The following is a 268980-nucleotide window of genomic DNA, read 5'->3' as shown; positions in this document are numbered from 1 at the left end:
CTCGAGGAGGAGGAGGAGGAGAGACCGCTTCATGTCTCAAGACAGGACCCCCTCTATCTCTTGAGGATCCGAGGGAAACAATTCCTATTGAAAAACCATCTATCGACGATCCCCAGAAAAGGTCTTCGGAGGAGATTAGACTTCCATGTAGAAAACGAATCTGCCACAATCATCATCATCATAATAATAATAATAATATACCCCCTTCTCAACAACAGAATCCTACAACATTTGCAGATAAATGCATTCAAACCAATCCCTTTATAGTAACCCACTTGATTTGAGAACCCGTGCATTAGCCTCGAAAAAAAAATGAGATTCTAGACTGTTTCTATGACCAGAATGTTAAGCCAATAGATAGGTCTAGCTCAGAATTTTTCTTTTTAAAAGAAAATAAATAAATAATCCAAAGACTATTCGTAAATATAAATGGTAAAGTCTCGAGTCGGCTGGAAAAAAATTTTCAGAGCTGAGAAAAATTCTAAAACTCAAAAAAAAAAAAAAAAAAAAAAAAAAAAAAAAAAAAAAAAACTTTTTGTTAATTTTTATCATGTCTTAGACATGATAAAAATTAACGACCCCCTTCCCTTTTCGTCTGGGAATGTTGTCTCACTTTTTTGAAAAACAAGTCGTGATTCATTCATGGAATGATTGCCATTAGAGAAAGGATGAGTCATGGTCTATTTTTAGAAAGGGTGAAACATCCTTCCCAGACAAAAAGGGAGGGTCATTAATTTTTATCATGTCTAAGACATGATAAAAATTAACCAAAAGCTTTTTTTTTTTTTCATTAGAGAATTTTATCTCAGCTCTGAGAAATTTTTTTTCTCCCAGCCGATTCGAGACTTTATCATTTGTTTTTAAGAATGATTTCTCCCTGATCTATTATTTCAAAATTCCAAGTTTCGCTTCAGAACCATCTGTGCTGTAGAAGAAGTAACGTGATATATGTATTTTTTTTAATGAGTTCGTCAAGATTGAATTGTACAGGATCGACCTTGCGAATTTCTTCTCTGTGTCTTTAAATAATAATGATACCGAACCGCTTTTTGTAGAGCGCAATGGAAAAAAACTTTTGTATGATTAGGACAATTCATGTGTTCGATCCCATTGTATTTGAGAATCTCTTGCGTCGATCCCGAAATGCAATAAATGGATCTTTGCAACCATTTCTCTAAAAACCGCCGTTTCATTTCTCCTCGCACCCAAATCATGGAAAAGGGTTCCGTCAACATCGTTAACACCCATGGAAAATAACTGTATGGAATTTCTCCTTCGTACCACGACAAGCCGTGATAATAATCACTCGCCCATACAGTGGTTCGTTTTTCTTTCTCGGTGAGCATTTGCCATGGAAACGGGGGTTTAAAAACAAATACCCCTCGAGAAGTACCGTCCAATGTGACGTAAGCCAATTCTTTCACAAAAAAGACTCCTTGAGAATCGTAGAAACCTTCAAAGTCGACCACGAGTTCCATGTTTTTTATTTCTTTTTCTTTCCAAGGTGACCTTTTTTATCATTATTATGGATGTGTATTGAGATACGCACGATATTATTCAAAAAACAAATATATATACGAATGTGACCTTTCCCAGAATTCATACGACCTGTCACGTGCAACCTTCTCTCTCTATATATATATAAAAGAGGAGACGGCGAGAGAAAGCTATCCATTTTTTTCTTCAGGACACACAGCGAGAGAGAGAGAGAGAGAGAGAATTTTGTTTTCTTTTTTTCCTCAATTGAAGAAGATGGACATTTTGAGTGCCAAACCTCTCAAAGATTCCTACATTGTTCTGGACATGGAATACTTTCATTGTTATCATCCAAAGACGGGAAATATATGTTTCATCTTAAAAGAACTGGGCTACATCACTTGCGATTTAACCTTATGCGGATCCATGATTTTTCTCCCTCCTGTCCATTACGATGACTTATCGTCCCGCAATCAAGCTGTGGTCAACCAGACTACAAATAACCGACACGGCCTGCAATGGACCGAGGGTCGTCTTTCCTACGAGCATCTTCCTACGATCCTGAAAATACTGACCGAAAATGTGGAGGTGATCTACGTCAATGGATACGATAAAGCCGAATTTTTCAGCAAGCTCTGCCAGCGATCCGTTTACGAGTTTTACATCCCAGGGAAAACCGAGTGGCAGAACAAGTCGAAATGCACGCGACACCAATATTTCCAAAAGATGATTCATTGTGCCGAGAACAAGGTGAGAAATTTTCGATACCATTTGATGGAGGGTAGTTACGTTTTCCGGAAATTACATTGTTACCCCTCCGAAAGCAAAGCTGTCGAAGACGAAGAGGAGGCGGAAGAATCTCCCCAGGAGAACTCGTGCGACGATGAGGAGGAGGAGGAGGAGGATGAACTTTCTAATAATAATAATAATAATAATAATAAATGTCTAAGTTGGGATGCTTTAGAGACCCAAGAATATTGGTCTCAACCCTTATCTCACCTAGACCTGAAAGAGGATCCTCAAGTGTACTCTTTGTGGTCCTCTTCTAAAATTTGGTCTTGGAGAGAACCCTTGAATATTCATGAATGAAATGGTATGTAAATCCCTAGAGAAAAAAAATAGAAAAAAAAGTTCCTTTTTTTTGTAATATGTTGATTTCTTTCCAATCCCATTTCTTTTCCATAACTCCACCCCCAATCGACGAGAAGAAGAAGAATTTTCCAAGTTACACAAGACGAATCTTCCAAGTTACACAAGACGTAGAAAGATTTCACAAGGATTTATAAATCACACTCTCCCACATGATATATGTATAGAGAGAAAAAGACCCTCTGTTCTCTAGCCAATACGTCAAGACTTCCCTAAACTAAGAGAGACCATGAGTACCGAGGAAACCTTAGCAGAGCAAGTGGAAAGACTTTCAAAGAGATTAGAAGAGTTAAGACAGTTCCAATGAGAAACAAAATGTCACTTATTTGAATAGTCAATTTCAACACATGAATATTTCATAAGTATTTTTTTGTTTTTTTTTCCCTAAAGCGTAGGGAGATCGGATCAGTAGTTTTTCCCTTTTCATCGTCGAAAAAGATTGAGAGGAAAAATCTTTCTCAGCTCTCTCAGAAAAATTTTTCAGCCTTTTAAAAAAAAAAAAAAAAAAAAAAAAAACCTTTTCGTTAATTTTTATCATGTCTTAGACATGATAAAAATTAACTGTACCCCCCTTTTTTGTCTGGGGATGTTGTCTCACACTTTCTAAAAATAGACCATCACTCCTCCTTTCCTAAAGAATAGAATTCCAAGAATGGGATCTGGTCTATTTTTAGAAACGATGAGACCCTATTCCCAGACAAAAGGCGGGTACAGTTAATTTTTATCATGTCTAAAGTTCAGGGTCCATCCATCTTCTTATGTGAAACGATGACCCTGACGAGATCGAGGTAAACAAGTCCTGTGAGTTGTTTTGTAATCTTGACGCGATCCAAGAAAGACTTTTTATTTTTTTTTTTGAAATAGGCGGGGGGAGAGAGTATAAAAGTGTGTGTCCTCCGCAAGATTTCTTCAGAGAACAGAAGAAGACGTGAACTGAGCTGGTAAGTCCCTTTGGTCCTATGAATATGGTTATCTATAAAATCGATTTGATTCTTAGTTTTTTTTTAATAATCATAATAATCATAACTTCATTTAAAAAGAACTCTCTTCTTAACCCTTTGAAAAGAAAAATGTCTCTTTCAAGACGACGACTCTAAAACGTTTTATTGTTTTTTCCCCCTTTCTAGATCTTCCCTGTTATACATATATACCTTTTCGATTCTTTTTTTGCTCCTGTTTGTGGAAGACATTACCGTATTCATCGCCATGGCGTGTTCAGAAAACTTTATCGTGCTCGATCTAGAGGGTTTCCAGTCCTACAACCACAAGAAGGGCGAATTTACCTACGTTTTAAAAGAATTGGGCTATGCGACAAAAGATTTTTTGACCGTGGGATCGTTGACGTTTGCTCCTCCTCACCCCTTCCACCAACTGAGTGAAAAAAACCAAAAGACGAATGCCTGGCTGACGAGAAACCGGCACGGACTTCGTTGGAACGAGGGTCATATTCCCTACAACCATTTAGGACGCATTCTCCAATCGCTCACTCACTGCTTCTCCACGATTTATGTGGTGGGATGCCAGAAAGCTAAATTCTTTGCTAAAGCCTTGGATTATCAAAAACCCGTGACGGAAATTTATGTGCCAGATGGAATCATTTGGAAGTATCGGGAAAAATGTGCCCGACATCATCAAAGGAGGAAATATTTCCATTGTGCCGAAAACAAAGTGCGCAACTATCGATGGCATATTACGGAAGGAGATTTTCATATCAATCACGTCTATCCAGACGGAACGGAGAAAGAGGAGAGGATTCAGGAGGAAGCAGACAATCCTCTGCAAGCTTTTGATAAGGCCTACGATCAGTTAGAGAAGGATCCGTCCCCAAAAGCGTACGATAACCTCATCCAGAAATGGGATAATCCGTCCTGTTTCCAAGTGATGGAACATCCGGATGAGCATACGCCTTTAAACTTGATGGGCTCTTCTACTTCTTCTTCTTTGTCGTCAACTTCCTCCAATAACTCGAGGAAGACGGAGGGTTGGGGAGACATACCTGAAAATATTCCCCATTACGATCCAGCAGCCTGTTGGGACGAACCTTCCAAAGAATCTCATGAGACCCCCAAAATATCTTCAGAGGATCCAAAGACAAAACCCACTGAGTGTTGGGACAATTAACGGACGACTCATGCTCTAAAATCCACTAAGACTATGTCCACTGAGTGTTGGGACAATGAATAGACGACTCATGCTCCAAAATCTACTGAGACTATGTCCACTGAATGTTGGGACAATGAACGGACGACCCATGCTCCAAAATCGACTGAGACTATGTCCACTGAGTGTTGGGACAATGAAACCGAAAAGACGACAGAGAATTGGGATGACCATTCTCAAAAGTATTTGAATTGATATATACATAAACTCAGGAGAAAAAATAAAGAAAAGATTTTTAGAAATAAGTAGGGAAAGGTTCTCCGCTTTCCCTATATTTATGGAAATGGACTGAGAAGAGGGAGAGAGAGAGAGAGAGAGAGACGAATCAGGAGACCAAAAAAAATGGGTCTTGGAAGGAATGAGTGCAAATGCATTCGATTCCTTCCGAGACCCATTTTTTTTGGGTCCCTCTCTCATCCAATCTTGGAAAAGAACTTTGTCCTGTTTTTCTAGGTCCATTCAAAAAGAAATGAATCTATCCATAAATTTTCTTAAAAGAAAAAAAACAAAAAAGATCCTTTACCTCTTGACGGTCCAAAGTCGAGAATCTTGGAAAAAGTCATCCACTCTCTATCCAGTCAAGCTTCTCTGTAGAAAATCTAGTAGGTGCATCTGCATTCTTGAACACCCGGCAGTTATTATTGGACGCGAAACGTCGAATGCTGAAATAGTTAACAGTGAGCCCATTCTTAAAGAAACGGGGATGTTTTATTCATCCAGTCGAGTGCGGAAAAATTTCTGAGAGCCGGAGAAAAATTTCTCCGGCTGAAAAAAAAAAAAAAAAAAAAAAATACCCCCCTTTTAGTCTGAAAATTGATGTCTTCAATTTTTCAAAAATTGAAGACATCAATTTTCAAATTTTCAGACTAAAAAGGGGGTAATTTATTTTTCAGAAACTTTTCCCAGCCGACTCGATGTGAATAAAACTTTACTTTTTTTTTAAGAATGTTATTTAATGGATCGATTTCAACCTATCGAGTTTCGCTTGAGTTCCGGCCGTGCTGTCGGCCCACCTGGATACAAGTTTTCCCCTTTTGGAATAGAATAAAACTTTACTGTTTTTTAAGAATGTTATTTAATGGATCGATTTCAACCTATCGAGTTTCGCTTGAGTTCCGGCCGTGCTGTGGGCCCACCTGGATACAAGTTTTTTCCTTTTGGAATAGAATTTCCGTCAAGGTAAGCTACTTTTCCTCTTTTTGCATTTTTCATGTCATTTCATTTGTATTACAATATACTAAAAAAGGGCGTTCGAACTGATTTCTAGGCTATCTCTATACAAATGGAGCTCGATCCAAGAAAGAAATGATGTCTTTTTTTTTATTTTGTGGACAGCCAATTTGTATTGGAATATACTGAAAACGGGTGTTTGAGTCGGTTTTCAGTATATTTCAATACAAATAGAGCTCGATCCAAGAAAGAAATGATGTCTTTTTTTTATTTTGTGGACTGCCAATTTGTATTGGAATATACTGAAAACGGGTGTTTGAGTCGGTTTTCACTATATTTCAATACAAATGGAGCTCGATCCAAGAAAGAAATGATGTCTTTTTTTTATGTTGTGGACAGCCAATTTTGTATTGGAATATACTGAAAACGGGCGTTCACGTTGGTTTTCAGTATATTTCAATACAAATGGAGCTCCATCCAAGAAAAAAATGATGTCTTTCTTTTATGTTGTGGACAGCCAATTTTGTATTGGAATATACTGAAAACGGGCGTTCACGTCGGTTTTCAGTATATTTCAATACAAATGGAGCTCGATCCAAGAAAGAAATGATGTCTTTTTTTTATTTTGTGGACAGCCAATTTTGTATTGGAATATACTGAAAACGGACGTTCACGTTGGTTTTCAGTATATTTCAATACAAATGGAGCTCCATCCAAGAAAAAAATGATGTCTTTTTTTTATGTTGTGGACAGCCAATTTTGTATTGGAATATACTGAAAACGGGCGTTCACGTTGGTTTTCAGTATATTTCAATACAAATGGAGCTCCATCCAAGAAAAAAAGGATGTCTTTTTTTATGTTGTGGACAGCCAATTTTGTATTGGAATATACTGAAAACGGGCGTTCACGTCGGTTTTCGGTATATTTCAATACAAATGGAGCTCGATCCAAGAAAGAAATGATGTCTTTTTTTTATTTTGTGGACTGCCCTATTTGTATTGGAATATATTGAAAACGGGTGTTCACGTCGGTTTTCAGTATATTCCAATACAAATGGAGCTCTATCCAAGAAAAAAATGATGTCTTTTTTTATGTTGTGGACAATCAATTTTGTATTGGAATATACTGAAAACGGGCGTTCGAGTCCTTTTTCCGACTATTTCTACACACATTCCACTATATTAAAATGACGTTATGGTTGAGTCCAAACAGAGTCGTCCCCGGACAGAGTCTTCTCCGGACAAAGTCGTCCCCTCTTTTCTTTGAATTCTATTCTTTAAAAGGATGAGTCATGTTCTATTTTTAGAAAGTGGGAGACAACATTCCCAGACAAAAGGGGGGGTGAGTTAACTTTTATCATGTCTAGAAGACATAATAAAAATTAACAAAAAGTTTTTTTTTTTTTTTTGAGCTCTGAGAAATTTTTCCTAGCCGATCCCATTTCGTTTTTCGACTTTCACTTTCAACTCTTCACTTTTCCTATCCACTGTCGTTGGAATTGTGTTCACTGGAGGCTATTTCTTTTTTTGCAATCTCGCTTTTAGTTTTCTCTGAGATTCTTTAGAAATGGCTATACAAATTTCACCATCTATATAGAAATGATGTCCAAACAATGTCGTCCCCGGACCATCTTGATGACCGAATATGTATAGAAATAGTCTGAAAATGGGCTTGAGGGCCGGTTTCTGGACGATTCCTCCACAAATTCGGCCGCATCCAGAAAAACAAAAATACATAGTTTCTTTTTGGGTGGACAGGAGATGATAAATTTCTTTTCTCTCTCTCCCAATATTGGAGGAGAGAGTGGCCCAAAAAATGGGTCTCGGAAGGAATCGAATGCATTTTGAAATGCATTCATTCCTTCAAAGACCCATTTTTTTGGTCTCCTGATTCAACTCTCCAGTCTATGGAATAGGGAAAGCGGAGAACGTTTCCCCTTCTTTAAGCGACTCGAGACCATATCGCATCATCATCATCATCATCACCATCATCCTCTTTCTGATACTTTTCAACGAAGGCTTGATGTCTCTGGATGATTTTGGGGAGATGATGGATCCCGAATTGAGTGATGAAAAAGAGAGGACTCTTTTCCCTTTCTTGTTCGTCTTGCACAGTCTCTCGGAGGGTGATATACGTTTCCCCGTCCTCCTCAATTTTCGTCAGAGGTCTCATGAATATTTTACACATCCAAGGGAAGAGCGACTTGTTATGCAGGGATTTCGAAGCGACGAAGGCCGCTTCATTCGAAGTGAGGACAATCTGGTTCGGTTGACCCCATTCTTTGGAGTAGTTGTCCAAATCGCCTAGTCGAAGAAAATGGTGTCGATTAGGAAAAAAGACTTGGAGAACACTCGTCGTATGCGAGACGTTCTTAGGCAAGAGAGTCAAGATATCTTTGGCATTCCAGTACAGGAATCCTAGATCCACATACGCGTGCACGTAATAGTCATCGTTATATTCCAGTTTGAGCAGCATGGCTTTTATATTTTTTTCCGTTCTCAAGGCGAAACACTCGTCTGATATGAACAAGAGCTCGCTGGCGATCCGTTTATATAGACTCCTCAGAGAGAGAGAGAGGGGAGGAGGAACAAGGTTGTTGAATTCTAAAATAAAAAAAAATGATAAAACATGAGATCGGCTGGCAAAATATTTTCAGAGCTCAGAAAAAAATTCTGAGATGTAAAAAAAAAAAAAAACTTTTTGTTAATTTTTATCATGTCTTCTAGACATGATAAAAATTAACTCATCCCCCTTTTGTCTGGGTATGTTGTCTCACCGTTTCTAAAAATAGACCAGAACCCAGTCTTTTCTTGGAATTCTATTCTTTAAAAGGATGAGTCATGGTCTATTTTTAGAAAGTGGGAGACAACATTCCCAGACAAAAGGAGGGTGAGTTAATTTTTATCATGTCTAGAAGACATGATAAAAATTAACAAAAAGTGTTTTTTTTTTTTTTTTACATCTCATAATTTTTTTCTGAGCTCTGAGAAATTTTTCCTAGCCGATCCCATTTCGTTTTTCGACTTTCACTTTCAACTCTTCACTTTTCTATAAAAGCTAAAAGCATTCCACGTTTCTGTTCAGAACAGTGTCTCTCTCTACCCAAATCTGAAACCCTAGTCACGAGAGAATATGAGACTAGAAAAATAGTTTAGCTTATTGATCTAAAAAATGTCCCATGCTAGAACTCAGAATTATAATCAGAGCGGGGCTTTCCAGTATCCACTTCCAAGATTTTAGATTTGCCATGGGTGACATGTTCTCAAATTCATAAATTCTTCAATTATAGTCCCCTTCTTTGACAAATGGCTAAGAAATTCTTAAAGAATATCATGATAAAGATTTAGCTATCTATATATAACATTATGTTTTCTTTTCAAAAACAAAATCCAATCTGATCGAAATGGACTTTACGCACAATTTATTGTATCCCCCCTTTCCAAGATTGGTTTGAAGAAGTGATAAAAAAAATGGGTCTGGAAGGAAAGGAGTGCATTTCGAGAAAAGAAAAGAGGACCCTCTTTTTCTCGCAATGCACCCGTTTCCTTCCAGACCCATTTCTTTTGCCTCCTCAGAACTCTCTTTCTTTTCTCCTCCCTCTCTCTCTTAAGAGGGATTGAAAGAAAGAGGCTAGATGGAAAAGTTTCTTTTTTTTTCTTTCGAGAAGATAAAAAAAAATTTGGAGGAGGAGCAAATTTTTTTTGGGTGGTGGTGGTTGTTTTTTTTAGAAGGTGATGACTTTAGTGACATTTAAAGAGACCACCAGAGGATCCGTTTGAGCCTCGACGACCTTTTCTTGACGGGGGTCTGTCTGGCAATAAGCGCTGGCATATTGTTTAGGGTAAGTAGAAGAGTCCGTCATGCCTGGATGAGGCGGTATGTAGCGCACTCCCAGATTAAAGAGGGTGATGAAGGGAAATCTCTCCCCCGGATAGAGCAGTCGGTAAACGGGTTGATTGGGTACAACTCGAACCAGCGGCTGAGTTAAAATGCTATACACCCAGGCCAGAAGCTGATTATTTTTAGGATTATTTTCGGCCAGATGTAACATTTCTTCGCTGGAGAGGACATATCCCTCTTGAGAACTGCCGAGACTCTCAAGATCTTTTATTTTCCTGAAGACGTTGTGTTCGTCGAAAAACAAGGAGAGAATGTCCCAGGTTCTTTTACTGGAAGTATGAATCAGAGGCAAAATGTCCGTTGCGTTCCAAAACAATCTTCCGTCATCCACACAACAGCGAATGCTCACAAACTCATTATATAAGACGCGGATCATCATCTTGAGTAGAAATATGGATACGCACAGCAGTCTCTCTCTCTGGGAAATAGAGTCTATCTTCCACTCGCCTCTCTATATATACGAGAAGACCACGTGATGGGCGACGTGACGGTTGACTTCTAGAAAAAAAATCAACTTTGTCTATCTCTCTCTCTATGACCTTCTATTTTTTTTCCTAAAGGACACCCCGTCATGGGATTGAGAGGAACGAAAGAAAAAAAAACAACCGTCCTTTGTATACTACCTATGACCTTCTCCTAGAGACCCCTGTCATTTTCTTCTCGAGAGCTACGTGATGAAAGCTTTTTTTTTTTATTCTAAAGTTTATCAACTTTGTAGACACATGACCCCGTCACCTTCTCAAAGGCCATGTCGTATGGAATGGGACCCTTTTGGTTTTTTCTTTTGAGAAAATAAAAAATAAAACAACTTTATAATCATCTCTCTATGACCTTCACAAACACTCATTTCGTTATCATTTTTTTTTATTTTAGAATTCATCAACCTTGTTCCTCCTCCCCTCTCTCTCTCTCTCTCTGAGGAGTCTATATAAACGGATCGCCAGCGAGCTCTTGTTCATATCAGACCAGTGTTTCGCCTTGAGAACGGAAAAAAATATAAAAGCCATGCTGCTCAAACTGGAATATAACGATGACTATTACGTGCATGCGTATGTGGATCTAGGATTCCTGTACTGGAATGCCAAAGATATCTTGACTCTCTTGCCTACGAACGTCTCGCATACGACGAGTGTTCTCCAAGTCTTTTTTCCTAATCGACACCATTTTCTTCGACTAGGCGATTTGGACAACTACTCCAAAGAATGGGGTCAACCGAACCAGATTGTCCTCACTTCGAATGAAGCGGCCTTCGTCCCTTCGAAATCCCTGCATAACAAGTCGCTCTTCCCTTGGATGTGTAAAATATTCATGAGACCTCTGACGAAAATTGAGGAGGACGGGGAAACGTATATCACCCTCCGAGAGACTGTGCAAGACGAACAAGAAAGGGAAAAGAGTCCTCTCTTTTTCATCACTCAATTCGGGATCCATCATCTCCCCAAAATCATCCAGAGACATCAAGCCTTCGTTGAAAAGTATCAGAAAGAGGATGATGGTGATGATGATGATGATGATGCGATATGGTCTCCAGTCGCTTAAAGAAGGGGAAACGTTCTCCGCTTTCCCTATTCCATAGACTGGAGAGTTGAATCAGGAGACCAAAAAAATGGGTCTTGGAAGGAATGAGTGCATTTCAAAATGCATTCGATTCCTTCCGAGACCCATTTTTTTGGGCCACTCTCTAGTCCAATATTGGGAGAGAGAGAAAAGAAATTTATCATCTCCTGTTGAGCCAAAAAGAAACTATGTATTTTTGTTTTTCTGGATGCGGCCGAATTTGTAGAGGAATCGTCCAGAAACCGGCCCTCAAGCCCATTTTCAGACTATTTCTATACATATTCGGTCATCAAGATGGTCCGGGGACGACTTTGTTTGGACATCATTTCTATATAGATGGTGAAATTTGTATAGCCATTTCTAAAGAATCTCAGAGAAAACTAAAAGCGAGATTGCAAAAAAAAAGAAATAGGCTCCAGTGAACACAATTCCAACGAGAGTGGATAGGAAAAGTGAAGAGTTGAAAGTGAAAGTCGAAAAACGAAATGGGATCGGCTAGGAAAAATTTCTCAGAGATCAAAAAAAAAAAAAAAAAACTTTTTGTTAATTTTTATCATGTCTTCTAGACATGATAAAAATTAACTCACCCAGACATTCCCAGACAAAAGGGGGGGCCCTTTTGTCTGGGAATGTTGTCTCCCACTTTCTAAAAATAGACCATGACTCATCCTTTTAAAGAATAGAATTCAAAGAAAAGAGGGGACGACTTTGTCCGGAGACGACTCTGTCCGGGGACGACTCTGTCTCGACTCAACCATAACGTCATTTTAATATAGTGGAATGTGTGTAGAAATAGTCGGAAAAAGGACTCGAACGCCCGTTTTCAGTATATTCCAATACAAAATTGATTGTCCACAACATAAAAAAAGACATCATTTTTTCTTGGATGGAGCTCCATTTGTATTAGAATATACTGAAAACCGACTCGAACGCCCGTTTTCAGTATACTCCAATACAAAATTGGCTGTCCACAACATAAAAAAAAGACATCATTTTTTTCTTGGATGGAGCTCCATTTGTATTGGAATATACTGAAAACCGACTCGAACGCCCGTTTTCAGTATATTCCAATACAAAATAGGGTAGTCCACAACATAAAAAAAAGACATCATTTTTTTCTTGGATGGAGCTCCATTTGTAGTAGAATATACTGAAAACCGACTCGAACGCCCGTTTTCAGTATACTCCGATACAAAATTGGCTGTCCACAACATAAAAAAAAGACATCATTTTTTTCTTGGATGGAGCTCCATTTGTATTGAAATATACACAAAAGCGACTCGAACGCCCGTTTTCAGTATATTCCAATACAAAATTGGCTGTCCACAACATAAAAAAAAAGACATCATTTTTTTCTTGGATGGAGCTCCATTTGTATTGAAATATACTGAAAACCAACGTGAACGCCCGTTTTCAGTATATTCCAATACAAAATTGGCTGTCCACAACATAAAAAAAAGACATCATTTTTTTCTTGGATGGAGCTCTATTTGTATTGAAATATACTGAAAACCAACGTGAACGCCCGTTTTCAGTATATTCCAATACAAAATTGGCTGTCCACAAAATAAAAAAAAGACATCATTTCTTTCTTGGATCGAGCTCCATTTGTATTGAAATATACTGAAAACCGACGTGAACGCCCGTTTTCAGTATATTCCAATACAAAATTGGCTGTCCACAACATAAAAAAAAGACATCATTTTTTTCTTGGATCGAGCTCCACTTGTATTGTAATATACTGAAAACCAACGTGAACACCCGTTTTCAGTATATTCCAATACAAAATTGGCAATCCACAAAATAAAAAAAAGACATCATTTTTTTCTTAGATCGAGCTCTATTTGTATTGAAATATACTGAAAACCGACTCAAACACGCGTTTTCAGTATATTCCAATACAAATTGGCATTCCACAAAATAAAAAAAAGACATCATTTCTTTCTTGGATCGAGCTCTATTTGTATTGAAATATACTGAAAACCGACTCAAACACCCGTTTTCAGTATATTCCAATACAAATTGGCAGTCCACAAAATAAAAAAAAGACATCATTTCTTTCTTGGATCGAGCTCCATTTGTATTGAAATATAGTGAAAACCGACTCAAACACCCGTTTTCAGTATATTCCAATACAAATTGGCAGTCCACAAAATAAAAAAAAGACATCATTTCTTTCTTGGATTGAGCTCTATTTGTATTGAAATATACTGAAAACCGACTCAAACACCCGTTTTCAGTATATTCCAATACAAATTGGCAGTCCACAAAATAAAAAAAAGACATCATTTCTTTCTTGGATCGAGCTCCATTTGTATAAAAATAGCCTAGAAATCAGTTCGAACGCCCGTTTTTAGTATATTGTAATACAAATGAAATGACATCAAAAAATGCAAAAAGAGGAAAAGTAGCCTACCTTGACGGAAATTCTATTCCAAAAGGGGAAAACTTGTATCCAGGTGGGCCCACATCACGGCGGGAACTCAAGCGAAACTCGATAGGTTGAAATCGATCCATTAAATAACATTCTTAAAAAAAAGTAAAGTTTTATTCACATCGAGTCGGCTGGGAAAAGTTTCTGAAAAATAAATTACCCCCCTTTTTAGTCTGAAAATTTGAAAATTGATGACATCAATTTGTCAAAAATTGAAGACATCAATTTTCAGACTAAAAGGTTTTTTTTTTTTTTTTTTTTTTTTTTTTTCAGCGGGAGAAATTTTTCTCCGGCTCTCAGAAATTTTTCCGCACTCGACTGGATGAATAAAACAACCGTTTCTTTAAGAATGGGCTCACTGTTAACTATTTCAGCATTCGACGTTTCGCGTCCAATAATAACTGCCGGGTGTTCAAGAATGCAGATGCACCTACTAGATTTTCTACAGAGAAGCTTGACTGGATGGAGAGTGGATGACTTTTTCCAAGATTCTCGACTTTGGACCGTCAAGAGGTAAAGGATCTTTTTTGTTTTTTTTCTTTTAAGAAAATTTATGGATAGATTCATTTCTTTTTGAATGGACCTAGAAAAATAGGACAAAGTTCTTTTCCAAGATTGGATGAGAGAGGGACCCAAAAAAATGGGTCTCGGAAGGAATCGAATGCATTTGCACTCATTCCTTCCAAGACCCATTTTTTTTGGTCTCCTGATTCGTCTCTCTCTCTCTCTCTTTTCTCAGTCCATTTCCATAAATATAGGGAAAGCGGAGAACCTTTCCCTACTTATTTCTAAAAATCTTTTCTTTATTTTTTTCTCCTGAGTTTATGTATATATCAATTCAAATACTTTTGAGAACGGTCATCCCAATTCTCTGTCGTCTTTTCGGTTTCATTGTCCCAACATTCAGTGGACATAGTCTCAGTAGATTTTGGAGCATGGGTCGTCTGTTCATTGTCCCAACACTCAGTGGACATAGTCTTAGTGGATTTTGGAGCATGGGTCGTCTGTTCATTGTCCCAACATTCAGTGGACATAGTCTTAGTGGATTTTGGAGCATGAGTCGTCTGTTCATTGCCCAACACTCAGTGGATATAGTCTTAGTGGATTTTGGAGCATGAGTCGTCCGTTAATTGTCCCAACACTCAGTGGGTTTTGTCTTTGGATCCTCTGAAGATATTTTGGGGGTCTCAAGAGATTCTTTGGAAGGTTCGTCCCAACAGGCTGCTGGATCGTAATGGGGAATATTTTCAGGTATGTCTCCCCAACCCTCCGTCTTCCTCGAGTTATTGGAGGAAGTTGACGACAAAGAAGAAGAAGTAGAAGAGCCCATCAAGTTTAAAGGCGTATGCTCATCCGGATGTTCCATCACTTGGAAACAGGACAGATTATCCCATTTCTGGATGAGGTTATCGTACGCTTTTGGGGACGGATCCTTCTCTAACTGATCGTAGGCCTTATCAAAAGCTTGCAGAGGATTGTCTGATTCCTCCTGAATCCTCTCCTCTTTCTCCGTTCCGTCTGGATAGACGTGATTGATATGAAAATCTCCTTCCGTAATATGCCGTCGATAGTTGCGCACTTTGTTTTCGGCACAATGGAAATATTTCCTCCTTTGATGATGTCGGGCACATTTTTCCCGATACTTCCAAATGATTCCATCTGGCACATAAATTTCCGTCACGGGTTTTTGATAATCCAAGGCTTTAGCAAAGTATTTAGCTTTCTGGCATCCCACCACATAAATCGTGGAGAAGCTGTGAGTGAGCGATTGGAGAATGCGTCCTAAATGGGTGTAGGGAATATGACCCTCGTTCCAACGAAGTCCGTGCCGGTTTCTCGTCAGCCAGGCATTCGTCTTTTGGTTTTTTTCACTCAGTTGGTGGAAGGGGTGAGGAGGAGCAAACGTCAACGATCCCACGGTCAAAAAATCTCTTGTCGCATAGCCCAATTCTTTTAAAACGTAGGTAAATTCCCTCTTCTTGTGGTTGTAGGACTGGAAACCCTCTAGATCGAGCACGATAAAGTTTTCTGAACACGCCATGGCGATGAATACGGTGATGTCTTCCACAAACAGGAGCAAAAAAAGAATCGAAAAGGTATATATGTATAACAGGGAAGATCTAGAAAGGGGGAAAAAACAATAAAACGTTTTAGAGTCGTCGTCTTGAAAGAGACATTTTTCTTTTCAAAGGGTTAAAAAGAGAGTTCTTTTTAAATGAAGTTATGATTATTATGATTATTAAAAAAACTAACAATCAAATCGATTTTATAGATAACCATATTCATAGGACCAAAGGGACTTACCAGCTCAGTTCACGTCTTCTTCTGTTCTCTGAAGAAATCTTGCGGAGGACACACACTTTTATACTCGCGCGACATCTGTCGGGATCGCGACCCCATCTAAATGTTAGGGTCATTCCAACCTCTTAAAAGGATCGGAATGAAAGAAACACTTTGATAAAAAATATATTTATGAAAAGATATCTGAGGGTCGTGAGAACATTTTCTCTCTCCCCCCGCCTATTTCAAAAAAAAAAATAAAAAGTCTTTCTTGGATCGCGTCAAGATTACAAAACAACTCACAGGACTTGTTTACCTCGATCTCGTCAGGGTCATCGTTTCACATAAGAAGATGGATGGACCCTGAACTTTAGACATGATAAAAATTAACTCTACCCGCCTTTTGTCTGGGAATAGGGTCTCACCGTTTCTAAAAATAGACCAGATCCCATTCTTGGAATTCTATTCTTTAGGAAAGGAGGAGTGATGGTCTATTTTTAGAAAGTGTGAGACAACATTCCCAGACAAAAAGGGGGGAGTAGAGTTAATTTTTATCATGTCTAAGACATGATAAAAATTAACCAAAAGGTTTTTTTTTTTTTTTTTTTTTTTTAAAGGCTGAAAAATTTTTCTGAGAGAGCTGAGAAAGATTTTTCCTCTCAATCTTTTTCGACGATTAAAAGGGAAAAACTACTGATCCGATCTCCCTACGCTTTAGGGAAAAAAAAACAAAAAAATACTTATGAAATATTCATGTGTTGAAATTGACTATTCAAATAAGTGACATTTTGTTTCTCATTGGAACTGTTCAACGGCGAGTCCATTCGTCTCATTCTTTGGGGTAGGGGATGAAAGTACAGCGGTTTGTTGAAATCGATGATAGTTTCCTCTTTAGTCGGCGGAACTGTAAATCTATCCCGTCTTAACTCTTCTAATTTCTTTGAAAGTCTTTCCACTTGCTCTGCTAAGGTTTCCTCGGTACTCATGGTCTCTCTTAGTTTAGGGAAGTCTTGACGTATTGGCTAGAGAACAGAGGGTCTTTTTCTCTCTATACATATATCATGTGGGAGAGTGTGATTTATAAATCCTTGTGAAATCTTTCTACGTCTTGTGTAACTTGGAAGATTCGTCTTGTGTAACTTGGAAAATTCTTCTTCTTCTCGTCGATTGGGGGTGGAGTTATGGAAAAGAAATGGGATTGGAGAGAAATCAACATATTACAAAAAAAAGGAACTTTTTTTTTCTATTTTTTTTCTCTAGGGATTTACATACCATTTCATTCATGAATATTCAAGGGTTCTCTCCAAGACCAAATTTTAGAAGAGGACCACAAAGAGTACACTTGAGGATCCTCTTTCAGGTCTAGGTGAGATAAGGGTTGAGACCAATATTCTTGGGTCTCTAAAGCATCCCAACTTAGACATTTATTATTATTATTATTATTATTATTATTAGAAAGTTCATCCTCCTCCTCCTTCTCCTCATCGTCGCACGAGTTCTCCTGGGGAGATTCTTCCGCCTCCTCTTCGTCTTCGACAGCTTTGCTTTCGGAGGGGTAACAATGTAATTTCCGGAAAACGTAACTACCTCCATCAAATGGTATCGAAAATTTCTCACCTTGTTCTCGGCACAATGAATCATCTTTTGGAAATATTGGTGTCGCGTGCATTTCGACTTGTTCCACCACTCGGTTTTCCCTGGGATGTAAAACTCGTAAACGGATCGCTGGCAGAGCTTGCTGAAAAATTCGGCTTTATCGTATCCATTGACGTAGATCACCTCCACATGTTCGGTCAGTATTTTCAGGATCGTAGGAAGATGCTCGTAGGAAAGACGACCCTCGGTCCATTGCAGGCCGTGTCGGTTATTTGTAGTCTGGTAAAAAAATGGATAGCTTTCTCTCGCCGTCTCCTCTTTTATATATATATAGAGAGAGAAGGTTGCACGTGACAGGTCGTATGAATTCTGGGAAAGGTCACATTCGTATATATATTTGTTTTTTGAATAATATCGTGCGTATCTCAATACACATCCATAATAATGATAATAAAGGTCACCTTGGAAAGAAAAAGAAATAAAAAACATGGAACTCGTGCTCGACTTTGAAGGTTTCTACGATTCTCAAGGAGCCTTTATTGTGAAAGAATTGGCTTACGTCACATTGGACGGTACTTCTCGAGGGGTATTTGTTTTTAAACCCCCGTTTCCATGGCAAATGCTCACCGAGAAAGAAAAACGAACCGCTGTGTGGGCGAGTGATTATTATCACGGCTTGTCGTGGTACGAAGGAGAAATTCCGTACAGTTATTTTCCATGGGTGTTAACGATGTTGACGGAACCCTTTTTCATGATTTGGGTGCGAGGAGAAATGAAACGGCGGTTTTTAGAGAAATGGTTGCAAAGATCCATTTATTGCATTTCGGGATCGACGCAAGAGATTCTCAAATACAATGGGATCGAACACATGAATTGTCCTAATCATACAAAAGGTTTTTTCCATTGCGCTCTACAAAAAGCGGTTCGGTATCATTATTATTTAAAGACACAGAGAAGAAATTCGCAAGGTCGATCCTGTACAATTCAATCTTGACAGAACTCATTAAAAAAATACATATATCACGTTACTTCTTCAACAGCACAGATGGTTCTGAAGCGAAACTTGGAATTTTGAAATAATAGATCAGGGAGAAATCATTCTTAAAAACAAATGATAAAGTCTCGAATCGGCTGGGAGAAAAAAATTTTCTCAGAGCTGAGATAAAATTCTCTAATGAAAAAAAAAAAAAAAAAAACTTTTGGTTAATTTTTATCATGTCTTAGACATGATAAAAATTAATGACCCTCCCTTTTTGTCTGGGAAGGATGTTTCACCCTTTCTAAAAATGACTCATCCTTTCTCTAATGGCAATCATTCCATGAATGAATCACGATTTGTTTTTCAAAAGAGTGAGACAACATTCCCAGACGAAAAGGGAAGGGGGTCGTTAATTTTTATCATGTCTAAGACATGATAAAAATTAACAAAAAGTTTTTTTTTTTTTTTTTTTTTTTTTTTTTTGAGTTTTAGAATTTTCTCAGCTCTGAAAATTTTTTTCCAGCCGACTCGAGACTTTACCATTTATATTTACGAATAGTCTTTGGATTATTTATTTATTTTCTTTTAAAAAGAAAAATTCTGAGCTAGACCTATCTATTGGCTTAACATTCTGGTCATAGAAACTGTCTAGAATCTCATTTTTTTTCGAGGCTAACGCACGGGTTCTCCAATCAAAAGGGTTACTATAAAGGGATTGGTTTGAATGCATTTATCTGCAAATGTTGTAGGATTCTGTTGTTGAGAAGGGGGTATATTATTATTATTATGATGATGATGATGATTGTGGCAGATTCGTTTTCTACATGGAAGTCTAATCTCCTCCGAAGACCTTTTCTGGGGATCGTCGATAGATGGTTTTTCAATAGGAATTGTTTCCCTCGGATCCTCAAGAGATAGAGGGGGGTCCTGTCTTGAGACATGAAGCGGTCTTTCCTCCTCCTCCTCCTCGAGAAGTCTTGAGAAAGGGAGAGGATTTTCGGTTCCCTTATTCTCGCGAGGTCTTGACAAATTGAGAGGTCCCTCCTCTTCGAAAGAGAGAGAAGTTTTGGTTCCCTTATCCTCGAGGGGTTTTGACAAATCGAGAGCTCCCTCATTTTCGAGGGGTCTTGATAAATGGAGAGGTTTTTCATCTTCGAGGGGGTTTGATAAAGGAAGAGGTCCCTCCTTCTCGAGGGGTCTTGAGAAAGGGAGAGGTTTTTCATCTTCTTTTGGAAAGGTTTTTTCTTTTTCTTCTGAACAGGCTCCTCTTGATGCTCAGGGAGAGGGATGGGGTAGTTGTTCCACCATTCTATTTTTTCTTGCTCGAGGATTTTTTCAAAAGTCGTGGCCTCCTTAAGATGAGACGAAGGAGGAGAGTCCTCGAGAAGAATATAATAGGTATTCTTCCCAGTCTTCTCGATCGAGAGAGGTTCGTGCAAACATTTGTGCAACCATTCACTAAAATGAACGAGAATCCCTTTTGTCTTCTCAAGACGATCCATAATCCTATTCATTTGCGAGACGGTTAGAAAGTGGGACGTGTAAAAATATTTGGCTCGTTTCATTAACAAAACTTGTGCATCCAAAGGTGGAATGTCACGAGCCATCAACACGTTTTCGTCGGACAAAAATTCGTCCCGCATCTTTTGATAACTCCCCACGGTATGATAACCCGCACATTTTGAAAAATCGGAGGTTTTCAAGTAAACGACTCCTTGGATGATATAAAAGGAAAGATCAACATATTTATATTTGAAAGGAATACACGTAGTGAGCTGGGGATGCCTCCTCATGATCCACTTGGACAAAAATACGACTTTGGGGCTCTCCCCTTTTATTTATAGAGAGAAAGAGAGTGTGACCTTCCCTTCCCTCCTCCTCTCTCCCTGCTTCCTCTATCTCTGGACGTCCTTGGATTGGAAAGGGTGACTTTGAAAAAAAAAAGAAGGTCATGGTTGGATAATTTTTTGTTTATTAAATTATTACTTTCACTTCCTCATTCCCACACACATTCATCTTTTTAAGAAAAGAAAAAGAGGTTATGGAGATAAGATTTCTTGGAAAGAAGAGAGAGAGAAACAAAAAAACAAATAAAACGGACGTCATAGAGCCTCTATGTGTGTCTGTGTGTGTCTATATATATACAAAAAGGCGAGAGTACTGGGCAAGACCATTTCTTTTCCATTGGGAGCCATGTCGCTATTAGACGTTTTTCCAACTCAACGGATTTCGAACGGGGAGGATTTGAAGACGCTAAAGCAAATCCCCAACTTGAAAATTTTTTTGGCGTGTCATTGTGCGACATTTATTCCGCATTTACCACCTCATCAAGCGATCGTTTCTTTCAACCAAGATGTCGAATCCTCCAACCTGCTCGTTCAGAATATATACAGAAATTTATTCGAATCGCAACAAACGAAAGAGGAATCTCCCTTCTCTTGGAATCGGATGGATCGAGCTTTGAGACGGCCCATTCAAACAGACCGGCGATATACGGATCCGCGCACGAGTTTTCGGTGGAAGAATATTTTTCTCACGAAACGATATTTTACGTTTGGAGTGAGAACGACGGCTGAGGACGAAGTTCATATTGTTCAGACCACAGCCGCTCCTCTCGCCTATTACGAATCATCGTCCCCCAATCTGAAGGAAAGAAGTTTTAAAGTCAGCTACAGGATGAAATATAAGAAATATATTCTAAGACCTTTTCAAAACTATGTCGTTCCCCCGAAAACGCAATATCTCATCGTCACGACCCAGAAGAGTCTCTTTCTCGCCGATCGGTGCTCGTACTCACTTTGGAAACAATTGAAAGAGGAGATTTTTTTCCAATCGCCGATGATGTTTCAAGAAAAAGAAGAAAACCCTCCGCCACCTTTACCCATCTCTTACTTAGATGATAAGAGGAGCTGGACCAAACCGTTATTTCCCGAAACAAAATCGACCCGGCAACGGAATGAAATTGAAGTCATCACGATTGAAGATGAGGAGGAAGAAAAAATATTACCTCTTAAAAAACGGTCGACTTACCGGAACATACCTGGCGTGCAAGTTCCGCTTCAGAACCCAGAAGCTTCTTCTTCTTCTTCCCCGACCTGTTCAAACAGGCAGCCTCTTTCGGACTCCTCACAGACAGAACCTCTTCCAGTATCCTCTTCTTCTTCTTCTCTAACCTGTCCCGACATCGTAGAGGTAGAATGTCAGACGGGTCCACAAGCTTCAAAAAGTCCCGACATCGTAGAGGTAGAATGTCAGCCGGGTTAACAAGTTCCAACGGGTCCAGAAATCATGGAGGCAGAATCACAGCCGGGTTCACAAGTTCCAACGGGTCCAGAAATCGTAGAGTTAGAATTTCAGCCGGGTAAACAAGTTCCAACGGGTCCAGAAATCATGGAGGTAGAATCGCAGCCGGGTCCAGACATCCTAGATCCCTCCACTCATGCCAGAGAGACACCAAGTGTTTCAAGACAGCCTTGTGAGGATCCAGCCCTTCCCGTATGGAATGATTATATGGACTTACAAAATTTGGTGCAACAGGAAGGAGAAGAAAATAATCATACGGATGGGTGGGTCAAAGACTGTTTAGATCATTTAACCTCGAAGGAATTTGAACTGTTATGGAATTGAACTGTTATGGAATTGCATTTCTGAAATCACATCGGAAATGGGATAAAAACCAAAACAAAAAAACTTTTTTAATAACAAATTGGAGGAGAGTCATAATGTCAATTAAAAAAATATTATATAGAGTCCAATCTTGGTGGTTCACTTCAGTTTTCCAGCATGAGGTGATCCACGTTTCCCGAAATATGGATCCCATTCCAAGAGAGATTGTGTAGAGCCTTCACTTCAGTTCTTTTTTTTTCTACCAAGAGGAGAGGGTCCCCAAAGGGCTACCCATGTCCAAAGAGAGAAAGTGTAGAGCTTTCATTTCAGTTTTTTTTCCAAGTTTAGGGGAGGTAGGTCTCAAAATGACACCTCCCCATTTTCAAAGAGAGATGGTGTAGAGCGTTCATTTCTGTTTTTTTCCAAAGTTAGGGAGTTTTCAAATGACTACCCATTTCAGAGAAAGAGAGAGAGAGAGAGAGAAGGTGTGGAGCGTTCATTTCAGTTTTCCAAGGTTAGGATGGTGGTGGAGAATCCTCCAAAATGGCTACTCATCTCAAAGAGAGAGAGAGAGAGAAAATGCGTAGAGCGTTCATTTCAGTTTTCCAACATTAGAAGGTCCCAAAATACCTTCTGAATTCAAAGAGAGATCGTGTAGAGCGTTCATTTCCTGTTCTTCAAGATCAGAAGAAGAGGGTCCGCTTTTCAGAGACAGCGAAGTGCAGACTTCAGTTTTCTCCCTCCCCAAGAATAGAGGGTCCCAAAATGGCTTTCCATTTCAAAGAGAGAGGGAGAGGCGTTCATTTCCATTCTCCAAGATAGGGTCGTCTGCTTTTTTCCCAAAATGGCTTCCCAATTCAAAGAGAGAGAGAGAGAGAGTGAAAGGGTGTGTAGAGCGGTCATGTTCATTCTCCAAGATAGGGTCGTCAGCTTTTTCTCAAAATGGCATCTCCCTATTCAAAAAGAGATCCTAACCAATTTTTTCCAGTTTTTTCCAAGATGGGGGGGAAGAAAACCTAGGATGGAATAACACGACACACAGAGAGAAAGAGGGAAAAACGCCATCTTGTCATTTTCTGATAGGGTACCGGTGTTCGAATACTTTTGTGACCGACTGTACATAGTATTGACAAGGACTTATTTCAGATTTTCGAATTAACGTTGTGAACTACGTTTACATCCACCGAAGTTGTTCTTGATGCTGGGTGGAGCTTCGTTGTCAGCTGACGCAAAAAGTCAAGATCATGTGACTTGCCTGCGCGTTTGGTGAATTTACCGCCGACCAAGAGTTTCGATCTTCTATTTGATGGAAAAAAGACTGATCAAGCGCAAACAAGACATCTATCCACTTTGTCTTGCAAGAAGGTTAGAATAGAAGAAGGGAAGGTTCAACTCAAACGGTGAAGCTTGGCGGCCATCTTCCTGTTATCACCGTGACTTATGCAAGGAAGTCTGTCATTGACAACATTTTTTTTCTTTTCTTTTTGAAGCATGTCAGCTTGTATTTTATATGGATGCACAAATAGATTCTCGAAAAAAATTCCGGGCATTATTTTTCACACGTAAGTATTAATTTTCTTATGTAATATGACAACTATGTCAAAAAATATCACAATGTCATGTGGTTTTCTTTCCAGATGTGAAAAAAAAGGACTTAAAATAGGTTATTTAATATAACTATAATCAAAATATATTAAATACATTTTAATGTTTCTGTTTATAGCTGGTATCTTCGTTCCTTAAGATACAATGCTATATGTTAGGATTTAAATTGTATAATTTGAACGTTTTAGTTAATTCGTTTTATAACTTTCATGAAAAGTAAAAAATCAATTGTTACTATTTTTATTAATTGTAAAGGTGTTAAATAAAGCAATGCTTTTCTTTATATATTAATTATTATTTATTTTTTTAAGTTAAGATAAACTGTTCTGTTATTAAAAATTTTTTACATAAACTTACAAATTTCTGGGCAGTATAGTGATAAAATTAAGTAAAATATTTACACAATTGAACATGTGGAAAGATGTATCCAAAAACTTATATAGGTGTATTTCTGTAGTTCAACTTAATTAAAGGCAGTTTCTTTGAGATTAATAAATATGAAATGCGCATAAACTGAAATCAATGAATTCACATAAATCTGTTTTATTTTATTAAGATTTATTTTCTAACCTCAGCAAGTTCGTGAAATATGAAGAAACATCATTTTTTAAAGGCTTTAATGTTATGCGCATGCATTTAGATTTCGAACTATTTCTTAATAATTTGCTGTACATAGTAAATTATGGATATCATCTTTATTACTTTAAAACAAAAATTCAACAATAGCGAGGGATTTCATTATAAATTTAACATATTTTTACTGGAAAATAAATGCACGGAACAGGTTAGAAACACGTACATGTCACTGCCGTAATGCAATGTTTTGAAGTCACAAACATGGACGCCGCTTGTTCGGCGGAGTTTCATTCCCCGATAGTGGAGGAAACCGCGAACCCTCCCTCCTTCTATTCTAACCAAGGTCCGTAGAAAGAACAGGTTAGCTCACTTGGGGTAAACAAACGAAAATGCGTTCTCGCTGTCTATTGGCTGTAACGTCACTGAAGTTTTCTCTCCTCAGATCAACATAGATTTTTGCATTGATTTAAGCTGAATGTAAGCTTGTGCGCGACTGTGGAAACTCATTTGGTTTTTTCTTTTCTTTTCTTTTTTTTTTCCTCTCAAATACAATTAAATTTATGTAGTATAATGGTTGGTATGCACTGCGCGATTGCATTATGCACCAATAATGCAGGCAAAATAAAAAAATAATCAGCAAAATGTATTATTTCATAGGTATAGAAACTTATAGTGTTTTTTGATTTAATGCAAGTTATTTTGAATTTTCGGGTTACTTAAATTAATTTATTCATTAATATATATAGAAACTTCTATGCATTTTATTATGTGTATTTAAATGCCAACGGTTTTGAATATTGTTGTGAATTGTGACAGATGCATATAAATATGCTTAAATAGTTTTAAATTATGTGTATGTAGCTCACTGCATTAATTAACTCGTTTTACACATGGAAAAATGGCCCTGCAACCAGCCTTTTCTCCAGGAATTGAAGTCAAATCACCAGTGTTCAGCTGATGGGCCTTGTCAATTACTTAGAATTTGAGCCTATTGTACTGTTAATATAGTACATGCCAGAAATACAATATCATTAATACACGGGGTACATGTAAGCAATAAGAAGGACTAACAACACCGCAGAGTACAGAAAGCAACATTTTAGAAGTCCACAATTCATTTGGCGAGCAAATTAAGTTGTATTATTATACTTAAGGCTATCAGTTCTGGATAATTTAGTTACAGTAATTTTGCAAAGATAGTAAAGCAGTTCCTTTAGCAATATTAATTTTCTAATTATTAAGGCTTTTTTCTTTCATATTATTTGAAAACAGAGTAATTCACAGCATGCATTTAAATGCAATCAAAATTTAGGAAATGTATGATTTAAGAATATAGAAACGTTTAAAAAACAAATATGCTAAAATTCTTGTAAAATATAAAATTTCATTTTCTATCTGTTCTTATAATTTGTTATGATTTGTATTATGAATGAATAATATAACTTAAGCAAATATTTTATTTATTATTGTTTTAAAATTTGCATTCCATTACCATACAGTGCACCATGATATATTTCATACAAAATTTCATTTATAAAATTAAGATCCATATTTACTAAGATTTTGTTGAATGTAGTGTTTAAAATTTAGTACCAATTTTGACTTTTGCATTTAATTATATAAATTTACCTGCAGAATTATATTTTGCTAGTATCTACGTATGTAATCATTATGTCTGTGGGGATATTGTACACAGGTCATCATATTAAATAAACATCCACCCTTTTTAATTGTTAAACTGAATATGCTAAATGAAATGTAATATTTAAGTTATTATATAAACATATATCTTTTTTGATACCAAAAGAAACACATACAACATTCAGTCCTCTTAATATCTGCCCACCAGCGGCCGAGCGGTAAAGTCGCTAAACACTGGTAGTTAGGTCCGAGGTTCGAATCCCGCGAACGGGCTGGCTGCATGGTCGTTTTCGTGGTTTTCCCCATGTGTAACGAATATACGAGCCAGTTTCCCTTAGAAAGACCTCCACGAAGGCATCCCTCCCTTCAAGCGCATAGCCTTCGAGGCTTTGCCATAATCACACACACCACCTATTAATATCTAGGATTTACTTCTCTGAAATAAAAAATGAGGATGACAATCCAGAAAATGACTACATGTTTCATTTCGTTATTATTTTTATAAATTAAACAATACATAAGTGAAATAAATATAGAAACCTAAAAGATAAAATTCTAAATATACAATATTAATAGCAAAACATAACAGAGGATATGCAACTGTTCTTTTAATATCGTTTACTCATTTTTTATATAAAAAGTTAACATTGTTATATATGTAACTGTAACTGTATCTATTATTATGTTTAACCATAACTGTAATATAGAATAGTAGATGAGTAATGTAGAATAAACGATGTTTGTGTACAACTTGTAATCATAACTGAGCAGTACCCAACACATATAAAATACAACACATGGCGCAGCCCGTCGTTGATTAAAAAAGAAAATCTTTTTTCAAGAACCATGCAGCCTCGGTAAAGATGTTCTAAACAAAAACATCATGGGAAGTTGTTTACTATGAAATCGAAACTTATATCGCTGGTAAGTGAGTTGTTTATTTTTATTGGACGTGGCTAAAAATACGTATATATAAACTATTTAATGTCCTAAATTAAATATGGATGGATTAAAGCCACCAAGTAATCTAAGTTTCGAAGGAAATTTAGGCGAAAATTGGAAGAAATGGAAACAAAAATTCCAAATTTATATGTTAGCGTCTGGTGGTATTACTAAATCACCTGAAATTAAAGTAGCTATTTTATTGCATATAATTGGTGAAGAAGCACTTGAAAAATTTAATACTTTTAATTTAAGTGAAGAAGATAAGAAGGATGTTGACAAAGTAATTGAAGCTTTCGAAAATTTTTGCATACCGAAAGCAAACGAAAGTGTTGATAGACATATATTTTTCTGTCGAACACAACATGTAGGTGAATCGTTTGATGATTTCTTAACCAATTTAAAGAAATTAAGTAGCAACTGTGGATTTGCAGAATTAAAAGATAGTTTAATAAGGGATAGAATAGTAAGTGGAATTCTAAATAAAAATCTCAAAGACAGATTATTAAGGGAAGATCAGTTAACATTGGAGAAATGTATTAAAATGTGTAAAGCTTCTGAATTAGCAGAACTTCAGCTGAAAACTTTAACTGAAGAAAATAAAATAGAAGCTATCAAACGTAATAAATTTCGACCTTCAGAAGAAAAAAGTCAGCCTTGTAAGAAAGACTATCATGTAAAACAAAGTACTAAATCTTCTTCAAACTATCAAGGAAATAAGTACAATAATCCAAAACCATGTAGAAAATGTGGAACTTTTCATAAGTTATACAACTGTCCTGCTTATAATAAGATTTGCTTGTACTGTAAAAAGAAAAATCACTTTTCTAAAATGTGCACTTTTAAAAATGTTAATGTTGTACAGAATAATTTAGAGCATGAGTTACATAATAATGGTAATGAATATATTTTAGGGTCAGTAGAAGATATAAATCCATTTTCTAAAAATAAAACCGAATGGTTTGAAAAACTAAAAGTAAACATATCTAAATATTTATTTGTTAAGTTGGATACTGGAGCTCAGTGTAATGTGCTACCATTGCCTAAATTTAAACAATTAAATTTAAGAGAGAAATGTTTGACTAAATCAAAAGTCACTTTAAATAATTACAATGGTACTACAATTGATGTAGTTGGAAAATGTAAATTATTATGTGAAACATCAAAAGGGAACAAGGATGAAATAGAATTTCAAGTCGTAGCATGTGATAAAAATGTTCCAGCTATTTTAGGGTTACCTACATTGCAAAAATTAAACCTAATACAAAGGATTTGTACAGTAAATCCTGATTCTAACGAAATGTTACCAGAACTTTTAAAAGGATATCAAGATTTGTTTAAAGGAACTGGGAATTTAACTGGATATACATATCATATTAAATTAAAACCAGGAGCTGTTGGTAAAATAGAACCCTGTAGGAAAATTCCACTTAGTTTATTAAATCCATTAAAAAAGGAATTAGCAAGAATGGAAAAAGATGGTATTATAAAGAAAGTTAACCAACCAACAGAATTCGTGAATTCATTAGTGGTAGTAAGGAAAAAGGATGGAAATTTAAGAGTGTGTTTAGATCCTCAGCACCTTAACCAAAATATACTGAGAGAACATTATCACATACCAACCTTTGAAGAAATTTCATCTCAAATGACAAATGCAAAGGTCTTTAGTATTTTAGATGCAAACAAAGCATTTTGGCAAATTAAACTGTCAGATTCAAGTTGTGAATTTACTACATTTAACACTCCGTTTGGTAGATATTGTTTTTTAAGGTTGCCATATGGACTGAGTTCATCACCAGAAGTTTTCCACAGAAGTTTTTCTGAAATTTTTAGTGATTTAGAAGGAGTTCAAATATATATAGATGACTTATTAGTTTGGGGTAAAGATAAAAAAGAACATGATTCAAGATTAAAGAAGTTGTTGGACAGAGCCAGAGAAAAGAATGTTAAATTTAATTTAAATAAATGTAAATTTGGGCTGAATGAAGTGAAATATATGGGACATATATTTTGTAAAGATGGTTTAAAACCAGATGAAGACAAAATTAAGGCTATTCTAGATATAAAACCACCAAAAAATGTGAAAGAATTAGAAACTTTCCTAGGAAGGATTACATATGTTTCTAGATTTATACCTAATGTATCAGAATTGACATCATGTTTAAGAGATTTGCTGAAAAAACAAGTTATCTGGAACTGGAATGCAACACATGAAAAAGCATTTAGAAGACTAAAAGATGTCTTGGTAAATAAACCAGTTTTACAGTATTATGATATAAACATGCCAGTAGTTTTATCTGTAGATGCATCTCAAGAAGGACTAGGAGCAGTCTTACTGCAGAATAATTTACCAGTGGCATATGCATCTAAGGCATTAACAGATACACAGAAGAATTATGCTCAAATTGAAAAGGAAACTTTAGCTATTGTATTTGCGTGTGAGAAATTTCACCAGTATATATTTGGAAAAAATATTACTGTGGAAAGTGATCATAAACCACTGGAATCAATTTTTAAAAAGCCATTAAATAAATGCCCTGTAAGACTACAAAGAATGCGTATAAGATTACAGCCATATCAGTTTGAGATAAAATATAAACCAGGAAAAGAACTTTTTATAGCGGATGCATTATCAAGATCATTCACTGATAAAGGATCTGATTTCTTTGAAGGAGAAATAGAAGCTCATGTTGGATTAGTTGTAGAATGTATACCAATGTCTAATGGTAAAATGGAAGTTTTTCAACTGGAAACAGAAAAAGATGAAGAACTACAAGTTTTAAGAAAATTAATTAAAACTGGATGGCCAGATGAAAAATGTATGGTTCCAGAACTGGCAAAACCATATTTTAACTTCAGAGAAGAACTATCAGAAGCAAATGGATTAATATTTAAAAATTCCTGTGTTGTTGTACCAAGAAGTTTACGAAAAGATATGTTAAGCAGAATTCATTATGGTCATTTAGGAGTAGTAAAATGCAAGATCAAAGCAAGAGAAATATTATATTGGCCAGGAATGTCCAAAGAAATTGAAGATTTGGTACTGAATTGTCAGACATGTTTAAGTTTACAAAAAGCTAATACTAAAGAACCAATGATATCTAAAGAAATACCTAATGGTCCATGGGAAGTATTGGGAACAGACCTCTTTTACTTTCAAGGAAGGGATTATCTAATAGTTATAGATTATTTTAGCAAATATGTTGAAATTGGACATTTGGAAGATTTGTCAAGTGTAGCAGTGATAAAGCAATTGAAATCAATTTTTGCAAGACATGGTATTCCGAAAATAGTATATTCGGATAATGGTCCACAATATAATTGCAGGAAATATAAAGATTTTGCAAGAAGATGGAATTTTGAAACCAGAACTTCAAGTCCAAAATACCCACAGTCTAATGGAATGGTTGAAAGACATATTCAAACTGTCAAGCGAATGTTAGAAAAAGCTGTAGTTGACAACAAGGATCCATATTTAGTTTTACTGGAATATCGTAACTCTCCTATTTCAGATGAAATTAAGTCACCTTCAGAATTGATGTTTGGAAGAAAAGTAAATGGATTGATGCCTATAAAAGAGAATTTTGTCCAAGCTAAACGATATGAAGACCATAAACAACATTTACTGAAGAGACAAATCTTACAAAAAAGTTATTATGATAGGAATGCAAGACCATTAAAACGACTGAAAACAGGAGATCATGTTTACATAAAAGAGAAAGGGAAAAAACTAAATGAAAGAGGGAAAATTATAGAAGAAGCAGAAAGACCACGTTCATATAGGATTATAAGAACAGATGGAAGAATTGTAGAAAGGAACAGAAGAGACCTTCTTAAAGGAACTAATCAGGAAGAGTTTGCAATACAAAACAACTATGAGAATGAAGTTATAGATGAGCCCGAGATACATGAAAATAATAGGAGCACTTCAAATTTAGATGTGCCTGTAAGTCCTTCAAAATCTAACAGAAGTGTTGTGTCACCAAATAGCAAAAGAGGTATAGTATCATCAAATTTTTCAAATGGACATAACTACGTCACTCGATCTGGTAGGACTGTTAAGAAACCTTATTATTTAAAAGAATATGTTTAATTTTACTACTATTATTATTTTTTATAAAAAAGGGAGATGTTATATATGTAACTGTAACTGTATCTATTATTATGTTTAACCATAACTGTAATATAGAATAGTAGATGAGTAATGTAGAATAAACGATGTTTGTGTACAACTTGTAATCATAACTGAGCAGTACCCAACACATATAAAATACAACACAAACATCTTCTATCTGAATACTTTTGGAAATTTTTATCTTTTATTTTTGCTTAAAAGTAAAATTCAAAGAATTAAGATTTAAATTAAAATTAAGTCTCAATTTTTATATAGAATTACATAATGCAGCTGCTGATTTTAAAGAGTCTGCTGATTAAGTATTACACTTCCTTTCAGTTATAGCTTGAATAGTTCATTTGTTTATGTTTCTTGTTGCTGCTTTACATCAAGAAATTACAAACAAGTTTTAGAATCTAGCGAGTTATAATTTTATGCAATTTCTTTTTTTTTAATCTATTAAAATTAATCATATACTACAGGAAAATCTCATGCGAGTTCATCTGAAGAAAAAAAAAAAAGCAACAAGTAAACTAAGATTTCTAAATGAAACAAATACTGCAGAAACAATTGGACCGAAAGTAGACTTTAGTAAAAAATTAATTTAAATTTCAGCCAAATTAGATTTCAAACATTAGGGACAAGTTTGTATAGCTTTATAGAATAAATATTCTTAATTTGAATTTCTTCTATATCGCTACACTCAAGGCTTAATTTCTAAAATTAGAAGTTCCGGAACCCTATGGAAGACCGTTAGTAAAGAGGAACAAGAGTAAATAAATAAATAAAATGACTATTAAAATCATTTAGCATTTAAAAATTAAATAGTTAATTATTATCAAATTAATAAATAATTACTTAATTAATATTAGCATTTAATATTTATTAATTATTATCTAACCATTAATTAATAATTGATTATTATTTATTAAAATAATTCAATAAAATGTAAAGAGGTAAATTAACATTTAATAAGTGGTTTTTAATATAATTTTATTGCTGCTAAAAATAAAATTTTTGAGATTAAATTTCTACTGAAATTGTAGTTCCGTTAATTACATAAAAGAAGTGTCGGAGCGTTCTTATGTAGGGCTCCGATGCGCTCCGTCTAGAATTATCATTTATCCCATGAACTGAAAAGTACCGAAGCCGGCAAAATTTAAGCTCTGACTACACTACATATTTTCCAGTTCTTAAGCTAAAATGAGTAACGGTATAAACAGCTGAATCTTGAATAGCAAATTCTGTAAGGAAGTTTGGAAGATTTTTGGTGAAACAATAAATTACTGAGGTAACTTTTCGTAATTAAAACTTATTCTATACAGTAAACAATATTTTAGGTAGTTAAGTTTCAACTCCAAATATTAGAATTTTTACTTTTCCAATGAAAAACAGAAAATATTTCAAAATGAAATACGAAATTACTATTAGGAGATGCTACAGCGAACTTCAGTGACGTCACAGCCGAACGAGTCGCTGGCTTTTCGTTTGTTTACTCCAAGTGAGCTAACCTGTTCTTTCTATGGACCTTGCTCAAAGTAGGCTTTAGCAAATTAAAATAAATTTAAATTTCAGCCAAATTAGATTCCAAACATTAGGGACAAATTTGTAAAGCTTTATAGAATAAATGTTCTTAATTTGAACTTCTTCTATTGCAACATTTAAACATCACTACGTATTTTCCAGTTCTTGCGAAATGTGGGTTTTCAGTCTGTTGAAGCTAAACTGAGTAACGGTATAAACAGCTGAATCTTGAATAGCAAATTCTGTAAGGAAGTTTGAAAGACTTTCGGTGAAACAATAAATTACTGAGAGAACTTTTCGTAATTAAGACTTATTCTACACAGTAAAGAATATTTTAGGTAGTTAAGTTTCGACTCCAAATATTCAAATTTTTACTTTTCCGATGAAAAACAGAAAATATTTTCAAAAGGAAATACGAAACTACTATTAGGAGATGCTACAGTGAACTTCAGTGACGTCACAGCCGAACGAGTCGCTGGCTTTTCGTTTGTTTACCCCAAGTAAGGCTCCTCTAAACCAGGCTGAATCACCAACTTTTCTCTCTTGGCGCGTTTATCGCACAAGCTGGCTGAATGTCTGCTGTTTTTTTTTAAAGATTTATTTTATAGACGCGCGGCATTCAGCGCATATAAACTTTTCGGATAATTTATTAATTCTCGAATAGTATATAGACGTTTTCACTTAAATAAAAATTTCGCGTATATTTTGTAAACATATTCAAAATAACTTATTCTTTAGATGTTTCAGTTTCGTTAGCAGACTAAAATAAATAAGATATGAATAAAAACTTTCAATAGTGTCAAATGGGGAAATAGTTAACGCGTAGAGTGTGCAAATAAATTTATCTTAATGACATTTTAACAAAAATTTCAATAAAAACACTGTAAATTCATACTAAAAAAATAACTTAAGAATATGTTGTCATTTAAGTCTGAGGTATATGGAAATAATTGTGCAAGATTCTGAAGAAACACTTTCTTTTAAACATGTGAAATATTTCATAACATATATGGAAGAAGAAAGTACAGCATTCTGTGTTTTGGATGCTTTTCATCAAATGTAATATAAATATGAACTAGAAACCGTAATAAAAAGTCCTTCCTGTTCAATCAGATCACCTTTGTGTTGCATTGTATTTGTAATACTTCTAAAAATCCAATTTTTACCTAAATTAAAAAACAGTTATTCCATAAAAGATAATAACTTTGAACGTATATAGAATGAATTTTGTAATTTGAGTTATGTTACAAAATAATTCATAGTTTATATATTTTATACTAATAATTTAGATAAAACCTGTCCAATTTAAGAATGTGTGTTAACCACATTCTTAAATTGTAAAAGGACGACATAACCACATGTAATTCATTTCGAAGCATAAAAGAAAGCTTATTTTTTATTTTACACAGCAACAGCATTTTCATGCAGTCAAATTTTTTTTAACTGCTAGTTATTATACATAATACTTAATTTTAAACCCATTTTTATTAGAAAGCATAACTAAGAAACTTCTTTTTAAAGCACCACAGTGATTGCAAAGAATGTCGTTAAATTTACAAAAGTATCGAAGATATATTGAACAGCATTATAACAAGAAAGTACTGTACAAAATATGTAAATTTAGCATAACTTCTTTTTTAGTATTTGCATAGTTTCCTCCAAATGAACCTTAATGGGAAGTTATCTTGCGAAAATTTAAAAGTATTAAAATAGCCTCTATTTAAGATGTAACTGCATTTATAATTATTTTGTAATTGCGAATAGATTATATTACTGCAATTAGATTATGCACTTACAACATAATTGCATAAAGTAATGAAATTAAGAGTTCACAGATACAATGTAATATAATTACAATGCAATTACCTAAATTGTAATTATAATCACTTATTTAATACCACAATATTATTACAATCACAATGTAATTTAAATTGGGTACTATATTTGCATACCCTCCACTCAAAGAGGTACTGATAAGCCTGGAAGTTATTATCAACAAAAAGCCTGTTCAGGACAGTTTGATGACAATTTCCACCGGGCAAAAAGTACATTCTTAAGCCCAGGCAAATCAAGACAATAAAAATCATTTAGTCTTATGATTCACTATATTTTAAACCCTAAATTTAAATTCTGCACCAAATTATTTACCTATATTTTAACATACTTTATGAATTATTAGAAGCGATATGGCAAATATCTTCTAAAAATAACTGTAAAATATTTGTATCTATTAATTGATTCTGATACACACTTTTATTATTTAAGTATATCAAAATAACAGTTTCATGTTCCTGAAATACAAAAATTATGGAAAAAGTTAAAGTAATATTCTTAGAAGCATATGATATTAGTCACCAGATGCAAAATTATAGATAATTTTTTGCCCTAAATACAATTTTATTACACAGTAGTCAAATGTGTAACTTAATAACATGTTATATAAAAAATTAATGATAATAAGTTTATCAGAAATGAATTAATTCTGCATAACTTTCTGCACTTGAAATTTTTCTACACCTGAGGGGAGGGAGAGATCTAGTAAAATTAGATTTATTATAACTTCGGTTGGACCAAACACATTCTCTCTCTATATATATGCATCACTAAAGAAATAAATAAAATTATCATGCTTAAAAAACAGATATACCATACCAGTTTTTTTTTCCCTTTACATTGAGAAATAACAAACAGTACAACAATGAAAAATACTATCCTTGAAATGTTGTTTAAATGAAGAAACACACACCATCTTTTTATTTAAGCATTACACTTCAAAAACAGATACACATACCAATTTATTTTCACTAGCCTTTATACTGATAACATGCCATATAAAAATGAAAAGAATTATCCTTGAAATTTAGATAAAATGAAGTAACACAATGGGAAAATTTATGCACACGGACACCTTTTTTCTATTGCATGTTGCCTGACATAATCCACAAGTGCCTAAAAATGTACCCAAAGAAATGCATTTCAATATTAACAAAAAATTGTTTACAGATTAAAATTCATTCATTTCATACCAGTATTATAAAGATCATGCATGAAACAAATCTGCTTTCCCATACTTTTAAGTAAAACTTTTATACTGGAAAATAGACTATATTTCTATATATTAGAAACAAGAAAATACTAATTTGAATGTTCTAAATCTTTACTCCATTGCCAAATTGTATAATACTGTGATTATAAATAAACTTGCACAATCCTTGCAATTATTGAAGTCAGATTATATATATTTTGTCTCGCACTATTCAATTTATTCCATTGACTTCAGATGTCAATGTCAAAATTCTGGAAGTTATTTTAACCAAGAAACAGTAGTGGGCACCGTGCATAAACAACTCATCTAACTTTTTAACAATAGTGATTATAAAATAAAGAAAAAAATTATATATTATTCTAACGATATTGCAACTATAGTATAATGTTACATATATCTTTAGCAAACATTCAGATTTTATCTTGACTTTCCAAATTATTATTTATTCTTTAATAAATTTCAATATGCTAATGATTTTCATGTTACATTAGTATAAATTCCACAATTAGCACAGGAAAACAAAATCCGCGCTTTATATTAGAAGAGAAATTTCTTTTCCACATTCAAAACATCTACATTGGCGATGTTTGGCGACGGGTACATTAACCCTAGACTAATTTAATTATAGCTATTATTACAGAAATTAGCAGATACTCAGGTTATTGTACACAAGAATTTCACTTTACTTGCACATTATAAACATCAGAGAAGATATAAACTCTAAATGAAGGCGTAATTAACATTATACTTACTAAGCAAAGTTCAGCGCCTGGACCAGGTTTCCAATTGTCTCTTCGGCAATTATTTACCCATATTTTTCTTCTTTCTTCATTTTTAGGAAATTTTACCAATGTATGACCTTTCCGTGAATGATTTGAACAATTAATAGCTGTACATCCGCCCATTAAACACAAAAAATTGTTGCACCGTAACTACACAGCCGCCATTAAATCTCCCACTTGGGAGCGCGAATGCCTGATGATTCAGCCTGGTATATAGGAGCCTTAACCCCAAGTGAGCTAACCTGTTCTTTCTACGGACCTTGTATTCTAACCTCCTTGTTGTCTTGTCTGTCTGAACCTGAACCGTGAAAAGAGATCTTAACTGTCACCGTATTATCAATTTGTTGCGATATTTATGCTAGGTTTATGAATCAGCATTAGTACCGTTGTGTTATTGATTAGATATGTAAGTCTTTTTGATTATTTTATAGAAGTATTACTGAGAATAATTTAATAATTTTACCACATCTGAATCAGAGCTTTGTTTATATATAGATATTCCTTGTTTAGAGTAGGGAAATGTATTTTGTTCCTCTCAAGATGGTCTTTATATGAATTTTATTAAAAAATTATGTTGCATGATGAAATATAATTGCAGGTTAAGAAATAGTATATAATTCTTTCATATTAGTTTAAATTACGTCTTAGTAATGTACATTCTGTATGATTTTTAATCAAGCTTTATTCATTTCGAAGCTTAGATTCGGTTTCAAAATTGCCTTTTCAAAATTCTTTATTTTTTCGGGTGCGGGCATAGACTGTCGCATCATCAAAGGTAATGTTTGGATTTTTTGAGGCCCTCTAACTTATTTATGTTGCTGGAATTTTGATTTAATCTGTAATATGAAACTCTTGTCTTCCAGAAAAACTTATAATCAGAATTTGTTTTTAAGTTTGAAATAAGGACTTAAATGCATAAAGAATAGGTTAAATTCTTTATTTCTTTGGTAAAGAAACTTATTTTCCATATATAAATATGTCATTATACTTTACTGATTGTTTTCGTTGCATTTTCCTTAACCCGGCGGAAGGCGCATCAAGAAAAGTTACTAGAGTGGGCGCGTGGGGTATCACATACCCCAATATTTAAAATACAGTAAAAGTAATTTTATTTAATTGTAAAGCTTTATTTATTTTTATTTTATAACACATGAATAATACTTGGGTTACAAGAAATTAATTTACAAAATAAGCTTATAGAGAGTTAAAATTAAGATAAATGAAAATAATAATAAAATAAAAATCATTTCCTTGGTCTTATTGCATCTCTAATACACAATCCTTATTTGATCTGTTTACACTTTGAATAAAATACATTCATCTGTTCTTGGCACAGAAAGTTCTCATTTTAGACATCACATTTGTGTTCTTCTGTCCCTGGCTCAAGGGCATTCATCAAATCTTTTATACTTAGTGTTTCAAATTTCATATATTTGTTTGAATTATTCATCGAAATTCTCTTTTTTTTTTTTTTTTTGCCTGCAGTACGTAAGTCTCTCGATAAAGTATTAATCTCTGGTTGTTGTTCAGTACTTTTTTTTATTAACTGTAATGTTATGTCCCTCAAAAACAGGCATGTGCTACAGTATCTAATTGGTGGAGTAGCAGTTGAAAGTATTATAATTCGAAAATCATTTGCAGCAACCTTTAGTGCAGAAAATAAAATTAGCATTGCCCACCTCCTTTTTATTCTGGCAACTGAAAAACTTGCTGATATGTCATCCACAGTGTCCACTGTTCCCTTAGTCATATTATAAAAACATATAATTTCTTTCTATATTTTCTTTTCTCCAGGAGTATCATCTACAGCATCATCGTTATGTAATGTTGAAAGCGTTAGAACAGTTTTTCCGGCTAATCTTTGGAATATGGTAACAGGTAGTTTGGCGACATTTTGGTAAGGCGCTAAAGGTTACTAGCTAGGACTTTAGCAGTGTACATAGATAAAGAGCGTGCGCAATGCCATTTTTGTGCAATTCTGGGATTTTTTTTAAGTGAAAATAGGTCGACGTGTACATGGATGATACCATGTATGTGCAATTCTTAAAAACGTGGCAAGCAGTGGGCGATTCTGCACTTTCTCCCAATTTCTCCTAATCTTCGTCATGCTTAAGTACATTTGTTCCATAAAAGTTCTAGCATAAGTATAATTCGGCTAGCAGATTGTTGGAAAAAAATGTTGAGTAAAAAAAAAAAACATGCCTTTACTTCGTGAAAACAAAATGGCGTCCAAAAAAAAAACTAGCAGGTTGCTGTAGCAGGGTTGATTGCCAAATTTTTGCCAAAAAAATCGCCAAGTTACCATAATCCAAAGATTAACCTTTTTTCCTCTTTTTAGGAACATAAGATATTAATGTTTTATTTTTTTTTCGAAACCCAAACAGTGTAAAAAATATTCCTATCTTCATTTTCAGTTTCCAAAATGCAATCTTCATCACTTTCAACTATTTCTAATAATTTTCACAGTAATTCCATCTCCATTTGTCATAATAAGATCAGAAATCTTTAAAAATATAATTTCAAACACTTTGAAATCGTTTACGAATGAAAATATTTACTGTTTCACTCTAGAAATAAATTTCTCAAATAAATATTGTCACAAAAGCACTTACGCGGACAGGTGTGTGGGGTGTGTTATACCCCAGTTGCAACAAAATACCGATAAATATTTTTCTGAAACACACAAGCAATGGTAAAGCGGTTCTGAAAGTCAACCAGTGCTAGAAACTCAACTACTGAATGCAGCACAGAATTTCAGTTTCACAAGTTAAGGATATTCCACTTTTTTGTAGAGGTGGGATATGATACACCCCACGTGCCTTCCCGTGGGTTTAAAAAACAAAAGGAAAAGACATGCTTTTTTTTAAAGTTTTGTCTTATATATGAATTAATATGCTTTCCGATTATTTATTGCCCATTTACTGCTTATTACAATTTCTTAACTTTGTAATAAAATGTTTTACACTTTTTTTTACTACTGTTTTAAAAACGCCCAATAGATGTTATGAAAATTCTTAAAACGTGCCACACTGTCTTATAATCTCCAGTTTTACCAAGCGTGAAATTAAAATTTAAATCAAAGAGTGATTGGGTAAAAGTCTTAATTTTTGAAGATTTGTTTTTGTGCTAATCACGCTTGTTTGACTTGATTAGAATAGCTTCATGAATTTTACTGTGGCTACGAGTGCAAGATTGTATTTGTCATTCACATCGGCCTTAAGCACTATATAGGTGATATTATGAGTATGTCTTTGCTGCGCTGTGCCCCAATTTTGAAGGAGAGCATCCTGGGGTGGGGACACAGGTGTAAGGATCTCCCGTTCCTCTTTCTTTGCCACCAAACCACTCGAAAGGACTTCTGGCTTGAATGCCCCTGTGCTGTACAGACACCATATATTTACAAACATCCATGCATTCTGAAGGATTTGAACCCAATCCCCATCGATTAGGCAGTCAGTTTCACTAATCAGTATACCAGTCTGGGTGACAGTTTTAAGATTTGGATATGTTAATGGAAGATTAAAAATGAAATATATCATTGTATTTTTTGGCTCTAATCTTATATGCACCCTAAGATCACCAAATGTGGCGATGTGTGTTCTGTGCTGGTTTTTGGCGCAATTGCATGTTTTATGGCAAACCCTTTGGACGTTGAATACTCTTTTTTTTTGGAGTGTTTTAATTGCTTGCTGGTTCGTGTCATGCGTGTTTTGAAATGGCCTATGTTGCAATGAGAGACGTGGTTGCAAGAGGGCCTTGGAGATTATTTTTAGTGCCTGTGCATGATAGAAGTAAGGAAACGCTGATGCAATGTACTAAAGAGTAGATTGAGCCTTGTACAACTATTTTTTTTCGGATGGCTGGAAATCGTACAAGGATTTAGGAAAATGTTTTGAACATTTATTTGTGTACCATAGTATGAATTTTCTCGATAGTGTGTCTGGCTGTCATATAAATACGATAGTGATTACGTGGCAGCATGAAATTGGTATTTCTGCTGTTCGAAAAAGCATTCATTCATGGTAAGTGCATTTTATTCTTTTTTTTATTTTGTAGAATGTTATGTTCATTGTTTTTTTAGTATAAATTTCTGTCGTTACTGTTGTTTTTTTGAATTATTTGAAATTTATTTTAGTTGACTAGCGCATCATGCCTAGATTGTGCAGTTCGTAGATGTTTTTTAAAGTTGAAACCGAATGCTGTGTACGGTATTCTTTGAAATTTATTGTTACTATGTTAACACTTTACTGACCGCTAGCGGTTCAACAGCATACGCACGTCCGACCGGCCGCTCAGCCGCAGATTCTTCATGTTCTAAATAACTGTCAGGACAATCTGATAATTCGTCTAAATGAAACTCTCCAGTACCATTTTTTTCCGTTCATCGTGAACGGTAATTTTTTTAAAAAACGGTGTGAAAATGTGGGAGTTTATGAAGCAACGCAAGTGAGCAATGTACCTCAATACTAATAATAAAATGCAGGTGATATAGCAAATGGCAATTGTTTATTGCCATGGCTATCGATTGATAAGCTATTTTTAGGTAGCCCGAGAAAAAAGTGCTTAATAGGCTATCGGTCTATAGGCATTGGCGAAAAAAAGCCGATTAATAGGCTATTGGTTGGCAGGCGTTGCCTAAAAAAAATTCAATTAATAGCCGATCGGTCGTTAGACATTGGTGATGATAAGCCAATTAATAGGCTATTGATCGGTAGGCGCTGGCGATAAAAAGCCGATTAATAGGCTACCGATGTGTAAATTTGTTAAAGCAAGGTGTGTGTAGTTCATAGATTCTTTCACTGCCTAGATTGTGCAATTAATAGACGTTTTTTAAAGTTGAAACAGAATGCTGTGTACATGGTATTCTTTGAAATTTATTCTTATATTAATCTATTAAAACAAGGCGTGCGTAGATCGTAGATTCTTTTGCTGTCTAGATCGTGCAATTTGTAGATTTTTTTTTTTTTTGAGTTAAAACATATAACTGTGTACATGGATTCTTGTCAAATATTTTTGGCTAGAAACTTTACGCTTTTGCTATCCAAATTTTTTGTTTTTGTTTTGGATTTTTATCTTAAATTGTGTGTTCAAAACGTGGTTTTTGCATGTGCGAAAACCGTGTTTTTGGAGACATTTTAGGCTTAAAGTTTGAAAATGTAGACAAACAATTTAGATAGTAATATGGCACCGTAGAGTTTTTGACCAAAAATGTTTGGCGACTTGAAGGCGCATATAAGAGTAGTTCCTATTTTTTTAATAAAATGCATAAATTCTTTTTCAGGATCTTTCAGAATTGCTTTAAAAACTGTATGCATTTCCATTAATACACTCAAATCCCGCTGTAAGAAATCTTTTGACATAACAAACAAACTTTCTAGTCCCTTCCAATTTCCTGTAGACTGAAATGTTATTTTATATGGCTATAGCAAACTTCCAAATGTATAAAAATTGGATATAATGAACTTTATTGATATTTTGGACTGAAAATGTTTTGTATTTTTCAAGAAATTTTATGCTTTTAATTTTAAGCTAAAAATTACTAATCCTTAAATTCATCTTGTTAGAGCATATAGAATTACAAGCCCCTGCTGATTTGGCTGTGTTTTAAACAAATGGCTATGCGAAGCAGGTTGTGTGCTCAATTTTGGGGAAACCAGGACACACAAATAAGCACATCTTAATTCTTTCGGTTGTAATGTATTGCTTATTGAGACAAAAAACTTGAACTGGTTCTTCTATTATCCTTAAAATAATTTTCATTTGATTTCTTTGATTGAGTTCTCAGACAGCACTCTGTTTAAGTTAGGCTAATGCTTTGTCATAATTGTAAATGCCCATTTTAAATAGAAATACATAGTTGGTGGTATGTGTCTAACCATGATGTTTATGCTAAGTAATTTTTCATGTAAATTTGTTAATGTATAATAAGACTGAAAACAACAACAAAAAAAAAAAAAAAAAAGAAATTTGACTATTGCACTAAATAATTAATTACAGGGTTTGTCTCAAAAGTTCCCAATTTATTCAATATCAATTTACAATCTTTTCAAAGTATTCTCCCTCTGCTTCAATGCACCATTGCCAGCCCTTCACCCAATCATTGAAGGCACCCTGGATGTCGTCAATGGGAATCTGTTTTAGTGAGGCTGTCGCAGCTGCTTTTGCTGTTTCCATGTTGAGTTTCTTTCAGGATTCTGTTGATCCTTGAGAATAAAAAGAAATGCACTGGAGCCAGATCGGGGCTGTAGGGCTGCTGGGTCAGCATTATCACACTTATTTTGGTCACCTACTCAGAGACAGTGAATGCGGTGCAAGTTAACGGGTTGTCATGGTGCAAGATCCAATTGTCACCAATTTTGTTTCAGACACGCCAAACCCTGTTATGCCGTTTTAGCATTTCACAGTAAAACTCCTGGTTAGAGTAGATTGAAGGGTGTCCTTTGGAGTATCGCGAAGTTGTTTCATTTATGGTAACCTGAGTAGTCGAATGTTATTGAAACCCTATTATGACGTAATCAGTTGCATGATTGCGGTAAATTTTTATTATGGGAAAAGATTTGTAAGGGCTTGTGGTGTGTGTTGGTTAGGAAGTACATTGCTTGTTTTGTGGTTTATACAGTAAAATAGCTGAATGTGGTAAGATTAACTTAAAGTTTCTGTACGATTTGGAAAGAAAGGGGAAAGGAGAATTAATTGACTGGTGTGTAAATGAAGGTTTACTTAATAGCCATTATTAAGTGTCCTGCTTGTAGGAAGGAATTGTGTATGGTCGATAACGACGCTACAGAGGATAGTTTTGTGAATTTATGTGGCGACACCAGTATACAAATTCTAATTCAGGTAATTTTAGGAAGTTTTTGGATGTTGTTGAGGAATTTTAATTTACTGAAGACAACTTAATTCGGAAATAAGGTAAGTGGATATTTCCCTTGTGTAGTGCAAAGATGAATATCCGTTTTTATGTTATTTCATTGTTTGATTTAAAATGTAGTTTATTGAGATTATATATTTTCTGTTGGCAGCTCCATTGACTTTTTAAGTGAATATAGATCAATGTGTACACTACTAAAAAAGGGGGGGACAGTTCTTTATCTCCTGTTCTACTAGGATGATTCACGAAATTTTATATATAGCACTATTCTAATACTATAGGTATTTTGACACAAATTCGGACTTTTTCTGAAATAACATACTAATTTTTTTACATATTTCGATTCTATGACTCTAATTATGCCTAAATATTAAATTTTGTAAAACTTGGTGTGAAATTTAGAGAGAAATTCAACAATTTATGTTGGTGCTTTTTATTCAGTTTGCACCAAAATTAGTTCACTTGGCGAACTTCTTAATATGTGGCAACCTATTTTCATTTCCATTTTAACATAGTGCGTAAGAGGAAAAAAAACACTCAATCATTCCTTCTTTCAAATAATGTCCCTTATATTATATTTTTAATTATAATTATTATTAATTTTAATCAATTTTTTTCTTTTACGACTTTCATTTTAATTGTTTACGTTGCATAGTTTCTTTCGAATAACTGTTTTAAAAATTTCTATTTACTCATTCGAACTGCGTAGTTTAAATCAAAGGTGTATCGTTTATTTTTTTTTCAAATAGTTTTCTTTATACTATATTTTTAGTCATACTTACTATTTTAGGTAATTTTAAAATTTTTAGACTTTTATTTTAATTGTTAGTGTTTCATTGTCTCTTCAGATAATTACTTTAAAATTTTCTATTTATTCATTCGAACTCAGCATTTTTAATATATTTATTAATATAAATTTTCCAGAATTTGATTTTGTTTATTTGAATTGCGTTTCTTTCGGAAGAATACTTTATAACCCAGACTACAATGCATTTGAAAACTCATATATTAAAAGAGAAAATACAGTAAAGCAAAATTAACATGCCTTTCAGTGTTCCATTCAGAAAAGATATATAAATGATGTATAACCAACATTTTAACTTAGGATGACTTGCATACACTGCTTTAAACAGTTTTTCTTCAGGCATTCTGCTTTTTTCTTGCTCTTTTTCATCAGGCATTCGGTAAGTATATTAAAAAGCATCCAACTTTTCGAAATATCTTGGTATTTCTGACAATCATTTTAAATAAAGTACTTTCTTCATAAAAGCCCACAAACGGCCGAGCGGTAAAGTCGCTGAACACTGGTAGTTTACTCCAGCGTTCGAATCCCGGTAAATGGGCTGGTTGCATGGGCGTTTTCGTGGATTTTCTCATGTGTAACGTGTATGCCAGCTGGTTTCCCTTAGAAAGTTCTTCACAAAGGCATCCTTCCTTTTACGCAGATAGCCCTGCTTTGCTGTAACTTAATAATCCAATTCAATCCATTTCATCAATATTTAAGTCAGAGCCTTTATCAATCTTTAGAGGTTAGCATGTTGAAGGTATGAGATGAAAGGAAAGGCTGGTTTCATCAAGAGGTTTTGGTTTATTTAATTATGGCAAAGCATACTAGGGCTATCTGCCTAAGAGGAGGGATGCCTTCGGGGAGGACTTTCTAAGGTAAACTGGTTCATTACACATTACACATGGGGAAAAACCACCAAAACGCCCATGCAGCCAGCCCGTTCGCGGGATTCGAACCAGTCTAAGACCAGTCGCTCTTCACTTTAATCTGCAATGATATCGTTTTTGTCTTTTCTGTTAACACAAGCTGGATTGATGGTATTTGCTGGTGTACACGTCCAAGTGTTTTCTCTTTGAACACCTAAATTCTCTAAAGTATCCTGAAAGTATATTCAAAAGCGTCCAACTTTTTGAAACATCTTGGTATGTCTGACAGCTAAATTTCCCTTCAAATTTTTGCTTACTTTTCTCCCTAATTTTCTTCTTTCCTTCTACAGTTATTTCAGTGCTCGCACAATAAAATTAAGATTTTTCGATTGCTAGACTTCCATAAATTTTGCATTCTTGTCAATTTTTTTAAAATATCAATTGCATCAACTGCGTTTCAGTTGAAGACAGCTTTTCATTTTCTAGACATTTTAACTATAAACAAAGTATAAAGTCCAAAGGATAAATATTTTAATTTAAAAGATTTTTTGCTAAATGACAAAGAAATAAAACAGTCCAGCAGTGTTTATTCTGTACCACTGAGTGACCCGATTCTTATATCAGCAGAAACAATCTAAATCATGTTAAAGATCATGTTTTTCTATATAATCCATAATGCTAGAGAAACATTAGCTTCTTAAAACATTCTTTCTAAGAGGGTTAATATAAAAATTTATATATATATATATTTAAAGTTGGGACTTGAACCAAACTGTCAAACTTTAAAAATTTATATTTATATATATATATTTAAAGCTGGGGTTTGAACCAAACTGTCAAACTTTAAAAGTTTAATTTACATGGTGGTTATAATTAAAGTTCCACTTTAAAAGGAAAACTACCGGACCAAATGTTATCAAACTTGGGAATCATGTAAAGAAGGTTATGAAAATTTATTTTCCGCGGGAAAAAAAAAAAAAAAGAGTTCAAAAACTCATTACCAGGGGGAAAATGGCACTGTATGTGATATTGTTAAATGAAAATGACATGAAAACATCGTTTTAAAATGTGTTTAATCGTCTCCGAAATGTGTTACAAAGCATGTTCAATGTAGCGTGCAGCATTTTCCGAAAGCAAGTTAAATCCTGTTACTGCATTCTCAACGGCAGCTCTTAGCATATCAGGAGGAATGTTACGGACATGTCAGTGTATCACATTTTTCATTTCTGCCAAATTGTTTAGATTATCGCCATAAACAGTGCTTTTGAGATAACCCCATAGCCAAAAGTCACAGAGGTTGAGGTCTGGTGGGAAGTGGGGAAGTGTCGGCCTATAAGACGTTCATTCGTGAAATGTTGCCTAAGTAACTGTGCAACACATGTGAGGTAGGGCCCAGCCCTGCCTCACGTGTGTCGCACAGTATAAAAATCCTAGTATCTAAAATGCCACGTTACTGCAGTTCATGTATCATGAAACGTTTTAACATTGATTCTAAGCAAGCTGCAATCATAGTGGTCCAGCTGTCGACTGCTCTTCAGAGAAAAATGGTTCAGTTATGAAACTAGCTGTCATTCCATTCCAAATAGTATGGAATGACTGCTATGCAATCGAATGCAGTAGGAGAATGCAATGGAACTAGGTAGATAATATGAGGGATTTCTTTGGTCCAAATCGATTAAAAGCATTTTGAATCAGTATCTTCATGTTTCAGGGCTGAATTCAGGCTTCAAAAATTACAAATTAGCGATCTTCCAGATTGTAGGCACTTGTACGAGTGATTTGCGATCTCAGATTTTTCTAATAGCTAATTCTTGGTTTTCACGGATGAATTTCTCCCTTACATGGATGGCGCACTCGACTTTTGTCAAATTTAACGCCTTTAAATGATAATTTGCTTACTTCAAAGTTTCTTAAGGGTATACAACATATTAAACCCACGTAACAAAAGGCTAACTTAGATTCCGGCCCATATTTTGTTTAACAATATTGCATACATCGCCATTTTGCCCCTGGTAGTGAGATTTCGAGCTTTCTTTTTTTTTTCGCGGAAAATATATTCCCATAATCTCCTTTACACGGTTACCAAATTTGATAACATTTGATCCAGTAGTTTTACTTTTATGACCATTTCAAAGTCCAACTTTAATTATAACCACCCTGTATATTAGTAAATTTTAATTTGAAGCTATGCGTATGCCTTGCGTAAGATTTGCACTTTTATGGAAAACATAAAGAATCAAAGCAAATATACTTAGGATAATGGACCAAAACTGAAAAAAAATTCCCCTCCCTTCGAAAATAAAATATTGAAAATTCGACCTTGAATTTATTGGATGATCGAAATATTCAATTTGACTTATTTTCTAAGTCCTAGTTCTGACAACAATTCCGTCAAAAATTCCGAATTACCAAATTTCAAACTGTGAAAATATGTAAATTATATCTTAGAAAATTTTGAATAAAAAAGTCCAATTTTTTGCAGCTATGCTTAGAAAAACACCTACTTTAAGATGACGGTAAAAAATTTTATAGGTTATAATTCAAATTTTTTTCGAAAAATTTATAAAAATTATTTAAAAATAGAAATTTAAAAAATAAAACACAAAAAATGGGTAAATTTCATTTGGAATGAATCTAAATTTCGAAATGAGAAAGGAAAAATCAAAAAAGTTTAATAAAAAAAGAGATATAATAAATATTTGCTAAATTCAATTAACATTGAGGAGCTAAAATTTTAAAAAGTACTCGTATGATTTTTACAAAACTTGGCATTCTGGCATAATTTGAGTCGTAGAATCAAAATATGGAAAAAAATTGGTATGTTATTTCAGAAAGTCCGATTTTGTGTCCAAATACCTATGTTAGAATAGTGCTATATATAAATCTAATATATATTCTAAGCCACGCTTTCAAAACATGAAAAATGCAATTTGAATTTTGTCAATTGGCCCAGTAGAATGGGAGATATAGAACTGTTCCTTTTTTTTAAAAAAAAAAAAAAAAGCAGTCTACGTGGAGAAAGTCAAGGGAGTCCGCAATGCCTAGTATGTGCAATTCGCTGATGATTTTTTAAGTGAAAATAGGTTGATGTGTACATGGATAAAGTCAAGGGAGGGCACAATGCCAAGTTTATGCAATTCTCTGATGTTTTTTTGATATGAAAATAGGTTGATGTGTACATGGATACCGAGTTTGTGCAATTCTTTGTCTTATTTTGTCTTTGTGCAGCAGCGATGGTGCAAAAATCGCCGCTACACAAGCCAAAAAATTGCACAAACTCGGTATCCATGTACCGCCAAAAATCGCCAATTTTCGCCAAGGGTCACTCATAAATATATTTTTAGAAAGTTCCTTGTTGGATTTTTTCCTTGTTGCATAAATTCACTGTGAACGACACCTTTTCTATCAAAAGCACAATGAGCATTGCCTTGCTTTTCAATTTGCTCATCCTCGCTTTTTTCAGTGAGGATACTCCTTGGTGTGCTCTGAGGCTTTGATTCGAGACCATATATTGAAAAATTCACATCTCATTCCCTGTGATCGCTCTATACAAAACTTCGGGGTCCATTTTGTAGTGTTCATGCATTTCCTGGCACTTCGACAAACGCTGCTCCTTCATCTCGCTCATCAGGACTTTTGGCACCATTTTCGTGCAGACTTTCCTCATTTGCAGATCCTCCATTAAAATGAGATTCCACACGCAGTGCATTTTTTTGCACTGAGTCGACTGTTTGGGATGTCGACTGGCTTCCCAAGTGGTCGTCGTCATTGGCAAACTACCAGAACTGCTTGTGCCAGCTGAAAATTTGGCCTTTCTTCATTGTCCTGTCAGCATATATTTTCCTAAACATTTCTGCCCAATTTTTACCCAGTTTCACACAAAATTTGATTGCATAACGTTGCTTTAAAAACTGGTCCTTTTTTGTGCGATGAGGGTGCAATAGATATGTTTGCGTGAAGCATGAGCCTGCCTTAGCAACTGCCCACAGGTAACTGATACCGGTTCTCATTTCCAAGCTTAGATCCCCACCAACTTCTCCACCCAAAGCTCTGCCCTGTCAGCTAGTGTTGCCAACTACAAAAATCATTGTGAGAACTTCTGGAACAAACTCTGTATTTCTTAATGTGCATTTTAAAATTTAAGTTGCTGCAATAGAAAGTCTGAGATCAGAATCTCTGGGACTTCCACAGTTTGGAAATTTCATCATTTTTGACAATCAATCTATAAATTTAGCAAGATGACATGTAGAAGTTATAAAATTAATATTTATGAAACAATGAAACATTTATTTAAAGGAATAATTAAAAAAAAAAAAAAAAAAAGCTCAATATTTATTTGTTTTATTTAGCACTTCTTTCACTCTTAAGTTGTTTTATTTTTTATGGCTGACACCTTCTTAATATCATAGATAGACATAATTTCTTGTTCAGTTAGAAAGTTCAATTGTTCGAGCTCTCTAATTGCCATATTGAGAATTCCCACAGGAAAAAGTGTATTTCGGCATCCCCCTTGACGATACTTTAAAATAGACGATACTTTTCGCCATTCCTGTTTACGTGCGACATCCTCCGCAAGTAAAATGTTGTCCAAAACATAGTGCTATAAAACATACTTAAAACAACAACAACAAAATTATAATTTCATTATAATTCATAATAAACTGCATTTTTAAACCAAACAAGGAAATAACATAAGAATGGAAATACATGTTATCTAAGCTGCACAGTACAAAAAGGAAATATTGAAGTACAGAAAAGAATATTACCTTATTTAAAAAGTTCTGTTTCTTTAGTATGCGAGATACACAAAATTCCTTAACAGCATCTATAAACCGTTTAAAGTTAGCTGAACTAGAATCTGTGTACTGCTATCAATGTATAAATTCACACAAAAATCCCTTTTTATTACACCCACATACCATCAGTAGTATTGATATGAGCTATGGTTTCCAGATCCTTAAATGTCACTGTGTGGTTTACCGAGAGGTGAATGAAGCCATTATCATGACTTTCAGCGATCAGATATGATCATTGTTCCAGGTAATCTATACAGTTGAATTACATCCAACATTCTTTTTTTCTGTCCTCCACCACTTTAAAAAAAAAAAAAAAAAAGAAAACTTCTATTCCTTTGTTTTAAATGAACCAACTACCCGTTTCCTTCCACTCGTTTACGTGTATTATATTTCCTTTTACCAAATTTACTCTCATCTATTTCAACAATCATGTCAGGACCCCCAATCATTTTACCTTATATCAGCACACACATCCCTACAAATGTTCTTCCAATGAGTTATGGCCTTATCATTGTTAATATTTAATTCGGTTTTAATTATTTTAGTGTTAGCTTCATACATTTACATCCACGTAAAAATCAAAGTCTCAACAATACTCAAATGATTCTACTTAAACCATGATCCCTTTCTAATGGAATGCTTTATATATAGTGAGCATTTGAACCTTTCACACAACAAAACCATTGAAAGTCATTTGAAGGATCTTTATGTTCGACCATATGCAATTCCTTCACACGAACAGAACATTTATACCGATTACTGACTAAACCTGCATTTACCCACCAGTCAACCAGTGCTTTCTTTCCCATTCATTCCAAATCATACAGAATTTTCAATTAATCTTATCACCGGCAACCATTTTACAATGTACACAAAACAAGCAATGTTCTTTCTAACCGACATCCAATATAGAAATAAGCCTTGAGAAATATTCTCCCTACAATTGAAAATCGGTGCGATCACGCATTACAACCAATCACATGACGATAGGGTCGAAACAATCATGCCATGATAAGGTTTCCAAAACATACAGAGTAAAATACTCAGGTTACCATAAATAAAACAGCTTAGCAATAAATGAAACAATAAATTGGTGATAATCCAAGGGGTGCCATAAAATATGGACTATCCTTCCCATCACGCTGTCATTTCAAATCTTCTAATTCTCAACAACCTCTTCATCAGTTTCTTCACAATTGGTAGCCATATTTCCTGGATTTAAAATCATACCACAAATTTCACTATCAATTACCGTATTTGACGTCATAAAAGACTAACTTTTTTTCATAAATTTGGTCTCAAAAAAGTTACCTGCGTCTTATACGTGAAGGACACAGGTTAACTTTCAATACTGAATGCTATTTTTATCCTGGATAAAGGTCTAGACACACATAACTTTTTCTATATCTGCCATAATTATTTTGCGCATGCGTGAAATATATCTCGCGCCAAAGCTCAAAGCTGATGTCGAAGTTCGAACAGGTTTGACGTCACATTACGTCTATGGAGTCTTTCCTTCTTGACTCAGACGACACACGTGTCGGTATGGGTGCTATTCTGACTCTTTCTTTGACTCAGATAACACTTGTTTCGGTATGGGTGCTATTCTGTATAAACGTGTTGGTATCGATGCTTAAAAGTATTTGTTTTAAAAAATTACCCTGGAAAATATGTGTACAGGAAACAAGAAATTAAGCTATACAATTCAGTATAAACTAGGAGTGTTAAACTATGCCAAAGTGCATGGAAGCAGAGCAGCAGCAAGGCATTTCAGTCCACCACCTACCGAAAAAATGACACGTACTTGGCGACTGAGGGAAGATCAACTGAAGACTGCTATAAAACAAAAACATAACCTTCGATGCCCAGCTCCATCTTGGCCTGAACTTGAAAATGCTGTAAAAATGTGGGTGATAGATAAGAGGAAATCTGGAATATGTGTTTCAACCAAAATGATAATCAATGAGGCCAAAGGATTTGCAGAAAAACATTGGAATCAGAACTTTTTCAGGGTCTGAGGGCTGGTGCTACAGGTTCATGAAAAGGCAAGGCTTATCAATGTGCAGAAAAACAACTATTGCACAGAAAATGCCAGCAGATTGTGAAGAAAAAATACTAGCATTTCATAGGTTTGTTATAAATGCACGCAAGAAAATTTCTTTTGAGCTCGGTCAAATAGGAAATATGGATGAAATTCTACTCACATTTGATGTACCATCCAACAAGATTGTGGGTATTAAAGGGTCTAAATCAATAACCATAAAAACCACAGGTCATGAAAAAACCCGATATACAGTAGTTCTAACATATTGTGCTGATGACACAAAACTATCGCCATTTTTCAAAAAACTCATCTGAAAGAAAAACTTCCAACGGGTGTAATTGTACATGTTCATCCGAAAGGCTGGATGAACGAAGCAGGAATGAAACTGGGGTTACAAAATGTATGGGTGAGACGACCTGGTGGACTCTTAAGAAAACCCTCTCTTTTGGTTTTGGATCAGTTTACCGTCCATAGAACTGAAACCATAAAGAATAAAGCGAGAGAATTAAAAACCCAGATAGCTGTCATTCCTGGTGGACTGACTAGCCAATTGCAGCATTTAGACGTATCCGTGAATAAGCCATTTAAGGAAAAAGTGCGAGAACGATGGAACAAGTAGATAGGAGAGCCACATCAGACCCTCAGGCAGAATGAAGCGGCCCTCTATTTCACGAGTGTGCGAGCGAGTAAAAAGATCTTGGGAGGACGTAAAGTCTGAAGTAATTGTTAAGTCCTTTAAGAAGTGCGGAATCAGTAATGCTCTTGATGGAACAGAAGACGACGCATTATTCGAAGGTGATACTAGCGATGATGGAAACAGTAGTGATGACGATATTCTCGTTTTCGATGATGATGATAGTGAAAAGGATTTTTATGGTTTTGAAAGTGATTAAAGTCTAATTTCCTGATAGGCAACATTTTCCTTGAATCTGTGTTTTTTGTTGTTTTTGCTTTATTTTGTATTATGTTTGATTGCTTGCCGTTCATTCATTTATTCATTATTGAAATTTACATATCATGTTTAAAATAGCTTGCCATTTGTTAATTTTCCTCAATAAAAATATGTTTGGTAATTGCATTTAATGATTGTTTATTTGGCTTTTACGAAACGTGAGAACTAAAAGAAACCACATTTTAAGTTATTGTGGTACCGCGCTGTCGTGCGGACTATTGAAACTTTTTTTCCTTGTGTGTGGCCTTCTGAATAAGGGTACATTTTATATGTCAGTGCGTCTTATATGCCATCAAATACGGTAGTTGACTGAAGATTTGGCGATATCATTGCAATGGAAAACTACCGTTATATCATCTTTACTCCATATTTTTTCACAAAATTCTGTTAATTTGAAAATTGCACCTTTTTTCTTGCGATATCTGAAAATGTTCAAATTTGCTGCTATCATTATTGAAATCACCATAAAATATGGTAGCTGGGGATAAATTATGCCAAGCATTTTTTAAATTACCTGCGAGCCCATTCACCCTTGACCTTACAACAGCAAATTTAATCACGTCAGGAGATTTCAAAAAATTATATTTTTGAAAATTCAAAAATTCTTGAATGATCTTGCCACTGTTCAGAAAAATTTAGTGCAAGTTTTAAAAAGTCTACTTTATAAGTGCATTTCAGTGCACACTGTACTCCGATGTCTGTTGGCTGAATGTTGGACGTACAGTTTGGAGGAAAGACTACGATGAGAAACACCTTTTCACAAAAGCTTTAAGTGAAGTATGAGCCAAATAGTCAGAACAATTTTTGCATTGTGCAGAATATTTTGACTTTAACCAATAACAATCAACCAGTGTCAAATGTTGCTGAGCCTAAGATATGAAAGGATTCTCAGGCCATTTATTCAGTAGTGCTTGCCTCTATATTCGTTATTTGAATGAGAGATGAGTAGGAGAATCTTAATTTTAAATGCTCTAGGTCGTGTATTTTTTTTTTGGTAAAAATATATTTACAGGTGCCCCTTGGCGAAAATTGGTGATTTTTGGCAAGTGCATGGATACCGAGTTTGTGCTATTCTTTGACTTGCTATTTTTGCTTTGTGTAACGGCGATTTTTAGGAAAAAATAACAAGTCAAAAAATTGTACAAACTCGGTATACATCGACCTATTTTCACTTGGAAAAACAAAGAATTGCAAAAACTTGGCATTGCGCACTCCCTTGACTTTGTCCATGCACACATTGATCTATTTTCACTTAAAAAAGTCAAAGGAGCACCCAATTCTACAGTAGAGCCCCCCCCAAAAAAAACAATCTCAGTAAACTACATTTTAAATCAAACAATAAAATAACATAAAAAAAGGAAATTCATTGTATGCATCTAAGCACTACACAAAGCAAATATCCATTTACTTTATTTAGAAATTTTCGAGTCCTTCAGTCTGCGGCACACAAAATTCCTTAACAGCATCAAAAACTTCCTAAAATTATCTCAACTATAATTCATATTAAGATACAATACATTATCTGTATTAAGATACTTGTATATTAAGATACAAGAATCTGTATATGGGCATTGTCACGTAAATTCACAAAAATTAAAGGAAAAAGTATCCTCCGTAGTGTCTATATTTTCCGACATTCAACCATTCGCATTTCCTTCATACAAACAGGACACTTATAATGGCTACAAAGTAAACCTTTCATTTACACACTAGTCAGTCAATGCACTTTTCCCCTTTTGTTCCAAATCGTACAGAAATTCAAATTAATTTTGCCATTCTACCGTCTAAACCACAGTTGCCAACCGGTGGTCCGTGGAAAATTTCTGATGGTCTGCAGAAAAATTAGGATGTAATTTATGTACTTTTTGTGGACATTTTTCACTCATTAATAATTTTCTTTCATTTTTTTATGGTTTTCAGATTCAAATAAAATAGATAATTAGACACATAATCAGTGAGAAAAAGCAAGCGAATATTTTGCCTTTCTTCAACAAAGGACAAAGGAGGGAATAATTAGTGAAATTGGAATTACTTCACGTATCGAGAGGTGATCAGTGAATCAAAGCATCCACATTCCTTGTCACTGTCAGACAGCATTAGAAAGAAAGTGGAAACTAGACACAAAGATAAAAACCCGAAATAACAAGAAAATATGATTCAGACTACTTAAAATTTGGATTTATTCCAGAACCTGGTAGTTAGCTGAATCTACGGCCTTTTTGTATTATCTGTTCTCAGAGTTTATCTAATGATGCCACGAAACCTTCCAAACTCAAAAAACACTTAAAATCAAAACATCCAGATTTAGCTAAGAGACTACTTGAATATTTTCAAATAATGCATGAAAATACGCAAAAATATATAGGTACTTAAAACATGGTTGTTTAAGAGAAGTCACTATCTGATAGCACTTCAAATACTGAAAACCAAAAAAAGCCATATATGGAGAAGGATTATTCAAGCCGTGCGTATTGCAAACTTATGAAGAGGGTTTGGGAAATAAAGCTGTACAGAAACTGAAAGTAATAGTCTTCTAACACCTTAAGCCCAGAATTGATGAAATAACTGGACATCGCTCAGGAGTTGTTGCAAAGGTAAAAAATGTAATCACCCAGACTTTCTCTCTAAACACTGCCTTATACATAGCGAGCATCTTGTACTGAAAAAAATGTCCCCGGTACTACACCAAGTATTATCAGATGTTATAAATATCATAAATGAAATTTATTTGAAACATTTTGTGAAGAAATGGGTTCCAGTATAGTCACCTTCTTCACACTGAGGGGAGATGGCTTTCGAGCTGCAAAATACTGACTCGACTATTTGTCTTGCATGAAGGAATCAAAGTATTTCTCAGCAGCAAAATAATCTGGAATTTTAAGAATTCTTGTCCGACGATTTGAGTGTTTGAGTGGGTAGCCAAGCTTGCATACCTGGCAGATGTTTCCCTCTATTATTAGAATTAAACATATGCAAGGACAACTTAAATATGTGTTTATAGTGCCAGTAAAATAGAGGCTTTTCTAAAAGAATATCACTGTGGCAAATGCTGTAGAAGGAAATCTACAAATGGTTATAAATTTTAATGAAAGTATGGGAGAGAAGGATCACAATGAGCAAGTGGTATCTATTATTCAACAGCACTTACAGTCACTGGCAGAATGTTTTGTTTTTTATTACCTTAAGCAAGAAGATCCTAGACATGGAAATATGTGGATTACATTGTCAATGTCAGCAACACTGAAGACAGCAAATTAGGCATGAATGAAAAAGAAAGCCAGATTGATCTGTTTTGCGAGACAGTTTAAAAACTAAATTCCAGTTATCTTTATCAAAACCTTATTTTTGTCTTTTATAAAAAATTAATGCCCATGACTCAGTGGAAAAGGGATAAAAAATTTAATTTGATTTTCAATAACATATTTGTGCGAAAGGCGCTTTCAATTGTAACAGCAATTAAAACTCGGTATAGGTCTCGGGGTGAAATATATGTGGCTCTTCTTCTTGCAATGATATCACTAGAACCAAAAATCCACAAACTGATTCCAAACAGGAAAAAATATCACACTAAAAACATATAATACTTAAATAAACCTATATTTTTAATTTTTTTTTTTAATAATTGCTCTATAGCTTAGTTATCTTTGAACATTAATAAAATAAACGGTTTCTGATTATTATTATTATACAAGTGTATTTACCCTTTTTTTTTCTTTTTTTTTTTTCTAAATTCATATTAGTAGTCCGCCAAATAAGAAATTATGCATTTAGCAGTCCATGAAGTTCTAAAGGTTGGTGACCGCTGGTCTAAACCACAAATCAAGCAATGTACTTCCTAACCAACACACAAACACTTACAAATATTTTCCCCTTCATTCAGAATTTGCACCTCATTGGGACTGGAACGTGGACCTCTTGAATATACACCGAGTGTGCTACCATTACACCACAAAGGCATGGAGAAAATACCTTATATATTTCACCTTTTGAAGTACGACTGGGGATAAGGGGACCCAATTGCCGCATCCTAGTGGTTAAGAATCATCATCCACCACCTTTTAGTTTGGGTGCCACTGTAGAGTCATTAGGTTTTTTGAAGCAAAAGACATGAAAAATGAGCAGTGCCCTTGCCAGGACTCGAACCTGAACCTCTCGAATATGCACTACTGTTATACCACCAAGGCGTACAGAAAGGAGAAAGAAAATATTTTATAATATACGAGTTAAAAATGTTATGTGATATTATCACAAATTAAGTGAAAGAGAAATTTTGCTTTATTTCTCAATATTTGGCAATTTCTCTCCTTGAAGCTACAAAATTCCAAGAGTACAAGAAAAAGTTCTACATTTTGTTCTGAAATCATCCACTTTGTCTTCATGTCAACCATTAGCAACAAAGATCCCATTTTTTTGTATTGCTTGTGGGGGTTACACTTTGAGACATCATCCTCCACATTATGGTTATAATGAAGGAAACATCACATGAGTTTTGTGACAGCCAAAACACAAAATGTCTTCTATATACATCCATATGATGGATGCAATGCTGTCTCGGCAGTTTGAATGAATCTGCATAACTCCCACATAGCACATGTCATTTAAAGCTTTATTGGTTACCCATTGCAAAAATACCGAGTTCTCATTCTTTTGTATAATTTGTTTTAATGTAATAAAGTTTTGTATTATTACAGTTTTAAATGGTATGCTTCATCCCCCCCCCCGATTATATTTGTCTACTTATTTTTCTAAGAGCGAACAGGAGTTGAAAAAAGATGTAGTTTTCTCTGTGGAATAAGCTAAAAAGTTTTTCTTTTAAGTAAAAAATAGTGCAGCAGTTAGAAAAATAGAATGATTATTTTATTTATTTATCTTTTACTTTGAACTTATATCCCCTCCCCCCAAAAAAACCCATGCATTCTGAGACATTATATACTATAGAAAAGTTTTATTTGAGATGTGAATATTATTTTAATACAAATTGTCAGCTTTCCAAAGTTTTTGTCTAACATTTAATAGTTTTTCATCACATCTAATGTAAGATCTATGTATTTATTTCATAAAATTAAAATATCATTCCTTTATTTTCCCTCTCAGAAATATACCAAATTCATCTCTTTTTAAGCTCAGAAAGAATATGAATTGGTTTGGTGGTTCCGTGGCTGATGCTGTTAATGAAGCAAAAAGAAATGGCAAATTGTTTTTAGTATATATTGAAGGTTTGTACTGTTTCTGTTTTAAAAAAATTTTTTTTAATATGTAGTCTAATAACTTACTGAAAAGATAGGTGTATAAAAGATTTTTGCTTATTTTATATGCAAATAATAAAATATTTCAGCATTTGAAATGGGTAATAAATTATGTATATGTAGTATATTAATTAATGATAGTTTCATTTCAATGTGCTGTTTTATTAATTTAAATTCATTTCATGTTTAAGTTGAACTTAAATTTATTGATTATGAATTTTAAAAGGCTGGAAGTCCAAGTTAAAAATTAAATTAAGAATTTTATTGTTGCTATGTGTAGCTGCTCAGATATTTATTGAGTAGATACTACTCAAAAATCTCCTCAGTTGATTTTAAAATATGCTTGCTATAATCAAAAGTATATGCGTAAAACTCTAGCTGCTCCAACTGCACATTAAAAGAAAGCTCAAGCACATAATTAAAGAAAGTGAACTATCTTTTTTGAAAACTTTCATTAATATAAATTTGTTGACTATGTAACTATAGTTTTATGTTTGGGGAGGAGAGGGAAATCAGTAGAAAAAGATGTGCAAAATATTTATTTTCATATAATCATGCATCCAATTACAAATTATTGATTATCACAGAAATTCTAAATGTTGGATGGAATAATATAAAATTTGTGGAAATGAATTCTTTGATGTGATGAATTGCATTTCACTAGCTTGCAGTCTGAGGTTGAGTACTGCTATCAAATAGCTGAAGACCATTGAAAAAAGTTGATGAATGAAATAGCAGAATTTTTTTAATAATAATTATTATTTAATTTCTGCTGTTAATCATTTAAATGCTGAGAGCTATAAAAACATGTTTTTATGTATTATTGCAACCAGTGGCGTAACTAGAAATCTTGGGGTCCCTATGCAAAAAATGTTCCTGCCCTCAATAAATTTACTGCGCTTAAAATAAATCAAGTAATCCAAGAGCCAATGTTTTGATGATGATCTTTTTATCAGATCTGGAGTAATTGTTAAAAAATAAAAGCACATACTAAGGAACTAGTTAGGTGTGTAACATGAAGAAACAATAAAAAGGAAAATATTTTCCCTCTACCAGTTGTGAAGTGCAAATTTACTTTAGTCTGAGTTTAATATTTAATATCATATGATTTTTAATCAGTGTATTTAAGATTTTTTGTGTGCATCAGTGTGAGAGACGACACATTTTTCTCTTCTTTCACTGAGATACATACTGATAACAAATGATAAGTCTATATATATATATATAAAAAGAACATGTCTGTAAAGTATAGCATTAAGAAAAGGAATAAAGGCTAGATTTGCAGAGATTTTAAATGAAATCCAGTAGGTTTTACATACAAATATATTTTGAGTTTTTATATAAAATCTGCACCAATCTAAGTTTTTTTCACTTAATTTAGCAAACTCATACATAACTGGTTATGTTATAAACTGACAGATAACTTAAGAGGTAAGCATATGAAAAAGAAATTACGCTAATATATAGTGCTCTCGAATTTACTCAGCTTACGAACATGATTTATGCAATAATATTTAAGTAATAAATAAGAACTTAAATAATCTAAATGATACATTTGTTAAATATAAAACATTTATCATAGATGTCATAAAGAAAACTATTTCAACATACAATTTTTGTAGAAAATATGTATGGTAAAGTTTTTTTCTATCTCTTTAAACAATTTTTTGATACACTAAACTACTTGAATGCATGACTTTTACAAAAGGTATGTACAGTAAGTTTTTTAGTCCAAAGGGGCAGTTTGCCCTGAAGTACTATTAATTTCGTTTTGGCATTTTGCATTGAAAAATTTAAAAGGCTGTATCACTTTTGAAATCATTGCCACCATATATTAACGCCCTGTCTTATATTTAAAGAAATTAAATAATGAAGAATCTGTATAAATGTATATGTTTCTCACATTGTTATAAAGCAGCAGTACCTAGAGCCATCAAAATTTTAATAACGTAATCTTCCATAGAATATGGGCATGTGAAAGCCTTAATTTTAATTTGAAATTTGTTTTATTATCGATTTCATATTTTGTAACACTTCAACAAATTTTTGATTAAAAAATTAAACGATTTCAAAATGAGCAATGGCAACACTGTAATAAAAAAAACTACTTTTCCATTTCGGCGGAGCAAATCTCGCCAAGCAGACTTTATTGGCGACAACATACAGTATACACATAAAAAATTTTAACAAATGTTAGTTCTAAGATTTTTTTTTTATTTTGAAGGCATAAACATTTTAAAATTATTTTAAAATTTGTAAAAAGACATCAGTTTAAGAATTTACTATGTTTTCATGGTTCAACATCCTGATTTGCCATTTCATATTACGTGATCCCAAGTGATCTCATCTCAGGTAAACTGCACTACAAAAATCAAATTCTCTCAGTAATTATCTACATTTATTTCAAGTTAAATCTTGATTTGGAATGCAAGTTTAAATGCAAGAATTATTTCAATTCATGCGAATAGTTTACTCAGAAATTATGTAAAACCGCAGTGCTTTACTTCGCTAGTGCATTCTAATTAGAATGGATGAATTTAACCCTTGACTTTGCCTTTCCTATATTTTCGCTTTTGGATGAGCGGTGTGATTGCATCCTAATTGACTTAATTATCGCGAAAGGCCGTAAGGCATAAAATTGAAAATCTGGTAAAAATTCTATCTGATTGTATGCCAGTATTGAAAGAAACAATCAATCTGATAAGAAATGGCTGTGACTTGTTTTGAAAATGAGGTATAGAAGGTTACCAGTGAGGATGTTCCATTTGGAATCAGTTGTACCATTATTGGCGACTTTATCGCCTGCGCCGGTAAAACGGAAAAGTACCAAAAAAAAATTATCTCCAGCACGCGAGACTCTGTATCGGAAATTCTAAAGATATGCTCATTTTAAAATTAATTTGCGATATTGTTGGGGAACTGAATTTTATAGTAATAATATAATGTAATGGCATACAATAGAATCTGTCTTTTGTTAAATTAAGTTTAAACATGTAAATGTAGTTCAGTAGAACATACAAGGGCCCCTATGCGACGGCGTTCCTTGCATACCCATATTTACACCACCGATCGTAACCACATTAATAGAAGTTCTAAAACTCTGGCAACCATGTGCATAACATTACCTTAAGTAACCATATCCATTGTAAGTTGCAATCCAAACATTTACTAAATATTTTTTTTTCTTCTGTAAATAATCACCAAATTGCACCAAGGTGGTTACACTAATACGTAAGTACCAAAAATACTTCGTGTTCCCAACTTGATTGCAGTGATTTAGTAAAGAATCTTGCATATATCAGTTTGGTAAGACAGGTGTTAAGACTGGCCTTACTTCAGTTCAATGAAATTTATTTATAAAAAACTAGAGCGTTGATTATTTTATTATAAGGAATTTCTTTTGTTAACTCTTATAAGCAGTTTCGATAACCCAGTTTGTACAGCAGTGTTTTAAAACTAGGAATTTAAAAGTGAATGGTAAAACCTATTTAGTTCAAATGTAAGACATTATTTATATAATGAACTGCTAGTAGCCACTGCATGATATGTAACTTGTTTAATCAGTTTCGAAGAATAGATTATTTGTCTTGTACACTGAGTAAATTGAAGATCTGTAGGCTACAGCTATTTTATAAGACTGATATTTTGCAGGTAAATTACTGAAACAGGATATTTATTGACTGCTGATCTTCTCTTGTAGTATTAAAAAAAATCATGTTATATCTCCTGAATTGTATTATCAAGTATAGTTTATCAATGAATGTTCTTATGTTTTTTTTTTTAGGTACTGATGATATGTCGAAGCAAATGAGTGCTTCATATGATGATCCAGTAGTAGCTCAAAAATTATCAACTGAAAATATTATAGCCTTGAAACTTGTTCCCGATAGGTATTTTATTTTTTACTTTAAAGAGCTGTATGCAGTAGTTTAGATATTAATTTGTTTTGGATTCATAGCTTGCAGCTGTAAAGCTATTTGATTTTCAAACTTCTGATGAAATAGTTTCTGCTGGGGGAAAAGCTATCTGCTGTGTGACATTTGGAGAGAAATTGAGTGATATTTGTTAATTACAGGTAATTGAATGAGGGTTTTTTTTGTCTAAAGAGGGGAATATTTTGTAGATGATTTTCTGAGAGAATTTAGTTTGTACACTCTTTTGCAAAAATTCGAAGCACCAAGAAGGATTTTTGCAATCATGACAGAATTTGGTATGCAAAAACATCTTGATCGAACATGCAAATTATCAAAGTTTCTAGGCAAATGAACAGGAATGGCGCAGTTTGCAAAGTATAAAACCAGTGACAGAGATGGAAAATTTATCTTTTTTTGTTGCTGCCATTGTAATTCCGTAAAGAAGCAACTAAAGATGCCATTACGACATTATCAAAGATCTTGCAGACAACTAAATGGTTGCATTGTAGGGTTGTGTGAAGCTGGGTGGTCATATCAAGCAATAGGCCGCCACATGCAGTGTACAGACACTGCTTTGCAAAGATGTTGGCAGCAATGGTTGCTGCAAGGAAATTGCTGATGAAATGAAGGCTCTGGAAGGCCAAGGAGCACAAGTGAGGCCTTTAAGACATTTGCCTTTGACCCCCACAACATCGGCGGAGTCGCCTGGAGTGTTATCGCAGCCGATCATGATGGCTGCCGTCAGACTGGCATCCTATAGTGTTCAGCGATGAATCCCGCTTCACTCTTGAAGCAGATGACCACCGTGTTCGTGTCTGAAGAGGACGGGGCCAGCGGTCCCAGTCAGCCTTTGTTTTTACAAAGCTATACATCCGTAACCCCAGGTATTATGGTGTGAGGTGCTGTTTCTTATGACAGCAGGTCATCTTTAATCATCCTCCGTACATCTTTAACAGCTCAACGATATGTTAATGTCATCCTGCGGCCGGTTGCATTTTATGCGGATACTCTTCTTTTGCCAGCGAGGTCACCAGACCTTTCACCAATCGAGCATGTCTGGAGCATAGTAGGCCGCCAGATTCGGGCACCACAAAATATTGCAAATCTGGAGTGACAACTGAGGAATGCCTGACAGAATGTGTCGTGTCGGTTTGACCAACTACTAATTTGAACACTCAATTGGTGATTGTAAGCCGTGAACAGGTACGATGACCTTGATTTTTTAATCATTTTATTATCTGTGTATGAGCTATACACACATTCAATTTCATCAAAAACAACCACTTTCTTCATGGTGCTTCGGTTTTTTTTTTTTTTTTTTTTTTTTTTTTGTGCAAAAGTGTATTTATATTAGCTATGTAGAAAAACATATATAGCCAGCTTGTATATTTGCTGAAATTGAGACAGTTATCTGTTTCTTGGCTAAGCTTTTGGTCACGGATGGAGCAACGGCAGAAGAACTAATCTTTATGAGAGTGAATATATGAATTCATATTACAGTACAAAGTCTTTAATCTGGACTCGTCAGGATATCGGCGATTCCGGATTAGGGTTTTTTCCGGATTATAGATCATCAATTTAAGATGGCATGCAGAAATTATAAAATTAAAAAATACCCTTAAAAATTACCACTACGTATTAAAGCGAGTTATTGCCTTTCATTAATACTCACTGTGGTCACAAGATAAAATACAAAAATGTAAAAATTCAAATAAAACTTATTCTTTGCACCTACTGAGACTTAAAATAATAAAAAACAACTTATAACCTCTGGTGCTTTAATGGCTTATTGGAACCTTAAAGTATATTAACTGGGTTACAACTCCTGGAACTCTACACGAAGCTACGACACTAACTACATCAAACAGAGCCTGACTAACTTTCAACGCTTGTCAACCGTGCCTACATCAAGCCTTTCAGGTTTGTTCTAATCAGCAGGTCTGTCTCTAGAAAAGCAGCAGTGGTGACAACATCCAGTCTTTTGTTATGAATCATGCTGATTATGATCTTACTTCTCATTTTAACCTATGTCGTTTGACATAAAAATCTACCTGCTATTTACTAAACCTCTAGAGACTGATCAAGTATGTGACAAAATGAGACATAAAAAAAAATCAATATAAAGCTAACTGTTAGTAAAAGGTAAAACTTACTTATCTTCTTTCAAATATGACCAACTATTATAAGTGTAAAATATTTAATGCTACTTGATAAATTACATAAAGTTTATTTTATTCTCAAAGTTATTAATAGTTATGTTAATTAATTCATAATAATTAATTAATTCATTAAGTAATAATGCATACTACTTAGGGATCTATTTTATTTTTAGGATGGTATTACAAAAGTGAAATTCAGGCACAGATAATATTTTTAATTGAATTTATGCAGTTCCCATTTGCTCATAGGTCCTTAATTTTTTTCATTAATGATCCTTAAAAGTACTTAATTTCTATGTGCAGAAATGTGTACAAACCCTGTTTTTTTTTTTTTGTTCAGTAATGTTGTTCAGTGTGAAATGCTATACTATCTATATCTGTATCAGCTTATTGTGTAAAATGTTGGAAAATATGTGTAAAATGCTATACTTTACTGTTAAAAATACATATTAAAATGCTTTCACTATCCAGTAGACAGTGACTTTATTGTTAGTCACTGTCTGTGGGGTGTTTTTGAAAATGCTTGTAATATTAGTGATTTTTATTATATTTGAAATTTCATGTACTTTATGTATTACGAATTCTTGGTAATAAAGATGTATGTTTTTTTTAATAGTGTGCCATATATCCAATTTTCTTCAATATGTATCCTTAAGTAGTTGCTGTTTTAATGCAGTTTAGCATCTTGTTGATTTTATATAAATTTTTGCTATCTTCACCCTTTTTTTTTATTTGCATATTTTTATATCTCAATAAAGAGGTGTTATGTTTTTTGCTATGTCACTGTGCTGCTATAAGCAGCAGAGCGTTGTGTGATTAGTTTTCTTAATAAGACTTAGATCCAGTGTTGGTTATACCTTCTTCTTATTTCATTGGTGTAAATGGAGCTCCTATTGAAGTGATTACTGGAAGTTTGCTTCCAGCAGATTTTTCTGTTAAAATTGATAAGGTACTTGAGGTAAGTTAGATTGATTTTCTTAAATGATTAAAAGAATATTTACCTATTATTTATTTTGATTGAATTCATTAGTTTTAAGGATTCATACACCGAATGGCCATTACGTTATGACTACCCTGTTAATAACATGTAAGACCAACTTTAGCCCTCAAAACTGCCAGCACCCGGCGTGGCATTGACTGACTGATAAGGTGCTAATAGAGTAGTCTGAGGTATCTGGTACCAAGTGTTCACCAACTGGTCTTGCAATTCCTGCACATTGTGAGGTGGTAGCGTTGCAGCATGAACTTGGTTTTCCAGGTGGAAATATAAATGCTCTAGTGGATTTTAATGTCAGGTGAATTCGGAGGCCAAGATGTGACTTAAAAGTCTCTGGAAGTTCCTCGAACTTTCCCTGACGATTCAACCCTTATGACATGATGCATTATACTGTTGGTAAACACCTCCCCCGCGAGAAATACCATTGTCATGAATGGGTGAACCTGGTTTGCAACAACGTTTATGTAGTACAGAGACGTCAGAGATTGTTTCGTAAAGATTATGGGTCCTATAGTGCTCCACGAAAACATTCTCCACACCATAATATCCCCGTCGATGGCTTGTGTTCGTCCAACTGTGTATGCGGGAGCCAGTATTTTGTTTGGGAATTGAAGTATTGCCACATGCCCATCAAAAAATACGATTCGTCGAACCAGGCAACTTTCTTCCATTCTTCTAATGTATAATTTGGATGTTTCTAGGCCCATTACAGATGCAGCTGGTGATCATGTTCCGTCAGTGCAGGGACATGTTTCGGCCTCCGGCTGCATAGGCCCATATGCATCAATATATGCTGCATAGTGTGTTGAGAAACACTGTGGGAGCTGGTGGTGATTTTGACTGTTGTAGCTCTTTAGTCATGGCAAATAATGCATAGCAATCTTACTTTCCTCTGGAATCAATGTGCCATTGACGACACGCTACTTTGCTTTTCACCATCCATACACCACGTTTGATATGTGCACGTGAACAGCCCACTAAACATTCCGTTTCTGATATTGGTGTTCCCAGTTGCCAAGCCATAACAATTTGACCTTTATCAAAGTCTGATAAATTAGATGCTTTTCCCATTATGTCGCTAATCGCGCTGTTTGGAAAGACAACGCATAGCCACTTTATATACTGCAACATCAGCTGCACACGCTCAGTGGTTTTGTTCCTGGGCAAGCTCGTTGTTATAAATGAAGGGTGGTCATAATGTAATGGCTCTTTGGTATATATTCTGATATAATTTATATATGGCTGTTAAATTCTTTTATGATATAAAAACCTCTTCAAAGCATATAAATTGTCGTAGAAAATACAAGTTTGTGTAAGCAACTATTTCGGGTTGAACTGATTATTTTTAATGATTCATATATTCTAATATAATTTATATATGGCTGTTAAAAGTCTTTTTCATATAAAAACTTCTTTAAAAATGTATAAATTGCCATAGGAAATATAACTTTGTGTAAGCAAAAGATCACTGGTTTCTGCTTTGAAATTCTTAATGACTTTTTGCTGCAGGATTGCCAACTGACTAATTCATACTAGTATGGAAACAGTGATTATTTGGTCCTCAAATTGTTAGTAACATTGTAATTCTTCAAAGTAACCTGTTGCTACAATTAAGTGGCTTGCATTTTTTTATTACTATAAATAGTGATCAAAGGAAATTCTTTATTGCCTATCCGGAAAGCATTGAAATAAATAATTACCCCCCCCCCGGTCATTGCTAACATAGAAATTCCATTGAATACATACATAATTCTACTACGCTTTCTAATTTGTTCGGCATTTGAAATTTTTCTTTTGTTATAGCATTTTATATGTTAAACTGTTTGGGTCTTATCCCAATAATCACACTATAATAAGTATGCTGGTTTGTTACTTTATTAATTCCCATAATTAAATTATAATCACTCATTATCAACTCATAATTGTGACCAGCCCTCATTCACCGCAGGTGGCAATTCTCATACTCGTCTGAACATAGCATTACAGATGAGCGGATTACATTACAGGTGCGCAGGTGCGAACATGCTGCCCCGCGTTGCAATGTGTAGCATTCAACTATTGTAATTAAGATATAATATAAAGAAATTTAAACAAGTATATTATGAACAATTTTGAATAATCATATTACTTAAAATCATTATTATAATTAGACATTTACCGTATACATCAGCGTATAACTCAAAACAATGCAATATAACATTTCAGTTACATAATGACATTTTATGTGAATCACATTCAATACTACACAATAACAATAAAGACAATACTCATTTTTGTATTGGTAAGACGCATAATTTGGTAATTGGTCGTTTGAAAGTTCCAGTTTGAGTTTTTACATTGCACGTGAACCTTTCCATCTTTACCATAAAATACTTCTATTATACGACCAACTGCCCAATTACAACAAGGCAAATTATCTTTAATTGAGACCATGTCTCCAACTTGTGTATCATTTTTAGAGCTTTGCCATTTAAATTGATTTTGTGAATTACTTAAATAATTGGAGTTCAATTTTTTCTAGATAATTTGTACTAATCTTGAGATCTGTTGCCACAGTTTTAACCTGTTAATGTTAACTTGTGTGATACCTGGCTCAGGAATCAAATTAATTGCTCAACCAATTAAAAAAATGCCCAGGTGTTAGAACTTATTAATCATTAATGCCGGAAGGCAAGGTTGTCAATGGTCGGGAATTTAAAAATCCTTCAATCTGAATCATAACTGTTAAAAATTGTTCAGAGGTCAATTTTGCATTACCTATGACACATTTGAAGTGGCACTTAAAAGATTTAACTCCAGCCTCCCAGGGGCCTCCAAAATTGGTTGCTCTGGGAGGGAGAAATTTCCATTTGAGCTCAAATAACTAGCTAAAAGCTCATCTTGTTCGTTCACTAGTTTATTTAGCCTCTTTAATTTTGTATTTGCACCTTCAAAATTAGTAGCGTTATCACTAAATAGTGTTGAATTTTTACCTCTTCGTGCAAAGAAACGTTTCAAGGTATTAATGCTTCAGATGTTAGGTCTGTTATCAGTTCTAAATGAATGTCCTTAGTAACCATACAAATGAATATACACACATAAACTTTCTGATATATACCTTTTCTCTGGTTTTTGTACTTAATTAAGAATGGGCCACAGAGGTCAACTCCAGTACAATTAAATGTAAGATTAGCTGTAATTCTTTCCTTGGGTAACTCACCCATGATTTGCTGAGCTACAATGGGATTAGCTTTAAAACGTGTTATACAATTTTTCTACCATTTACAATCCAAAATTTTTGTCCTATATGATAAAACAAAGATTGAGGACCCACATGCAAATATTTTAAATGATAGTAATTAACTAAACTCTGTTAATTTATGTTTAGAAGGCAGAATAATAGGAAATTTTTTTCTCGTAAGTTAAATTGCTATTTCTTAATCTACCTCCAACTGTCAACAGTCATTTACTGTCAATGAAAGGGTTAAGATTTTTAATAGAACTTTCTCTTGTAACAATACCTGATTTTTTAAGACCATTTATCTCATTTATAAAATACTCACCTTGCACTAATTTTAATAAAGCTTCTTCAGCTGCTCTCAATTCTCCCACTTGTAAATTACCTACCTTCTTTTGCTCTTACTTATAATTCTTATAAAACCTAAAACAAAAAATTATAAAATAAATTAATTTTATTCAATAAATCATTAACAAAATTATTCACATTTAGATTTAAACATGTGGATAGTTCAGAATCAGCAAAGTTTTTAAGTTCATTACTGTCCTTTTCAGTAATTGCTTCAGGTATAACTCTCATAGGGTACTCATCCTTCATTAAGAAGTTGGGCCCGTTCAACCACAGTTGACTTAGTTGCAGTCTTTTGGCAGCCATACCTCTAGATATGAGATCTGATGGGTTTTCTTCAGAAGCGATATGATGTCACTGTGCAACTTCAGTCGGATCTTGTATCTTTGAAATCCGGTTTGCTACAAATGTCTTGAGCAGATGTGGCTCTTTCTTGATCCATGACAGCACAATCATAGAATCGGTCCAAAGGTGAATAGCAGTAAGCTCCAATTTTAACGATAATTTCACTTGATGCATTAGTTTAGCTAATAGCACTGCTGCGCAAAGCTGAAGTCTTGGGATTGTAGTCTTCTTTAGGGGGGAGGCACACGATTTACTGCACACCAACCCTACTGATGTATGGTTTGTTGCTGATGTGGCTTTATAGTAGATAACTGTTCCATAGGCGGCCTCTGAGGCATCAGGGAAACCATGTAACTCAATCTTGATTGTATCTGGTAATAAAATACATCTATGGACTACAATGTTGTTAATTATTGCAAGGTAGTGAAGAATTCTTTCCATTCTTTAGCCTCCCTTTCTGGCAGAACATCATTCCAGTTCAATTTTAATAGCCATAATTTATGCATAAATATTTTTGCTATAATTATAACTGGAAACTATTCACAATGAGTCAAAGATGCAAGATATGACGGATAAAACTTGCCGTTTCGTAACCTTTACATTGTCTTCGATTTTAACATAGAAGCTCAAACAATCTCTTTTTGACTTCCATTAAAATACCCAATGCTTTAGATTCTTCTGATTTACCAAAGGGATATATTTTGTCGTTTGTTTGACACAGTTTAGTAGCATTACTACACCACTTATGGAGTAACATACCTCCAGTATTCAAAATGCCTTTTAACTGATTTTGAAGTTCTAATGCAGAATCTAGGAACTCAATTCCAGATAGAGTATTGTCCATGTACATGTCTTTTGTCTCAGGTGCTGCTAAAGGAAATTTATCTCCTTCGTCCTTTGACAGCTGTACAAGTGTCCTCATTGCTAAAAATGGTGCACTCACAGTACCATAGGTAATGGTGGTTAGCTCAAAGGTTTTAACTGGCTCATCAATGCCTTCTTTCCATAAAATCCTTTGCAACTTCCACTGATTTGGATGGATAGAAATAGCTCGATACATCTTTTGTATATCTGCAGTGAAAGCACAAATATATTTCCTGAATCACAGCTTAATTGAGAATAAATCATCTTGTATACGCCGCCATTATACTGTATAGAATTTAGAAAGTATCCTTTGGTTGTCAAAGAAGAAGCATTAAATACTACCCTCTAAGGGAGTCGACTTACTTTTCGCTTCTCCCCTATATACTTCAATATGAGGAATGTAATATGATCCTTGTTTCTCCTCGCTTTCACTCATATCAACCATATGTCCTAACTGTTGATATTCTTTTAAAAAATCTGAATATAATTTTAAATATTTGGGATTCTTTACTAAGCGTTTCCATAAGGAAATTTAATTTACTTGTTGCAATTTGTTTAGAACTTCCTAAAGTGTCCAGATCCTCCTTTAATGGCATTTTAACAACGTACCTACCGGTTTTATCTCGTGTATAATTTTCTACAAAGTGTTTCTCACAAATTGAAGATTCTTTGTTTTTGGGTTTATCAGTTTCAATATGCTCTAATTCCCAAAATCTTCCAAGAGTTTTATCTAAGTTGTCTTCTTCCTTTATCAACCCACAATGAACCCTGTTTTCAGTCTGTGTTGGAATACTTCCAGACATGATAAAACCAAAAACTGTATCTTAAATAAGATCAGAATTATTCATTCGTATTTTACCCGGTTTCAAAAGTTCATAAAAAAACTCCTGCTCCCAACAGCACATCTACCCTTTCTGGAACATTAAATCCTTCATCTTCTAATTTTATATTAGGAAGATCGTGCACTGAAATTTTAATTTTGTGCGAAAGTGTTAAATCAGCAGTTATTTTTGGAATTACTAAAAAGTCCAAATTCTTTATAAAAGTTCCTTCTTTATTACATATCGAAGCATTAATTTTATGCTTTATTGTCAAAGTACCATCATTTATTCCGGAAACCGAAATGTTTGTTTTTTCTTTCTCTAACTGTAAATGCTCAATAAAATTACGTGTCAAAAAATTTGACATACTGCCGCCATCCAGCAGACACTTCACTCTGCATTTTCTTCCCTCGTTATCAATTAAAAAAGCATACGATGGTGGAAAGCAAAACTGTATTCTGTTTATTCGAATAGTTGCTAATAAATGCCTTTTGAATGAACTCCTGCCTCCTGCGCATGAACATTCAAGGTCGATGAGTCATCTCATTTGGGTATGTTGCAATCAGATACATTTGTTTTGTTTTTATTTTGTTCCAATGAAGAACATTCTTTCTCCTTTACGATATTTGCTTTCGGAAAATGAATAGTTTTGTGGTGCCGTTTTTGTTATTTATAACAGAACGAAGCACAAAATGTACAGAATTAACAAGAGAGGAATCACTTACCTCTGCAGTGATTCACTTTTGATGAATACAGTCAAAAGTCGTTAATCCGGACTCGTCAGGACTTCGGAGATTCCGGATTATCGATTTTTCCAGATTATAGATCATCAGTTTAAATCTGGTAAGATGACATGCAGAAATTATAAAATTAAAAATATGAAACTGTAATTTATGAAATAAAGAACAATTATGATCTAAAGGGTATCAAAATTTACAAAAAAAAAAAAAAAAAAAAAGGCTTAATATTTATTTGTTTACTTTATTAAACATTTCTTTCAATGTAAGTTGTTTAAGTTGCTATGTTTTTTATGTGATAATGCATTCTCTTTAATTCTGTAAACAGACATAATTTCTTGTTCAGTTACAAAGTTCCGCTGTTTGAGTCCTATAATTGCTGTGTTGAGAATACCGACTAATCTGTCAATCGAAATTTTTTTGTTTTCAATAACCTCTGTCACTTTCTTCGCTATCGGAAGCGAATTATAATGACGAGGAATTTGATTTAAATCATATCAAAGACGGAGTACATCGAGATGAAATACTACATTTAGTAAGGAATTATAAGCCAAATAAAATAAAAACATCTGCCCTGAAGATAAGGATAGTGTTGACAGATCAACTTTCAATTTATTGCGTGCTGCTGCGTACCCCTGCCACAGAGCAGCATGAATTCGATAAACAGATTTTGGAATGGTTAGATAAACAAAGGATATGCCTTTATCCATTTTTTGCAGCAATTCCACTTTTTCTTTAATGGACTTCGAAACATACATTCGCTTTGTAGATCCTTTACATATTAGTAAATATATATCAGAAATTCTTTTTGACATAATCGAAAATTCAAGCTTACTTTTATAAAATTGCTCTAACAGTCTGCAAAAAATAATAAGCCGGATCCAATTCAAAGATTAAGGAACAACGCAATCTGCAACATTAACTGAATTAGATAATTTTAGCTGAGCTTATACTATCCGTTATACATTAAACATGCATGCGTCAGCGTATTTTGGGCAAGCGCACACGCTTATTTGCAGCCGTTAAGGTTGCAACGCGACGCATGCACAGTAAGTTTGTAGGTTTGTGGTCTGGATTATAGATCATTCCAGATTATGGGTGTCCGAATTAACGACTTTTGACTGTACCTTTATTCAAAATCAGCGATATTTGTTGAAAAGAACAAGCTGGGAATACTGGCAAACACAAACACTCCTGCGTTTTTGATGATTATTAATATCATACAACATTGTGTTGTTTCTCAAAAACGAAACACTATGCATTCACACACAAAACTCAATTTACAGTAAATCTCCGGCTCAACGGACCATATATGTTTGGGTCTCATTCCAATAATCACACTATAATAAGTAAGCTGGTTCGTTACGTTATTAATTCCCATAATTAAATTACAATCGCTCATTATTAATTTGTAGCTGTGACCAGCCCTCGTACACCGTTGGTGGCAATTCTCAAACTCGTCTGAACATAATGCATGCGCGTATTACATTAGATGCGCATGCGCGTATTACATTACAGGTGCGCAGGCGCGAACATAAACTAAGTAGTATAAAAATATTATTTTCCTTTTTTGCTATGAAATGTATGAAAAAATATTATTGGATTGTTATGTATTTGTTTTTAAATAATCTATCGACAGAGCTCATTTCTTGTAAATGGATCTTATTTTGAATGTATACATTTCAATAACATGCTTTGGTACTTTTCTAGTAAAGCTATACCATGTTTTTTTGGCATCATATTAGCACAATTGGGCTTATTTCCCCCCCCCCATGCTTTTGTCTTGAAACTAGACAAAACTAAAAGGTCAAGAAGAGCAGCTAGAGAAGCCTCAGATTTCACTACAAAATCCTCCAAAAATTCAGACTAGGATAAAATTATGGCCTGCCTTCCATCCCCTTTTTTGTGAATAGACTTCCGTAAATTTTCACAGTTTTGTAATGCCCATCAGTTAAATGTTTGGATGATATAAAATAAATTAGCACATATTCCTTTCATGTAATTATTCCAATTAACTATTGCATGGTGAGTCATTTGAATAAAAGGTATTTTTATATTATTCCATCAACTGTGAAACTGTCTCCAGGAAGTGTGCTTTAGTGCCAATTAATGAATAAGCATGACATCACAGCACATATAACATCTCTGCTTTCCTTTCATGTAATTCTGAATGAGCTACCTTTTGTTTTCATGAACTAAAATATAAATTAACTCTTAATGCTGTATTTTTTCTTGCATTTTTGAAGTAAAAAATTAGTTCAAAATCTATAAAACTAGATTTGTGACTGTACTTCAGTTCATTTGCAGCTGAATCCTGAATTAACGTCTGTTTAATTATAATATGGTCGACTGTATAGGAAGTTTGTACTCACTGCATTCTGAGTAGAGCTCCTGATAAAATTCAGAGAGCCTAATAAAACAGTAGAAATTGACAAAAAGCCTTTTTATGAAGTGAGTCGAATTCATTCACAGCAGTGGCTGTTTGATGAGTGCAGAGAGACTGATGAGTGCTTTATAAGAATTGCAGATAGAAGTCCAGCTCTGAATTCTACAGGAACAGTAGCATTACTTTGGGAGGATCACTGTCGAATTTCATGGTTTGACGGTAGCCAACATTCTCAACTGATGGAAACTAAGTAAGTATTGAATCAAGTTCTGATTCACAAAACTAAATAGAAGATAATTCCCGATGTGATAGGTAAATTACGTATGGGAGTAATGAAAGGAATGCATGATCCAACAAACCATATGTATATTTGGAACGCCTTTTTACTTCCAGGCTGAACAAAGGCTGCATAGCGATTTAAGCTGCAAATTACATTTAAATTTCATAAGGCAGTGATTCTAATGCTGTTCTTTATTTGTGAAAAATATCTCTTTCTTGAAGTTACAAGATAATCGCTTTTTCAAGTATTGGGTTATTATTTTTGCAAGTTTTGCTTTTTGAACTCGATCTTCTAGAAGTATCGGGTCAGTCCATAAGTTTGTGCGCATTAAGAGTATGCTTGAAATTCACTATGACGCATTTACTAAAACAATGCAATTTTCAATGTTGAAATTTGTCATCGTTTGAGTAACATATTATTCAGTTCATCACTAACTTTCGTAAATATCGAACATATTTTAGTACCCATAGAAGGTGAATATAGATAATCAGTACAAACATGCTGTGCTACATTTTTTATTTTCGTGTGGTGAATCTGTCAGGTTTGCAGCAATAAAAATTAATATCTACACGGTAAACACACTATTAGTGTAAGGACTGCCCAGAAATGGTTTAAAAAATTTAAAGTTGGAAAAAGTAGCATTGATGATAAACCCCGTTTTAGGACGTTTTGAAGTGTTAGAACCAAAACAAACGATTAATTCAGAAGTTTATAGTGAACAACAACATTGCCGTTTAAACTCAGAATTGATCAAAAAACGCCCTCGATTGGTGAGTATCAAGAAAGTGTTGTTTCATCATGATAATGCTAGACTGCATACGGCTCGAACAATGCTGCAAAAAATTTTGCCACATCCTGCTTACTCCCCAGATATTGCTGCAAGTGATTTTCACTTATTTCGTACGTTACAAAATTTTTTAAGGATGTACTTAATAAACTTTTTAAATAAAACTTTAAGTTTTTTTGCATCAAAACCAGAGTCTTTCTACAGCAATGGCATAAAAAAGTTGCCTCTAAGATGATGAGACATTGTAGATAATGGAGGAAAATACATAATTGATTAAAATTTTAAATTGTGTTTTTTTTATATTATTTAAAAATTTACGAAAAAATGCGCACGAATTTATGGACTGATTGGACATATTTATAAACCACGAACTTTCAAGTTTTTCTTCATCAAAACAAGAGTCTTTGTACAGCAATGGCATAAAAAAGCTGCCTGTAAGATGGCAAGACATTGTAGATAATGGAGGAAAATATGTAATTAATTGATTAAAATGTTAAATTGTTATATGTTGTTAGGTTTTTATATTATTTAAAAATTTACCAAAAATGTGCAGGATTTTATTGACTGACTGAATATTTTCTTTGTCTATTATTTTGCAATGTTCTTGAATTTGTCTATATTTTTTAAGCATTTTTGATGCTGCTCAAGTTAGGCCTGTAGGAGTTAGACTGATAGTCACAGATTACTTTGATTGTTTTTCTAAGATTATTTTAAAATTTTAATTTGTGATTTTGTCAGTTTAGAAACAGGCCCCCCCCCCAATTTTTTTTTACTCCTTTTATTGCACCAACCTTCTGATGACAATGCAGTGAAAAATGTAAATTTCATTTTTGTTTTTGGTTTGGCTTATCCACCCTGCCCTATTTCTTGCAGTTGGTTGCTGTGCTTCTGTTTTCTGGTTTCTAACATGTGGTTTCGAACTGAATATGAGATGAATTTTAAATGCATTTTTTTAATTTTATCCTGAATTATATATATGTATAAAATATCTGCCTAATAATCAGTTAACAATAGCTCTTTAATTCCACTCTCCTCTTTATTCTAAAAATAGCAAAAAAATAACTTTTCTAATATAATCATTACATACTGTAATTCTGAAAAGGTATCTGTCATCTGATCTTTGTTGCACAATTATTCCTGGAATGCAAGGAAATCTTAAACCAGCATCTGTTATGTATCTGAAATTTAATTCCCTTAATGTAAAATTCTTGTAATATGATAATGGGTATAAAAGGTATTAAAAGTTCTTTGTTGGGGAAGGTAATGTGTATAAAAGGTATTTGCTGCCCAATCTTCCTCCTTTTGTTTGCCTTTTTTTCCTGGTGGTCCTAATATTGTCTGGCCCCTGCTAGGTTTCATCTATTGTTTCATAAATGTAATATATCATAGATAAATTCTGGCATGCTTTCTCACCACTATAATGTATGTGGAAAAAATATCTTTCACAAATGCTAAAAAATTAATTATGTGTTAACTCACAGCAGGTTTTTCTGCTGATCATTCATTCTTCTACTGTGCAGTTATGCCATTACCACCTAGTCATCAGTCAAAGATGTCAACTGTGTGTTCTCCTAAATATCTCATTTTCAGGAACAACTCCACACAGGAAAACTACCAGAAATCTTTCTTCATCTAATGCTTATTTTCATTACAATTGAATAAGCTTCTCTGAAAAAAATATTAAAATTCTTTATTTAAATAATTTAAAAATATTTATTTAAATATGTATATTACTAATACCATAAAACTTTCATTTTCATAAAAGTGCTGTATATTTCAGTATGATAAAAAATTATCAATTTGCAATTCAGTTACAATACAAAATATTTTAACTGCTGTACCAGATGAATAAATTACTTCAAAGATATAAAATATATGTAGCATATACTATTACCAAAGTAACAAGATTAAAATGTAATTACGTATTTTATAACTGCAAAATCATTTAAAGAAAAGAAAATCTTGTTACATTTTACTTATTTTTAAACAACAATTAATATGCTTTTCAAAATTGCTTAATCAAAGTTATAAAACTTTAAATGGAAGGCATCATGCTAAGCTGAAAACTCATAGCACTTTTATCAGTTTCATGTTACTGAAAAGCAGTTTATTTCATTTGATGGCATCTGTGTTAATTTATATCTAACATTGAACATCTCCTTAAAAGCACTGGGATCCAATTTTTAAGCATTGGTATAGGACAGTAAAAGAATGATAGAATTTTTTTTCCCCCTTTCCATTTCTAGATTTGGCCATTAAGCATCTTATGTAAGTGAGGATTGGAATAGATTGTCAAAATATTATTAAGATGCAAAATAAATGTTTAGCGTGACAAAAAGTTAAACAGAATGGCTTGAGTGTAAAATTTATTGACTAATTTCTTTGAAGATCCATGCATCCATTTTGTTGATACATTTCTTTTTGAAGAATGGAGCGATAATTTCATCCTGATACAGGGAAACTTTTTGCTGTGACAAATCAATTTTTCTACACCATCAATACTTACTGTCTTTTTCATTACATATATATTGCCAAAAAGGTTACTGCAATTATGCAAATGAGGTTTCTTAAATTATAAATAAAAAATATATTTGGTAATACAAATGCTAAACTATAGATAAAATAATATAATCATGAAATAAATCAAAAAATTAGTTTCTTCCTTTCCTTCCCTTTTTAAAAAAAGAAACCTATTTCTTCCTGACAGTCTGTGGTATGGTTCTGCCTGCTGTGGAAATAACTTGCCAACCCTGATTTCTGTTAGATAGATGATTAAAAATTAAACATAAAAATTACTTCATGTCAAGTCATCACAAATTTGTACAATTATATTAACATGTTAATAGTTTTAAGAAGAACTGAGAATTTTCAGGAAGTTAGAACTTGTTATTTTGATCAGCTTCAAAGCTGTATTATTAAGTTTCCATAAAAATAAAGCAGCTCTTAAGTATTAACATTCTTTTAGGTATTTGAAAAAAGTGCTGTTAAAAAGAAGAGCAATGTGGCTGTGCCATCATCTTCAGAATCTCCTGCTCCTTCATCTTCCAATAAAGAAAATGTTTCTGAAGAGCCATCTTCCTCCGAAACAGCTGATGTAATTGCATTTTTTTTTTTTTTTAATTCTTTCATGTGTTTTCAATAGTCTTGACAGAAATGATTGGAACAGTACTTGATGTGTATTGCTGTAATGATTGAGCAAACTGTACTTTTATTGCTAACTTTTATGTGTTTTTGACAGATTTCAGTGTAGTTTTAGTGTTTTGTACCTTCACCTTTTCTATTTTTTAAATACTACTAAGTTATTTTATAAGAAAAAAATTCAAACATAGTTTTAAAATATAGTTGAAGAATGTATGCAATTCTCTCAATTACTGTAATCTATTTGAGAGTATTTACTGTAAATGATGATGAAAATCCATCATGTGAAAAATTTTAGAAGAAAAACATTTATGGGAGTGAAGGGTATATGTATGTATTGCAATTACTGTAAGGTTGCGAGTGGTGTTTTCTAGTATTTTGTTAATTTTTTCTCAAAAGTTGTTTATTGAGTAGAACAGGCATCTGCTCAAGTGTAGATTTTAGGAAAAGTCATTCGGTTCAGGTTTAAAAAGGTAGAATAATTAAACGCAAATTAAAGAAAGACTGGCCATTATTATGCAACACTTTTGGACCAGCTGAAAACATCAGTTTGGAAAAACGTATCTAACAATAGTCAAAGAAAAAATGTTTCATTTTGAAAATGTCTTATCATATCATTTCCAGTTACACAATTTCTCCAGCCATTAATGGCAACATAGTGTTAAAGATTCAACTATTTGTATTATTCAACTATGAATTCAACTGTACATAGTACTTTATATTTTATTTTGAGGTTTTTTAGAATGCTATGTGCATATTTTGCCTCCTCTTTTTATTTTTGACTGCATCTCACTAACCCGATAACATACTTGTCCCAACTTTCTCTTATTCCTAAAATTTCTCACAATTTTTATTAGTTTGGCTAAATATTTTATTATTTGCATGCAAAAACATGTTTTCTGGTATCTGAAATTGTGTGCTTATTCTTTTGACTATCCATTTTTTTAAAAAAAAAGGTTTCTGCAGCCATTGCTCCTATGCTCTCAGGTGTGTCTTAAAATTTTATGATTCAGTTTTTCATAGCTGCTGATCGTCTGGCATACATCAGCAAATGAACACAAAGCAAGATCAAAACTGTTCTCTACATTTCTGGAGTTGATTAACAGTGTGAGGTTCATGTAATTTTTGAAGTTATCTAAGCATTTGCAATCTTTTGTCTTAGTTATGTCTATGATAAAATTCATGTATTAAAAAAAACATATACAGATAGTTTCCTTGCATATTTATCAAGAAAATGTAATACATTTGCAGTGTATATTATGATGTCATTGCAGTTTTCTTAATATTGGTAGTGAAAGAGCTGGTGTAATAAACTTGTTCATATATACAAAAACACAAGGACAGTATAAGTTGTAAAAAAATTTGAATTTTTTGCTAGAAACAAAGGACCAAAACTTTATTTATGTAGAATCGCAATTTTCTGATTTCATTGAGCTGTATTTCTCATTGAATGCCTCTGATCTCACTGGAGGTATATTTAGAAAATTATTTGGTGCCAGCAAAATCTATTCATTGCAAGAACAAAAAGTGATTGCAGTTGTTGAAGAAATAGGTGTAAAAAATAAATCTTCAGTTATTTCTTTCTGCCTGTGTATGGAAGAGAGTAATAATACAAGTGTAAAATTCTCGCCAGTTGTTGCTTTTTTAAATCTGTCGCTGCAGAAATCGAATATAATTTACTTTGTAGTATAGTTTGAATATAGTATTTTGCATAGTACAGAAATTGAATATAATTTACTTTTAGAAGGAGATTCTTCAGGCTTTTACACAGCATAGTTAATTATTAGAACTTTGACGGAAAATAGTTTTCTTTGGATAACTGTTTTAGCTCGATGTGGCAATGCACCATGATAGTAGTATTGAAGACAGGTATTGCAGGCATTTAAAAAGTCATCATTTAAAATTAAGCAGCCATTAAAGATGCTACAGTGAATTTATTTTTATTTATTGGTTACAATAAATACAGAAGAATTCATTGCTGATGTTTATACTGTATTGAAAAGAATTTTAAAAGGGAGAAGCAGTTTCGACAAGTAAATAATACTGGGATAAAGAAATTATGAAACATACATGCACATGCCACCTGTCTTTAGCTTGTTCTAAACTTTTACTAGAAAAAAAAATTGCATATATGGCTATTGTTATAAGCAAAATTATAATGTACCTTTCTTAAAGAAAGCAAAATTTGCTAACTTTATTAACAAATGTATGAAAATGAATTAAACTATAATTTTTGTTTAAAACATATTTAATTTTAATTTTTTAAAATTTTTATTTATATGTATATTTTTGTACCAATTGCATATAAAATGTGAAGACATTAATTAGGTAGTATATATAGTTTGTTACTTAGAAAGAATTTTCTGCTGTTTAACTACTTGTTAGTTATTCTGAGTTAACTCATGATTCAAGGTTCATGAAGACTAATTATTTTTTATATTTATTCTTAACTAAAGTACACTAACAAGTTAACTCAGGATAATTACTTACCATTTATTTTGCATCATAAAAACATTTAAAAATACAAAAATTTTGGAAAAAGAATTGTATGATCTTTGGAAAAAGAATTGTATGTCTTGTTGCACTAATTAAAAATACATAGTAAGGGGGGAAAATGTATAATTTTTGCATGAAAAGTAAAGGGTTAGTTACTTTGCCCATGACAAAATTCTTTGATTTTTTGAGTTTGGCATATCTCCTGTAGGTATTAAATCTTTTGCAGTATAATATTTTTCATTTTCATAATAATTTCCTGAAGATAAATGTAAATTTTGGGAGATACATCATATGTGTACATATATAATTAGCAAAGACAATAAGAAATTTAGAACCAATTTCGCAGACCCGAAAGAAGTGAAACTTAATATATTAATTTTCAAAATTCCTTGTAAATATGTAAAATTAACCAGAAGAATTAAAGAAATGTATAAAATACAACCCCCCAAAATATATATGTATACAACAAAAATTTTAAATTTATAAATTAGAAGAAAATGATAATACCATCTTGCAAAAATTCTTTAAATTGAATTTTTTTTTTTTCCTTTGAGAACATACAGACTCCCCGTGCACCACATATGTACATCACGGGGCTTACAGAAGTAAGTTAACTAGAACATTAAAGGTTACATGTATAAATAAACATTAAAAGTTACATGTATAAATAAAGTGAACAAAAGCAGAGAACAGCAGTCTGGACTTCACGAAAACAGATAAGTTCACTGGCCAAGTCACTCCGAACATTTTCAGATCGTTCTGTAAGCATAATCTAGGGCCATCAAATGTAGGGCACGAGAAAATCAAATGTTTCACATCCTGAGGAACTCTTTTTGAACATTCACATAAATTGTTTGATCGTAGATTAAAACGAAACAGATAACTTGCAAATTTACCGTGACCAGATAAAAACTGAGACACTTTACAATTTAACGAGAGGAAAGACTCGGAAGTCAGTCTATGGTAAATAGAAGGAAAGAACTTTTTGGTAACTTCAGCATTACAAGATGAAATGTCCATATAGCTAAAAGCTTTTTATAATGAAAGGACTTCCAATAACTGTTTGGAATGCTAATGTTGATATCAATGGGTAAATTTAAGGCATGTTTAGCTAAGAAATCAGCTCTTTCATTTCCGTAGAAACCATGATGAGCACGCACATAAGCAAAGCAGATATCAATACCTCTAATTCTAAGTGAACTAACAGTTATTAGGGTTTCGATAACTAATTTATCGCAGCTGGTAATACTGTTCAAAAGTTGAAGAGAAGAAAGAGAATTAGAACAAATAAGGTACTTTGAGGATGTAGTCCCATGATCCTGGATCCATTTGACGGCAAGATAAATGCACAGAAGTTCTGCTTGAAAAACTGTACATTCATTCCGTAAACGGTGTTTAAGAAAACAAATCTCGGAATGGTCTTCAAAAAGAACAAATGCAAGGCCAACCTTGTTGTTCTTGCTGCCATCTGTAAAGAAAACCATATGAAAACTTATTTCAGCAGTCTCTTTATAATCACAGAAATTTATGCGTTCTAAAGAAGCGGGATGAGGAAGATCAGTGAAGGGGACAATTCCATTAATACAGTCTTCCGAAGCATGAGTTGCCAATGACTCAAAAATATTATTCTTATATGCAATTTCAAAATCAATATGCGGAACTCCTGCAAGAACAAAAGTAGCCTCATAGCTTAAGGTTCTATAACCACTAATAATACGAAGAAGAATTCTACGTTGAATCTTTCTTAAATTTCTTTTGTTAACCTTCTTGGCAAGAACATGTCCCCAAGCACGACAGCCGTACGAAATGAAAGGTACAATACACTGCTTATACATGAGTTTCTTAACATCGTAGCTTACTCCAAAAGTATTTTTAGCAATTCGGTGAAAGCCATTAATAATTTTTTCACATTTAGCAGAAAGGAATTCAATGTGCTTTTTCCATGTTAATTTTTGGTCAAGAATGACACCAAGATATATAACATTTTCTACAAATTCCAACGGAGAATTATCGAGCATCAAAGAAGCAATATTTTGTTCATCAAACGTACTGAGAACAAGCATAGCTTTACTTTTTGAAGGATTGAAAGTGAGTTTATGAGAAATCGCCCAACTGGAGATAAAATCTAGAACTTCTTGTGCTCTCAAAAGAGTGTTATTCAAAATCCTTCCTTGGAAAATTAATAGTAAGTCATCTGCAAACGCAATTTTTAAACAACCGTCGAGATGACTTAAAAGATCATTTATGATTATGTTCCAAAGAGTAGGTTCGGATACAGAGCCTTAAGGACAGCCTTTTTCTAGAGAATAAACCTTAGCTTCGTTCCCAAGCTGAAGCTCACCAGTCCTCTCGTTCGAGAAGCTTTTAAGAAGGTTATAGATATTATGTGGTATACCAGCATCTTTTAAAATTTTTAAGATAGATGGCCACCAAGCATTATCAAAAGCTCCTTTGAAATCCAGGAAAATAAGAAGTGTAGTATACTTCATTTTCTTTGCACACTGCAAGATATTACAAAGGCTAATAATGGCATCTTCAGCAGACTTCCAAGGAGTAAATCCGAACTGAGAATCATTATAAAAGCATTTTTGTCTCAAATACCAATTTATTCTGTTAATAAAGAGAGTTTCAAGACATTTTCCCAAAGTAGGCAAAAGACTAATGCATCTAATATTATCAAGATAAGGGGTTCTTGTATCTAAAGTTTTAGGAATCAAAACAACCCAAGCTCTCTTCTACTGTGCTGGAAAAACTGCTATGTAAACAAAGGTTGTAAAGTCTGTGTAGAAATGTGCTATCCACCGCATGAAAGTGCTGTACAATTTCATTAGAAAGAGAGTCAAGCCCAGGTGATTTGTTCTTCTTGAGATTTATAATAACACTGTTAACTTCTGAAGTAGAGAATGGACAGTCCATAAAAGAAATATAAGGTCCATCAGACTCGGTGCGCATAGTTCTATGAGAATTTCTATCATCATACGCATTATGTCTTGGGAAATTCTTTGTCATTATAGCAACAATTGTATCACTCAAACTCGAAGTAACACTGCCATCCGGGAGTTTAATTCCTGAAATCTCAATCCTTTTTGCAAAATTTTTGGTCAAGAATGACACCAAGATATTTAACATTTTCTACAAATTCCAACGGAGAATTATCGAGCATCAAAGAAGCAATATTTTGTTCATCAAACGTACTGGGAACAAGCATAGCTTTACTTTTTGAAGGATTGAAAGTGAGTTTATGAGAAATCGCCCAACTGGAGATAAAATCTAGAACTTCTTGTGCTCTCAAAAGAATGTTAACCCCATACTTATATATAGATTTCTAGACATTGTGAACAGTAATAGTAATAGTTGAGAGAAAATTTCTCCACGACTCAAGCTTAGCATTAGCTAATTTAGCCTTGTACTTATGCCGCAATTCGAAATATTTAATTTTATAAATATTTTTAAGAAGACAGTTTCTTTCTCTCTGGAATCTACGCCTAGCAGCATTTACATGCTTTCTATAACAATCAATTTCCTTAGACCACCAAGGGACCCCATTCTTCTTACTTTTCTTCATCGGAATTGAAAGTAAAGCACAATTAAAAACAACAGTAGAAAGTCTGTTTACAACATTTTCTAATGCAATACAATCAGAGCAACTGTTAAGAAGGATATTCAAGTTACACAATTCTCTCTTACAAAGTTCAGTAAATAAAAACCAGTTCGCTCTTTTTAAATTAAAAGTACACAAATTAGAAGATATAATCGGATGGCATAAAACAAGTTCAAAGATAATCATTTTATGGTCAGAAAGAGAATCTTCCTCAGAGATATCTCAACCTTGAACCTATGGCAGCAGTCTTAAGCTACAAAGCGTAAGGTCAATATAACTTGAGCCTTGCGTGGAACAGAAAGTAGGTCCGCGATTTTCATTAAGTAGAAACAAATGATTCGCACTAATAAAATCACTAAGTTTCGTTCCTCTAGCATCAGTAATAGGGCTATGCCAAATCGCTGATTTGCTATTCAAATCCATACCACATAAAAAATTGCATGGTTTCTTCATCGTTAAAATTTGTTAAATTTTTAATAGTTTTTTAGTTTAATAGTTTTTTTTTTTTTTTTAAATTGAATTTAGGAAAGAAGATGCAAATTAAAAGGAAAATTTAGAAAAGGTTTTAATAAATTTTTGAAGAATTTTTTTTAAATTTTAATAAATATGCAAATGTATTATTCTGTTTTAATTATTGATATTTTAATGCTTCAAATCAGCTCATAAATATTAAATTTTGCACATTTAAAGAGTGCTAAATTCACGTTTCATTTCATTTTTTGAGCCAAATTAATAAAAATAAAAGGAAAAACAATTACAAACAATTTTTGTACAATTACACTTACATTCACTTTCAAAGAGGCAAGGAATTAACCGATGCAATTTCAGTCTCGACAGCAAAAGCAAATTAATACAATACATTCTAAATAAACTAAAATAAAAACAGTGCAAAAATGTAAAATAGAAAATCCTAATCAACATGCCATTTTACAGAGAAAATACAATGGTCAATTTAAACGTAAAAATTTAAGCTTACAAAAATCATTTATGTAACAAATTTTGCCAAACAAATCATGTAAAACAAATTTTATATAAAAATATCAAATACTTTTAAATTCCATTCAAACCTACCTTATTAAGTGAAAAATGAAAGAAGCTGGAAACTTCTCCATAAATTAAAGACAATAAGAAAAACTTTCTAGAATTTCAAAACAAAACAAAAATGACAGAAACATTATGTCCAAAATTAAAATAGCACTTTAGCTTTCAAATTTGGAATGGGGAAAATATAGAGCAAGGTTGCTATTTCTTGTGAAAATCATCCAAATGCTAAAGTCAAACTAGATAATGTAATTTAAAGAAAAACCTAGCCAATGTTTTCAAAATAAAGGCATAGGTGAGAAATTTGGTGGCACAAAGGAAGAAGGAAGAATCTTAAAAAACAAGTTAATTCTGCTAATAGCGAAATTTAAGTTTCCCAAAAAGTAAGTAGTGAGGTAAGGGGAAAGGACCAATAAGATAGTAAAAAATATTTATGCTAACTTTAAATGTTAAAAATTAAAAATAACTATAAATTCTAACAGAAGTTTCAGAAAATGATGAAAGTATGCTTATAGTCTTAACCCAAACATAATGATTATGTGTGTATATATATATATATGTGTGTGTGTGTGTGTGTGTATATATATATATATATACACAGTATATATTATATATATATATATATATACACAGTATATATTATATATATATATATATATATATGGCGTTCCGACAGATACTTCAACTTCTGTTCATGAGATGGCGCCACGTGTAAAATCCAGTTCTTAATCGGAGCAGCAAAGCGACGTCATTACTCACTCAGACTTCTCGAAAGACAACTGTGTTCCGAGCTCTGTGTTGATCTCTGCAATGTAATTTAAATTGTAATTTAGTACTTAATATATTCTTTTGTTATAGGAGATTGTCTACTCTTATTTTCTTTAATTATATCATGCATTAAGCATACATGACCACCAAAAGTGGTGACCTTTTGACTGAGCACGCTACTGACAATGGATTTTCAACGACCCTAAGCCACGTGCATCCAAGGCATTCTGAAGAACTGACTAAAAATAGCAACGAATATGGAAATTAAACGTATGCTACAACGTACCCCTTCAATTATTTCTAGAAGTATTGATATATATTGCTTGTGTTTTTTTCAAAGTCGTGCATATCATCGCAAGGAGCTTCAGCAAATCATCAATGTGATCTGTTCCGTTCTGCTGACTTCGCCAGTCGTGCAATAATTCTTCAATCATTCAACTTTTGTGACAAATGTGATACAATAGTGATTTTCGCTAAATGTGCAACATCAGTAATTTTCTGCAACGTGCTACGGCAAAATTCTTCCCTCACTGTTCGAAAGTAGTGAATTTTTTTTTCCCATGTGCTACAGGAGTGATTTCCATTTTCCTTCGAAAGTGCCTTAGCAGTGTGAAGTGGTGATTTTGTGTGTGCGCAATACAAAATGCACGCATCATTTTTTTTCTCAAATAAGGGTTTCTTTTCAAATGCATTTCGGTAAAATATTATTTGTGTGTGTAATTGCTGACCCTATCTTATTTGTGTGTGTATCGTTACGTAAATTTTTTCTGCGTGGTTAAAATATTTATTGTTATCATGGTAAAATATCAATAGTGTATCCTCATGCTACAATATTTGTGCTGTTAAGTGTTTATTAATTAAAGTGAAAATTATCTATCAGTATGCCCGACGATATTCCACCAGAGCCACAAATCACACGCGTTGCGGTGAAGCCACCGCCTTTCTGGAAAAATAATCCTTCATTGTCGTTCGCTCAGATCGAAGCACAATTTTCTATCGCTCGCATTAGTGAGGATTCTACAAAATTCAACCATGTAGTTGCAGCAATTGAGTCTGATATTCTGAATTCAGTGCATGACTTAATTCTCAAACCACCTGATTGTGATAAATACTCCAAACTGAAACAGCGGCTCATTGAAATCTATTCAGAAAGTGAATCTTCAAAAATATGTACTTTACTACAAGGACTTGAACTTGGAGATCAGCGACCTTCATACTTGCTGTCACGAATGCGTGATCTGGCAGGAAGCCATTTTAGTGACGACTTGTTGAAGTCACTATGGCTTTCGCATCTCCCTAATAACATACAAATAATTCTTGCTGCTTCCAATGAAGATCTAACCCGTTTAGCAGCAATGGCTGACAAAATTAATGAACTTGTTACTCCAGCTTATGTCAGTGCTGCTAATGCTGGACCTTCCAGTTCATCCCTCGAACAACAAGTGGCTGAATTGACCAAAAAAGTATCTGAACTCTCTACAAGTCTTCATGCTTCATGGAGATACAATCGATCAAATCAGGGCCCCCGTAATAAATTTCGTGCCCGAAGCAGGAGTCCATCTCGTCTTAATACTCGAATGCAGTACAAAGAACCCACAAGTGGCATATGTTTTTATCCTATGAATTTTGGCGCTCAAGCTCGCAAGTGTGCCCCTCCATGCACTTTTGTACGAGCGGGAAACTAAATGGGCGGTCTTCTGCTGGCCAACAGAATGTCCGCCACATCGACAGAATAGTACTGGCTGATCGTTCAACTCAGTTATGTTTTCTTGTAGATACTGAAGCTGACATATCAGTGCTCCCGAGAACTAAAACAAATGCTCACCAACTTAATAAACTTGTACTGTATGCAGCCAATGGTACCCAAATTGCAACCTACGGCACCAAACTATTGACAGTTGATTTAAACTTGCGCCGGACTTTCAACTGGCCTTTTGTTATTGCAGATGTAACTCAAGCAATTATTGGTGTCGACTTCTTGACACATTTCCACCTTCTAGTGGATGTCAAGAATAATTGCTTAATTGATGCTACAACTCAGCTGACATCACAGGGACAAGCTTCTCACATATCGAACGTACCTACCAACATAAGTGTTGTATCGGGCAGCACACGGTTTCATCGGTTATTAGCAGAATTCCCTGACATTTTAAACCCATCCAAATCAGGGCAGCATACTCATCAGCCAGAAGTGTATCATCACATTGAAACACATGGCCCACCTGTATTTTCCAAGCCTCGTCGTCTTTCTCCAGAGATGCTGATGCTAAAAGCTGCTCGCAAAGAATTTGAATTCATGCTAGCACAGGGAACCATTCGCCCATCTAAAAGTCCATGGGCCAGTCCACTTCACATGGTTAAAAAGTCTAATGGTGACTGGCGGCCGTGTGGAGATTATCGTCGACTTAATGCCGTCACAGTCCCTGACAGATATCCAGTCCCACATATCCAAGACTGTACCCATCTTTTTCATGGAACAAACATATTTTCTACCCTCGATCTTGCCAGAGCATATCATCAGATCCCAGTGCATGCTGAAGATGTGCCCAAGACCGCAGTGACTACACCATTTGGTCTCTTTGAGTACTTATATATGCCATTTGGCCTTCGCAATGCTGGCCAAACATTTCAGCGTTTCATACACCAAGTACTGTCTTGCCTCGATTTCTGCATCCCATATTTTGATGATATCCTGGTTGCATCTACAGATGTGGAAGAACATTTTCAACATCTGCGTCAGATTTTCACTCACCTTAAAGATCGTGGATTAAAACTAAATCCATCCAAATGTGTACTTGGTCAACCCTCAGTTTCCTTTCTTGGATGTCTTATCACCCAGAATGGAGTCAAACCTTTACCGGAAAGAGTCAAAGCAATCAATGACCTACCTCAGCCCAAAACCATCTCTGAACTGAAGCGTTTTCTAGCAATGTTAAATTTCTACCGACGCTTTCTGCCAAATGCCGCAAAAACACAAGCCTGCCTACACGAGTTTCTGAAGAATAGCAAAAAAAAAAAAAAAAAGATCAGCGAGCTGTCCTTTGGACTGAATCTGCATCTGCAGCATTCGTGCAATGCAAACACGATCTGGCAAATGCAGCCACACTTTCTTATCACTCACCTAGTGATCAGCTCTCTATAATGGTAGATGCATCTGACACGGCCATAGGAGCAGTGCTACAAGCCCATACCACTAAAGGACTTTCCCCAATGGCATTCTTTTCCAGAAAACTTACTACTGCAGAAAGGAAATACAGCACATATGACAGAGAGCTACTTGCTGTGTACTGTGCTGTTAAATACTTCCGGCACAACTTGGAAGGACACTACTTCATCATTTTCACTTATCATCGACCATTAACCTTCGCTTTTAGAAAAAACTCTGACTCACGTTCTCCTCGTCAGCTTCGACATCTGGATTTCATTGCCCAGTTTAGTACAGATATCAGATATGTCTCTGGTACTGATAATTGTGTTGCTGATGCCTTGTCTCGGGTAAACAATATCAACCTCACTACCCCAGATTTCTCTGAAATTGCAAAAGCTCAATTGCATGATGAGGAACTCAAGAACCTAATCTCAAATCCACAAACCTCCCTTCAGTTACAACCGCTCCACATTGATCCAATGCTTAAAATTTACTGTGACATAGAGAACAATAGAATACGTCCCTATATTCCTGTCAATTTTAGACGTGAAGTGTTTAATGCCTTGCACAATTTGGCACATCCTGGAATCCGTGCCACCAAAAAGCTGATCGCAGACAGATTTGTCTGGTCAGCAATGAATCAAGACATCACAGAATGGACTCGTTCATGTATTAGATGTCAACGGTGTAAAGTATCCCGTCACACTCGCAGCCCCATTCAACAATTTAACCTTCCAGCAAGACGCTTTGATCATGTGCACTTAGACTTGGTTGGCCCATTGCCTCCTTCAAATGGTTACACTTACCTCCTCACTTGTATTGATCAGTACACAAGATGGCCTGAAGCCATTCCTATTGAAAATATATCCGCTGAAACTGTAGCTCGAGCATTCATCTCCCAGTGGCTTTCAAGATTTGGCATGCCTACCACCATCACTACTGACCAAGGCCGACAATTTCAATGTCACTTGTTTGCATCCCTCACCTCTCTTCTTGGCATTCGCCATATTCGCTCAACACCATACCATCCATCTGGAAATGGGATGGTGGAACGCTTTCACCGATCTCTCAAACAAGGTCTGAAGTGCCACAGTAGCACACACTGGACAGAAGCCTTACCCCTAGTCTTGCTTGGTCTTCGCGCAGCATTCAAAGAAGACATTGGTAGCACTTGTGCTGAAATGTTATATGGTGCAACCCTCCGTCTGCCAGGTGAATTCTTTCACCCAGAATCTACTCCAGTTATCGACCCTCCAACATTCCTTCAACGTTTACGTGAGACCATGAGCAATATCTCGCCAACCCCAGCATCTTCGCATAACCAGCCAAGCTATTTTGTACATCCTGCACTTGAGACATCTTCGCACATATTCGTGCGAAACGATGCAATTAAGCCACCTTTAACACCTTCATATCATGGTCCATTCAAAGTTGTCAAACGAACACCGAAACATTTCACCATCATCTGCAATGGCAAACAATCAGTGATTGGAATCGATCGTCTCAAACCAGCATTTCTAATGCAAGATCCAACAACTTCCTCATCAACATCACTCCCGGAAGAAAGCTTACATCCTGTTAAAGAGCAACCTAAAACTACCAGATCTGGAAGAAAGGTTAAATTTAACCCAAAGTACTTATAACGTACCGATGGTACTTGGGGGGAGTACTGTGGCGTTCCGACAGATACTTCAACTTCTATTCATGAGATGGCGCCACATGTAAAATCCAGTTCTTAATCGGAGCAGCAAAGGGACGTCATTACTCACTCAGACTTCTCGAAAGACAACTGTGTTCCGAGCTCTGTGTTGATCTCTGCAATGTAATTTAAATTGTAATTTAGTACTTAATATATTCTTTTGTTATAGGAGATTGTCTACTCTTATTTTCTTTAATTATATCATGCATTAAGCACACACGACCACCAAATATACTTACAGTAAGGACGCCCAACAAACTAGATAGTTTGTCCCTTAAATAGAGTTATCAGAAGGTACATACTAAAAAAAATAAAATTTAATTAGAAATTCATGTCGTATCAATCTTTAAGTAAATGATCTATAAATAAGTAACATAGTCATAGGTATTTACTTAAATTTGAAGTTACGTAAGAATGAAAATTAATTAAAAGTTAAAATTGAGGAATCTTAATTAAAAAAAGTTTAATTATTGCAAAAATGTACAAAATGCACAACAAACTTTTTGTGCTTATAGAAATTTATTGAAGTGCATTTCACAGGTTAGCGTGAAAAATCTGTGCATTACAAGCATTTTTTCGTACATTGATATTAAAGTCACTGATGATCTTAAGTCCTTCACCGTGACTGATGGTTTTCCCTCTTTGAATTATTCAAGTTGGTTAACCTTTGAGAAGCTATTTTTGGAATGTGGATGGAAAGTGGTTGCGGAGCTTTTTTGTGATTGTAAATGCGTCTGTTAGAATTTTGATATTATACTGACCAGTGAATGGAAATTAATTAATTTCTGGCTAATTATCACTGTGGAATGAACAAGAAAAGAAGTAATTTTCATTGCTGACGAGCTATTAAGCAGACCTGGAGTATGAAATAGGCTCATTTTTTTAGTAACAGCAAAAGGAATAAGAAAAAAAAGTTAGAAAACAATGATTTTTTACATTATATAGAATTATTTCCATAATTACATTATGTACAAATCCTCCAGCTGATAGTCATCCAACTTATACTGTTTTTTCAGGTTTAGGAACAAATTTTCATATACCTATCAGTCAAATGATTTAGAGAGAGTATTTAATGCCTGCTCTTTTAAGACGATGATTGATAAAGCGATTACCGTGTTTATGTGTGTTACATGACTATCGTGTCATCTGAAATGCTTGGTATAATTTTAAATGGCATCATGTAAGTGTTGTAGTTTTTGAAAATATTACTTATGAGTATGGATGCACAAATTTTTTCCCTGAATCCATTTTCAAAAATTTAAAGCCTCATTCAAATATTTTAGAAGGTTTCCCCCCCCCCATTTTTTTAATATTACTTTTTTGTTTTGTGATGTACATTTTGTATAAAATTTTATTTGTTATTTTTAATAGGAGGCAGAATCTAAATTAACATTACAAGCAAAAGTTGAAAGGTAAGTTTTCTCAATTTATGAATGATTTAGTTATTGCTTAATATATTACTGTGTACATTATTCAGTATTTAGCTAGGTTAATGTGATTAATTTTGTTTTATATTTTTTGTATTTGTAAGGATAAAAATCAGAAGATGTTTAAAAAAAAATTCAGAAAAGTATTGTAAAGGAAACTGTTGGAAAAACATGCACAAATATAATTATTTTGAAACATTTATATGGGAAAGAACACTTACCATAAAAAATTGAGAATTTGATAAATAAAATTAATTACAGGCTTTTTGTTTTTGCTATAAAGTAATTCAAAATCAAGATAAGATACTCGGATATTGCCAAAATGTCATTTTAAAACATGATAGAAGAAAATAGTGTAATTTTAATGATATTGTAATAGCATTATTATATTTATTTTTAAAAAATCATAAAATTTGCAAACCATTAAATTAGAATTTTTGAGACAAATTGATTTTAGAGGCCATAACATGGATAAGTCACTTGGGAGTGCAACAAATGATTTTATGTTCCACAAAATGAATTTTTCATGCAACGAAGAGAACAGATTCAAATGGTAGTATAAATGTTTGTCAAGATTATGCATTTAAAATAGTGATTCAGATGCAAATTACCAGATTGGCTGAACTTTTAGCATCTTTATGAAAAATTAGTTTTGCATGTAAGATTGGAAAACTAGAGTAGTTTTGTAAAAATGAGAAGAATTTATTAAAGTTGGTAGATTTTTGTAACATTTGTATTTTAAGAAGTGTAATTTTCCCCTCATTTTATTGAAAATTTGTGTGCGGGCAAGCCTTTTATGTTGCATGATGACTTATTCTGAGCCACAGAAAAAAGAAAAAATTGCTATTTAAAAATCATTAAATTAAAAAAAAAATAAATAAATAAAGGATGTGAAAAGTTGTACAAATGTTTCACATCTTTTCTTAAATAAAAATATATTTATTGTTGCCAGCTCATAAAGTGAAATTTATGTCGTCAGATAACATTAAACCTTAACTTAAAAAAATATTTTAATTTTGAAAGTATATTTTTAAAAAAATTAAAAATAATATAAAATTAAAAGTATTAAAGAATATCGTCTGAACAAAATTGGTTCTTTCTGATTATCTGCAGCCCCCTGAAAAGCATTCGCAAGGCAGTGCGTTAAGTTGGCAAAAATAGCAAGGCTTGGTTTTTGCCAGGCACTACCACCTTCAATTTTTTGAATTTGAAGGCAATTTCCACCTTCAAATTTTGTGGGCTTTTCCTTATTAAAATTTGTTTTTGCATTGAGTACAATTTTTTTTGGGGGGGGGTTAAGGAATTGTAATGGAACTGTTGAGCTTGCTGACTGGTAAAAAAGAGGAGGTTGCATTTCTTTAGAAATATGGCATTCTGTCCTGTAGCAGAGAATGAAAAAATTTACATTCTGGTAAGCTGTACTTTTTAAATGACCATATTTTAAGGGTTGAATTGTGTGAAGTGTTAAATTTGTGTAATTTTCTAATCTTAAGTGAAAACAGATCATTGTGTACATGGGAAGAACAAAAGCATACACAGAGCCAATTTTCTTCATTTCTGAGAATCTTTTTAAAACAAAATCCAGTTACTGTGTACACAGGAAGAACAACAACATGCATAGTACAAAATTTATGCAATTCTGTGATTTTTTTTAAGCAAAAACAGATTGCAGTGTACATGGGGAGAGGGGGAGAAAACACATAACAATTTCTTGAAAAATGTGTTTTATTATGAATGCTTCTTGCATTTTTATTTATTCCTTACTCTTTTATGGAATTCTTCGTGTGCTGCCATTTTCAGAATGACTTGCTTTTGCGTATTAGTTTGGTGTAGGATTAAATACCAGCTTTTTAGAAGAGAGTATGGATAATCAGAAAGTATGCTGAATTAAATGAAAATATATCAAGAGGATTGTGATCTGTATGCTGTTATAAAACTTCAACATAACCATTAGATTTTTGTTTTATATAAATGACAGTTTAGAAATTTTCCGCTATTGTAGGGTTAAGTTGAACTATTATAGGGTATTATATGTCTATTCTTTTATGACATACATGTCATAAAATAATAGTTCTTACAAAATGTTAAAAAGTACTGAAAAATTTTAAATGGCTAACTTAACAATGTACTTTAATATTGAATATAAATGAAAATTGGTACTGTTTTGTTATCGAGAAAAGAGTCATCACCCAGTGTTTTGCTAAACTCACCGAAATTGGTTCATATGAAGTTGCTAATGTTTACTTTTTAAAGAAAAGTAAGAATGCCTTTTCAAAATTGGCAACAAGAATACACATTTTAAAGATGTAATGGTCACTTACATTTTTATTATTGTATTTACCATCAATATGAAAATTTGAGAGTTACCTAAAGATCAAGCATCTCCCATACAATTTCTCTAGGAATGAGAAATTATTCACTGTGAAAGCGAGTGCACAAAAAAACCATAAAATGAAGCTCTACTTCAATTCGAAGGGAGCATCAAAATGGAGATGTAAAAAGATATGATCTGTCAAGGGGGAGATACTCCATGGAGTATGTTCTCAAAACTGGTTTGAAGAATTGAGAATCAGTTATGTAATCACAATTTTTTTTTTTTTTTGTTTTGTTTATGCATGGTGTTTAGAATTAAATTCAGTTGAATTTTGTTAGTATCAACTTGATAGGACTCATTGCACTGTTGTTGATTGGAACTGTTATAAAGGCAGTCTGTAGGCATGCATTAATGTCTAGATCAAAGATTCTCAAACGGTGGTACGCAAAGAAAGAAGCAAAGTATTTTTAACTATTAAATTCAAAAATTAAAACCCCAACATCCTGATTGAGTTTTTTCCTCTAACATTTGTAAATTTATGCTATCTGAGCTTTGTTCAAGAGTGGTGGTGGTAGTAGTACTTTGTAGTGGTGTTACTAAAAGGTTTTCAATTTTTGTTTAGATGGTACGCGTAGGTCAAAAGGTTGAGAACCGCTGGTCTAGATTGTCAGGTTAGGTGTCAATGTTAATATTGTTGAATTTGACAAAATCTGTTTTTGCATCAGAAAAATAATGTTGGTCATTTCATTATGCTCCAGTAAGTGTGTGGTGGAATTTGCCAAGAAACAAAAGAATGTTCTTTAGTTGCTGTGCCTAACTACTCTGCCAGAACTTTGTTTAAAGTTATTGAAGAAAATATTATTGATGACACTATAATATACTCAGACTTGGAAAGGGTATAACACTAAGGAATAAAAAGAAGCTGGATTTGAACATTTCTGCATTAACCATAAATATTTTATCAGTCCCAATATTAGTTGTCATACACAAAAACTGTTAAAAAGATTATGAGGCAGTGTAAAATAGCGAAAATAAACTTCAACTCAGTGCTGACCGTAACCAATTAGATTCTTATTTTATTGAGTTATGTGGCAGTGTCCTAGGATGCAAATGTTTTCAGACATTTTAAATGATACCAGCAGTATCATGCATCCACATGAATCTTAATTTGCTAACCGAATTTTTTTATTTCTAATTTCTTTGCCGTTATCTGAATCTGGTTCCAATAACATAACTGTACCGAATTATTCATTATCAGTTGGCAATAAAATTTATTTGAAATTTATTTTATCAAAATTTTGAATAGCACTTTCAAGAAGATTATTTGAGCCTTAAAAGAGCACTTAACTTTCTTGCAGTGAATATATAATTAGTCGTTGAATACATTCACTGAATTTGGGCAGTTTTTGGATGTTGGTAGCTAGATGAAAATATGAATGAAGAGATGCATACGAGATAGATGACAAATACATAAGTACATAAAAATAAATGTGGAAGAAAATAAAAATTACTTATTGATGGGGTTGGAAACTAGGAAAATCAAGAATGGAATTATGAACAAAATATTCAAACTTTTACCACCATATTGTTCAAAGACATGTGTTGCACAGTGCAACACTGAAACCACTGAGGCATTTCTAGAAAAACTTACAGAATTTATTGTTTGTAATCTGTAAGAAGTTCAAAAGCCATGTAAGTATAAATGGAAGCAACATAATGACTGTAATATTGCATATTTAGAGTATTTGCATTTTCAGTTGTGAGATTTTACATTTTCTTTTAATTATTTGATACAATTCTTAAATATATTAAAAGTCTTAAATATAAATAAATATTTTGTAAGGTATCCTTTAATGAAGAGTATTTTATAGATGTTAGCTTAGATGAATTACTTTCTCAAATTATGATTGAAATTCTTTTGTATTGTTTAGAATTTTATTTAATGCTGAATTTAGTTTAATTTTTTTTATTATAAATTTGATATATAATATATCTGTTAATAGATCAAGTCTTCCACTTTATGGTAAATAATTTTTACTGAAAGTGTTCTTGAACATGTTTCCGTTAATTTATTTATGTACCAAAAATTGCAATAATAATTTTAGTGTTTGTTTAATTAAATTTCCATTTGCAGTAAGAATTCATTTGCTCTTACTAAGCAGAATATCTGTAAGTTAACTGAAATAGTAAGGTTGTTGAAAATACATGCAATATGTATAATTCTAAGTAGTTGAGATTTCTGTAGCTTCTTCATTGCTTTGCAGTATACCTCAATATGTGTTTCATTGAAACTACAAGCAGAAGTGATCTGTTAAATTTTCTATTAAAAAAAAAAAAAAAAAAAAAAATTAACAACATGTACAGTTTGTAGTTTGCATTTGAAATGTTCGGATTTTATGCAAATACATTTATTTCACTTTTTATAAAATTTCATCTGACATTACATTTAAATTGGGAGAAAAATGGGAATTTTGCATTCTTTGCATAAATTATTCATGATAAAAAATTGTTTGTTGGCCAGTTAGTAAAATATGTTTTTGATTGTTTATGTTTTAGTGATAATTTTAAATTAGTTTTATTATATATGATAAAAAGTTATTGTCAGCGTGCCAAAGTGATCAGTATTTCTGAAAAATCAACATTCATATTTTTATATTGGTTTTAAGAAATGTTTTTCAGTTACTAGCTCTGTTTTTAAGAAATTTGTCTTGATTTTACTATTATTATTATTTATGTATTTTAGAGCTAAAGCATTATTAGAAGCACAGAAACAAAGCAGAGAATTAGAAGAAAAGGAGGTAATTATTTTTATTTGCTGATTTTTTATTGCTATTTGATGGTTGCTTTGGAGGAGGATCTATGTTACTTAATATTGTTACAAATTCTAATTAAGTAATGATTTCTAGTTTTTTGTGTACTTACGTGCTATCGCAACCATCTTAGTAGGAGTAGCCAAAGTTTCAGGAAGTGCAAACTGTGGCGATCATGCGCACAACCATGCTTCCTGCAATTATGCTCATAACAATCATTTAAGTCAAGCAACGCCGCCAGTTTCATATGCATTCTATTTTGTTATATTCCAAGTTCCAATGGTTTTTATACACAAATCATATTTTTTGCCTTAATTTTAAAATATGAGCTTGTGAAATTCACCAGCAAGGAAAGACACTACGGTAAAATTTCATCAGTAATACAGAATTTTGCTGAAATTTTTCTGAGGTGAACAACAAGACAATGCATTTTCTAGATAGCTGCTATTGCGGAAGGTTGTATGAAGGTCTGTGCAATTCTCTGATTTTTTTTTAAGTGAAAACAGATTGCTGTGTACTTCAGGAAAAGAATAATGCCCTCCCTCCCCCCAAAAATGAATGAAGAATGTGTTTTATTTTTTAGTGTATGACATAATCCATATTAAATAATTCAAATTTGTATTTTAAATTGTTAAAATATGTTTTCTTTTCCTATGTTGATATTGTTTACCAGATTTACTATAAATATTGATAGTTTGGGAACCTTTCTAAAAAGGAAAGCACGAAAAACACCAACTTGCATAAAGTAACTTTTACATTTACATCTGAAAAACAACGCCAAATTGTGCCAGTATTGTAGCAATAGCACATTAAGTACCTTTTTTTGTTGTTTATTTGAACAGATCCTAGAGAATAAAAGACTAGTTTGTGAAATTCTATTTTTGAAAAATATTTCAGTTCATATTTTGTATTTAGTGATTTTGTATGTTTTATAATTTTTTTAATGCACCTATCTGTATTTATTTTATTTTCCAGAAAGAAAAAAAAGAAGAATTAGAAAGAAGGAGTATTGGAAAAGCCATGCAGCAAGCAGAGCAGGCAAAACGGGACACTGAAATGAGAGAATGGGCAAAAAATCGAGCTAAGGAAAAGGAGGAAGAAAGATTGGCAAGGGAAAAAGTTAAAGCCATGATAGCACAGGACAGGTATGATGGCATTTTTTAATTAGCCATGTTGTTTTAATAGCTGGAAATTATAAATCTTATATCCTGTACCAGATAATTGCTGAGTTTAAAATGCATTATTTTGCAGCTTATTCAGATGTTTCTAGCTTCTTGTTAATTTTTATGGCGGAAAAAAAAATTTAAAATTTTCAAAATATAAATATCACTGATCTTAGTATAAAGATCATAAATATGCAGTTTTTATATTCAAATTTTATGAAATTTCTTGAGTAATTATTATAATGTTATCACAGTGTTTATTAGGATTTGCTGTTTTGTACACTCGGAAGCTGAATGCATGTAAGGAAATAAATAATAAAAGTCTTTTGCCTAATGTAGCTAAATTTTGAGATTGGTTTGGAAATATGATGTATGTGAATCTGTGTAGAATTGAATACATGTGGTGAAGACAGAAACAGTTTTAACCCCTTGATGCACTCTATTTAAAGGAAAGAAGTCGGAACTTTTCTTTTCACCTCAGTTATTTTATTTAAATTTAAACTTAGGTCTCATGTACAAGTGACAAGCGTGAACTAAATGTATTTATAAGCCAGTTCAGTACATATTTTCTTTCAGCCGGTAAAAGTCACATGTACACACATATTTTCTTTCATTTGGTAAAAATCACATGTACATGTTCTTTGGCACATCACCATTTGAACATACATGTATTAATATAATATTTTAGTTTGACATTGTATGTTACATATTAGGTTATATATATTACCCTAGTATGGATAGTGATCAAGACTGGTTATTTAGCTTTGATAATGACAATATAGGATATAGTGAGTGATTTCAAAATTAATGCTGCTTTTGAGAATGAAAATATTAATTGCAACTCTAGCAATATTTTTTAATGTTAAATAGGAAAAGAAATGCCTAATTTTAAATCATTAATGGTTGTAGATGAAACAAATTATATGGTATATGTCAGTTGTTTCTTGGTACATCCCAAATTCATATGAAACAAGAGTATTTTTGGCTGTTGGTAATTTTAGAGTGTAAATAAGAAAACTAGAATTCCATCATCCTTGGAGGTAAAAATCTATTGTTATATGCATGATTTCTTATTACTTGTATGGTTGAAAAACAATTCAAAACTATAAAGTGATATTTGCTTTTTTTTTTTAATAATGACAAATTTGATCTAACAAATTACAACCCAAAACTTGACCTATTCACTAAAATTTGGAGCTTTCATTTGCCAAAGAAACTGGTGTCTATTGATGAATGTTTATTGTTTTACAAAGATTGTCTAGTATGAATGTAGTATCTCATAAAAGAGCAAAATTTGGTGTAAAACCATTGTCATGATGTGAATCACAAAGTATATGGCATATGGAATCAAAAAGTATATGCATATGGAAGATGAAGGCAAAATTGTAACTTTACTTTGCAACAGTCCCTTAATTCTGCATTTTAATGTGGCTGTTTCTCCTTTCTGTCCTAAAAGTAGTAATTGCTGATAATAAATCTCTCTAATATGTGCCATTCCAAATTAATTCATGTCATATGAGTTTTATGTAACGCTAATGATGCAGATAGCTTACATAAGACTCTAATTTCAGATTTGGGAATTGAAGCTTTTAACAGCCAATACTGAAATCTTTTATTGGCCATTTGGAAAATTGGAAACCATAACTAATATCACTATGAACTATGATATTTCGTCTTAGGAATGCATTTTATCTCTTGTATTGTCAAAAAAGATGTAGAATCGATAAAAATGTAATTTGAGATAGGTGCGCAGAGTGCACTTAATATATATGCAGTTCATTTTAATTTCTTCTTTTTGAGGGGGAGGGAGTATATTTAATTGGCCATAATTACAAATATTTGAATCACGCAATTTTGTTAATTTTTCAAGGAGCCTTTTTTGGAGAATTTTTTACGATACTCATTAATGTTCTTTAATGCACAAAATAGTAAAAATCAGAGGGAGGAATCAATATTTTTAGATTTTTAATTAGAACTTTAAGTGTTTAACCTTAATATTATGTTAAAGTAGGTATGGCTTTTGATGTGGCTTCTGATGGAAAATTCAAAACAGTCATATAATTTTTTTATAAAAAAAGTATTGCCAAGTTCAATATCGATCTCCTGTGATATGATACTTCTTAATCTAATTGAGGTATGATATATTCCTCTATTGAACAATAAGTAATTCTCTATTCAGACTAATTTATATAAGATGTTAGCTATCCACCATTAGTTATTAAACAGTATGCATTTAATTTAGAATGCAGAAAGATTGGCAGGTGTTTAATCCAGGATTCAGTCTAATAAAAGTAATACTGTTACACAGTTTTCTTTTGTGCAGTCCAGGAAGCTGAAAGTTGTATTAATGAGTTGGCATATATAAATGATAACAAAGGGGGGATAAAATCTGAAAACTTTCTGATTTTGTTCCGGGGAGGATTCAAAATGGGATTTGAAAAGTGATGCACACATTTGACACAAAATACCTTTATACATTGTAATGTCTTTGCATTGCTACGCTACCAACATAATACTAGTAAGAAATGTAAAGAAGTCTCGTGCACAAAATATCTGTGCTTGAAGATACACACAATGTTAATGTTAATAGACCGCTTTGAAATCATCGAGTTTGTTATTCAAAAATTCATTAAAGTTTTACAAAATATTACATAGATAATAAAGCAAATTCCAAATTTGTGCTTCCAGATGCCCGTATTCAAGTGGAGGGCTACATTATTCAAAATTTGATTTGTTTCAAAATTTGATCTTTTTTTTACAATGCGAGAAACATACATACATTCATGCAGATTTTTCATCATTTAATTTCTTTAAATATGATGCAGGGCTCTAATATTTTGTAGCAATAATTTGAAAAGTGATTCAGACTGTTGTAGGTAACCAATGCAAAATGCTAAAGCGAAATTAATAACCCTTCTGGGCTAACACCCTTTGGGCTAAAAATCGTAGAAAAGTGTACTGATCTACTGTCTCTGTGAATTAACTTTAAAAATCTCAGCATCATAGGCAAGCATGTCACACTTGCAGCTTTTGAATCGTTTTTCTACAGCCCACTCCGAGAAAATAACAAAATGTATATAATTATAATACCGCCTGTTATTGAGGCATATATACAACCTTGGGTACTAAAAAGGACTCTTAAGCTTGTCTCTTTATAAAAATATTTTCTCAGTGAACATTAAGAAAGTGTCAGACCATTTACAGATGGTATTATTGGCTCAGCAAAAAGTCAGTGAATTCAAAATAAGTGAAAAAAAATTCTGGTGTCCCTGAATTTTACAAATATTTGTCTGCATGGCTCTCGGAAAGTTGCAGATTTGCATTTCATGTGATTTTATGTTGGGTAATGTGAATTAAATAAAGTTTCTCACTAATGAAAAGGAATAAATTCCCCTAGTGAGATCCAAGTTAACAGGCATTCATCTGACTTCTAAAAATTGCTAGTTTGAGCAGCATGTCTCCAGACATATGAAAGCTACTTTCAGGAAAATGATGCCAGCTCTAGAGAAAGAAACAATATATATGCTTTCAGGACTTTAATGTTCTTTTGTTTCTTCAAGGAACAGTGTCAGATAAGATTTTTGTGCATTTATTCACTTTTAATACTTATATATATAAGTATTTCCTTAAATAGGCATGTCAGACTCAGTATCTCTAATCAGCCAGACAGCTTTACAATAGTGTAGGCCACAGGGGGGGGGGGAGAAAAGCCATTTCTATTCTTAATGATGTATTAAGAAGTGAATAAATGCATAAAATCTTTTCTAGTATATATATTTGTATTATGCATATTCAAAATAATGGAAATTCTTTTTAAAAAAATTGAAGAACTGTGATTTAATGTAGTGTAGGACTGTCATCCAGAACTATTATTCTATTTTTCTATCAGAAATTGCTCCAATTTTGTTAGAGATTCTGCAGGTGAAAAATGGAATCTTGCTGCATTTTCAAGCATAGTCTGCAGGGGTTCAATAATGTCTTAACTTCATCTTTGTAGTATATAAATCGTGATTGAACAATATGTAGTTGGTGAATTGAGGGCGGGACATTATTATCTTGATACAAGCACCCATAGGAAATAGTGTCTGTATGTTTGAACATAGTTACATAGTCTTTGCTATTTATTTTTCTTTCTAAGGTGATAATTTTAAACTTGCTGCAAACAGCAGTGCAACTGCTCAAAGCATAACTAAATGAGCACTGTGTTTTACTGTAAGAAGCAGGCAGTTTGGATTATAAACTTCATCTGACATTCTCGACATGCACTTACTTAAAGTCAGGAATAGTGTGAAGATTAGCTTCTTACTTGTTTCAAATGATTAATATTTCGTATTTTATGTTACCGACATTTTACGTTTATTTGTGAAACAAGAGGTTTTGAGATAGCAGTTCATTTGTAAATATTCACTCATGCGTTTCTCTTTGTACTATCTACGTCAAACTTTGTTCTGTAGATGCATATCATCTTTGTTTCAGTAGTTTTTAATATAACAGTAATTTTAACATTATTTTGGCTGTGTCAGTAAATTTTATTTTCTTATCCTACTTATGCTTTGCAGATGATGTTTTTAGTAATTTTTTTGTGTTTTCAGCAGTCATTTTTGTTTCACTAGTTTTTGATGTAACAATAATTTTTATCATCATTCTGGCTGTGTCAGTAAGTTTTACTTTCTTCTTCTGTTTGTGCATTGCAGATGATATTTTCTAGTGAATATTATGCTATCAAAATTTTAGGCACAGTATCTCTTAATATTAAATTTTACAAACTATAACTAAAACTTTCACAACCTTGAGAATGTGCATAAAATAATCACACATAAAAGTGGGTTTTTTTGTTTATGTTTAGGGTTTTATTGTATAAGGGATACACACAAAGTTATCTTTTTCAGAGGGTTTCCTTTATTTTGTCAACTTTTGTATGTTTAAATTGTTTATTTGCATCGTTATTAAAACTTTGTGAATTCCAGAGCTGAACGAGCTGCAAAATATCAAATGACTAAAGAAGCTGAGCAAGCCGAGAGAGAAAGACAAGCTAAAATACGAGAAGAACAGGAAAGAGCAGCAAGGAGTGCCGCAATGAACAGGTAGACAATTTTATTTAATTTAGATATCATTAGGTACCCCTTCCACATTATCACAGAATTCCGGAAATTAAAAATAACATCTCTGCATAAACACTTATTGCAGCTTCATGACTAAGGATAATTATGTATATAAGTGAAGTATGAGCTTAATTTCATGACTTCATAATGACTCATACTATATGACTTTTCAGGAATTTTTTCCCTTTATACTTGATGAAATTAAAAGCTTGATATTCTGAAATTTTGTGTTTGTGTGTGTATGTGGGGGGGGGGGGGGGGTTATTACATCCAAATTTCTGTTATTTTTTAAACTTCTATATTTATAAATCACAGACTACATTATAATATTAAAATAAGGACCAGAAAATAAGAAAAACTGAATTTTTTTTTAGCAATGAAGCACGCATTCAGTTTCGTCTTCCTGACGGCTCATTTACTACTCACAGTTTTCCTGCAGATTCATCGCTTGAAGAAGCAAGAAGGTTTGTTATAGAAGTAGGTATCAATGCAATGAAACTCCATTAATTTACAGATGCTGTGCTTACATGAAAAGTTAATGTATAGACATCTTTAATAAAATATAATTCTGATAATCTCTGACCACTAATTTTGTGAATATCTGTAATTTATCCATAGTTTTGGATGTATACAAATAGAACTTCTATTCTAAAAAAATTCAACAGAGTGGAAATTTATTGATAATTTTTGTTGTAGATAAATGAAAATGACAGTGTGTTAACATATTTTAGATGAAATTTATTTTATTAATGAAGTTATTTATCTGCAAGCATGGTAAAATTTTTTATTATTATTGTTATTACAAATGTGCTTATGTCCAAGTATCTTTAAGTACCTAAAAATAATAATATTTAATGAAATACCAATTTATATAATCAGTGTGTGCAGAGAATGTGTGAAAAGCAAGTTAATTAACAATATGGAATCAAAAGTGATCAAACAGTTTCTGATATGCAAATCAAGACATGGTAAATTAAACACGTTGCACAAGTGAATATCTGAGTTATATTTCTTGTAAAATTTTTATTGTTTCATGCTACAGTTTTATATCATATACAGTGCTCTTAACCGCTTCCCTTACACATTTTTTTGAAAAAAATTGCAAAAAATCATCACATTTATTTATTTTATTATTAAGTACTAGGAAACGAAACAAAACAAAATATATAGGTTTTAAGTTGAATTTTTAATTTTTTACAGGTGTAAAAGCATTTAGTTTTTATATTAGTTTACTATCTCGAGTTATCTCAGGCAAATAAAAAAAAAAATTAAATATTAGTTGTTGTATGAGAGTTTTTGAAACAAGGGACAACACAAAGTGATACCTAACATTCTATACACTGGTGTCTGGTCTCTTTTCTTACTGGCTTACCTCTGGAATCTCTTTTGCAGGAGCACAGAGGACACTGTCTCATTGGATTTGATTTTTTTTCAGTAGCAGGAATAACATCTGGAAAATGCCTTGAGGTTATAATCTCTATCTGAAAAATCATCGCTTTCGCTATCTTGCATCATCGCAATTATTTTACTTTTTTCAATGCAACTATCATTCTTTTATACATTACTAATCCACAAGCCGATGTATACTAGACAATAGGGAAAACACGTGACCAGTCCCGCCAAAAGAACCGCGAAACCATCAAAACTTGGTGAATTGCCAATAAAAGCTGAATATTTCCTTTCATTTCCTCCAAGCCGAGTGAAACCGTGATAAAACAAATCATACTGACAAATTCTGCTTTGCCCAAGTTTTCTCGGGATAATAATTAACTGCAATATATACGAACCCGGGATAATCAGGCAAGCAGTTAAATTGTTTCCCTTGTATTTATGTGTTGTTATACTTCACAGTTTCTGAGAAATTCATAATTTATGCATGTAAAGAATTTTGGATATGCCTGTAGATTGAATCATGAATCTCTGTAAAATTTTTTCATTTTATATAATTTTAAAATTAATTTTGAATTTATATGGTAAATATGTATAAAAAACCCATTTCTTCATTCTTTTTAAGATTCTGAGTTTAAAGGTACTGAATCCTCATTTTGACTGGTTTGTTCATAATTCATGAAAAGGGAAAGATTCTTAAGAATAACATTTAAGACTTTCCTGGCTTGTAAAATAGAAAAAGAAGTATTAAGAGCATTTTTTAATAAATCTAAAATTTCAATTTTAGCACATTCCATAATTGCTAATAGTGCATACACATGGAACATAATTAGAAAGATATGGTAGGGATTTATTTTAAGGAAAACTTTACTGATGATTATTTACAAACAGCATATTATTTAGTTTTGTTTTAATTAGGTATAAAAAGATTTTTTTTTGAAGATAATTTCATTCGCTGATATGAAATTTTGTATGTCAAATGTTTCAAAGCAGTTTTGTAAATGAAATTTCCCAGTTATCTCTCTCTTTCTTTGTACTGCATTGCCTTTGTACTTGCATTAATTTTGTTTTAAGTCTGAATTGTATCATCACAGCTCTTATTACATATTAGAGAAATTAATACATGCTTTTTTTTTCTTTTTTCATTTTATTTCACACCTGATAAACTGAATTATTTATTATTATTTTATTATATATCTTGAAAAAACATAGGTTATGAACAACCTCTGACTTTGAGGCCACTGACACTGTTTATTGAAATTGACAGTGCAGACATTTTGTATTTTAGTCATGCATGTTGTGCAAAAGCAAATTTTTATTGTTTTCTACAAGCAGGACTTAAGATTTGCTCGAACTTTTAAGAGAAGTAAACATTTTGGACTGGATGACCACTAAAAAGGATTAATAGATTTTAAATGTTCTAATTCCACCAGAATACTATAATCACGAATAGTCTAGCTTTGTGAGTGATTTGAATTCAGGTGGCTTCAATTGACCACCATACCGACTGGGCAATCTGCTTTTTTATTGAGATTTAATACTTCTTTTAATTTTGAAAGAGAGTTTATTCAATAGGCTTAAGTTCAGCTTCCTTAGTTTCTTTGAAAATCTTTGTATCCCAAATTGTAGAAGACTTTGATTTGTGAATTCCTGAATGTAGGAGTTCAGGATTTCTACAGCAATGTTCATCAACAACCTCCTAGCTATATGTTTTTCTCATAATAAAAACTATGAGTTTAAAAATTATATAGTAGCTTCATAATTATATAGTAGCATATGTAGTAGCTGCATAACTCAATTTCAACAAGTTAAACAGAAAAAATAATTAAATAAATAAATAAAAAGTTTCTTCTAAGAGTAGTAAAACTGTACTAAAATTTCTTTTCATAGAATTTCTTACAGCTATTTAAATGTGAAATTACTTAAATCGAGGCAGTGTATGTCAGGGTATTGAGTTAGTAGTATGTTACTGTAGATAATTGGATGTATGTAGACATAACAGAAGTATTGTTGCTATTGTAATTTATCTCACTTGTCTGACATTTTATAAAATATGATAATTTATAACCTAATTAATACTTTAATTGTTTTAGAAAAGTTAAGTTAATGTTGAAATGAAGTAACATAAATTTTAAAACTTATCCTCTTTAGTATCTGACACAGTAATTTTTCCTTTTCAGTGATGTATACAATAAAAATAGTAAATAATGAATAGTAAATAATGAAATAGTAAATAATGACAATGAAATAGCAAGAAAGAAAATTTTCAATGGACTTTTTCAAGTGTAACTGAAAGTTGGGGTTCTTTCAAGCATTTTGTAAATATGTTCTTTCTTTCTTTCTTTTCTTTTTCTTTTTTTAAAGTCATTTCCATGTTTCTTTGAAATTACTGCTTTGGAAAGGAAGGGACATAAAGTTTCATTTAACATGTGGACTTCTAATTATTCTCAGAGATTCTTTTAACTATTACTATTAGAAAGTTTTACAAAATAATGAAGAAATGGTATTATCTATATGGATAAGTATCCTGTTTTGATCTTCATTGTTTAGGAATTTAATACATATATGTCTTTTTTTTCTTTCAGGAAGTGCGGCCCCCTTTTACAAATTTTTCTTTGTGCACTACATTTCCAAGAAGGCATTTCACAGAATCAAACTATTCTGAAACTTTGAGAGATCTGCAGTTAGCTCCATCTGCTGTGCTTCTTGTTCTTCCTGTTAGTAAAATTACAATACTCTGCATGCTAAGATATTTTGGGTGGGATCACTGTTTAAGTTTTAATTCTCATTCAAAGTAATGAAATAATTAAATTTCCCTATGTGGAAATCTAGTTACATTGAAAATTAACTTTTAGTGGTGGGGTTTAATTTTGAAAAGTTGCATGTAAAAGTAACAGTTTTTGTTAGTCATTATATTATATAAACTATTTTAAAGAAAACACATTTCATTTGTGATTAATACAATTTGTAACAGTAATTTTGTGATAAACTGTATAAAACTTAGTCTACATTTACATTTCATCGAAAATTATTTTATAGGTATCCTATTTTTGGAGTGTTAGTAATTTTATTATTCAAATTACTTAATATATTTTGAATCTTTCCAAATTTATCATTATTGTGTGCTTTTTTGTAATTGACAAATTGCAAGAAATGTGATACAGCTAGGAACCTTTTGAGAGATGTAGCCTGTGAAAATATCAGTATATATACCAGGGTTGCATTGCTTCTGGGTGTGGGGAATTAACATTGTTACTTCTTAGGGCTCCTAAAGGGAATAAATTTACTAATAACTATTTAATTTATTTTTATTTCATAATAAGTGTTTTATTATTTCTGCAATAAAATTGAAGGTAACTTAATAATTTTCTCTAAAAAATGCATCGAAAATTGTAGTAGAATTCTTATTCGTTTGCAGTATAGTACATTAAATATTAAAAATTGGTTGAAAGATATTTTTTCTTAATTTTATATTAATATTATTTTGTTTATATTTTATTGATATATATATCTATTTTGTACTTGATAAGACATCTGTACTCACACATGTGAGTGTGGATGGTTTTTAAAGCTGAATTTGATTTCGTAAGAGCACTAGAAAAGAAAATTGTACTAATTGTTAAAAAAAATTAGAATGCAGAGAATATACTATTCCCAAAATTTTACATTATCTGGATGTTATTTGCAGTATATTAAACCTTGTATGGTAGAAAGGAATGTGTCATTTCTGAATTCCACATGAATTATGTACAGTAAAAGCTTGACTCAAAAATACTGCATTCTGAATAGTTGAGTGTACAAAGAATGTTATTCTTATATCATGTTTATATTATGTATGATATATTTATGTTTAAGTTATACTCATCACTAAACAAATAAAATACTAAAGGCTTGATTTTTATTTGATAAAAAATGACAGGCAGCTTTTCTCAAATGCCAGGTCATGATCTGGCACTGGATCACATATACAATATGCTGGGTTGCAGATAAAAGTAAGGAAATTATGCGTCTTATGTATCACATTAATATGAAACTATGCCACTAAAAGATTTCAAAATTTACCAATCTGATGTCTTCGTGGATGGCACATGATACTGAAACTTATTAATTTATTTCTTAGTATAGTTCGTATTTGAATGTAGGCTTGATTGGAGTACAAAAGCAGACATAAACCATAGCTTTAGTTGCACACTCAGTTATTAAGTTAATATATTATAAGTTCATATATTGCATACTTTTTTGGTATGTATTTGCTTTTCATTATAATATTTTATCACATCAAATCATCAATGGGTAAGTGGTTAATAAAACAAACAAAACATATGGTTATTACTGATAAAAAATCAAATGATTTTCAGACAAGATTTTTGTCTATGACATTAGCAATGCACCGTCAAGTTATGTTCAACCAAGCACTAGTTCCGAAAATGGCACTAACAAATGATCACATGAGGTGCTGCCCATTGTACATATAAAAACATCCTGGATTTGACAGTATTCTGATGATTATAAAAAATTTGGTTTCCTGAAAAGTGCTGGGAAATAATGTGTTATTTTTTTATATGGCTTTATCAAATGCCCTTTAAAAAATGTGTGAGCCCTTTAAAGTTGAAGTGGCACTTAAAATTAAAACATCCGAACTAAAATAACAAGCTGACAGAATTCTTTATAAGTAAGAAAGAATTAATAGTCAAACAAACTGTGTCTTCGAATTCTTTTGAGGGGTTTTTATCTGAAAATCTAATCATGACTTCTGATGAAATATTCCAATAAATTATTGAAAATGAATATCCCATACAGTTGCAAAAAATTTAATAATTTATGCAATAAAAATGTTCATATCTAATATATGTAATATAAAATAGCAAAATGGGATAAATAGGTGACTTTCCAATCAGATAGCAATTGTGGAAATAGTAGATAATATTGAAGAAACTGTTGTAGTTCACTTGAAGCAGTGCAATTTTTTCCCCCCTCAAACTGATGAAATTACAGACTGGACAATGCCAATTTAATGCGTTTTGTGAGAAGAATACATCAAGTGAAGAATTTCTGTTTTTCAAACTAATGGAAACAAGAACAGTAGCAGAAAGAATTTTTAACTTGACTGATTCAGTCAAATTGACATAGACTGGAAAAAATTTACATGACTTACCATCGGTGGTGCTCGTGCAATGATAGGGATCTGTGTAGGGCTTTGTTCAAAAATAAAGGATTCCATGGACACCAGAATATGTATGGTTGCATAGCAACGTACGTACAGAAGCCTTGTATAAAATTGCCTTTGCTTTTACAAATTGCTATGCAAGAGGTTAGAAAATTTATAAATTTTATGCAACATCTCCTTTAAATTCCAGTTATTCACTTCATTATAGCCGCGTTCACATGCAACGTTCTTTCGCGCAGCCACCAATTGTATTAGGGAGAAACAGGGGTATGAAGCAGTTTCGCTTTCAGGACCAGTTCAGATGCACGGTTTTCCATCCCTCAATTCGTAAGCCACTTCGAGCAATGATTGATGTCAGAAATGTGGATCGGATTGGCAGATTTCTAGCGTTTACTCACATCTTTTTTGGCATTGTTTACTATTGCTATCGAAAGCCATCGGAGTTTAACTCTTATATTAACTAAAATACACCTAAATTAATTTAAAATGCAATTTATATACGAGACCAAATGGTTAAAAGAAGAAAAGAAAGAATCGTGTATATTGCTGGACGGTATTAAATAAAATGTTTCCTGGCTGTTAAAATTTCAAACTTTGCTTTTTGAAAAAATGAATAAAATGACAAATTAATATTATTTACATTAATTATAAATGTTTTAATATTGATTATAAACGTTTTAGAAAATATGTTATAATTAATTCATGCATTAAAATTGTTTTGAACCTGTTTTACGAAGATTTTAAATAAAAGCTTGTAATTTATGTTTATATTAACCAATTGAATAGCACTAGGTTTTATTTTATATATATATGTATTGAAATTCAGTAATAACATTTTTAAGAAATTTGAAATGATTTAATGACGATTTAGGCCGTTTATATTTATTAAAGTGCTTTTTCTAAATTTGCATTTTTCGATAAATCTCTTTATTTAATGTAAAACTTTTATAGATTTGGACTAAATTATTTAATATTTTTACCGCTTATTTAAAATTATATACTTTATAGAAACAAGAATGTGTTTTGAAAAATACTAAAAAGAAAATTTATTTGAAGTGAAAATGTGAAGGAGATATTTGTTTCAAAGTTTTTATATAAAAATCCATTTTTATTTTTCTTAGAAACTAATTCATTATTTGCAAAATCAATCATTAAAGTTATTAAGAACTCTCTAACAATAACAATAAGAAAATTTGTGAAAAAACATTGAAAACTGTGGGAGAAGAATGACATTTTAATTGTTAAACTTTTCTTCAAAAAATTTAAATTAAAAAAAATTACTGGCCAAAAAAGTATTAAAAAAATTTGAAAGATATGAGCATATCTTTAGAAGTTCCGATACAGAGTCTCGCACGCAGGAGATAAAGAAGGTGTTTTTTTTTTTCATGAAGTTTTGCCATTGCTCACTTTGAAATCGTTGAGTTTGTTAATAAAAAAATTCCTGAAAGTTTTACAAAATGTGAAATAGTTAATAAAACAAATTCCAAATTTGGGCTTCCAGATGCCCGTACTGGGGTGGAAATGCATGTTATTCGAAATTGGATGGCTCTAGGTATTGTTTTTTTATCACAATGCAAGAAACATACATACATTTATGCTGACTCTTCATTATTTAATTAATTTAAATATAATATGGTGATAATATTTGGTGGCAACAGTTTGAAAAGTGATTCGCCGTTTAGTTTTCAGCACAAAATGCCAAAACAAAATAAACAGTCCTTCAGGGCAAATTGTCCCTTTGGGCTAAAAATTTTCTTTCAGCTTAAAATTATCTTGTCTTACAAAACTATTTAATAATATTAAAAAAAGTAGATGAAAGTTCTTAAATAAAAAAAATAAATAAATAAAAATAAAAAAATAAATAAAAACATTCAAAAGATACCGAGTCCCTTTGTCTCATTGAAGATTATATGCACGTCTTTAATTTTAATTTGAACGGTATTTTTGGAATACCCAGCATCAGATAACCTTGTCTATACTAGTTTACAAATTTCCGTATTTCGTACGGTTCCATCTAATTTTTTTAGACTATATCGCATCCCCAGATATCTATCAACGTGATTATTTCGCTGACAGTCCAGCGAGCAGTCAGTTGCACGTCAGCCATGTTGTTTTTTTAAATTGGTGAACGGCGCAATCGCGCAGTGCAGTATGGGATATTTCTCCATTTGCCTTGCTCCAGGTGAGGAAGAAACATTCAACTAAGTTCTACCTCCATTTGGCGAGGCAGTTAATGCTTGTTCGCCATGTGAATGGGACATGTTGGAAGAACCGGTTTTCGCTACCGGTCGAATCTGCTCTTGTGAACGCCGCTTATGTAAAGAAATGGGCAGTGAACATGAACATCTTTTACACTGTAAAGTATGATGGTTATCCAGAGGGAATGTTTTGAAGAGATTTTGAAAATGAAGGAAGAAGTTTCAAACATTTTTAAACCAATACCCCCTTTCCAAAACCTAAAGATGCAATATTTGAATTTAAAGATAATTTTATGAAGCAGGAAATAATGTTTTATGAATGTGGAAGCAGGAAATAATAATGTTTTTATGAAGCAAAATGAAGTGCAGACAGGAAATAATAATGTTTTTATGAAGCAAAAGGTTTGCAGACAATTCATACGTCTTTTTCCATTCATATGGTGCACTGAAAATATGCTGTTATTTTAATTTTTAAAGTTGTAGAACCAATGAAAAATTCAGTAATTATTATGTGCAAAGTATTTCACATATGAAAAGGTTTATTATTGCAGAACTTTTTTGAGAGTAGGTCTACCTTTCCTCCTGACCGCTCTGTTTCAATCTACCCGTGAATGGAGACAATATAAAATAATAATATAATAGGTAGATACTCATAGTTGACTGGTTGGCCATTCCTGTGTTATCCTCTAAGAATTTATTACATGGCATTCATGGTACACTAGAGTTCTGAAATGATTTATTTTTATCCAGTTTATGCCATCTGCAGCAGCTTTTGATTTGCGGGAGGACACAAAAATTTTGATCAATCTGTTAATTTTAAGTGTAGCGTAAATATAAGCAGCTTCTCTCGCAAAGGTACTGTTTTGTTAGGTAGCTATCCTTTGCATGTTTTGCTGTAATTAAAATGATGAATCATGATATTTGATGCTGAAAAATTGCCAACAGTATACAACTAATTAAGGATTAAAACCTTTAATAAACCATTTATTCATAATTATTTTCTATTTTGTTTTAAAAATAATTTCCATCACTGCTTTCCTTGAAATAATACTATATTTGCAATGCTGCTCCCCTATTCCATTTGCCTGTGTGATTGATTGCGGCCAAAAATTTGGGGGAGGGATATAACATATTTGAATTATCGACGTAAATGCACAGGAAAAAAGTTTTCTGTTAATACATCTCAAGAGAAAAAAAGTAGTCCCCCCTCCATGTTTATTTTAATAAATTCTGTTTAATAGGTAAAATTCAGGGTAAATGACTATAAAGATAACATAGTTTGAATGAAGAAACTAAGTTTGTTTGGATTTCAGCATTACAAAGTTTTGTTCTAGTGTCACAATTAAATACATCATAAATTATATGTAGATGTGTTCCAGTTTCTCCAGTATGGAAAATGACTTATCAGCTTTCAGTTTTTGTGCCCTTTGAATAACAAAGAAAAATTAATTTATGCTGTTTCTTCTGTTACAGGCTCAGGCTGTTGCAAGTATAAATAAAAATGCAGGTTTCCTTTCCAATCTATTTTGGATGCTGATTTCACCATTAACAAGAATATGGAGACTATTTCAATCATTCTTTCCTGGGTCTTCACAAGAACCAAATCGCCCTCCTTCAGAAGTTCCTACGAATGCGCAGCAACCATCTACTAGTGCAAATCGAGCAAGTGATAATGACAGGTAGTCATTATTCATATGTGAATTTATTATAAAGTACACGTAAATCTAATCAAAGTTTTCTACTTTTTATGCATTGATGTTAGGGATTGCTATTAAAGAATATTTTAATCATAAATTTTAAAATTTAATTTTTTGGTTACTAACATACTCTAATTTATTGAAGCATAGAAAAATGAAATAAAGATTTAACTACTGTGGATTTTGTTATTTTGCGTCCTTATTTAGGTAAGGTTAGGAATTGCCAACTCAATTGATTTTAAAATGTAAAGTTTGTGTATTGGCAACTTCTTCAGAGCCTCATGATCCAACTGTCTCCTGCACAGTATAGAAGAGAGAATTACTAACAGTTTAGGCTTTGGAAATAAAGTACAAAGTCAGAAATCCGGACGTCCATTATCCGAAATGATCTAAAATCCGGACCTCGAAACCACCAATGTTTTTCTCTTAGGCTTTACGCATGTGCATTTGATGCCCCCTCCATGCATAATAAAACATCTGAAGAGTCCTGATTTTTAATTCACTTCAACACTAAATAAAAAAACCTTGTTATTGAAGAAACAATCATTTTAGTAAAAATTTGTACAGTCAGTAATTTGGCTCCATTGCTGTATAACTGCTTGGCACACATCTCAAACCGAAACATTCCACATAGATATATCATTGATCTGACGCCAACCTGGCAAATTATTATATATTATACTTACCTTTCATCACCACATGTTTATCAAAACAATACAACTTGAATAATGACTCATGTTGTGATGACTAGACAATTTTTTTATGCTAGTAATTGAATAATAAAGGAGTATGGCAACCTTTGATGTTGACATTACTTTTGGCGATGATTGCGGATTTAAGTTAAATGCGCTAAAAAACATTGACTAGGAAAAATTTAGCAAAATTTCTTTCCATGTGCTAAAAATACATTTTGTTGATGATACTTAATAGACCAAAAGATTATATTTAGGGCTGTTTGAATTAAGAATAACTGATTTGTTATTCACATAAACCCAGAACCAGTGCCAGGGCTTGTATGGCTGCACCGAGTCACAAAATTTAGAACCCACAGACTGCATCAGGCGGTAAGATATCTAGCGCCGGCTCTCAATAAGGCTTAAGTATATGTGATTTGCTTATTCATAACTCTGATAAGCTTTAAGCATGTGCAAGAAATAGACATAAGTATAATAAATAACTAAACTAATACTATTCAGGCTAAATTGTCTAAGTGCGCGATAGAAGCAAGATAAAATTTAACGGAACAACTTGTCGCTAGTTGCCAAGCTCATGATGCTTAGCCAAATATATAGTGAAGGCTAGCTAATTTGATGATGATGGCTGCTAATTTTAAAGTTTTTCGGATATCGCAAAACAAAGGTCAAATTTTCCAAATAACGGATTTTGTAAAGAAATGTGGAGAAGCGGTAATAAGTGAAGCTGATATAAAAGAAATTTGTCATTGTGATGACAATGCTTCTCAATCTTCAATCATTTAATGAATGGTGAAATCTGTAGTATGGTGCTAGATCTAGAAAATACCTCTACTGATAGTGAAGAAAGTGACAGAAAAGTTACTGGAAACGAGAAAATTTCAATTGACAAGTTAGTCGGAATTCTTGAAATAGCAGTTACAGGACTTTAACAGTGTAACTAAACAAGAGATTATGTTTGTCTACAGAATTAAAGAGAAAGTATTAGCACCCAAAAAAAAAAAAAAAAAAAGCTACGTAAACAACTTACATTGAAAGAAATGTTTAATAAGGTAAACAAATAAATATCAAGTTTTTTTGCAAATTTTAATACCTTTTATGTGATAAATACTTCATTATTTCATTAATCATGATTTCATATTTTTAATTTTATAATTTCTACATGCCATCTTACTAGATTTAAACTGATAATCTAATATCTGTAAAAATCCCAAATTCTGACGAGTCCGGATTTCCGACTTTGTACTGTATTAATTATTGATGGTCCTATCTTTGTCAGAGACTCTTGTTGGAGCAAGTCCACTGTGTTATTCAAACATTGTTTTCTGAAGGATGACCGTGCAAAATTTGTTACAGAATTGCTTGAATATTTTCCACATTATGCTTAATCAAGTAACCTCCACACTGTTAGGCTTGGATAGAGTACCATAACAGACAGAATTAACACCAGAAAGACTGAAACTTAGTATATACCTTGTAGGGATTTATATTTATTTTAACTAACATTTTAAATTTTATGTTCAGACTTTTCTATAAGCCTTCATTCCTTAATTGTCAGTGCCAGAATGGCTAAATGTTGTAGCACGCGTGAACGCATGCAAATGTTTCTATGTTGAAGGAAGTAGTTAAAAGCCGAGTTTCGGTAGGGGAAAAAAAGAGTTGGGCTCTAGCTGCTCAACTAGCAGGTACATTTGCTAATTGCTGGTTCAAGCGGCTTAATTTGCATTGCCTTTGCTGCCACTAGCTTAGAAGGGGGTTGAAGTTCAGGATCTCGCTGAGCCCTGTAGGTTAGTTTAGCACTTGTTAAACATTTCAACTTTTAATTTTCAATTAACTGGCTTTCAGTTACCGCCCAAGTAGAGGCGAAGTTTGTTAGCGTCGAATTGACGCATTGTAAATTTTAAAGAGTTAATAAAGGGTTTGAACCCTTCTTCTGTATAGTTTCCTGCTACTCCCTATATCCAGATAGATTTTTAACCCATGTAGATTCTACAACCTACATTGATTGCCCAAAAGCAGTCAAAATGACTGCATTGTGAAAGAATAACTAATGTGTACAGAAATTTGTTTAAAATTAATTTTTAATATTTTTATATTATTTACAGTTATTAGTAAATATTAACAATAAAAAATTACTTCACTTGGAAAAAAAATTATGAATTATTTGTACATTTCTTGCAAATGAAACTGGAAATCTTTTTATGCGTACATCTTCCGCAAACATACTTTTGACATTTTTCACATATATTATTTGTTTTCTTCTTGTGGCAAAGTTGTTCTTGACAAATTTTGTGTTTGTTAGAATGGGTTGCATTTGATAGTTGTGGGTCTTCATGTTCTGATGACTTTTTCTGTCTTGCAGCTCTGTATTCGGTGGAAAGCTGTTCTGCTAATTGAAACAAGAACTTTTTTCGTTGTATTTGTATTCCTGTCATTTCTTTGTAAAGGATCCAAGCATTTATAGCAGCCAAACCTAATATATTGAAAAATATTTGGAGGGGCCACCTACAAGAACTAGCTTTTACTGTATATTTTCTGGCCATTTGATCCATCATATCAACTCCAAATTTTGTACTGTTATAAAATTGTATAGATTCTGATAAAAAAATTTTTATTACTTTTATTAATTTTTACAAATTTATGCTTAGAACAGCTACTCTTTTATTTGGTTTGCTTTTATATATTGCAAGAACACAATTCTCTGATTTATATAGCAGAGTGGAAAAATGAGGCATGTTATCCTTCGTTTGTTTGGCTGATTCTCTTTTGTTTACTCTAATAGTACCAACTAGAGTTGTTTTTTTGGCCAATAATTTTGTTGCAAGTGACATGCTAGTGGAAAAGTTATTGATCGTGATATTTCTTCCACAGCTTGTTTATGGCTCGACAAGTTTCAGAACAATGTGTTCACCAAGATTCGAATAGCAAGTACTACTTTAGCTTATTGAGAAACTGCAACTTATCAGTTATACGCCCAAATCAACAAAAAAAAAAAGAAAACTTATTTTAGTATAGAGCCGAACTGGTCATATAAGAAATTTACTCAATCCAATAAGAGTCATTTGATTATTTAAAATTTCCCAAGCAGTCACAATGACTGCTTTTGGGCAATAATACGTATAACACAGATAGGGTGTATCGGTACAGCGGTGACAAACTTTCAGGAGAGATAAGAGTACTCCTAGACAATGGGAAATTACATAGGAATACATGGTCGGAACAGCTTTCCCTGGCGTGGTAGTGACGACGCAAACTGCAAAGAAAGGAAGGACACACAGAAACAAAACGTGTTTTATTATGTTTAATACAGCAGAAATCTACAAATAAGAACAAAAACAAACAACGATCATCATTAAAGAAGGTGTTCAAAATTACGTCCCCGGACCATAATGCAGGTTTCACTTCTCTGGTGCATGGAAGATCTGCATCACGAATAGAAGATGCACGATGCATGGTCCCTGCATCACGGTCCGGGTCGTAATTCGGAACAGCTTTGTTGGTGATTGTTGTCATTTATGTTCTTTTTTCTTTGTTTTTGTTGTACTCTGAATAAAAAACATGTTTTCTCAACTCGTTTGTGTCCTCTCTTTCTTGACTTTTGTGTCGTCACTACCGAGCCAGAAAAGCATTTTCAACCATGCATTCCTATAAGATTTCCTATCTTCTAGGTGTAGTCTATCTTTCCTGAAAGTTTGTCACTGCTAGAATGATACGCCCTGTAATACTAAATAATCAAAGTAATATACCAGAAATGAAAGAAGGGGGGGTAACTACAATTATTAATAAACACATTTTTATGTTGTACAAAAAGTCACAAACTTCTAAGAAATTGTTTCGTTATATACATAATTGTTTTTCTAATTGAAATTAAAAAGCAGTCAAAATGACTTCCTTGGGCAATCTAGTGTTTAAAAAAAAAGGGAGGGAAGTAAAAACAGCCACAGTTTTTAAGCACAATAGTTAAAAATGTCTGATTGCAGTATTACATTATGGATGCAGGTGTATAAATATTAGTATTTCATTTTGCATTAAATTTTAAATACATTGAGTATATGCATATTAATATTATTGTGTTTAAAAGCTCTTTGGTAAATAAGAGTATTCCTTTAGTACTCATTAGTTTAAGAAAATAATAAAAGCAAAAAGTGAATGTATTTCTCAGAATTATAACTTGTTTAGTAATTTGAATGGTTCATTATAAAGTAATTTTAAGCCAGTTTAGAGTCCTTTAAAATTACATCACTACATGGTTCAAGAACTTATATTTTTATAATTCAAGGTTGGCTGCAGTACTGTCTAAACATGCAAAAGATCAAGCAGAGTTTGTAGTTTAAATCCAGAAATAATTATATAATCATTTCTTTAAAGTCCTTCTTACAATTATGTTTATTTACATGCAAGTTAGGTATTCTATCATAGATTTATAGATATGATATATTTTACATAATATAAATCTTATTATATGTTCTTGCAGACAATCAACAACAAGAAGAAGAGAGCCAACATTTTATAAACGTGAAGGTAATGTGTTTCGTATAAATAATCAAAGTGATGAAGATGAAAATAATACTTGGAATGGGAATTCTACCCAACAGATGTAACAGATATGCAGTATAGATGAGTTCCATTTCAATATTAAAAATTTAACTTTTATTTTTCAATTTATAATATGGTTTATGATTCTTTAAAAATTCCACTGCTTTTAAAAGTTTAAATTTTATGTACATGAGTCGTGTGAAATAAAAAATTTCTGATGTTACTGAATTATTTATTTAATAAAATTACATTTAATATTTTCATCAAAAGAACAAAATCTTTCATTTCTTCCTTTTGGTATTTGTTTGCTTCTTTCCATATTTTGCTTCTAGATTTTTCATCATATCATCAAACTGATTTTTACGTTCTGTAGCCCTGTTTGCCATTGCTGCAACTAGTCCTTTATCAAAGCCCATTTCTTTTTTCATTTTTTCAGCTTCTGCAGCTTCCCTTTTAAACTAAAAGGAAAAAAATATATATATTTGAATTCTTAGAGATAGAAATAAAATTTTATTACCAAGAATATACTCTGAATATTATAGAAAATCCTGATAATTTTTAAATTGTATTATATCCATTCCTTAAGTGGAAAATTTATTTCACAATTTGGTTAGAGCTCTTCATAATGTACGTAAAGATTCATAAAGATTATAATATAAATACTGGCTGTGTGATCTACTTTGACCAATTAAAAAGTTTGCATGAAATCTACAGAAAAAGTAAAAAATGGTGGCACTGATTTTTTTTTCCCCTTTTTTCTTTTTATTGATGTCACCATTATAAATGCCTTCATTGCTGTATATTGAATGTTTCAAGAAAGTGATCTCAGTTTTAAAATACTGAAGTCATTCAGATGGGTATGATACGAATGGGAAACTGCACGTGCCAGACGAAAAGAGACTAAAGAATGCAGAACATATGCCAGTAAAATGCAAGTCCCAGTGGTGTACATTTTGTAGCACAAGGAAGAAACCTCATAGAACAAGATACATGTGCAGTGTTGATCTATGTATGTACAAAAAAAGCCCAAACATGCTTTGAACAGTTTCACAAAAAATAAGTTTGTTCTTTGACATTAAAAAAATTAACCAAGTTTTTTTAATTTATTTTCTTATGTTTTCACTGCTATAGAAAAGGTACATAAATGTATATTTTTTTCTGATGATTTTCTTTGAAAAACAATGTAAAATATTTACATATAATGCAATTTTTAAATACATTTTTTTAATTTGAAAATTTCTTCATTCATTGGAAATGCACACAGAATAAGGTAAATTTTTTTCTCCCACTACCTCAGTAACTCCTAGACATGCGCTGGTTTCATAGTGTGACCACAACTCGCAGATCAGTGGGCAAAATATTTTTTTTTAATTCATATATTACTTGTCTCTAGGATCATAATATTCAATTTCTAGAGTTTTTTTAGTTAAAAAATTATAAAAATAATATCATGCACATCAAAGGGCTAATTGAGAGAAACTGTTGTGAGTGGTTTCAAAAGAATGGTAAATATGATGTCGAAGACAAAGAACATAAGAGAAAGGATGAAAGTGTATGAAGGCGCTGAAAGGAAGCATAATTTACGTAAAGATTCGTGCCAAACACAAATAGAACTTGAACTTACATTAGAAGCAACTCAATAAGTAATTTCATATCTTAAAATCATTGGGGATGATTCAAAAGGAACTTGGGTTCCATGTAAACTGAAGACGAGAAACATTGAATGCCGATTTTTTACATGCGAAATGCTGCTCTGCATTAAATGAAAGGGTTTTTTACATAGTATAATCACTGGTGATAAAAAATGGATCCACTACAATAATCAAGAATGAAGAAATCATGGGGACCACATGGCCATACTTCAAAATCAAGCCGAATATTGATGGAAATAAAATTGTGTTGTATATATGGTAGGATTAGCTTGGTGTCATGCACTGCAAGTTCCTCAAAGGAAACCATTACTAGAGCTCTCTATCGAATACAACTGATGAGATTGAGCTGTGCACTCAAAGAAAAATGCACCCACTACAGTTGTCTGGAGTTGGCAAAATTATTCTCCGGCATGATGATGCTCATCCACATGTTGCAGCACCAGTAGAAACCTATTCAGATACAATCAAATGCGATGTTTTCACTGGGGCTGTATTCACCAGACATCGCTTCTTTTGATTACCTTGTTATGATTGATGATGCATGGCCTGTCTGAGGAGTGCTTTACATCATATAAGGATATTAAAAACTGGGTTGATTCGTGGACGGCCTCAAAAGACAAAGCATTCTTCCAATATGCTGTACCAATGCAGTACCTGTATGCTGCCAGAAAGATAGGAAAAAGTAGTCGCTAGAGATGGACGATATTGTTAATAAAACATAATGTACCATTATTTCACAATAAATGCCCAATTTTTTTATGAAAAAAATGTTAGAAATTTATTTGCACTCATGTTATATGTAACTGCACTTGGTAGAAACTGCCTTTAAATTTATCTTCACCGGTTATCAGTACTGTACCAAGGAAGAGACTTGCAAAAGAGTAGATAATTATACATAAAAAAGGAGGAAAAACTATTAAGAAATAAATATGCCTTCTTAAATAATTTGCATGTTCTTTTGCTGTAAACAATCCACAATACCAAAAATATTAGTAGGTGACTTTGCTTTTCTGTTGTGCATATTTAGACTTAATTAACCCTTTCGAGATTCTGCGCATTAAGACATATTCTTGGAATGGAAGAGAGTTGAAATGAATGCTCTCACAGGACACGTTTTGTGTCGCTAAGCCTAACTTTAGGGGGGAATTTTTTTTTTTTTTTTCTAAAGTCCTAACATAGTAATTTTTGGTACCATTTTAGATTATTACTTAAGCTATCATATATATTAAAATTAGCATTTAATAATCTTTTTGCTTTACTTTACATAAAAATATATTAAAAATTGCTTACTTTAAAAATAATTTTCAGATGAGCTATTCAAATTATTCCGAAGTTTTAATTGACAAAACACATTAATAAACTTCAAAATTAATTAGAAAAAGTACAAGAAAGACTATTTACAAAAAGAACTAACAAAATTTTTCATAAAGTGGAAGGCAGGGCACTTAATTTCTCTCAAGATGCTGTAGTGGCCCAGTTATTGCATGAGAAATAATTATTTTTTATTTCATATATTTGTTCATGTGTTTAATTATTTTATAAAATTAACTTTAATATTTTGTTAATATTCATATTTATATTTAAATTTATGCTGAATGGCAACTAGTTCTAGTTCTGATTCATGATTGCTAGGTTTTGGTTTCAAAACGTTGCTCGTAGCGTCGCATTTCGATAGCTGGAAAATAAAATGCAATAACTTAGCTATTTGTTTATAATTCATGCTGTTACTAGTCATAAATTAATTTTAAACATTAATAGCCAAGGCTACATCGTGGTGACCCTGATTAATTTTCGAAATGTCAACAAATGACTCTTCTGAAACTGCTATGAAAGATACGATGCAGTCACCGGAGCTTCATAAGGTGAGTGTAAAAATACCTCCTTTTTGGATTGATAAACCGGAAATATGGTTTTTTCAAGTTGAAGCTCAGTTCAAAATTAGTAATATCATTTCGGAAGAAACGAAATTTAATTATTTAGTTTCACAGCTTGAACCTAAGTTCGTCGAAAATATTTGGGACATTGTAACGAACGATAGTGCCACAAAATATTCGGATGCTAAAATTAGGTTATTACATTTATTCAAAGAAAGTGAAAATGTACGGATTAAACGTTTGATTACTGGTATCGAACTTGGAGACATGAAACCTTTTGCAGAAGTTGAGATCAGTTGCTACTACAGATGTGTCTGAAAATCTAATCAAAACTTTATGGCTGGAAAAGCTACCTGACTCCATAAAAAATATATTATTAGTTAGTGATGAAGATGTAACCAAGTTAGCGTCTGTGGCAGATAAAATTAGTGATATGAATCGGAAACCAGAAGTATTTAGTACTAATGCTCCTTCTGTTCCCGCAAATGATTTGTTGCAAAGAATTACCTTTCTTGAAAAAAAAATTGATCAAATAACCATTCGCTCAAGACGCAGGGACTCGGATTTACGTAATTCACGTTCACGATCTCGAAGCCGATTTCGTAAACGATATGACCCTACTGGCAAATTTTGTTTTTATCACTTTCGTTTTGGAGCAAAATGCATTCCAGAGAAATGAAAGCCTCCGTGTGCTTGGGTAAAAACGATTTCAAAAACCAGGAAAACTCGAATCTGCAGTAGGTTCAGCGGCAAACGCTGCTGCAGAAAATATGAAGGATTGTCGCAAATTTTGTTTATTCGTTCGTGACCGAAGATCAAATTTGCACTTTCTTATTGATAGCGGAGCTGATGTAAGCATAATTCCTACTACTTCACAGAATAAATGTAAAACTGAATATAAACTGCATGCAGCTAATGGCACAGATATTTCCACTTATGGCATAAAAACGCTAACTCTTGATTTGGGATTACGTCGTGATTTTCAGTTTCCATTCATAATTGCTGATGTTACAAAAGGTATTTTAGGAGCTGACTTTCTTCACAAATATAAATTGCTTATCGATATAAATAAGAAAAAATTAATTGATGGCGTAACACAGCTTTGTGTCCAGTGTGATGTCGCTGCTATTTCCAGTGATTACTCAGTAACCACATTAAATAAATCCATAAAAATTTTCGATTTACTGTCGAAATATCCCGAAATTTCTAAACCTAACCTTTTTCCTACACAAATTAAACATGGTGTTACACATTTTATTACAACTGATGGTCAACCCGTTTATTCAAAGGCACGACAGCTCGATCCAAAACGCTTAGCTATAGCTAAAGAGGAATTTAAATTTATGCTTGACAATGGAATAATTCGTCCATCAAACTCCCAGTGGTCAAGCCCCTTGCACCTTGTTACGAAAAAGGATGGTTCATATCGTCCTTGCGGAGACTACCGACGATTGAATGCGCAGACGATACCTGATCGATACCCAATTCCTCGCATTGAAGATTTTCATCATATTTTAAGAGGTACAAATATTTTTTCTAAAATTGATTTATTCAAAGCTTATTTTCAAATTCCCATTGCAGAAGAAGACAAATGTAAAATGGCTATCATCACTCCTTTTGGTTTATACGAATTTAATGTAATGAGTTTCGGTTTAAAAAATGCTCCTGCAACGTTCCAAAGATTTATTCATGAAGTCTTTCGAGGATTAGAATTCGTTTTTCCCTATTTAGACGATATACTCATTGCATCCAGTACCCATGAAGAACATGAAAATCACCTTAAATTAGTTTTCGAAAGATTACATACATTTGGGTTAAGAATTAATGTTTCAAAATCTGTCTTTGCTGTTCCACAAATCGAGTTTCTAGGCTACCTAATTACACCTAAGGGTTCCCGTCCTTTGCCAGAAAGAGTTCAAGCTATTACTAACTACAAACGACCAGAAACAATTCATGAACTTAGAACCTTTCTTGGAATAATTAACTTTTATCGTCGTTATATAAAGGATGCAGCGAAGAATCAAGCATTGTTACATGCGTATCTCAAGGGAGCTAAAAAGAGGGACAAACGTAAAATTTTTTTGGACTGAAGAAGCTGAAAAACAGTTTGAAACGTGCAAGAATGACCTGGTGAACACGGCACTGTTGTCTTTTCCCAATTCTGAATTACCTCTGGCGTTATTTACAGATGCTTCAGATACGGCGATTGGCTCAGTGTTGCAACAATATGAAAACTCCTTGTGGAAGCCAATAGCATTTTTTTCTAAAAATTAAGTGATACTCAGAAAAAATATAGCACCTATGATAGAGAACTATTAAGCATATATCTTTCAGTTCGACACTTTAAGCATTATCTAGAAGGAAGAGTATTTACAATTTATACAGATCACAAGCCCTTAATATTCGCCTTTCGTCAAAAACTTGACAAACCAGCACCTAGACAGGCTCGCCAACTTCAATACATCTCCCAGTTTTCGACTGATATCAAATATGTAAAAGATGAGAATAATATTGTGGCGGATACATTATCTAGAGTTAATGAAATTTCATCGATAGATTATGATAAAATAGCTGATGAACAAACTCAAGATGAAGAACTGAAGAGTTTGCAAACCACTACTTCCTTGAATTTCAAGCAATGTTCTCTACCTTCGGGGAAATATTTGTGGTGTGATACATCAACTAAACATGTTCGGCCGTATATTCCTCAGGCTTTCAGACAACACGTCTTTCAACGAATTCATGGTTTATCACATCCAGGAATAAAATCGACTATGAAATTAATGACATCAAAATTCATTTGGCCTAACATAAAAAAAGATGTACAGTTGTGGACAAGAACCTGCATTCCTTGCCAAAAAGCTAAAATCAGTCGGCACACCAAAACAAAATTAGGTGAGTTTGAAGTACCACCAGGAAGATTTTCTGTCATCCATATCGATCTCATAGGACCACTTCCACCATCTAAAGGGAATATTTATTGTCTTACTTGCATAGATAGATTTTCGAATTGGATGGAAGCAATTCCTTTAGAAAATGTTTCCGCTGAGAACGTCGCAAGAGCCTTTTATAGCAACTGGATTGCACGTTTCGGAACACCAAGTAAACTCATTAGTGATCATGGATCCCAATTTAAAAGTGATACATTACGAGCTTTGTCCAAAATCTGTGGCATCAATTTACAACACACTACTGCCTACCACCCCTCGTGTAATGGCAAAGTTGAGCGCCTTCATCGAACATTAAAAACAGCATCAAAAGCCCACAACAACATATCTTGGACGGACACGTTACCAACAGTACTTTTGGTTTTGCGTACTGCTATTCAAGAAGATACCAATCATTCTATTGCGCAAGTAGTTTATGGCCAGAGTCTCAGACTTCCTGGAGATGTTTTCAGCGAACCAAGTATCCAAACAGCATCGGAGGCTTTTGCTAATAAACTCCAGAAACAGATGGAAGTTGTTGGACCGAGACTAATTCGTAAAAATTCATCTGAACAGATATTTGTCCATAAAGACTTAAAAACTTGTTCTCATGTGTTTCAGCGAATAGATCGGGTAAAAAAACCTTTGGAACCTCCTTATGAAGGACCATTTCCTGTTATTGATCGCAAGGACAAATATTTTACTATTAGCATAAAAGGAAAACATGTTAATGTATCCCTGGATTGCTTGAAACCAGCATATATTTTAGCTGAGGAAAATTCTCATTTGATACAACCTGACTACACTAATTTGCAGAGACCGGACTCAAATTCGGATGTGAATCAAAAACATTCTCGCACAGGCAGAACCATACGTTTACCTGTTAGATTCAAGGACTGACTAAATTATTTTGATAGTGGTTAACACTGCAATACTAGTTACTACCTATTTCTCCATCTTCGTAACGTAACTTAGTTACTGGTGGGGGAGTAGTGTAGTGGCCCAGTTATTGCATGAGAAATTATTTTTTATTTCATATATTTGTTCATGTGTTTAATTATTTTATAAAATTAACTTTAATATTTTGTTAATATTCATATTTATATTTAAATTTCTTTATGCTGAATGGCAACTAGTTCTAGTTCTGATTCATGATTGCTAGGTTTTGGTTTCAAAACGTTGCTCGTAGCGTCACATTTTGATAGCTGGAAAATAAAATGCAATAACTTAGCTATTTGTTTATAATTCATGCTGTTACTAGTCATAAATTAATTTTAAACATTAGTAGCCAAGGCTACAATGCCCATATCAGAATCAATAGAAATATCACTTTAGGAAATGAATCGTCACTAATTCGCTCATTTACTATGCAAGTATATCCTTCCTCTGATAAATCATGCTTTTGCACCATAATAAACTGGAGTCAATGCTTTCCAAAATAAAAAAAGGAAGAACCCAAAATATATCCCAAAGCAACAGAATGCATAGTAATCCTAAAAGAATCTACAAAGTAGTGAAAAAAAGGATTCGGAGGGATATCACATGGTTATATCTCATTGTAAGCTTAAGAGCCAAGCCTTGTTTATTTACGTTATGCATTTTCCTCTTCCCCTGAGTAAGTCAAGTTTCTCTCATTTTGAGTAGAAGGTCAAATCTACAGGTATCTCAAATCCTACGGATATCCAATGCCACCTTGTGGCAAAAGTTAACAGTTTTTAAAATGTTCCACAACTCTGGCACAAATATGTGACAGCCAGGAGTGAATGAGAAAATGCTCTGGCGTGGCAGCATGCTGCCCTAAAAATGAGTGTGGTTCTTCCTGGCACATACACTCACGTTTGTGAAAATTGCAACACCATGAAGGACTTACGCGAGTGAGCTGAAATTTTCAGGAAATGCAAAGTAGCACATGATATGCAAATGATTAGAATTGCAAATCCGTAGCGCATGCGTATGCTGAGCAGCGCCCTCTGAACGGCTGATGGATCCGAATAAATAGACGGCTGTAGCGAGGTGTGTATGGTTATCGGTGATATCATTTGATACAACCTGACTACACTAATTTGCAGAGACCGGACTCAAATTCGGATGTGAATCAAAAACATTCTCGCACAAGCAGAACTATACGTTTACCTGTTAGATTCAAGGACTGACTAAATTATTTTGATAGTGGTTAACACTGCAATACTAGTTACTACCTATTTCTCCATCTTCGTAACGTAACTTAGTTACTGGTGGGGGAGTAGTGTAGTGGCCCAGTTATTGCATGAGAAATTATTTTTTATTTCATATATTTGTTCATGTGTTTAATTATTTTATAAAATTAACTTTAATATTTTGTTAATATTCATATTTATATTTAAATTTAGTGGTAAACGTTAACTCAATCTGTACTTATGCCTCGTCGACAAAAGAGAGCGAGATTTGAACAACTTACAGAGTTTGAACGAGGGAGAATCATCGGCCTTCGTGAAGCTGGATTGTCGTATCGTGCAATAGCCTCTCGTGTGCAGCGTAACAGCAGCACAGTGATGCGCGTTTGGAAGCAGTGGACAGACGAGTGTCGGACAACTCGGAAATCCGGGAGTGGACCCCGAAATGTGACGTCAGCTCGCGATGATAGACACCTGGTCCGCATGGCGCGGACGGACCGTACAGCTTCCTCTAGACAATTGGCAGCACTGTGGTCAATAGCTACAGGTGTTTCATTGTGTGCTTCATCAATTCGTAGACGTCTGCTGCAGTGTGGACTGCGTGCACGGACTCCTTTATACAGGATCCCCCTAACGCACGACCATCGCCGCCTGCGGCTACAATGGGCCAATCAGCATAGAGACTGGCGTGCTGATTGGCAGCATGTCGTGGTTTCTGACGAATCCCGCTTTAATTTGTGGTACCATGATGGCCGCATTCGTGTCAGACGCTATGCCGGTGAACGCCACCTTCCGGAGTGCATTATCGAACGCCACAGTGGACGAACACCCGGAGTTATGGTCTGGGGCGCCATAGCATATCATAGATGATCTCAATTGCTATGAATTGTGGGCAATCTGAACAGCAACCAGTATATCCGTGAAGTTCTACAGCCCGAAGCTGTTCCCTTCCTTCAAAGCTTGCCAGGCGCTGTATTTCAACAGGACAATGCCCGCCCTCATACTGCTCGGATTGTTAAATCCTTCTTTGCAGCGCAGCAGGTACAGCTTCTTCCTTGGCCTGTGTGTTCCCCGGATATGTCGCCAATTGAACATGTGTGGGATGTCATTGGTCGGCGTCTTGCTCGTGATCCTCGTCCTGTTGCGTCTGCAGACGAACTTTGGGTACGCGTACAAACGATATGGAATGCTCTTCCTCAGTCAGACATTCAAACTTTGTTTGACTCCATGCCACGTCGTGTAGCAGCACTTATTGCGGCGCGTGGTGGCCACACAAAATACTGATTCTGATCTCTTGTTCTTGTTTGTTTGCTTTGAACATTTAATCATTTATTTGTACCACTACCACTCAACTGTGTATTAAATTGCATTGAATTATGACGATTCCTTCTTGGTGTTGCAATTTTCACAAACGTGAGTGTATGTGCGACAGTTGGTGCGAAAAGATTTATAACTATAAGGAAAGTGACATCTTATTTCATTTACTAAAGCTCCAGCCGCCAATAGCAAAAGACTTCTGAATAATGGTTAATTCTCATTAAATGCTTTTTTCCCCCTTATTCGTAATATGAATGTGAGAAATTTTTTCTTAGAAAGTCTTCTACACAGGCATTCTTTAGGTAGATAGTCCACCTAGGCTTTGCATAACAAACCAAGCTATTGCTAAGCAGACCGTTAAGTAAATAAATAGATAACTTTGAAATGAAAATTTTGATACCATGATAGAGAACTATGCCATATAATTCAGATTTACAGCTTCAGTATATGCATGGTGTTAGCAAGGCTAAGAAATAATTTTGATGCTACCAGAATCAATTCCTGCAATTTTATAAAATCTTCGCTTTTATAATTTTTTAATGAATTATCAAACTTACAAATGAGAGATGTCAGAATCATAGCAAAAGACTTAACACTCAGCAATTTGCACACATTTCCCCCTCCCAATGTGTCTGATTTTCATCTTTTTAAATAAAACATTTTTGTATTATTTAGGGTTAAAAAATAAACAGGGGACCACAGATAACAACATTTCATATTTTTACATATTTAGTAATTCACAATAATACTTACTCTTTTTCTCCTAGTCATTCTCTTCTGTGCAGTTTCATTCAGAAACTTCGGAAATTTAGGTATTTCATTTTTTTGGATCAAATCATTTAGAATTTGATAATATCTATCCTCGTCATCAATATTATATCCAATTAAACATTCGCACATCTTAGACATATCTCCTTTGAACTTCATATAGCAGCTTTTCAAATCTTCTTTCTCTTCTTCAGAATCTGTGATTATTTATCAAACACATTAAGTATAATACAGGTGCAACAGAAAATGTTTTAATGATCATTGTAACAAGTTCTGAAAACATTTAAGACTTCAAAACGTCAATAAATATAATAGTATTAATTGGTATATATCACACTATTAAATTTTAACGATACAAACAAGTTGCCCTTTTCAAAGCGTTAAATTTGGAAATTTTCACAGGACTAGTTTCGATGATTTTACAGAACAATCATCCTCAGCTGCCAAAGTGCAACCTTTAAAAGGAAATTATGTTTTAGTTCTTGTTTCATCAATAGATGACACTAGTAGCTTAACTCTTGTCCAGCTGTTCTTATCTTATCTCGTCCGTTTGTACTTTGGCAGCTGAGGATGATGGTTCAGTAAAACCATCGAAACTAGTCCTGTGAAAATTTGTGAATATAATGCTGATTTTTGTTGTTTGAATTCTAAATTTACACTATTTGGTTTAGAAAAGAATTAATTAATTAAAACTCTACTATAAGCATTAGCCTCAGAACAAGAGTCTTAATTAAAAAATCTGATGTGTACACCACGACTTCCTTGTACGGAATATTAAATTATACACATTTTTTCTTGCATTTTATTTAAACTTATTAGATTGAATTAAACCTACTTCGCCGACAGCACATAAACCACAAAAGAATAAATGCATTCTTTAAAATTCACTTTGTTTACCATAGCGACACTCTGGCGCTAGGTTTACTTAACAGAATTACATTTCGTTCATATTATAACTCAGAATGCACAAAATGTATATCATTTAAAGAATTATCTAATCGTTGCCACATGTTCTATTCAAATACTATAACAAAGCTAGAACGATGTATAAAAGAAATTAAGCAAACAAAACGAAAAAGAAACAGTTTTTCACAGACGATTGAGTATTTCTCATTCAATTAATTCAGTTTTCACTTCTCGACAAGGCAAAAATACATAAAAACTCAAAATATCTGTATTAAAAATTACGAACCATAAATCTTAAATGCTTATTTCCTAAAAAAAATTCCAGAAAGGATTAAGCATGATTTAATTCGCAATAATAAATGAAGGCGTTATTTTTGTGTTGCGAAGCTTAGTCTCTCTAGATTGGCAACAAATCTACAATTTTGCTGTTTCAAATGTAAACAAATATGTCCGCCATGTTATTTAAAACTTAACCGCCCTTAAACAGCTTTTAAATTGTTGACAATTGTACAAATATTGCTTCCAGAATTATGAAAGGCATAAAAGCTTTAACCAGAAGATTAAAAACAACATAATTCAATCATTTTTAAAGCAAAAAAATGTACAATTTACAAACATATAAGAGTAAAGAAACTGAGATCACTGAGCCGGGTAACAGAGTGGATATATTTATAAATATATTTATATACGTTTGGCGCGGCCGATTGAAACCAAAATACGAGGTGCACATCTACATGTTATAATATTCTTATATACAAAATTTCAATGTTCTGAAGCTACTCGTTTTTGAGTTATGCGAGATACGTACATACGTTTGTACAGACGTCACGAAAAATTCTCTTCAGAATTCATTTTAAAGCAGTTTTTTAGTTTTTTTGGAGGAAAAGAGTCTTTTATTCTGTCCTTACGTATAGATATCACGCAAAAACACCGTTAAATTGCATTCGAAAGCGGTCAAAGTGGATATTTTCGTTGAAATATGCTGCCTGAAGCTTTTCGCGGTTACAATACTTCCTTTTTACTTCATACAAAGAAGTAAAAAATGTTACTAATAATTAATTCACATTACACCATCAAATGAGCCTTAAGAAACCTAATTCACTTCTTGAAAATTTGAAGGTGATACATCACAAATGGTGCAAAATAAAATTTTATATATTCCTACATGAAATGGCATTGATATGAAAAGCAATTACTTAAGTTTATTTCATCCTTATAAGTAATGGGTCACGTGGAAAGTTCTGCAGTTTTTTTATTATAAATGCAAATGAAGAAGTAAAAAAACATGAAAATTTCACTGAATCATGTGAAGTGTCTGGTATGCAAATGTAAGAAAATAACACTTCTCTGACTCCAATGGAACCAATATTTTATTCCTTACAAAGTTATAGATTCTTATTCATAAGATTTATTTACATTTTACATGCACACAGAATCGCGTGACAGAGACCCGAAGTTTGTTCACTTCGTTCTTCGCGGAGAATAGAAGGTGTTGACATTCCGCTTTAACTAAATTTAATTAGAAACTTGACGGAATGAAGCGACACTACACATCCCCTTCCTAGTGACAGCGATTATGGAAGATAATCTTTAAAGTGACTGGGGAACTTCACATGTCTGCCGGTTCTAGTAGTCTTGGTTTCATGATGAGTTTCTGAATTTTCTTCAGTGTTCTTGAGTGCAGGTGTTTCCCCAAGTTCCGCTTTCTTGGAATGGGAGTTTTGGAAAGGAATATCAGAATCTTGCACTAGGAAACATGGCTTTAGCCTGTCTATTGAAACTCTTTTAACTTTTCCTTGGATTTCAATATCGAAGTACTTATCCTTTCTTGCTCTTACAGGATACGGTCCAAGATAGACAGGCTGTAGCGACGAATTATTAATGTTGTTGTATAGGAATACGTGAGAACAGTTGGAAAGATGTTTAGAAACAAAGACTGTTCTATTTCCATGGGTGGTGGTAGAACTTGGCTTCATAGCTCTTATTATTTTCTGAAGGTTTTGAGAAAATTCAGACTGTTTCATACGAGGTACTGTTGAAAAGAATTCACCAGGTAATGCTAAAGGGGTTCCGTATACAAGTTCTGCGGATGAGCAGCCTAAGTCTTCCTTGATGGCAGATCTTATGCCTAAAAGAACAAAATGCAATGCTTCCAGCCATAATTTTGATTCGAGTAGATGACATTTGAGACTTGCTTTTAAAGTTCGGTATTGTCTTTCGATCAGGCCATTGGCCTGTGGATGGTACGCAGTTGTAGTGTTTGTATGAAAACCAAGATATTTTCCTAAAGCTTGAAAAAGTTGGCTATCAAATTGCCGACCCTGGTCAGATGTTATGCGATTCAGAATTTCAAAGTGTGAAAACCAAGCAAAAAACTAAGCTTTAGCAATAGATTCTGCTGATTGATCTTCTAACGGTACCGCTTCGATCCATCGTGTATAACGATTGATGATAGTTAGAAGATATTTGAATCCTTTGCAAGGAGGTAGCGGACCCACCAGATCTATGTTTAAATGCTGGAATCTGTGTGGAGGTACTTTGAATTCTCCCAAAGATGACTGTGTTTGTCTGTGAACTTTAGATCTTTGGCAAGATAAACATGCTCTAGTCCATAGTTGGCAGTCTTTATTCATATTGGGCCATATGAAACGTCGTGTTATCAATTTTATCGTGGATCTTATTCCAGGATGAGATAAATTATGGATTGAAGAAAATATTTTCTGCTGAAACTTTGCAGGGATGTATGGTCGATTATAATTTGTAGAAGTATCACAGTAAATTTTCTTGTCGCTGTCCGGTATAGGGATCTGTAGGATTTTTAAGTTTGGGTTGTTTTTTAGTATCTCCAAGTCATCATCTTCTTGACAGTCTACTATAGTTTGTAAGTCTATTGCAGATGGTACAGAAATGGTGTCTATGCGAGAGAGAGCGTCAGCGCCGGTATTTTCATGCTCTTGTATGAATCGGATATCGGTTGAGAACTGGCCAATATATGACAGTTGTCTAGCTTGTTGTGGCGAAGCTTTTTCCAAATTTTGTTGGAAGGCAAATGATAGTGGTTTGTGATCCTTGTATATTGCAAAAGTTCGCCCTTCTAAGATGTATTTGAAATGTTTTACTGCTGTATAGATGGCTAAGAGTTCTCTGTCGTAGGCACTATATTTTTGTTGTGCTGATGTCAAATTTCGGGAAAAGAAACTTAAGGGTTGTTTTTCATTATTCACAATCTGATATAAAACGGCTCCAATGGCAGTATCGGAAGCATCAGTTGTTAGCGATATTTCAGCCTTTTCGGATGGGTGAGTTAAGTTTGTGGCATGAATAAGTGCATCTTTTAAGATCTGGAAGACGTTTCTTGTTTCTGCCGTTGTTGTGAGTTAAGTTTGTGGCATGAATAAGTGCATCTTTTAAGATCTGGAAGGCGTTTCGTTTCTTGTTTCTGCCGTCCAGATTATTTCTTTTCTGCAGTTTTTTTTTAATACCACTGAGCAATGTTGTTAAAGGTTGTTTCAGTTTCGCACAATTTGGTATGAATCTGTGATAAAAATTCACCATACCTAAAAATCGTCTTAAACTAGTAAATGACTTTGGTTCTGGGAAATTTTTGATGGCATCAACTTTCGTTGAAAGAGGTTTAAGTCCTTCAGCTGACACTTCGTATCCCAGGAATGCAAGTTTTGTTTGACGAAATTTACACTTTGCCGCATTAATACACAGGCCATATTCGTTTAGTCTCTCAAGGACTGCTCGTAGATGTTTTCGGTGAGTTTCTTCATCTGGAGAGGCTATTAGAATTTCATCCAAATAGCAAAACACAAATTCTAGTTCATTCAACACACTGTTCATGAAACGTTGGAACGTTTGGGCCGCATTTCGTAGGCCGAACGTCATGAATGGGAACTCGAATAAGCCAAAGGGAGTGAGAATGGCCATTTTCGGTATATCTTTTCCGCGAACTGGAATTTGTTGGTACGCTCTAATGAGGTCTATGGATGAGAAAACTTTTTTTTCCAGCTAAAATGAAACTGCAATCTGTTAAAAATGGGAGAGGTTATCTACCAGGAATCGTGACGTTGTTTAACGCTCGACAGTCTCACAAGTCTCCAATCACCTGATTTCTTCATAGCGAGATGTAGTGGGCTCAACCAGTTACTTTTGGATGGCCTGCATAAACCCATTTGGAGCATAAATTCAAACTCCTTTTTAGCCGCTTTAAGTTTCTCAGCTGATAGTCTCCTGGCTTTAGCGAAAACTAATGGACCTCTGGTTTCGATATAATGTTCGATGTTATGATTTTTAACTTTATTATTAACTACATTCAGTTTTAACAAATCCGGAAAATTGTTAATGATACGTTTATATGGAACATTTACGGCATTTAAAATCGGAATATTATTATTGTTATTTTGAAAACAAGGAGTTCCATTGGTTGTTAAGAATGTAGTACCATCAATCAACTTGTGATTTTTAGAATCTACCAAAATGTTAAAATTTGCAAGAAAATCCATGCCTATTATCGGTTTGTTTACCTCCGCAATTACAAAAGGCCTTGGAATGATCGTCTGAGTCCAAGATCAAGCTTGAGTAATTTTTGGCCATATGTTTTAATTTTCGTACCATTTGCAGCAAAGAGTTCTAATTTTGAGATTTTTTTTTATCTGCAGGCAAGGGAGGAATGACAGAAATTTCTGCCCCAGTATCTATTAAAAATTGGGTAGCCGATTCTTTGTCATCTCCATCGTCAATGAGAGACGGGGAGCTGGTTTTCTGGACCATTTGTCTGTGATGTTGATGAGTAGTTACAGGGTTGTTTACACTTAAATGACTTATCACCAAATTTTTTGTGATAGTAACAAATATCACTAGATCTGTTACCACTCTAACTCCTATCTCGTGATTTGGATCGGTTACGACAATAGGGACGACTGTGGCGTTGCTTGTTTAAAGCAGAAACTTGTAAGCTAAGTTCACTAACCTGTTTTTGTAAACTTTCAATCACTTCCGTTTTTACCGTTATGGATGATGCAGCAGCTATTTGGGGAGTAACAGGGTTTAATTCCCAAATCTTATCGGCCATTGTAGCCACTTTTGACAAATCTTCACTACTAACAGATATAATGCTACGCATATTAACGAGTAACCTTGTAGCCACAATGTTTTTAGGAAAGTATCTGTTACTTTATCGCCCGCCAAATTACGCATCTCACATAGCAATTGAGATGGCTTTTTGTCCCCAGGTTCTAATTCACCCAGTAATTTTTGGGTTTTTTGAGTCTCTGAATCAGCATATAATGAAATTAGTCTATTTTTAATTGCCTCATATTTATTATCTTGTGGTGGACTTAGCAAAATATCAGATACCTGTGACAAAATATCGGGTTCAATGGAACTTATAACATAATCATATTTTGTTTGATCTGCACTAATTTTTGCATTTCTAAATTGTGCTTCTAGTTGAATAAACCATATTTTAGGATCTGGCTTCCAAAAGGAGGAACTTTAACGCTTACCTTGGCAACAGATGCAGTTGTTGCTTTAATTTCGGTTTCGTCTTTGTCAGCCATTGTAGAATTCGATCACGCCGGGATACACCAGTGAAGTGTCTGGTATGCAAATGTAAGAAAATAACACTTCTCTGACTCCAATGGAACCAATATTTTATTCCTTACAAAGTTATAGATTCTTATTCATAAGATTTATTTACATTTTACATGCACATAGAATCGCGTGACAGAGACCCGAAGTTTGTTTATTTCGTTCTTCGTGGAGACTAGAAGGTGTTGCCATTCCGCTTTAACTAAATTTAATTAGAAACTTGACGGAACTAAAGCGACACTACATCATGTAAGCACCATTTTATTCAATTAATTTTTCTCACCTCTCCAGCAGGAAAATTATTTTTATCAATAAAGAAGTGATCTTTTTAAAAAAAATCATTACGTTTCTCCATAAAGAAATGCCATTTAACAGTCTCTAAAGAAATTAACTTCAGGCCATTCAGAGAATTTTAAAGAAATAAAAATATGAGGAAACAAGGTCTGATGAATATGGGAGGGGAGACGAAACATCCCATCCATACTCAAAAGCCTTTGCCTGATATTCATTGAAATGTAGAGCCAAGCGTAGTTATGATAAAAAAAAAATCTTGACAATTGGTCAGGTCACTTTGCTCTAATTCCTGCATTTAAGACTGCCATTTGGGAACAGTATTATTCTGATTTATTGTCTAATTTTGCAGCAACAATTCATAGTATGAAATTTCTTTGCAATCCCACTACACAACAAAGCATTACTTTTTTTGCAATATAGTCTCCCCATAAAGGGGTTCGTTTGGATTATCCCATGATTTTTATCTTGTAACACTGGTTGTATAGTATCCATGTCTCCAGAAATAAATCATTTCTAAAAAGCTTTTTTCTCCCAGTAAAGAATAGCATTTAAAGCTCAAGCAAGCATATTCTATTAACTTATGGGGTACTCGTACATTATAGAGGCTTACATAACCAATCTTCTTGAAATTATCACATACTGTAATTTTGAAAATATTTAGTCTGTCTGACAGTCCCTAAGCTGTACAATGTGGATTTTATTTTCAGTGACAGCTTCTTTTAATAGGTTCTTGTTTACAGAGGATGGTCATCCAGAGTATACATCTTCTTCAAGACTGAAATTTCCAAGCTTAAACTTCTCAAACCATCTTCCAACTGTGTCATCTGAAACAGTTTTCATATACAGCACAAATTTTATGAGTAGTCAGCTTCATATTTTTTTCTTTTCAAAATAAACAAGAATAATATGATGAAAATGATCTTTGTTTTTAGTACTAAACTAGAACAAAAAGTACTTAATAACATAACTAGTATTATGAATATTTGCATATTATTGCAGCCACCTTAGTAAAAATTGCCACAGTTTTAAAATTAGTCAAATTCTGGCATATGCATTCTTTTTGTTGCATTAGAAAGGCAAATCATAATCCTTAGTAGACATATCCTGATATTTTTTCTTTTTATTTAATTTTAAAATATGAGCTCGTGGGATTTGCCTGCACTGGAAAGAACTGCATTAAAACTGCAGAATTATAGTATTTTACCACAAAATCGCTAAAGAAAACAAATGCTTTGAACCTATTCTTAAAGTCATCACCACAAAATTTCCATGAATACAAAGGGAAAAAGTGCATGCTTGTAAATTGGTTTAGTGATTCTTTTATCTTAGACAAATACCTAGATAAAAAGGTAAAAAACTATTGTAATAATATGCAGCAAATAATTTTTTACAATTATAAGTCATCATTCTTCTGTAAAATTCATCAAGATGATTGTGCTAATACAAGTACTGAATTATGTAAGGTTAATCAGAATGGACCATATTTATACATCTGCTTTGATCAAGATCACTCCTTATTAGCAGTAACAAAATAATAAGAAGTGGTATTTCAATCTGAAAAACCCCGGAAACTAGCAGATGACCTAAAATAAAAAAATTATTAAAAATAAAGATTTATGAAAAATTACGATTTATAGTATTTTTCATGTTTTTTGTCAATTTGGCCTTTTTGAATATAGTCTTTTAATAACACTCATTGCTTTATATTTTATTTTATATCCCTCCTGTATGATTCAGACCATTTTTCTGGAAGTAAATAATTCATTTCATGATGAGTTGAATATAAAACCCCAATACATTAATTTTATTAAAAACCCAAATATTGGATTTTAAAATATATAACAGTTTTTGTGTCAGTTTTGTTTCATTTTAAATAAAAATTAATTTGAAACATAAACTTATTTCTTTTTCAATAAACATAAGTATAAAATTACTGTCTTAACTTCATTTTATCAAAATATCTTAAATATTTAAGAATCATTCATTACCTTTGTAAGTCTTCAAAAAATTATCAATTTGTTCTTCTGTTATTTTTGGAAATAATAACCTCCAGTAGCTCTGCCAATCTTTATCAGGTTCAAAAGCATTTTCATCATCAATACAACCTATGAAAATTCAAATTTTTGAGCTAAATATGATTTATTTCTATAAATACCAAAAATATATAAAAACGTTTACTAAAAATAAATGCAGGACACATCCTTAAAAACAATCTCATGTTTATTTTAATTTCCTACAATATTTACCTTAAAAAAATACTTAATTTCACATTTATTTTAATTATGAAGGATATTAAAAAGTATAAGGTGTGACACACACACACACAAAAAAAAAAAAAAAAAAAAAGGCTGGTCCAATAAATCACAGTAAAGTCATTAATTCGGACACCCATAATCCGGACCTCAAAGCTACAAACTTTCTGTGCATGCGTGGCGTTGATGCATACGCGTACGACCTTTACGGCTGCGAATATGCATGTGTGTATGCGCAAAATACTTTTACGAATGCACATTTGATGTATAACGGACGGTATAAGCTAAGCTAAAATTATCTAATTCAGTTAATGTTGCAGATTGCGTTGTACCTTAATCTTCGAATTGGATTCGGCTTATTATTTTTTGCAGACTGTTAGAGCAATTTTATAAAAGTAAGCTTGAACTTTCGATTATGTCAAATAGAATTTCTGATATATATTTACTAATATGTAAATGATCTACAAAGCAAAAGTATGTTTCGAAGTCCATTAAACAAAAAGTGGAATTGCTGCAAAAAATGGATAAAGGCATATCCTTTGTTTATCTAAACATTAATGTTTGTTTATCTAAACTTTGTTTATCTTTAACACCACAGGGCGCAATGAATTGGAGGTTGACCTGTCAGCACTATCCTTATCTTCAGGGCAGATGTTTTTATTTTATTTGGCTTATAATTCCTTACTAAATGCAGTATTTCATCTCGATGTACTCTGTCTTTGATATGATTTAAATCAAATTCCTCGACATTATAATTCGCTTCTGATAGCGAAGAAAGTAACAGAGGTTATTGAAAACGAAAAAATTTTGATTGACAAGTTAGTCGGTATTCTCGACACAGCAATTACAGGACTTGAACAGCGAAACTTTGTAACCGAACATGAAATTATGTCTGTTTATAGAATTAAAGAGAATGCATTATCACATAAAGAACGAAGCAACTTAAACAACTTACATTGAAAGAAATGTTTAATAAAGTAAACAAATAAATATAAAGCTTTTTTTTTTTTTTTTTTTTTTGTAAATTTTGACATCCTTTAGATCATAATTGTTCTTTATTTCATAAATTATGATTTCATATTTTTAATTTTATAATTCCTGCATGCCATCTTACCAAATTTAAACTCATGATCTATAATCCGGAAAAATCCAGAATCGCCAAAGTCCCGACGAGTCCGGATTAACGACTTTTGACGGTACTTACACAATCAGTTCTCCGTGACATTATCACCTTCAAAGTAGTTCCCTTCAGCATTCAAACACTTCTGCATTCGGTAATGCCATTGCTGGCAACAGTTCTGGAACAAGGTTTTTGGAAGGCCTTTCAGGAGATTTTCTGTTTCTGCCTGGACCTCTTCAGCTGAGCTAAAATGGGTTCCTTTTAAGCAAGTTTTAACTTTAAGAAATTAAAAAAAAGTCGCATAAAGCCAAATCAGGTGAATAAGGGGGAAGCCCCATCACAGTAATGTTTTTGATGGCCAGAAACTGCTTGACAGATAGGGCCGTGTGAGCGGGTGCATAGTTCTGGTGCAACAGCTATCCATCGCTCCACAACTATGAGTTTTTTTTTTTTCCTAATTTTTTCACGAAGTCTTTTTAGTACTTCAATGTAGTAGTTTTGATTAACAGTCTGACCACTGGAAACCCATTCAGTCATGATGAACGTGCTGGGTGCCAGCACGTTCATCATCTTCCACACTGTCCCTTATCCTGAAAAGCACTTCAAACTGAAAACTGTTCAAACACACATGCATGAGGCAAAGTTTAACCTCCATAAGCCTCGGTTAACATTTGAAATGTTTCCTCTGTGGCTGATTTCCTAAGTTTCCCATGAAACTTGATGTTGATTCATTGTTCGGATTTTACATAAGGCATTTTCCGGGCAGAATACAGTTGCACGTGTTCACTCAATGACGGTGTATTCCCCACTGGCTTGGTCGGTTAAGTCAAAACTGGCTGCATGTATAGAGGAGATGTGTGCCATGATGTCACCAAACAGTTTTTGACAACTCCACTCTGTTTTTAAGCTACACACTTAGTCTTTTTTTTTCCTGTGTCCCACCTTGCATATATGTTTAGAAAATAAATTATTATTAACTAACTTTGCAGCAATTGCGCAATTAGTAGTAACTTGTTTTCACACTAAATGAATTTAAGATCATACAACATTATATATATATACATGTGTGCGTGTGTGTGTAAGAAATATAAAGAATATGTAAAAGATTAAATTAGCAACGTAAATTTCCCTTCTCAATTCTAAAAATAGTAAACTCTTTCTGCACTGCGTCATTTCTAGATTAATCCATGTCATATGATACTTATGTAATTCTGATGATGTAAATGGAACTAAAACTCAGACAGCCAATAATAATTTTACAGCAATATTAACTATCCAATCAAGATGCATTGATAACCAAAACTAACTCAGTCTGAATTAAGATTTCAATCCGAACATAATGCACTTGCTTCCTACACTTTGGCCTGGCTGGACTGCAGTCTGTCTGTTCCTCCTTTATTACTGCAAAATTATCTAAAATGTAAGCTTTTTGGAATAGGCACGATTAATGTGCCAACTTGATTGTGGCTGCACATGTGTGCTGAAATAAAAAATGAATATTTAATCTGCCTTCACCTCCAATTTCCTATTCATTATGGATGAACACATCTACGCCATCAAAATTCTGCTCGCCATTACTTCTAAGTTTGTTTTTGTCTCATATATATATGCAAGATAATCTGAAATAATGTTTGTTGCATTTAAATGAGAAAAACGAATATATACACTCATGATTATTAGGGGGAAATATACATACATGCATATGGAAGAAAAAAAAACAGAAAATTATAATTTACAAAAGTGAAGAAATGTTTATTTTCATACAATACACTAAGAGCTAAAAGTCTTATGTTGCACTCATCGTTACAAACTTTAAAAAATTTTACTCCAGCAAGATATATCAATACTTAATAATAAATTTATTTACCTGTCTCATCATAAGTAACTCGCTTCTCAGGATCTGATAAAATACTGTAAATTTTGGACACAGTTTGAAATTTCCTTGTAGCAGTCTCCTTTTCACTATCATCTGCTTTATCGGGATGCAGGAGCAAGGATGCTTTTCTGTATGCTTTCTTCACTAAGATAAGGAACATAAATACATGAATATGAACTATAAACAAGCTATAACAAGCAATAAATGTGAAGACGACAAAAATAGAAAAAGCACTTTTTAATAACATTTTGTGCCTAAAAATAATTAATGGAAAATATGTTTATTGTTTACATCATATATATATGTGTGTTTGCACATTTTTTAAATTATTTTAAATTTGCTTTTTTACGTATTTACATCATATATATATATATTAAGTAAAAGTTAGTATAAGTTAGTATTTTTCATTATCTGTTAAAAAAAAAAAAAAAAAAAAAAAAACCAATTAGTTTTTTATATTAATGATTAAAAAATAACACTAATAATCAATTTTTACAGAAGTGGCATCACCTGAGGATTATGTGTATATGGGCATAAACAAGAACAATGAAATACACACATATATTATTACTATAGTACTGCCAAAATGTATGGAAAGAACATAATGGAAAGTACCCCAAATATTTATGACAATATACATAAACAATAATAATAATTATGCAAAGAAAAAATTTAATTTATACTTATTTTCTGATTGAAATCTAAAGGTTTGTATCTGCAAGAAATTTCTGTTGGCTTTGTAATTCCAAATGTATCAACATCTAAAGATTAAATTTTCAGACTGACATTTAATTCAAATAATTTTAACACATTGAATTAATCACTAAATATTTAAACTAAAAATATATAACAAAACTTTCCAAGGGAATAAAAGTTGAAACTATAAAAAAGGGCAAACTATTTTCTTTTATTTATTAAAATTTTCTTTCATATATGTGGGATATAGTCAGCGAATAGCCAGCAAGGTTTAATATCATCTGATGCCAACGCAGCTCGCAGAACAGTGGAGTTGTGGAGACGACACTCAGACTTGGTCAGGAACAGACGGGTTCCTTCGAGGCTTTGGTTCTGGGTCCAAGCGACAATACTTGACCATAGTTAGCCATTGAGGTGAGTAGATATAGTCTCTCGAGGTTTACGTGCAAGTCCAATCATGACAATGGTTGGATCTTCGAGGACTGTTAGAGACTGGTAGTGAGCGAGAATTATTCAGTATTATGCGGAATCTGTTATGGACTTTCAAATATTTGTGGGAGGTTAACGAATGCTTATGTCAATTTCATCTGTTACCAGCTACAATGTTCATTTCACCTTTTATCATCTTTTCATTCCATCTTTAGTAAATTCATAAATAAAGAGATTAGTTTATACCTATTTCATGCTCTTCAATCGGATAACCCTACATATATATAGAAAAAATACATTATAGTTGAATTAAGTGAGTAATCATCAACTTCTTTATTTCTTAAAACTGTTAGTTATGACACCTCATGGGCATTTCGATTAAAATTCTAACTTTTGAGAAAAATTACTAGAGATTACGTCATCGTGAATTATAAATGCTCATTAGTGAATTTGGTTCTCAGACTTACTAATTTTTAACTGTGGGAAAAAACTGCTTACAAATAAATGTACTCCCAAACAAGGTGATTATTCTGAATGCAAAAATTGTATCTGAGGGTATCTGTCTTTTGATTAAAAAAAATTTATGAAATCTTTAAATAAGATTTTTATTACAAAGTAAATAATTTGCTGTGTTTGTAGATTTTCTGAGACATTACTCACATATAATTTTAATGATAAAGAAAATATAAGTACTTTTCTATTATCGGGACGGGATTCAGAAATGTATGTATGCACACACATAAATATGTACATACAAATACATTTCTGAATCCTGTCCTTATAACAGGAAAGTACAACTGGATTGCAAATAATGAAAATCTTAAACATTTTCTTCAAAATCTTGTTATAATAATGCCAATTTACAGAAAATGTATTTATGAGCTGTACACAATTATTTTGAGACCTGGATGTGGTCTGTTAGTTACCAGTTTGAGATCACTGCCTTAGAGGATGGAATCAAAGAAGCTCATACCCTATTCCTTCAGCAACCAGCTTCTGAGAGAACTATTTAGATTCTGAGGCTATTCATATTTTAAGTGTCCTCATACCACAGTGACACTACGAAAAAAAATCATCCCTGCCCTATGTAGGATTAAAATCTGATGGTTGACTGATTAAAAAAATCAGTCAACCTTCAGATTTGAAACATCATACTATTCAACATAAAACCAGCATTTTATCAAAAAAGTATAAACCAAAATTTCTTATTTCTGCACCTTGAAGTAAAATAGGTAAATGTATAAAAATGTCAAATTTGAGATTTTCATCCCAGTCTCATCAAAATAATGATATGTCATCAAAAGAAAAGAAAAAAAGGCCTACATTCTTCTGTTACTGCACTCGAAACTCATTCCTAAAAGATCAATGTAATGTGTATCTAAAATATTTAAAGAAAATCATATCGGACATTGGTGTGTTTTCAATCAAGATAAAGATTTAGGTTAGTCTATCTATATTTTAAGATACCCCTTGGATTATTGCCAAGTTGTTGTTTCATTTATGGTAACCTGAGTAGCTGAATGTTATGAAAACCCTAATATGACAGGATTGGTTGAGTGATTGTGGTGAATTTGGCTGATGGGAAAATATATGTAAGGGCTTATTTGTGTTGGATGTTGATTAGGAAGTAGATTGTTTATTTTGTGTTTTACACCATACAGTGCCTGCTCGTGGTATGATTAACCTGAAGTTTATGTATACTTTACAATGATTGGGAAAGAAAACATTTATAGAACGATGTGTAAATGAAAATTTAAATGGCTTCATTCACCTCTCAGCAAATTATGCAGCGAGATTTAATGCTTTGGAAACAGGAGCTTATATCAACACTATGGAAGGTATGTGGTGTGTAATAAAAAAGGATTTTCGAGAGAAACGCCACTGACAGTCCAGCAGTACGGAGAATACTTTTCATTTTTACTTTTGTGAATTTATGTGGCGACAGCAGTATACAGATTCTAGTTTATATAATTTTAAATAGTTTTTGGATGCTGTTAAGGAATTCTGCATATTCCACATACCAAAGGAACAGAAATTTTTAAATGCAGTAAGTCAATATTTCCTTTTTGTATTGCATAGATTACATAACATGTATTTCCATTCTTATGTTATTTCCTAGTTTGATTTAAAATGCAGTTAACTGAGATTATATATTTTTTGTTTTAACTATGTTTTACTGCATTATGTTTTGGATGCCATTTTACTGGGAAGGACATTGGACGCAAAGAGGAATGGCGCCAAAAAAATCGAAAATTTTTGCAAATGGGTATTCTGAAATATATTTTTACCAAGATTTATAATAATGTAGAGTCTTGCCCAGAATTTTTTTTCCAGTCATTAAAGTCAATAAACTGTAAGCATATGCACTGAAATAAGTCCAGATACTGAAATAATTTCAAATAAACAAGTGAAAATAGGGTAGAGTAGACTTTAAAGTACCCCTTGTATTATGGAGAAGTTGTTTGATTTATCGCCAAGTTGTTGTTTCATTTATGGTAGCCTGAGTAGTTGAATGTTATGGAAACCCTAATGTGACGTAATCGGATGCATGATTCTGGGAAATTTTGAATCATGGGGTGTTTTGTAAGTGTTTTTGTGGTGTGTGTTAAAACCGTTTAGATGGATTTGAATGGGTTTGTAGGAAGAAAGGTTCAAATGGTCACTATGTGAAGCGTTCGATCAGAAAGAGTACCTGGTTTGAAAAAAGTCATTTGAGTATGATTGACATTTTGATTTTTATGTGGCTCTGGGTGTACGAAGCGAACTCGAAAGTCATGGTAAGTGAATACTTGCTTTTGGTAGTGCTTAAACGTATAACATGTTTTTCCTTTTTTATGTTATTTTATTGTTTGGTTTAAAATGTATTTTATTGAGATTATGTATTTTTTGTTTGCCTATATTGTAGAATTTAGTGCTCCTTTGACTTTTTAATTGAAAGTATATCGGTGTGTACATGGACAAAGTAAAGGGAGTGGGCAATGCAAGTTTGTGCAATTATGGATTTTTTTTAAGTGAAAATAGGTCGACGTGTACATGGATAAAGTCAAAGGAGTGCGCAATGCCATTTTCGTGCAATTCGGGGTTTTTTTTTTAAGTGAAAATAAGTCGATGTGTATATGGATAGTTTGTGCAATTGTATTTTGGCTTTGTGTAGCGCCGATTTTTGGTGCAAAAATCGCCGCTTCGCAAGCCAAAATAACGAGTCAAAGAATTGCACAAAATCGGTATCCATGTACTGCCAAAAATCGCCAAGGGCCTAAACTATACTTTTACCGTGAAATCGCCTAAACTATACTTTTACAGTGAAAACATTATACCTGACACCTCCAGCTATCAGCATACCTTTTAAGGTGATTTACATTAAAAGTAATCTAGCCTCGCATTCTTATTCACCTTTCATGGCTTATTGACATGGCAGCATTTTCAGTCCTTAAGATTTTTTAATACAAATTTTAGTATACCTAAGCATTGTAACATTTTTAAAGCATTCTGCATACAGTAAAAAATATTTATATTCAGATTCATGTTCTAAGGATCCATGGAAAAAAATGACAGGAAAAAAAAATAAAACGGGATACAAATCTATAAAAGTTAGATACAAATCTACAAATTCACAGAAAATTACAAGTTGGTTTTAATCTAAATACAGAAAATATTTTCTCTGGTTTACACAGCAAGTTTACATCAATTTTTTCCATATAATGGGGATATATATTTAAACTTCCATATACAAATGATTCTCAAATGAATGCATGTGTTTAATGGTTTAATTTCAATAGAATAAGATGCAAATATGAACTTTCCTCTGGTAAGCTTCAGAAATATTATATTGATTAATTTTGAAGAAATGGTGTATTGACAACTTACTCCAAATTATTTAGTGACCTCTAGTTTTAAACTTTACAAAACTATCCAAAAAAAATATAAATATAAAATTTTATAGCTCAATTTAAAAAAAAAAAAAAGAAAAAAGAAAAAAAGAAAAAAGAAAAAAAAAAAAGAAAGAAAAAAATGATAAAGTTATTTGCTGTTTATTTTGAACATAAAGATTAAAGCCATGTGATTTTAAAACTTATTGAAATATATGACACAAAAAGTTTTTCGCTTATAAAAAAATTATATATCTACTTACAAAATTATTGGTCATAACTAAAAAAAACTCCTAATTGCTCCTATACATATAATACTTAATCTTCGTAAATTCAGTACTATTTATTACTTATTTAAGGCCAGATTCTTGTATACAGAAATATTTTAACTACTCGCATCATACATTTAATGAATAAGCTAGCTTTCCCTTTTCCTGTAACAAAACACTGTAATGAAAGCAATCAACAAACTTCAGACACTAACAGAAATCTAAATATATTCATCTCTTTTTAATTTGCACCTACGAATGATTTATTTGTTAATCACCAAAAGGGTACAAAATTCAATAAGACTCTGTAATAGGAATTCAGACATTTTCCGTTTCACATGAAGTATTATTTTCTGATCAGAGTAACTTTCCTTATTACATTTATTCAAACTAGCAACTAAAATATATTATCAATGTTAATAGCTACTGCCACAGATTTCTTATTAGTCTGTAACAGTATGAAAAACACGTATACTAATTTTTAGAACTTATTTTTGATTACAAAATTCTCTACTTGTAAGTTTAAATACTAAAATTGCAAAATAATTTCAACTAGTACTTACATTCATCTTCAGAAGCGCTTTTGTCAACCAAAAGAACACTGTATAAGCAATTTGTTCCAAAATAAACTTGACAATCATCAATTAAACCCATATTTCGCGACAAAGACTGACCGTTTCCCCACACCGAAACTAAATTAAGCCCGCCGTAAACAGCAAATTACGGTTACGGTGTGCATATTTCACAAGCGCACATCAGCGTAGCCACTGAGGGAGGGGCTTCGAAAATGGACCAATGAGCTTCGATTGCTCTTGTGACGCTAAATCTTAGTTCATGTGAGCGTATATTGTTTTTGTTTTAATTTGCTTTTGTTTCGCAGTTATAAATGTATGGCGTTATACTAGAAAATCTCGTGGTGCTTTCGTTTTATGAGTTTAATTAATCGCTGACATTTCACTTTCGCGATTTTTATCACGCATTAATATTTGGATTGATGTTCACGGCGTATTATCGCTCTTTACATCAAGAAAATGACTCCAGCTACAGTTAGCCTCGAATATTATGCATTTACTAACACCTGTGGATTAAGAGAATTCAAGTGTATAGTTTTTTTAATTAAGCTGAGAAGGACTGGAACAATTATAATGAACCTAGTGTTTTCTTATTTCAGTGGTTGTATTCTTTTGATGTTTAAAGTGTAGGATTCAAAATATATATTGTGCATGATCTGATTATATCCATTGTTAACATTAAAAGTTATATGTGAATAAATTGAATATATTTATTGTGAATAAGGTAAATTTATTCTGTTTGATGAGTATTTCTTGTGTAGACAGTACATTTAAGAGTGAACAGTTATTAAATGTGAAATTTAACACACTAAATGTATACGAATGCAAATTAGTAAAGTTCACTTTGAATAAAATTCTGCGTTGGCTTTATTATAGGACATCTTTTTCATATAGACTGCAAAAAAAGGTGCTGACTTCTATTTACGTATATATATGGTGTAAATATTTTTCTCACATATTTCTTTCTTCATCTTATTTACCACTTAATTAATATTTTACATGGATATTTTTGGTTAATATCCAACATTTGTTTGTATTTATTTCAAATTCTTTCAACTGGTGAAATCTTCCCAATTGCTTATATTTGATCTAATTTTGCAATGCAAATTTTCAGAACTCCACGATGCTTTAATTATTTTGTACAGAAAATTGCGTGGCAGAATATTTTCAACCATCTTGCTTAAATCTTAAAGTACGCGAAAGGTTAGGTGACATGACAAAAATGTTACTGGATGCCCATTGGTCCATCCTAGGAGCCACTCCCTCTGTGGCTACACATATGGGCACTTGTGAAATATGCTTACGGTGTGCATGACACTGAGCTTCAGGCTGAAAAGTTTCTGAAAGGTAGGCACGGTTCTGTACACCCAGCAAGGTCTACCTACTTGTGAAAGCGTTTAGAAGAGGTCTAAATGTTCTTCTACAGACCTAGTACAGCCACCGACAGGTAGTAGAGTCGATGTTGGTTCATAGCGGTTTTTCTTCTGAAAGAGGAAGTAAGGAGTAGTGCCTCTGACCACGGAGACGCAATTCTCAGCAAAGAAATCAGCATTTTTAAAATGAAAACAGAGTCGTAGCAAGGGTTTTCAGTGCCGCCCAGGGACAACTGAAGATTTCGCGCCACCTACTGCTTGCCAAGGATGGAAAACATTTAATTCTGAAATGTCGTAACATCAGTTTGGCGCCCCTTGTATTCTGCGCCCGGGGACAGATGACCCCCTTGCCCCCCTCTAGCTACGCCCCTGAATGAGAACCAGCATTAAAATGACTGTAAGTGAAAAATGCAATTATTTGGAGGAAACGATGTTATTGTTGCATGCATTTTACAGTAAAAGTTTTAAAAGTTAATACTATTCATTTAATAATTTTAAGATAATAATGATAACAATAATAAATAAATAAAATAAGCTAAGCTTTTTAACATAACATTTCGTTTCCTTAAAAGTTGCAATTCCATCCCAGAGCATTTATTCATAGTCTTTTCTTGTATGTGTTAAATTTTCTAGTCGCCTTGATCTATTTAACATTTCCAAGAGTATTGAGCCTCCTGAAGCAGCTGCAGACTCAAAAGGAAGGAGGATGATTCAAACCAGCCTCATTCTTCCACGGATTTGGCTGATGAATTTTTTCCTAACTGTGTGACAGAACTGAACCGAAGAGATTTTTTTTCCTTCGAGTCGACCTATAAAAGCAACAAGAAACTACGTACACATAAGTAATCATTAATTAAAAAATCAGTACTTGTTATCATCGTATCGTTACTCGGTACAATGGAGTAATAGCAACACCGCGTCGCGTATGACTCGCTCCTACTTTGCATGTATGGTAATATACGTATTATAAGATATTTGCACCGTACTGTAGTGGGAACTATTCTTGTCTTGTTATTTATATTGAGATTTGTTTATGTCGGATAGCGGTGAATAGTTTATACCAGTAATAAACAACACTATGAACCAATTATACCACTCTGAACTATTCTCGTTTTGTTATTTATATTGATCTCTGTTTATATCGGTAAGTGGTAATTAGATTATAATATGCTATATAAAAATTATATACTTCCCTAATGCGATACTGCAGGGCTCAGGTTCAAATCTCAGAGAAGGCATGGCTGTAATTGTCCTTCATCGGATGTAACGAAAGCCTATTTATTAGGTGCTTCCCCAATAAAATGAGCACCACTTCCTTGGTAGTGGCGGGCACTTAGCCTCAAGGCGGCTAAGTGCCCGCCAATGAGGGGAGGAATTATGTACGTTCAGTCGGCTATAACAATCAGATTGCTTTTAAATAATTGGTGCTACTTTGGTAGACGGTTGCACGGATTTTGGCGAGAGATACGATTTATGGTAAACTATAAATAAAAATTTTGTTGTTTATGATATTTTATATAATTTTATGTTGTGGATGATGTAATCAATGATGTCACCTTACTTTAAAAGTAATTGGTTTTAATATCTATAAATTTAATCTAATGTTTTAACCATTATTTATGGCTGTTAAATATTAAAATACAATTTAATTTTGCAATTTTAAAAAATGATCTTATTATGAATGATTACTTTAATAATTTTTACTCTATGCGTGATGTAATCAGCTCCCTGATTGGTTACTGAATATTTGTGCATTACCGCGCCATTTTAAAATTTTATTATTCATCTCTTCGAATTCCTTAGATTTCAAAGCGAATGGATATGCCCGTTTCGAAGATGAATTTTGTTATTGGTAATTACCAAGAATTATTAGTGTCGGAATAAAAAAATTGTCCTTTGAGACCATATTTTGGCCAACCTAGCTTTCCTAATCAAAGATTTATTTATAAATTGCTACAAGGGTCAGAGGAAATAGATTTTAAATTTGAGGAAACCTCGCTAATTGCTTCTTCAATGAAGTGAGAGAGATGTGGATCACAGATTAAGATCGTTAGAAGAGCCGATTCTGAGGACGGCCGTATTTGGTATTGTGGTCACGGTGGGAGAAATAACCGCTGTAACGATAAAAAAAATGTATTAGGCATTGCTCCTTTCTTACCGACAAATTTTTTTCATTGATATTTAAATTATGATTCCGATTTTTTTGTAGTACTTATCAATATACGACAGGTAAAGTACTAAAAAAAGTAAGTACACATTTTTCTTTTACTTTATAACTGTATACTTCAATTTTTATTAAAAAATTAATACACTGTTTTCAAAAATTGCTGAGATATTTATTGCCACATATGTTTTAATGTTAAATGATTGTATCCTATAAAACTTATTTCAAAGTATTTGAATTTAAGTAATATTTTCATTCTTTTAAACGTTGGTATAATGTTTTTAATTCGATATTCAATTTAAGTAATATTTTAATCCACTTAAACGTTGGCGCAATGTTTTTATAGCGGTGTTTTTATTCTACTTCTTTGTTATATGAAAGTAATAATTTAAACTTACTTTAGTGTTTTATACTCATAGTAAATGTATTTATTTACATTTGCCTGCCATCTTAAAAAACGACATTTTCAACAAAAAATTAATCCATTATTTTTAACGATATTTATTTTTTTGAAGTTTTGAATACTTTACTATGCGTAAAATACGTTAAAACAGCGTTTTTCAAGATAGCTGACGATTGTAAAAACCGCGCCAACGTAAATCGCCAAAAATCCGTGCAACCGTTTACCAAAGTAGCACCAAATAATTTAACGACCACATTATGAAAATTATTTATGGACATTAAAAATAAAAAAAAAACTATGAAATATTTTTAAAAACCTCCAAAAATAATTGGTACGCCATATTTTCAGAATGTGCCAAACTCCGGCAATCCTGCATACGACAGCTTCAGTCAAGAAATCCCGCCGACACCAAGGTAGCCGTAACAGATAACTATTTCCTTGCCAAGCTCGAAAGTTAAGGCTACGGTACTGCCCGTGATTGCGAACATTTTAATGGACACTCATTTCTACACAGAATGCGTGCCTCTAGGCATTGTCTTATAGTAACGATGGTGGAAATAGTGGAATTCGAGACGGAGTTTGACGTCGCCTTTGCATCAGTGTCTTTTCAAATTTAGCCCTCGTCTGTGTCAGTGAATATTGCTGGCTTGAATTCAATTGGCTCCACCGTCTGCTGTTTACTAAGATTGGCGAGTGGTGTTCGGATCCCCGAGGACAAATGTTCAGAACCGACCGCGTAGCGGGAGGAGACATGGCGTTTGATCTAAGTCCCGAACACCGGTTCCTGACCTGGGGGCGGATGTTCGGAACCGGCTGGAAACCACTGTAAGTGGCGTGAACCGTGCGCGGGAGATCGTCGTAAGCAGTGGCGGAAGGCAAGAGACACGGCGTTTGATCGATGGGCAGGGACTGTGGGAATGGCTTCAGGCTTGCCTGTTTGCGTCTCCCACAGCTCAGCGTCAGCCTTCTCGTGGCCCCGCTGAAAACTATACGGTGCCTTGGTCCAGGCCTTGACTCGTATAGGCTAATGACGCTGAGCTAACCAATCCCAGGGTATCGACTGGTGGGAATTTTCGGAACCGACTATTTATGGGAGGAGACCCGGGGTTCTCCCAGACTACTGGCTGGATTTGTGTCCTGCCAGCTTCGATTTGTTGGGTATATAATCAGACTTCACAAGACTAGAACCATAGGTCCATCCTATGGTAGGCGCGGACTTGGCAGGGACCGTACTGGTACTGTCGTGTCCGTTGCCTTCTCTGTGAGGACGCTCTCATGTAGATATTAAGCGCTGTGCCGGGAGGGGGACGGCTCCCCGCGCAGCCCTCAGTGTGATGGATTGTGGCAATGAACATGAGAAGTCCCTGCGGGCTGTTTGGTGGGTTGGCGCCCCGCTGGCACAGTCGTCCGAGGGAGGCTGTTGAATCATGTTAAGGCGCTCTAGAAGCTGCCAGGTAATGTAGCCCGACTTGGTGTTAATTTAATGTTAATGTTTACTAAGATTAAAATATTTTTCAAACTTAGTTTTGAGTGCACTTTTGGCCCATTCATAACTAGATATATCTGCAAATCCGAATGCCAGCTTCTTAAACCGCGAGTCTAATAACCTTGCTGTAGATAATACTGGGTGCCTATAACAATTTTTGAATCTGAATTTGAGTTCTGTTATTATTTTGTTGGATGGCTTTCTTTCCTATTTCTGTTGTCATATTTATGTTTAAATTGTCGAAGATGCTATTAACGCCTTCAGTGGCAGCTAAGACCATTGAAACAGCAACTTTGTTTTGAGATGACTTTTTTCCTGTTATATGCTTAAATATCCTAAAAGTTCTGATTATATCTGTAAGAGCTAACCCATCACTTTCTGATAAATTTTCAATCGGACTGTGTAGGAGCCCAAGAGCCGTTTCTAGAAGCTCTTGAAGGATACACATTCTTTCCAACATATCCAGGGTGCTGTTCCACTTAGTCACTACATCCGTTTTCAATTTCAAAGGCTTTTGGCTAGGCAGAAGCGTAGCTAGGGTTTTCAGCGCCGGGGGACAGCTAAAGATTTTGCGCCCCTTTCTGTGAACCAAGAATGTAAAACATTTAATTCTAAAATTAAATATAATTTCGGCGCCGCCTGGATGCTGCGCCCGGGGGCAGCTGTCCCTCCTTGCCCCACCCCAGCCAATGTGGCAAGGCCTCTGCTCCTTCTGCTTTGCAGCGAGTTTTTTGCTGCTACCGAATTTCTGTGGAAATGGTCCACCATGGTTTTTATTATTTTTTATGAGACACTAGTCTCAAGCCATGAAGTCCTCATGCACTACTAAATTAAACCTATGCACGACACAAGGCCAATTGTTCAAAAATAGTCAATCGTATGGACGTTTTCATATTTGCTGTGCTGTCTGTTACGCAGAGAAGTATTTTATTTTGCATATCCCAAGGGACAGCAAGGTACATAAAGTATTTTTATATATTCGGCTCTGTGTCGCTCATGACACTCAAAAGAGTCCAACATTGTAGAGTTCAGCTCCCAATTTAATACATAATGTGCAGTAACGGTCTAATATGATGTCGGCGCTCATTAAGTCTAGACATTGGTATTAACTGATATAAGATTTGTATTTTGCGATTATTCTTTTAATGTATTTCGGACTTCTAGGCATTGAGCGTCCAGGAAAGTATTGCTAAATGTGCACAATGAAGGTACTTTTTTAGCTGGATTCTACATTATTCATGAGGCCTTTAAAATCTGTCTTCAGTGACAAGTAAAGCCTTGGTCTTTGACTGCTTTTTTTCCAGTACTTATGGGTACAGCTACAACATTTATTTTTTTTTCCAGTACTTATGGGACGTTCAGTATGATACTTCGAATTTGTTAGAAATGTCGATTCTATTACAGGATTAGAATGTTCAGTACTTTCTGTTGATGCTGATGACATATGAGTTTCTTGAGTTATTGTATGCGTTACGGAGCATGGAATGATGATTTCGTAAGTTAACCTGTGTTTCTTTAATTTGTTATGGAGCCACCTTTTACTAAATATAAGGTGTGGCATTTCGCCTTCTCATCTGTAACCTACTTAAAAAATCTATATAGAAGACTTCTTTTCCCCATTGACTACATTGTAAACTAAAGCTACAAAAGCGTGTTAAAAATTCAAGTAAAAATAAACATTAGAGACAAGCAATAAATGCCGTCTTTATAAATTTGAAATCAATAAAATTTCTTTGTCAATTGTTCCAATTCAAGAAGCATACTAAGTACTGTTGCTTACTTAGTATGTTTGTTAGAGGTGTCGATGAACTTAGTATGTGTTAGAGAAGTCGATACGTTTTCATAAAAAGTTAATAAAATTTACTCTAATCACAAGAAACATAACAAAACGCTGGATTATTCCTTAAAGATATTCGTGCAATATCTCAGTATCACGCAATATAAACAGTATTTATGTTTAAACTACTAAAACGCTAAATAGAACGCAATCCAAAGCTCAGAGAAACCTAATTCGATCTCAGATTTACAGCAGATCTCAGATTACAGCAGAAGTAAACAACAACAACTGTACTGAGATGTTCTCTCTCTACAGCTTTTATAGCTTTTCAATCGGCCGCACGAGAGAGTTTTAGCAATTTCTGGAAATCAAAAAGAGTAGAATCAGTCTGTCACTGTGAGTCAAACATGCAGTGTCAGTCAAATCTAGTCATGCCTTGGTAAGAGACGACTACCTTACCAAAACTTTGCTGCGGAGTGTTCGAAGAACCTGAAAACACATGCTAATCACTCTTATTTTTCTTATCTCACTTTACATGTGCACTTTATTGAACTTTATTGATTAAAAGCCACCAACATTTTGCTATATAACTCGAAAATGCACTAAATGAATTACCATAAAACAACATTATGACATGACACTTTCAATTTTGTCGCCCAACCTTCCTGTGCTAAAACATTTAAATAGAAAAAATAGAAAAATATTCTTTATGTTGTCACAATTGCTCGTGTCATTACAAATATCAACTCTAAATTTTATTTTTTCACAAACTTTTTAGACGATTTTTTTATTGTAATCTGTGCTGTAAAATAAAACAGAAGTTAAAATATTGTTGCGTGCGTACGGGTTTGCAATAGATTGAACGCACAAGGTCCATCAAAAAGTTAGTAAAACCTATTCTTATCACAAGAAGTGTAACAAATTTTATATATATATATATATATATTTTCCTCTCAGATATTAGTACAATATCACACAATATCAAGCAATAGTTATATTTTAAACTACTAAAACGTTAAATAGAACGCAATACAAAGCGAAGAGAAAGCTAATCTGATCTCACCGCGAATTCGCTGCAATAAACAACTGAACTGAGATGCTTCTCTCCGCCATCTCAGTTCAGTTGTTCCGGTAATTGCTGCCTCTCGAGATTTCTGGAAAGCAAAAGAGTAGAATTACGGTTACAGCCTCTTAACAGAAGACTGCAGTTTCGAACGGAGTCTTTTCCGTTGAGTCGGATTCCACAACCACACCTTATCTCCTTCATTGTATCGATGTCCAGTAGCTCTCGTGTCGTATCGGGTCTTCATCTTCTCCGTCGCCAAGTTAACTCGCTCTCGTGCGAAATTGTGCAGCCACTTTGGGATGGTCCTTATACAGTCCTAAACAGGCTGAACGACGTCGTGGTTCGGATCTATAAGTCATTGAACTCTAAACCTTAAGTCGTTCATTACAACAGGTTAGCTCCTTACTATGCCCATATTACGTAGTTTAAATAATTTTAAGTAGTATAAGACCATGGTCCTTTTTGTTTCTAAATGTGCATTTGATTTGACTTGTATTTAGTATTGGATTTGTATTTAGTATTTGAATTGGTTCAAGTTACTATTGCAATTTTTGTTTATGTTGTTTGTTATTGCAACGTAATGTTTATTATTGCATTGATTAGTTGTAACTTTGGCTCGTAATTGTACGCTTTTGCTTTCCGGAGAACTCGAGAAAATACGAAAAGCTTCTCGTGACAGATTAAAAAGCTTATAAAAGCCGGAGGAAAACATCTTAATTTAGTTGTTTACTTATTGCTGTTAATGTTTGTAGGGAATTCGCGGAAAAATCGGATTAGCTTTCTCTGTTTTGAATTAAGTTCTGTTTAAAAATATCTAAATGAATACAAAAACCGTAACAATATGTTCTCTAAACATTTTTCTTTTTCTTTTCAATCTGCTAGTAGATTATCCTGGATTCTTCCTCTGTGAATCCTTATTTTTCGCTTAGTCAAACCTAGCCTTTTTTCCATTTTGAAAATCTAGGCTCGTTTTACCATTTTTTCACAAATATTTAAATGCACAATATACTACGATTTCTTCGAAAACAAACGACGATACTCTCAAATCCCTCAGAAATGTAAGGAATACAAAGCAACAAGAAGACCAAATATCTGCTGTTAGAGACAACAAATCGACGTAAAAATGATTCTAATTGAAAATGGAGCAATATGAACCCGGAAATAGTGGCGACATATAAAGTACAGACACGCTAGTGAATCGATCAGCTCTAAAAGAATTAATGAGATACTATTACCTTTTCATAGGAACTTATTTTTATTTCCTATGGAATACAACATCCATTTCTATGTTAAAGGAATATTTGTGAAAATAAAAACGGAATGAATGGCTACTGACCTTGAACAAAGCTCAGATCGCATAAATTTACGAGTGTAAGAGAAAAAACTTAAACATGATGTTGGGGTACTTAATTTTTGAATTTAATAGTTAAAAATACTTTCTTTCATTGTGTACCACCTATTTTTCTCTTGCATACCATTGATTGAGAATCCCTGCTCTAGAGTCTTTAGTTATATCCTAGAGTCTTTAGTTATTATTTTAGCGTCCTGGTTATATCCTATGGTCGAGTCTGTCAGCTGAGAAGTTTTGAGTATGGCAGAGAAGCGTTCTGTTCAGTAACGAGGGATCACGTCAAAATTCTTGGAATTTTTTCGTAAAGAATTCTAAGAAGAGCAGAGAGTTAAATGTTAAACTGGATTTAAAATGTCTTCTACCGCGCAATGAACATTCTAAAGATGCAAAATTTAAGACTAAAAAACCAAATGCGAGTGCAGTAAATCTAGTTGCCTTCAAAGAACAAAAATGTGTTTTTTGGGTGAAAATCTCACGAAAGCAAAGAATGTTTTACAACTCGATCAATGTGCTTAAACGAAAGATTAGACAAATTAAGAGAATTAAAATACTGACCTCACTGTGTTAAGCCAGGGCATTTTGCGAAGCAGTGTCAAGAGTTTACTCAGTGCTATCTGTGCAAGCGATCTCACCCTATAATTTTATGTCCTGAGGTATCAGAGAATGATATTGAGAATTAGGGAAAGCTAAAAGAGTCAGTAACAGTGCAAAGTACAATGCCCTCTTTCCTATATATGAATGAAGTCATGACTTCAATCGTGCATAGGGAAGAGAACATTGTTCTTTGCACTCTTATGAGTTTAATGGTTGAAGTAGTTGTATACAATGTAAAGAAGGTGGTCGGGTTCCTCTTGGATTGTGGATCCCAACGATCGTGCGTTTTACAATCCACAGCTGAAGCTTTAAATCTGAAAAGGAAATATGTTGATAGAAATTAGGAAGTTCTCCAAGTGAACGGCGCAAACTGAAAAAAATTCATCAAGATAATTTTTTTAAATTTCTCCGCAAATTTCGCACCATATTTGACAAAATTTAATATTTAGGCATCGTTTGAATCGTAGAATCAAAATATGGGAAAAAAATTGTCATGTATTTTTAAAAAAAGTCCGATTTTGTGTCAAAATACCCATATTAGAAAATACTGTATATAAATATAATATACATTTTAAGTCACGCTTTCGAGACATGAAAAACGCAATTTGAATTCTGTCAATTGATCAAGTAGAACAAGAGCTATAACGCTGTCCTCTTTCTTTTCTTCCTGCCCTTTTTTTTTTGTGCAATATACCTAAATAAATTTGAAAAAGTTATTTGCAGTCCTTGTGATTTTTCTATATACTGAGTAGAAAATCTTTTATGTTAAGCATTAAAATTAGAACGGGAGATCTGTAAACACTGAATCATGAATAACTAAAACATGCAAACAACGCAGATTAGAATGTAAACTGTGTCCGCTTATGGCAGCGGCCGTAATAAGTAGTTAGTCATTCCGTGAAGTTTCATGGCTTAATTTTTATTGGACGGGATATATGGAGAAGGCTTACTCCATATTTCAACCTCCATGATCTTTCAATTTTAATCCGCAAATTCGGTTATTTGAAAGCTGATGTGCTGCCACTGTCTCAGACAGAATTCTTGTTATCTCCACGCACCAGCGTATTGCCATTCAGTAAAGCGTAAGACATTTAAAATTTAAACTTTCTGTTACTGAGTAACAAACGAAATGATGGAAAAGCAATGAGATACATTCCGGTGACCTCAGAGATCACGTGACTTATGTACAGCTAATGTAAACAAGCAAGGTCATTCTTCCTCTTCTCCTGCGGAATGTATCTCATTAACGCAGTTCTTAAAAATGTTTTTTCCGCTTTCTAATCTAATCGATTTCAATAAAAATGCATTTGAACCATGCGATGTCTGATTAGAAATATTAAATATTTTTATAAAAGGACACTATCTGGACGAATTAAAGTTACTACACTGCTGGCCATTAAAACTGCACCACCAGGAAGGAATTATCTGACGAACGTCAGAATCACTTGAAAGGAGGAAGAGTTTGGGATATACTTATGATTAGTATTAATAATAATCATTAGTATATCCCAAACTCTTCCTCCTTTCGACGAAATAATAACAATAATAATAATTAATAATAAGACGAAATGCTTACCAGCAAGTGTCGGAATTCGATAGAGGCAGGTTCGTTGCTTATCGAAAGTGTGGATTATCGTTCCGTGATATCGCCCATCGCACTGGTCGAATCAGTGGCCATGCGAATATGGAATCAGTGGGTTGCTCATGGTCATACTGAACGGCATGCAGTATCTCAATGCTCTCCCATGACTAACGTACGAGAGGACAGATATATTGTGAGGTCAGCCTTGCAAAACTGTACAACCACATCACGGACTATTAGTCAGGAATTGGGCATGTTTGCAGCACGCCCATTATCCGCTCGTACTGTGCGTCGACGTTTGCAGCACCGTGGAGTATCAATAACACGGATACCATTACTTCGGCCTCCCTTGACAATGCAACATAGAGAGAGATGCCGATTATGGTGCGCCGAACGACAAAGCTGGATAGAGGAATGGCAAAATGTCATCTTTTCGGAAGAGTCCCGGTTCTGCGTGCAGTATTCATTTACGTATCTGGGAGGCTCCGAGGAGACCGCATGTCGTCTGCTTGCATTCTTTATCGGCATAGAGGCCCTGCACCTGGTGTGATTGTTTGGGCAGCCATTGGGTACACGATACGCACATCTCTAGTTCGGATCGATGATAATTTGAACACAGATCGGTACAATTTCTGACATCTTACGTCCAGTGGTTTTGTAGTGTGCCTTATCCTTGAGGCCTGCCAAACGCCATCTTCCAATAATATAATGCAAGACCACATGTTGCACGTCGTGTTCTGACCTTCCTCGATACACAGGGTATTTAATTGCTGCTCTGGCCTGCAAGGTCCCACTGAAAACATCTGGTCATGGGTTGCTGAGATACTGGACCGCCATCCCTCTTCAGTTAATACGGTTGATAAGGTGTGGCATAGACTTGAGAGCAGCAAGGAATGAGTTGCCAGTTTGTGTCATCCAAGCCCAGTTTGACTCCATGCCTAATCAAGTAACGACAGCACCGTGGTTTTAGATGCCACGGGTGGCAGCTGTTTCTACTAATTTCGCATCCCTGTAAAGCCCCAAACTGCTTACAAATTTCATCATTTTATCTTCATGCCATACTGTTTATGTACAATAAATATCTATTTCGCATTTGCTTTCCTTCTTGGTGTTGCAATTTTAATGGCCAACAGTGTATATAATTAAGACACAATAACACACCGAATAAATACCAATTCAGAAGTCAAACAACAAAAATCAGCGTTATATTTACAAAATTTTCTCAGGACTAGTTTCGATGGTTTTACCGAACCACCATCTTCAGCTGCAAAACCGCAAATGAATTCATTCATTCATTCATTCATTCATTTGCGGTTTTGCAGCTGAAGATGGTGGTTCGGTAAAACTAGTCCTGTGAAAATTTTGTAAATATAACGCTGATTTTTGTTGTTTGACTTCTGAATTAGTGTATATAATGTTTTCATTTTTATGATAACGCTTTTAGGTGGCTGCCACTTGAGAGGCTAGTTTTCAAAGAAATAATATAGCAAACTTCAAAAGAGTATAGCAACCCCTAACACTTTATCAAGAATTCTAAAGACCCGCTGTTTTGAAATATTTTAAGATTTTGTTCTTGAATTTTACGTAGCGAAAGTGCTTAATAATAAAGCTAGAAAGAAAAAAGAAAGTGCTAGGAGGAGTAAGTCCAAGATCAGACAGGCAACCTACGATGCTCAGCGAGAGTGTAAAAACCTAAAAAAATCTTCTGGTGCGAAGTTAAATCTTAAATCTTTCCCGATTTTCTTTCTTTCTTTTTAATTACTTTTACTTGGTTGTATAGGTTTTTTTTTACTTTTTAATTACTTTTTAATTAATAGTGAATATTTAGTGAAAAAAAAAAAAGCTTGGTACTCTTGAATCAAGTTTTATATAAAAGAGCTCGAAGCTGACTTTTTCAGAAAAAAAGCTCCCCGGCTATTTGTATCGCCTCTTCTCCTCTCTCAATGGTGTTGGTTATTGCAATGGGTAATGTTTTCTTCGAAGTTCACTCCATGCATGTATTTAGTTTTTTATTTTAAATTTCGCAAATCCTAGTCTATTAACCTTAAATTACGATTCCCGCAAAATAAAAAAGAAAAGTATTAAATTAAGAAAGACGATTAGATGTTAACGAAGATGCTACTGGCAAAGCAAATTCATTGAAAAATACATGCTGATAAAACTATTCTGATGGATGACGTTTATGAAGATGAAATTATTTTAAAAAAGAAAAGATTAACCAATAGAGAAAATCAAGTAACAGATTTCAATGGATGAACATTTTAGTGAAAAATTAATAACAAAAATTTATATAAGGTAAATATTTTTTCTTTGCTTTACATACAAGACGTTTCCGATACATTAGAACACACGCAGTATTTAAGAAAATTAAATGCAACTTAAATTTAAAAAAAGTTGCATTATGTGATAGTTATTTCTATAATTAGTTTATAATGTTATTAATGTTACGGTATTGATAACTTGCCATATCACATTTCTGTTCCAGTATTTTTCATTAACAGACTTCAAGTTTGCTGAAATGGGCAAATCAATTATCAAATTGATTATCGTCATTATCTATAATCATCTCTAAGATGACCAACTTTACAGACCATCTAAATCTTCTAGAAGCGTCGGTGGTCATCTTAAGGGGAGTTCGCTACGTGCAATAATTCTCTAAAACTGACTTTTCTGCTTTGAGCAGCCACATATAGATGGCAGCACTAAAGATTATCACGGTTCGAGACATCCTAAAGTTACTCAAGAGTACATAAACGTGCTCTCTCATAGCTAGTACATTTATAAGATGATGACAGAACAGAAAATTTTTAATTTCATCCTATTTAGTCTTAAATATTTGAAGAATACGTGTAATTTAGCAAGGTAATTAAATAGATTTTTTTCCTTTTAAATTTATGTGCGTAAACTGGACTGCTTGCTGAAGAAATTATTTGTAGAAAAGATCAAGTACAGTGTATCGAGATACGTCCAACTTATTATACGTCCTTATTCGGACATGGAAATTTTTGTTTGGTATATAGTATTTGTTTGGAAGAGGACTTGAGTTTCATGAGTCACGACTGCGCGTACTACATTTGTTTACCTCCTTTCTAGACAAAGAGCTTCCAGACGCCTGCTGCTACTGTTTAGTAAACAACTTACACTATAATTCTTAATTTTAAAGTATTTTTGTGTTTTCGTGTAATTCTTTTGTAAACAATGAGTTTTAGGAAAGTTAATGATGAGTTAATAATCATTAACAATGAATTTTAGGAAAGTTAATGAGAAGAGTTCAGCAACGAAGAAAATTATTAGGATCCTCGTGGAGGCGTAAAAAAAAAAAAAAGATTGTTGAAAAATGTGATGGTATGCGTATCCGAAACTTATCTATAATTCCATTTGGCAGTAGCCTCAGATCGGAAGTTGTCCCGCTAGATGTGTTGTATACCGTATGCCAAGTGCGATAATGTGTGAAAAACACACCAGAATTTTTCACACACCATCGCACTTGATGCAGACGTTGTTAAGTCGGTTAACGTTACGAAGGGGGTGACATCGATTCACGTTAAAAATTGGTTTTGATCTGGGAAACAGAAAACTATTTATATACAATATCATGTGTAATTCTTCAATTACATGCAGTATATTATTCACCTACTGCATTAGTATTTTAATAATAAATAGAGTTATAGTCATAACTATATAACCATAAAATACTTTTATAAGAATAAATTAATTATTTTCCCTTTATTTTTAATTGAAAAATACTGTATACGCCCGTGGATATGAATCGGATTAAGGATGTAAATTCACTTTACTGGAAGTATTTGTAACTGCAAACATCTGAGGTTATACACAATCTACCGAGTGAATAAGAATAGTAATTTTAAGAACAAGTAATGTAGTAGTTTGATTTCAATGTATTTTATAGATATTATGAATAGATATATATTTGAATGTTTGCAACATTACACGAAACTAAAAATTTTTGACTACAGGTTATTATTTGAAAATGAGAAATATAGTCTTCCATTTTTAAGTGGATACTTCTTTCAAAATATCGCTTCTGTATTGAAGGATATGTTTTTGTGCTTTACGAAGGAAAAGATTCCTATTTTGTAATTCAAAAACATTGTGAGATGCGTGCTATTAAAATTCCTGAGTGCAAAATAAGCAAAATTATTAATCGCAAAGGGGAAAACCAACAGTCATTACTTCTACATGGAAAGAAGACTCCAAACGTATTCCCCAAAAAGGTACATGTTTGGTTCTAATGTTTCTAATATTAAATCATTGGTAATAAGAGAAAATCCACTGATGCCGAAATTAATTGCAAAGTCTTTTAATACACCTGTAGCAGCAATAAACATAATAATGAAATAAGATTTACAATTCAAAAAAGTTAAAAACAGAATGTTCACCAGCTTTTGCTGAGACATGTGGCTTAACTCAGAACAATTTGTAGAATCCTATAAAAAAAATTATTTAACAGGAGATAAATGAAAACATACGACTGTTGGTAATAATTGTGACCCTTGGTTTATGTAAATGATTGCAACAACAACAATATAAAAAAAATATTAGCGAAAACGAATAGAAAAAACGAATAGAAAACGAATAGAAAAATCTCTAAACCTGGCTCTAATGCAAAGAAAGTTTCAGTAAGGCGTTTATGACTGTCGCAGGATTCTCTTACAATGAGAAATTAAAAATAAAAAGGGGAGAAATGCCATAATCTGTCCAAAGTACCATCAAGAGAATATTTTATCTCTGATATTTACAGAAGAAATTCTATTTTTTTATCCTAATGATTTTTCAATTGCTAACCTTCAAGAAGACAAAGCAACAAGTCATACTTCGGTAAGTACAATTTCATTCTTAGCAAAAATGAAGACTGATACATATATTGCATATACACTTTTTTAACGTATTCCTACGAAGTTTCCTAACGCTTCATCTATGAAGTATTTTGCCTTGGTCTCTTAAAAATAACTCTTTCTAACCGCAAGCTCACTAGCATTGATGGACTGTGAAATGTAATGGAAGAGGAATAAAAATCACTACGCCTGGAAATTTTACGAAAAGCCCTTCTGTCATGGAAATCACGATGTAGACTTATAGTCTATATAAGTCTCTAGTCTTAGTTTTGGTCTCTAGTCTTATAGTCTAACAAAAAAGGCTAGCAGACTAAATATTTACAAAAATACTCTTTACATTTTAAACAGTAATTAAATGGCTCTGAAATTGTTCTAAAAATGTGTAAACACCCTCTGTATTTGACTAGAAAATATTTGAATCCTATCAAATTATGTGTGCAATTTCGAGCTACTTTGTGTTCTATTTTATTGCTTATCTCAAAAGCCGTGGCAGCTTCCCGCACTTTGTTCGGTGTTATCTTGCATTTTCGGGCAACAGCTCGAAAATTACCTGGTCGATAAAATGATCTCATCAGTGTATGATGGAATCGTGTCATCCATTGAATCTTTTGTATCACCTCCGTCGTTAACATTTCTACTACAACACGAGGATTACAAATAACTTATCTAATTGTATAACAAACTTTTTATTTCAAAAAAATAACTATTAACGGTCGACTATTTCCGTGCTTTGATCACACTACCAGCATTAGTCGCTATTGTACGATATCCATGCCTTTCGCCAGGAATGTGCCTTACCAAATAATAATCCTTGTAACTCACAGATACATTGATTAGGTTCGGGAGTTAGTGCAAAAATTGCGACTAATGTACCACTTTATACGTGCTTTTCCGTCTGTATGTCCTGTACACCCTGTTGCAGACGATTGCGAAATGTCATATTACATCTGTTGTTTAGCTTTCTTACTTGATTATCTCTGAAGGTTTCGTGGCCACTATTGTCGAGAAGTCTGACAGCTTTCTTTATGAAAGCCCAAACACTTAAACAAGGGATTTTATTACTCACTCAGTTAATTCCTCACTAAGAGGCTAAATGGGCTGACTGCATAAGGATTTTGTGGTTTTCCTTATATGTAAAGTAGAGCATCTTCTCTTAAAATATTCCACAAGGAATATTTGAATAGTTACCGTGTTAGGCATTTTTTGGAAGCAGGTGATGTGAAAAATAAGCAACGCTTTCGCCGGGAATCAGACCTCCGGAATAAGCACCCAGCGTGCTGACTCCTACATTACGAAGGCATGCTAAGAAGGCGAGAGAAATACCTTATATACTCCCTCTTTTAAAGGACGACTGGGTTTTTTTTAGGGGACCCAATCGCCAAATTCTGGGTGTGGAGAATCATCATACACCACCATTTTAGCTCGGGCACCACTGTAGACACATTAGGATTTTTTGGAATCATGAAAGAGGAAAAATGAGCAACGCCTTTTGGAATCGAACCACGTACCTCTGGAATACGTGCCCAGCGTGTTGACCACTACACTACGAAGGCATGCTAAGAAGCCGGGAGAAATACCTTATAACCTTAGAGAACAGATAGAGTTTTGGCTTGCTCTGCCATAATTAATCACTTTAATTTAATCGGCAATAACTTGTTAATAATACTTTTGAAGTTATATTTAAATAAATCTTTGAAATTAAAGAATAATTTGATAAATTATTAGGACACCTGTAATAGTCCTCAAGTAGACTTTTCGTAAAATAGAAAAGTTAAATTTATATATGAGTTGTATCACCCATAAATGTTGTTAAATATTTTGATTCAGATTAAATGAAAACACAATTAAGCACAAATATCTGGAAAGGAGCACGACAGTAGTAAGCAATAAGATTAGAAAATCAGTTGCACAAACAGAGCTCATACTGCAATTTTGTATAACAAATATAGCTTTATAGCAAACCGCAAAACATACAAAAGTTCTTTCGCAACAACCGAATTGTTTGTCTATCGAGCTTGCGCTGCTAGGCCTTCTTGGCAACCCTCTCTCTCCCATCTCGTTCGGAAAAAGCAGTGGTTTTCCTTTTAATATGTTTCTTGATAGTGGCAAAATCGCAGCATCCGTGCTGAAAATGTCGCTTTTTTTCCCACTTCCCTTTTTTTTCCGCATCAACAATTTGGCGCGGGGAAAATGGTCGGTCGCCGTACCCTGTGATCATCGAATTTTAGTAGGGGGAACGAAGAAAGAAGCGATCTACGATGGGTGTTGGCGAGATCATAGGTCGTCACGATTTCGAATCGCTGTTCCCCATTAGAAAGGTAACTTCTTGTTTGCTTTTAGAACAGCATATATTGTTTCGCTGATGTATCATTTCTGCGGCTCGTTCCGCACAAAACCCGTGCGCTTAAGGAAACAAGACGGGTCCCAAATAGCATAGGAGGTGATGAACAGAATCGTAAAAATAGAAATTTATGTAATTTTTGTTATTTTTGGGGTAAGTTCAGGCTTGTTGAGAATGAATAGCGAATGACGGATCCCACGTTCAACATTTATTTCACTGTTTGGTTATCGAAATGAGAAACCGCTTTCAGGTGGAAGAAAGAGGAAGTTTTATGATCTAGATTGCACTAGACATTTATTTTAAGAGTTGTGCACTTTTGAATCCTTCAAATATATATTCTTAGACCATTTAAAAAAGGATCTAACAGAGTTAAGCACGAAAACGGTGAGCAACAATAGCCGATATACCTTCTTCAGCTAAAACTAATAACAACATAATCACAACTAACCACCTTACATTTTAGTTCCTTTTTGCATATTTTAGGAACTTGGTTGACTAAAGTTTCAACTTGGCAATTTATGAAGTACGCCAAAGCAGAATTTTGAATTCAGGTTTGCTGATTTTAAATTGAGCACGTAAAGCCCGATAATTTAGACAATGACACGTCTAGAAGGCGGATTATTACAGAAGCAAATTTTTGGTGATTTTGAGATTATAAATTTCTGAATTAAATCGTTAACTGTTTGTTCCTTATGCAAACATTCGTTTCGTTCGGTTAGTAGACAGATAGTCATGGAAATGGACTAACAGTCCTAATCGCCTAATCTTTTTAAACAGCAGCCATGTTTGTTTACATTTGAAACTTGGCAGAATAGCGGATTTGTTACCAATTTGAGAAACTAAGCTTCGCGACAACAAAGTAACGTCTTCTTTTATTATTGCGAATTAAATTATGCTTAATCTATTCTGGAATTATCATTTACGTAATTAAATTATCCCATACACTGACTCAGCATAGCGTCCACAACAAATTTAATCAGTTTATACGTCTTCAGTGTCTTTTTGCCAGTTGAGACCAAAAGTAAACTTTCAATTTTGTGCAGCGAAAAATCTGCCTTCATGCCCGCTGGCCGAATAGCCAGTTTTGCGTAGAAACTGTAATTCTAATTGTAAAATTTAAAATAAAAAAATTTTAAACTGTATTTTGTGTTTTATGTTTTTATATAAAGCTAAGTCAAGCCTTGTGCCTGTTGCTAAGTCAATTACTGTTGCTAAGTCAATTACTAAGTTGCTATATCAATGAGCCTAATGCTTCTTGATATTTTGTTTTTGATACTTTTGACGCTGCATTATCAAGATTTGCATCCAATATTTTTGGAGTCTTGACTCGTTTATATTAATCCCTTTCAAAGTTATTTAAGACTTTAGTTATGTAGTTTTCTGGCTTGAAAATAAGTTTTCCAGATTCTTGCCTGATGTCTATCCCTAAAAACCTGAATGTTTTAGTAACTTCAGGCAAAATATTTAGGAACTCCAAATATTAAGGAAATATCCAAAATATTAAGGAAGTTGAGGTCCAAAATATTAAGGAATAATCCAAAATATTAAGGAAGTTGAGAGATAAAACCATCTATTTCAGAATTTTGAATTTCTAAAACCATCCACGTATACTGCTACGATAAAACAGTTCAGCTTTTCTTTATATATGTAAATGCACGGATATGATTTTAATCTTCTTAAATTCCTTTTTTTAAGAATTTTATATCTTCCCGATTGTGATAACCAATATATATTTTTATTCACAAGATATATTTTGTTGGGATCAGAGATAAATCCAAGTGGGTTGTTCATGCAAATTGGTTTATCCAAGTGTCCATTTAAATAGGCAATTTTTACATCAAGAAATCTTATTTTGTAGTTTTTCTGAACTGAAATTCATAACAGCGTTCTAAAAGTTACAGATATTTTTACTGGGCAAAATTCACCTTATAGTTAATTCCTTTTCTTTGGTTAAATTCGGCTACTGTTAGCCTTGTTTTGTAAATTGTTCATAAGTTACCTTTTCTCTTCTTTTTAGTGAATATTCAACAGCTTTTAATAATTTTCTTATCAAAGGGTCGTTCAACTAATTCCCAAACTTCATTAATGGTTTTCCATTAACTTCATTAATTAGCCTCCTCTGAACTCAATTCTTCTATCATTGCGTGTAGCCAAATTTGACTTTCAGCAGTTTCCATAACCACATTGTATGTCTTAGGTAATTTTCTATCGTATGTCTTAGGTATTGTATATTACATAATCTTTGAATTTTTCTGTTGGCTTCGTCGTATTGCTGGTCTTTTCTGTATAGAATTTTCATGGCTACCATTTCCGGGTTCTTCAATTACTTGAGGGAACTCTGATATTAGCATTTCCTATGAATTGTTTTCGCCATGTTCATCATCTGGGTTTGACGGTAAAATTTCCTCAGATTCTTGATCTATTATATCATCTTTTTTCTTATCTCTGTCGGTTTATTTCTGAATTGATTTCACTGTCGTTAGTTTCTTAATTGTAGAAAATTATAAAAATTTTAATATTTGAGTTTTATTGAATTTTAAATAGTTTTTATTCAGTAAATCTGATCCAAGTTTCTGCTCACTGAATTTTACATCTCTCACTTCTTGAATTTTATTTAGTTCAGGAATGTGAATTTATATACGTTTCTCCTCATGTTATAGTCTACCCTAATTCGTTTTTGAGCTTTTAGATCCATAGTAATGTTAGGCTTGCATTCTGTATATAGTTAATAAGGTGTAAACTTTTTGTCATTTTTGTGACTCGTATTATTCACATGTACAGCTACTTTAACGATTTCAGTTCAAAATTTTATCGTAATTCTGCATCAATCAACATAGTTCTAATAGTTTTGAATTTAGTGCGATTAAAACGTTCAGCTTCTCAGTTACTCTCCTGAGAGTAAGACATTGTAAACCATGTTTAATTTCCTCTTTTCCAAAAATTCCTTTATACTTTTAGCTAAGAATTCACTGCTACTATCACCGCCAATTCCTTTTAGTTTCTTTCCTGTTTGTCTCTCTTCTTGCGTCATAAGATTTATTAAAGATTCTACAGTTTCACCCTATCCCAATTGCAATCACAAATTTGAAGTTGCTGTAATCGTCTGCTACTGTAAGAAAATAACAGTTGCCATCTATTTACTTCTCAGTTGGTCCAAGTCAATCTGTATGCCATAATTCTAGAATATCTTCGGATTGCTTGAATTTCACACTTTTGAAAGACGATTGTGTCATTTTCTCTAATGTACAAGATTTGCAATGGAAATTTCTACATTTTCTAATCTAATGACTGAGGAAATTTTTTCCATCTGCATCAATCTTTGATATTTTTGGTTACCTAATTTCTGATTCCATAGTACATTATCAACATTGCTAATTTTAGCTTCTTGTATTACATTTCCTTCAACTTCAAATTTGTTTCCATTTCTATTAGTTATGTGCAGAACGTTTCCATGTTTACTGATCACTTCTGATTTAGTTTCGGTAAAATTATCTATCCTGACCTACAGTTTTTGGTATTGACAGTAAATTCGGCACTCGCAGAACGTTTTCTATTATCAGAATGCTTCTTATTTCTTTCAGTTTGCATTTTAATGTTACCAGTACCAACTGATTTTATCACAGCTGCCTTTTCAGCTGTCATTATTACTCGCTCATCATCCTTAAAATTGGTAAATATTTTTTTGTATCGTGACATGTGACTCCTGAATCTATAATCCATTTAATTTTTCTCTTTTCTTTTCTTCGGTTTCATTTCTTGGTCATGTATATCTTTTAAGATGAAATTTATTATTTATTAAGTCATTTAAGATTAAGACCTGAAGTTTTTCTTTTTTTCTTAGATACTTCAAGTAAAAATGCAGCTGATTCCTATTTCCTTTCCTTGCCTGACATTTTAGGAGTTTAATATGTTAAATTTCTCGGCTTTCTGTGTTGTTGTATGCTTTTCATTCTATATTCAACTGATTTATAGTCTAGTTTTCCACAACTGAAACATTTTATATTATTATTACGACATTTTTTTTTATTGAATATCCTAATATTTCGGAGTTAGAACATCTTTTTTTTTTCTTTTAGTATTTTGTTTTCTTTTGTTTTGCGATAAAGTTTTCTTTTTCTTTAGACCTATTTCTATTTCTTTTCGTATCTGTATAGTTTTTTCATTAGTTTATTTTAATATTTGTCTAATTGTAGTCTAATTTGTCTAATTTAATATTTGTATGTTGTTTTTAATGATTTTGACATCAAATTCAAATTTATTCCGATGTTCTTCTAATATGAAATAAATTAAGTTTTTATCTTTTATTTCCTTCTCCATTTGAATATTTTTACTTTTCAGAATTAGAACTCTGTTCATATAATCATCTACAGATTCATTTTGCTCCATTTTCAGTTTAGCTAATTCTGTTCTACAATTGATTTGGATATCTGCGGTTTTTGCCGCCATTTAATTTTTAATTTTCACCCATAGCCTCTTTGTATTCTTTTCATTCGCACACTTTAATGCTTATAGAGCTATCACAGTTTGATTCATTATATTTCTTGTTATTGCATTAGTATCATCCCATATCTCCGAAGTTTTCATTTCACTTTCATAATTAGCATCGTTTCTTGAATACGCTTTTGGTGGTTCATCAGTTTCGATGATACTTCTCCATACTTTCAGACTTCTCAATTCACTTTCAATTCTATTCGCCCGTATAAGATAATTATAACCAGTTAATTTTTCGATGCGAGTTAAATTTATCCTATTCTATGTCATAGTTTTCTTCTTTTCTAACTTATAATTACAAATTAATTTATAAAACATATTTACCAGCTATGTTCTTAAGCCTAAATGAGCAAAGTTCTAGCAATTTTCGAGATCGTCAAAAAATTATTCAAGATTTTAAATTTGTACATTTTTATTGAGAAAACATTTCACACATTTTGCGACAGCATATTTTGTATTAACTTGCAATTTTTATAATTTCTGAAAAATTGAGTTCTGACTAGAAAAATTGCATTACTTTTGGCTAAAAATGGTCTTTGTAAATTTTGTTTTGCTTAATAACTTACATATTTTCACGTGTAACATCTTCAGTTAAATCTCCAAGAACTGTTAACCGCAGACTTAATTCTGAATTAGCATATGATATTACAGCACATGCAAAAGAGAAAAGTAACGAGAAATTCTCTGTAAACTCAATAAGAAAAGAAGATCGAGGATTTTTCACAATAACTGTTACTTCAACTTCGAGTTCAAACTTTAAAACTGCAAATGTATTGTCAGAGAAAACTATATTCGGTGCCATTAAAATTTACTTTTCTAATTTTGTTGAGAATTTTCTTTCCCTAATTTTGAGATATAATTCTCAGATTTTTCTTTATGTCGTCCAACGTAACTATGAGCGATGTCCAAACTGACATTAGATCCGTGGCTGAGTCAAAAGGAGGAGTAAAATTCGACTTAGTCCTTTCAGATTCTCCAAATAAACCATTTCCGAAATTTCTCGTATCCTCTCCGGCAAAAAGAGATCGTTCACTGTCTGATATAGAGAGAAAACTTCAAGCTGCGGAAAGAAGAAGGTTATCGCAAAAAGGTATAAAGCACAACTTACTTTCTCAACGCCTAAGCCGAGTATCTGAAGTACAGAGAAACAAGAACAGTTTTATTCGTGACTTCAAACGAGCAGTGAGGGAAAACCATGATCGCAAAATGAAAGTTTCCGGTAGAAACAGAGCAGAGTACCTTGATTCAATAAAGCAGAAAAATAAAAATGAGATGATGAGAGTCAATGAAATAAAAAATACAACATTATTCTTAAGACAGAGTCATTTTAACACATTCTGCCGCAAATTCGAAACTTCAGAACATGCTAGACAAGCGCAGTTCAAGGCCCTAGAAGAACATTTATCTAAACAAGATAGCAGGATGGAACATCTGAGGTTGCAAATAGAAAGGCTCATAAAGGAGGTGAAGAGCTGTAGTGTACATGAAAGAAAGCTTAATGAAATTCCAATGGATAATATGAATGGAAATATAAATTACGATGGAAATGTGTTACGTCCATGAAAAACCTGAAGCTTAAGGTATTCGAAACAGACAGTCTTGCATAATGTATTCACCATCTGTGTATATATTTCTTGTCATAGTACTTTTAAATTTTCTATGTAATCATTTTTATAAAGAAAGGTATTTCTGGGGCCATTTACTTATAAAAGCGCAGATTTATTCTATGTATTTTATTTGACATTTATCCTGTAAATTATATCACTCAAAATTTTCATCTAGTGAGAGGGACCCCTATTAATTATTCCCCGTAGACCTTACTACTAAAATCAAGAGTGTTGAAGCTACTTATCAGGTTCGTTGGGAAAAAAATAAATAAAAAATAAAAATAATAATTAACCAATCAATAATTAATTGACTATTGAGATTGATTAATATATAAATATAATGTAAAAGATAGATAAAAATATTAATGAATATATAGAAGTTAATGATAATTAGAGAAAGAACAAGTTAAACTAATGGGACCTAAAAATGAAAGGAAACTAAAAAATGGTTAACTATTTCGCTGTTGAGATAACGGAAAAACTCGCTAGGGTTATCTACTTAAAGGGAGAAATGCGTTTTATTTTAAGAGAACCTGATACATATCCACTCCTCATATGGAGGAGGCAGGGGAGTAAACTGTAGGTAAATGAGAGTAAGCTATTGTACACCTGATTTAAAAGAAATTTTTTGGTACTCTTCTGTTATCGGGACTGGATTCAGAAAAGTATGTAGGTATGTACGTGTGTATGTACACACACATACATACATTGTACATATATATATATATATATATATACATGCATACATGAACACATACACACATACATACATTGTACATATACACATGCAAACATGAACACATACAACCATACATACATGCAAACATACATTCACTTCTGAATCCTGTCCCGATAAAAGAAAAGAGTGCACATTTTTCAAATAGCATTCTTCGCACTCAGCTTCTTATTTTAGTTTCTAAATCATTTAAAGATTTGTTAACCGAATAGGTAAACCAATAAATATTCTTCTTCTGGAATATGAAACATTTAGAAATGGATAATTTGTTCCTTCGGTGCTCAAGTATTTTGTTCTTTCAATAAAAAGTGAGGCGTGCGGAACCGTTAGCGTTAATGCCAGTTTCATCATCTGTAAATTTAATAAAACCGTACATTAGTAGCAGAATTTTCTGTTTATCTTGCGATTTAATTACATAACAGAGTAAAGGATTTTTTTTTCTTTTCTTGGGACTCCTAGAGGAATTACGTTTCGCACCTTGACTGAAACATAGAGCCAGGTTACGGCTGAACTTAAGTCCTGGTGCTCTGTCTTAAATATCCTATTGCATTGTGCAAGCGTACAGTGTTCGCCTAGGCACAACTTTTACAATATGTTTCGGCATAACAGTGAAGGCTCCTTTATGAAGAAAAGGGTACTTACGACGTATTAACCCCGTCGATGATGAAACTGTTGCCAAACAGCGCGATTTAGTTCCAATTTAGGATAAGTGTGACGTAACAATACAATCTTAATACTTGCGATTTTGTTTGATAACAACTTTGACTGATTCTCATTAAGCCACGTTTTGTTTTTATGAACAATTATATAAATTACTGAAATTGCTATAGGTTTTCGTTGCATTCTGGAGGGGGAATAGAGGAAAGATGAAAATCTGGGACATGGTTGTACAGAACAGGAAGCAGAATAGAGTTCGACGAAAACCTTTTTAGAAGCGCGAAAACGAAGCGAGTCGAATACCTGTTTAGTAAATAAAAAGATATAAATTTCTTCAAAATTCAGATAAAACGATTGGCGCAATTTTGGCAGGTTCTTCACAAAATCTCGTTAGATCGTAGCCAGCTTCAACGGTCAACGGGATTATACGTAAGTACCAAGAAAAATTTTTGACTTCAACAATCTTGAAAAGATACTGATTGCTAAACCAAACCGTACTTGGCCATCTGAAACAAGTAAAGAACGAAATTAAATTAAAGGTACCGGTTCCGCTACGTTAAGGCACAGCTATCCAAATGAGGTTTTCGTATGTTATATTGACTGGAATAACAAATGGTTGTTCCATTTATGCTTTCATTATTGAAACAGAGTCAGAATGAGTTTTCTGTCATTGAAAACACCGAAAATTGAATACTAGTATTCATAACTGAATAACTGATAAATTCGCAATGTTTTCTGAAAGCACTCTATGTATGAAAGAAGAAGCAAATATTTCCATTTAATCAAGTTAAATGAGAATCTTCAAGGATGTTAGGAATTATTTCACTTTTTTTTAGTTTAGCATTTTTATAAGAAGTTAGATTGAATGTCGTTTTCCGCTTTCTGATGAATTTAAAACTGTGATTAATGCCTGTATCCCGAACTTTCTGAACCAAGAAGCGAATTTACGCGTGAATGGCTGCAATATCTTCTAAAATATGATGCCACTGACAAATAATTTTTATTGTTAGAATTTTATGATCTTTATATATTTTCCGAAATGGTTATAAATGTGTTGCAAAATGCTGAGGAGAGACACACTGATGGTTGATAACTTCATCGATACATGATAACTTGCCAAATAGAATCTCGGTGAGCTTGGAAATATTGGGTTAGCAAGAAAGTAACTTCGGTTTGCGTAAATAGAAAGCATTATGTCTGTTGTGTTATTCTTCCGTCAATCTTATTCTTTTTCTTCTTTTCAGATTTGGCAGCTGACACTTTTAGGTTGCTAGAGAAACAAATTCCATGTACTTTTTTTTTACAACAGTTAGCTTACGGTCAGTTTTAACGTTAACGCAAAAATAAACGTTTTCGACGTATTTTACTACATTTTTATTTTCATAAAGGCAAGAAAGCGGGTGAGGCTCAGAAAGGGATATTGAAGTTTATGATGCTGATTGCTTAATAAAACGCATATATTCGAAATGATTTAAAAAATTTCCTTCTGGAGATTTTTCACTTGAAGGTGACCAACGTTCTGGCCAACCATCTGAAGTTGATGACGACAAAATTAAAGCCATAATTGAATTGAATTGTCATATAACTGTGCTAGAAATGGCGAAAAGGTTAACTGTATTAGGTACAACAACTGAAAATAACGTAAGATGTTTTGGACTTGTTAAGAAGCTCACTAACTGGGTTCCACACGAACTGAAAGAAATTCCCTCAACACAACGAATCAATATTTGCGATATGCTTTTCAAACTAATGCAGTCGACCCTTTCTTGAAACGAATTATCACTGGTGATTAAAAATAAATCGTCTTTAATACCATTAATCGAAAACAGCACAAATCATATCGAAAGCTAAACTGCATCAGAAAAAGATTATGATGTCAATTTCGTGGTATTACAAAGGTGTTGTGTGTTTTGAGGCGCTCCCAAGCAACCTAACGATCAACTCAGATGTATGCTGCCAATAACTTATGAAACTGGAAGAAGCAATAAAATACAAAAGGCAAATCTCAAAGAAATCGTGTTCCACCAAGACAGTGCGAGGCCTCACACATTTTTAGCAACACGTACGAAATTACTGGAGCTTGGTTGGGAAGTGATGGCGATTATCCATCCGGTTATCATTTATTTCAAAGTTTGCAAAACTTCTTAAATGGTAAAAATTTAAGTAATAACGATGAATTTAATTCGAACTTGGTAAGTTTTTTGTTGATAAAGACTAGAAGTTCTCTGAGCGCGGAATCATGAAGTTACCAGAAAGATGGCAAAAGATCATCGAATAGAATGGAAGATAACTCCGTAAATGACTGATTAAAATTCATTTTTTGTATAGAAAAAAAACTGATTTCACACTAAAACACCGAAATTACTTTCTTACCAACCTGATACTTTGCTTGAAATCATGAGCTGAACTTAAATATGCGCAAGAATGCTGATAATAAGCTATATCTCATAATGACAATGACCAGATCAAGTAAGTATCACATTTAATTATCAACTCTTAGTTAGAATCATAGAGGTTAGAATACATGGAGTAAGCCTTCTCCGTATGTCCCGTGCAGTGAAAATGAAGCCATGAAACGTCATGGTGTGACGTCACGACTGAAAATGGCCGCTTCCACAAGCCAAAGAATAATTGTATTTGTCATGGAAAAGAATACGCAGAAATAGTAAAATAACAGTTTATGGCTTTTACCTATGAAATGTAACATTAGCTGGTGCACATCCGGAATGATTGTTGCATCTTTGAGCACTGCATTGACACATTTTATCTTGCTGAGCAGTTTCAATACAATTCTAATCAAAACTTTCGTTTTATCCATACGCTACACGGCGGCCATCATTCAGTCATAACGTCACGCTGTTGATATTTCCTCGTCTTCAGTTTTGTGACGTCTTGCTTACTCAGTCTATTCTAACAATAACGATATACGAACTAGCAAGAGAAATGCATCCTGTACTCATTTTCCCGTTTTGCAAGATTTAAAAAAGATATTTTGTTAAAATTGCGTGTAATGGGCTATGTAATTCAATAGGAAAGTTTGAAGAATTTTTGATATTATGTGCAAGAGTTCAAATGTAACCTCTTATATTTAAAACGTGTGATCTTGTATGGTTAGAGGCGCAAGTATTAAAGTTGTAAACTAGTTTTTTTTTTCCTTATCACTTCTTTATCTGTACTAGTTGATGCACAGATATAAACGAATAAAAGAGAAACATTTATAATGTAAAAAAGACCTTATAAAATTGTAGGTATCGTGAAAAACAAACGCTTTGAAAATTGCAAATGAACTACCTGCAGTGTAATGCAGAAAATAAAATTCAATTAAAATAATAATGAGATTTATACATATTTTTAATTTTACTAGTAAAAGAATTTTGTTATATACTCTCTGTTCCTTGACACATACATGCCATACAAGCTGACATTCTGCCAGACAATGCGAAGCAACGAGTAAAGCTATGATTTCATTCAGTTTGAACTACATTTATTCATTCTTATAGTCTGATAGCTTGCTTGTCACCAGATACTGCATTACCCTATTTTGGCGGCCCATTCTATTTTACTTTTATCTTCTTTATCCTCATTGTATTTTTCTGCGACCTAATCTTGAGTGATTATATAATATAATGTCTTTGTTGGACGAATTTTGATAATTTTCATCGCTCTTATCTTTCTCTGTTCTTATATATTCAAACCCTTGTGCATCAGAAAAATTTCAAAGAGACCTCATGCGATTACAGAACCTTCCTACAAGCATATGATGCAATGGATCAGTTTTCCAGACATGAATTAGAGTTAAGTATCTAATTTTATTCCAAGCTTTAGAAATGGTATTCAGGGCATCAAAAACTTTTATTCTTATTCACCTTTATTTTCCTTATTTTGTTTATTTATTTATTTATTTTTGTGTATTAAATGTTCAACATATTCAGTGAAATAAAATCTCTTGTTTTGGCTAGCTGATCAAAGGAAATACTAAAATGCAACAAACTCATTATTAAGTGGCTAGATCGCGTACTCGAATGAAAAGGGAAACAATGCAAAATCTCGTTTCGAGACTAATAGTTCTTTTGGACTTAAAAGTTTGCTGGAAAGACTAGGGTAAGCGGGATTCTAAGATTAAAAAGAATTTTTGCTGTTCACAGCTAATTTTAATGACATTAATTACTTAATAATTAGCCAAAGAAAAAAAAAACCGTCAATAAACGTGTTTTTTTTTTCTAAGTTTTCATTTCTGAAATGAAACTTAGATACTGAAAAATAGAAATTTTTTGGATACTGAAAAATAGAAAAATTTCGAAATTTTTATTCTGTTCTGTTTTGCTTGATTTCTGAAAGGGTTTTTCTAAATATTTTAAATTATGAGCCAAACTATGTATTTTAATTTTCTAAACTTTACGTCTTCGTATTGAATTTGTGTTTTCGACCAGTTTTACACAGTTTTTTTTTTTTTTTTTTTAAATTATTTTTGAATCTTACCTTGCGTATTGAGCCAACTTCATTCGACTGCTTTTGAATTAGTTCTTGTATTAAGAGAAATGTTTTGGTTCTTAGCTAAATTTGGCGAAAAAACAGTGAGGGAAATACATTCATTTGTTTAGTTTTGGTATTAAACGGATAAACAATTTTCGACAAAAGTTAAAATTCTTTACGTGGCAAAGAGTTGAATGATATTTCGCATGATAAAATTTCAGACGGATATTGACTCAGAGGCAATTATTATTACTCTGTCAGCTTACTTCCTTTCCTTATTTAAACAGAAATAGCAGGCTGCGGTCAGGGTAAAATTTAGAAGTTGTATGGACACTTGAGAAGAAAACGTATAAAAACATTTCAATATGAATAAAATCAGTTTTATATGTTTTAATTATAATAAACGGAGAGCGTGATTCCATAAAATTTTTACTGTACTTCTTAGAAAAGATGGATGGTAATTTTAAAATTCCACCTCGTACGCACTTCGAGGTAGCACGCCGAAAGAAGAAATGAAGTTCAGCGAAAAAAGCAACTTGCAGGGTGCGAAGAATTTTCAGAGTTTTTAATGAATATCTCCTGATTGAAGTCTACGAATGGTCGAAATGGCATCCTAAGAATTTTTAGAATCCAACGGTATCTTTTTCGAAACTCAGCTTTCTGCTGCTCCGAAGATGATGTTATAAACAAATAAGCAAACAGGCGCGTATCAATTTTAATAGTATTAATTTTAATTACCAAAAAGTTGTGTAGAAATTCTTCGAAATTGTTTTCGTATATAAATTTTCGCGAAGCCAAGCATTTTCAGAGAAGCATTTGATATTCTTATTAGTCAATCACCAAAGATTGTTATTTAAAGCAGTCAGATGGGTGACCGCTGAAAACGTCACAGAAAAAACATCGCGGAAGAAAACGTCGCGGAGAAAACAACGCAAGAAGAAAACGTCGCGGAGAAAACAACGCAAGAAGAAAACGTCGTGGTACAAAACATCGTGGGAGAAAACATCGCAGTTCTAAAATATCGTGGTACAAAATGTCATGGTCGAAAATAAAGCGGTTCAAAAACTTCGCAGTTTAAAAGCATCGTCGTCAAAAATATCGTGGTAAAACATAAAGTACCTACAAATCATCGCGTGAAGATAACATCGCACACATGAGTTTTCAGATTTTGAAAGTTGTAAATGCATATTCGTATGAGGATCACAGAGCGCAAGAAGGAAAGAGGGATTCTTTTACTTTTGTATTTCATATATTTGAACGAACTAATAAGTTTTTGGTGAAAAAATATGAAGGAAACTTAAGCATTTAAAATTTAAAAATGAGTACAAAATTAATGCAACTTAAGGGGACTCGTACACCTTAAAACCCATAAGATCTTCGAATATGTGATTGTTGCAAGAATTGGGATAACTTATTTATTTTAAAAGCAATTACTTCCAACTTTTTACAAATGACTACATAATATAGCTGTTTTATGAAATAGTGATCAGAAAGTTTGTGTTGCCACAAATATTTTTATAATTTAATCCGCTTTTTGACAAAAGTTTTCGTCATGTTTCCACCTTGCGCGCACAGTTTAAAACATTCTGTTGCATAATTTAATTCCATATTTAATTCCATATTTAATATATAGCTTTTATAACATTTGGAAACTACTGTGAACCAAAAAAATTCTAAGAATTTCATGTTAAATTTTTATTTTATTTGGAGTCGAGTTTATAAAATGTATTTTATTAAAAAAATCTGTAATGTTTTCTTCCATAAAATTTTTTAATATTAAAATATTCATCAGATTTTAGGTTCAGTTAAAAGATAGGGCTCATATAAAGAATTCCATCCAATTTCAAGTATGTACCATTAGCCATTTTTAAAATATCGTGCGCGCAATGTGCGTGACGAAAAATTTTGTCACAAAGCGGATTAAATTACAAAAATATTTGTGGCAACACAAACTTTCTGATCGCTATTTCAGAAAGCAGCTATATATTATGTAGTCAGCTGTAAAAAGTTGGAAGTAATTGATTTTAAAATAAATAAAATATCCCAATTCTTGCAACAGTCACATATTCGAAGTGTGTTAAGGGGTCTAAGGTGTATGAGCCCCCTTAAAAAGCTTAGTAGAATTTTAAATTTATATAGTTAATTAACAAACGTCATTAATAAATTAAGCTTTTTTTTTATAAAATTTAACGAATAATTTTTCATGAAAAATACAGTCTAAAAATGTTTAGAAAAAGGGAGAACTGCATGAAGTTACCTCTGTAAAAATTGCTTAGTTAATAATTAAGTCGGGTTATTCAAGAATTATCTGCTTTAGGAGGGTGCCATTGTGGAAGAAATAAGAGAATTTGACTGGATTATTTTTATTATGGCAAAGTGAGCAAAAGCCATTTGCTTTATGAAAGGAAAGTCTGAACTTTTTAAGAATAATTTGCTCGTATTTACGTAATAAATTTAAACAGGAATATTACGTTAAACATGTTTATAGTATATATTTAATATAATGTTTATGTTAATTAATTAAACAGGAATATACTGTTTATCAAAAAGGCTCTGATAACATCTTGCACTCGTTCTTAGTACCTGTTTCACTTTAGGATTAATACACTGGTGTGCAAAACTTAAGTAACAATGTAAATTTTAATCAGATAAGCATGCAGTTGCAGAAAAGGGGTTCTTACTATCAGTATAATGAACACGCAATTTAGTAGAAAGGTCATGCATATGCTAATGTCAGGAAAAAAACGTCACAGGCTACGTGATCGTACGCAAAACGCATGCGCTTTCCCCGAGACTACCATAAAAGGAAGGACGGAGACGCAATTAAAGACATTCGCCGTAAGTACAAGTGAAATATGGCTAGAAGAAATCATCTGGATGACTTCACGAGTGGAAGAATGATCGGAAAGCTGGAGGAGGGGCGTAGTGTGACCAAAGTGGCTGAAGATTTCGAAGTCAACAAAAGTGTCGTTTCGCGGGCTTAGAAAGCCTTCCAAACCATAGGTACAGCTATTAGAAAGGTTGATGGTGGCCGCTCCAGGACAACAACTGCAGCATATAACCGATATATCGTCCTACAGGCGAAAAGAGCCCAAAACCAGTCAGCAAGCTCCACAGCTCAGCAACTGTGTACAGCAACCGGCGACAATTGTCGAGGTTTTCTGAGTCCAGACACCTTCACAGAGATGGCCTATTCGTCCGCCGTCCTGAACGCTGCATCCCTTTGAAAGTTGGCCACCGGCGCCACCGTTTAGAGTGGTGCAAGGAGCGCAAAAACTAGGCATTAACATCAATGGAGTCGTATCCTCCTTACAAATGAGAGTCGTTTTAGTGCCCCAAGCGATTTTCAACGCCAACTTATTTGGAGAGAGGTAAGGACACAGTTTAATCTCAGTAACATCACGGAAAGAGACCATTACGGTGTCCTGGAGATCTCGTCTGGAGAGGCATTATGCTGAACGGGCGGACAGAGCTCCACGTTTTCGACAGAAGTTCTGTAACCGGAGATCGCTATTGTCAGGAGGTGATCCTTCCCTATGTACGTCTGTTCCGAGGTGCAATTGGACCAGACTTCATTTTTATGGATGACAATGCAAGGTCACACCGGACTCCTGCTGTTCAGAAGCTACTGAAAAGTGAAGATATCACTCGATTGGATTGGCCAGCGTACTCCCCTGATTTAAATCCCATAGAACATGTGTGGGATGCTTTGGGGAGACACCTTGAGGCACGATTACATCCTCCGGCGAACACCCAACAAATGAAACAGATGCTGATTGAGGAATGGGCACTCTCACCTCAAGATTTGTTGGACAATCTGGTGCTGAGTATGGGGGGACGGTGAGAAGCAACCATTGCAGTAAGGGAGGGCATATTCCATACTAAAGAACATCTGCTTGTTGTTCTTCCTCTTATACAGACAATCATGTGTAACGATACTATGAGTTCAATAAAGCCTGTTTTTGTTTAATTTCATATTGTATGCATTGTATTCATTTTTGCGCAATTATGCTTTCGTCATCGTTTAAATACAAAATGCTGTCTCTTATTTCTGAATTTCATGTCTTTTAGATGATATCTCGTGGATTTATGTCAAAAAGAACACCTGTTGCTTAAGTTTTGCACACCAGTGTAGTTAATTTATAGCTTGCGTTTCGACGCTCTTTTTTTTTTTTTTTCAATTATTTTTTATACTTTTGCTACCTTTTATAAAGTGAGAGAGAAAAATGCATCCGTTTTTCGGAAATATCATAAAAACACATTTTAATTTCTCAAAATATTTGGCATTTTTGATTGATTTTAATAAATCTAACTTTAGGAAAGTACGGCAAAAAGAGATTTATTATTTAAAAAAAAATATTTATCTTCTTTTCTATTTTTCAGCATCTGGAATTGGCTTACTCTTAATTTCAGGAAATCTTTATATAAAATTTTCTCTCAGAAAATAATTTGAAAGGTTTTTATTTAAACATTTAAATTCTTTGTGGTATTATAAGTAAACTTTTTATCTGTCATAATGTCATGCCTATCCCACAGTTTTCCTCACTGTTAAAATGAAAAAAAAAAAAAAAAAAAATATTTTAGTTTGGTAGCTAATAATGACAAACTTTAAAGACAGTATTTTGGGGCTTGATAATTTTATTAGCACTTTTTCTTCTTTCGCCCTGCAAAGCATAAATTTTACCATCTTAGTTAATTTATGGAGGCTTCGTGGGAAAAAAATGCGACCCATCTGAAAGAAAATGGAGCGGATAGAAACGAGTTTTTTAATTTATTGTTGCATCTACTTAATATATCCTATTGGGAAAAAAAGTGTACTGCTCAGAGCCACACCAAGGTTTGGAGACTCTATAATAAATCTAAAATTATAAACCGAATGATGAAAGACTTGTGGAAAGTGGCACTTATGCAAGTAGAATGAAGTTTTTTCCACCTTGCTTAATGACCGTAATTGTTTATTCATGATGTTGTTCCGCAGCGTAAACATTCATCTCTCACAAAATTTGGAGAATAATAATTACTCAGTTTCTTTTCTCAATGCTCCCCCCCCCCGTTTAATTCTTACGCGAAAATCTTAATTTTAGGAATATAGTATTAATTTTTTATATTCTAAGATTCATGTAATTTTAATTCGATTCTAAAACTTCGATTTGTCAGTAACTGATATCCGTGTACAATAACTCGAAAAATTGCGTTGCGCGATACAGGCTAATAGAGATCTTAATAACTGACATTTAATTAAAATAAATAATAGCCCATTACAGCAAAAGAAACAGTTATAAATAGCCTAAAGATGGAGCAGAGATAAGGCAATTTCTTAATACACAAGGAATAATGTGTATCACTAAAACCACTTAGTAAAATCTAAGACATTTGTAAAATCTCTAGGTTTGTTTGCAGTAGAAAACATGACAAGTGAACAATGCTCTCGCCAGAATTCGAACTCCAGGCCTTCTGATGTCAACCGTGAGTGCTTCCAACTACACCACGAAGGCACATAAATAGGGAGAAAATATCTTACATTCTCCTCCACTTAAAGAGAGATGGGGAAGGAAGAGAACAATGGCTAAATGCTGGTAGTGACAAATTTTCCACATTTAATTAGGGAGCCATTAGTGGAGTAACGAAATTTCTTGGAAGAAGGAAATATGAAAAATGATCAATGCTCTCTTCGGGATTCGAATTCCAGACCTCCCTATGTTAACCGGCAGTGTTTATACCACTAAGGCATGTGGTAAGTAGGAAGAAAATATCTTACAGTTAATCATGCGCCAGGAGCTTAATACAATCCCATTAATCTAATCTGAATAAAAGAATTGATTAACTCTTGACCTCAAAGCAAACGAAATTTTTAGAGTTGCTCAAGCACTGCAGAAAATTTCACCTCAGGTCTTCAAAAATGCATGTTCTAGAAACTTCCAGAATTTTTTCCAAATCGGCGAGAAATTGCCAGAGTGGAGACAATAATTATCTCCAAGGCTCATAAAGAGGGTTGCTGCGGATATCTCTGTTTTCGACTATACAATTCAAATATTCATCAATTCAGAATTTCAAGACCTACAAAATTATACACGAAATAAACACTTAAAAAAATAAATAAAAATGAAAATCTGAAAGGTTTCATCAGATTTTAAATTACTACCAAAGGGGCGTTTTTTTAACATTTTTGTCTGCTACCTTTATTTATTAAATATCCCGTTCTTCGCACTTAAACCTTAAAATTCAGTTCAAGACCAATATCGCAAAATACACTGCTGGCCACCCAAATTGCAACACCAAGAAAGACAAGAGATATCTCAACAAAATTTATTTAGTAGATAACATGTTGACCAAGTATCAAATGATTAAATTTATAGACTTCTGTGAAGTGTGGTTCCTTCCAGAATCAGTAGCTAGAGTAGCCGCCATTGTTGGAAATCACCGCTGCCACACGCCTCGGCATTGATTCAAAGAGACTTTGGATGTGTTCTTGGGGTACAGCAGACCAAGCAGCTTCCACACGTTGCCAAAGTTGATCTGATGTGGCAGCTTGGGGTGTAATCTAGGTCAATCGTTCAGCAATCATGGACCACATGTTTTCTATCGGCGAAAGATCCGGACAGCGAGCCGGCCAGGGAAGCAATTCAATCTGGCGATTGACGAAGAATCCTTGGACAATGCATGCCATGTGTGGTCGCGCATTAGCCTGTTGAAATATGGCTGTGGGCAAGCCCTTAAAGTAAAGAAGGACAACTGGCTCCAACACCTAGGAGATGTAGCGCTGGTTGTTTAAAGAACCGTCAATGCGTATTAGAGGAGTGCGAGAGTGATATCCAATACGGCCCCATACCATAATACCCGGTGCAGGACCAGTATGGCGTACATAACGCAGCTGTTCAGCCTCCTCTCTCCGCGGTGTCTCCAGACTCGAATCCGACCATCGTGGTTTTGCAGACAGAAGCTTGACTCGTCAGTAAAGACAATTTCATTCCATTCTGTCGTCCACATCCTTCTTTCATCGCACCATTGGCGGCGAAGACGTCTGTGGTTTTGCGTCAAGGGTAGACCAAGCAATCGACGTCTTGCGGACAGACCACTCTGCTGTAAACGGCGTCGAATGGTGCGCGCAGATACTGGATGATGCGTTACAGACTGAATGTGCTGTGCTATGGTTCGTGATGTGACTGAGCTATCCGTCACTGCCATGCGCACAATGTTCCTGTCAGCACGTGAAATGGTGCTCTGAGGTGGATGCGATCGAACACGTCGGTTCGTCGTACCCTCCTGCATCCAACGGTCACATATCCGCATTACAGTTGTTTGGTTTCGTCCAACACGACTACCGATTTCCCTGAAAGATAATCCACACTCTCGGTAGGCCACTATCTTTCCTCTATCGAACTCGGATACTTGATCAAACGATGATCGCTGTTTACTACGAAGCATAATTGATCGTTTTTTTTTTTTTTTTTTTTTTAAAAAAAAAAAAAAACACAAGAAAAACACCATTGCCGAACTTGAAATCGTCGAAAACTCTAAGCCTTGAATAGCGCTTTGAAGTGGCACCACAGGCGCGCGTGATGGGCGTCTGCACTGGAATTCTAATCATTTGCATATCTCACCTACGCTAATGCATGTTGTAAATTTCATGTTATTTGCATGCTTCCTTCAGGTTGTTGCATTTACGGTGGCCAGCAGTGTAGTTTTAAATTGAGCATATCTTTAGAATTTCTGATACAGAGTCTTGCGCGCTGGAGATAAAAATATTTTTTCTGCACAACGTTTTTATTGCTCGCTTTGAAATCCTTGAGTTTGTTAATCAAAAATTCGTTAAAGTTTTAAAAAATATGAAATCGATAATAAAACAAATTCCAAATTTCAAATTTGGTCTTCCACATGCCCATATTCGTAGGAGGATTACGTCATTCAAAATTCGATGGCTCTACGTACCGTTGTTTTATCACAATGCGAGAAACATAGATTTATGCAGATTTTTCATAATTTAATTTCTTCAAAATGCAGGACTCTATCATTTGGTGGCAACAGTTTGAAAAGACTAATAAGTAGTCTTTTTGAACTAATAAGTAGTCAAATAAATAAATAAAAACAATATTGTTGAAGTTCTTTGATGAGACTTCGTAAATATTAATAATAACAGATTAATAATCAAGTAGTGATTCTTGCTGCTGTTAAAGTAGAGGCCTTAGCTATCTATACACAACTGCCAAAGTTTCTGGAGGTCTTGAAATCTTCAACTGCGATGCTTGCAAGCCCATTTGTCACAGTTCGTTGGATGTCTGCAATAATCTTGATGAAGCTTTCCTTTCAGTCACCTTTTCACTCATGGAAACAAGCAAAAAATCACAATAATCTTTGACACAAATGTGGGATCACGTCTGGCTCTATCCAATAGCTTAACAGAAATTCTTCGTCTTTTCTCTTTCTATTCATCTGTTAGTGAGTGAGGGACGATTCATGCATCAAATTTTCGTTTCCCTAAATCTTATGACACACATCACCATTCAAATTCAGTTCTTCTAATATTATACGCACAATTACAAGACGGTCTTCTTGCAATAACTGCCTTACTCGCTCCATGTTTGCATCGGTTGCATGCAGCTCTGAGATCGCATTTCACTGAATCTCTGCCTTCAAAAAACTTTTTGTGCCACTCAAAAACACGACTTCTTGTAAGTGCCTCGCCTGCATATGCTTGCTTAATCATGTTCCACGTTTCACTAGCATTTTTTCCAAAGTCAACGCAGAACTTAATGTTTACTCTTTGCTCACAATCAGCATCCATTCTTCCCCTTAACGAATGCGACAACAATCTGAACAGGTGTTTTGCTAAGCACAACCCTGCCTGCCACCTAGCAAATTTGCGTGGAAACATGGCCAAGGTCATGTCAAGTAAGAAAACATACCAGGTAAGATAAAAACAATATTTGTTCGTTCTTAGTACTGCAAACTCCGAAATAAAAAAAAATAAAAATGTCCTGGAACTTTTCTGACAAAAGGATGTATTTACCTCCATTTTTTTGTTCTAAATTCTATTTATGTAGTTCTTCAGCTAAAGACCCCAAAATTTAGTGCTTAATTCTCTAATGCGTAGGTGTTCGTAAATTGGTACTAGTTCAACTATGGTTAAAATCTGTTTTATTTAATAAAATTTACCAACAAAATAGTGTGCATTCTCTGTCCAGCAGTTTCAGCTTCATTAATTTCAATAACTTTAATTACGTTTATTGTTATAGTTTACATAAAATAAAAAAATAAACAGTGTTATGAAAAGCGTATAGAAAATAACCCTCTAAACTGCCAGTCCACAGAATACACAGAACTTTTAATAACGTTAAGAATAAATTCATAACAAAAAAGTTTTTTATTATTACATTGGAGGAATCGACTCTATTACCTTTTACCAAATTACACGCATTTCTCCGATTGCTCTTTGTGCTGTTGGTAAATTCTGGGTGTCTTTGCAAAGGTTAACTGTTGGAATGCTCATTCATTTTCTTGTTACCTTTTTAACATTTTTTTGAAATGCTGTTAATGTTTGGTTTTTAAAAATTTCACTTCAGAAATTAAAAAAGTAACTCAAAAGATGCTGTTGTTTCTAATCCACGAGTTCTGTTATGTCGAAGATTCTACTGGGAGAGCTTTCGATTTCGGTATTTCATTCAAACTCGAATCACAACTTCAATTAAGTCTTAATAACTATTTATTTACCCACATATGTTATTTTACAATATTTACATAATTCAAAATTAATTTTAAATCAAAAATGAGGATTATCCCCTCCTTCGAATCAAATTCTATTAAGAGAAGCCGAATAACCGACCGCTCACTTCTAAGTTTGTTTTTAGACTCCCTGTTGCCACTGGCAGAAGCGAAACTTTCGCTCATTCCGCGTTCTAGTTGTAACAGATGCCATATCAGAAAAGTGCGGGAATGCTTAATAAAAGTTACATCGTTCTTCTTTTGGAATCGGAAATTTGGAGTTAAATACATTCTTCAAAGTAACAATAAAAATTCGTTATTTGATCCAATATTTTCTGATTTAATGCGATGAAATCTTTTAAGAAGTTGCCGAAGTTCTTACTTTACTACAGAATGGAGTAATAGCTGTCGAGCGATAAAGTAGTTGACCTCTTGTATTTTGATTCGGGAACGAAATTCCAAGAAGCTCGCAGCACAGTTTTCGCGATTTTTCTCCTTATGTAATGTGAATACGAGCCAGTCTAACTTAAAAACACCTTCGCAAAGGCTCTTTTCCCTATGCCAGGTAGATCTCAAATGCTTTGCATAAAATCCAAATATCTCTGCTGTAATCTATCTTCTGCATTTGTCGAATTAATAGAAAATCCTCTGATAAAGATTACTTTTGTTTGTTTTTCCCTAAACAATTATTAAATCGCAACTAGGTGGTGTATAGATTATGAACTAAATACATTGGTTGCTTAAGGTTTTTAGATTTCTTTAAAATTTTATTTAAATATATCCTAATTTCTTCAGACCTGAAAAAAATTTTTTTATTTCTCTCATGAATTAATTTTTTTCCCTCGTTTCTATAACTTTCCCTTAATGGCAACAAGACAGTGGCATTAAGGTTTTAGAAATGTATCAGTGTTTAATATATCTTTGAACAATCTTAGCAAAATATTTATTTTAGGGGAAAAAAGGCTATGGAAAGACGTTTCTAACGGTATGTTGCGAGAAAATATATCGATTTTACAGAAATTAATTGAAGTAGAACAGGAAGAATATACTACAAACTACAGAGTAATAAATTGAAGCTTAAGAGGGGAAGAATTCATATTTTAATCTACACGAATATTTCAAATAGCAGTTTTAAAAAAGAGGCCTAATACAGCGAAAACTGTGGTATTAAATAATAAAGCAATATTCATCTATGCATTCTATGTTTCCGGCCCATATTTTTGATTTAGCGGTAAACCTCAATTATTGCGGTTATTGTTGCCACAAAAAATATACCACAATAATAAAAATGCGCAATAATCGAAATAAATAATGCTTGTGAAATGAACGATCATTAAGGGTTTTCTTCAAGTATATTAATTAAGTTTCACGTATTTTGTAAAAAGTTAACATACACTTCTTATTTCGTGGATAATAATGATCTAGGTCTATAATTGGAATTTTTTCTTTTTATTACTTTTCTTAAAAACATTCAAAAGCAACGAATGGAATTTTCAATTTCCTCCTGAACATTCATTGATCACTCCGGATTAGGATTACCGTTCTAGAATTGTTAAAAAAAATTTAGCGATTATAAACATTTCGTTCATTTCTTTATAGGGTAGATTCATTTAGTACCACGTCAATTCATTCTTCTTTATCATGGATTTGAGAATCGAAAGTACATTATTTTTTTAGCTTAATTAAATCTTCATCATCCAGCACCTTGTATCATACGACTGAGGTTCTGAACATCACGTTTTTCAATGCTTTTAGTCTTAGATCGAAGTAACATTAGTTATATTCTGACATTTAATTTAGATTTAATTGAACAAATTTAATTTATTTTGAGTCTTTTACTTATGCCTCGTTTCGTCACATATTCTCTCAGTTCAGAGGTTTCGAAAGCGATATGACTAATAGCACAGATCTGTTACTGTCAATGTCTGCTTGCCTATCATAAAGGAAGCCGCTGACTGAAACATGAACGCGGCTCGTTTAACTAGGGTGAAGTTTTGTAGAATTAAGGTTATCCAACCCAGTTGATATTTGTAGATTCCAATAGAAGCTTAGATGTTGTAACCAGTTAATTTGTTGAACATTTCAGCCAGTAGCTGTAAGACAAGGAGATTTAAGTTTTATGTCGTATTAATTTAAGTTCAACTTACCATTTGTGAGGAAATAAAGATTTAAGGTAACTTTTATCTGTTGGGTTGTTTCTTGTTTTCTCAGTCAGTGTAAGCAAAGGCAAAGAGCGATAAATTGTTATCAGAGCAAGGGCAAAATCTGTGGGTGAGAGTTTGGTAGAGGTATTAACTAATAAACCATCTCCTCAATTGTTATAATGCTATAGATAACACGGGTTATATCATTTCAAACACCTCATGATTTTACTGATCAGGAGTTAGCTTTACCACGCCACTCTCAAGTTGCTATACGTTACTTCACTCCATGGTTTTTTTTACATTCTCAATACCATTTTTGATATTGTAAATCATTCAGAACTTTGCTTGATCTTCCGTGATTTTTTTTTTCCTGTTGCTTGCGCAAAAGTTCTTAGTAGATAATGTATCTTAAAAAAGGCGATTACACTTGATATATTGGCTGAATAATGAAAGAAATCAACAAAATTTTAAAATCAAAATTTAGTGATTTTTAATGCTTTTCACATTCAGAGTGAAAGCAGGTTTTAAACCAATCTCAAAAGTAGTTTATCATCCAAGCTTTTCTGTTGGATTTCCAACGAAAGGAATAAAAATTTCCAATCTTTTAAGAAAGAAAAGGTTTTTTGAATGTTAAATAAAGGTAAACTGGAATATATATGTAATGGGCTATGTCTTGTGGTCACGATAATTCAAATTTGATTTCTAATAATTAGAATCTTATATTATAACCGGCGAAGAGAAAGCAGTGTGTGTGTGTGTGGGGGGGAGAATAGATGCCCTCAGAAAGGGTTTTCGTAATACCGCAACATTGGATATAAATCAAATTTATTTCATTTGGACTTTTATTTCCTTTTCGGTGGCTCATTCGGACTTACCAGCGGCCGAGCGGTAAAGTTGCTAAACACTGGTAGTTCGGTCCGAGGTTCGAATCCATCGAAATGTGGCTGCATGGGTGTTTTTGTGGTTTACCCCATGTGTAATTTATATACGAGTTAGTTTCCCTTAGAAAGTCCTCCACGAAGGCATCCCTTCCCTTAGGCAGATAGCCCTCGAGGTTTTGCCGTAATCAAATAAACCAACCAAACCTTTTCGGTAGTATTTAATTCAAAAGGTGCTTAATCCTGAAATTACGTCCAATAAAACTGAAATTGTTTTTCATTAAGTACTAAATTTTATTTTTTGCTATTTAATACCCTTTTCCGTCAGGTCTCCAAATTAGAATACGAGCAGCCATTATTGGAATGCGCAGAAAAATCTTAGTTTTTAGTTCATGTTTTAAATCGCAAATCGATTTAATTGTTCAAAATGGTGATATACAAATTAATATTTTAAAAATTGTAATAAACATTTTATGAAACTAATTTTTTTAAAAAGTTTATAAACGAGAACAGTAACTTATATAGTATATGCTCTGCAGTATAGTTATCAAATTTTGAAATATTTAATTTTCAATATAAACTTAAATTAATATTATTAGCATTTAATGAATATAATTTGTAGAGTTTATTAAATTAAAAAAATAAAGCTTGTTAAGCAAAATTTATCGTAAATATCATAACGATTTTAATTAATTATTGGGTTGGCAAGTAAGTGATTGTGGATTTTCTCGATAGATGGTTTAGCATATTCTTTTATTTTGTCAACGTGTTCAAACACTTAACCTATATTATTTTCTTCTTGTTTGGACTTCCACCTTTAATTATCAAGAAAATTGTACTGATTAGTTACTTAGTTCCGTTTTTATCTTAATTGAAAAATGGAATTCAGGCATATTTTATTGTATTATTTCCGAAAAGGTAGGAACGCATCGCACGTATATAAGAAGTTACGTGCCGTGTATGGGGGTAAAGCCTTGAAAGAAAGGCAGTATCGAAATCAGTTTGCCAAATTCGTTTTCGGCCGCCTAGACCGTATAATGGTTAGGGAAGCCTGACTTGCGATACCGAAGGGCCTGGGTTCGAATCCCGGAGAAGGCATGGTTGTAACTGTCCGTCTTTTCATAGGAGGCGATAGTGGCCCACCTATTAGGTGCCTCCATAATAAAGAGACCATCACATCTGGCCCTGTATATGTTAATGGACTGTGTTACACTGTAACTGTTCACAATCTGCCATTGGGCGGAAAAAGGGAAAAAAATGTTTTTGGTGATTTTTTTTTACTCAAAAATGCGCAGTGGTCTGTCCGTTTGGTTAAAGTTGACAAGAGTCCTTTCAAGGCTATTATCAATTCAGATCTTTATGACACAATATGTGAAACGTTCATCGTATACATGCATTCAAAATAAATAAATAAAACAACTTGGCTATGCTGGGAAACTTGATTTATGGATCCCTTATCAAAGGAAATTTATTTGATGCAACGCATTAGCTTCTGAAACGCAGTGAAATTAATTGATCCATTTCTGAAACGACTGATAACTGGCGACGAAAAGTGAATAGTATATAACAACGTTAATCGAAAAAGGTCATCGGTGAAGCAGGATGAACTAGCCCAGACATCAAAATGCTAGATTCACCAAAAAAGGATTATGTGAGTTTGGTGGGATTATAAAGGAATTCTGCACTTTGAATTTGTACCAAGATATTGTTCATTCACACGTCTACGTTCAGTAACTCATCAACTGAGCGATGCAGCTCAAGAAAAGCGGCCATAATCGGCAAATAATAAGTAATTTTCCAACACGATAATGCAAAGCCTCACACTTCTTTAGTCACTCGCCAAAAATTATTGATCTCAGTTGGGATGTGTTATGACATCCACAGTATAGCCCTAACGTTGCGACCTTCAGATTTCCACAGGGGCATAGCTAGAGGAGGGCAAGGGTGAACATCCAGGCGCAGCATCCAGGGGGCGCAGAATTAATGTTAGGAATTTTTAGAACAAAATGTTTTCCATTCATGGCAAACAAGAAGAGCTCGAGATCTTCAGTTGTCCGTGGGCGCTGAAAACCTTAGCTAGAATTCTGGATTTCCATTTGCTCCATTCCATAATAATTTATTATTATTTTATTCTGGATTTAATGGATTCATTCCATTATTATTTATTCCATTCATTTCCCTCCATGCAGAACTCCATAAGTGGTAATATTTTTAATGACGCTGATAATATAAAATCTTATTTAATTGAGTTTTTTGCTAGCAAAAATCAAACGTTTCATGAACAGGGAATTTGACTTTGACAGATGACAAAAGGTCATCGACAAAAATGGATGATACCTAATCTAAGAAAGTTATATTTTCAAGTAAAAACTTTTAATTTTCCTTTTTATTTAAAATCCTCAATCACTTAGTTGCTAACCCAGAAGTTAGAAATATATTATAGTCTAAAAATGATGTACTAATTGCATTATTAATATATTGTAAAACTTTCCACTTAAATTAATGTAATAATTACTGTTATTTATTATTTACTATTATTTTACTATTGTAATTCATCTTATATTAGAAAAGGCGAAGAGAAAAGAATGTGGGCTGCTTGGGTGCACTCAGTTGATCAGTGTTTATTAACATTTAGCAATGCTTAATAATCTTTTTATTCGAAACGTATAGTGAAGTTTTTGGTTCATCTCTTGAGCGGATTTATTTATTTATTTATTTATTTATTGTACTTTACTGCTCATTGTTACGTAAAGTTTGAGTTATAATAAAATAGTAAAATGAATGATACACTTCCGTTTAATTTTTTTAATATTTAGCCCAAAAGGGACGTTAGGCTCGAATGGAATATTAGTCTCGAAACGACATTTTGCGCTGAATCACTATAAAAGGCGTATCACTTTTCAAATTGTTGCCACTAAATATTATCGCCTTGTATTATATTTAAAGAAATTAAATAATGAAGAATCTGCATGAATTGTATGCATGTTTTTCGCATTGTGAAAGGCACCTAGAGCCATCAAATTTTAAATAACGTAATCCTCCACTCAAACATGGGCAACTGGAACCCCGAATTTTGAATTTCGAATTTTATTATTTGTTTCATATTTTGTAAAATTTTAACGCATTTTGATTAACTCATTTCAAAGCTAGCAATGGCAACACTGTACAGAAAAAAAGAAAGAAGAAAATAATTTTCATTTCCAGAGCGCGTAGCTGTCTGTCGGAAATTCTGAAGCTATGCTGTTTCCAAATATTTTGTGATTTTGCTGTTGACTCGAATTTTATGTAGTGTAAACGGCAAGAACGTGATATTTAATAAATAAACACACAAAACGTTAATAATAACAAGGCAAAAGAAGTTTTGTAAAGCCATCTTAGCAAGAAAACTGAACATTGATATGATAAACTGAGGAAAAACTGGAAAAATTCTAAACATATGCTGCTATGCTGCTTGTTAAGTTTTACAACTTTTGCTCTTGAACTGCATATGGCGCAAGTGCGAAGAAAATGATGACTAATAATAAAGCTAAAAAGACAAAAAGGATTAGTAGGAGTGAGTGTAACAGCAAACTGGGGGTAGACATCGAGGTAAGCGAGAGCGTAAAAACTCTTAACAAAACTTTTTTGGGGGACCGTTAAAATTTGAAACATTTCAAATTATTTTTTAGAATTTTTTTATTTAATTTATTTATTATTTAATTTTTTTAAATCTTATCGCCAAAGTCTCAAAAAGTATAGACAACTTTAGAGTTGAATCTGTTCTCGATTTTTAATTCTTCTATTCTCATTCTATCGTAGTGTGTTTTACGCGTTCGTTTATTCGATTCTTATCGAGAATCGAGGCTTGTTAGTTAAATTATAAACGGCGATAATTAAGTAATTTCTATTAATTTTTGAAATAATTGTCTTTAACTTACGATTTAATCAAATAAAATCAAGTAATAATTAGCATTGCCAAATCAGTTTGATATAAAATTCGATTGTCATTTTAATACTAATATTCATTAAACTGTTATATTTTGTTATGCCATTTGTTGTAGCAAGGCACCCAAAGGGAGGATGTAGCTGACTTCGAAAAGGAACTGTACCACCTCTTATTAATGTTACTTGGGGGGGATATGAAAATGTTTCACGCATAGAATTTATTTTGTTGCTGGAACTGGTCTTAGGCTAAGCTATTAGTGTAAGATGAAATTAAATAACAAATAAGACATCGGTTTGAAGCTATTTCCTTCTTAACTGCTGAGTTTGACTGACTGAATGAGGCTAATCAGTGCTGTTAAAAAGTATTATTAACATACGATTAGTGGTATTCTGTGACTGAATGAACATCACAGTAATGCTTCTTTATATTTATTACTTATTAGTTAAAATAAAAATGCAGAATCTTATAATTAAATCACTCTAAAATTAAAATTAAAATGAGCCAGAAATGAGCCGGAAGAAATTAAAATGAGCCAGAAAAAAAAAGCTTGTTTTAAGGAACTGACCTTTCTTATTTATGAATTGTCTCTTTTTATTTCTCACTTTTTAAAACTTTTATTCAGCTTTTATGAGAATTTACAATGCGGAAATAGTGAAGCCATAAAAACTAGAAAACCAAAACAATAGAGCAAAAGAAACATGTTAAAAAAAAAAAAAAAAAAAAATCATTGTTCCTTCAGCTCTTAAAGTTTCAACGTGGCAACCTGATTCTTACTATTTATTTTTCCACTGAAAATGAAACAATTTAAAATACTGGTTTTATTACTGGGTTTTTAGTTTATTGGTTAATTACAGACTTTTATTTAAACATTATATAAGGGCCCATAAATTAAACTCAAGATTACTGGAAAACGCAAAAAAAGTCAGTTACCGTCTTCCGCAGTGAAAGATGTTTCTGTATCTTTTCAAATATTGTTTAACAGTTGATTTGCATTATGAATTCTATCCCATTTCTAGTAATTTTTGTATGGGATAGCCTTGACAAAATTTAAGAACACGAGAAAGTAGAGTCCTCATAAGGTAAAGGATGTCCCAATAAAAGCGCTGGATTTAATATACCCAATAAAATACTTTATTTATTGGAAAATGGAAAATATTTTTACATACTTACAACAGGCCGATGCTTTGATTCGAGGCTTCGGTTTTGTGCGGCCATTGCCATCCGACCACTATGAACTCAAATTCCGTATTACTCATGTCGGCGCGTCAGTCACAGCCAATATATTTGCATGGATTGAAATATTCTACAGAACAGGCGGGTGTTGGGTGACGAAAATATGTCACATTTGCAATATGTAAGCAAAAACTACATCATTAAGTTAGAAATTTCTTCCGCCTTCTTAGCATGCCTTCTTGGTGTACTGGTCAGCACGCTCGACGTGTATTCGAGAGGTCCGTGGTTCGAGTCCCGGCGAGGGTATTGCTCATTTTTCATCTTTCCTGCTTCGAAATAGCATAATGTCTCTACAGTGGCGCTCGAATTAAAAAGGTAGTGGATGATGATTCTCCGCCACCAGGGTTTGACGATTGGTCCCCTAATCCTTAGTCGCTCTTTAAAAGGGTAGTATATAAGGTATACACTGTCGTCAAACACTGTTCGTCAAAAAAGAAATCTTCACATGGTGTGCCGACATAAATTCAGGTCAGCATATTATGAAGATCAGTTCTTAACTTTAAGAAAGCAGATTCTTAACTTTAAGAAGCAGAAAGCTGTTGGTACATTTATGGCTGGGAACCGCTCTGCAACTAAGATTTTCATTTGCTTCATTAATAGCAGATGCCTATTAAAGAGAAGAGGTAATAAAATTGAATGGTGATAAATCGATTTTTAATAGCTCTGTATAAATTTAATTAAGAATTAATGATAGGTATAAGCCACAAAAAGTGTAGATAAGAAACTCAAAAGAATACTTTATGCTTCATTTTCTAAAATACTTTAATTGAACAGCATTTTAAAATTCGGAAACAAATCTTACCTGGAAATGCGAAAAAAATATAATGTAAAATTTTCTAAAAGTTTAAAAAAACTTATATTATTACGAGTATATTACAAATTTTGATTAGGATTTAAGTGAAACAAATTCGCTGCTTGTTAAAACATTCATCTAAGAAATCTGTCTACTACTTTTCTCTTTTATTTTTATGCCGGCTTTCTCTGCCTTAGACTGCTACAATTTCTTTTAACTTTTAATGCGTTTTTAAATGTAATGCTTCCCTTCTCAGATATACATTTTAATCTAAGGTTATTGAAGCATTTTAATCACTCAGAATTTACTAAATTCTAAGAGAAACCACTTACACGTATCACTGAAATGTCAACTTTCATATAAATGTTATCAATTTCAGTAATTCAGTTTTGAAAATAAAATACTCCTGTTTTTATTTTGTACGGGATATGTAAAAAATAGTCTACCAATATTCATGTTTAGTTTGTTCCCAGCAGTTCTGATCATTTTCAGAGATGGATCTTATGGAGGTTCTTGTTACGAAATAATTATGTATATAATATTCCTGGTAATATAGGATCACTTAGTTGTATTCGATTAGACAGTCAAACATCGTTTATGTTCCAAAAAAATCATGAGGCTAATATCTTTATCTTTAAAAAAAAAAAAAAAAAAAAAAAAAAAATCTGAAATGTTTCAGATTTTAAATTACGTTCAAAGGGGCGTTTTTTAACATTTTGTGTGTTACCTTTCTTTATTAAATATCATGTTCCTCGCACTTAAACCATAAGATCCAGTGCAACAGCAATATCGCAAAATAGTTTTAAAACGAGCATATCTTTAGAATTTCCGATACAGAGACTCACGCGCTGGAGATAAAAATTTTTTTTTCTGCATAACGTTGCCATTGCTCGCTTTGAAATCCTTGAGTTTGTTAATCAAAAATTCGTCAAAGTTTTAAAAAATAGGAAATCGATCATAAAACAAATTTCAAATTTCAAATTTGGTCTTCCACATGCTCATATTCGTTGGAGGATTACGTTATTCAAAATTCGATGACTCTATGTACCGTTGTTTTATCACAATACGAGAAATATACATACATTTATGCAGATTTTTCATTATTTAATTTCTTCAAATATAATGCAGGACTCTAACATTTTGTGGCAACAGTTTGAAAAGTGAACCGACATTTATGAGTCCGACGCAAAATGCCAAAACGAAACTAATAGTCCTTCGGGATTCAAATCCCTTTAAACTAAAAAAAAAAAAAAAAAAAAAAAAAAAAAAAAAAAAATTACAAAACAAATGACCAGTTTTAATTTTAAGAAAAGAAAGATTTTATGTTCCATATAAATTGTATTGTTAGACAGAGCAAAGTAACTGGAAGGTAGTATATCGCATAGACTAGCAAATGACATTAATAAGTTGCGGTTTTTATGTTCGCATTTTTCCTTTGGGGCAATCTCTACTATTCCTATATTCTGCCCCTCCTCCGGTGCCTCCATACCATCTGGTTGCATCGGCAAAGCCTGTGCCTTGATAACAATGTCTTTTCCAGTTGCCAAAATATTCCCTAAATTGTACGCTTGCTAGGCTATATATGTTATTTAAATTGCAGAAGCACTGAAATTAACCCAAAGAAATAAAATCATGAATGCTATAATATCTATCTGTTTATCAAAGAACAGTTACTTGAATTTTTGTCATATGATTAATATTATTATTGATCGACAAAACTGCAGTAAAATTCATCCTGAAATAGGAAATGGTGGGGAAAAAATTTTAACTCTTAGTTTCGATTGATGCTAACAGAACTGTCTTCTATGTTTGGTTTCTTTAGACTCTTCACCTGCGCGACTGCTGAAGCTTGTCATAGAAGCAAAAAGTACCTTAATTGACCATGTGATTAGCGCAAACAGAGTTGAATGTCTTGTTAACTCCAAATGATTGATCAGCGTCCTCATGGACTGCGGAAGTCTTTGAACTGGCACTAATGCTATTCGTCAAATTTCAAGGACTGTGGTCAAATCAACTGTCTTTTAAATAATTGATGGGCTTATTTATTCAATAATCAATCTATAAGCGTAGGGACGGAGATCTAAAAAAGCAGCTTTTACGCTGACAGTTATTTAGAAATAGAATTTTAAAGTTTCTTCATTAATTTATTGGTTCGACATAATCTGTTTCAATAGCAGAAAGGTTGATTTTTTTCGAAAATGCAAATTATTCATTCTCACTTATAGTCAAATCTCGATTTGCAGGGGTAATATCGGGGACCACATCGCCGGTTAATTTAAGGACAAGAAAGAGAAATCACCCATATTGTAATAAAAAAAAATTGAAAATTTACCAGTGCTTTCAAGCAGTTTAACCTCTAGAGTAAGTTTGCTTAATTTACTTTCATTAAACCAGTATTTAAAACAAAAAGGGTGCACTGAAAATAACGAAAGCATAAACATTACTAAGAGTGAAGAACCTAAGTTACAAATAACATTAAAGAACAATATTTAAAAGAGAACTTAAGTAATATTACTGTGTCAAACTTTGGTAAAACGTCGATTCGTGCAGTATCTATATATTGCTGATTACCCGTAATTAAATTACCTTAAGTTGGGAATAAAGCAGTTTTCAAGTTACTGTGACATCTTCTGCCATAACTATTGTTACCCCGGCCGGTTTTCCTTTTCTTTTTGTGTTTTCCTCAAACAGCTTTATTTTACGCTGATGGTTTGCAATAATTTTTTCGTCATTCTACAATAAACAAATTTAACTTTTTGTAGGCAGGACCCGGTTAAATGCCCCAGGTAAATCGAAAATAGATTGCTGTTCTAAATTACTAATTTAAAAAACACTTACACGTTAATAATTTGCCTTGCATTTATCTAGCTGCATGTTATATATACAAATCAAGATATAATAATTAAATGAAAATTGATAGTTAACCATCTAATAGGAAGAACATAAAAACAAAGTATCAACACAATAGAACAAATTAATAAAAATAATATAATAAACAGTTAAAAATTCTTTGGTCTTTTTCAAGGAGCAGCCGAAACATTTTCAAGAGAGTCACGTTTCTGAATTATTATGATTATACATTCATGAAATAAAAAAAACTGTCAAATAAAAGACGAATTAAATTAGTTTAAAATAATAATGTAAAGTCATTAAAATATTAACAAAGAAAGCAATAAAATAAAAATTAAAATAAATTTTTTAATAAGCAATCAAGATGCAATCTGATCCGGCATGACCTTAAGCAAAAAATACTATATAAAAATTAAACAATATAATGCAAGAATTTTCCATATTAGAAACCTAATAAACAATTGATCAAATTAAAAGCAATTAGCTATAGTTATATTTTTCAAAACATATATATGTATACATAAGTTTTTCCCCTTAAATTATGTATGTTCCATGAAAGCATGATTTCATAGAGAAAGCATAAATAATTATTGGTGCCAAAGGATTTTCAAACTAAGTAGTGGTTATGAAAGTTTAGTGAACTTTTTTCCAAGCTCAGCGTTGTTATTGAAGTAAAAATAAATTTATTTGAATTAGCGCCAAAAGCTGCATAAATTAGCATTTTTTATTTATAAAGGAATGTAACTTTTACATTTCGACAATTAATAAGAGAAAAATATTTATCAGCTTTAACCCTTTAACTGTCAAGTTATTTTGAAGATTTGGGTACACAAATTGTCAAATTTTTTTATTGCAAAAACCAAATGTTTAGTACAAAATAAAATATACTTAAGTAGTTAAAAATTGATATTTTGACGTACATGGCGTAATTTTTAAAGTTTTGTAGCCACTGCATATTTTCTTTGAGGCGGCTGTCACTCAACATGGCAGTTGCAAAGTTCGCTTCTAGTGGAGCATTATTTTCTAAAAATGAAAAAAAATTAACTATTTTCTAAAACATAAATAAATATAAGTGAATACCTATTAGTAGTCCAGTAATTCAGTCTTGTGTAGTACAACTGGAAACACTTTTCCAAGCACAAACCAACTCCACAATCACTACACCAGAATCGTGATTCCTTCCTTATCTTTTCCCCATTTTTATCCTTTTTCGAACAACACACTTTGCACTGTCTTGTAGGCTCACGTTTCGCAGGAATAGGAGGAAAATGGGATATAAAATGTCGTTCAGTAAGACGGGCAGGGTTATCTATTGTAGGTGGTCTGCCAACATTCTTTTGTCCAGAAGCTGCATCATCATATTTATGTAAAAGCTCTTCTACAACTTAGATTCGAAATTCTAAAAATGTAATACGTTTCCCAACTACATTTTTATAGAGCAAATATGAGTTCCAGAGTACCTTGTCTAGTAAATGTAAAAATACGTTTTCGGATTGTTGGATGAAAGGATATTTCCTGATCACAGCGATCTACACCACCCATAGTTAGACCGTAATTAGAAACAATCTTCGGCTTGAGTATATCGCCATTTTTTATTTTTGAGGCTTACCATGGAAGTATCATGAATACTGCTCATCAAACACACATCCTTCATCTTCGATTGAAGAATCTAAATCATCTATATAACGTTTCAAAGAACTGGACGCTATTTTACAACAAAAAGATCCCATGCACCTTGAACCAAATAACCTCTAACCTTTGAAATCTTCAGTAAAGTGCTGTCATCTATTGAACTGAGCGCACATTAACTTTTCCCGAAATACAGTCGGGTTTGACAAAGAGATGAAGCCGAAATAAACGTCTCCCGATATATATTCGGGTATAACAATAAGATGCACTCAAAAAAAAAAATTACCCCGAGTAATACTCGGGCGTGACATTTTCGAACACCAGTGCTGTGCCCGAGATTATCTCGGGCATGACAGTTAAAAGGTTAAAGACCGAATACTGAATAATTTCAGTTTTTAAAGCTGGTAAATCTTTTTCCTAGAGCCCTTAGGATTTTTCTCTAGAGTGTATTTCTACTGCATTATATCTTCAATGGCTTACAGTTAAGGTTTGAATTCCATTGCAAAAAGAGTTCAACCTTCACTTTTTGCAGTTACTTTTGCTGGACGTCTTTTTCCTAGAGACACTACTGACCGAAAACCCTTCAGACATTTGAAAGGTTCTAGGATTTTTCCCTAGAGTGTATTTCTACTGCATTATATCTTTGATGGTTTAAAGTTAAGATTTGAATGCCATTGCAAAAAGAGTTCAACTTCACTTTTTACCGTTACTTAGCTATATTTGTCGAAAGAGATGAGTTAGCAAAAAAGAAAACTATTAGTTAAGGAATGGCTCGAATGCGAAATATAAATTATAAATATTCAAATATTCTTAAGGTACAAAAGGCAAAAATCATCAAATTAAAGAAATAATTTAGGGATTATTAAAATCTGTATTATATATAATTATTTTGTTATCAGTTTACAATTAATAATAATTTATTAACAATTTCATGCACTAACCATTTCATTACTACATTATTTTCTAAACAAAGGTTTATTCTGAATTTTGATACAGCGCGTGCTGCTAAGCACTATATTTAAAAATATAATGAATGGAAGTTAGAATTACACACATTCGAAAGTTGACTATAGCATTTGCATAAGTTGTTAAGTATTGCGGTAACATGTAAAATAATTAACTGCACCGAATAAAAATTTTTAATTCGCCAAAATTTGGAAATTTGGAAATTTGTTCAGGTAAGAGTTGTGAGCACATTATATCCTAGAGTCATAATTACATTTTATTTGATTTACGGAAGTCGCAGTGTAATATATTTCCAAGTGTAATCAGTAAATAAATTATATTAATTATTCTTAATTCATTTTAGTGTCGTATAAAATCTGAGCACTGGTACAGTTAATTCTGATATTGGCAAAATTAGAGACTCTTCAATCTTTTAAGTTTCAGTTACTATGTTATGATTACTGATGGTATTAATACATGGTACGAATTTGCGTATAATTTTATTTTTAATCTCAAAAGAAAAATTGAGAAGATTTTACTCAAATAACTTGCAAGACTTGTTTTAAATACATTTAATAACATTTTAGGAAAATTGGAAAGAGGAAGTTTCTCTGCATTCAGAAATATTGTAAATTTGCTCTCATTAGAATGAAGCTTCTCACATGCTTTTTTGGACAAACAGGCACACAATGCAGGTAACTGATTTCCCATTTTTCGATACGCATTCTTTATCTGAGAAAAAAGTGTGCTTTGGCTTTCCGTGACTTGTATCTGTGTTTTTTGATTGATGTAAACTATTTCTTTTTAGTATTCACGTGATTTTCTAAGTGCAATTTAGAAAAATCATTCTAAACAATAAAAAAAAAAGCCATGATAAAATTGTGCTTGCTATTTCTACTGTGTTTAATTTTATCAGTTTTATGTAATTTAATCTGTTTGTAGAACCAGCAGAGTGGTCAATGCAGCTCTTGTTTTATGAAGGCATGCATAGATTCAGTCGATTTAATATTTTATTATCAAATACTTATAAAGTTTAATAAATATTTTCAATTGCTTGTTTTACTGAAGATCTGTTTTTTTTTATTGGTTTCATGTGAAAAATTAAAAACTTATTCTAATATTACAACTGTGGCTTAATTTCTAAAGTTAAAGATACTGGAACACTATAGAATGCCGTCAGGAAAGGGAACAAAAATAAATAAATAAAATAATATATAAAGTTATAAGGTATTTCTCCCACTTCCCTAGCGTGCCTTCGTGGTGTAGTGGTTCTGCACGCTGGGCAGGTATTCCAGAGGTCCGTGGTTCGATTCCCGGCGAAGGCGTTGCTAGTTTTTCATCTCTCCGGCCTCTAAAACGTACCTAATGTCTCTACAGAGTAAATAATAAATAATTGAATAAAATATATAAAGAGATAAAAATATTAGTAACTTAAATTTGTGATAAGTAAGCAAATAATGAATTAAAATATTATAACGATTAAATAAAAAGGGAATGAATTAATAAGAAATTAAAATAAAGGCAAAAAAAGTTAAGTGAAATGATTAAACAAATGAAAGACGAGTAAGTCATAACAAAAAGACATGATACAGAAGATAAAAGATATATTTTCTTTCCCTTTTATTTCTTTCCAAATGTCCAGACACTGACTTCTTATGCATTTGTAGGAAATAGCCTGTTGATAAGTTATATAGCAGTCTCACTACAGAAAGTGGAACAGAGTACACCACTAAAGGCTGGTCTGATATTACTGTTGTGAGAAGTTGGAAGGAATTGCAGATAATTAACTAAGCTTTACACGGTATTGAAAACCTTACCCTGGAGCAGCCAGCTTCAGGGTAAGGTTTACAATGGAGCAGCCAACCAGAGGCATGATAAAAATATATATATATATTACTATTCTATGCACTGAGATATAAGCACACTATTTTAAGTTCTAACTTATTTTAAGACATTTTGACCAAATGAATATAGCCCATAAAAAGTCCTTTTCTTGATTGGTTCGCATTTTGACAAGGAGGGCATACTTTCTCAACTCAGGCGATGCGTTCGCTGAATCGGGCTGCCGCGTGTAAATGCTTTCCAAAACTAACCATGTTTGAGCGATTTTCGAATATGTACGGTGTCTCAAAAAAGTGATGGGACACTTGTGCTTTACAAAAGGAAACTGCAATAAAATAAATTTAAAAAACATGTAAACTTTTTGGTGGGTGTGTTTCATACTTAAATTTAGTAACAATTATTACATAACATACATTTTTTCAAAATATTAAAATATTAATTTAATAAAAATAAAATTGTTTAGAACGGAGCAGAAAATGGCTCACTTAAGTGATGGGACACTACGTACTATGCAACAAAAATCGTCTGAAGTAAGCAATAAAAATATCTTTTGGGGTATTTATTTTTACTCAAAAGCAATTGCCAATAATTTATAAAATCGTCTGCAGTATTTCTCTCCAGTTTGTTTTGGAATTTTTGTGTTTTTTAGCTCTGTGCAGCCATGAATGCTAAACGAAAAGAAACTTTGCCTGGAATTCGAAAATTAGTTATTAATTTGCATATTGAACGTGGAAAATCTATTAGAGAAACTACTGAAACAGTTAACTTCAGTCATTCAACAGTTTTCAATATCATTAAACGATATAAAAAGAATCATATGATTCAGGATAAAAGAAGACCTGGCCGACCATCAAAGCTATCCAATGGAATAAAGCGAATTATCGTTCGAAATATTTAAAAAAAATCCAAGAATGAGTGCTCCTAAAGTTGCAGCTGATTTAAAAGCATTATATGGAGTAATTGTTAATTCTGAGACTATTAGAAGAGTAATTCGATCTACTGGATATCACGGTAAAGCAGCCAGGAAAAAATTCTTCGTAAGTGAAAAGAATAGAAAACTCCGACAGGCTTTCGCAAAATCCAATATAAATAAGAATTCTGATTACTGGAATGAAGTTATATTTGCTGATGAGAGTAAATTTAATATATTTGGTTCTGACGGTAGAATCTTGGTGTGGAGAAAACCCAGGGAAGAATTTCGCAAACAGAACTTGGTGCCAACAGTAAAACATGGTGGAGGAGGAGTTATGGTATGGGGGTGTATGTCGTCCGCTGGAGTTGGTAATCTAGTTTTTATTGACAGTATAATGGATCAGTACAAGTATATTGACATTTTAAATCAAAATTTGAAATCTTCAGCACGAAAATCGAACCTTCATAACTATTTTAAATTCTACCAGGACAATGACCCCAAGCACAGTGTTCTGAACGTTAGACTCTGGCTGCTGTATAACTGTCCTGAAATAATAAAAACACCTCAACAATCTCCCCAATTAAATCCCATAGAGAATATTTGGCAAGAATTGGAATCAAGAATTCGAAAACACACCATTTCTTCAAAACAACAATTAAAATCGGTGCTTTAAGAAGAATGGGGTAAAATCACTCCAGAAATCACAAAAAAAAAATTAGTCGAATCCATCCCAAGAAGATTAAATCATGTTTTAAAAGTAAAAGGAAATCCAACAAAATGTTAAAACCTTTAAAAAACTAAAATTTTTGGAAAAATAATTGATGGAAAAGTAAGTGTCCCATCACTTAAGTGAGCCATTTTCTGCTCCGTTCTAAACAATTTTATTTTTATTAAATTAATATTTTAATATTTTGAGAAAATGTATGTTATGTAACAATTGTTACTAAATTTAAGTATGAAACACACCCACAAAAAATTTTACATGTTTTTTAAATTTATTTTATTGCAGTTTCCTTTTGTAAAGCACAAGTGTCCCATCACTTTTTTGAGACACTGTATGTAATTTGAAAGTAAAACAAGTGGGCAGTTGTAGAGTAGATACCTGGAGTAGTAGGCAATTATGCAGCATTTCCTGGGTAAATGAAGATTTCAGTTCACATAGAACATACGTAATGAGCCGATAGAGACTTGAAGCATAACCTATCCTCCCTGTAAGCCACAAGGCATTCTTCCTCAGCTGCTAAATTTTCCCAAGCATTTTCCTCTTTTCGGACAAACTGAGCTATTCATTCTGTATCTGCTACCAATACCAGCTTTACTGCTGCTAAATAAAATCAGAGAAGAAAGCTTAGAATCAGAGAAGACGCAACAGCGCACTACTAATTTTGTTTTAAATTTCTGCTATACTAAAATCGATGGTTCACTACAAAGCTGTAAATTTAAAGTAGTTAATAAGTATTTTACTATACACTTGAGTTTATAATAATAATTCTTTTTTTCACAGTTTCAAATTAATAGGTAAGTGCTGCATGCATTGAAAGCCCTGAGACCATGTTTCCTGAGACACCTACGTCTTTTTTTAAAAAATCTGATGTGTACACCACATGACTTCCTTGTACGGAATATTAAATTATACGCATTTGTTTCTTGCATTTCTTTTAAACTTATTGGATTTAATTAAACCTACTTCGCCGACAGCGCATAAACAACAATAGAATAAAGGCATTCTTTAAAATTCACTCTATTTGTTTAACATAGCGACACTCTGGCACTAGGTTCACTTAATAGTATTATATTTCATTCATATTATTGTTGAAATTATTTCTTTTTCCCTCCGATGGATTCATTTTTTCTTTTATTTTTTATCGTCTGTCGCCGACTAGGTCACGTGACTGGCGGCAGAGAAGGAATGTAATACTCTTTTAGTTAGCTTGAGGGCGACGCCTTGAAATGATCTGTTCTTGGCCGCATAGCGGTAATTGTTCTTGATAAACGAATATTGGCCCTATGATGGGAAACTTTATAATATATGTATGATTGTGCTTTCAATAATGTAAATAATGTACATAAGCTCTTCATTAAATGTTTTGTTTTTATATAAAAAAAATAGAATCGTGAATTCGTGAGCATAAACGTGACAATTTTTATAATTATAACTCAAAAGTATATCAAAGTGCACAAAAAGTATATCATTTAAAGAATTATCTAATCGTTGCCACATGTTCTTTTCAAATACTATAATAAAGCTAGAACGGTGTAAAAAAGAAATTAAGCAAACAAAACAAAACAAAACAAAAAACAGTTTTTCACAGACGATTCAGTATTTCTCATTTAATTAATTCAGTTTTCACTTCGCGATAAGACAAAAATACATAAAAGCTCAAAATATCTGTATTAAAAATTACTAATTATTAAAAATTAAAGTACTAATTATTAAAAATTAAGTAAATCTTAAACACTTATTTCCTCGAAAAAATTCCAGAAAGGATTAAGCATGATTTAATTCGCAATAATAAATGAAGGCGTTATTTTTGTTGTTGCGAAGCTTAGTCTCTCTAGATTGGCAACAAATCTACAATTCTGCTGTTTTAAATGTAAACAAATATGTCGGCCATGTTATTTAAAACTTAACCGCACTTAAAGAGCTTTTAAATTGTTGATAATTGTACAAATATTGCTTCCAGAATTACGAAAGGCATAAAAACCTTAACCGGAAGGTAAGAACAACATAATTCAATCATTTTTAAAGCAAAAAATGTACAATTTACCAACATATAAGAGTAAAGAGATCACTGTGCCGAGTAACAGAGTCGATATATATATAAATATAGTATTTGTATATGTTTGGGGCGGCCGATTGCAACCAAAATACGAGGTTCACATCTACATGTTATAGCAGTCCTATATACAAAATTTCAACGTTCTGAGGCTACTCGTTTTTGAGTTATGCGAAATACGTACGTACGCACGAACGTACGTACGTACACACGTTCGTACAGATGCCACGAAAAATTCTCTTCAGAATTAGTTTTAAAGCAGTTTTATAATTTTTTTGGAGGAAACGAGTCTTTTATTCTGTCCTTACGTACAGATATGACGCAAAAACATCGTTAAATTGCATTCGATAGCGGTCAAAATGGATATTTTCGTTGAAATATGCTGCCGGAAACTTTTCGCGATTACAATACTTCCTTTCTACTTCGTACAAGGAAGTAAAAAGAAGCAACGCATACGCGAGAATCGTCTTGAATTGCAACTATGGATAAATTTCTAAAAAAGATCAGTAATAGGGAATACTGTAATGCAAATTTGCTTATAAATCTAGGAAACTTATATCAGCTTATAGGTAGGTCTTTATTTATTTGGGGGGGGGTGGAGGAACAAGCGAAAAACCTATTTTATAACTTTTATTTCGATTATGTAACATAAAGTATATAATGTAATTTATTTTTTATTTCGATTATTTTACGTAAAGCTTATTATGTAATAAATGTTGAATGAACGCAAAGTATATGTCCACAAGGAACGGGATCGAGAGTCGCATTTAATGCAGCTTCAAGGTTTTAGTATTTTTGCTCAGTTTTCATTTAAATAAAATTGTTTGCACAATTTGTATTTAACAGACAGTTTTGTTTTATTTACTTCTTGAATAATTATTAGATAATTTTGCCGTCAGATTTTTTTTATTTCACAGGTTAATTAATTTTATTTGGATTTTTTTACAGTTATGTACAGACTGCTTTTTACATTTGAATAATTTTATAAACTCTAAGGCATATTTCCAACAGAGTATTTACAATTTTTGCAAATATAGTTTTTTAAGTATCAATATAAAAATTTCAAATGCCATAAACTAGTTTCCCGCACTGATCTGACCACTATGAGACTTGAATATGAGATTCGAAATCTATATGAATGCGATAACCTGCATAATAAATGGAGTATATCGAATACGAAGTTTCTGAAATTCATAAACTGAAGTTTGGCCACCGGTTTGTTTTTTCCACTTTCCAAATTTAATTTAATCTACAAATATTATTAGTTAAGTTTGTTTCCAGATGATAAACAAGTTAATACGCGCAGTAATAATCCACAAAATATTTACGAAATGAAATTTAAAATTAGTGTAATATTTTAGAAAAGAAGCTTTTAAATTTATAGAAATTAAGCTTTAATTTTAAATTTTAAAGATGTTAGCGCACAGGAAAGAAACGTAATGTTGTCAGGTGTAAAATGTTGACGTTTGAAAAATCCCACGCGTCTTCAAAAGGTAAAACTATTATTTACATGGTTTGCTTCAAAAGAACCGCCAACTTAAGATAATATGCGAACGATTTCATATTTTTTCATTGTCTCACCTTGCGGCTGAGTCGCAATCTTCCTTCAAATCGATCATTAGTCAAGCGAAAGTAGCTGTTGAGTCCCCAATTACTTCCTCCGCATCTGGCAATCGCTTAACGCTTTTCGGATGCAGCGCTCTCTTTTGATTCCCTAGTTATAACCTCAAAATGACGCAAATGCACTTGGGGCAAAACGAGCCACCTGCTAGGGCGAAAAATCTGACGCTTAGGGTGGCACTTTTCTCCTCCTTATGATAAATCAAAAAAGAATTAAATAAAAAAAAAAAAAAAACCAGCGCCAAATCAGATGAGGAAGAAAGGGAGGTAAAATAAATTGTTTGCGTAAGATGAAGATACGCATGTGCATAAAAAATGCTAATGCTATTTTATTCTAGATCAGTGCCATTAATAACAATCATTAGAATGAAAGCAAATCTGTAGCAAACGATAACTCTGAGCACGAGAGTATGATTTCGAATGGAAATACGACCGCTGATTGGTGAAGTTTCCTAAATGTTCACGACTCTTGACATTCTTATAATGAGGAACGGATTTATTGGAAGTCTTTTTCTTTTGTAGTTCAAAATATATGAGATTAACGCATCTAACATCATCTGATCTTATGTATGTTTATGTATGAGATTTGTAAGCAGTATTTTAAACTCTGCGTACGTTTAAAAATATCATGTCATTCGCCTTTTGAAACTGAGGAGCAGATTTTTTTTTATATGGACAGTTTAAAACTCATGTTGTGGATTTCATAGTATTCTTATATAAAGATAAAAATAAAATAGCGAAGAAAGAATTTTTCCTATTTTACGAAAGCTTTCGAAAATCGAAATGACTTGTACTGAAAGATAAATTTTCCATTATTTTTGTTTCAATTTATGATATGAGTAGGTATTACTCTATAATTCGGTATATTTAATATAAGTATGTTTGGAGCATTGGAGCTTTGGCAATGCTCCAAACAACCTACGATACGGACGAGCGTAGTTAGCTTTAAACAACGACGTTAGCCTGATGGTAAACAGGCGCCACTATAAGGACTCTTAAGCTATTCTAACCTAAGCTATTCTGATGAACTTAAAATGACCATTACAGTGCTTAAAGTATGTACCTTTATTGTACGTGAAATATATTTGCATTAGTGGCAACAACAACTTTGAAAACAGTACAAGAGTCGGGAGCCTCCATGACAGATTTTATCCTAGCCCTCTATTGGGCACAAAGTTTAAATGCTGCCAAATGTTTTACTCAGGACTCTAAAAAAATCATATAAAACTGTTGCAGTTATTTATGTTGAATTATTGAATAAAATAATTTATAATAAGGACCCGATGTAGAAAAATAGAGGGCTAGGATAAAATCTGTCATGGAGGCTCCCAACTCTTATACTTTTTTCAAAGTTGTTGTTGCCACTAATGCAAATATATTTCAAGTACAATAAAGGTACATACTTTAAGCACTGTAATGGTCATTTTAAGTTCATCAGAATAGCTTAGGTTAGAATAGCTTAGAGTCCTTATAGTGGCGCCTGTTTACCATCAGGCTACGTCATTGTTTAAAGCTAACTACGCTCGTCCGTATTGTAGGTGCCTGCTGATATTCGCCAGTTAATTTGATTAACCCCTTCGCGCCGACTGTCACGTATACGTGCCAGCAACGAACACACTTATCTACCGGCCGACACGCAGGCATGCCAGAGGATTGTTGCATTCTCTACCGACTGTCACGTATTTGTGCCAGTACCTTGGAACGTTTTTCAAACTATAATTTCTGCCACAAGATGGCACTGTATGTCCATATGGTTTCAGATACATGTGCATTAGACCTTCTACTTGAAATGAGAGAAGCATGACTCACATACACGTGTTTTTGATTATATAAACAAACGGGGAACTAAATGCTTCCGAATGGCGTGATTTATGACGTCTCTTTAAATCGCACTTTATTCGCACGTGGTAGTTGTTTATTGTAAGTAGAAGTTTTATATGCGCTAAAGCGTTGAGTATTTCCGTTTACAATTCAGTTTTTAGAAAATAATTAGATCTTGTTAGACGTGAATTCTTTCTGTTTTTACCGTTTCAATGTCGAAGCGTCGAAAATGTTTAACAGAGCAGGAAATAGAAGAAATGATGCAAAATAGTTCAGATATTGATTCTGAAATTCTGATATTGATTCTGAAAGATTAACTGAAAGACATTTTCCAAAATTTTGTTCAGAAGAGATTGATAAGAAAATGAGACGACGATGCTTCGTTTGTTCACATTCCCGGAAAAATCCTCCAAAACGGCAAATGAGTTATTACGAGTTCAAGGAATGTAACGTAGGACTGTGTGTAGATCCCTGTTTTAAAATTTTTCATACGAAAAGAGAATTTTAAATAGTATATTTAGTTTTCAGATTATAATGTTAAAAGTCATAAAATGGTAAGTAATTAAAATAAAATGTGTAAAATATGCATTTAAACAAAAAATAAGGTTATTAAAGTATATATATAAAAATATCTATAAAGCTTAAGCTGTTTAAATACTCTATAGAGCATTATTAAACAATGCGTTGATACTTCGGAAATTTCATGGATTTAGGCTTAGTAGCAAAAAAGCCCCCGGCCCTGGAGAGACGCTCGCGGAAGACACTGCCGGCCTCCGCGATAAGCGCGCGTTTTCGCTACCCGGCTCGAAGGGGTTAAGGGTCAACTACGTTAGATAATTTTGTACAGCTTAGGCTAAGTTCAGTTTAGTTTAACATTAAATTAGTTTCTTATTTTCTTAGCTGGAGTTATAGCTCAGGTGGAGGCTTTTCTGTAAGCCCGAGAAAGGGGCCATCTGGGTTCTTAGTTCGAGATAATAAAAGGTGAGTTTAAACCTTCTCTGGTCTTTTCATTTACGCTCTTGTACTCAGCGATAAGTCACTGCATAGTTCAATAAGGTTTCTACTAATTTAAGTCCAGACAAAGTAGTTAGAAACATTACAGTGCATTTCCTCTAAAGCATTTTTTGAAATAACTTTATAATTTAATGTTTTTCATTTAAAGTTTAATTTAAGAAAAAAAGCATATTTCACTGCACTTTCTTTTCATTGTTTTAGCTTAGTATGTTTTCTGAAAGAGAAAACTTACTCATTTTAAATAAGGATTAAGACTAATCAAGTCTTCAAGACACTGAAAAAAGAGAAGAGATTAAAGAACTCTTATTGAGTTTACTACAAACCAGAATCAAATTATAGAAATATAATCAATTAGACTTATTAACTTTTGCCATTAAAGTTATTCATTTAAATTGTTTATCAGTGCAATCAATAAACAATTATAGGACAGAAGCATAGAATTAAAAATTACAGTTTATTTTAAACCTGGAAAAATAATTTCTTTTGTCATTCTATGATGTTTAATTTCTGACCACATTAAAAATAAATTTTAATGTAGTTTAAAAAATTATGTGATCTTCTGCAATTTAATAATATATAAATTTTAAACGAAAGAAAACTGTAATTCTTTTTTATAATGCATTTGCCTGTAACTTCAAAGGCTCATTATTTGAGGTTTAAAAGAGACATAAAAAACTGAAATATTAAACTGAATAAAGAACTGAAGTAACTGAAACTGAAATTAACTTTTAGTCCTGTTTATAATTTTATATTTTAAAGTAAAAAAAAAAAAATAAATAAATAAAAAATAAAAAAAAATTAAAAAAAAAAATATATATATATGAGAGCTGTCTGAAAAGTTTCCGACCTCAACATGTATATGGCAACTCAAATTAACCGAAGTGTGTGTGTGGGGGGGGGGGAATTTGTTTGGACATCATTTGATCAAAATTTCAGCTATTTTAAACTCGATTTTCTTGTTTAACAATTACTTTTGTGAATTAATGCTTTTGCAAAAATGGGAAAAAAATGGAGTATTGTGCCGTCATTAAATACCTGTTTTTTGAAAGGTAATATGTCTGCTCAGATTAAAGAGGAGTTGGACACAGTACGGGGACTCTGCACCATCATTTACTACTATGAAATTTGGGCAGCTGAATTTAAACGAGGCCGTATCAGCTTGGATGATGATGAACGCTCGGGAGAACCAAAAACTGCAACCACTGAAGAAAACATCACTAACAAATCCACCAAATAGTGATGAAGGACCTTCTAATCAAGGTTAGAGGGATAGCTAGATTTATTAGCATGTCCGAAGAACGTATTTGCCACATACGGAACCAAGATTTAGATATGCGCAAGCTGGTTACACATTGGGTGCTATGTTTGCTCACTTTGACCGAAAACGAGTCCGCATGAACATTTGCACCGTTCTGTTGGAGCAACACATCAAAGTTTTTTTCGACTTTTAATCACTGTAGATAGAACATGGATTCATCATTACAGCCCAGGACCAAAAACACAATCAAAATAGTAGACTGCAAAAGGATAATCCCCTCTAAAAATGGCAAAAACTCTCCTTCTGCTGAGAAAGTGATGGCAACAGTTTTCTGGGGCAGCGATGGGATTGTCTTAATATATTATCTTGAAAAGAGAAAACCATTACCGGAGCATACTATGCAATGTTACTTAACAAGCTAAAGGCAGAAATTGCGGAAAAAAGGGTCACATTTGCAAAAGAAAAACATTTTCTTTCATCAAGACAATGCTCCATCTCACCCCTCAGCGGTGTCAATGGCGAAGATTCATGAATTACGATTTGAAATGCTTGACCACCCGCCTTATTCACCAGACCTAGCAACAAGTGACTTTTTGTTTGTTTCCTAACTAAAAGAAGCACTTAGAGGACAAAAATGTTCGTCAAATGAGGAGACTTTACAGAGGAAGATTCCACATATAATTTGGGCGGGTTAAAAGGATGGGAGCATCGCTGGAAGAAATTTATAGACTTACAAGGAGAGTATGTCGAAAAATAAAGGTAATTTTGGAGAAAAAAAATATATTTTCTTTGTTAGGTCGGAAACTTTTCGTACAGTGTACGTACATACTTCAAATACTGTAGGAGGCTCTGGAAAAAAGGCCCTCCAAACATTGGATGCCTGGCATTTGTGAGCTACTTGCCAGTGTGAAAATCAGGCCCTGACTGTAATATTGTACTGTTCTTATGATTTTAAAATTTACTTAGAATTTTAAAATTTACTTTCTATTTTAACAGACAAGCATTTCAACATAATTTTAAATTATATTATTTCAATTTCAGTAATATATCTTAAAGTAGTAAAAAGCCTGCTTTTGCTCGTTTATTTTGCGTTGCAACATTTTACTCAATTTTTCAGCTTATTGAAGTTTTTTTGCAGCATATTCAGAAATATTTTTAGCGCTCTGCTTCTAAACATTCCTGCCATCCATGCATATCTAAAATATTCAAATTTTCTTTAGTTCGGAATTCATGTTCTTCAAGTTACGGGAATAGGCTAAGAAAGATGCGTAGCTTTTAAGACCGACGATTATAGCCTGTTGCCAAGCATCATTACATCATTATTCAACGCTTTTGAAATCAGCGGTGAGCATCTAAAACAAATAATGGATGATGCACGACTTCTCATCTTTTTTGTATGTTAATAACAGTTTCCCTAATAAGATTTTCCCTGTAGCAAACCGTTGAGATTGCAAATTGTAGTAGTTTGCTATTGTATCTGAATTTTCTACATAGTATTATCTAGTAAAGAATTAAAGTTAAATAGATTTAATTTTTTGTTCTTTGGTATCTAATTAGTCAGTGCTGGAAAATGTTACTTTTTGGATAATAATAGTTCGCTCTCTGAAATGTAAAATGTGTCCGTTTCATGGCTTAACACTATATATCTATATATATAGCCCATAAGTTCTTGTATATTTTGACTAATAGCATACAGCTATTTATTTATTTTTTCTGTACATCGGAATTGCCTTTACATTTTTTACACCTTAATGTGTCAATATATGCGGACGCGTCGGGAAATTGGAACAGAGAATTGAGACTAAAGTTTTTTAGACAGTTTATTTAATTCATTAAAACATTTGTAGCGCAAAGTTTCAATTGTCTGTTTCGACGAAACGCGTAATGGGGGTTAGCTTGGTTCAAGATTCATTTTAAAAATTTCCCTTGAAAAGCCAAAATGAACTTTGAATTGGGCTAATTAACCCTTTTCCGCTTCTTAATTTTAATATTTTTTGCATTTTACCTTGTTCAATCGATTAGCATTTTACTGTGTTTTATAATTTACTTTTTATTTAGCATATAACCTATTATTTTACCTCATTCAATTGATTTGTTTTTTTACTGTGTTAAAATTTCCTAAAATGTTTAGCATATAGCTTTTTTATTAATTTAACTTGTAAATATACAAATATTTTTCCGTTTTCACACTTTTCATAGCAACTGAATATGCTTATGTTGGAGTTTTCTTGGAGCCACAGCTCTTGCTAACTTTTTGGCGAGCTTACTAAAATTTATGTTCTTATTTCCTTAAATTTGCAGCACAATGCGCAAAATTTTGACCTAAATTAGTCTTTTTAGTTTTGTTCTTACAACCTTACTTATAATTTATATATATATATTTGAAATTTTTGTTGTAATATTTTTTAGTAATTAACATACGCATATTTTAACATTGTTTTTTAGTATTCTTTGAATTGAATCGCCCCTTCCCCTTCCCTCCCCAAAAAGAAACAACTAGATAACAAATGTTAAATTTGTTGCAGGCTGAACCGAAAAGAATCATACCGAGTATAATTTTCTCAGCAAATAATTATTTTAAAAACGCTACTTCTATGTCAGTAAACAAAAGCTGGCTACGCAGCGGACAATTTTTGCTTTTTGAGACCAGATCTCGGGAAAGGTTATGGATTTTAATGTATAAAATTTTTTGTCATTTATGATTTTAATATCCTTGCAGAATGAGAATGCACGAGATACACGTAAAGGAAAATTCTCCGACGAGATTGGTAGTAGGAGAAAAGAGAAACGAGATGTGAAATTTCTGGTCAGCCGGAGCCCCCAAACCAAATAAGGTACGTTACTTTGCCGTATAAGTGAATTGTCTTATCCGATAACCATCGATTTCTTCTTAGCCATAATCTAAATAATCCAGTTCTATGGATTTCCTTTAGGCTGTGTTCACTTTTAGTTTTAGAAATGAAATCCTGAGAAGACTCTCAAGTTTTATCCACCTCCCATAAAGTTATCTATCAAGTATTGAGATGGAACAGAGCACTGTCACTACTGGTATTCAAGGTCTATGGCAAATGATAAAGTCTTTATATTCTTTACAGCTCCGTGAATATTCGTTAGGCATTTGAAAAATGTGATTAACAGCTACAGTAATAAACTTAGAAAATTGTTATCGTATAAGTTTGAGCACAATTATACAACATTTACTTTATTATTATAATACTAGAAAGCCCGACGGTCATACGAAATGACCGCTGTTCTAGATATTATAAATTGTAAGTAAAATTGCAAAGGTGTCTTCTAATTCAAACTGAATTACCCAGGCCAAGCGGCGAGGACGACCCTTTGCTTACTGCCCCACGGGGTTTCCCCCTTCTACTTGCTTAATTGCTTAAAGTAGAGAGTAATGAAGGAAACCACTGGCGGTACATTTCTTAAGAGCCACCGCTAGCTCAATAAATAAAGGTGATTTAAAAAATAAAATGTTAATTCACATGTCAAAGCTCTCTTTGTACACAGCATTTCTTGTGTAGATCTTTCCATCATTTTTAAGCTCGCCTTGCAGAGGACCATTAATTACTTTTAATTTTATATCCGTTCTTTCACGAACTCTTGAACAGGAAACATAAAGTTGACTGTGTCCAAATGCAGGCTCAGGTAAAAAAATGCCAACACGCTTAAGCGTTTGGCCCTGAGACTTATGGATGATCATAGCAAAGGCAAGTTTTACAGGAAATTATCTACGTCTCAATTGAAACGGCAACCCTGTGCCGTGGCAACTTCACCCCATTGGCTAGTACAGTTACGCAAGCAACCAATATGCTATCGGCGACAGACAGACACTTAAGCCGCATATAATAAAGCTATATATTTATTTCATTTTATTTGTTTTTTCATCGTTGCCGGTTGCATATTTCCGAATTCTATTATATATAGATATTAAATTTATTTATTAAATGTTGAATGCACGTGCTCTTGTATTTTTAATTTTTTCGGCTTAGCTTTCTCATAATATTCGTCACGCGCTGCCCTGCACGGGGAATGAAACAATTTACAGTTACGCAAGCAACCAATAAACTATCGGCGAGAAACACTTAAGCCGCATATATATAAGATTGTTACAGATTTTGTACTTAGTTGGCTATTTTTTAGTAGAATTATAATTAAAATTGTTTTATATCCCCGTGCGATTCAGCACGAGACTTATTTTAAGAAAAAGCTACGTTGGAAAAGTAAAAATACAGGAGCTCAAGCATTTAATATTTAATAAATAGAGATCTCGTAATTTATATTTAAATTGAATAAATGCAATTGTGCGTCAGCTGTAACTGTAATTCTATTCCTTTGGTTTCTAGAAACCTCGAGAAAATAAAAATTACTGGAATGTTCTCGTGCATGATTAAAAAGCTTTAAAATGCCGGAGAAGAACTTCTCAGTTCAGTTGTTTACTTATTTGTTGTTGCTGACTATAGCGAATTCGCGAAGAGATCGGATTAACTTTCTCTGCGCTTTGAATTGTGTTTTATTTAACGTTTTAGTAATTTAAAATATAACTACTGTGTGATATTGTACGAATATCTGTGAGGAAAAATTTCAGCAATTTGTTTTATTTCTTGTGATAAGAATAAATTTTGTTGACCTTTTATCGGATTTGTGCATTCAATCTATTACGAACCCGTACGCACGCAACATTTTTACCTGGGCTGTAATCAAGGAACAACTCTGCAAGCTACTCGGCATTGACAACGACATTTAAAAAGTCGGAGAAAAACGTCTCATTTCAGTTGTTTAGTGAGTTGCTGTTGTTTACTTAGTTGCTGAAATTTTTCCTCACAGATATTCGTACATTATCACAATATGATACAGTAGTTATACTTTAAACTGCTAAAGAGTTAAATAAAACATAATTCAAAGTGCAGAGTCTGGCGGTCTTCCATTGTCGGCCTGGAGGTAGACTGATACCTATGCTGAACTGAACTGAGAAGTTTTTCTCTGGCTTTTTAAAGCTTTTTAATCATGCACGAAAACATTCTGGTAATTTTTATTTTCTCGAGGTTTCTGGAAAGCAAAAGAGTAGAATTACAGTTACAGCTAACACACAATTGCATTTATTCAATTTAAATATAAATTACAAGGTATCTATTTATTAGATGTTAAATGCTCGTGCTCCTGTATTTTTACTTTTCCAACGTAGCTTTCTCTTAAAATATGTCTCGTGCTGCTTTGCACGGGGATATAAAACAATTTTAATTACAATTCTACCAAAAAATAACCAACTAAGTACAAAATCCGTAACAATAATTTACATTTTACTTTTCAAAATTATAAGTACATTTGAACGCTCTCAAGTGAGCAACTATTGAATCGTGGGATTGCCCAATCTTAGCTATATATAAGCAAGAGAATAGTCTAATGTTGAAAAATATTCAAGATTCTGTCAGGGTAATAAAGGTATATAATTTCTAGAATCACATTTTTTTGTGATTTAATAGTGCATGAATAAATTTAATTATTTTTGGAACGCACACAAAGCATTTAATAAGTTTAAACTTGTTGCATGTAAATAAGCATTCCCAAATCAATATAAGTGCATGTAATAATAATATAAAAAAACTAAACACACTGCTTAGAAAATCATAGAATAGTTTATAGTTTTAAAAAATGTAAAGCCTTTATTTAAAATATTTGCTCTCAGTGTTATAAATAAAGAAAATAGATTTGAATTTAATTTTTTAACTCCTTTTCTGTGAGAATTCGCTATTTCTAAATTTAGCCTCTCTATTTTCGCTTAAAATTAATCTAGATATTATTTAGATGTTTTCCTAGAAACGTTATCAGAGAGAGCCGAATTAATTCAGAATTGAATTCGACAATGTTTAGGTATTTAACATTATAATAATCTAATTGTTATAGATCTCTTTCTGTTTTTTTAGCCCAAGGGGGCTCTACCAAATATTAGAACCCTGCATTATATTTAAAGAAATTAAATAATGAAGAATCTGCATGAATGTGTGTATTTTCTCGCATCGTGAAAAACCCACGGTACCAAGAGACATCAAATTTTGAATAACGTAGTCCTCTCCTCGAATATGGGCATCTGGAAGTTTAAGTACGGAATCTGGAGTTTGTTTTATTATCTATTTCTCATTTTATGAAACTTTAACGAATTTTTGGCAAAAAAACTCGACGATTACAAAGCGAGCAACAGCAACACTGTAAGGGGAAGGGGGTGTTTCCATAGTGCGAGACTATCTATCGGAATTTCTAAAGATATGCTCTTTTTAAATATTTTCTGATACTGCTGTTGAATTGAATTTAAGTGCGAAGAACATTATATTTAATAAATAAAAGATGATATTTAATAATAATAATGATATTTAATATATTTGTAACCCAAAACGTTACAAAACGCCCCTTTGGGAGTAATTTTATACGGACCTTGTTTTACACGGAACGTTTTTTTCCCAATTTACCCGATTTAACACGAATTCAAAATAAATATTTGATTCACTTTTTATGCGTTGTCATTTTGATTTAATAGATCGAGCCAAGCCAATTTTCAAGAATTTTGTATTGCAATCTCTTACAGAGAATTGTGTAACAGCTTAGTCAAAACATGAACACCACGATAAATAACTGAACTCGGTTATGAAACCGGTGAAAAATCAGCATCGTAGTAGATTTGTGCTGATTTTGCTCAAGAGATAGCAGAACGAATTTCATTGATAGAGGAAGAAGAGATGTCTATACAACATTTCTAGTAACAGCCGCGGTATTCCCAGTCGTTTGTAAAAATAAGCACTGTTTATTCCCAGAAAGTAAAAACGCATAAAATATTGTTATGTGTAAAACAGATTATTTTTTGTAAAATATTTCATGAAGTTCATGAAAAAATAAAGCCTAAAACCCAAATTTTCAGATTTAAAAAAAAAAAAAAAAAAAAAAAAAAATTGCGGATTTTTTAGATACGAAACCAATCTTCTGGTCTTCCGCAGATACAATACCTTTTTACATACGAATTGCTTTATACTTATTTTCAGGTAGGTATCCATATTATAAAGAATCGGGCATGTTTATCTGAAGAGATTTATTGACAGCAGTCATCTAATTTATGTTTATAACTCATGGCGTCTGTGGGAATTTCTGAAGCAAATTTATTTCATATCCAGCAATCTACCTAACCGGCATATTAAATTATTTAAACATTTCAAAAAGGAACTTTTCCGATGTGTTTATTGCTTTCAATAAGCGGATTTCCTATTCTGGTAAAATGGGAAACATTGCAATTTGAGGGAATTATTAGTTACAATAATAATAAATATTTGTTTTCCATGTATGTGAAATCCAGTGAAGTAAATGCAAAGATGCATCTTGAATAACTAGGCAGTGTTTTCCTTTTCTTTACTAAGTAAGAGCTCAAGTCTCCATGTAGCATAAATTTACGACGAAGTAATATCATAGCACTTTTTTTTTCCTACCATTAGCTTTTCCATTTTGGACAATTCATTTTAAGTACAAGGTTTTACTTCTATACCCTTAATTTTGAGAACACTCATTCTTAAACAAGAAGACGTACCATAACTACTAGTTAAAATACTTTCAGATGGTTAATTGAAGCAGTGGCGTAGCAAGCATAACTAGCGCCCAAGACAAAATGCCTTTTTGGCGGCCCACCCCCAAAAGAAACACTTTTAGTAATATAATGTATAGAATATATTAGTAATAAAAAAATAATGCAAATAATATTAAAATGCTGAATCTGCCATAAAATACTCTAAAATATATTAAGAATAGTCACTACCCAAGTACACTAGCATTGGATTCGGAAATGTATCTGTGTCGGCGAAAAAATCAGACACACGATGATCGAGAATTAGTTAAAAAAGTATTATTTATTTTACATATTGTTTTTAAAAATACAATTACATATAATTGTTTTTTAAAAAAGTACAATTTTCAAACAATTAAAAGTTTATATTATAGATAAGTAGATATATTTATTAATAATAATATAATATTATAGTACATTAATACAATTAATTACTATGTATACATTTTTCTTGCCTTGGATAAAGCAAATTTATTAATTACTTCATCAAAGTCGATCCTTTTAAATTCTTCTCTTTCCATATTTAAAAGTGCCAGATGACTTAGGGGATCTTGTCCCATCGTTTATTGTAAATATGTCAAAATTTATTTTAATTTGCTGAACGAACGTTCATAGCTAGCATTTGATAATGAAATAGTATTTGAAGTGCGACTCTTATGTTTGGAAAAACATTTTCTCTATAGGTCTGTAATGGCGTTTTAGAACATCTTGCTGACATATTCACTGCTCAAAACAATTAGGGGATATTGTGGTTCGGTATGAAATAACCATATACTCAACAATCTTTTTAAGTAAAGGAAATATAAGAGATTATAAAGGAAAATTATAATGCTTACAAAGTTGGGAATATGCAAATTTAGCCTGTGACCTCGAAAACTATGCGGTTTAGATAAAGAGTAAGGAGCAACCTGCAGCATTCCCTTTGTAGTAAGAGATTAAAAACAACTGACACGTGTCGAATGTTTTGTAGCAATGAATATACGATGTCTCAACAAAATGACTTAGTTGAATCGATAGCTAGGAAGGCCATCAGTCGTTTACAGGAGAGTCAAACGCAATCCATTGTAGCGGAAGCGTTAGGAGTTTCCCAAAATGTCATTTCCAGACTATGGAATCGGTTTCTGGAAACTGGATATTCGGGAATTGAGAAATTCGGGACAAGGTCATGTTATCGTTTTAAAATAAAAAGCGGGAGCTATACGTGCATTTCGTTTAAAAAAGTAAAAATATATCTCTATTTTAGGGAAATAAAGTGGTTAAAAAGAATGTTTTGTATACGGAGATATTTGGTTGATGCACTGCAAACATTTTACGGGGGTTGTAAATTAAATAGTGGCAACTTAACCTTGAAACTCGCAGAAGGAATGCGCAAATAGGATATGGGATGCGCAAATAGGATATGGGAGCGGTGAGATGGCATTGTTGTCGATGTGTAGAGTGCAAAAACAGTCGATCTGCTTAGAAGGGCAATTGTTGTGTGGCGTTAAAGCGAGGGGTTTCGTTTCCATCGCTCTATAGCATGTTTTCAAAAGGTGATCAGCGGTCCTGGTTTAAAATCGAGGTTGCCCGTGGCAAAAATGCAACAGAATGCTATCGAGGATTAGTGGAACCTGTGGCACAAATGCTTAACAGTATAGGACAGTAGCACGATGGGTTCAAGCATTTCGTTCGGGTCGGAATGAGACTGCGGATTTGCAACGCATAGGTCGGCCCTCCATTCCTCAAGAGCAGATTGACATCCTGAGCGATTTCCTTACCATAGACCGCAGATGGACTGTCCGAGAATTATCCTTAGAGGTTAGTCTGAGTCATCAAATGGTGTGGCGCATAATGAAGAAATCTCTCAACATGAGGAAAATTGCTTTTCGCTGGGTTCCACATGGACTAACCGAAGTACAGAAATGGCACCGGTATGCACTGGCTGGCACCCACTTGGAGAGATACCGCAATGAAGGAGACGCATTTCTGCAGCGTATTATCGCCACTGATGAGACATGAGCACGAGCCTATGAGCCTGAATTAAAGCGTCAGTCAAATGAATGGCGTCACCAAGGTTCGCCACGTCCACAGAAATTTCGACAGGAACCCAGTCGGGTGAAGGTTATGCTGATTATGGCATAAGACTGGGACGAAGTGATTCTTACACATGCTGTACCTGAAGGACAAACTGTCAACGCAGATTACTATTGCCAATTTCTACAGCACCATCTGCGTCCGGCAATGCGGCGCAAACGTCCACGTTTATTGCACAACAATCTCCCTATAGTATTGCATGACAACGCTCTTTGCCATGTCGCAAACAATGTCACTCTCCTTTTGCAACGGTGGCAGTGGGAAATCCTGGAACATCCTCCCTACTCACCCGACATGAGTCCTTGTGACTTCGATCTGTTGAAGGAACTCCTCCGAGGTCACCGATTCCATGACGTACTCCACGCAGTAGGGCGCTCGGTCGCTCACATCAACAATCAACACCTTGCCACTGGTCTACAACGGCTTCCCGACATTTGGAAAAAGCTTATGAGCTTTGCTGGTGATTACATAGAAGAAATGTAATGCACTTGTACTTTAAGTTCATTAAAAATTTATGTATACCTATGTTGCCATTACTTAATTTACAGCCCTCGTATTACACATTTTATCAGGCAATACAAGGAAATAAATAATTAATTATAATAATTAGATGGCATTTTTTTAACTCATAATTTTTATATTATTTAATTTTTTAAATGCGTTTCTTTTCCTCATTAAAACTTTAATAATACACTCTTCTAGGTGTTAGAGATTGTAATCAAAAGTTTCCACATTGCAGTTTTTTTCTAATTTTTTTTTGAATTAATATACAAATTAAAATGTTTAAAAGGATACCTAAACTCCTTAAGATAGCTAAACAATTTCTACAGCTTTATAATAATAGCTTAATATTTCGCTGGATGAATTACCTCATATAATTAATAAATATACACTCTAAAAACTTTTGCATGTGCATATATGGATGTAAAGACTAAATTCAATTTTCAAAGTCTGTAATTCTTAATAAATAAATTTCTTTTCGTTATTTTTTATTGAAGCAAATACTTATCGAACCTCACACATTTTTCTTCCCCCCCCCATCACGTCCTCCATCATACTGAGGTAGAACCCATGTGCTGGTCCTATTAGTAGTCGAAAATCCGGAACTAGCGACAGGTTGTAGCTCTGAGAATAAACAGTATCAGATATAATACAGGCGGTGTTACTACTTCTACGCTAACAAGACATAAACCAGGCTTTAAACGCGAGAAAACACTTATCTCCTCTCATTCCTGCAAACAAGATTTCCTCTGTTACGAGCTGCCACTAATCCTTGAGCATATGATGGCGCCATATTTGGTCACTGAAACCTGGAAATAAGCATACTTCATTATTTGCATCATAAGTAATAATAATAATAATTGTGTTATTAGTGTCTGGAAATAGTAATTTTAAATTAAATATTGCTATGTTATAATCACATTCAATTTCAACATAATCTTCAAATAATTGTTGACGTCATATTTTTTTTCCCTAATACCTCCTATTTTTAATGGGGGAAAAATGTTGCGTAGTTAGCAAAGCAGAGAAAACAGTTTTATGTAATTTGAATTTTTATATTATATCAAAGTGCTGAAGCAATTAAAATATTCGTATAACTTACCGTGTTATTTCAAATTTTAGCCATAGTAGGATTTTAAAATTTTAAAATTGGACAAACTCATAAAAATCTAACCTCAGTACGCTTTTAAAACCAGAATAATAATAATAATAATAACAATAATCTGAAAGCTTTCAGATTTTACATTACGCCCAAAGGGGCCCTTTCTTTAACGTTTTGTGTGTTACTTTTATTTATTAAATATCATGTTCTTTGCACTTAAACTGTAAAATTCAATTCAACAGCAATATCGCAAAATAATTTTAAAGTGAGCAAAGCTTTAGAATTTCCGATACACAGTCTCGCGCGCTAGAAATAAAAATAATGCTTTTTTTTTTTTTTTTTTTTTTTTTTTTGTGTGTGTGTGTGTGTGTGTGTGTACGGTGTTGCCATTGCTCGCTTTGAAATCGTTGAGTTTGTTAATCAAAAATTTGCTAAAGTGTTACAAAATATGAAATCGAAAGTAAAACAAATTTCAAATTCCAAATTCGGGCTTCCAGATGACTATATTAGGTAGAAGATTACGTTATTCAAAATTTGATCGCTCTTTAGGTACCGTTGTTTTAATCCCAATGCGAGAAACATACATACATATGGAGATTTTTCATTATTTAATTTCTTTAAATACAACACAGGGCTCTAATATTTGGTGACAACAAATTGAAAAGTTAACCGTCATTTATAGCGAACAAACGCAAAATGCCAAAACGAAATTAATAGTCCTTCAGGGCAAATTGCTCCTTTGGACTAAAAATAAAAAGGATTTTATGATAGAGATTAAAAAATACCTATTATAAAATCGTTTGAATTTTAGGATGCAAAGCTGTAATTGGTTTGGAAAAAGAATTTAAGCCCTTTAGTCCTACCAGACAGGTTAGCGAGTTATTGCTATGTCTGGCATTGTATGAATAAGGCTTTCGAAGGTTTTAAATAACACATTTACTTAATCTTGAACTTGTAAGCACTGGACAATTTTGAACGAAATAGGGGTATAGTGAGTTTTAAGCAAAGTTGAAGGAAATTTAGACGCAAAGGAAAAGATGAAAGAAAGGTGCTCTACTGAAGGCAGTTGTCTGATGTTTTTATAGAACGGAATTCTATATTAAAAAAATAACTTCCTCGTCATTTTCTACGTATGCTGTCCGCTCTCCTTCTACAGGTACAGGAAAATTAAGTAAAGTTTTTCATTTTATCTGTTTAATATTACATTTATCTTTTTCGTTTTATATTTACTGATTTCGATTGGCTTTCGGTTACAAACTTGTGCACATATTACTGTAATAAAGCTTAAATATGCAAGCATCTGTGGTCCAGGAACGAATTAATACATTTTATATGAAATGATGAAAGAAAGGTGCTCTACTGAAGGCAGTTGTCTGATGTTTTTATAGAACGGAATTCTATATTAAAAAAATAATTTCCTCGTCATTTTCTACGTATGCTGTCCGCTCTCCTTCTACAGGTACAGGAAAATTAAGTAAAGTTTTTCATTTTATCTGTTTAATATTACATTTATCTTTTTCGTTTTATATTTACTGATTTCGATTGGCTTTCGGTTACAAACTTGTGCACATATTACTGTGATAAAGCTTAAATATGCAAGCATCTGTGGTCCAGGAACGAATTAATACATTTTATATTAATTCCTATGGGGACAATTTTTATGGTTTTCAAACATTTCGGTTGACGAACGAATTTCAGGAAGAATTAAATTCGTGAACAGAGGCTTCGCTGCAAATGTTTCAAATGTTGAAATTTTGCAGTATACGTAGGGAATAAAAACACTTGTATAAGTTTATAAGAATCTATATGCGAATATAGTCGTTCAGGTACATCTCGACACCTTTAAGGCAGTCCCTTAGTAGAGTAGTTACTAACCTAAGAGTGCAGTGCGTCATTGTGAATCGAAAGTGTTGTAAAGTCAGAGATTAATCAAGAAAATAAACAGTAATAATCTGTAAGTTCTTCATAGTTTGCAATGCATAAAGTATAAGATTGGCTTTGATAACGATGATAAATGTGGACGATGGCTTCGATTTTTGGCGATTTCCAAATGACTGGCTAGTGAGATCAGGCATTCAGGAGCATGGATGTTCACGCAAAACGTTTTCATAGCCAGTCAGAAGGGGGTGCTGCCATCTTTCATAGAAATGTGTAACTCGGGGAGATTTCGACAGTAGGTTACGGGGAGATCTCGACAGTCGAGTCAGGCAATTTTACCAATGGCTTTCGAAAATGTGGAATATACCCATACAATCCCGATATTTTGGAAGACAATGTATTTGAATATGAACTCATGTCTACTTCAAATTGCACCATTCCAGTTATGGTAGAGGAAGACGATAACCTCCAGAGATCATCATCACCATCTACTGCATCAGCTTCTACATTTTCGGAATTATCTCCTGTACCAGTAGTACAGAACCAGTCTGTACGGAATAGGAGAAAAAAACAAGAATCAGCCGTTATAACATCCGCAGAATACAGGAGTCAACTGCGCAATAAAACAACAACACAGGGATCTAGACGTCAGGGAGGAACTCAACCCAGTACCTCGAGGGATCTCGAAGACAGTGAAAATTACTGTGGCGAGTGCGGTGGGTACTATTTTTGATGATACTGCGGGACAGAAGTGGGTGAAATGTGTTGGAGAGTGTAGTACGTGGTTCCATGAGGCGTGTGTACAAAATGGGAATCAACCCCAGTTTACATGCAACAAACGTACATAGTTAAAAGGGAGGATATATATTGTTGCATTGTTAATATGTGTTTAGTAAATCAATCTTTCTTTTCCATAGTGCGTTGTCCTTATTTCTTAAAAAAAAAAAAAAAAAAAAAAAAAAAAAAATCTGAAATGTTCCAGATTTTAAATTACGTCCAAAGGGGCGTTTTTTAACATTTTGTGTGTTACCTTTCTTTATTAAATATCATGTTCCTCGCACTTAAACCATAAGATCCAGTGCAACAGCAATATCGCAAAATAGTTTTAAAACGAGCATATCTTTAGAATTTCCGATACAGAGACTCACGCGCTGGAGATAAAAATGTTTTTTCTGCACAACGTTGCCATTGCTCGCTTTGAAATCCTTGAGTTTGTTAATCAAAAATTCGTCAAAGTTTTAAAAAATAGGAAATCGATCATAAAACAAATTTCAAATTTCAAATTTGGTCTTCCACATGCTCATATTCGTTGGACATTTTGTGGCAACAGTTTGAAAAGTGAACCGACATTTATGAGACCGACGCAAAATGCCAAAACGAAACTAATAGTCCTTCGGGATTCAAATCCCTTTGGACTAAAAATCTGAAATGTTTCAGATTTTAAATTACGTCCAAATTAAATTACGTTTTTTTAACGTTTTGTGCGTTATCTTTATTTGTTAAACATCATGTTCTTCGTACTTAAACCATAAAATTCAATTCAACAGGAATATCGCAAAATAGTTTTAAAATGAGCATATCTTTAGAATTTCCGATACAAAAACTCACGCGCCGGAGATAAAATTTTTTTTTCTGCATAACGTTGCCATTGCTCGCTTTGAAATCCTTGAGTTTGTTAATCAAAAATTCGTCAAAGTTTTAAAAAATAGGAAATCGATCATAAAACAAATTTCAAATTTCAAATTTGGTCTTCCACATGCTCATATTCGTTGGAGGATTACGTTATTCAAAATTCGATGACTCTATGTACCGTTGTTTTATCACAATACGAGAAATATACATACATTTATGCAGATTTTTCATTATTTAATTTCTTCAAATATAATGCAGGACTCTAACATTTTGTGGCAACAGTTTGAAAAGTGAACCGACATTTATGAGTCCGACGCAAAATGCCAAAACGAAACTAATAGTCCTTCGGGATTCAAATCCCTTTGGACTAAAAAAAAAAAAAAAAAAAAAAAAAAGCCATTGTTCTGAATTTTTCCTCAAGGTGTCGAGATGTCCCTGAACGACCTTATGTATGCGCGCCATATTAGTTGAAATATAGATAATGACATTTGCCTATTATTTTTAATCCTAAATTTTGCTCTGTTCAACAGATTTCTTATGTTAAATGTTAATTAGTATCACGAAAATGGAAAATTTTGTCTCATGCTTGTGAAGAAGAAATTTTTACTTTTGTTCCAATGGTCCTAAAAATCATTTCAATTCATCCACGGAATTAGCAACAATTATTTTATAAAAATTGTTTTAAGAAAAATGAACACATAATTTTATATTCCAATATTTTATCATCAAGAATATTTAAATACTAAATTTTCTTTTTTTTTTTAATTCTTCAAAAGACAGCTGTTTAAGAAAATTTAGAAAGAACTTACGTTTCCTTAATCACTCCAGACACGCAATAAACCATTAAAGATTTAAAGACGTCTATTTTGCATTTTGGCGCCAGATATTAATTTACTTAGTTTGCTCACCTGCCTTAGTTTCTTAATGACATGTTCTTTAAACAATCCAATGAAAAATTGAATAAAAATTATATAAAATAATAACTTTTTGCTTCAAGGAAATTATGTTTTTAGCCATTTTAGCTTTTATGTTCAATGTCATTGCTCTTAATTTATTTATAAGTTTGTGTTACATCTGCTTCTTGATGTTTGAACGACATTTGGTTTTCTCGGAAAATGTTTAATGATGTTGAAATTCTATTTCAAACAGCTAAAATTCAAAGAAAATTTAATAACAACTCCATCAGAAGATTCGTAATCAAACGAAATTCAAAATACTGCAATTAAGCAGGAATAGCATGTGCTCTTTTATTTTTTTTCCTCTCTCTCTCTCTCTCTCTTTCTTTAGCAATTGTTTCGTAAATTATACAAGTTTTGTTTTGAAAATTGTACAATTAATCAATAAACGGTTTATGAAACTAGCTCAAGATAAGTTTTGGCTAAGTCTCTTGTGATATATTTTGCAATTACGAAGAGTTTTATACTGAAGACCTGCCATTATTCTCCCATGGACCTCCATGCATTCTCTGCGAGAAGAGGGGGAGGGGAGGGCGAACTTAAACGATAGAATGCTATTTCAAAGGCTGAGTAAGTGAGAGATTCTTAAACACTTTCGAATTCTAAATTGGAGGTAAAAATAACAGCTTCAGCTTCAAAGGCTGCTTCAAAGGCTAAGTGAGATGTTCTTATACACTTTCGAATTCTAAATCGGGGTTTAACAAAACACTTATAGCTTTTCAGATAAGATGGGCTCTTTCATCAGCACCTGTTAGCAAAAAAAAAAAAAAAAAATCGCAGAACATTATTTATGATCAGAACAGGTCATGAATTTAAAGATTTGGGAAAATTCAGTCCAAACGTAACAGAAACAACCATTTTTACATATCGAAAAAACAAAAACAGTAATATTCTGCACTTGTCAACAATCTGGATTAAAGCAATTGCGGAACACCACGAAAATTGAAGAATTATGAAACTAAAGGATTCTTGAAGATGTTTTTAAAGTAAACCCATAAGAATAGAATAACGATATACGAAATACGCTTTTGTTGCTCTTTATCATTTTATTTTTAATGAGAATGGAAGATGTAACTACAGAGGTTAATGAAAATTAATGTCTCTTATATTATCATTACTTTTATAATGAACATCAAGACAAAATTTGCGTGAAATTGTTATCCTGTAATCTCCTGTATTCAAAACTACTCTTCAATATACAGTTTCTTCATAAATTAGAAGGTAGGGTTTCAAAATTGTGCTTCCTCAGATATGTTAGATAACATTGTTGTAAAACTACTTAGTTTAATTATTTCTGCTGCAGAAGACTTCTACTGAAGAAATCTCGTTTACATAATGTTTCATGGTGATCAGTTGAGATCGACTGTATGCTACAACAGTTAATGCTGCTAGGAGATATCAAAGAACGAAAAATGCAACTTTGAGAGATATATCACAGCAATATTTATTTTCAAAAAAAAATCTAAAGTATACGTTTAAGTTAGAGAATAGTACATCCAATTCTGGGAAAGAGTTTCTCAGTAATATTACGATGCAAAATGTTTGAAAGAAGGTTTATTCTTTCGGTGTTAATTTTTCTCAAAATATTGAAATTTCAGGAACTGAACTGTCGTCTGTGCAAGTTACTTTACCTTTTGAGGCTTTAATAGCTGCCATTTTACAACACTTATTTTCTCTCGATAGCTTAGTTTATGATGAGGAAATTCACAAAACTTTCCACTCTGAGATGACATTTTATGATGCAGATGATGACTTTCCATTTTCCATAGCAGTTGATGATGTTATTAAGGGTTTAAAATTAAGTAAAACTCCCGGACCGGACAAAATCACAACTGAAATGATTCGAAATCGTCACGATGTTTGTCCATTTATCTTATATAAATTATTTAATGCCTGTCTAGATCAGAAACATTTTCCAGTGGTGTGGAAGAAAGCTAGAATTGCGATTGTTCCTAAAAATACTGAAGTTAAGCGGTTTACTATTGAAAATATCAGTTGTATTCTGCTTCTGCCATGCTTCAGTACATGTCTCGAAAAACGTTACATAAAGAGACTGAATTGGCCATTAAGACGCAGAATTTCAGTTCATTTTGGTTTACTCCTCAATGATCAGCTGAAGATGAGCTTCTTCGCGTATGTGACATAGTAAAGCAAAGTAAGGGGACAAACTATGTCACGATTTTAATGTTTCTGGATATGAAAGGAGCTTTTGACTGTGATTGGTAGCCAGGAATCATAAATTTATTGAAACGTGCTAATGTACCTAGAAACATTTTCGATCTGATCAAGGATTTTTTGCCTACTCTCATTGTAGAATTTTCGCTAGCTGATATTACGAAAGAATATAATTGAAAAGAGGGCTGTCCTTAAGGATCAGTGTGTAGATCCTTTTTGAAAATCTTATAATTAATGATATTTTGCGTGAATTATCTGCTTTTCAAAACTGTTTTAAATTTGCCTTTGCGGATGGTTTGCTTTTAATTGTTCAATGCATAATCTTCGTTGGTGCTTGTTCTTTGTCTCAAGATTGACTTGTTATTGCTTTTCAGTGGTTTAAATTTTATAAATTGAAATTCAATCAACTTAAAAGCAAAGTTATGATGGTACTTAGGAAAGATGAATATTGACTGCAGAATATGTTTATTACTTGGGTACGTTCCTATCGAAGAAGTTACTCAAATAAAGTATTGAGAAGTTATTTTGGATAACAAATTTCAGTGGAAGTAACCTTTTTCCCATCTTCAAGGAAAATGCGAAAGAGTATTCTCGGGATTATATAAAAGTTCCAAAAACACTTATGGAGTCGAAACAACTGTTCTTAAATTGATCTATAGGCAAACAATAGTGCCGGTTATTTCCTATGCCTCAAGAGTTTGGAGCGGTTCTTTACTGAAAAAAGTAAACTGCAAGCTTCTAAGGAAAATTCAAAGAAAATTTTTTTAAGAATTGTTAGTGGCTACAGGACTACTAGTTACGAGGCACTTCTTACTGTTGCTGGCATTCCATCCATAGATATTGAAATTTTGAGTGATATTGCGATGGAGGAAAGCATTTGCAGGATATCCTCATCAAATTTTCTTTCACGGCAATCTTTGTTTCTTCTTTAGCGCATCCTTTTAACAGGAATTCTATACGAGTTGTTGGCTATTCCGATGCGATTCTTGAAGAGTGCAAATTAATTTGTTTTACAGACGGAAGTAAGATAAATGATAAGATTGGCCTTGAAAATAAACAAGAAAGAGATTTCAAATTCATTTATTTTTTCTTTTATTTGTTTTTTTTTATATATTTATTAGTTGTATTTATTTATTTTTTAATAAGCGTTTCTCCATTTGCAGTGGTATTGTACATTTGTTTATTTATTTTGCTACTGCTTAGCTTACTTGTGCAAGACTCGTGGTATACTTTGTAGAACACGAGGAATTAAAAATTTAGAGTTAAAAATATATCTATGTAGGTATATGGCTAGAATTGCGTTGGTGACTACATTAAAGAACGATTTCTTAAAGAGAGAATACTTTCAACATAGTCATGTTGCTGTCGAAATCCGAGTTTGAAATTCAATTTTAAAAAATTCTTGAACGTTATTTTCGTATTTATTGCTTTGCAACTTTTTATTTCCTCTCTCGCAAGTTGTTGAATATAAAACCATGTTTTATAGGTTCAGACAAAAAGAGAGGGAAAGGACCCAAATTAGGGCTGTAAAGTAAAGTGAGGAATAAAAGTATCCAACCACCAAGTGTAAAGCATTTAGGTCAATTTACTTTGTGCTAATTAACTTACAACTTTTGTAATATAAACCAATAATTTATAATTAGAAAACTTTTTATATACCATCTATATATATATGTATAAAATTAACAAAGGAACTCCGTTTATTTTTAGTAAATGTGATAAATTAATATAATAAATATTTGCTGAAAATCAAAAATGCCTAAAACTAGAAAAGATTGGAAATTCGCAAATTCTATCACCGTAGCCACAAACTACCTATTACTTCCTTCTGTTTCTTTTATAAGTTGTTTGTGTGAATATTTATTACTATTATTAGTCCAAAGGCGCTTTGTCCCTGAAGGAATATTGTTTTCGTTTTGCGATTTTGCGTTGAATCACTATAAATGTGCGTTTCACTTTTCCAACTGTTGCCACCAAATGTTAGAGTCCTGCATTATATTTGAAAAAAATTAAATAATGAAAAATCTGCATAAGTGTATCTATATTTCTCGCATTGTGATAAAACAACGGTACATAGAACAATCGAATTTTGAATGATGTAATCCTCTTACGAATATGGACATGTGGAAGACCAAATTTGAAATTTGGAATTTGTTTTATTATCGATTTCATAGTTTGTAAAACTTTAACGAATTTTTGATTAACAAACTCAAGGATTTCAATGCGAGCAATGGCAACACTCTGCGGGGTAAAAAAACGCTTTTTATCTCCAGCGCGCGGAACTGTGTATCGGAAAATCTAAAGATATGCTCATTTTAAAATTATTTATTTCTGAACTGAATTTTATGGTTTAAGTGCAAAGAACATGATATTTAATAAATAAAGGTAACACACAAAACGTTAAAAAAATGCCTCTTTGGACGTAATTTAAAATCTGAAACCTTTCAGATTTTTTTTTATTATTATTATTTTGCTTGCTTTTGTTATTATTTGTATCAGCAAGCATTATTAACGTCTATATCAGTGGTAAACTAAATAAAAGATCTTCTCACCAATTGCCAAATACTTAAAGAAATATATTGCCAAATATATTAGAAAAGCTTTTGTCGGTATTGGTTGGATCCATCTACCATTTGGTTATGTCCTCGTCGAGAATATTCATTTCAGTGACCACAGAAATAACAGATATTGCATCGACAAGGCGGGAAAAGAAAGATAACACAGTAGCAACCAAACCTTGGGATGACTTTGGCGCATTCAAAATGTTAGCAGTCCGATTTAAAATTTTTTTTATAATTCTTGACAACAATATCTGAACTTGAATTAAACAATGCAATGTGTGCAAATCTGCACGCCCGTTTTAAAGATTCTATTTCATCAGGTGGATAATGCAGATATTCTTTTGATCTGGAGGAGAAAAAAAATACGCAATAAATTTGATTTCAATATGTATGGTCAACAAAATTCGAAATTTTGGTAGTTCCTTTTTTATCTAATGTATTATACGAATGCAGAGTCATCATAAGTATGCATGCTATTTCTTATTGTAAAGAAATTAATACTGGTCTATTTCTACTTTTCCCTTGAGGAAATGTATTGCAGAATTCTATAAACAAATCTGATGTAGAACTTTTGGAATCCTTTAGAATTATACTCAGTTTTCTATTATCTAGTTCAGTGATCTAGAGAATTCTGTAAAATTCTAGGTACAGCTTCTATAGAATTACGTGAACATTCTTCTGTAGGGATTTTATAAAGATGTGTGCAGATACTTCATAAAGATATGCGCAGAAATTGTATAAAATTTGTATAGTTTCTATACATATCGTATCGTGGGTGAAATTTTAAAACATGTGTATAGAATCAAATACAGAATTCTACTGAAAATATCACATCCGATCTGTAGAATACTGGACCATAATTCTAAAGATTTCGAAATAAACTCACTTAATTTACTTAATTGTTTTCTGTAAGAGTATTTAAAAGCGTTATTAAATAGTAAAATCTCCTTTTGGGATTTAAAAAAAAGAAGAAAGAAAGGCTGAAAACTTTCAGATTTTTATATTATCCCCAAAAGGGTTTTTTAACGCTTTATGTGATACCTTTATTTATTAAATATCATGTTCTTCGCACTTAAACCACATGAAATTTAATTCAACAGAAATATCGCAAAATATTTAAAAACAGCAAAACAGTTTATTTTTAGAATTCCCGATACACAATCGCGTACGCTGAAGATAAAAATGTTTTTTTTTTTTTTTTTCGTACAGTGTTGCCATCGCTCTCTTTGAAATCGTTGAGTTTGTTAATCAAAAATTCGTTAACTTTTTACAAAATTTGAAATAGATAATAAAACAAATTCGAAACTCAAAATTCGGGCTTCAAAGTGCCTATGTTCGGTTGGATGACTACGTTATTCAAAATTGGATGGCTCTAGGTACCGCTGTTTTTTTACAATGCGAGAAATATTCATACATTCATGCAGATTTTTCATTATTTAGTTCCTTTAAATATAATACATGGCGATAACAGTCGGTGGCAACAGTTTCAAAAATGAACTAACGCAGAAAGTGAAACAACACAAAATGTCGTTTTCAGAACAATAGCCCTTTGGGTCTAATGCCCTTTTGGGCTAAGAATCAGTTTTAAGTGGAATTTTTTAGGGGAAATTTAAATAATCAGTGACATAGAGGGAGGAAGAGAATAAACTGTTCGGAATAGATGAGTATTTTATTTCTAATAAAAAATTTTCAATATTGTTTTTATTTTTAAAAATATTTAAGTAAAATAAATATATTTTAAATAATAATTTAATTTAATTTAAATAAGGAAATAATTTCTCTTATCAGAGGTGCAAATACAAAAATCAAAAGCATTAATTTCAGGAATTAAAATTTTATAATTAACAGCATAAATTTAATCTTTCAAATGATTTTATGATTTAAATTAATTTTAATCTTTTACAAGGTTTAATTTTTGTATAATATAAGCAATACTATATAAAACATAGCACAAAATATTACATAAGTTTGAAGTTAAAAAAATTTTAAGCTAGAGCAAAAAGGCAAAAATTTCCATCAAAAAATAATTTAACATTTATAAATAAATAGTGCTTATTATGCTTTTCTGTATTCCATACAGTAAATCAGAAATTAAAAATTTGTTTTTGAATACAATTTGAAAACTGTATAGATTTCTATAAAATACCAATGTATAAAAGCTTTATAAAATTTTAAAATTACAATTGCAAGTTTTCCCACCTCTTTGCTTTCCGTTAATGTCGAAATTTTCTAAGGGATAAAAAGATTCTATACCATTATTTTTTTATATTTTATTATTATTATCATTAATGTTTTTCAGATCTGCAAATACTTTATTCAAAGTATTTGAGGTCTTCCGTTAACATCGATTAATTTATCCTGAATAGCTGGACCATTTTTGAAGTTCAAACTGTCAATGAAATGCAAAATTTTCATTTTAAGCAGAAATTTTTGTTACGTTCAACGATATGAATTGTTTGCCTCAGTTCGCAGCATAAAAACAATGAAGAAAAAAATTCAGAATTACTATTGCAGTGAAGAATGTGATCATTGCAGGATTCAGGAAATAAATGGCTGAGTTTTCCCTGTTTGGCATTTCGCATCTCGATTGTATGAGCGGTCGGGCTTCATTAGCAAGTTGTAATTGTTTGGGTGTGACCGCTGGCGAAGATCGAATATACTATCCAGGGCAAATAGATGTCAAAGGAGGCCGCCATTTTATCCTGACGTACGGTTACCCTTCGACCTCTTGTAATGGCCAGCAGGCGGCTCTGCTTAACAACCATCACTCTTTTTAACAAGGTTTGCGGCGTCCCTTTATATGCTTTTCTGTACTTCTGGACTGTGATTTACCTTTCACAGTTGCGGTTATTTAGTCGCTCCGTTTTTGCCCTAATGTTTGAATAAGTTCGAAATTTTTGACAAGCAAATTTTCTTTGATATTAGTTGAAAAAGAAAATTGATTGTTACCGTCCAAAGCAAAATTTAGAATAAAATAGGCAACTGAGAAACTGACTCACAAGTAGCAAAAGTTATTTTCTCTTAAACTGATTTTATATCTTGCTTGAGAAAAACTTGTGATATCACAAATGGTCGTTCTGTGGTTTCCGACATCAGTGGCAGCCAATTTTTTAACTCTCGAACCAAACCAATTCTAAGTTGTGTGTTTTAGAGTCACGGGTAACATAATATATTACATATAACAGCTTTTGAGGAATATGGGCCTGGAAAAATAAATATCGATTATTTAAATATTTTAAGGTAATAATTTTTATTAAATTTCGTGATTAGTTTTGCAAATAAAACAGCACTGAGACAAAAGCCAAGATCAATATAAACTCAAAGCAGTATTAGAGCTACACTTTTCAAGAAAAATATTTGGCCTTAAATCTGAAAGGTAAAAAATATAATGCAAGTTAATAATGCGGGGGCGCTTTTTTTTTGGGGGGGGGTTAGTCTAACCACAGAGAGCAAAAGCAATGAATGTTGTTAATTTAACCCCGGGACGAAAAAATATTTCGACTGCATGCGACCTATAGGCCATTAAATTGCTATTATTGCTAAGGTTGACAAATATGTTTCATCCGTGTACAAGTCCAAACGAAACATTTTATAAAGACTATTGTATACATACGTATGCGTTCATATGCAGATGCACCATCAAACTCTTAGTTTTAAGCATTTATACACGCTGGTAACATATTCTAAAAAATTAATGCGCAAATTGTTTATGCTTAGATTGGTTTTATTACATTTAAAGATTTGACTCGCTTTTTGAGAAAAATCCGTTATTATTTGATTTATTAAGTTATTAATATTCGCTTACTATTATCAGTAATTAATATTCGCTTACTATTATTAGTTATTAATATTCGCTTTTTTTTGAGAAAAATTAGACTGACGTATAACAATTCTTTTAAAATGCACTGTCTCTCCCAATGGCGTAAAACATAAAATAATAATAATAATAATAATAATAAATCTAAAAGCTTTCAGATTTTATATTACCCCAAAAGGAGTGTCTTTTAATTTACACACACATACGCGTTTCGAGAGCATTTGCACTAATGTCTCCTTCAACTAAAAATATTTAAAAACAGAATTTTTTACTTAAAAACATCTTTAGAATTTTCGGTAGACAGTCTCCCACTGTGGAGATAAAAATTATTAATATTTTTTTTTTCCTATATAGTGTTGCCATTGCTCGCTTTGAAGTCGTTGAGTATGTTAATCAAAAATTCATTAAAGTTTTACAAAATATGAAATAGACAATAAAACAAATTCCAGATTCGGGCTTCCAGGTGTCCAGCTTCGAGTGAAGGCTACATTACTCAAATTTAATGACTCTAAGTGCCGTTGGCTCTAAGTACCGTTGGTTGGAAACATACATACATTTATACAAATTCTTCATTACTTAATTTCTTTAAATATAATACAGGGCAATAATATTTTGTGCCAGCAATTTAAAACGTGAAACGGAAGTTTATAGTGAACCGACGCAAAATGCCGTTTCGAGACTAATAGTCCTTCTGGGCTAACGTCCCTTTGCGCTTAAAAAAAAAAAAAAAAAAAAAAAAAAGTGCAAGAAATACATCAGTTTCCCCCTCTCCTTGATTCCATCGAATGCACATATGTACAGTGTTTAAAAAAAAAGAAAAAGGGAAATGAAAAAATAAAGAAAGATAAATTTATAACTTATATGTAGAAGAATGAAATTTGCTTTCAAAGAACAAATATATCATTTTATTGAATGCATAATCATAGAAAATCATATTTGTGTTATTTTATTAGTTGCAACTTTTTTGTTGAATTTAAGAAAGAAGCAGATTTAGTTGGTAAAGATAGAGGATTGTACTTTCAAAATTCGCACCTAGGGACGTGTACAGTTATCTATGTAAGTATATAAAAAACGCGCATCTCGTTTTGCTCTAAATACGTGCATATAAAAGTACATATAATAATTAACACAAATATACAAAAAATTACCAATTTTGAATTATCTACTGAAATCTCAAAATCCAATAATTTTTTAGGAAGAAAAGGTTGTAAAGAAACTCACTAGGTTCGATAATCTTAACTGGGTACTACTAGTGAAGTGATACTTGCTGTCATATATATCAGACCACACCTTCCTTATCCTTTCATGATTATTTTTTCCATTCAATTACTCTTTCAGGTTCATCCTCATATCTTATCTTAATCAAATCACTTACAAGTTAATAAGCACGTAGGTGTTGGTTTAAAGAATTTGTTACATCCTGTGTCTCAAAACTTGTATTCACTAACACCTGCTACAGCGTGACAGCCGTGCTTGGAGAAATATAATTGTTCATAAAGATGGGGCGAAAAGATATTCAAATATGATATTTTATTTTCTTTTAAAATTTGAATGTTAACACTAAAGGGACACTAATATGTTAAATATGTTGAACATATTTTAAATTTTCAGTGAAAATGGTCTTATGTACTAGATACTTGTAAGTACAAAAGAAACGCTACAAAATGATTTGACGTCCTAGTACGAGGTATTTAGTTAACACGGAATCATTACCTATTTATGGAGCTATAGACAATTCCCTGAATATCTTTGTATATGCCATCTCCAGTCATCTTTTTCGTCGTTACGTATTAATGTTTTCACGCTTTGTCACTTCTTGTAAAATGGGTGGGAAACCCTACCTTGAAAAATCACGCCAAAGAGCGTGCTTTTAGAGATTCGCGTGTCTTGTCATATCTATTTAAAGTGACCACGGTGTCAGTGTTATGTGCATGAGGGACACAGATTCAATTTTCGTAAGCGAACAACGGCTTTATGGCCACAGGGAAAGGGAAAAGGGGTGTGACTGCTATCACGGGCGTGACTGGGTCCACCCACGGCGCGTCGTAATCAACACCCACGGGAATACGAATACGTCGTTAAATGGAATAAGCGGTTGTTTTCTGTGGAAGAGCATAAATGACAAATTCTGCGGAGAAACCAAACAGGAAATTTGTTTACTTGAAACATATATCTAAAGTGTTTAGCATCCTTGAATATTTCGAAATTCTTTCGTAAAAAAACACTCAGTTATGACGGCTGTTTAAAATGCATAGAAGTATACAAATCATAAATTTTTTAACAGACAAACAAAGTCTTCGTTCTATAAAAAAGGTTTTTATCAAGACATTTTATGTAGTTCAGTATTAAAAATATGGATATCAACTAAATACAATAATTTAGTAATTATTGTATTTTTATTAATACTTATTTGTAATAATGCAGTTTGCTTTCTAAACATGTCTTGATCTGCAATTTAAACGCATTATCGGGTTTGTTAAAACTTTTTGCCCTCGATATGAAATCTACTTCCATCTTCGATATCGTATTTGGCAATGGCATGACAAGCAGTCTCTGAATATATATATATAATGTGCTATATTATATATGCTATATATATGTCCTATATTAAAAGTTGAATCAAATAAAATTAAGGCAGCTATAAATGTTCTTCTGAATTGACATCCCACATAAGATTTCAGTAGTTTTCAGCGTCTACAGTTGATAAAAACGCTCTACCAGTGAACAAAATATTTATCAAAATTTTGAAATTACTGATTTCATTGCAAAATCGGTTGTTGAATCTGGTATCCAATATCTTATAAAATTTATATTGTATTTTCTAATAACTTCTCACTATAAGAAAAAGTTGGCAAATGAGAAAAGTCGAGATAAGTAAAATTATTCCTATCATACTTCAGCTAATGGATTTGTATTGGATCATTTGGATTATGTCCAGGCCCACGAAGGTTGTCTGCCTAAGACTCCAATAATTAAAAAAATTATTTTTAGGGAAAGAAAAGGCTGTAGCTGTGCATACATGTGCCGGATAAAATTAATCGGCTCGAGTTCATTTTGAAGATCAAATGAGCGTGAAACGTTTTCTAATAGGAAGACAAATATTCAATTTTTCTCAGAAAAAATGAGGCCAAACGTTTTCCTTGAGCATATTCCAGCATGTTACGATTATAACTCTATTGCTAGCTCTTTATTTGACGTAGTGGGCACCTATTTGCAATTTTTTACCTGTGCTTGAAAACATATGAGGATATGTGAAATGCGGGCGAAAGTTATTAATTCGGCACATTTTTCCTTCCCGCCACCGACTGGGCAGCTAATTAATTCATCATGTATTTTACCGTCCTTCACACAAAGCTTCTAAGCAAGTTAAAACTACTTCTTCAGATAATTTATCGTTAGATTACTATTCAAATGAACAGTAGTCGTATAAGTAATACCAAAGTTCTCCTTTTTTTTACTGCAAGTGCAGCGGTTACTGTTATGTGGTAAAAGCCTATTTAGATGGACAAATGCTTCGTATAGCAGTTTTATAGTTTATACATCACATATTCGTACCAAAAGATCACTATAATTGAAAAGTTACAGCAAATGCGACAGTGAAAATCGTAATAAATTTTGGATACATCATGCCTGCACTTTCTGTGAAATAGTTCTAATGTTTTGGATGGATTGGATTATTTGCATCAAGGCCAAACACGCAGGGCTATTTGCTTGTAGGATAGGAGGCCTTCGTAGAGGACATTTTAAGAGAAATTGGTTCATATTACATATCCTAATTTCTTGGACTACTGTCGTTTCAGAGGTGTTCCCACTGATCACTAGTATCTTCATCATCCAGAATTAAAAACAACACAGAAAAGTGTTAATTGAATAAAACAAAAACATCAAGCAGCCCGTTATAAATGGAATGGCTGGCCATATCTGGTCAGAGAATAGCTAGATGTAACTTGTGTAACATGTGGACATAATACTCCTTAATTTATTCATGAATATCTATCAACTAAGCTAAAAGTAAAGGCAATAAAGGAAGTCTTTCTTGTAAGAAAAAAGAAAATCTAAATTGAATAATTTATTGGTTTAAAGACTGCATTTTTTTTCCTTCAAATTTTTATTTAATATTAGAAGTTCATTTTTTTCGCTTTTGAATCTCAACTTTAACTCTTTACAGTAGCTCACACTTGCTTTCGCACACATATATTTTTGATATTTATTTGCGTAAATCTTGTACTAAATACTAAAATGCAAAGTTCAAAAGTTTTTCCTAAGATACTACGCTTTTTCCATTATAAAATTTGTTTATTAAAAATAAACCTTATCAAAATATTCCTTGTAATAAAATAAATAATTCAAAACGTATTAGTCGGTAATTTACAGAATAATTCAGATAATCAAAACTTTTGTTGAGATGTTTTCGAGGAAGTTCCTTATCTCATATACATTCGTAAATTATTATTTCCTTAGCAAAATATATTTCATATCTGAAGTGAACATGACAGGACGCTACGAAGTAATGACCAATTCTGTTAGAGAATTTAAATTACTCATCATTTTAAACACAGCTAAAAGTATTTGAAATATCAAAACAATCTTTGATGTAAAACGTTCAACTACGTTGTAAAATGATGAAAATTACGTTGAAATGTTCAAAATGCACCGAAGTCTGGAACACATTCCAAGATAACACAAAGGAATCGATTTATCTTATGAAGAATAAATAAAAAATAAAAAATAAAAAATAAAATTAAAAAAAAAAAAAAAAACACGAAAATTAGAGCTGTAAAACTAGCAGGGGGTTTAAAAGAGCATTTGTCAATGAAAGTTAAGAGTGAACCTTTTAACTACTATTATTAGAGTTGTTAGAGCAAATGGATAAAACGGGCGATCAACAAGAAAGAAATTCTTCGTCAAAGAAAACAAGGAAAATACGCCTAGTGTTCATAAAATTGACGGTAAGCAAATATTTATCCCATTGAGACAATGTTATGTTTGCAAAAGAGTCAAATTCAGAAATTCACACGGATAGGAGTGTGAAAATTTAATGTATTTGGGTCCGATGGCCGAATTATTATGGGGCGAAACTTGAATGAAGGCTTGAATAAGATAAAATGTAATGTTTGTTGGGTGGAGACTTAATGGTTGGGAATGTTTCGTTGCTTCTAGACTGGGGAATTTTGTTTTCATAGGAAATAATTCGTATCACTATAAAGCTATAAATATCTTTACTGAAAACCTGAAAGCAAATTCAGGAAAACTTATGAAAAGCTACATTCAAGTTCTATTGAATAACAACCCTAAACATACAACCCCAAATGCTCGCTTGCTATTGTTATATAACTGTCCTGAAGTAATCAAACCTCCTTCCTATTCTTCGGACTATATCGAACATGTATAAAGTGAGTTGGAGAGCAAAATGAGGAAGCATGATACTTATATTCCTTCGAAAGCTCTATTAAAAGTAAATCTTACCGAGGAGGGGAACAAATTTCTTCTTTATTGAACATTCTTACACGAAAAATTCGTTTATTCATTCCAAAGTGTGTAAAATGCGTAACATTATATGCAAGTTACTCAGTGAAATATTGAATGTCGCTTCATTTCATGTTTTTCTTAATAATAAACTGTTCTCAAAGTACCCGAATATTTATATTGTCAGGACTTGTGTTTCTCTTGATTTGCTTTGGAAACATGATGTGTCCTGAATAGGAACAGGGAGCTTACTCAAGCTATGTTAAAAAATGTGTGGAATAGACGACACAAGCAGGAAGGGTATGCGAAACTCTTTATTTTCTATACTTTACAGGTACTCCCGAACTTTGGGATACAGAGACCAACCACTTGTGGTCTGAACGTAAGAAATATAAAACTATTAACTAAAATTCTAATTAAAAGCTAACTTTGAATTAGTATACAAATGCCTAGCACTAAGACTGGCCTTTATTTAAAAGGGGACATATGCAGTACGCCAAGCTGCTGAAACTACAATACGTTTGTCAAATATCAAGAGGGCTAAACCTCTGGCCTTAAAGGCAAACAGCAACTGAGTGAAAACTCGTAGAACTGCAGTGGCAAACGGCTTGCTTCCTAAATCTCCTTCTCTCTCCCCAACTCTTGGCAAAAAGCCACAACTGAAATACTTGAGCGTTAGCAAGACAATTTACATAAACAAGTTAAAGCATTTAATTCTGGCCGGGAGTAGAAAATAAGAAGTGATAGTACAGTTTTAAAATAAAATAAACGTTAGTAAAACTTAGGATCCTTACAATGTAAGTTCATTTACAGGACTATTTGAGTAATTTTTTTTTTTTCCCTAACGAAACGGTATTGAAATTTTTTGCAAAAGAAGCAGGTTTTAAAAAAGGTGATCAATAGTATATGGGAATGAACAACAAAGTCATTTCGCTAATATTTAATAACTGGTATTTGCAAAGAAAACAGCAAAACACACTAGGGACCGAAAACAAATGTGAACCTATATATTTTATTCTATATTTTTCTTTTAATTTATTCCATTGTCTTTTCAGTATTCTTTTATTATTATTATTTCTTTACTCTGCACGACCTAAACGTAGACTCTTTAAAAGAATAATTATTCATTATTTTAGTATCTCGAATTAGTCCATCTTTTGCATTTTCGTCTAAGGTCCAAAACTTTGCATATATTTATTTTTCATTTCTTTTTTAACAACCATTTCGTAAAGTTATGGTAAGATTGGGACGAAAATTCGGTTACGAAAACTGTTGGACGTACTTTTATCCTCATTTATTCATGAGAAACCTCGTAAAAATTCTTTAAAAAAGTGCACATTTTGTAATGCTATTACAGCTCACTTTTTATTCCATTTGAAAATGCTCAAAGTCTGCAACTGCGAACCTCAGTGTATGTTGTCTCGTGACCTCTGTGTTATGATCACCGCCCATGACGATGCGGACCTCACAGTGAGCATTAAATGCTGAGCTATAAAGCAACGAGACTATCAACAATGGTCTTTATTTCAAAACTGCCAGGACAAGATTTTATTTGTCTGAAAACAACACTTACTCATATATGATATTAATAAATAACGCAATGCATCGCATGGTTTCAAAGCTGTAAAATTACACACCGTGTGAAACGCATTTTTCTTTGTATTTGTTCCATAGTTATGCTATAGAGTTGGTGAATAAAAACATAAAAGTATACACGTTTGATATCTATTCGTTAATTTACTTGGTATGCTTTGAAATTTTCGAAAGGGAAATGTTTAAAATTACAACGCGTAATTATTGATTTCAGTTTTTTTTTATTAAACTACAAAATGCTATTAAAATGTGTCCTTATTAAGCGTTATAACTGCAGCCAAACTTTTGCTAAGAATTTCATAAATATGACATAGTTAAAAGAGAAAAAAAAAATGGGAAGAACGGGAAACAATTGCCTTGATATATATATATTTTTTTCTTAGAAATATTCTAATTGAATAGAAAGCAGAAAATTATGAAATAGGATGCAATATTTTTAGAGAAGCATTTTGAAGCTTTTTTATGTTCAAGCATCAAGTTCAAACATGATAATATATTTGACGCATTCCAATTGCTGTACTGTGGCCATCAGAAAATGCTTGTTTAAAATGATTTTCGGGTATGATTCCATATGTTGTTTGTTTATTTAAATAAATTGCTTACAAAAGGTGCTACTTTGGTAGACGGTTGCACGGATTTTGGCGATTTTATTTGGCGAGTGATGCGACTTACTTTGATACTTTTGATATGCCTGTTTCAGCAGGAATTATATCCCGCTATTACAGGCATCTCGAATAACCCCGGTTAGGGGAGACATAACATACAGTGCTTCGCAGGAATACTTTGACAAAGAAGTGCAGGAAGACTGTGTAGATGTTGCCAGTGTAAATGAAAATGTCATACTTTGATACTTCGAAATTGGCTGGAAGAAGTTAAGATTATTTATGGGGGATTCCGATAAATGTGGGTTGCATCTTAAATTGATCTCAATTTCTAAGAGCTCCTACTTAAAATTTTTTGAATAATTTACCTCCGCGTTGGTGATGGCTTTGTTGAAAAATTATTGTTTAATTTATTGATGAATAACGCCAGACTTTGGAGTTTAAGGTCTCTGTGTAGCTGTTCATTGCGAACGAACCAGGTGGCTTCTGTGATTTTTAGTAAGTAGTTGTTTTAGAAAACCTGCAATTTATTTAATACGGAGGTGGGAACAGAGCACCATGCAGGGAAGGCATATGTAAGGATGGGTCTTAATATTGATGTGTTAATGTGCTTCTTGCGAGAGAGATCCAGCGGTGAGGAGGCGTCAAGAAAGTTTCGGAGCTTCCTAGAGACTCCTATGGCTTTCCCGATAGTCATGGAAAGGTGAGGACCCCATGTAAGCGAGCCGTTAAAACGAACTCCCAAGTATGTAGCCTCTCTGACTTTAGGTACTGTTTCATTAAAGAAGGTCAGATCTGCATCAATGTTTTTTCTTCTGTGTCGTCCTATCAGTAATAATTTGGATTTTGTAGCATTAGTAAACGTCCTCCATTTGCGACACCATTCCTCTATCTCGTGTGTGTGTGGTTTTGTATTCTGATCATGGCATGTCGTGGATTAAGTGAACTAGAAAGAATGGCGGTATCATCCGTGTAGCAGGCGGTGATGCAGTTTGTAATTTCAATCATAGGGAAGTCATTAACATATATAAGATAGTCCTTAGTCATATAAGATAGTTCTTATTCATATATAAGATAGCGAATAGGCCCAAGGATGCTTCCATGGGGGACGCGGGCTTTAATTAATCTGTTTTCAGAATAAACATCGCCCTGCCTGACATAGAAGGATCGATCACTTAGAAAGGAGTGAAGAATGAAAATCGTTTCCCTGGGGAGATCGAGGGAAGCAAGCTTGTAGATAAGTCCATTATGCCATACGCGGTCAAAGGCTTTTGCCACGTCCAGCATAAGGAAAGCAGTTGTCTGGTGCTTATGAATAGCTGCGCTTAAAAATTCAACGATTCTGACAAGCTGCATGGTGGTGAACAACTTTTTACGGAAATAAAACTGCTGGTTTGGAAGCGCGTTTAGGGCTGGTTGTAGTTTTCTGCAGATACTCCTCTCTAGGATCTTTCCCAGTGCAGGAATCCACCACTCTTGTATTATCTTTTCCGGGTTTGGTAATTAAGATGACAACCGCTTGTTTCCACTCAGCTGAAAAATAGCACAGGTACAGGCAGGCGTTGTAAATGCTACAGAGTTTGTTAATGAAATTACCAGGCAGATGTTTAATCATTGAATTAGAGATTTTGTCCTTCTCAGGTGCTTTTATGTTATGAGGTTTAGCTATAATAGAGCTAACTTCTGTGGGTGAGGTAAAAACAGGCAGATTTTTTACACTGGGCTGGTTAATCCAATTATCGACAAACATGTTAATGTGATTAATGAAATTTCGGTCTAAAAGGGTCTCATTGGAGGGAACTGCTTGGCGAAGTGAGTGGCAAAGTCGTTTGCTTTGTCTTCATTGCTGTATTTGAATCCAGTGTCTTCCTGCAGAGGTTTGTTGTTTGTTTTTGTCGACTTCATTAAACGGAGAGACTTCCAGAATTCTCTGTCTTCCGCATTTAATTTTTCAATTCTGTTATTGTTTATTAAGTTTAGTCTGGTGGGAGTCAATTAACCTTTTAATATTGTTTATTAATTTTCGATTTAATTGCCGGGTCACGTGAGTGGGCGAAATTCTTGCGGAGTCTATTTCGTGATTGGCTAATTAATTTAAATTTCTCGCGGAGGTTTGAAGCGATTTTTTTCATTAGCACTTTCTGTAGTAGAATTTTGCAATGCCTTATCAATGCAGGTGACGATGCTTGTAATGGCCTGTTCGATATCACGTGTATTTGTAAGTAGTTCTGTTTTGGGGAGGCGATTGTTATATTCAGATTTGAATTTGTCCCAATCAGTAATTTTGTAAGTGATGTTGGCTTCAGGCCTGGTAATACCCAGGTGTGCCAGAACTGGCACGTGATCTGAAGAAAGGTCATTTATTACTTCGGTAAGTTATCAGATGTGAGGAAAAATCTAGAATGTCTGGATACTGTACAATACTGGATACTGTATAATGTCTGGATACTGTAGAATGTCTGGAATCTAGAATGTCTGGATACTGTAGAATGTCTGGAATCTAGAATGTCTGGATACTGTACAATCTAGAATGTTGGGTGAGTAGGCCAGAAAGTAAAATCTTCTGGGGGGGTAAATGTAGTATGGGTAATTCAACAGGAAGTTTTGAGGGATTTCGCCTTTTTTATTTGTTTTGCGGCACCCCCAGCTAACGTGTTTAGCATTAAGATCACCTCCGATTATGGTGGGAAAGGGGTTATTTAGTAAATTCTGTAAGTGTTGATCTTGCAGCCTGAGATCTGGACAATCATATTTCCCCAATTAGGGATCCGTACGACTACCCTTACTTCTTCAAACCCATGAGAATTGTCAGAAGCGTAGAAGCAGGAGTCCAAACTTCCTTTAACATCCTCCTCTATGTCCTCCGCCTCTCTGTCTGATCCTATCGGAGCGATAACTGTGATAGTTAGCAATACTCAGGGAGTGCGCTGGCGTAGCGTGTGTTTCAGTGATTATTGCAATGTCAATGTTGTAGTGTGTGGAAAAGTCCTGCAGTTCGCTAATTTTGGTCATAATGTTCTGCGCATTCCATGTCATGATCGTCACTGGGGTCATTTTTACTAAAGACCTACGATCCATAATTTATCTCAGTTTCGCGCCTCACTGTACTTTGCTTTTCAGCCATGGTAGTTATATTGTGTAGAAGCGCTATAAGATCAGCGACGTTCTTCATGACCTGCTGAGCGTCCGTTACAATTTTCTGAATTTTCTCAGCGAAAATATCAGATTGAACAGCCTGGGTGTAGAATTTATTGATAATGACCCTTTCTTCAAACCGATACGACTTATGGTAATTTGTAATTTTTATAGGTTGCCTTAAATAACTGGTCCATTGCTGAATAAGTTATTTATGGTAACCTATACTTTGTTGTCATTTTATTTAAAAAATAATGCGTTTTGTTATGCATAAATTCCGTGTTTTAAATATTATTTATGGTTTCTAAATATTAAAAATCAATTTAATTTTGCATTTTTATTTGAAATAAAAATTTTATTGATTATGATATTTTATATAATTTTATGTTGTGGATGATGTAATCAATGACGTCACCTTACTTTGAAAGTAATTGGTTTTAATGTCTATAAATTTAATCTAATGTTTCAAACATTATTTACAGCTGTTAAATATTAAAATTATTTAAACGTTGGTATGATGTTTTGAATCCGATATTCAATTTAAGTAATATTTTAAATTAAACGTTGGCGCAATGTTTTTAAAGCGGTGTTTTTATTCTATTTCTTTGCAATATAAAAGTAATAATTTAACCTTCCTTTAGTATTTTATACTCGTAGTAAATGTATTTATTTACATTTGCCTGTCATCTTAAAAAATGACGTTTTCAACAAAAAATTAATCCATTATTTTTAACGATATTTATTTTTCGTATGTTACGCATAGTATAAAGTTTGGAATTCTTTATACTATGCGTAAAATACGTAAAAACAGGGTTTTTCAAGATGGCTGACGATTGTAAAAACCTCGCCAACAATTGCGCCAACGCAAATCGCCGAAAATCCGTGCAACCGTCTACCAAAGTAGTACCTTATAAAAAATTGCATTACATAAAAGGATAAATGCAAATTTAGGTATTTTTATGATTTGAAATGTGCCCCAAATCCCCAAATGCTTGTTTATATGCGTCATGAACCAGTTGACTGATGACAAGATATACAATGTCAGCAATGTCACAGCTGTGACCAGTGGCAGATTTGTACAATCGTTGATTTTTGTAAGCCGAAACAGATTGCTGAGTACGCAGGGAAAACAACGGTTTCATTTTATCCATGTAAACAGCAATCAATTTTTGTTTTAAAAAAATAAGACAACTGCGTCAGTGCGGCATCGTGCACAGCCTAGGCATTGCGCATATTAAATTCATTGGCAGCTTTCCGTTATGCACCTGTCATGCATTTTGGCGAATTTTTTGTGTTGTAAACACACAGTTAAAGGTGCTAAATTAAACTCATACACATATACAAATGGTTTGATCACCAAACGGCACTATCATTTGGTCTCCGCGTGTGTTTAGCTTCTCTTTTACAGGCGCCAAAAAGCGTGGCAAGTGCGTAACTGGAAAACATCTGTTCATCATGTATAAAATCATTATTCGTTTCGTGAAACTTTATCAAATGTTAGGATTGCCTCCGTCTAGTTAGATTTCGCACTAACGTTTATTTTTTATGCTTGCTGCTTTAATAAAAAAGTAACTAAATTTACGTTAAATTGCTTCTGTATGTGTATATTAAATATTGTAAGCAGAAAGTGCTCGTTGAGTAAATGCAAGGTATACAGATATGAAAAAGCGTATCAGTTTTATTAATAAGCGTATCAATTTGATTTAATCAATCAAAATTCAACCTAAGTTTAAAAATAATTCGATATTTATGCAAGAAAAGTAATTCTTACTTACAGAAATAATAATTCACGCGTTAGTTACAAAGTAACGGTAATATGATTTCTTCGTGGTAGCAAGATGATTGCAATCAATACGCTTGATCACCTAAATTGAAGTTTACTGTTTTACAGACTCTTGAAACAGTATAAATAATATTGCAGTTACAGCATTACTTTCTCGCCAGACTTCATGGTTTACAGTATTACAGTTATATTCTTAACGAAACAATGAAATAAAATTTCATTAAAAACCTCTCAGAATTTATTAAGCAATTCGCTTCCTCAAAATGAGACGATTTGGGCAGTAGCTTCATTGGCCGCGAATTATAGGGAGTTTCTAATTTTTCACGAATATCGAATAATCTGCAGTTTCGGAATTTCTTCCTCCTTTTTTATTTCTGTGATAATTTTTAAGATTACATCTGTAGTGTTTAAATAATTTTTATACTACTTTCCTTTAGAATCTCTTGAGGTCGTTTGTGGTACTGGCTGAGATCTGTACTCTGAATGTCTCGGCTCTGGGTGTATAAAATGCACGAACCTGGGGTATCTGTAACATACGAGAATGGAGTAAGGCTAGAGCCTGGTTCATTCAAGGGCCCAAGGCGAATTGTTGACGAAGGCCCCGTATGGCAGGTGGCAGTTTTGACGATCAGTCTAACTCTAGTTCCACAGGTTCCACGCTCTTAGTGGTGTAAGTGGGGAATTATTTTAATTTATCTCTCAGGAGTTGGAGGACTCGAAGCGTGTGGTGTGCTATCGTTATATGACAGTACACCACACGACAGACCTTCGAGCCTTGTTGAGCTCAAGTCTTGTGCCCAATATGGAGCGCATCAAAAGGGTTAAACCGTGTAGTGCTGTCAAATCACTTTCACTTCCTTTAGAATATCCGCATAAATACTCTGTAAATCCAATTCCAAAATCCAAAGTAGAAAATTTAACTTTCAGTTATCTAAATTTTGTTGGAATTCTGGAATTCAGGAGGAACGAGGAATCGTTTTCCAAAATTCCATAATGTGGCATTTCATTGCCTGTCGCTGCTGACAAACAATTTCAAAATGAATGAGCGTACTTCTTAATGAAGTGTACTTTAAAAGTACTATTTTAAAAGCGTGTTATTTAATGAAAAAAATATGTGTATGTGCAAATGCATTAAAACACCATCCAGTATGTGGAAATTTTGATTTAAAGTATTCAAAAAAGTTAGTTTAAAATTAAATTAAACTTAGTGGCGCAACAGCCTGCAGTGCTCTTTTTTCTGCTTTCTTGACCTTTGAGCCTTGGAGTGCTCTGGGCAAGTGGGCAGCTTGTCACAGGAACCCCGGTGTTTAGTCCCCAAGAGAGCTTGGTACTCATTTTATCGGCCCACTTAAGGATGAAAGTCTGAGTCAACTTTGCCCAGTCCGGAGATCGAACCCCACATCTGTGGTGCAGCAATGCGATGCGCTAGCCACTTCGCCACCGGGCGGTCGTAATTAGCTAAATTATGAATATTAAATTTCACTTAAAAATGTCCATTTTTAGTCCAAAGGGTCAATTTGCCCAGAAGGACTATTAATTTCGTTTTGGAATTTCGCGTCGAATCACTACAAGCGTTGTTTCACTTTTCCAATTGTTGCCACCAAATATTATCGCCCTATATTATATTTAAAGAAATGAAATAATGAAGAATCTGCATACGGTACCTACAGCCATCAAATATTGAATAGCGTAATCTTTCTCCGAATATAGGCATCTAAAAGCCCAAATTTAAAATTTGGAATTTATTTTATTATCGATTTCATATTTTGTAAAATTTTAACGAATTTGTGATTAACAAACTCAAGGATTTCAAAGCGAGCAATGGCAAAGTTGTACATAAAAAGACATTTTTATCTCCAGCGCGCGAGATTGTGTATCGGAAATTCTAAAGATATGCTCATTTTAAAATTATTTTGCGATATTGCTCTTGAACTGAATTTCATGGTTTAAGTGCAAAGAACATGATATTTAGTAAACAAAGGTAACACAAAAAGTGTTTAAAAAACGCCCCTTTAGACGTAATTTAAAATCTGAAACGTTTAAGATTTTTCTTAGTTATTTATTATGGCTGACTCTTAAGTGCAATTTGTTTTAGGAAATGTTCGGTCGTAAATTCTAAAACATTTCGGAAAAGATAATAGCTCAGTATACAGACCTATCGGTGTGGAAACGAGAAAAATTAAAATTTAGCTATGCTGTTGCTAACTTTCGAACTACCTATCTCCCACTTGGCTAGATGGATGTGCTAATCGTTTACACAAGGTTTGGGTTTGGTTTGGTTTACTTAATTATGACATAGCACTCGAGGGCTAGCCGGCTAAGGGGATGGATGCCTTCGGGGAGGACTTTCTAAGGAAACCCGCTCGTATTAAAAAAATTTTTTTTTCCTTAAAAAAATTTATCACAAAAAGCTTATTTCAGTCAATATTAGGAAACCTAATAAATAAACGATAAATTTTTAGATACCTGTGAGCTGTAGTTCCTGAAAAAAAGGGTACATAGAGTATAAAACTATCACGTTTGGCGAAAAACGGGTTTTTATGTAAAAATCCTCATTTATCAAAGCATTCGATGACAAATTAAAACTAGCTTTTTTACAGTTCTAATTTTCATAGAGATATGGTATTTTTAGAAAAATAAAAGTGTAGAGAATTTGAAAATACAAAAATCCGAAATCACCATTTTTTGAAGATTTTTGGGTTCCAACAGCCCTTAAACTCTAATACCAGTTAAAATTTATTTCTTATGGGAGGAATGAATGGTGTTTACTTTAAAATGCCATGCGATTTAAGATTTATAAAGTCGTGCAAGTTTTAATTATGAGTAGTTAGCCTTTTAAAGGGTCCACAGATCATCAAAGAAAAACAGTGTATAAAGGTGAAAAGATAGCTAACAGGTGTCGTTAAACTGAGTGCCCCCTTCCCCTAATTTCGTAATCGTCGACAGTGACAGTTTGTAGGCGTCTTTAATGTAATGAAGACATTGAATAAAAGTTAATTTTTTTTTTTTTTAGATTTCGTTGTCAATATGAAAAGTAGACTTTCCATCCAGCAAGAAGATGTATGAAAAGTTAATGGTGCTATATAAATGAGGGATTTTGCCGATCTCGTGTTAACTACTTCTATTTTTTAGACCAATTTTACAGTCCTTCAGAACCTGCCGCCTTGCGCATGCATTGCACAGTTGATAGATTTGATCTTCTGAGGTAATTTAGCAAAATGCCTTACCTAGTTAGTGGAGCTTTGGTCTTCAGGTAACTCTTACAATCTGCATGCTGATGTTGTGGAAATTACTATTAACTGATATTAACATAACCTTATTATTAACTGATACTTAAAACCTCCATTGTTTACCTAGTTACCTAAACCAGAGTTCTTGGAATAACCCATGATCAATGAAACCAGTAATAATATTACAGATCAATTTTACTGAAACTTTTAGAAATATCGCCCTAGACGACTCATTTACTGTAATAAACTTTACCTATCGATCTAACATCCTGGAGAGAAAAGCAAACAAATGCATATCAATACTATAATTTGTGCCGTCATATTCCACAAGCAGCATGCTTTGGCAATAAGAAGGAAAAGTCGTGACTGTGGTGTTCCTTCCTCTTTCGCTGTCCATGTACGTATTTGCACATGGTCTTCCCGACTCCGAATTCAATTCTTTTCGATACGAAGGACCAAGGCATGACCTAAACCATTTTATGGTTCTTGTTCACTGTAATTCCGACTGAGCTGTGATAATAACGAATCTCTGTTATCGGCCAGCAGCAAATCGTAAAAGCATTCCCTCCATTAACATTCCCTCTCCATTATATACAAGACGAAATGATCTAACCACGCGATCTGGTCCTTTGAATCCCGCTAAAACCTAGTTTTGTGGCATTCTTATTCGAGAAAGAGGGGGGAGTCAATCATACTTCTCCGCCGTCTCTCTCATGGACAGAGCCAATAATAGAAGTTTATGGCTGGAAGGAAAATGCGGAGGAAAAAAAATTTAGTCAGAGATGTTCCATTTTCTCGCTTATCCGATGGTCGTAATTGGCAGGTTGGTGTGACGACCACGATTGTTGCATGAGTTACGGGACCGCCCGTTACTGTTTGTTTTCCGTTAAGGTGTTTGGTTTGACGCCTGGCGCTAGAGTCACGACCCGCGGCTTTTCTTTGTGTTTTGCTTGTTTAGGTAATCATTTGTCAATTATCCTAAGCCGCGGGCTTAAGCTCCGAGAGTAAAACGAATAAATGGCTGCATATAAAGTAGCGACAGCTCTTCTAATGCTGCAAAATATATTAGTTTGATTGTGAAAAGAGGGAAAATATCATTGGTTAGAGAAGCAACATATCTCTAGGCTTCCTTTAACAACTATGTAAATTTTACGTTAGAGTTTAGCGTGCGTGGTTTCACATTTTAGCAAAAACAAAATGGATATAAAAATCAAACTTAGGATTACAATTTCAGAATAAATTAAGGATTGAGAATGAGAAATATATTAAGTATGGAAAATTTAGATTTAAAAAGCAGTACATTATTTTAATTCAAGAAATTAAATTAATGAGCGTTAAAGCAGATGTCTCATTATGACTTGACCGTGGGGATTTTGCCGATCTCATGTTAACTACTTCTATTTTTTAGACCAATTTTACAATCCTTCAGAACCTGCCGCCTTGCGCATGCATTGCACAGTTGATAGATTTGATCTTCTGAAGTTGATAGATTTGATATATTTAGCAAAATACCTTACCTCAAAACTTCATCTAACGGCTTATCTGAAGATTTGGACTCTTATGTACTACATATATTATGCAACTAACTGACGAAATTTAGCAAAACACCTTATTTCAAAATTTCATCTAACCCATCATCATCAGATATTGGTTATTGAGATATTGATTTAAACATGGAATGTCGCGTTTTTGCGAGAGTCACCCTTTCAATGCTTACTCATCACACTACCATTGTTTCACTTGAGACATTATGTTACGTTCCCCATAAATTAATAACTTAAATTTTATTTAGAATGCCAGCGGACGTGTTCCATTGTTAAAGAGTTAACACAAAGACAAAATATGGTGTAGATTAGGTATTTTTTTCTAGGTATTATTTTAAAGCAGGAGAGATATATGGTCACTTTACTTAACCTGTTCCGCCAAACTAAGTTAATGGCACTACATGGTTAGGAAGTCATCCTAGTCATTGCTAGCAATCTGACGGTTAGATCGCCTTTTTACATTTAGTTTCTTGGATATAATTATTTTCATTCACTTGCTTCATTATCCCTAAGCAGGAGAGATGAAAAATGAACAATGCCCTCGTCGGGACTCGAACCACAGACCTCTCGAATACGCGTCAAGAGTGCTGCCCACTACACCACGAAGGCATGCTAAGAAAGCGGGAGAAATACCTTATATACTACTCCTTTTAAAGGGCGACTGGGGATTAAGGACCCAATCGCCAAATTCTGGTGGTGTATAATGGTCGTCTTTTCATCCAAGCAAATTTAAGACCACTTTCTGTGTATAATATTTTTATGCTATTTTTTTTATAGACAATACGGGCTTTCCATTAATACTGTTACGATGAAAAACTTCTCTGATGAAGAACTAACTAGATTACAGTGTCACGTAATATGTTAACACGTTATGTGAAACTGTACTATAAATGGAACTGATTTCTGCTTACACTACTCAATTCAAATTAATTTAATTAAAACTTTATAAGCATTGTAAATAAGGGTAACTGTTGATTGCACTGAGTGTTTAAGCCGCAAACGTGCCTCATTTTATGCCTGAGGGATTTTGAACAACTGAACCTAATAAAAGGTATATCGGATTGCTGAATTACGCAATTTCTTTTTATAAAATATAGTAGAGTTAAACATGTGGCATTTAATTCTTGCATGATTTTAAGAAATCCAAAACTAGTGTATTAAGAAGAAACGCAGTTTCAGTGTTGAATTAATTCACAAGTGTTCAATAAGCCATCTAGTAGCTCTGAAAGTATCGTATAGATATTTTCAGGGCTACTAGATGGCCCTGAAAGTAGAAGAATTCATTAGAAAAATTAAATGTTCAGCAATTAGCAGCAAGATAGAGAAAGTGGATAATTTAGTGGCTAAGGAAACTGAAAGTATATCTGAAAATCAACTGAGGAATACCATTCCCATATTTCTAATGTACCTTCTAAGCTTGTACTAAAATTATTCATAGGCATAATATTTAAATTCATTAACTTATACTTTAGTAAAGTCGTAACGCATAATTAATTGCTATTAGTACTAAAATGTATATTAAAATTCTATTATATTCCGTCTGTTAATGCGCATTTTTCAAAATATCTTTTCCCTGATTTAGCTTTTGCTTCTTGTGAATTAATATATTAACATCCGTAAAAACAAAATGCTAAAGATTATTGTTTACAGAAACCCTTTTATTCAAGTTCAGAGAGAGCGAGAGACGCCATTTCGTATTCTGGTCACTTAACTCAAGTGCATCAGCTGGCTGTTACCAGTTTTAGAGCATACGTTTATGGAGAAAATCGTCTATCAACTCCACCCATTACTTTCAATTCCTTGTACCCATGGAAAAGCTTAATTTTGTGCAGAAATAAATACATGGCTTACGTTTATAGATATTTTTATTATTATTGCTCGACCAGAAGATAAGAATGCTTTCGCTGGTAATGACCAAAATTAATCATTGAATGTTTTATCTCTCACGTATTGTGATTCTCTCAGATAGGTCTTGAGCGACTTAAGAAAATTTATAACTCATAAACGTCATTGCATCTTCGAACTTCAATTAACTTGTCACATTTTCTAACGCATAATCCTGGAAAATTTACTCCTAATTAAACTGAGGAATTTTTAACGAACATTTGCTTCACGAGTGATCAAATAACGAGACCAGCTTAATTCCATTTTACGACATGATGGTTCGTCAAACCATGAGCTTCTTCCTACAGCCTTTTTCGGACACATGGCCTTTAGCAAACCTGTCTTGACCTTTCGTTCGAAAGAGGATTAAACGCTAATGAGAAACGAGCGCCGATACCCATCGAGCTTCCGTTTTCATTAATTATTTTGAGAAAAACCTTCTTCGAAAAGACCCGCAGTTCTGCCTCTTCCATCACTGTGGACCCAGGTGTCGAAAGGGACCTATCCGTCATAGCATTCCAAAAATGACACTTTGTCGCCACCTCCCGATATTACTGAAGCCTCGCGGTGTTACTTCTTGATTTTATTTTCACCAGTTTGCTTAACTGAAAGATGATGTTTGGAGATCACATGGCATTGGAAAGCAGTTCCAGAGCTTCCAAAAGCAGCCGCTCGAGGATGGCCTCAATTGGATATAATCTCCTTCGATCATCTCTCGTACCTCCACGACATCTGCCCTTTCAATTCAGCGTAGTAGGTTTCTGCTGAGAATGGAAAACTGATGTAGTAAAAGCTTATCTCTATATAGCGGGCAGATGCTTCGCTTTGATATTGAAATGATAATTGATTTCCGTATGGTATTTTCTTTTCGATTATATACTGAAAGCAGATAATGCAGGATTCAACTAGTCATTGCGAAGTACTTCTGCATTTAACTTCTAACTTCTAACTGCATTTAACTTCTGCATTAACTTTAGCGTATTAGAAGGAACACAGTAAATGTTGCATAGCTATAATCAACTAAATGTTAGACATTTAAGTCAGAAGTATTCGTTTTCATTAATCGATGAATGGAAAGAAAAAACGGGATTGGGATGGGATGGGAAACGTTATCACTCATTACTTATTTGTTTTGCTCAAATATAAACAATTTAAGTCCCTTAGCTTTTATTTCGTAAGTAAAATTTATTGGGAGGCGAGGAAAACGAAAATGAGCATTGAATTTTCGTAAAGACTTCCTATAAAAACTACACACTATTTCTCTGTTCTCTTTCATTCTTCTTTCTTCATTCTTCTTCTCTTTCATTCTCTTTTTGCGGAAGGAGAGGAAAAGACTCTACAAAATTATCGAAATCTAAATTGGAACCTTTTTTTTTAATCCAAAGGGGCAATTTGCCTTAAGTACTATTATTTTATTTTGGCATTTTGCATTGGTTCACTATAAATGTCCGATTCACTTTTCAAATTGTTGCCACCAAATATTATCACCCTGTATTATATTTAAAAAAAATTAATGATGAAGAATCTGCATAAATGTATCTCTCGCATTGTGATTAAACTACGGTACCTACAGGTATCCAATTTTGAATTACGTACGTTTCGACCCGAATATAGACATCTGAAAGCCCAAATTTGGAATTTGTTTTATTATCTATTTCATATTTTGTAAACATTTAATGAATTTTTGATTAACAAACTCAACGATTTCAAAGCAGGCAATGGCAACACTGTACGAAAAAAAAACTTTTTTATCTTCAGCGCGCAGAACTGTATATCGGAAATTCTAAAGATATGCTCATTTTAAAATTAGTTTGCGATATTGCTGTTGAACTGAATTTTACGGTTTAAGTGCGAAGAACATGATATTTAATAAATAAATGTAACATACAAAACGTTAAAAAAAACACCCCTTTAGATGTAATTTAAAATCTAAAACTTTTCAATTTTTAAATTTTTTTATTTTAACTTTATTTTTAGTCCAAAGGGATTTGAATCCCGAAGGACTATTAGTTTCGTTTTGGCATTTTGCGTCGGACTCATAAATGTCGGTTCACTTTTCAAACTGTTGCCACAAAATGTAAGAGTCCTGCATTATACTTGAAGAAATTAAATAATGAAAAATCTGCATAAATGTATGTATATTTCTCGTATTGTGATAAAACAACGGTACATAGAGTCATCGAATTTTGAATAACGTAATCCTCCAACGAATATGAGCATGTGGAAGACCAAATTTGAAATTTGAAATTTGTTTTATGATCGATTTCCTATTTTTTAAAACTTTGACGAATTTTTGATTAACAAACTCAAGGATTTCAAAGCGAGCAATGGCAACGTTGTGCAGAAAAAACATTTTTATCTCCAGCGCGTGAGTCTCTGTATCGGAAATTCTAAAGATATGCTCGTTTTAAAACTATTTTGCGATATTGCTGTTGCACTGGATCTTATGGTTTAAGTGCGAGGAACATGATATTTAATAAAGAAAGGTAACACACAAAATGTTAAAAAACGCCCCTTTGGACGTAATTTAAAATCTGAAACATTTCAGATTTTTTTTTTTTTATTTGTTATTATTATTTTGCATTACATAGGAACATAATTCTGTTTTCTCAACTATCAGTTAAGAAAACAAAATTATCTTCCATGAACAAAACTGTCTTCCATGAACGTTTGTGTAAGTAATATGGAACTGAGAAAGATACAAGAAATTATCTTTGTGTTAACAGATGATGAAATATCAAAACAAAAACAGATACATTAGTTGCCTGTATTATCGAGTAACTCGTATACTCCGAAATAAGTTATTTAAAAATATTTGTAAACATTAAATTTCATTGAAATGTTATTATAATAAATATACTAGACATCCATTACATATTTTACGATTCATGTAACAAATCCACTTAATATTAAAATCCAGTTAATAAACGGCTGACATTCATGGCCAATGTGATTTATAATGCATAATAGTTCTATTTTCCAATGCATATTAATAATTACTAATGAGAAATTGTGAACTTAATAAAAGTATGTTTCAGATTAGTAATCGTTCTTATTCATGAGATAAATTTTTCATTTATTACACAAATAAACTTTAGTGTGTATGACTTATTAAACTAGTAAACTCATTGCTTGTTAAAAGGTAATTTGAAATGCTATGTTTTGTACCTAGTTTATATAAATTTTCCTCTTTAATCGGAATTTTTACAACTATAATATTCCGAATATCAGCTTTAGCCTTCTCTCTGCTTTTGAAATACTTACCCAAACGGTTTCTATCATATTCGCAGCTGGAAATAGCCTTCAAAAGCATGTATATTTTTATTTTTTTTTGGGGGGGGGGGAAGGTTGCTTATTTAGGAAATAGTCAACACAGCCTTAAGGTTTTAGAGTTTTTCCAGATACTTCGTTGGATGCATGCTAAAGAAAAAGCAATATGAAAAAAAAAAGTTTGTAAATATTTCTTAAAGCCATTATAATTTAGTTTCTTCATTTCTAAAGAGAATCGCCCAAACTGAATAGTGGTTAGTGACTTTGGCTGCCATATCGAAAAGTCCGGGTTCGAATCCGAGAGAAGGCATGGATGTTTGTAAGTGTAGAGTGTCTCTGTAGCATGACGACTCTCTAAACATGTGGCGAGCCGAAAGAACTCTCGAGAGGTTGCTGTTAGGGGACGACAGGTGGGAGACCTTCGGACCCATCCCTCCGGAAGGCTCTTTCTCAAAACTGGGAGCATTTGACACCTTACCACGATGAGCGTCGTAGGATTGTGCTGACCATTATCAGGGAAGTAAGACTGATAACAATAATAACAATAATTTCTTAAGAGGTTTATGCTTACAATGTGTACTATGTGTTCATTTTTTTTTTTTTTTTTTTGTTTTTGTTTTAAATATTGATCTACTTTAAGTAAGCAAATGGAATTATTCTTCAGATTTAATCACATGAAAATACAGAGGAAGTTCACACATTTTTAGAATAATTTCAGGACAGTTTAATAAATTTTTAAAATGTAAAGGATATTTTTTTTAAATCTTCTACCTGATAGCCTTTTTTGACTGTAAGTCTGCATTGTAATTTCCATGATAGAAGGGATTTTCATAATTTCATTTATCAAAGCCGTAGTGGGTTTGCACCCAGAAAGAGCTCTTTTCAAGAGACCAAAGGCACAATAGTCCATAGATGAAAAGTTAGGGGAATTGATAGATATATTTTGAAAAGAGATATATGCAATACCTGTATCTGTCTAGATTTTTTCAAGGAATGCAGTGGTACTTTTCAAAGTATGACTGTTGTTTTGTCTTGATGAAGTTTCATGCATTGAAAGTGAAATGGAATTTCTTTTCTAAAAATCAGAAGTAAAACTGTTTCTCTTGATAGGATGTTACGTTTATTTTAATTTTTTTCACTTTCTTCTTATTTTAATTTCCCAATGTACCAGAATGCTGCCATAATCAATAATCATAAACCCTTTACTGAAACTTTGTTTGTATTCAACGGAACCAGGTTTCTACATTTTTTCTCTCTCTTTTTACTTCCTTGTACGAAGTAAAAAGGAAGTATTGTAATCGCGAAAAGTTTCAGGCAGCATATTTCAACGAAAATATCCATTTTCACCGCTATCGAATGCAATTTAACGATGTTTTTGTGTCATATCTGTACGTAAGGACAGAATAAAATACTCTTTTCCTTCAAAACAATTATAAAACTGCTTTAAAATTAATTCTGAAGAGAATTTTCCGTGGCGTCTGTACGAACGTATGTACGTACGTGCGTACGTACGTATCTCGCATAACTCAAAAACGAGTAGCCTCAGAACGTTGAAATTTTGTATGTAAGACTGCTGTAACATGTAGATGTGCACCTCGTATTTTGGTTGCAATCGGCCGCACCAAACGTATATAAATATATTTATATATATATATATCCCCTCTGTTACCCGGCTCAGTAATCTCAGTTTCTTTACTCTTATATGCTTGTAAATTGTACAGTTTTTGCTTTAAAAATGATTGAATTATGTTGTTTTTATCTTCCGGTTAAGGATTTTATGCCTTTAGTAAATCTGTGTGCAATATTTTTAGAATTATCAGCAATTTTAAAGTTATTTAATTGCCGCTATGCCTGTTTTTAATGGCGGCCATTGATGTTTACATTTGAAACAGGAGACTAGTGGATTTGTTGCCAATCTAGAGAAACATAGCTTCGCAACGACAAAGATAACGCATTCATTTATTATTGCCAATTAAATCATGCTTAATTCTTTCTGGAATTTTTTTTGAGGAAATAAGCGTTTGAAATTTACTTCGTAATTTTTAATATAGATATTTTGAGTTTTTATGTATTTTTGCCTTCTCGCGAAGTGAGAACTGAATTAATTAAATGAGAAATACTCAATCGTCTGTGAAAAACTGTTTCTGTTTTGTTTTGTTTGCTTAATTTCTTTTATACATAGTTCTAGCTTTATTATAGTATTTGAATAGAACATGTGGCAACGATTAGGTAATTCTTTAAATGATATAAATTTTGTGCATTCTGAATTATAATATAAATGAAATATAATACTGTTTAGTAAACCTAGCGCCAGAGTGTCGCTATGGTAAACGACATTTTTGAGAATTTAAAGTGAATTTTAAAGAATGCATTTATTCTATTGTGGTTTATGCGCTGTCGGCGAAGTAGATTTAATTTAATTCAATAAGTTTAAATAAAATGCAAGAAAAAATGCGTATAATTTAATATTCCGTACAAGGAAGTCATGTGATGTGCACATCAGATTTTTTTAATTGTAAATATACTTTCTTGTATTTGTTAAAGTGATTTAGGTAACTAACTTATGCTTTATCTTTTGTCACAATGTATTTCATTTATAGGGTTCCATAAATTAAATCACATGCCTCGGCAAAAGCTGGTGATTATTATGATTTTAGCTTTTTTAATTTGTAAATTTTGGTTTATTATTTTATGTACTATTACTACAGATGTATTTAAGGACTTTGCAATCGATTTTTGCATCGGGGGATCTTCTCTTGTTATCAGTGGTTTAATTTTAAATACATTAGAAATAATCTGTATCTTTGTTAGCAATATTCTTTCCATGTAGAAATAATGATTGATGGTTTTTCCCTTTCCCATTAATTATGTTGCATATTTTGCGCTTTGAACTTTTAATATCATGCAATTCACAATGTTTCAGAATTATGGAATATCACTATTTCTTTTTGGAAAACGCAAAACATATCCTTCAATCAGCAGCTTGTTTATATACGACATTTTAAAAGAAGAATAAATTTAAAAGTAGCAGACGATATTTCTCATTTTAAATAATAAGCTATTGCCAGAAATTTTTATTCCAACTTAAAAAATTTTTTTTTTATCGAAATCGTTCTAAATATGTGTAAACATAGTCTGTAAAAGAAAATATTTAGTAGTATTTTACCGTTAATTATAATATGCATTATTATTTTTTCCTGTGCTTTTTGAATTGCCTTTAGATTAATTACCTATAATTTTGAATTAACCATCGATATCGCGCCCGTTTTACGTCTGTAAATCAGAAGCTTTACTATCTTTCGAACTTAAAATACATAAAGTTGCTATAATCTTGTAATATAAGTTTATTACATAACGATTTCCAATACTGTTGCTCCCTCAAAACTTTCCTTGGTAAATACTGCTTTGAGCTATTGCTTAACAAGAAATTAGAACTGTAAAAAAACAGTTAAATCTCCAACTGAATTTTATTCTGTTGTTTATGTTTGAATGTTTATTATGTTTGAATGTTTATGCTTGAATGTTTGTTTATGTTCTGTTGTTTATGTTTGTCTGAATTTTATTCTGAAGTTTTATGTTTTAACTATTTTTATTTGATAATGGCATGGCTATCTAATAAAAAATTAAAATCTTTAATTTTTATAATTAGTGAGGCTAGAATATCCGTATCTTTCCTCGCATTAGCTCTTATCTGTTATGTTAGGTAATCTAGAATATTTGTAGACTTGACTGAAATTTGAAACGCATTTTTGATTATTAAACGCGTTAGGGAAAAATTTAAATTGCGGTTAAAAATATTTTCATATGTTGCATTCATATTACTTATTTGCATACATATCGTAATAGATGTAATAGATGCCATAATTATCTTATTCATTTAGTGGGAAAAACGAGGCATAAAAAACTTCCGAGCGTTAGACATCTGCCATTCATTCAATTTCTACAATGAATGTTTTGCATTTGCATCGTTAGTTTGAGCAAAACTAAAAATCGAACGCCTTTATGTTGTAAATTCAGCAGAACTACTGAATCTTCCAGGCAAAAGGACGATCAAATGAACCGCATCTGTTCTCAGATATGAATAAATCATGAATAATTTATCTGGTAAACGATGCCATCGATCGAAATACTGTTGACAGATTTTTTTTATTTTCTTTCTGGTGACACTTTCTTTAATAGGCCAGATAAGAAAGTCATGAATGCAACGTCTTCATTCTTGTTTCTGGTTCTTAATAAGCCTACTCGAAACACTAACGATAATTGGATGATGATTGAACACAGATATTGGTTATATTTTATTTATTTTATTCTTAGTACTTCAAGGTAGATAATTTTTATTTCATATACTTTTTGACATTAAGGAATGCATTATTCGATAATTGACTTTCAAAAAAATTTGTTTAAAAGTAATTTCAGGTTATTAGCAAATTTATGAACTAAAAATTACCAATAAATGTGAAAGTTTTATTTTAATGGTTAATAAGTGAATGAAGCTTTCAAACATGTTTCCGATATACTGCCGGAAATAATTATTAGATTATAAAGGCAGTGGAAAAAGATGTTATATTAGATAACTAGTATAAAATTATAACGGTCATAGAATTTATACATTACTTCTATTACAGTGGATACAGTGTCAATACGTTTTATAAGCTTTTATTTAGCTCATTCATGATGTTTTTCGCTATGGTCAAAAGTTTTTTATCGATTTATAAATTTAACCATTATGCAAAACTTAAGCAAGTTTTCTGATTTCGGCCATAATTCCACAAAAAATCACCTGAGAGACATGAAATTCACCCTTCAGAGGCCTAGTGTAGTATTTGAAGGATAAGAAAGTCTAGTAACAAAAATAAATAAATAAATAAACAGGACGCACACAGTACGGAACGAATAGAAAAAGGGCTGTATAATCAGAATCGCGAAAACAAAAAACTGTTTGGGCAAGAGGAAGAACAACAAACCACGGAGCCTCAATATGGTATTATTAGAGAATATAACCTTCCTTAACTGAAGTGGTTGCTTTGCACCATTTGTCAATACTCAACATCAGATTACCTAGTAGTTTTTGGAGTTTTTTAGGGTAAGAGTTAGTATTCTTCAAGGAGCATTTTGTTTCAGTTGTCTGGTGTTCTTCGGATGGTAAGATCATACCGTCGGGCGTCTTTCTAAAGTATTCCACACGCGTTCAATGAATTTAAACCAGGGCAGCACGCTAGCAAATTCATTTTGTGGATATTCTAACTTTCCGTGAGCTCCTCAATAGCATGACTCCTATTTGGCCATGCAGTGTTATCAATAAAAACAAAGTAGGAACCAAAGGAACTCTGGAAAAGACACAAATATGGAGGGATAACTTCATCACAGTAACGATACCCGGTAAGTGAATCTCTGTTGCAAATGAGGAGCTCCGTCCGTCAATTCGTCATAATGTCTGTTCATACAAGCATTCAAAGACCACCTTAACGGTCTTTTTCCCTGATATTAGTGGAATGAAAGCATGTTCCTACCTCTCTCCATATCAACTAGAGCCAATAATCTTTTGCCAGACTGAAACAACCACTGTAAACAGTACAGCCAATGGACTACTCTTCATTGGTAAGCAGCATTCAGAACGGTGGATGAATAGGCCACTTTTATGAAGTCGTCTGGCCATAATAAACGGGATACTTGTCGTGCAGTTGCAATAGGCAACTGCTGAGCAATGTTGCCCGCTGTCTGGTTTTGATCCCTTTTCGTCTGCAGACCGATATATCGGTCATCGGTTACCGTTGTTTTCCTTAGTTGACCATCACCAATCTTTTTTACAGCTGTATCTGTCGTTTGGAAAAATTTCCAAGTTCGTGAAACATCACTATTATCAATTCCAAACTCTTGGACGGCGTCCTGATGTTTCTTGTAGACATACTACACGCACAATCTCACTTTCACTTGCAGAAGAATGCCTGGAAATGTGCCTTTCTTTCTTCTTTTTAAATTGACTTGTCGATTTAAAAGTGCACTCCGACTCTTCGCGTTTCACGTGCCCTGACGTCTGACATCATGGTGCACGTGCATCATATTTCTACTGAGTTGGCTTTTCATGTTACTGATACCAAAAATTCCATTTCAACAATTCATGCCTGTATGCTGAAAAATGAATTTGTTGCTTAAGTTTTGCACACTATTGTACTTCCTGATAAGATATCGAGCTCAAAGTTTGCAAGTGCACTGTTTGTGTATGTCAATAGAATGTGGTGAAGTGATTTTTTTCATTATTCGATTTAGTTTCTTTTTTCCTGTATTTAATATTGAAACAATTTTTTTGCACGCATAGAGCGAAAAAAAATTTGTTAGTGAAATTTGAATAAAATATTTAGATAATTTTCTAATATTGCTCGTTATTTATTTATTTATTATTATTTCTGACTATTTGACACCCATCATTTTAAAATTTCAACATCTGAATAAAAATCAGTTGTAAGATATATTTTAATTTCATAACAGTTATTTTAATTTGGATAACCTTTCCTATCAATTCTTGTTTCCACTTACAACTCCTTACCAGAATGAGTTTTCAGAATCGAGTTGAATACAAATGAGTTAGAAGAAGTATTTAAGGAAGGTTCAACTTACTTCGTGAGAGAAAGCTAGGAATCCTGAGTAGCGCGTATTTGCCTTTGGGATAAGTATCTCTTGAAGCTGTTACACTTGGCCGTACTATTACGTGCCTGTTGATATTCGCCGGCAAGTTTAAATTAAGGGACAATTAAGTTTGATACTTGTGTTTAGCTTCGGCTAAGTATCTTTTAGTTAGCTATAGTTTATTTCTTATTTCTTATTCGAGTGGAGGCTTTGTTGTAAGCCGGAGAAAGGGGCCAACTGTTATTCTTATTTGAGTGAAATAAAGGTTAGTTTAACTCTTCTTGAGTCTACATCTTTAGCTATTTGAACTCAGCGATAAGTCGCTAAACAGTTCACTAGGTTCTTCAACTTTCATTTTAGACAAAAAGAGTGAGGAAACCTACACAGTCATTAGATTTTCAAAATTAACAGATTATAAAATAGTTACTTCACGATCTTTTAAAACAAGAATTATAAAAAATATATTAATTGAATTATTTTTTACATTAAAAATATACAGGGTGGTCATGAAAAAACTTCCTCGATATATGAACCTCTAGCGGCCTATCCCTCAACCCACAGAAATGAAATTTCAGGTGTTATTTCAAGGCATGCGCTCGAGATTATGTGATTTAAAACAATAGATTTTTTCAGTTACGGTTACAAACTTATGAATTTTCGCATGGCAACACCCACGTTGTTCCTGCTCAAATTGATCAGTGCATCGAAAAGCCATGAATGCAGATGGAACGATACACATATTACGAAATTTGCCGGGGTAAAACATTTGCAAAGAACAGCATTGTAAAGGACCGATGACAACACATGAAAGAGCAGTAAACGTATTACATACTTCCGCAACATCTTCAGAAGGAACACATGGTCCTCCGAATCGCTGTCTATCACATGTGTACTCAGTTTCTTCAAATTTTGTTACCAAATCACATGCAGTTATTAAAGAACATGCGCCTCATCTTAGCTTATAATTTTGTTTATATCTTGCACTGTTTCGGCAGCATTTTCCTTGTTCAGATAAAACAGCTTTATCAGTTCACCACATTGTTTCCCTGTGTCATCTTGTTGGAACCTTAGAACCCCTGATTGAAGAAATAATATTCCTATACTGCTTATTAAAGATTTTCTACAAGCAATGCTTTGCGCATGATGTTCTGTGATAGGTGCTTTTACTATCTATACCTGTGAATTATGCAAAGAGTGTCGATGCATCTCATTTATGTTTTGTCATTGGTCCTTTACAATACTCTTTTTTGCACATGTTTTACGCCGGCAATTTTCGCAATGCGTGAATTGTTCTAACCCACTTGCGGATTTTCATTGTGCTGATCATTTTGCGCAGGAAAAAA

The 268980-nt window shown here is 33.3% G+C and overlaps 3 protein-coding genes across 5 annotated transcripts; 2 read left to right on the top strand and 1 right to left on the bottom strand.

Moving 5' to 3' along the window:
* The first annotated feature begins 36794 nt into the window (after positions 1 to 36794).
* LOC118182955 (UBX domain-containing protein 4-like) lies at positions 36795 to 119564 on the top strand. Of its 3 annotated transcripts, none has more exons than XM_035352336.2 (14): positions 36795 to 36944; positions 57949 to 58070; positions 61885 to 61990; positions 64790 to 64818; positions 65013 to 65131; positions 77921 to 78049; positions 92218 to 92258; positions 97331 to 97385; positions 98373 to 98542; positions 103528 to 103644; positions 104037 to 104139; positions 107637 to 107768; positions 113890 to 114095; positions 119280 to 119564. In XM_035352336.2, exons 2-14 carry the CDS (start codon positions 57989 to 57991, stop codon positions 119404 to 119406), a joined length of 1416 nt encoding a protein of 471 aa, XP_035208227.1. In that variant the 5' UTR covers positions 36795 to 36944; positions 57949 to 57988; the 3' UTR covers positions 119407 to 119564. The 3 variants fall into 3 exon arrangements, with proteins under 3 accessions (XP_035208227.1, XP_035208229.1, XP_035208228.1); XM_035352338.2 differs by having other exon boundaries at positions 36884 to 36944; positions 57982 to 58070; XM_035352337.2 differs by having other exon boundaries at positions 36884 to 36944; positions 57977 to 58070.
* Positions 119560 to 148059, bottom strand: LOC118182956 (dnaJ homolog subfamily C member 9). Its single transcript, XM_035352339.2, has 5 exons — positions 147902 to 148059; positions 142067 to 142219; positions 138816 to 138932; positions 130018 to 130229; positions 119560 to 119799 (listed from the first exon to the last, which is right to left on the bottom strand). The coding sequence occupies exons 1-5, from the start codon at positions 147990 to 147992 to the stop codon at positions 119623 to 119625; spliced, it is 750 nt and encodes a 249-aa protein (XP_035208230.1). The 5' UTR covers positions 147993 to 148059; the 3' UTR covers positions 119560 to 119622.
* Positions 148060 to 172167: 24108 nt separating this feature from the next.
* On the top strand, positions 172168 to 173105 carry LOC118182957 (stathmin-like). The gene has a single exon (XM_035352340.2). The coding sequence runs from the start codon at positions 172271 to 172273 to the stop codon at positions 172955 to 172957; it is 687 nt and encodes a 228-aa protein (XP_035208231.1). The 5' UTR covers positions 172168 to 172270; the 3' UTR covers positions 172958 to 173105.
* Positions 173106 to 268980: the final 95875 nt, after the last annotated feature.

The sequence above is a fragment of the Stegodyphus dumicola genome, chromosome 3, assembly GCF_044657685.1.
Source record: "Stegodyphus dumicola isolate Sdum_Otavi_A_Nest chromosome 3, ASM4465768v1".
NCBI classification, from domain to species: Eukaryota; Metazoa; Arthropoda; class Arachnida; order Araneae; family Eresidae; genus Stegodyphus; species Stegodyphus dumicola.
Note: the sequence above shows the minus strand (reverse complement) of the source record. Positions and strands in the feature narration are given on the sequence as shown.

Bases quoted from the DNA above. Each gene is read 5' to 3' on its own strand.
- LOC118182955 (XM_035352336.2), top strand. From the start codon at position 57,989: ATGAATTGGTTTGGTGGTTCCGTGGCTGATGCTGTTAATGAAGCAAAA. The intron at 97,386-98,372 runs GTAATTATTTTT...TTTATTTTCCAG, and splicing joins GAGAATTAGAAGAAAAGGAG to AAAGAAAAAAAAGAAGAATT. The intron at 104,140-107,636 runs GTAGGTATCAAT...TTTTTCTTTCAG, and splicing joins CAAGAAGGTTTGTTATAGAA to GAAGTGCGGCCCCCTTTTAC.
- LOC118182956 (XM_035352339.2), bottom strand. From the start codon at position 147,992: ATGGGTTTAATTGATGATTGTCAAGTTTATTTTGGAACAAATTGCTTA. The intron at 142,220-147,901 runs GTAAGTACTAGT...TCCTTATCTTAG, and splicing joins AAGCGCTTCTGAAGATGAAT to TGAAGAAAGCATACAGAAAA. The intron at 138,933-142,066 runs GTAAATAAATTT...GAATTTTCATAG, and splicing joins AGTTACTTATGATGAGACAG to GTTGTATTGATGATGAAAAT.
- LOC118182957 (XM_035352340.2), top strand. From the start codon at position 172,271: ATGTCGTCCAACGTAACTATGAGCGATGTCCAAACTGACATTAGATCC.